Raw genomic sequence first — 288,358 nt, 5'->3', positions numbered from 1 at the left:
AAAGAAAAAATGTGTGCGAATGTCTTTAAAAAATAATTAAGAAGAAAATTCAATAAATTGGTTCTACGTATTATTCTACGTAATTTAATTTAATTTATTATTATAAATTTTTAAAGGAAAGATGAAATATATTGAAGAGCGAAACTAACGTATTATGAGTGTAATTAACATGAATTGCAATATACATATCTTTAAAAATTCATGTTTTTTAAATTTTAATATAAACGTATTATCTCATAAATTGATATTGTTTTATAACATGATGTAAATATAAAACAATATTCCCAATTTAATTATTAAAATTATAATTAATATAATAATAATATTAAGATTCATATATATATATATATATTCAGCTTATAATATAATATAATTTATAATATAATTTATTATATTATATATAATGAATGATATATATTAAATTTTTCATGAGGGAATAGCATTATAACATCCTATTAATTTGTTGATTTTTTTGTTTTTATAATTTTATCTACTATTCTATTATATGATATGATTGATAAATAATTAATAAAGTATATTTTGAAAAATTATCAATACTTTATTGAAAAATCTTCCAGTTTTTCTTTAATTGTTTTCCATATTCGAAAAACTAATAAATAGTTATTGAAGAATTTTTTTATAAAAATATACGTGAGATGTGTTTAGAAAAAAAAAAGTAAAAAAATAAATACAATGACGTAAAAACTTTAAAAAAGTAAAAAGAAATTTTAACAAAGAAATTGTATATATATATTTTCCAATATTAAAATATTAGATATTTTATTATTAGTATTAAAAGTATTAAAAAATTATTTTATTTGTATTAGTTTATATAAAATTATATACGTCATTCTTTTCATTTGTTTGCTTCTCAAAAGGAAATTCACTTACTTATTATTTTTATCTATTGAGGGCTTTTCATATTTCAAAAACGTTATTATCTATTTTTATTTTACTTGAATACTTGTAAAATTATCTTCTCTCTTATCAAATATAAAATTACTCTATATAAATAATATGATATAATTGTTCATGAACTGGTAGATATTAATACTTGTGCAATAAGAAAAATATGATTGATTGTGAATAAATATAAAAATTTAAGTACAGATAACATTTGTTGTAATAATTTATATGTAATAATTATTAAAATTTTTCGATAAGTTATATATTATGCAATGGAGATATAGCATTCTGAATGAAATAGATATATATATATTATAAGTTTCTATAAATAAATAAATATATAAATATATCGTTTCGATAGAAATTATATTTAAAACATGACTTATATATACTTATTATGTATTATTATTATCTATATTTATATATTCAGAATGTATATATTCAAGTAATTTGTATGATAAATAATTATTAACATTTAAAATGATGATTATAAATTACTCTGATATTTGAACATTTTTTAATAATTTTGTATCTTTTAATAATTAAGTTGAATAACTGCATATTTATAAAAAATGTTTTTTTTAAATAAATATATATATTATTTAAGAGAATATAAAGTTTTTATCAGTTAACTAACGCGTGGTACCAAGATGAAAGATTACAACTACGCTATAAATAAATTATTTATTCTTTGATAATATAATTGAACAATAAATTTAATTATCTACTATATAAATACACAATTTTAAATAATGACATAAATTTATTATTACAAATTTACGATTGATTGAATAATAATAATTAAAACTTCTAATAAAATCTAATGTCCAATTTTATATACCAATTAGATATACAAAACACAAAGATGTTAGCAGCCTTTGATGTCAAATGTCTTTTTAAAAGAGCATTTGTATTTATGAGTGTCTACATTATTAAGTGTCGGTTTTAATTATTCCGCCGCCATATTCTCAAATTAACCCTTCTAAAACCACTGAGATCGCTAAGAAAAATAAAAATAAGCGTATTTTTTTTAAACATACATATGCTTTTATGTTTTCAAAATAAAAAGAATTTTTGCAAATTTTTCAATAACATTGATTTGGGAGCAATCTTTTAACATTTTTGAGATCATTTTGAAAAATGCAAAAAAATGTTTTTTTTCTTTTATATTGCGTTTAGTATAATGCTATCGTCATTATTTTCACATTCAATTTGATTTTCACTACATTTTTTGCCGTTTTTTTTACGCCATTTTGTTACAGTTTTAAATGAGGTGAATTAAGATTAAGATTAAAAATGTTTATTTCAATTGTTTGTAAGATATGTATCAATATCTTATAAATATGAATCAACAAGCTTTGATCTATATGTATAATATCTGTATAAGTCGAATGGCTCGAATATAATTATAAAATAAAATATTATTCTATTTGATTCTCTTATTTTTATTAAAAATTTATTATTAATATTTTATTTTATTAACTTATCTATCTTAAAAGTTATGCTATCCCATATAAATCCGAATTTTTGTACGATTTCGTCTTAATTTAAAAGAAATAGAAAATTCAGAAATGAATTTGTTAAAATTGTACAAAATTTTTTAAAGTTATTTTTCTCCTTTTTTATTTATAATTATTTCAAGGTTGATCGTTAAAAAGTATAAAAGGATATATGTCTACTTTTTCTTCTTACATCTAATTGTATTACGAAAATCATCTCATCGTAATTGTACTACAGAAATAATCTCATAACATTTTTTCCTCTGACTAATTTCTTCTTTTCCTAATAAAAATCGTAACCGTTTGAAAAGGGAAAAAATATAAAAATTAAATGATAACATTTAAAAATCAAAACTGCATTAAAATTATAAAAATAAAAATGAAATGAATTTTTATACTATAGCTTCATTGAAAATAATATTAACTAAGTTTGATCTAACAAATTCTATCTACACTATCTATCTTGTCCATTGAAACAAAGTTAAATTTAATACGATTTGATTAATTTAATTGATCGCTATTAATAATTCCTTCGTTTTTTTTTTTTTATTTATATTATCGTCAATTATTCACCAATGAAAGATTGTTTCTTTCGATAAATATCTTTCAGAAATTTCTTATCGAAGAGTTCGTATAAAAATTTGCTTCTTTATGATAAAACAATTAATTAATCGTAAAATTGTATTCACCCATTTCAGTTTCAAGTTTTAATTTAACGATATATTTATCCGCTTATTTTTATTAAATGGTTCTAACGAATTTCTGAAATCAATGTCACTTCATTTTCAACAATCGAAACTCTTGTGTTCAAGTCCTTTGAAAATTTGCAGATGAAAAAAATTACACATACATATATATATAAGATGCATTTAACCGACTAGATTCTGTAAAAGTGGATGACTCCTTTTATTTACAACTCCTCTGAAAGAGCTTTTTGCGAACATACTTGCGCGCATCCCTTAAGGCGCGTACCCTGCAAGAACTGGAAAGCTAAGAGTTCGTAATTCAATAACCGTGCTCTCCAACCCTCCTCCCTCCAGCTATGTTCCCCGATAGAGAAAGATAGAACGGGGAGAGTAGCGAAAGTGCAGCTCTCTCTCCATCTTTCTCTCAAGGGGAGAACAGCTCAAAATGTCTGCTACTTTGAGGACCACGACCGAGAAAACTATCCTTCTGTATACCTAAGAGAATATCGTGCACTCTGATAGCTAACCTATCTATAGAGAAGAGAAAATGGATCCAGAGATAATGGATTACTTTCTGTAAGAAAATATATCTAAGTACTTACTACTTTCTTTCTTTCTTTCTTGTCGTTTATCTTTTTTCCTTTTTTTTTAATAAATCCAGTAAACCAAATGTATCATATTAGGATTCTTTTGTGGGTTTCGTTAAAAATTGTTGAAAATCGAAAAGTCAAGGTTGAAAATTAATATATAATTTTGAAGGAATAGAATAAATTATTTCAATGATTTTGAGCGTAGATTACGTGTTCTTAAATAGATAAATCTTTTATCTTATTTTTGCATAATTTTTCACAATGGAATTGTATTTATTACATTTCTTTAATATTTTCATATCTCAAACCTTATTTGGATCGATCAAATTAATAATTTGTAAAGTTTCTCGGATATATTCTATATTTTTATATTAGGCATCTCATTACAAATTTAACGTAATAATTTTGTACAAATAATCTAGAGATATTAAATCTGGGGAATTTATATGCCAACTTTTAATCCTAAACGCAAAATTAAACTACAAACTAACTGATTCAATATTCTTCGAAATTCCAAATTCTAATAGGGTAAAAGTGGGGTAAAAAGTTACAAGTGGGGTCAAAAGTAACGTGTTAAATAATTCATCAAAGTGTCGTAAATTTTTAAGATCCGATAAAAAATTCTACTTAATAAACATATAAAGAAAAAAATCACTTGTATCCCATATATGTATTTCTTTCTTTCTAATTTTTATTCTTTCTAATAACAATCGTTTATTTGAGCGTTTTGTGATAGTGAAAATTTATGATCGAGATCGAACAGCTGATTAAAAATGATTATAATCATCAGTTAATATCGAGAGTAATTATAAGTAAACTATAAGGAATTTTCAATAAAAAATCATTGTCTTGTTTATTATTATCAAAATGTCTATTAAAAAATGTGTTTGCAATATTAATATTTACAGCAATGTTGCGTTTATATGGCTATCTAATGACAATTATTATTGAAGATAATTTACTTTACATAAATAAGTTAAAAGAAAATGAAAGCCAATTTTCAAAATAAAATATATAATCTCATTTATTATCATCATTTAAGGTTTTTATTTCGCAATGGTATCAATAATTATTGTAATAAAATACTTTAAGATATATTAGCTATTATTGGACAAATATATTATCTTGAAAAGATTAAGGCAGAAAATTATTTCAAAAAGTACATAAATCTATATATTAATTCTAGGATGTATTTATATTTTTTACAAAATAAAATTTTTTAAATTTTGAAAATAATATCGCATCGAACCTTAGATAATATAATATATACGAATTAGTTTATTCATTGTTTGCCAATAAAATGTAATCCGATATAATTTCGTCCAATAAATATTCAATACATTTTGCTTCAATGCAATGATGTTAAATTTGTTTGTTCGATCGACGACGATTTTATTGTCGCGATTTGACAACTTTACGCATTCCAATGATTGGTCGATATTTTTTTGTTAATAGATAAAAATTTCTGCAAGGAAAAAAATATTCATTGTTTGAAATTGCCTTCGATTAATCCATCTTTTTAGTACGATCTACGCATAACATTATTATTCTTCTAAAAATAATAAATTTTGTTCGTTCATCCGTCAAATGCATCAAACGTGAAAATCGTATTGCACGACACGAAAAAGGGGAGGAATACGCGAAGACAATTTTTATTTCGTCCCTCAGTTTTTCTTATTTCCTCTTACATTGGACGTCAATTTTCTCGTAAAACGCCCACTAGGTAGGCTTCGATCGGAAGTCGAATCGAAGTAAAAAGGTCGAATGAAAACTTAGCTAACTCAATATTGGGGCTCGGATTCACCTTTCTTTTTCCTCGACGTAATAGGATTTCTTGTGCGGTGATTCGAGAATTATTCTCTTACCACGGTGCTCTCTCCCCCCCCCTTCCCCCCCTTTTTTTTTATTATTATCATTATCATAGATATTATCTCTGTTTTTAAAATTGCTTCAATGAATTTTGGAAAAGGTTAATCTCGTGTAATATAACATTAAAAAAATTTAAAATTATGAAATTATTTAATTTTTGAATTTTTACTCTTTTTAAATTACTTACGTTTAATTACAAAAAAAAAATATGATCGCATAATTAGACTTTGCTCATAAATTTAATTATTTAAAAATCATGGAATTATGTGACAGTTTGATTATAAATTAAAATTGTATTAAAATTGTGAAGGAATTGTTTTATTATTGTTTTTTGCGCACCAAAAAAAAGAAAACTTCGAGTAAAACTTCATTAAAAACTTCATTAATTTATTACGTAACCAAAATTTCTTATTAAAACAAAAAAAATGACGACGGGAAGTTAAAATCAAATTTTTCTTTGAGTCAAAAAAATTCTTCTTGAATCGATTCTTCTAATTTAATTTTTATTTCACTGTTATTAATATATTTTCAAATTTTATTATTTGACAGATTGCTTTTAATTATTAAAAAAAAGGTGCAAGAAAGCATTTCGAGTTTGTTATTTCACAATTATTATTATATTTATTTTGTCATTATTCAAAATCATTATCTGAAAGATGGAACAAAAAAAAATAAAAGTAATACGATGTTTTTTAAATAAATAATAATTTTATATTAAAAAGATACGAAATTAATTTCTAATAGCCCTTCTAATAAAAACTCTGACTGTTGAAATTTCTGAAAAAGCAATAAGAATAAATCAAGAAAAGATTTTCTATATTGAAAGGATAATAATCCTAGGATTAATAAAATTCTGAAATTAATAAAGTGAGATCTGATAGAATTTAGAATTAAAGTTCAGTTTCAATTATTATTTTTCAACATAATTAAGAAAACAAAATTAATAATAAATTATATTATATTAATATTAATAAATATTGAATATTATTGTGCATAATGAATAATCATTACACCTCCTTCCAGTTTAGAAAGAAATTAAGATTATTCAATTTTTCAACATTACTTACACTGTTCCATTTCCCCTTCTATTTTTACACTATTTTTACACTATCGCATACAACAACTTCATTCTCATATGTAAACACTTCTATTAAAAAAATACTAAGATATCTAATCAACAAATTGATTATTCATTACTTGTAAATCAAACTTCCAGTTCACAATAAATTTCATTAGAAAGAAAAACAACAGAAACAAAAAGAAAATTTGCAGAGTAATCCTAATTTATTATTATTATTATTATATCCTATGTTTCCCCGATCGTTCATCGAGAAATAATTCGATTGAAATCGAACAATAATCCACGAGGAATCCATTATACTCGATTCCGAATCAACCAGCCGCGAATTCAAAACGGCATTGAAATTGCACGCAATCAACTTCCCTACTTACATTCCCGCGCGTTTTAGTTTGTTCCTCGTTAGGGGAAATTCTGGTGTGAGTGAGGATAGGGAAAGTGTGTGATATCCATCGCTAAACAGGGGCCGGAGAGATAAGAAAAAGATAGGGATATGGGGAGAGGGGGGTTTCCCTCTTACTTTTCCCCATCTTCTTACCCCTCGGCGTCGCGCAACGAGGAGGAGGAGGAGGAGGAGGAAGAACCTCCTCGGCAAGGCCGAGACGTTTCAGATCTATCTAGGGTGGAGAAAATTCAATTTAAAATGGCGGCTCAGATATAATGGCAGCCTCCGGTACAGCGCCACCCGCCGCCACCCCAACTCATCTCAACTTTGCCACCGCCGCCGTTCCCTACCCTATTTCTCTTTCATCCAACACCACCCTTGTGTCCTCCGCGTGTCGCCATCTTTCGAAATACAAAATGCCGTAGCTGGCGCGGGAGCTTTTAAAGAGAATTCCGTGGCGTGGAATATTATCGATAAAAAAGAGAAAAACAGAGAGAGAGAGAGAGAGATCTTTTTAATATTATTCGATAATAGATCTTTTCGTGCGAATTTTCACAATTCATTTTTCGTCCTTCGAATAGATGCGATAAATTTAATTTTGTAAGAGACGTTTTGTAAATACAACTGAATTTATAAGTAGATGAATAATTTGTAACGTGTTAACAATTATTTGTTTGTTAAAAAGAAGAGGGTACAGTTTTGTGGTTTTTTTGGAATATATAGGAATAAGAGATTTTTTTAAGCATTGAAAGATCGATGAACCGAGAGCAAATTATAATGATTTTTATTATAAAATTCTACTATCTAAACATTTAATTCTAATCTAAGATTAACTAGATTTTTTTAAATCAATTTAAAGATTTTTAAAGATTTTTTGCACAAATATATTGATATTTTTCCCTATATAAATGATCCTTTCAAGCCGTTTTTAAATAATGATGTGAAACAGAGGAAATTACAAAAAAAATTACAAAAAGGTTCAAATTTTTTAATATTCTACCGTAAAAAATTGATCTCCATGAAATTGTGTTGTGCGAAATTTTCTACCGAAAAAATAATTTGAAAAGCACATCTACTTAGATTGTGACTGATCCGATAAACAGATGATATCTTCTTCTCGAAACAAAGCAATTTTCAATTTGAAATTCATTTTTTTCAAAAATGAATAACATAGAAGATTATTGCATGTATCGTTTCAAACAATGCGTGTACACAATTAATTCGTTCCGTGTTATATGGAAATCGTGTTAACACGTTGAAGAAAATATTAAAGCCAATGATGGTGAGTCTCCGATATCACAGATGCCATATTTCTTTCACAATTATGAACGTGCAACAGCAATATCAGTTATACAATAACATCCATTCATAGTTGCATCGTAACAAATCGTCGAAATTTTCCAATAAATCACCACCGTGGTACACACGAATCTCGTTTCCTTAACGAAACGATTTCTCTTATTCAACGTTAATACCGCGAACGAGAATTTCTCGGCGGGTGAAAAACGGGTGACTCGATGGAAAAACCAAGAAATTAGTCGCAACGCGGGGGTTTTCGACGGTTTCAAAAGTTAATGACTTGAAAAAACGACATTGAAGAGCGGCGGATACTTGTGCCATTTGAGGGTTGGAAACGAACGCGTTCGAAAGTCTGGGCCGCATTGGTGAAGCCATTTCCTGGCCGGACACTTTGTGCATGGATTATAACCAACGAGTAAAAGCAAAGCAAACCGCGTTTTACTTGGCATCGCAGTTTAACAGGGTTAAGTCACCGCGGTTCCTGGGCTTTTAACTCGAACAACACCGTCCTGCATTATATATCAAAAGAGCGAAACGCACTGGCTGTTTTAATATGTACCGCTCAGGATTCGGGGTCCACCCGAGTGATTCTGCAGTTAGGTTGGATCCTAACTGTTGCCTTCGTTTCTTTAACGTTGCCAAAAACCGCCACCGCCACCTCGAATCTATCGCGTTTCTTTGCCTCGAAGAAAATTAACCGAATAATGCCGTCATTTTAGGCTTCGGATAGATAATTTAATGAAAATAGTAATTTTAATCGAGGTTATGCTGTTTGTTCGTTTGATGAAATAATTTGAAACAGTATTTGGAAGATTAGATTAAATATAGGGATAGATAGTGTGTTTCAATTGAATTTGAAGTAAAGTCTTTTCAATTTTGGAAAAATGACGATGCATTCGTTTATATGGGCCCATTTTTCCCCCCAAACTTTGCTTCGAAGAAAATTCTTCTTAACGATGTCGTCGTTTCGAATTTAATGAGAATAATAATTTTAAATAAAGGTATTCATTGTTTGATAAATTTCAATCGAGTTGTTTGTTTGTTTGGTGAAACAATTTTAAATAATGCGAATATTTGGAAGATTAAATTAAATATTTGATAGGTAATGTATTTCAATTGAATTTGAAGTAAAGTTTCAATTTTGGAAAAATAACAAATCAAAGAATTAATTGTTTGTGGATAATGTTTATTTTCTAAATTGAAAAATTTTTTAAACAATTTTATTATTGAATAAATTGTAGTAAACGCGTGATATTAGTAAGAAACAATAATAATTACGTAAACGTTTGTTGTTATTAAAAGAACTATTTTCAAGCAAGAAGAAGTAAAAAAAATAATTTATTTCTGTCTTTCTTTGTCTCAAGAGAAAAATTAATTGATAACCAATTTAACAAAAGTAATTGTTGAAAATTATAATATTTTACTATTTAAAATAATTAAAATCAATTTATCAATCGTAAAATTTAATGTTGACTAGAAAAATACCATTAGAATTCGTCATATAGCAACAGTTTTTTTTTTTTCTATTAATTTGCTTCGACTGTTTTGAAAAAAAAAAAAATAGAAAAATAAAAGCATTAGCATAATTTACATTTACTAAATAACATTAAACAACTCTTTTTTAAACTTCGTTATTTTTATAAACTAATGGATCTCATCCATGAATACTTGCATAGGCATATAGCAAGAATAAAAGTAAGAATAATTCTGAAATTATATTCTGTATTTCCTTCTGTATTATACAAACAGAAATAAAATTTTCAATAAAATGTTTTTTCTATTCATATGCTCGCCATTTTAGATAGACGAGAAAACACACGTCTCAATTTTGAATTTTGAAGCCAAGAAATGATACATCAATTTTTCTGATCTGAAGATAGAGGAACACAGAAATAATTAACTATAATCGTTCTTTGCTAAAGTGTTAAGATAATAAAAACAAATAACAATTCCTTCTTAATTAATAATAAAAATAGAAATTCTTTTTTCGAAGATATTAAAGAACAATGCTTATCATCGGTACGGATAATTTTGTATTCGCCACTTTTCTGTGAATATCAGAAAGTTTATTCGAAACGCCTCCATTTCCATTGATCGACTCTCCAACCCTCGAAAGACTCGAGGGTATCTTGGATCGACATTTGCGCGCGTAATTTCATTTTGTCACCCTACATGCGTCTTTTATTCAATTATTGCATGACTCATGGCCAAAAAGATAGGTATGGAATATATCTGTACACAAAGTTTTGGAGAAACAGCATGCAGAAGCTTGTTGGGAAAATAAGGAAAAATATATTCAACGAAATTTGTCGTACAAGTATAATTTCCATCCTTCCTAAGATAAGCTGTTTCGAAACAATTTTCGAAAGGAAATAAAAAATTCAAAGAAGTAGAAAAATTATTAGCCCATTCGTTTCCACGAGCGATTGATTGACAATAATTTTCTCTTATAATCTTTGTTCAATGTTCAAACAAAAGTGACCAATGACGATAGAATCGATGAAAACTATCCTTTTAATATTAAATTTCATCATTATTTAATTTATTATGAGAGAAAGCTGGATGTGTCAAATATATATTTCTCTCAACTAGAATAATAAATTCAATAATATTATTCTAATATAATATTCTATATGATTTTAAAATGTATTCTGAAATATTTATTTCTCCAGTTATACGTAATCTCATTTCTAAAAGAATATCCTATCAAAAATATCGGTGTTGAATGAGTGTTATTATCAACCTTCGAGGTTAATAACGGATTAGAAGAAGATAGAAACGAAACAAGTTCTCATGTCTGCTATTTCTTGGGTTAGAAAAAGTACGATACTCACCTGAATTCTAGCTTCGTTCAATTTGGTGGACCTTGCCAATTCCTCCCTGCAGTATATGTCTGGATAATGAGATTTTGCGAATGCCGATTCCAATTCTGCCAGCTGCTCCTGCGAAACAATTGGGAAGGCCGTAGTGAAGGCGATCTGAACTATCCGGCAGGAAATTTGGCCGCTATAGCGAAAGAACTCGTATCGAGGTAATCGAAAAAGTGTGCAACGAGTTTATCCGTAAATAATCCCTCTATCGAGAACCGTAACAATAATTGAACGTGGTTGGAAGAAAATATCGTATCATATTCTGAGAGCCAAGGTCTTTTTTTTTTCAAAAAATTTCTCCAAATCACAATCATTCGTATAAAATTATTATTATTGAGAGAAAGTAAAGACGGCTCGCTTCTAATATCGTAAGAATTTCTTTCTTCAGATCTATGGCGAACACGCTAACTCTAGATCACATTATTTAAATAGCTTTAGAAATTTATAGAAAAATTTCTATAAAATTCAACAATTCTTTGTTTAACAATTCGAAGTAGAAAATGTTAAAATAAATATAAAATATACGTGCACAAGTAAGTTGATTCGTATTCGTGGAATATCTTTGAAGGATCGATCAAAATAAGTATGAAATTTGTGTGTACGGAAATGTCGGTTTATTTTATTAAGTTTTTATGGATAAAAAGAGGCAGAGAATGCAACGAAGACAGAGCGATCTCTATTTCATCTCATCTCGCGAATTTCAATTGTCTCAATAACGAATATATTATATTCGTGTCGTTAAAGCAAAATTTTTGATTCAAATTTGTCATTTCGGGATGTTTTTGGATTTGATTGAATTCAAAAATCATTTTTCATGAAGATGAACAATTTTTGAAACGTCTCAAACTATTGGTATAAGCAGCAAAAAAAAAAAAAAAAATTCAAATTAATCTATAATCGAATTAGCAATGATTAAACTCGTAATGAAAAAATTCATATCAACTCGTGTTGATATTCATAAATATAAGAAACAAATAACGAATTAAGTCTAAAATGGAGTAATTTTAAAATTGGATAAAACGACTTGAACTTTTTTGAAAAATTAAAAATTAGTGATTAGTTAATACTAGATAAAAATAAATTTGTAATTTTTTAATTGAATCACGAAGGAAATAAAAGTGGATAAAGATCGAAGATTTTTACAACTTTTTCATCTGAATTTGTAATGAAAAAATTAAAAAAAAAAAACATTTTGTTATTATATATGTGTTGAAAATATCGATATCGATTAACGTTACTATGAGTAACGAATTTAAAACAATGCTTTATAATTTAACAAACTATTTTTGTATATCAACTTTTATGTTTATTCTCGCTTCTCAAGAATCAATTTTCTTTCCAAAAACATACCACAAATGTATTAACATCTTGTTTATTATAATAATGAATATGAAATATACACGTTAAATTATTTGCTGAATATTTAAATCTATTATCTCTTTCTTGTAATTCTAATTCTTCAGAATAATTCAGACTGTTTATGAGTATACGTCAAATTATTATCGCTATTATTATCTTTACAACTTGAAATAATCGTATTGGGTAAGTAGATTTTTGAAAAATCGATGGACAAAACAAAACAAACGCGAAAGTTGGTATAAAAATTAAAATTGTGTTGTAAAGTTTCAATTTTATCGAAAAATTGGAAAATTTTCGTAATTCAAAGATCGCAAAATTAAAAATTTTAAAACGTTTTCAAGAACAAACCTGTGTAAATGTGGTCCTGTGCCGTCGTCGAGCAGGTGTTGGACAACTGGCGGTGGTTGGCGTATGACCTATGTGAGGACTCGAAGCACAGGGGTCAGGTTTTAGTTTCTTAAACGCTCCTTCCGCGCCTGGAATTAAAAAGAAATCAGATGTCAATTAGTTTTTAATCTATTCTAAGCATCATAGATCTATACTTATAGAGGAAAGCAATTAAAATGGATTTTTCTTTATCTATATCTCTTCCTGGATATTATTTAAATGGATATTGTTAATGGAACAAATATTTCAGAATATTGGCAGGAAGTTATAATCATTATGATTCATTCTCTATTCACTATTAATGATTTTCATGTTTGCGATATTTGAAATTGTTCCATTGGCTTCTTTTCAATAAGTGATACGTTTGATTGGTTAATTGTAGATACGAAAATAAGTTTATAGAATCTTTTGATAGAATGTTTTTTTAGAGACGATAAGGACGATATATTTTTAAAATAATTCTCCATTCTTGAACTAAATTTTTATTCATCAAATGTAAAGTTAGCTGAAATTTGCAATATTTTTCATTGAACATTTTTAAATAGTCAATTTATTTTTTTAATTTCTAGGAAAGCAAAAACAATAAGAAAGTTGAAACAGAAAATTATATTTTCGACTTTTGTGGATGAAATAATTTTAAAAAATATTTACGTAATATTATATAAATCGTAAAATTTGAAATGCAAAAAACAAATATTTCTTCATAATTTTTTTTAATAAATAATGCAAACTGTAAATCGCATTAATTAACATTTTGATTTTTTTAATAAACGATTTAAATTAAATAAAAGGAATGAATAAATTTCCTAATAATTCACATTTAAAAAAAAGTAAATAATGAGAAATAATTTGAAAAATTCCAATTCGATTTGCAAATATTTATTGATAAAAAATCCAAGATATTATATTTGCAATAATATAGATAAATTTATTGAATTTCGAATTAAAACAATATAACAAACAAATAATAAATTTCTTAAAAATATTGTGGTTTTTTGTAATGACATAACGTTTTAACTATACATATAATTAAACTATAATGGATTAAACTATTACTCTTATATATTAATCAAAAAAATCGGATGTATCAGATTTTGACATTAAAAAACAATAATTCAAAAATTATTAAATTGTAATATATTTATTTAAGAGTATTAAGTTAAAATCGTTTCGTTTTGAAAAAACAAGAATTCAAAACATAACTAAATATAAAAATAGCAATGCATACGATTCCGTAAAAAGGAAAAACAAAAATTGAAATCTGGAAGACATTTAAGATAAGATTTGTGATTATTGAGATGTTTTCTCTTCAAAACAGGACAATTTCCATTTGTATCAAAAATATTTCTTTCAAAAATAAGTAGTTTAAGAGAGAATTGCATGGATCATTTATATATAACACATCTTGTATATCAATTTTTAAAATTTTATTTTTATACATTCTGCATTTATTTTGACTAAAGTAATATATAATATAATAATAATAATATAATAAATAATATAAATCAATAATTAATATATCATGTAATAATATGCTTTTCGAATTTCAAATAAAATACAATAAATTTCAAATTCACTAAAAATAAAGTATCTTTGGAATTTTTTCATCACCAATTGTTCACACTTGACGCAATTAAATTTATTATTATTATTAATTCAAAACATTTGTTAAATTCATCCAAACAATTGAAAAACAGTAAAACACTTTACACAAACAGCAAATATATACAATCAATCTCAAAAATATTTATATCCTATATTAAAAGGAAATTCATCTTATTGAAAAATTTTTATTGAAATTTTTTTATTGTATATATAAAATGAACGAATTATAAAATAAAATTTTTTATCGAACCTAGAAACCTTTCACTCCCTCTTCAATTTTGACATAGAAATATAATTTCATCCGAACGTTCTTCACAACAAATTGATTAAAAACTAAATACTTTAAATAATTTAAAATATCCATCATAAAGAATTGCATTACAAAGGAATATAAAAAAAAAAAAAAAAAAAAAATACTTAACTTTAACTTTGATAAAAAGAAATTGCTGCATTTATTCGTGCTCTGCTCGCAAAGTTTCGTTAAGAACAACTTTTTAAAAAGCTGAAACCAAACACCAAATTTTAATATCTGATCCATTAATACTCGTACGACTGACAGCAATACAATAGGATGTATTAAAGAGATCCAGATCCTCCGGTCGCCGTCGATTCATTGGAAATCGGAAGGAAAAACCGTGCGAATCGTAAGAAAGATCGGCCCATTCATCGGATCGTTTGTTACACTGTCGCTGTTATGGTATCCCGATACAGAAGTGCACGTTCGTCTTGGTTGTATCGGCTTTATGAACGAACATACGAACGTACGGTGGGTAACGGCGGCGAGCGAAGTCCCTCGCACTATGCTAACTTGGTTAGGGCGTTAATGACCTAATCATGTTACATGCTGATTCAATGTTCAAGGATGAATGCTGTCCACTTTACATACCTTGCCCCGTTACCCGGTGAACAGCGAAACTCGGTCAAGTTCATCGTGAAGACGGGGGCATCTTCCCCCGTTATTATGATCTTCTGATCTTTCTTAGTTAGCTAAACCGTTATAACGTTGACCCTCGTTTATTTTATATAGATCCCTTGTTAGAACGAGGGATCGAGGCGATTGAGGGTATAATTATCATAGAGGATGAAAATATCTGGGAAAGTATTTCTCAATATATAACGCCCTATATATGAATGGACAGTGGACAGGACACGAGACGTTAAGATTTTGAAATTGTTGATTAGATAATTATTTTTCTTTTATTCATGATGCACGTTTAGAAAGTGAAATTTATTCAAGCTTATTTTGTGATTTTTATATTATTAACGAAGCATTTGTTCATATTATGATATAATTAAAATTATTTAATATTGTAACGATTAAAACATTTTCTCATAGTTGTAATCGTTGTTGTTGATAGCTATTTTTTATTTTATTCGATGGTAATTTTGTGTTTCATTTAATATTTTTTAAATTACATATATAATAGTAGTTTTAATTATATTAATAAAGATTTGAAGTATTCGTATTTTCGATTATGAAAGAACTGAAGTGACTGAAATTCATAGATGTAGTGTTTATCATGATAATAATGGGCTCGTCATTGTATTCTACGGGTCCTGAAAATATTAATTTACACATGGCTTATTGCAAAATAAAATAAATTGTTTAATTGCAATTTTGTTGAATTGATTATATTTATGTTTTTACTTCAATAAAATCCTATTATATGTATAATGATTTAACATTGTTATTTTATAACTTGTTTCCCTTAAAAATAACATTGTCATATTAATATAAAATTTATTATAATACGATTTTGTCTTTTTTTTTTTTTGAAAAAATCAAAAGTTTTTCATATAAGATCTATAATATTTATGTCTATGCAACATACAAAATTCTTCAAATCTTTAATTTTTTTATTTATTTATTACTTTGATCTTTTTTATACTAAAAAATAAAATAAAGATCTTATATTTCTACTTTCTTCTATACGACACAGTATATTTTATAATAAATTTAAAACAATATAAAAAGAATTTTTTCCTTTCAAAAATTATTTAGTGTAAGGAAATATATTATAGTTTCTTTTTCTTGACATTAAAGATCATAGAGAAGATCAATTTTAATTTTTTAAATGGAATTACGTAATTCTATTAAAAAAAAAAATAATCCTAAGCAATCTTATTAATTTAAGAGATATTACAATTTAAAATTGATAAAACTTATCATGTGAAGGAAAAACAAAATAATACACTACTGCTTATCTTTATAATGTAACGAATATTCATTTTTAAGGGGATAAAAATTTACGTTAAAATTGAATTTTATTTTTTCCTCAATATATTCTCAATTTTTCTAAATGAAATAATGATCTTTAATGAGATTGTTATCTGGCTTGGAATGTGCTACGTTCGAAATAATTAAGGACGAATTTAACAAGATGAACGAGCTAATAAATGACACGGTCTATAGGATTACTAATAATGCAGATCTCTCTATAGCCTTCACAGCTGTTTCCTTTGCCATCTGCTCTCGAATTCCAGTTAATATGAAAAGCTATTTCTCTGCTTCCAACTCTATCTACCGATTTTTCCTCTAATTACGAGTTTGTCTGTTAAACTATTCCACCAGTACTTGTGATAGAAACGTTATAATACCATTTCTATATTATATCTAAGAATTTCTTGTCTCTAATATTAGCTAATTGAAATGAAAATATTATTAAGTGTGCAAATAAGTTCTTCCTCCTTTTCTTCCCCCCCCCCCCCCAAATTCAAGATTTTATTACATAAATCAAGGTACAAGATTAGGTCTCAAAGTATTCACCTTCATTCTCTATAACCTTTTCCCTTCCCTGGATTGGTAAATTATAAATTGCATCCCTGAAGAGTGATGCTTGCTTGCTGATTAATAATATATAATGATGTATATATTTTTATACAATACAAACTTTATAAATTATTTATATTTATAAATATTTACATTAATATTTGACTGTTTTTCTCAGTAATTTTTACAATGTAACAATGTCCAAATGTGCCTTGAAGTTATAATGTTATTTAAGAACATATTTTATTAAAATGATATTAAATTTTCTTTCAATTAGTGTTTTAATATGAATGTTGTTTATCACACTTGTAAAATCGAGTAAAAATTTTTGTTAAATAAGTGAATTTATTTATCATTTAATTATATTTAATTAAATAATTTAATTAATTAGATGTAATTATATCCATATCACAGAGACAACGAATATTCCGTTAAAGAAAATTTATTAAATTTATCAAACAAAAATGGAAGATGCTACGCTATTTTCATGTCAAAAAACCACTTAACATTTTTTTTTTATACGAATGTATAAAAATCGCTTTTATTATTAACTCTTCGCCATATAATCGATAAACTCCATTTTTCATTTTCCTCGATTTTTTAAACATTTGCCTTAAACCACAATTACAATTCAATTGCAGAGTAAATTAGAAACTGTAATAAATATCTCAGAATTTTTTCCAATATTTTTATAAAAATATTCAAAACGATGAAGATCATCAAAAAAATATACATTCCTTAATTGAATTAGAAGAATTAAATCATAATTATTATATCCCCATTTTCGTTCATGCGGTTCAAAATTCATTTTCGATGAATTGTTCATCGAATTCACGTTGCTTCTTTGCTGCTGTTTCAAAGCAACTTTATTACCATCATCGTCCGCAATAAGAAATACGTAAACTAAACATTTTTTGAGATAAGAAAATAAACTTTATCAACCGCACGGTGAAATCCAAGAAGTAGTGATTCTCGAATAATTTCCTTCGAAAGTATGGTAACATTTTAAAAATCTTCTTTTTTTTTTTTAAAAACAGGGATGGAGGCCGTAGCAGAGAAATTTCGCGTATTAAAAAGGGGCTAGGGAATCGCGTGGAAGACCATCGCTTGAGTACTTTTAATGCCGTGGAGAACACGGAAGGTTAACGACATTAATTTTTCCCTCCTCGTTTCTCTCTCTCTCTCTCTCTCTCCCCCTTCTCTCATCATATCTTTCTTCTTTTCCCTACCCTCTCCACTCGTCCACGTTGCAGAGTTTTCCATTTGCATTAGAATACTATGGCGGTTTCATCTCGTTTCTGAAAAAGTCTGACCTTGAAGGGGGAAACAAAACGCGGGACGTTCCGCGGGTTAAATTGGACCCATCGCGTGAAATTCATTACCGAATAATAAGATTCTGCAGAAATATAATAAAATTTCACCTGTTGAACTTCGTATTTTCTTTTTCTTTTCTTTTTTTTTCTTCTTCTTCTTCCTCTTCCTCTTCTTCTTCTTCTTCTTCTTCTCTTTCGATGTTACTTCTGGCTAGGAGGAGGAGGGGGAGGGAGGAGAAAATCTTGGATTTTATCTCGAATGGATTAATGAAAAAAATTTTGAAAGTTTCGAAAGCTTGTTTTACGAATTTAACAACAAAAAGCACCGAAACCGTTTTAACTTTTAACGAGAGATTAATTGGATTAAAAATTCATTCGAGGCGAATTTGACATTTAGCAATATTAATGAGTTCAATCTTTTTTTTTTTTTTTTTGGAACGAGTGACATTGAAAAATTTGATTTTGATCGAAGTGATGCATTATGCAAATGGATTATTTTTGTATTATATAAGATGTTCATACGAAGATTAATTTAGTATTAGATAGATAAATTTATTAAGTGTTTCGATCATATGTAGATTATATATTTGTTTTAGAATTTTTTAATTTCTTTTCTATCAAAATTTTCTTCAATGATATCAATGATATTAATAAATCGTGATATTGCTGATATTATAACTTGAAAAATTTATTATTTTTTTATTTATTTATTATATTTATATCTTATATCTTCTGTTTCAAATGTTTGTTTCGATTTGTACGTTGCAGTTTGCACGTTCCTTGTTAATGAAATAGCTGTGAAAAATTGAATTAATAAAACTAAAATTAATCTTTATTATTTTTTTCAATTTTATATGATACGTTTTATATTCAAAATTATTTATTTTAGAATTAATTATTGTAAACTACGTATTATTTGTATAATATTATTATTGATAAAATACTAATAATCTTTCGATCAGATATGTTATTATTTTTATGATAACATTTCCTTTCTAAATGCCTTCCACAAAAGCCAAATCTTATTCTTAAACAACAAAGATTTAAGAGCACCATTTTTATGAAATTATATTGTCTTTTTATCTATAAGTAAATTTTAAATAAAAAGAAAAAGAATAATTTGTGAATTCCTTTTTTTTTTTTTTTTTTTGTAAAATTATATTTCGTACAAAATAAAGAAGGATAGAAAAATTATGAAGTTATAGAATATTTTTATAAACTATAATATAATTTCATGCATGTCGTTGAACCAGTGTTTTGCTGTTAAACGAAAGACAAAATATGTCAATCAACTAATCTGGACAACGATGGATCTCCGTGTTAACATTTAACCACGACATCTTATATTTTAAAAACTATTACTACTATTTTCCACAGAATTTCTGTCGGTACCGTTGCTTTGAAAACCGAAAACTTTTCAAACTTTGTTAACAGAAACTAACAGCTGGGCCATGTTCCGGCACTAGGTACAAGTCACTGTCAATTTATAGGAAGAAGGATAAAAGATATAGCGCGCTTTCGCTTCAATGACAGGAGCAACGATTCGAAGGAACCCCCCATTAACACGCCCTTGGTGTTAAGCTCTCTTAAATCCTACAAGCACATAATAAAATAGCCTATAGAACAGGTACCACCATATGGTCTAGCCCTTCACCCCATTGTCAACACCGTGATCGTATTGTCGACGTACACGTGTACTCGAGGCTCAACAACCGGAAAATTCATCTATATCGAGATGACACGTTGCCCATTTCCGCCTCGAGACTTTAACAGTCCAGATTTTGCCTTCTTGTTCTTAATTGATATTAACTTGTCGCGAATAATATTAATGTGATTATTACTTGTAGCTTTTTGTTTTTGAAAACTTGATGATGAAGCTTGACTCGATAAGTTCGATCAATTAAATGATACAATTGAAAAAAATTTCGAATTTGTTTTTTATCCAATCGCAACGTCGACTTTATTTGATTGCGTTTCTATTTATTATCATGTAAAATGATGTGTTTATTTTCAAAGATGTATGAAATAAATTTTAAAAAGCCTTCTGAAATGAAAATTCACATTTTTTTTTTTAAATTAATCCATGTTAAGCAACGATATTTTTGTCCATCGAAAGACAAGATTAAAATTATTACAATTAAATGATTATTTTTAATCCACTTTTATTAATAATTCCTTCGTTTATTCTTCCTGATTACAATTGTGTATTTTTTTGTACTAGTTAAAGATCGTTTTCTTCCTTTAACGCAATCGTTTTAAAGTTTTTATAGTTTATATTGAATTTTGAAGGAAAAATAATACAGAAAAACAGAATAATTTGGCGTTGAAATAGTTAATTACAATATATATTGCAATATATTGTACAATATACGATATAATATAATGCATTTAGCTAGCTTCAGGCAAATTAGGGTGGAACAAATCTTAACTATTCAATGGTATGTTTAATCGTTTAGTTTTGAATCATTTTGATATGGGATAATCTAATGGAACTTTATAACTTTGATTATTTCTCTGTGTAGTTGCTCGATTGTAATTTAATCTATCCCCTTTGTATCGATATGTAAAATTTTCGACATCATTAATAATTTCAAAAAATTTTCTGGTAATATTATTGAGTTGGCCAATTAATATTTATTGTTCCTATTTATGTTAACATTTTACTTACAAGGAATTCTTCATATTTTGAAACGCATATGCAAACTTTAAATTTACATTTGAATGCATTTTACAAAAAAAAAAAAAAAAAAAGTAATGTCAAGATTTGTGAAGTTTATTATTTATTATTAAGAAAATTTTAAAGAAAATGACTTTGTGATTTTATTTTGAGAGTATTAATCCTTTGAACTGAATGGTTTTTTTTCGAAATATATTTGTTTTTGAAATTAATATCAAGATAAGAGAAATAAATTCCACTATGTGAAGATCCAAATATTAGAATTTCGATATATAAATTTTTATAAAAAAAACTTTTCTATAAAAATTCTGAATTCCTGAAATTTTCGACAAGTGCGAAATTTAAAAAAAAAAAAGATTTATCGTTATTTATCAATAATTTTTATAAATATCTTTATAATAATTTTATAATAATCTTTATAAACATATTTATATATATATATACATATTTTTGAAATATTAAATATTTTTAGTTTTTTATGCCCAAATAGTTACAAAAGTAACAATATAATATTTATAACAAAAAATATAAAAAATGCTTATTATTATAAGTTTGAGACTATCTTGATTTTTATCATTGTTATTTACTGCGATAAATGTTTAGCAAAGTTTTTTAGCAAACGTTTATATTTATTCAATATCTTTGTATTTTCGATGCAATATACGGAATTAAAAAAATGAAAAGAGAAAATTTTGTTTTTTTTATATACTAATATGTTACTGCTTTCAGATGCATTATAACCGAGAAAAAAAATGATAAAGAATCATAAAATCTGATTCTTATGAAATCATTAATTTCTAAATCAAGATTTTGTTCGATACATGTACAATTAGTTGCAAAAATCTTCGCATATTATTAGATTAGTTTTTATTGCGTTAGATTAAGTTTATTGTAGAGAACAATAAGATTATGGTTATGTGATCTTTTTTATCAAAATCTAAAATTTTGAGAAGTTAAAACTAATTAAAAGTTCAAAGTTTTCAAAATTTTCTAATGTTTTGAACATTATTGAATTGTAACTAGGGATATATTTTACAACAGAGTGATCGAAAATCTCTCCTTCTTTCCCGCATCATTATAAAATTGAACATTTGAAAAAAATGGAAAAGACAATTTAAGCGTTGATTCTTTCGAGATGATATTCCACTAAAAAAAAAAGTTGCTCCATGCAATATAATCCATTATAATCTACACAATTATAAAAGTTTTATTCGAATAGTAATTTTCTGCAATTTTGATGATACAACTTAATTAAGCATACATAAAGATTTTTGTGACTGACTGTATATATCGAGTTCACATGGAAAACGTGGTTAAATATAATATCGAGTTTCTTTTTTCGTTATTAAATAAATCAGATGAATAATATACATTTATTTGTCAGACAACAAATAATTATGGTGAAACGAATGAAAATACTTTCTTCGGGATATCATCTACGAGCAATGCTTATTTTTCTCATACAGTTGCTTTCGATTAATCAGTTAAATATTTTTCGTGTACAGTTGTTCGATTAGATATGATAAAACATTCCTTTTCAATTGTTGAACGTGTTTTTTTATTATACAACTTAATAAAATATTTCGAATCTTTATCGATATCTTATCATTTGGCGTTTCATAAAGTTTTAGAAGCTTAACATTATTCAGCAATTTTCATCAACTATCGAAACCCATTAATCGTATATATATATATATAGCAATTAATAAAAGTAATTTTATATGAATAATTATACAAATATCATAGCAATATCTCTTTGTCATTAATGGATGTTTTCCTTTTTTAATTTATTTTAAGTCACGTTACATCACAATCTAAACTAAATAGATGATTTAATCCTTTTTATTTATCTGTACTTACTTGACTTGTCACAAAAAAAATATCTTGGATATATCTCTAAAGCATTGAAATACGTTGCGATACGCGGCAGTGATGGGTTTAAGTTAATGATTTGCGAAATTGAAATATTGTTCTAACATTAACAATGTTAGATATTTCAAAGATATTTCGAAGATGATAGATGTGGCAGATGTGGCACTTTTGATTATTGAATTTCAATTTGGAATTATTTCAAATAACACAAAATAAAGGATGCAAGTAAAACTCTCTATACACACACTCTGATATATCGACTCAAGGGATGGATTTAAGCCAATACGATGTTAAATATCTTGTATACTTTCCAATATTCCAATATCGTGTGAACTGTTGACTCGAACCCATCACTTAGATCAATATCTTCATTGCAGCGTGTTTCAACATCTACAAACCTCTTCGAAAACATGTCAAATAACGTAAAATGATGCAAACTTGTTGGATTTAACTCGATATTAAATATCGCAATATGATACTTCCAGCGTTGAACTATTGACTCGAACCCGTCACTTAACTCAATACCATTGGAACGTGTTTCAGCATCTATAGATTCGATTGATAGCAAATAACGCGAGACGAGCAGGCCGTGTATCTAAAAGCCGCTATACACATCTCGAGACACGTTATGATGCATCGATCGAATGGGCAATGGGTCTGAGCCAATAGTTCACACGATGCTAGAACACTATATCACTATATCACCAGCGTTGGCTGAGCTATTGACATTTCAACATCCGCTAACATAAAATGATACGAGCCGTTGAAACACGTCATGGTTTTAATATCACTTTCGATAGTGAGTGAACCATTGACTCAAACCCATCGCTCAAATTGGTATCTCAATTAGTAACGTATTTAAGATTGTGTCGAATAACATAATAAAATACGATACGAATCGTATACTAAACATGTAATGCACACTCGATTCGAGGGATGGGTTTGAGTCAATATAGTTCACAAACAAGCCTCGTTGAGCTATTGAGTCAACAATTGCAATTTCAGTATACGCAGACCGATCGATAATCGATAAATATAACGAAATATATCGTGAGATATACTCACCAACGGTGGAAGTAGCCCCGACACTGCTCCTTCCTGGCGTGGCGGCTGGTGTCGGCGGGCTAGCCTCGAGGCCTTGGTGCACCCCGTAAAGACTGAAATCTTGCTCGTTCGAACTCGTGCTGCTGCACTTTCTCTTCTCTTGGTTCAAGTGGAAAGTGTCGTTCTCGACGAGGCCGACACCGAGCAAGCCGAGATTCGGCCTTAACTCGTCCATCAGTTTGTTCTGGCCGCAGTTGGCGGCAGCCGCCGCGGAAAAGTTCAACTGCCTGCTGAAAATCGCCGGGAATATGTTGAACTGCTGATGATCGAGGCTGAGGGCGGTCGTCGGCAACGATGAACCGCCGCCACCGCCGCCGCCGACGGAGGTGCCCCCGACGGAACCGACGCCGCCTGCACCGGGACCCCCGGTACCTCCAGACAGGTCGTTAGCCAGGGTGATGCCGGGTTGACCTTGTTGAGGTCTCTCGAACCGGATGATCCTCGCGTTCTTTCACCACCTACCAGGACATGGTGTTCCTCTGAAGAGGAGGAACCGATCTTTTGATTTGTCCTTTCTGATTTCTCGAAACGATCCTCAAGTTTCGATCCTTTCCAATTTGTCCTGTGATCGATGGAAATTTTTCTCAGATCTCCATCAGAATTTTTCTGATTTCTTTTTAATGAGGGGAGTGTTTTCGAAATTTCGAAAAGTGTTTTTCTAAATCTTGTAGAGTAATATAGCGGGATGAAAGAGTCTTTTTCCTTATTTCGATTTTTGTGAAAAATAGTTTCTGGAACGATTATTACAGCGTTTAACTGTGTCGAGAATACGTTGATATTTCCTGGCGACTTCGACGAACGATTTTACGTTTGCTCGAAAGCAAAGGAGCGATTCTCTGCTACTTTACAATTATTAATATGCTTCCATCTTGAATACCATTCCTTCGTAGATATAAAATGTAACTTTGAATTTTACGAACAGTTATCATTACTTGTTTACACACGTGTTCAGAAATGTTCACTTCTTTAACACAATTATCGACGACACTTAATTTCGATTAACCTTGCTGCTTTCTTTCTTTCTTTCTTTCTCTCTCGTTTTCTTTCTTCCCTCTCGATTATCGAAGTTATCCCTCCTTCAATTATCAACAATTATCTCGTTCACAGCCTCTTCTCATCCCCGAACAAGTCGCAAAAATAATCGTAATCCTTGATTATCTTGGAAAATCGTCCAAAAAATGCACTCCGATACAAATTGTCACTCCTTCCAACTCCTTCCTTCCTTCCTTCCTTCCTTCCTTCCTTCCAAACTCTTACTACTCTTGCTACTTGCGACAAATCGACGAGATCACTGTCCTCTTTTTCCGCTTGGTAACATTTCGCAGAGATGTCGCGACAGAGCCCTCGCGATTCTTTTCGATCCCCAGAAATTCGATCGAAATTTTTGCCCGACAGATGCGTTTCTCACGTTTTTAACCAAAAATATTCGTGGAATCCGGAACAACGACGCGGGAACAACGAAAGAGAGAGGGAGAGAGAGAGGGAGAGAGAGAGACAGAGAGAGAGAGAGAAGAAAACCTCCTCGAGCAGAAGGAAGAAGAAAACGCACGTGGTTTGTCGTAGAGCAGGAAGAGGGAATAATAACGGGGAAGCGCGTTGGTCTGGTTAATCGCGAGCGGACGTTACCTCGCTACCGTGGCCCCGATTCGAAATTCAAATCTTATTATCCCGTCGATGCAATTAGGCGCGGGTTAGAAGTGGAAGAGGGCGGGTGAAGGGGGTAGGGTGGGAGGGGGGAGGGGGGCGGGAGGGAAGGAAGGGAGCAGGAGCAAGAGGAGGAGTGTGGCGAGTGGGGCGAGTACGTACGTAGTAAGTGCGGAGACACGTCCTTGAAAATTCGAAATATCGAAATAATTGGCGAGAAATGGCGCGTGCGGGAAGCCCGATCGAGAAGAGCCGCGCGCGGGGGAAGAAAGATTGGCGGGTTGGCCGATAGGAGGACGATAACGCGGAGACGGAGGAGGAAGAAGAAGAAGAAGAAGAAGAAGAAGAAGAAGAAGAAGAAGAAGACAAAGGGCGTAGATAGAAGACGAGGTGGAAGCGACGAGGTCCAGGATGACTCCGCGCGCCCTTCCTTCGGTTGGCAACCGGTCCGGTCCTTGCCACGTAACGCGTTACGTGGAGGAAAAAGCCGAAACGATGGTAGAGAGTCGGCCGTGTTATATAGAGAGGGGCGACCGCTCGCCGTGAGTTCTTGTGGGATTCTGTCCACGAAATGCAGTTATCCCGGTGACTCCGCGGGGGGAAACGCGGAGAACGTTTAGAAGGGGGGTTGCCGGTGGTAGGGGGTTGTTGCCTGTAACCAGCGCCCCCTTCCCGCCCCGCTCGGGCGGCCGGCAGCACGAGGTCCCCCCCCTCGCCTCGTCCTATTGGACGCCGGAACGGATGCGTTGCCCGGGGCGACCGCCAATCCCCTGCCACCTCCGCCTACCCCCACCCATCGGCCCAGCATGGCGGACCCGCCAATAAAAATTCCTGCAGGAAAATAGCCTGCCAGCGATTTTCTTTTCCACCGAACCATCCACCTTTTCCGACCACTCGCACAAACCTCCCCCTCCCCCTTACCCCCGATATGCTCGTCGCCGACCGGGCCCCACCTCCTCGGCCAAGCGTCATCCTTGCTCTCTCTCTCTCCGTCTCGTATGCGCTCGTCTTCTTTTCCTTCTTTCTTTTCCTTCTTCTTCGCTCCTTTCCTTCTTATCATCCCCGCGGCAGATAGCTTTTTTAATCCTTCCCCGTTTTCGGTATTTGATTGTAACGTACACCACCCATACCTGACCTAACCTGCTGTGTATGTACGTACGTATGTATGGATGTGTATGTGCGCCGGTCGAGAAACTGTTCGTTTCACGGCCGCGCGCGTCGTTTGCCTACGAGTTGCTCTCGCAACCGCGAGCTTGTAATAGAACACGGTCTTTTTTTCTAGAGAATTTCTACCCGTTCTTTGTGAAAAAGCTCGTCACAAGCTTTTCTTTCGATGATTTGTAATTCGTTTCTCTCCATATGTTGGAATCTATGCGTCGTCCACGAATCTTCTTCGCGCTCTTATTCTTTGGAATAAGTTTTTCATTCTTTGCTTCTCCGTTAACTCGTTCCATTCGAGTTTAATATCGTGTTTCGGATTAAATATCGAATCAGTTGGTGGTGGTTGTGTTTCGGATTCTTTTTTTGGAAATTTATTGTTATACCAATCTTTCTTTTGTAATTTAATGTAACAACAAGTAGATCAAGTTCATGTAAGAGTATTTTCCACTCGTTTTACAGTAAGATTTGTTAAAATTTGTGGTAAGAAATGGTTATGAGTTTTAACTCAACGTGTATCGAAGGAAAAGCAAATCCTTTTTGTTAAAGGTATTCTACAGTTGAGTTTTTAATCATCGTGTTATACATTTTGTTCCGTCATAATTTTAATAAATTAAGGAAAAAGAAAGAATAAATGATCAAAAAGGAACACTTACGTTTTTTAACAGTAAGTTCTTAACTATCGACGAGATGCAAATGGATATATAATCTAATAATTAATTATCATATCACGGAAGTTTCATATTCTAATCGCTTATTACCTTTATAATTATAATTGTACTTATATCTATTACTGTATAATATACAAACTTATAAGCTTATTAAGATAACGATTAAGTTTTAACGATTGATTGAACAATTTTTAGAACAATGGTTCTTTCAAAATAGAATATAGAGAAAATTTATCTTCGTGAGTCAAGAATGTTCGCCAACTTCTTGCGAGAAATTGTGTGAAATTTCTCGAAATTGACAAAAATGATCGCGAGAAGAGGAGGGATAAGACGAATGACCTAAATACGAGCAACACAGCGTAACGAACTGATTCTTGGTATTGCGACGAAAACGATGACCAAGTTTTTTCCTCAACTTGGAGAAACTTTGAAGACGCTGAAGCTCTTGAAACTTTGCGTTTCTCCTTTATGGCGGCCCTTCCTCTCCGGTTGTGCATGCCTGTTCGAGCCCACCCTCGGGCAACGAAACCCTGTCGCCTCGTTTTCGAAGGCGAACGAGGGTCGAACGAGGAGGGCGTCAAGTAGACGAATCGAAGGGAGTCCCTCTGTGCGGATTCCTCCATGGAAGGAATCCATGGACGACCCCGGACACATCTAAGAACGTGGATCGTTTGATGATCAGGCACGACGAGAATGATGGCGTTTTCGAATTGGAAAATAGATCGATCGAATTTATTTTTACTTTTTTAATTAAGAAGATCAACAAGATTTTCAACCACGAGTTTTGCATGGAAATTATCTTAGAATATTTGTAAATTAATAAATTGAGAAAAGAGAGAATTTTCTTCTCTCCCTTGTGGAAACTTTTATTCTTTTCCTAATTTAAAAATATTAATTAATTAATAAGGAAACGAGGTAATATTATGTAAGGGAATTTTAGAAATAGCAATAATGTTTTTCTTAAATAAATTATTTTACGCTTCAAAAGAAATAACAATTTTATTGTAAATAAAATTGATCGTCAATTTCTGTGTGTGTTTTTTTAAAGTACGGAACAGCCAAATTGCACAAATTTTTTTTAATTGTATGAAGGAACGTAACACTGATATGGAACTATAACGCTAATTGTATCTATCTGTACAAATGTATCTTATAATCCAATATCAATTTTGAATTAAATTTTATTTCCATTGTTCACATCGTTATGAGAAGAGATAATGTACAATTCAGATAATGGAATGTCTGGTTAGTAGAATTGTTCGAATATTAGAATAGTTGAATAATAATCTATTGTACCCTTTATTGTTTAAGCAATTAAAAATATATTTGTGTATTTCTACTTTCTTTATTATTTTACTGGTACTGTATTATTAGATGGGATAAATATGAATATAAAAAAATTGTCGATATTTTAAGCCGTTGTAATTTCGTTGAAAAAAAAAAAAAAGAAAAAGATCGTCACAATAATCAGATTGAATTCGTTTGAAAACGTGAAACTTCCATTTTCAATAGCTTTGAATTGAATTATTTTACTATTTTAACACTTGAAATGTATTTTAATTAGTTAAAGTAATTTTCGATGAAATTCGAAGATTAGAAATAGAGCAACGTTTATTTGGGAGGATATGAGAAATTTGGCAAAAAAAAACCTTTTTTTTTTTTTTTTCAAATTTTGAAATGATGGCAATTAATAATATAAACACGAATAAACGCATTCATATTATGAACCCAGACGATCTGTTTTTAATCAACACATTGTATACAATAATTTCATTATTCACGTATGTTGCACGTTTCAATTTTTTAATAAAAACATTTCGAAATTTATATATATATATATATAAATTGAATATAAAAAAATCAAATTTACTTTTGATTTATTTTAGATGAATCTGAGAATACAAATAAGCCTACAAAGAAATGGATTCTTTTGTGATTGTAATTGATCTGTGTTAATTGATATTTAAGAGTTTCTCGTTAAAATTTGGAAACGCAACACATGTATGTAAATTAAAATTATAATCTCATACAATGAGTTAATCAAAAACAGATTGTATAGAATACAATTTATTCATAGAAGCGTTCATTCGTATTTATGCAAGCTTGATTATTATATAAGTATTGTAATAGATAAATTCTTAAATTTTATATAAATATATATATAAAGTTATTTTTTATGATTCAAGATCAAAAATCAATTTAATATAATTTCAACTATCTGTTATATAAACATAGATCTTTACACAATAAAAATCTTTCAATTGTTGTTCAATTTACACAATCATAATTATTATATGTAACTAATTTAATTGTTACGATTATTATTCAATGTATTTAAAAAAAATTTTTTAAAATCGTAGTATCTAGATTAATTTGTGAAATTTCAATTATTTTTTGAAAACAATTAAATTAAAAAATCAAGAATATATCAGTTAAAACTAAGCGCAAGATATTCAATTCATATTAATTCCAAGGTTATTTAAAGGTGAAATGAAAAAAATTCGTATATATTATTTACAAGACACAACAAACTTTGCATTCTTATTTTTATCTATTGTATCTGTTTATCTTCACAATAGATGCTCGAAAAATAATTATTACTTCGTTTCAATGTATTGTTATCAATGAATAATAAGATATTCTAATTTGTTGGAAGCCTTGTTCAATTTTACGTATTTTAAAATATGTATATCTTGAAAATACAAACGACTAGTTGATTACGTACAAAAATAAATCGAAAAGAAATAATAACATTTTTTTCGTTTAAAGAATCTTCTTTTTCTTTGAAATATTTGAATCAAATTTGAAAAATTTCCAAATGCAAGTGAAATAAGGCTAATTTTTTGTTTATATATATATATATATATACGAATGAATTATTGAGAAAAGGTCAATTCTATGTGTGAAAATAAGTAGAAAATAAAATAGAATAAATTTCTTTTCGTTTAAAAATTAAATGAAATTGGATATAAGCGATAAAATTTTATTCCTAATTTTTTTTTTTTTTTTTTTTTGCTTATAATATATAATTCAATAATTCATTTGCATCTAATTTCACTTGTATTTGAAAAATATTCAAACTTAATTTATTTGAAGACGAGACTTTAAATGGAAAAAATATTGTTACTTTTTTTTCGATTATTATTTATTTTTATTTATCATTGCTACAGCATATCGCTTTGAACCTTATTACATCTTCAGAGACATCCTATATAATAACATATACCTATAGTGTGGAATTTAAAGTATCGTTATAAATAAAAATTACGACGTTAATCTTTTCGTTTATTTTTTTATATTTTAATACGTTCGTACGTTAGAAACAATTAGAAACTCCATTATCCAAATATTCTATTAACCGAATATTCCGTTATACGAATTATGAACTATCTTTCGGATAAAAATAAGGACAAAGGAGGAAGCTTTCACTTCACGAAATTGAAAAAAATCAATAGAAGAATTTCTGAGGGAAAAAATCTATCGCGATAGAATGTATGGAGAATATGACGCACACTGGCTACTTCAAAAAGCTGTAACGAGAAGGATATTGTTAACAATATTTTAAATTCTTTAAATACCGGAACAGTAAAGAGATATGGAATTGAAAATGTATCTTCTCGCTTTGAAACAATTTGAAACAATTTGGAAAAAAGGACTTCGATAGTTGGAATGCAATTCTATTCAATTTTATACATTACTTAAAATTACTTAAATAACTAAAAAATCGTAATTGTGTAGCAAACAAACGTTTATTATTATTTTTCTCAAAATATAGAATAATTTATCTAAAAAAAAGTTTCAAAGAACTTGCTTTGTCCGCTTGTTGTAAATTTAAATAATAAAAATTCTGAATGTATAAAATTTTAATGAATATTTTTTTTTTTTTACTGTACGTATAATACTTTATTGGAGGATGGTATCGATTTTAAAGGCTGAAAGAAAAAGTTGCTATACGAAAATATTGATTGAAACTTATTTATTAAGTTATAAGCAATTTAAGTTCACGTTAGATGAAACGAGACAGAAATAGAGCTCTGAGAGCTCTGTCTTCGTCACACTGTCAAGTTTTACAAATAATGTTTATATGTCAATTTTTTTAATTCTTATTTTCATTACATTGTTTTATTGATATTTTGAAATGAATTAATTCAAAACTTTGTTCACAATAGATATAAATATGTAAGTTAAGAAATTTGTGAAGTTTTTTCATTATTTCAAATTTAACCTGTCGAAAGAAACATCGTAATTAAAATTAAATTGAAAAATATATACATATATTAATAAAATTTATGAAATCAGTAAAAATAATAATTTTTAAACGATTGTTAATAAATTGGTAATGAAATTCTGATTTTAATAGAACTACATCTTCTGTTGTTAAAAAAATTATGAATGATAGAGAGAAATTTTACTTATTTCTTTTCCTTTTTCAACCAACATTTAAGCTCTTCGTTACCTATATTCACATATCTATACATTCAAATTACAATATCCCCGTTAAGTTTATACAGTCGATTTTTTTTAATAAGAATAACTTAATTTTAACAATTTCCTTGCTTTACTTTTGTATCGACGTATAATTAAAAAATTATACAGAACGATCCATCATCTTGCGAATTGTGTTTAACGACCCGCCAACAACATCCAATCCAAAATTAAAAAGTATCACAAGATTTTCTATTTTATTATTATTTCTATAAATTCACACAGAAAAATCTTGTCACCTTTATACACGAATAATATATAATTTTAAACTTTTCAACATACATTACTAAGGATTTTAATTTTAATTTTATATATTAATTTTATATGCAAAATCTCGTTCTTTAAAAATCGGTCGAGCAGAGGAGATAGATGGCCCTCGAAACGAATCGCTTCCTCCCGGCCATGAGAAATACGAACGAACAATTATCAATCGAATGAAAACCTCCTGATGGGGGCAGATTTCTCGGCCCCGAATTGGCCGACTTTTCCCCATTGTCGGGCTGAAATTGCAGCCTTGGAGAACGGGCGGCACGCGCTATATGGGCGTTCTGTTTTCAAAATTCAAAGAGATGAAATTGCCGGCCTTCAACCCGTGACATATACCTTGGTCTTTTGTCACGACGCTTGGCAAAACGCGCCAAGCGTTTATTGACGTCCCGCATTTCAGACGCGCGTGTGGGCGAGCCTTCCTGAAAATTTTCATCATCGGAATTGTAGGCGGTAAAACAAAGCGGGGGGGGAAGAGGAGGAAGTTGCGGGTAAAATATTCAATATAACTATGTAACCGAATTACGTTACGTTGATGCGATACACGGTTCGTGTGCATAACAGCTCTATTAAATAGAGTGAAACGTTATTGCGCCATGAATGGGTGGATTTTTCTTTTTTCCTTTCTTTCTTTCGATATGAAGGAGAGCGCGATATTTCGCGGAGATCGATGGAGGACAGGATTGAGTAAGACTTGGAAGAATAAAATATTTATTATCGGGTGTGCAATTTTAAAAATTAGCATTTTTCAAGAATTATTGGAAAAATTGTTTGTTTTTCTTTTTAAATATCGGACAAAGAGATGAAAATTATGATTGTTCGGATTCTACGTTTTGAGAGAAACACTTGCTTGCTAAGTAAATTTAGGAATTTTACTTGCAATTATAATAGCAATGATATGTATTCGCAGGGAATAAATTAATTCCTTTTTTTAAACGAATCGGTATCGAATCCGATATTCTCGAGCAAAAGTTTCTTACTTTTCAAATTGTCCTTAAATAATGATTCCAATAGATATTTATCCATTTGTTATTGTTTCGATTTTATGATAAAATTTGTCTATATATTTAAACAGAATTGCAATTAAATCGCAATTCTATACTTGTTATACAATCAAAAAAAAAAAATAAAATAAAATAAAAGATGTATATAAATTTGGATGGCGCATAAGTAAGCGGTTTGAATAGCATTTTTAACATTGAACTCCACGTGGATTTCTATGTAACGTCAAACCGCTGTTTGTGCATAGTCGCCGTTTCACCGATTTAATTTACAAGGGGTAGACCGCTTAGATTAGATCGGATCTTACGGATTGGAAAGCCGACTTCACGGTCTACGTGTACCATATGCAGCTTGTACTTCATCAAGGGTGGCCAACTACCCTATTTCATCGATAAGATGCGAAAGCGAAGATTAAATCCGATTATCTTTTCGTGATACTTCTCTCTCCGAGTAAAATTATCGTTCTCTCGTGAAAGATATCGCGGTACGAATTACGAAATACGCGGTGTCCAATAACATTTACTTGAAAGGAGAGAAAAAAAAATCGATACCCATTGTAAACGAATCTTTGTTACATTTGATTTACATGTAATTTTTTTTATCAATTACTATCGTAAATAATGGGTGCAATAAACGATAATCACGATAATATAATGAAAAATGTTCTTATAATATTACGTATACATTCAGGATTGTTGTCTTCAAATCAGGTCAAAAATATACAATTTTTATCCATAATTCCATAATTGAACACTGTGATCTGTAAATATATATATATATAAATAATATATAATAATAACGATATACCCGTAAATAATTTGATTAGAAATATTGTCAATAGTGTTATCTAAATTTATGAAATTTGCTGGTTGATTTTGTTAAAGGTCAATTGTAAATCTTAAATAAAAATAATAATAATAATTTCATAATTGGAATTCTTGAAAAAAATCAAGTTTGAAGACTCATTGTGCTTGCTTTGCATGTATTGTTACACACAATTTGGCTAGTTACTTTAATAATTTATTAGTGAATAAAAAAAATAAAAATAAAAAACTACTCGAGCCATTAACTTAAGTATTAATTTTCAAATAATTTGAGCAATTGTTTAATTCAATTTAAAAAACATTTCTTTACGAATGATTTATTATTACGATTGATTAGAAAATTAATTTCGTAATTTTCTCCGATTCATTTTTGTTTTAAAAATAGAAAAATAAAATTGGGAATATTCTCTCGATGTTAAAATATCTCGTCAATAAATCGTTGATAAAAATCGTACCTTGCTTCGAACGATGATTATTTTTTGTCCATATGGAGGAACCACCCACTCATTTGCCCATATGATGCGTATCTACCTACCTATCGTAAATACACCCATTTTAAAAAGTTCACGTGGCTTGTTGTCGCATCAGAAATGTGCGGATGTTCGTTGCATTCGACTCGCCCGATTTTTAAAAATTAATAATTCCTATCCTTGTCGTCAAATTTATTTACACGTTCTATCTATTTTCACAAATTATTGTATAACACATTAAATCTTAATTGATACAAAAATATTAGACACGCATCGTTAATTTTCTACAAAGCTCATTAAATAAATAAACACAGAATAAATTTGAAGTTAGTTAAAAATAATTGAAAACAGTTGAAAAAAAATACCCTTCACATTTCGTGAAAAAAAATAATATTTTATCTCCAATGTAATCATTTTTCGATTTTTCAATCACGAATGTTAAATTTTTTACCGAAAAAAAATTCGTGGAGAAATTTTTTTTCGCGATAATCAACAATCGTTCCTAAAAAATTTTACAACACGATCGTAACTGACTCTCCCTTATTTTTCAATGGCAAATCATGATCTCGATGCGAGAAATGTTTCGCGTTAAAAAATTCGCCGATATTCATTCGAAGAGAAGCGTAATAATCGAGAAGAAATTCTATACTATTGGTGACAGGGCATCAGGTTTGTTCGCGGCTAGTGTGACAGATTTCGACCACGCCCTGTCGATATGCTGGTGTGCACCCCCTTTTCAGAATGCCCCTGCACCCTCGATCGGTGCATCGAAAATTCACTGGCTTTGATCTACGCGCGCACTACATACCTCTTCTGGGATCGTACGTGTCGTCTCCGTTTAGATGAATGTCTGTCAAAGACGTTCAAACGCGAACTTTCGCTTTCCGTTTCGTTTGATTTGCATTTGAAGTGGCCCAGAAGTAGTGGAAACATCTCTAAATATATATATTTGTTGATTCGGGGTCATCTTCTTCAGAGATATAGACGGAAATTAATAAAGGAAAAAAAAAAAAAAAAATATTGATGCATTTATAAAATTTAATTACTTTATTTTTTCCTATTCTTTTTTTTTCCTTTTCGTAAATCTAAAAAATCTAAACAAAACGATCGTATTATCATGATCGTATTATGATTTATTATTATGGTGTGAATGAAACAACGAATTGAATAAAATATTTGGTAAGATATTTAATAGATAGAGACTGTATTATGTAAATTTTCAGGATAATTTCCCAACTAATTATCAATCAATTCGATCGTACGTATTCTTTTCTCACTTTGCGATATTAAATATTTTCAAAATATTCGAAAGATCAGCACTTTTATTATTATATTCCACGTACTGTACTTGTTCTTCTCGGCAACGATAAATAAAATCGATTCTTCCTAAACCTCTATAAAATTCGTGAAAACTTTCTAAATTTTAAAAGGAAATTCTCTAAAAGGAAAATGTAAAATTTCGACATATCCTTGAAAGATAAAAAAGAAACGCTAAACGCTTATTTTTATTAAGTGATAAACTAAGTGAATTTCTTATATGCAAATAAACAATCGATTCAACGATTTTCTATACCGAACTCAAGCGTTCTTTATTTATATGCAGATGAGTGATATAATTGAACCGAAAATTAAAACGATACTTTAAACGAACGCTTTTTCTTCTTTTTTCTTCTTCTTTTCTTTTCTTTTTCTTTTTTTTTTTTTCTTTTCAAAAGATGGGCGTGTTTTAGGTTCTATCCTCATAATTGGCCTATTCAAATTGTGAGCAATATTTTGACGCGGTTTTATCGGTGACACGTGCAGCGAACAAATTAGCAAGCACGTGCCGCTTAACTCTCTCTCTTTCTTCTCTCTCTCTCTCTCTCTCTCCCTCTTCTGACTTTTCGATAATAGACAGACTTTTGTTCAATTTAAACGTTCCCTTATGTGTTAAAATGCCACACTTACCATTGCCAAAGGTATAATCAGTATATTATTGAGATATTTTGGTTCCTTTTGGCCAACATAAAATATCGTCCAATCAAGAATATTGAGTGTAAAAAAAAAAAAAAAAAAAAAAAGAAAGGAACATAATAATTCTAAATTGTGCGTTAGATAGACTCGTATTGAATATTGTCAATTTCGTAAGAAATATTAGACAAGAGATTGATTGGTAGACAATTCAGTGATAATTTTTATTGTGTAAATAAATATTTAATTCTGATTTGAAATTGTGGCATATGAGATTGGTTTTATCCAATGTTATTTGAAAACATTACTATTAAAAAAGTGTAGTTAAAAAAGTTTCGGTTTTGAAAATGTTTTCGAAAATTTCCATTGTTATACAAATGTAGAAATAAATCTATTTCTTTTTTTGCATTTTTTTGGTTTACAAATTCTTTTTCGCTCAAAAATATCTATATCTAACATTATACTACAAATCTACAAATAATTATCTAATTATGATAATTCTAAATTGAGATACATTTATATATATATATATTGAATATTATAAAATTAATTGTAGCAAATATTATTGTTAAAAAGGGAGATAATCAAAATTAAGTGTAAAGTTTATTTAAAAAAGATAAATTTACTCATAGAAATGATGCTTTACGATTTGAAATAAAAACAACACAAATGAGAATTTTCTATATCGTTAAAGAATTTCTACTTGCATCTAATCGACCGGATAAAAGAAAAATTTTTCTAAATCGGCAAGATCCATCTGTATATTAAATCTATCGGTGATTTAAACATTCATATTCCTTACTGAAGTCGTTCTAAGCACAATCCAGACACACATCATAATACAAAGATTCGACAAGAGGGAAAAGCTCGATTAATCGAATAGAATTGGTTCCCTGATATTTGCGCGATTCGTTATCGGGGGAAACAAAGGTTGGACCTGGCGTGCGTCGAAGCAGAATCAACAAACAAGCGTCTTCTCCTCCTCTCCCCCACTTCACCGTTCTAAAGTCATTTCGCCGAAAAACACGACGAAGAAGCACGAAGAAATTCGATAAAAACGTAGAAGCGTATTTCGAAAAAGAGAGAGAGAGAGAGATCCTCGAAGAGAGACAAGAGGAAGAAGAATTTTCTTTCAAAAGGAAGAACGAGGAGGAGCAACTCTCGATTCGATCTCTCGATCCTCGAGGAACGGTTCCTTAGTCTTCTTACTCCTTCGACTCTCCTCCCCCATCATCATTCTCCTCCGCCTTCGATTCCCCCGCCCCTCCTCCTCCTCCTCCTCTTTTCTTTCCTTTTTTCCTCGCTCGCGTGTTTTGCCAAGAGCCCTCACGGGCGGAAGCGTCACGTACAGCTCTGAAACAAAAACGTAGCGACGTCAAATGCGATTACGAGAGCTGCGAGAGCGGCTCCAGAACGCGGATGCTGTGCCGTTGGAGGTTAGGCGCTCCAGAACGCGGGGGGAGGGAGGGGGGGAGGGGGAGGAGGGGGAGGAAGGGTGGAGTAGGGTGGAAAGGGTGGACCAGGAGAACCGAGGGACGCCGGAACGATACTGGAAAGAGAGGAGTTTCACTCAGGGCTGAATCTATATATATATATATATATTGGGTTGGAGGAGGAGGCACATAGAGAGAGAGAGAATTATTTCCTTAACTTTTTGCTTTTGGAAAATCGTTTCCAAATAGGTCGTTTCCAACCGCCATTGCATTTTTGGGATACACGATTTTGGTTGGGACAGGTTGGTGGCGGGTTAAATTCGAGGAGGGAGGAAATATGATGGCGAATAAATGGGGAAGATAGGAGATGGGATAAGTGTTTCAAGTGTTGAGGATATTAAATATATATATAGGGATACAAAGTATTTAGAGTTTTTTTGATTAAATGTAATGGCAAAGCTTGAAATTAGATGATAGAATTTGAATTATTTTCCCGATTGTTATAGATGTGAAGAATAAAAATATCAATTAGTAATGATTGCAATTTCAAGTTGAAGTTTTGTTGTGCTGCGATCAGATATTTCGAGATTATCCTCGTGAAATTGTAGCGTTCTTATCTTTCTTTGCATTATGAAGGAAAATTTTTCTTTCTAGGATCTAATGCCTTGATACTCGCAATAAGAGTTTATAAAGTATTCGAATCGAAGAGATCGAGATCAATAATGAGGGAGCGGTTCCTCTTTTGAAAAGAACAGTAAAAGGAATTTGAAAAAAAAAAAAAAAAATACATTGCTTAATGTTTTACAAGGTTGATAAGATAAACGATAAGATTAATTAAGTTGAAACTCGTATATTTACGAAACATTTCAACCATTTCTGATATCATTTTCTGGAATTATGATTAGATCCACGGTAGATATACTGCCTTGCAAATTTGCCCCAATATTTGAAACTGTTTAATACAATTTTAAACTATTACTTTCCACATTGAATCGATAAAAGTTAGGCCATTATTGAATAACGCACAAAACACCTAATTACTTATTATTCTCATACAACAGCGATCCGATAATAAATTTTTTCTTTTCAATTGTGCAATTTTTACTTATACGTTTAAAATGAAGAGAAGGGAACGATTTAACTTCGCCGTTGATCGCATTCGTTACGATTTTACAATGAAACGCAATATTAATCAATTTTTCCATATAAATCAATTTATAAGGAAAGGGAGAGAATCCCAATTATTCGTACACGTACTTATAATTGTGAAATGTGAATGTTTATGCAAATATGAAATTTTTATGAATATAAATAGGGAAATGATTAACTTAAATATTAATTATGATTTCACAAATTCATAAAATTATTCAAAAAAAAAATAAATAAATGATTAAATGTAGCACATTCAATTGGGTGAATACAACTTGAATATTACTTCAAATCAATAACTTAAAATTCACCATAACGTATAAAACTTTCGAAAGAAATTGCGTTAAAGAAAAATAACAATTTTCCATCGATGTAAAAAATTATAAAAAATAAACGAAACAGTTAATTAAATCATCCAATTCTTGCTTTTCGATAGACAAGATGTGTAATCAAATTCGTTGAATCACGCTTATTTCAAAATGATATTCATCATAGCGTTCAAATATATATTTGAAATATATATTATATTACTATATTTTCTTATATTTACTTATAAAATTTCAGGAAGATTTATACTTTTCATTAATATCCATCTTACCTTTAATTTCTCAAAAACGCATAATAATATTTCCCGAAGGTTCATTAAAACCTCTTTGCAAAATAAACCAGCCATAATATCATCAGTTATCGATTAGATCACAAATTGCTCTCTTTTATGGTCACACGATTCACAAAAAAAAAAAAAAAGAAAAAAAAAATCTCGAATATTTTTTAAATAGAAAATAGGTATTCCTACAGACAGAGCATTCCTGCCTGCTTCTCTTCAAATATCAATCTATTGAATACATTCCATACACATGTACTTTTAAATTTTTATACGAGCATATAATCATGCATATAGTCCACAATCTTGCTTACCTACTTAATTTTGTCCACGCGTGATTAAAACCCGCGTTTAAATTCTCTTCTCGCGCGAAAAACGCACGATACATCGGATTGTGGAAACAGAGTTTTGCCCGCTTTCCATCGAGTCGTCGTGTGGATGGAGAGCGGCCGATATGCCGAAGAATCTGTGTAGCAGGGTTGGGGGGGGGGAGGGGGGGAGGATAGATGGGCCAGGGTTCCGAAACTACGGCATCCAGGTCTGGATTTGGTGGAGGGGTGAGGGCTCGATAGGGAAGGTGGACGCTTATCAGGGGTGGAGAATTGTCGTGGAGGCGGGGGTGGTTGAGTTGACTCTGCGAGGGCTTGGAGCAATGGCTCGGCCCGAATGTGTGCCTCCGCGTGTCTGTGCCTTGGCTGCCTGCGTGAGTATTACGTGCGTGCGTGCGTGCGTGAGCGAAAAATCGATTGGTTCGTTCGAAGCGGCGAGCCGTGGACAGCTATGATTCCCTAGGCTTGTAAATGGAATAGTCGTCGTAGAGACGAGACGAACATTCGAACCGATTTTCCGTGTTATTTGGTCGGAGAAATGTAATGGAAATATATTTGTACGGGGAAAAAGTTGAAAAAACACCAAACTGAGTTTCGTTGTTCTTTTTTTTTTTTTTTTCTCTACGAATTTTACTCCAATTTCGAATATTCGAAAGGAAAGTTTATCGATGTTGCTTATCGATGTTATCTTCTTATGTTAGTTCGTCAATCTATTCGTCCCGGAGGATGAGAAATAAATATACGGGGTGTCTCGCTTGATTTTGACGATATTATTATTATTATTATTATTATAATTCATAGGGGAAAATGTTTTTCATAGGGATAAAAGTTGTGACGCTTGTGAAGAAAATATTATTCATGTTAAATTCTTTCGCGATTTAATTTTTTTTTTTTTTTTTTTTGGATGGAATCACGATGCAGCTCGACATTTTTCGTAGGAAAAAGTATTGATATACGTTGCTTAAAATTAATTCAATTTAACGGTATATTTCAATTTGAATTTTGTGAAATTTATTGCACGAAGGATAAGGAAAGTATGAGCAGAACGAATGTCACTTTTATCCATTCCTTTCGTACGATAAATTTTTACAAAATTCAAGTTAAAATATATAAATATCGTTAATTCACACGTAAACTAATTAGATTTATATAAATTGATACTTTTTTTATGATGATTATTGAATTCCATCGATTAATGTATTACGAAAAAATATATAATTCCATTTAAAAAAAATAAAATTGATTTTCATACGACCTTTACGTATCCACTCATGGAAAAACTAATAATAATCGAAATAGATATTCTTTTCTTAATAATAATAGTAAGAAAATCAAGATGCCAAATCGAATAAGAGAAGAATTTATCTTTAATTTTATAGATTTAACAAAGGGAAAAAAAAATTGTTATAAAAATTATTTTTCAAATGAAAGCAAAAGTTTTAAAGTTTTAACTTTTTCTTTAATACATTTTTGAATGTTTTAATTTTTATTTTTATTACATCATCGATTTACATTATATTATAAGTTTAGTGATATTTCAAAATGAAAGTGTTAAAATTAATTATGATAATTAGTGTAAATAAACAAATTTAAGAATTCTTGTGAAATAATTATATTCAAATTCAATCTAAATTTTTTTATTTAAAATTATTATTTTTATTTAATAAAAAATCCTATAAGAATTAAATTACTGTGAATTTATAAACAAAAATTTATTAAATTAATAATGAAAGTAATAATTTTTCAATGATTTTCAGCGTCTTAAAAAATTGTTCATTCATATTCAGATTTTAACCGCTTGAAAAAGGCAACTTTTGTTCGCTATTAAAAGTCATGAATATCAAAAAAAAAAAAAAAAATTTCATTTCATCCTTGCGTAAATAAGAATAAAAAAAAATTTTATAAGAGTACAAGAATATTTTTTGCGGAATTTTAATGAAAGCGTTTATCAATATGAGAAGAAAAATTTATTGTTTGTGTTCAATGGATATAAATATTAAAAGAATTAAATGATTGTCACTTTTTTTACCAGTTTAATTTATATGAATTAAGAATGTTTAAATTAATACAACAAATGATTAAGACGAATAATCATCTATAACACGTAATATTTTTCACATCGTCCACAAATAATAAATAATAAAAAAGAAAAAAGTGCGTATTTATAATATAACAACATAATATTTGATTGTAAGAAACGAACAAGACTTAATATATTATCCCTTATTTTAATTTCGCAAAAACTCGTTACTTTACTTTGCCCAAAGAAAGCAAAGAATAGAAAATTATTTATGATTATTAAAATATTAAAATTTTATCAATAATAATCGCTATAATTTTTGCAATATAAAATTAATTAAAAAAGGATGTTTGCAATTTCTTCTGGAACGAGTATATAAATCTGGTATCGGAAAATCTGGGTATTAAAAATTCGATGGACGCGAAAGCGAGTTATTTTTAAGACACCCGTTAGAATTAATGTTTCAACGTTGGCGACGGGGTGATGGTCGCCAAGCCTCCATTAAAAAGTTGTTAAACGCAGCCTGACGGCGCCCCGCGGCAAATTGGAACCCCATCATAAGTCTTCCTTGTATATAATATACATGGCTGTTAGAGCAAGCCATCTACAAGATAGCGATATCAAAGTAATTAAGTATTCGATGAAGATATTTTGATCGAAACTTATGGATGAAACTGATATCAATCAACGGTTGCTTGTGTATACGAGCATATAAAACAGTTTGATTTTTAGCGTGATATTTAAAATGGCAATTAGGTTTTGATAAAGGTATTTAATTTGTAATCGATAAAATTATTTGTGATAAATAAATAAATATTGTTTGTTAAAATATATTTCTAATAGATAGGTATATTTTTGATATCAATATATATGTGTATATACATATTACATTGATATAATAATTATGAAATATGAGATCCTATGCAATTTTTAAACAATAATTATTGTACATCAAATTATTGTATACTTGGGAGAAATAGAATTATTGTTTTATAAAAACTGTGAATTGATAAAATCCAACAAACAACAAGCAAGAGATAAAGAAAGCATGAACAAAAGCATATTGCTTTGCACTTTTTTTTTTTCCTAAAATTTTACAAATTTTACAAATTCGAGTTAAAATATATCTTTTAAAACAATAATTTTTTATTAAAAATGACTTAGTAATAGTTTTTAGAGAATAATAATCTCTAAAATGAGATTAATTCATTAAAAAATATTATGATTCTATTTAAAAAAACATATTTGATCTTCGTATGTTCTCTAAACGTTATTATATTTCATTATATTCCTCTTTAAATTTTTATATGAAATATTTTTTCATAAGACAAATAATTTAAAAATTATTTTAATTAGTCTTGTTACGAAATTCACCCTACGTTTGAGTGATTCAATTATAAATTTATAATCAACCACAAAATTCTTCATACATCTTCGAATTCGACTAATTGATTCTGTTTTATATTGTAAATATATATAGAAAATAATGAATCATGTACAAAATGATACGAAAGAAATGATAAGAGTTGAGCTCAAAAATCAAAGAGATTTTTCGTCGAAAAACCAGTTTCAAATTTTCTTATAAGATAGTGTACAAAGACTTTTATGATTAACAATTATACCTCTTAAATTTTATCCCGTAAAATCTTCCCGTGAAACTTCATTTGTTTTATTACCAAACTTGTAATTATACTTACGTAAAGTTAGGTTAGGTTACGTCTTAGGTCACGAAAACTTTTGTGACTGACCGTACCTCTTAAATTTAACCTTGTAAAATTTACTTGTGAAACTTCATTTGTTTTATTATGCCAAAACTTATTATTATATAGGTTAGGTTAGGTTAGGCACAATTAATTTAATTTGCGATTTGGAAAATTTCATAATATTAATTCAACGGAATAAAATAAGTAGAAAATCCTTTCCTTTCTCTCTCTCTCTCTCTTTTTTTTAACAGTTTAAAGTTTAAGGGACACGATAAATTTGTTTGACATTTTCCTTCCATATCTCTCGGCCTTCCCTACGACTACTTTTTTGAGAAAAAGCTCTCGAACAAATTCAACGTTTTCTACGTAACGCTGACTAGAAACTCTTGGCCGAAGCAACGAGAGGTTGAAAATAAGAGAAAAGCGCGCCGTAAAAAGCATCGGAGTGGTAGGGGTTCCAGAGAGAGGATGGTTTAAAAGTACGTGGAATGGAAAAGGTGTGTAAAGGACGTACACGAGTACTGCTGTAAAATATGAAGCTACGTAGATAAGAGCGTATCGAAATCGGTTTGTTGCTTTAACGAAAGAAGAAAAAATGGAAGAGATCGATCGATTGTCTCCTATTATACAAATTTCGAATACTAACGAAAGGATACACTTAACATTAATCGGAGATTATTGATGGAACATAAGATTATATTGGTTTAGAGATATGGCGTCGTAAAAGAAGAAAAATTCTGTAATTGTAGAGATATATGTAATATTCGATATTTTCAATACGAAATTTTAAAAAAAGAAAAAGGATGTTTCTTAATTTCGCGTTGATATTTTTTATTTTTTATTTAGAAGTTTGTTGTTTATACTTTTTTTAACATGTTTATATTTTTAATGTTATTAAATAATCTGTCTGTTTCGAAAAAGTTGTTTTATAAAATTTGAAAACTTCTGCTGCTTTGAAAATATTTCATAATTTCACGTTTCTAATTTATATCTAAAATGATATATTTTACAAGAGAAAATATTCATGCTCTTAAATCTCACTTTTCAGAATTATGTTCAATATATTCATATTCTAAGTACTGGCAATATTTTTGACGAATGATAAATTATACTTTGACATTTTATCTTTTTTAATAGACTTATTCTATTATTGTGTATTATCTATTTTAAAGTGAATTTTAAAATTCGATTTTCCTACAAATTGAAATGACGTCGATAATTTCAAATCAATGTGGATAAATCTATGTGGATATTATTTACTTTTATAAACCGTATAAGTTGCAAAAGATATTTATTGAAGTTTATAGTTTTCTGAAACGTTTAATACATTTTAAAATATCGCGTTAAATTTCGAATTATTTATAATTTGTCTCAATATCTTATCTATGAAAGTAAAATATTATAATATCCAAACTGTTATTTTAATGATTTTTTTAAAAAATAGAAGAATATATTTTTCAAGATTTCAAGATTTTTTTCAAATAGATTTTTATCTTCAAGATATTATAATTAAAATTATAATTCAATAATTTGAGAGTTATTATTATTTGAATTTAAATTTTATAAAATTTGACACATCATTTGATATTTCGCATTAATAGTGTTCACAATTCAAAAATTTCAAGTTTGCTATTTTTATCATTTTTAAAATCAAAAACCACAATAATTAAGTAATAATTATATATAATAATTAATAAGACCGTATTTAATATTTTTAAAAATTTTTAATTTTCTTTCTTATAAATTTTATATTTTTTAAAATTATATTACTATTAATATTAAGCAAGATATTTTAAAAACAAAGAGAGCATAAACAAAAAAAATATTGATTTTGCATCCTGTTCTTTCATAAATTTTACAATAATAAAATTTTAAAACAATATTAAATAATTAAATTTTATAAAAAGTAAATAAGCAAAGTTAAAATATTTCTTTAAAATTTAAATGATTTTTTTTAAAGATTTTGAATAAGTGACTTTATGTTATACACACTTTTATACAACATAAAAAAACTAATGTAATTATATTAAAAAAAGAAAAAACAAACTCCATCAATTCATGCATTTAAAAAGATATAATTGTAGAATAAGTTAGAATAAAATAAAATCAATCTCTGAATATATATCTTCTATGGTTCGAGATTTAAATTCGTTGATATTAGAACAAAGTAAAGTAAAGAAAAAAGTAAATCTCTTTACAGAAAAAATAAAGATTTCTGTGTGATATTTCATTGCAGTGTAACGAAAATGAAGAGAGACAAGAATTCGAAAATATGTCGTATATGGATGGAGTTGAATTACATCAAATGAAATACAAAACATGAACTAGGGAATCAATGATTTATTCAAAATGAAAAATTGAATAAATTGTATAATATAACATGAATCTCGGGATCAAGATTTAATTATAATTGTCATTATTACTTTAACTATCAATTAGAATAATTACAATCGAGCACTGAATCTGTGATAAAATAATGTTTATTTTCCTACAGTAAAAACAATTCAAGTTTTTTTTTATATTAAATAAATGTGTATGTTGAGATGAGGCTTTTTTAATATCTAAGAAATTAGGAGCGAATGATATCGTTATGATAAATGTTAAATAATGATATTTGCATAAAATTAATAACTTTAATATTTCTGATTTACAGAAATTTGCAGAAGAATAAAAATAATAAAATCAATTTTCAAAAGTTTTTCAGCGAGTATTCAATCATAAATTGAAATCACAATTAAAGTATGATGAAAATTTTAAAGGAAATCATTTAATTTATTCATTTCAATTTTATAATTTTCAAATTTGTAATTTTATGCTTATAAATATTCCAAGAATATGAAAATATGACATGAAATTTTAGATTCAATATTACTAATTTGAAGTACTAATTTGAAGATAAAGATAATTTGAAATATTTCCAAGAATATTACTCAGATCAATAAACGACGAGAAGATATCGAATAATTTACAAAATAATTAGCTATATTTAATTTTTAAAAGACACTTGATTGATTATTGTTGCAACGAAGAGTGAATTTTATAGAGATATTAAGACTGGAAATCAATATTTGTTTAATGTTACAACTCCTATATATTGCGTTTTTATATTTGACGAAGTTACAAGAGATTTAATAAGAAGGAATAATTTTAACAATCATTTTTTTTTCTATTTTGTAAAATACACTTTGAAATAATCCGAATTACCTTCACCTCGACGTGAATCCTTATTTTTTCAATCAAACCAAACTTCCAAATACTTTGCTCTTTTTAATTTCCCAACTTTTGCATAACAATGCTTTTCCTCCAAACAAAATGCTATTCAACAAACACGCTGCGTTCCCTCTAAAGCAAGAAAAATTTCAAATTTTTTTAGGATCACAAAACTTTTCAACAAATACAATTACTGCAATTATCTTTTTCTTCCCTCCCTATTTTTCCATCCTTTACGATCCTCCTCGTAACGAAAACGAATTTTTCAATACACGTGGGTCGAACGAACCTTTGCCTCTCGAACGAAACTTTGCCAAACCGCAAGAAGATTAACACGCTTTAACCCCACAGTTACTTATCCCCCGACTAGGTGATTATAAACGTCGTCCGTGTTAACTTTGCCGGAGATTGGTGGTTATCCTTCGAAAGATTATTTTGAGACCCGGCGGTTTTCGCCGTGTGCGACGAGAGGTCGCCGTTTAAGGGGGAGGGATGGGAAAAAAAAAAAAAAAAAAAAACGGGAGGAGCCGCGACAAGTCGAGAAACCGCGATGCGGCATTACCAATTCTTTTCGCCTGGCACGCATCCCTCCTTTCACGCACGCACGTACGCCAGGTGGATGGGGGTCAGCTTTCAGGATAACGCGGTTAAGAAAATATTTTCTAAATAATTTTGCACTTAGCTCGATGCAAGACCTCGAAGAAGTGAGTCGGGGCGAAAAAGGGGAAAAAGGGAAAAAAGATCGGAGGGTGAACGTTTATGGAATACTTTGCGATACCCGTCTCCATCCACCTCTTACGTGCATTTACGAAATGAGAGTGTAAACGTGCCACGTGGAAACAAATAGCGTTCTTGCGTTTGAAATTCATGTTTCGATTTATTACGAAATGGACAATGGATTTCGGCAAATTGTTAAAAAATAAGTGGTCGAATTTAATATAACTGTTGAACGTTGTTCGTTATGTTTAAAGCTGGATGGATGGAGAATTGAATATTAATTATTATTATAGAAGGAAATAATAATATCGGAAATGTATACAAAAGTCATTGCTTATGTTCTTTATTCCGTAATTTTTTTTTCTTTTTTGGAAACGAAAAAATTATTTCTTATATCACGATATAATTAATATAAAAATAATGATGATATTATTACGATATAATGTAATAGGTAAAGAATTTTTATGAAAAAGGATTCTTTATTTTTTAATTTTGTAACATTTAACATATGAAATAAAAAAGATCTGATGTAATATACGTGTATGTATTAGAGGTAGGTAAAACTTTTTAAAAAGTTTCGACGTTTCTATAAACTTTCCTGTTAAATTGTGATACTTAATTTAATATAAGCAATTTATAAAAATGACGAATTTATTTTTACTTAAATATAATAATGAGAATTACGTTTAAACTTTCTAAAGATTTCTTTTAATTAACATGATTTCGCCATCAAGTTAATTTAGTTATAAATCAATCCATAAATTTATTTGAAAAATAAAAGATAAATATTTAATTTTTTATAAGATAGAAAAATTGAGATATTAATTATTGATTAATTACGAATCCAAATCTTGAGTTTAAAGAATTTCAATAATCAAAATTTGATATATATATTTTAATTCGTGATTTTAATCATTAATCATGTGTTAAGATTTGGGAATAATAATTAATCGTAAAAAATTACAAATACATATTCAAGCCAATAAACGTCAAATTCAATAATAATGTAAGAGAAAATTTTTAAAAAATAATTCTAATTTATAGAGTCATTCATAAAGCGTGTATGTAAAACTAAAAATATAAAAAAATAATAAAACTTCATGATATTAAATTTTTGAAGATTCGATAATTCATTAAATTTGATTTTCAATTACTGAATGATGAGTATATAAATGAAGAATATAATAATCATAATCACTTGTATCAATCAAATTATATGTTACTCGAAAGAATATTTAAAATTTTTCCACGTGAAATAATAATTTCGTTTCTATTGTTAAAAACTGATAATCTTAAAAAAGGCTTATTCAAAGATTTATGTTACGTTAGAGTTAAAACGTATCGTTGAAATTTTAATGATACGTTCATTTTATGTTGATTAATTTTTATAAATAATACAATCGATATTGCCTCGTAATATAATTAGATAATAATCATTGGAAAAAATTAAATTGTTAAATCGGATAACGATTTCTCAAAAGCAAACAGATTTTATAAATTCTGCATGTGAGATAACATAAAATAATTAATTACATGATTCATTTCGTTAATAAATATATACATATATATATATGTATCTTTCTCTTTAACAGTTTATACTGTTCTTGAATGATTTTCAGCATAATGTTATTACAAAATTGTAAAATCTACATCAATGTGCACGCTTTTATCGAATTAAGTACATTCAGAGGGGATTGATTTTGAATGAAACAATGCACTTTATTTCATCTTTTATCGCGACATGTCCGCATTTATAGCATCTACTCCTATAAAATTTACTATTACAATAGAAATGCGATCTATATTTATTCGTTCGAGAAATTTATCGACGAATATTTGGATCAAATTATTACGATTATTTCATTATATTCGTTCGATTTATTTGATAAGTATAAGGATAGAAACAAGAACAGGTAATAAGTGATTTTCATAAAGAGGATATAAACGATACACTGTGTTTAGCTATTGATTATATAATACATTATATTCCATATTTATTTAAACAATGGATTGTTTGATATTGAAATAATGAAATATATTATACAAAATATCAATAACAATCAAAATAAATCAAATATAGAATATAATATATCCATGATAAAAATTATGATTACGTGAAAAGAAATAATTTCAAAAAATATCGATTTTATTAATTTATATGCGTTTATTTTTGAGATGATATTAATAAACTTTTCCTAATTACTTTCTTATAAATATATACAGATAATGTGTAAATAAAGTATGGTAATTGATGAAAATAATTTTTAATTAATCTGATCTACCTTAACCACGACTATAAGATTTCTTCGATTTCGAATTTTAATTAATGAATTCGTTTCTACTTTGCAAAGCAGTTTTAATAATAATTTCGACAATAGTTCTCGATATAATTTCGATATAATTTTTAAATTATCGTATTTCAAAGGTATTAAATTTAAATTTCTTTTTCCCTCCATTCTCTCTTAAGGATACTGTTATACTAAAACTTTTTCCTAATTGATTCACACGAGATATTGTTAAGTTGATATTCGACTCATATTCAAAAATTTGTATCAACAAAGTTCAATCCAATTCAAAATTACTTTCATCATATCCACTTCTTTTTCTGAAAATTTTCAAAAGGACAATTTCTTTAAATTATTACATTCCATCGGAAATAGATTCATAGAACTTTACCTCTTCCGTTCCTCTTTCTCCATTCATTTTTCATTTCAATTTCTCTTCTTCTTTTTTTAATTTCCACCGATTCGCCAAAACCGACGCTATTGCAAAAGAAGAGAGTAGGAGAGGAAAAAGAGACCGAATGGAAAAAGGAAGAGGGAGACAAAGAGAGAAAAGTAAGCTGTTCAACCGTGTATTTTCGATAATTATTCGACAGTCGATTTGCGTGCGGATGCAGCGCAGGGTGATACGCGGAATGGAGGGTGGTCGGTGAGGCTGGTGTGTGGAGGGAGGGGAGGAGGATTTCGAGAGTCGCGTTCAACCATCCGGAAGCTATGAATATATTATTTGACGGGCAGTTTCGGTAGTCTCCGATCGGATGGAGCATCGATCATGGCTGGCGCATCCCTTTGGGCCATTTTCATGCGTCAGAATGCGACACACCTCAATCGAGCGGCTGGCCCGAAATGGGGAAAAAAAAAAAGAAAAAAAAAAAGGAAGGAGAAAAAAGAGAGGGGGAGAGAGAGAGAGAGAAGAGAAAAAGTGGCTTTAACCGGCGAAATACTTGTATGAAAAGCGCGTGACCTGATTTCTGGCAGCCGGAAAAAAAAAAAAAAAAAAAAAAACACCGCGGAGTCCGCAGGATTTGCTTGTTACCGGTCGAGCAAAGTTTGAACGCGTGGGTCAACAGGTAGGGCCAATGCACCAGCCAAGCTTTTGCGACCGGGTAAACAATTTCGTCAAAATGAAATTCTATCATTGGAGGATTACTTAAAAGGGAATTGGCCATTTTCGAGTGTTCTGGAATTATTATATCGTTGTTGTTTTTCTTTTTCTTTTTTTTCTTTTTTTTTTACCCAAGCGGATAAATTAATTCAATTATATAGGATAAACTCGTAATTCGTAATAAATTTACGTGTGAAATTTCACGAATGATCTTATTATATAAATATTTTGTAGTGTTGTAGTTGCAGTTTGTAAAATTTCATTGAAATTTTAAAAACAAAATTGTAATGTAATGTTGCGCGGAAAGGATTGAATTAATAAACTCTAATGATTTTGTATTGTTTTTAATCGTTCTTTTTTTTTTTTTTTTTCTTTTTAAGACAGATTGATAGGTAAGGTTAAAAGTGTATAAGGATGTTAGGTAAATTTGATATGTATAATAAATCCAAAAAAAAAAATTATTTTTCTTTATTATGAAAGAAAGAACAATGAAAAATAATATAATTGGAAAAAAATATTTGTCTAGGAGAAGTGTTGGTAAAAGGTATATATATTCATTCATTGTAAGTTGATAAAAGATAGAAATTATTTATATTATGACTATTACTTTCACTTTTATATATTTTACGACAATTATTAACTTATCAGGATAATGTAATTGTTTCTCGTATTTTCATTTTGCAATTTTTTGCTTTCTCGAATTAATTTATTTCCATAAAATTGTCCATAAACTTTTTTTATGACGTTTAGATTGGATTAATTAATTAATTAATTATTTTATAATTTTCTTATTTCCTAAGTAATTCTATTGCATTCTGTTACAATTGCAAATCTATCATTGTTGGAATTTTTAAAATTTTTGAAATTTTCAAATCAATTTTCTAAAATTAAAAATTCAAAAATATTATAATATGTGAATGTATATTTTCGAATTCACATTTTGATATAAAATTCACAATTTATATTGAAAAATGCAAATCTATATCATACATATAAAATTGTGGATATTTTTCTTTATTTATTATTTATACAAAATCATCGCAACCAATATGTAACTTATAATTTATAATATTGATTCTACTAAATAAAATCTATTTTGAATAAAAATGTATCGAATAAAAATTTGATATTTTCAAAAATATGTAAATCAATGTAGCGTGTGTTTTATCTATCTGCTTATATGTTCTATAAATTCTGAAACATTACTTAAAATTTAATATTTTTAATGAAAGTATAATCGATATGAATAACTATTGCTTCGAATATCTCTTACATCTCTTTATAAGTTTCCTTTTTAATTACTTTAAAACTTAGACAATATTGAAATTGTATGAAAACAATTACTAAAAACAAAAAAATGTAGCATTCATTTAAAAAAATGAGATGTACCTTAAAATTTTCGTCACTTTTAAAAAAAATTAAGTAATTTGTATATTGGTATCCTCCTGATACTATATAATTCTCTAAAAAAAGTTTTTCGATCTTTAAAAATAATATTCAAGATGATCAAAGATTATTGATAGATATTAATTAACATCTTGTGTAGATATTAATTAACTAAATTATAATAAGTGAATTGAAAATTAATATGAATAATTAGAATTTTGAAACATTATTTGTTAACTAAACATTGTTTTTATTAATTAAATTATTTTTATATGACAAGAAAATTTTAATTTCATCTACAAATGTCGGTGCATATCCATTTTTAGAACAGATTCGCGTTTCAAAACTTATTACACATACAATTATGAAAAACAAAAATATTATTATTTATTAAAATCACGGATAACAAATAGTTTAAATTACAATACAGGTAAATTTAAATAAAGCGTTAATGCGTAACAAAAGGTGGATGGAAAAAATGGAAATTCACTGAAAGTTGAAGAACAACTTGGTATTTACGTAGTCAATGAGGTAGATACCTTCTGAACGACTTTTTAAATCTTTAATTAACTTCGTCCTCTGACATTTAATTAAGCTTTAAATGGTATTACGTTCAAACTAGCAAGCACGTTCCAAGCGGCTTTCAAATCATCCGCGGAAGTAATCTGAAAAGTTATGGAGAAACATGGAAACTTAATCCTTAAGTTCGTGTCAAATGTTTTTCTGTGTGCAAATGAAAAATCTTAAAAAGTAACCTAACCTTAAAAATATTACATCGAACAAATTTAAAACTTTCTTTGCGTTTTGTTTTTGAAATGAATAAACTTAAGCTTCATTGAATAATTAATTTAATTTAACGTATCGAATGAAATATTATTTTATATAAACATTTGGATGTGAAATAATTATGATAGGTTGATTGATTTAAAATTTTTTTCTTTGTTAATTATTTTTTAACATAACCTGTAAATGTTATAAGAAAACTCGAAAATTTTTATTTTGTGTATTGTTATTATGTATTTTTACGTCTTGTTTTTGAAATGAATAAACTTAAGCTTTGTTAAGTAATTAATTCAGTTTAATCTCATGTTAAACAGAATATCACGTTAAAGGATATATATAAATATTTAGATGTATTGGTGTACTTTCATTTGATTACTTTAAGATTCTTTTTCTTTGATAATTATTTTTAAACATAATTAAAAACGTAATTTATATCAGTTATGTTTTTTTTTTTTATTTTTTATCTTCAATATCTTCATTTTCTTCTTCAGATTTCTTTCTTTGTAGATTATTCTTAAATATAATTACATAATTCCAATTATGTTTTATATTTCCTTGTTCCATTGCTATCTTATTATTTTATTTTTGTTTTATTAGTAAACTATTATATTTATTTAATTTAGGGATTGAAAAGTATCAATATAACAGATAAAAATTATTTATTTTGTATATGTTACGTATTTATTGGTAATACAATTATTAAGTCCAATTATAATATTTATTACAGAGGAAAGTATATTATTTTAAAATAACATAAAAATAATTATACAGGATGATAAAATAAGATTTTAATAATGACAAATATAATCAAAAATAAATTAACGATAGCAAAATTTATTGGAAAATTATTAGTCACGATACTAATGTATGCTGATATAGATTCAATGCTTGTTTATTAAACAAGTATTTTCAGTATTTGTATAATATTTCCATACAAATTCCATCTCATTGACATTTGAATAATGACATATTTGTTCATTGACATTTACATCATATTTTATATGAAAATATTGATTACCAATTTTTTAATTGCATTTATTAAAATTATATTCTTCTTATTGAAAAAAATTAATCGTCAAAAATTTTTTGATTAAAAATATTACCAATAGTTATTTTTTCATCGAAATTTAATTACATAATTTTCTTTGATACACATGAATGCCTATCATGTTAATTAAATATCATTATCGATTAAATCATGTTGGTGTTAGATCTGAGATTATATTCAAATATCAATTTCGTGTCCAAGAGAATTTTAATAGTAAATCATTGATTGATGATCAAATATTTATTTTAGTCGTTTATTATGATATTACATATATATCTATAGGATAAATAAAAAATTTAATTGTTTATCATAATCAAATCTCATTCATTAAACTATAATATTGAATATTTAAAAAATTTTTGTTATTAGAAAAAATTATTGAAGAATATATAACTAATTTTTAACAATAAAATAAAAAAGATCAAATAAGAAAGATCAATCTATGTTTTTTCTATTCTATTACTCAGATATTTGAAAGTTTTTTAAAAATTTAAAATATTTATTATATTTATCATTTTGCTATAAAGAAAATTTATATTTTATTTTTCGTTAACAAAATCCACGTTTGCTTACATAAAATTTAATGAAGATGATATCGAAATTATTGTAAATTATCGAAATAAAAAATTGATTTATTTAAATTTCTCTTTTTACCTCTCTTTTTGTAGAATTGGAAAAATAAAAATAAAAATAATAAAATGAAAATTCCATGGAAATTTAAAAGCTTCACAAAATTAACAACAATACAAATTTAATTATTTGAATTAATTAAGAAACAAATCTTATCGAATAAAAAGTTTTCAATCAGAAAGAGCCAAATTTGTGAATATAAAATAACTAGATATTACATAATTTTAAAATATGAATATTTATTACAAACATAGAAATGAATTGCAAAAAAATAAATTAATATTTTATATTCTAAGATATATAGAACATTGTTAGATAATTTAAATACATACATACATTATTTATTCTATATTCGAATAATGGATCATTTTGATAACTGAATAATCATTTAGAATTAAATTAGATAAGATTAAGTTTGGTTAAGATAGATTAGGTTTTTAAATTAAATACTTATTTAAATTATTGCAAAATATAATCTAATTTTGAATGAGAATTTTAACATCGATAGTTCCATTGAAATTAACATTAATCAAAATTTGATATATATATTTTACAGTGTTAATAATATCCACAATTAAAATATTTAATTTATTGTTGTTAATTAACTTCTTGATTTGTATCTTACGTTTATATTTGCCAATTTTTAATGTTTCATTTTTTTATATTAAAATTTTTCAATGATAAATTTCCCTCTTTTAATGCACATAATTTTTTTAAAAGTATCAAAAAATTTTATACACTTCTTTATATGTGAGAAGAACATTCGAATTCGATTTTAAAGAATAGTTTATTACAATATACAATTTACTTTTTCATTCAACAAAACAATTCAACGAAACATTATTCAAATTACAATCAATCGTTAAACTTTAAATTGGCGTGCAACAAATATTATTTAACACTGCATTTAGTCACTTAATTCTGAATCATTTTACACACTTATCAGATCGCACAATCATGTAACAATAATCGTGTAACAACCTAATATAATTGGAATAATATTTCAATATTGAGATCATTCTGCATATATAAATAATATTGAGCAACGTTTGAATATTTACTGTCATTCAATTTTTTTTTTTTTTTTTTTTCAAAATCATCCTACGATCGAACTTTTAACCAATAATGGATATAAATGCAAGCTGTTTTGCAGATCGAAGGAACACGTTTCTGTCGTACGAAACGCATTCCCTAGGCGGTACAGTTCATCCAGATATCACGATAGGAGGTCCCGCTCGTTGTAATCGGGTAGAAAACTCAATCGCGATCTGACTTTCGCATCAGTAGTTCCACTCATTGTTATTGATTCGATTTTGAATAGGTGGTTACGGATAAAGAGAAAAGATTTGATTTTTCGGTGCACCGCGGGCAAACAACAATCCTGTGAGACAGATTACCCATTTCAAAAAAAAATTCCTTTTCGATAGAGATATTCGTAATTCGTTCGAAATTCTTCTATTTTCTTTTTTTTTTTTTTTTTTAATAATTATATCGTATGCAAGGTGTTTCAACTTAGAAACATTTAATTTTTAGGAATTATTTAAATTTAACTTGGATTATCTTGATCCATATGTATATATCTGGAAACTAAACTTTATCGAAATAAATGTTTTGATATCCTTGGTGCGGCATCAAAAATCAAAGAGTGTCCTCGATGGCGGATATTGATTTTTGATAAATACAAAAAAAAAAAAGTTTAAAATTGCAAAAAATGCAACGAAATGTAAAATGGTTTTGCACGTTGATGATGATACATGTACACATGAAGGAAAAAATTATGTGGAAAATTTGTTTTCATCTTTCTTGAAAAAGATCATAACGCAACCGTATGAATCAATCGCCATAGAATAAGAAATCTTTATGATGCATACGTTCAGATCAGTGCCATTGAACGTTAAACAAAAATTGTTTAGAAAGATACTATTTGAAGTTGATCTTGTCATTGTACCAAGATCATAAAGTTTTTTAATTTATTGCGATTAATTTACTTTTTTTTTTTAATAGGAATTTTCATGATTAATTTAGATTCCCGAGAAGAAACAAACACTTTTTATTGTTATCGATTTTTCCAACTTGATCTTCTGGTTTTAAGATATTTGATTTGAGAATTTATGGTTATTTTCTTCGATTATTTTGAATGTCATTATATGTATATGAATTAATGATAAATCAATAATTAAAATTATATTATAAAATTGACCAAAAAGTATTTATTATCTTTTAACATAGTCTTCTAGCATTTATCAGAAATTAAGTATTATATATAACATAATAAATGTCTAAAATTAAATTTCTTCTGTGTATACAAGTCACGTAAACTATCGATAGATTAAGTACTTAACATCAATAAATTCAATAAATATAGTAACAAATTAAATTTTAACATTAAGCATTATATATAAAATATACTATGTAATTTCTTGTAAACTGACAAATACTATTATCAAATTTCTTTTTGTTTTTTGGTACAAATAGTATAAGCAGAATAGTTATAGACAAACGAATAAAGTTAATTATTTTAAGAAATTTTTAAAACAATTTACTATAACAAACTTGTGAATAGATTTTTTAAATTAAGACAAATCAAATAAATGAGAATTTAGAGCAACTTTTGTATTAAAGTATTAAATAGCATAAAGATCTCAAATAAATGACAATAAATTTAATTTTTTTCTTTTAGCAATTACACATAAATTCTATACAATCACAATGTCAAATTTTAGTTTTCTTAAGTTTTTTTCTTCTTTTTAAATTTGTACTAGACAAATGATTGAAATTTCATTATTTATTAATAATATTAATAAATTCCAAGTATTTCTCGTATTATTATTTATTCGTCATTTTACTTGTTTGCCATTACATCACAATCAAATATAACATTCAAATTTCCATTAATATCTGAAATTACGATTAATGCACAATAAGTTATATTTTTTAGTTCCTTCAAATTAGATGAATTTCATTGAAATACAAAAACATCCCATTGTGTCAAAAAAAAATATAAAGGATACCAACTATCATTGTGATCTTCATTTTCTTCAAATCTTAATTATCGTCAAAAATTTCATCATTATGATCTTGCCTCACATTCTCATGTTGTATCTCATATTTGTATTTTAATAGCGAATAATTAATTAATAAACAAAATAAGCATCGGTGAGAAAAGGGCACCACAAAATTTTTTACAATAACATTTTATCTTACAGTTACGTTTTATATTGAATTCCTTACACCAGCAACAATGTTATCGAATTAAGAGTATATTGTCATTCAAAAAAAATTCAAAGTAATTGTTTTATCTGAAGAAATATCTTTGACGATAATCAAAATAATCTTATTCGTCCGAAAACTGTCCAACTTCTCTTCGAAATATTTCTTTCTCAGATTTCATAAATTTCCCAGGCTCTTTGTGCTAGGGCCTCTTAATGCTCTACTCTTGACTCTGAATCAAAATTCGAACGCGTGAGAGGTCGCCAGATTCGAACCGTTCTAAATATGAAACTGTATGAAATCTTTGAAATCCAACAGAAAGATAGATATAAAGCATCTGTCTGCTGCAAATTAATCGAAAGACTCTTCGCGTGATCCTGCTTTTCTAGGGCACGTGCTCATAAGTATCGGTATTTCGGGGAACGTTAATACCTCACTATCCAGACGGATAGAGAGAGAACAGAGCGAAACATCCACTCCTGTACATTGTTTGCGGCTTGGAATCAATAAAAGCATAGCTTTAGGCGACGGTGGTCACCATGGCAACCAGAGACCCATCCGTGTACCTTGTTTCTCTCCCTTTCTCTCTCCCTCGTGTTCTCTCTTCGTTCCTCACCTCTCTCTCTCTCCTCACTCTTTCTCTCCGTCACATATACACGTGCACGCACCTTCTCCTCCTCGTTCTTCTCCACAATTCCTCTCTCTTTCTCTCTAGTTCTCTCTTTTCGCTTCTCCTCGAACATGTACACGTACCGCACTATTCTCCTTCATTCTCTTTTCCCGATTCACGAACATATCCACTTCCCTTTCTACTTTCCTTCCTACTTTCAAAACTCGGTCCTCTCTATTTCATCCCCTTTCCCCCGTTTCTCTTCTTTTTCTTTCTTGTTTTCTTTTTCGAGTTTAATCCTTGCACACGTAACGTCCAATCCTCTGTTTTCTTCGCTGTCTCCATTTTCGCGTACTTTTTCCACTCTGTATCTTCCCCCCTCTCCGGTTTTTCATTTTCCTTTGCTCATCCAACCTTCAATCATTTTTTTTTTTTTTCCCCCTTTTTTTTTCTCCTTTCTACTCTCCTTTGAACACACCGTTATGCCATATTTTTTTTTTTTTTTTTGCTTTCTCGTTCTTATTCCTCCATATATTCCAACGATTCTATATTTCCATTCGTTAAGTCCAGTTTTCGTATCTGATCACCTTTTCTTCCCCAAGATCACTTCATTTTCCACGCGCACATCATATTATTCCGTATTATTTTCTAATTGCTACATGTTATTAATTATTATACAGTTATTATATAATTATTAGGGAATATTTTCTTTTTTTTTTTTATATATATATTTTCTATGTCTTTATTCATTTTCTAACATCTCTTTTCAAGTTATCTAGGGAAATTGTTTTCACTTCTTCTTATGCGGCCTCTATTGTGTTTTTAAAACTTAAACGAATTCATATTTTTCAAAATAATCGAAATAATCATACATATTTATCATTTTATCGTTTACACAATGTTACATATACATATTTTGAGAAATGAAAAAGTTTTTCTTCGATATTATTTTTAAGATATGGAAATGAATAATAATTCAAAAGAAGAATCTTGGGAAAAGGATGATTAGGAAAGTGGAAAAAAATAAAAAATTTTATTTCTATTCATAATCATTATAACTTCTTTGAAAATGTGTGAAAATATATAATAATTGTAAGTATAAATTATCACACACAATTTTATATCTTAACCATCAGAATACATCTGTTTTATCTAATAATGTTTTTTTTTTTTATTTTATTATTCAATATATGTAACAAATGAATACGATATTACAAAATGATTTAATTGTTTGTCTTACTTTTGATCTTGTCTTATCTTTAAAAAAAATGCAACCACAAAAAATTTATATAAATCAATATATTATTTAGAAAAGATAATACAAATTTTTTTTTCTGTCACTTTTCACGTTGTGTTTATCATTTTCAAGAAAAATACTTTTTTAAGATATACATTTGTACATTCTCTTATCTCTAAAAAGAACGATAAAACTTTCTTTCTAGTTGTCTAAACTATTATAACTTGTTTTTATTTCTTTTACTTGTTATTTTCTCTTTATCTTTAGAATTATCTCATTGTTATTTACTATTCAATAGTTATTTTTTTAATTTTCGAACAATTGATTTATATTTATTTTAATAAATAATCGTATCGCTGTATATATTTTACAAAAAAATTTTCTTTATCAAAATGTATATTATTGTGAATGTTATATAAATGCTATATGATTGTTAATTCTTTCGTTGTTAAGAGAATAAGATATTTCGACTTTATGATGTCATAGATATTGCGAACGAGATATCTCGCCATCATGACGCCATCTATACGATGCTACGATGGACGAGATATCTCGTGAATTTTTCATTAGTATACGAAATATTTCATCAGAAAGTTTGAAATAAAGAATTGATTTATGAAACATTTCGCTATCTATGAAAGAAGATTCAGGATCGTGCATAAAAGATACACTATTTGTAAATTAATTTTGTTTTTACGTAAAATATATAAAACGCTTACAAATATGATGTAAATGAAACATCTTTCTTTCTTTTTAAATGAAATATAATAGAATTCAATAGAAAAAAAAATCTCATTTGACATAGCAATATATGATTTAGAAAAATAATCGAGAATAGAAAAAAAATAAGATATTTCCATTTTTAAAAAAAATTTTTAAAAATAATTACTTGGCGAAAATATAATATATTTATTATTTAGTATTCTTTTACTGAAAATTTCTTATAAACGAATAATATATATACATATATGATTATAATATAATGATAAAAATTAGATATGTATTATATATATCGCATATAATTGCAAAAATAAAGAATATTGATAAAGGAAATGTAATAATACTAAAACTTGAAGTGAAAAATAAATTTAAGAAAAATAATAAAACGACTGACAATCAAACGTCTAAAGATAATTGATTAGATCAAATTTAAAACTAGAAAGCCCCAAACAGGATAATTTAGATTTTTCGCAAATGAATATTTTTTTAAAAAATTTTTTTATGTTATTTAAACATGGCTCAAATTGTTTTAATATTGAGAGGCTAATAAAATTGTTCAAATTGATCTTTGTGCAGCTTTAAACGTTTTTTGTATCGAACTTTTTGAACCTTAGCGATCCTCTTTATACGCAAATTTCTTGAATTTAAACTCTTAAGGGTTAAAATTGATTTCGTTTAACTCGATACTTGAATTTAAGTTTTTAAAGAGTTACAAAAAAAAAAAAAAAAAAAAAAAAAAAGGTTTGAAGAATAATAACGTTTCACAAATATACAGTTTCATTACGAAACACTCCATCGTTATAATTTGCACGCGCAAATTAATGACAGCAAAATTTCACAATTATCTAGAAGGATACAAAAAATTAAATTATTTAATGAATAAAACTTTATTAATAAATATTATTCGTGAAAATAATTATCGTAATTATTTCATTACCGCGATATTACATATTGCAGAATGTCTTTTTAAAATGGTAAAAGAATTTTACCATTTAAATTTAAATTCTCAAAGCTCTTGATTTTGCATGTCTCTCGAAATGGTCGAACCGATTTCTTTTGTTTTACACGCACACACGCAATGTCATTTGCAACAAATGCTTTTAACGAAGTTATTTTGCTTGTTACAATTATTATACGTGATATCATTTCATTTCGAAGGAACGAAATACATACACGGCAGATTGTCAATTCATATAATTTTTATTCGAGTTAATTAGTTAATTACGATACAAGCATGAAAATGTATAGGGTGTTTCGTTTAAATGGGTACGGTCGAACATTTTACAAAAGTTTAAAATTATCAAAGAAATGTTTTAGCAAGAATTATTTGTAGAACGAATAGTATAGAGGAGATTTCAAGATCAATTACATTTTTTTTTAAAAAATCGAATCTTATACCCAATTTTGAATGTATAAAGTTGGTCTATCTAAAATTCTATCTAAAAATTCGTTTATGAAAATATTAATCTATTTATTATGGAGATATTTTTTTTTTTTATTGCAATTTAAGAATTCAAAGATTGAGAGATGATAATTGCTTATAATTGATTCCGAAAGGATATATAAAAACAATACTTAGACGTTTTTTTTCATTATATCATTTTTTCATTATTGCAGAAAATAATGCAAAACAAAAGATTAAAAGTTTCAATTTTTTCATTTATTTATTTATGTTATTATCTATTTACCAAAGATTCTTTCCTCTTGTAGCCAAATATTATATCTAATATTAATCTAATTATAGAAATAAATGCTTGCATTTGTTTATTGTTTAGAAAAGTATCTTTATTAAATATGATAATATAAAAAAATAAGTAAAAAGACCAAAAATTTCTTGGTTTATATTTTCATTAATTTATTTAAAATGGAGCAGAAGAGATAATCTTTGAAGAATTTTTTTTCTTAATTTATCGATTGTCTATCTATCTACTCTCTTTTTTACAAAATTTTTATTATTGAACTAATAATTATATATTGTTATTTTTAAATAATAAAAACGATAATTTTTTTTAATTTTCTAACTCTGAATATATATTAAATTAAATACAAAATACAATAAATTTATCTTATTATTTTCTACTTCTATGTATAATAAATAAATGAAATAAAATTTTTTAATAATTATTGCATTTTTTTCAACTCGATATAGAAAAATTTAAATATTTTTTTGAATAAAAATGAATAGTTTGACGATGAAATATCAACATTTTTGTTATTGGAAATTTAATGGAATCATCAGTAAAAAAAAAAAAAAAAAAACGAATAAGGAAAGCCTATATTCATTTTCAGCCAATTTTTTATCTTGATGGATTTCGGCGTATCTGACAATTTTAGGAAAAAATGAACTATCATAGAAAACCAGAATATAATGTAATTTATATAGCAAAGTGCGTCTAACTCAATGTAAAAAGTGCTGGATTATTTAAAAATATTTGTCCAAATTAAAATTTCATTTTTTACATTAATTTATTTTTAAAATATCAGTTTAAATTAAATTAAATCCTAACTTTTGAAAATGAAACAATAAAAGAAGATAAAAATTTCTTTTTTTTTTTTTTTTCGATAAAAAAATAATGCTCAATAAAATAATGCGTTCAAATAGTATATTCATAAGTATTAAATTAATAGTAATTTAATAGAAAATTCAAATTAAGAATCTAAATTGCATTTATTTCGTAAAAAGTAAATCAGATGTAAAAAAAAAAAAAAATAATTTATTGCATTCATATTTCATTAAAGCATAAAATATATAATAAAAAAACATTTATATCTACGTATAATATAATCAAAATATAGTATAAGTAAATTTTTCAAAATTAAATATATAAAATTATTTTTGGAATATAAAATAAAATAAATTAATTTAATATATATTTTATTTATATAAGAATATGATACTTTTTCAAACTTTGTAAAAATTCACTTTCTAATTCAATTATTTCATTTTGAAATAAATTTTAACGTAAGATTTATATTTCAAGTTTATTCAATTCGTATGTCTAGTTAAAGTCAAAATGAAATATTTCAGTTTTACTTAATTCGTTTATCTAACAAAGTGAAGTTTTAGAAAAAAATATTTAAAACGTAATTTTAATAATTTCTGTCAAAAAAATATTACATTATTAATTTTTATATCAAATATCAATGCAAATAATTTTATATAATTTTTAAACTCTAATAATAATTAAACGTATTTACTTCATCTCTATAATATTAAATAATTTTATATATCTATTTTTTTGTTGTAAAAATAGTTTCTTAAAAAAATTTATAAGCATTCATATTATAAAGTATTATATAAAATATTCTATTAGGTTTTTGGAAATGAAATGATCGAATTTTTAATTTTGTAAGACTTTTGACATTTATAGCTTCATTGAAAATGATTATTTAACTTCATTTTTTATCTATCTTTATTAATATAAATTTTTTATATCAAAGACAAATTGTTTATTCGTTTAACGTGACTTTATAAAGATCCATTATTAAATATTTTTACTCAAATTTGATTGAATTGAAACATATGTTTTTTTTCTTTTTACAATAAAATAATGGTAATAAAATTATCCAAATTTTGTGCATATATTTATTTAACTTTAAACATGTAGTTAAGATGTAATAAATATTACTTATTATCGTATATTTAACCATTGAATCTTGAATAGTTTTATATATTTATAAAATCGGTCGTTTCATGTTATATAACAATCTAAATGATTTAATGATCCCTAAGGGATCAATTACTTGCATTTGAATTCGTCTTTCTTTGAATATACTTCAAGATATAAATTTATTCGTTGTAATTAATATTTTTTCGATTTTCAAAATATACAAATGAATCGATTTGTAGAATTCAAAAACAAAATATCCCGCTTTATGAACGAACAGTATAACGAGCAACTCTTCAAATACGCAAACTCCATGAAGAACGTCGATAAATGTCACGCGCGTTACAGAAGAGAAAATCCAGTTGAAAACATTATTGAAAAGATCGACCAAAAAAAATCGAACGGAAGTTCGACTTATATTTCAAGATCAATAATTCAACGGTCGATCGTTAAATCCAGGTAAATGATACAATTTATTAATTTTTTTATACGTATCAAATTCGCACAATTCAAGTTGACCAAAAAACATCGGCACCAATCTCGAATTAAGGTTAGGTTAGAATAACCTAATCTGGAACAAAATAGGTTCTAATTTCCTCGATTCGAGAGTATGTTTCGATATTTATGGATATTGAACTTTGAGAGATGGAGGGCGGGTCATTCGAAAGTTTATTCGCAAAATATTTGTTTATTTCTTTTCAAACAAATATAATATTAAATATATAAAAGAAGTTTAATAATTTAAAGAATAATGATAACTTTATTCTTCTAACGACTAAATTTTTAAAGAAAAATTTTTCATTTATAAATTTTTATTAGATTTTATTATACTAAAAATATTTTTGACAAATATTAATATAGAAGAAATGTCAAAACAATTACATATTACATATTATATTATTTTTCATATTTAAATTAATCTTTCATTCTTTATTTTTTTCGCTTTAATAACATAAACAATTCACATTCTTTAACTTATTGATTTTCATTTTTTTTCAATATGAAAAAAAGAATATTTAAATCTTGATAAACAAATGAAAAATATTTTATATAGTACATATATTGTTCTACAATGAATAAGTAAACAAGTTTTTTTTTTTTTATCTAAAAAAACTTGCTTTGACAGATACAAATTGCTTTTATATGATAACAAAGCCAAATTTAATGTTCCAGTCAAAATATATTTTTTATGAATATAAATAAAAGAAAATATATATAAATCATTTGGAAAATTATGAAAAAATATAATAATAAAAATATGTATTTTTATCGCAATAAATTATGATAAGAGACGGAAATAAGTTGAAAATGTAATTATTAATTCTTAATATCAAATATATTCAATATTTAAAAATATTTATCAATCCTGTCAATATAAATTGAATTTATTATTTTGCAAAGGTCATTTTAATTTTATTTCATTTCAATAAATCAATCATCAATATTTCATATCAGCAGGTACACCATATTAATTCTTGTTTGATTTATTTTTTTTTAAAAGCAAAAACTTAATTACATGAAATTGAATAATTTTATTTGTTATTAATCAAATATGGTTTCCCTTCAATTCATATATTTTTTTTTATTCTTTTTTAAAAAGATTCCAAAAGATTTATATTTATAAAATATTTAATTTCTGATTTATATTCAAACTATTCAAAAATCAAACCAATTATTAAAAATTTTTTAATAAGGTAATTTTAACACTAAATGTAGAATCAATAAATTAAGTATTATACGAATCAAATGAAATACAATGAAATTTGATTTCTGTATTACCCCTTCAAAAAACATATTGACAAATTTTTATCACAAAAACACAAATTTTTATATTACAATTATTAAATTATGTATATAATAACATAAATAACATTTTTAAATATCTTAATAACAAAAAAAAAATATTCTGATCATTTATATATCTCATTATCTATTTACAATATCTCAACGATGTTATTAAATTATCTATAACATATCGATAATCACAATTATCTCAAACGAATTTACGTCAGAGGGTCGCTCTCGTAAAAAATGTCACAAATTAATAAAAATCTTTATTGAACATTGAACCAATGACGATGAAAATTGATTTAACATTGTTTGTTTTTTTATTATATCATTAATGAATACAATAACATAATATTTGCTATATATATTTGCTATAGCATAGTATATACTCTCGCCTGAGATTTTTGATCCAAGCGATAGGAGAAAAAAATCTAGGTCCCCTGTAAGGCGACACAGGTACATATGGGCTCTTTCAGTGAATGGACCAAATGATATAAATTATTTATAGATTTCGACACCAAAGTGAGGAGGGGGAATCGAGGGTGTTCTGTTCCAACTGGGGTGTGTACCCCGGGGGGGGTCCACTTGCATCGAAAGCCCCTTGAGGCCCCCTCAACATATGCATTTTCACTCGGCCACCGTAAGCCTATATAAAATTGATTCCTAAGTACCCTGGATTCCTGTCAATCTCGCGTGTCTTTTAACACCTATCCTCATTTCTTCTTTACACAAATATTCACGAGTGTTCGCGATTTGAGTGTAAACATGACTAAAAATGACACTTTTGTTTGCCCCACTACCGCTATTACTATTCGAAAAAAATTATTTCAAAACTTATTATATTCGATAGATTTCATTAAGATATCAAAATATTTTATACTTATGGTAATTTTTTAAATTATTATATATTATGTATATAATAAGTTATATGTGTATATTCTTTTATATTAGATTGATCTTTATATTGATTTTTAAACTTAACTATAAATTTTGATAAAGAAATATTTAATTATCTTATTATTCGTCTTTACTTATTTATTTACTTTTTTAAATATATTTATTACAATTATTCAAAAAATATAGTTCAACATATAAGAAATACTTATAAAATATAAACACGTAACAATACGTATGTATAAACTATTAAAATAATAACTAAACTAAAATCTAAAATAATAGATCTATTATATAAAATATAAATACATTGTATAATATACAAGAAAAATATTTATAATTTTTATAAATGAAGTGTAAAATTATTTATTTATGTAATAAGTTTAATTATTTAATTATAATATTTAATAATCAAAGTAATATTATTGTGTCGTATTAACTTAAATTGATAGAAATAATTTATTTTCAAATGTGAATAGCAATAGTTGGGAAAAAAGTAAATTTAAAACAAAAATTATTATAATTAAGTTATAATTTATTTCTTGGAGACTAAATATGTGTATGTTTTTAAGAAAGAAGAGATATCACTTTACAGACTATCAGTATACACGTCTCATAGGCTTTTAAACGATTGCAAAGTTCTTGACGAGTGATGTGTAGCAAATTTGAAGACGGGCCCAGAGCATCGTGCACTGCACCCCCCGGGGTCCAATCTAAATCAATGGGCTTGTGGGTAATCGCATAATAATTACTAGGACCCCCTCTACCGTCCATCTGTCGCTAGCCAAGGGGTGTTCAACCCCTACAAGTGACAGTGGACAATGCTAGGGCAACGCTAGACGATCACCGTGTCTCAGCAGGTCCTATTGTTATTGAGCATTGTAAGGAATATCACAAAATGTCATCCAGTTTTTCGCATTTTTATATTTTTCGATTTATACATGTAATATTTAACCATACCAAGTGAAAATGATATTTTATTTTTGTTTTGAGTTTTTTTCTTTTTTTCGTTAGATTTTTTTTTGAATTAACGTATTTTTCGACTCTAATTTAATAAATTTCAAAAATATTTCAAAATTAATAGATATAATATAATATGTTATTCATTAATTATTAAACTGTTTCAGACAAATGATAATTACAATTATGATCGGTTTATGCATTGGATTTTCGACTAGTTTACGTGGACCACATCATCCGCGAAGCGCTGTTTCTCACCATCATTACGCCCCGCAGAAAGACGTGAAGATAACGCAAGATACAGAATTACTTCAGGATGCTACGTTAGTTAATATTTAAATTATTATTATTTCATCATTAAATATAATTTAAATAGATTTAAATTCGTTGAAAAGTTTGTTTCTAATGACTTTTTTTTTTTTTTTTTTTTAATTAATTGAATTCTATTCCTTAGTAACAATCGAAGAGAAGTAAATTTGAGAAAAAAAATTATTTTAATTAAATTATTTTTTAGAGATTAATTAAATGAGATATTTGAATTACGTTATACGTTTTTATTTTAAGTTATGCCAATTTAACGAATATTCTGTAATAAACAAAAAAATAATTTTAGTTTAATATTAAAAAATTGTAAATTTTAATATAATAATATAGAATTCTAAGAATAATATCCCAGATTATCACTTACATTTCATATGATTTTTTGATTTATAATATTAGTATTACATTTTTATTAAATATTAGTATTGAATACTCTTTTTGTTTAAGTTTTATATTCAATATTTGTATAATCAAGAACTTTCAAGTAACTCTTTTAGTAAATAGTAATAGTAAAAATAGTAAATATAAAGAAATGTAAAGAATAAAATAATAATATCTCATTCTGCATATATACATTCAATGACTAAAATAAAAGAATATGACAATATACTCATTGTTTTTTGATGACATTTAATTTAATATTCACACACTTTTTCTTATATTTATGAATATCAATGAATATTAAATAAAATAACAAAATGTTTAATTAGAAAATTTCATTTTTATATTAAAAAATACTTTTCCATTCAAAATTCTAAACAACATATTAAATTTTCGTTTTCTTAAGTAAAAAATTTGTTTCTCATGTACATATTATAATATTTAGTAAATTATTACATACTATAATATTTAATATTATTATTTTTTATTGTTATTTATATACATTTATTAGATAGATAAAAAAAAATTATAAATATAATATTTATTTTTTTTTTGTAATGATCTTTTGAATATTTACGAGCACATAATATAAAAATAATTTTTGGTAGATTTGTATTTATCATTAGTTTTTTATTTATTCCATTGTCATAGAATTCTTTATTTCTTTGGAATATCCATGTTTTCTCAATTTAATTTTCTTATATTAAATATCCTTCATGTTTTTCGAATTTAATTTCCTGCGTTGGATTTCTTTTTTAAAAAAAATTTTTACAAAAATTTGAATAAATTACTAACTTCCCATGTAAAAAGTCTTTATTGCAGATATTTTCATCTGGCTCTCTGGCACAAAATGTAATGCCTAAAGCTGTATCCTCGTTGAAACAACGATGAGAACCTTTTTTCTGTATGTTATTATTACTCTTATTTTTAAAAAATATCCAACAAATACCAAATGGACAAAATATTTTGTCCATACTAAAGTAAAATAATATGAAAAACATAAATTTCGATTTTAAAATTATATTCATTAGTAGAGTTATCTATATAAATGGATTGTTATAAATTGTGAATGTAAATGATAACCGAAGAAGACTTATTCCTTATAATTATAGCAATATTTATTCTTATCAATGGTAAGAAAAAAATGAGGTCAAATCAATGATAATGATTTATTATTAAATTAACAATATTTGAAATTTTGTCAAAATATTCATATTTTTCATAACTTTTTGGTTAACTTAATAATTATTGTCCAATGATAGTATTTCAGAAATTTTAGATAATCATATATTAATGTTCAAAAATAAATGTATATTATCATATACATTTGTCACTATGAATTGAGATACAATGTAAATTGTTATTATAAAATAATATTTATAATTCTATTATAAATATAACATACACTATGAAATCATTTATAGGAACAAATCTAAGAACAGTAAGTATTCAAAAAATGAGTATTCAAGTATTCAATAAATGGAAAAATATTAAGTATGAAATAATGAAAAAAATCGATAGCCAGAATATCAAAATTAATAAAAACAATTAGTAACAGTTGAATATATTGAAAAAAATGAAGTATATTTATTATTAATGATTATTAATGATTATTAATGATATTAAATACATTATTAGTAAAATATATTTTCTAATTTGACATTTTTGTATTTGATCACTAGAATCAATCTTGAAAAGATGTATCTATATTAACATTTTGCATAAATTACATTATAATGGCAATGTTTTGTAAATTAAGCAACAAAATGCATAAGATTATATAAGTATTTGTTTTTATTGTTTATTTCTATTAAAATATTGTTTCTTCAAACTTTACATCAATAAAAATACATCCTTGTTGCTTTAGTGAAGATACAGCTTAAGATATATATTTTATTACAAAATACATTTAATAAATTTCCAAATTCTTATTTTTTTAAGTTAAAGAAAATTTTTATATATGAAAATAAGTAAAAAATTTGATATTTTTTAAATTTGAAAAATTATTTAAAAAAAAAAATGATTTTAAAAATTGGATACGCATATAAATTACTAAAATACAATTTTTTGCTCATTATTATCTTATAATCAAATATCTAAAAAGACATCAAAAATTTATCAATTATGTGAAAATATGCATGAAATACATTGTACTTATCATAAATTATTTAGTTTCAGTATAATTTGCATTATTCATGTTTTTTATTCGATCTATAATGCTACAGAAATTCGAAATATAAAAACGAAATTCCAGCCATTTAAAAGAAGACATAGGATCAATGGCGGACCAATTGGACTTTTCGAATATGACTGAACAGGAGATTGAATTCCACTACTTTAAGTACGTTCATATTAATAAATTATAAATAATGCCTTTATTTTTCATTATATGTTATAAATTTTTTAAAAACAATATATCTCATAAGAAAATTTTTTGTGTTTTAAATATTGTTGAATAATAAGTTCGTTTTCGATTTTCGATTTATATATAAATCATTAAAAATTTTAATGATTTTTTATAAAGAAAAAATGATTACACATTATAAAAATTATTAATTGAATAAAGCAATGTTAATATAATTCCATGTATTATAAATTCAAATCAATTTCAATTGCTATATTAATCGTAGAGTTCATGATATCGACAATAATGCCAAATTGGACGGATTAGAAATTCTTTACGCAATTCAACATACATTTCACGAAAACAGACTTGCCAATGCTGAACGTGAAAATTCAAACGAAAACATGAAAACTGTGGATTACGAAGATGATTTGCCCTGGATCGTAGGTATGTAAATTAATTGTATATAACAAATTACATATAATTTTTTCAATAACCAATTAAAAAGCAAAAAAAAAAATTTTTTTTCATTCATTGTATATTTATATACAAAATTATTTTCAAATTAAAATAAAATTAAAATAATATATTTTAATTTTAATATTTAATATTGTCTATTTTAATATACATTTTTTTTATATTCCATATTTTTAAATAAGATATTCTTGACATTCTTTAAATTTATTAATATATAAATAAGTATTCACTATTATTTTTGAGAGCCTTAAATTATAAAAATAATTCAGATTCTTAAAATTGAAATCTATCTATTACACAATTCTATCTATTATAATATTAAATGTTTTTCTTTTTTATTATATATAAAAATTTTTTAATTGCATTTAAATTGCGATTAAAAATAAATCTATATTAAAACTTCTATGTAATAATTTTAAAGTAGCATAAAATATAATATATTGTAAATACATTTTTTTTTTAATTAGATATTTTCTATTTTGTATCTTTTAAAATTTTTTTTTAAATACGATAAAATAACTTGTATCTTTAGCAAATATACTTTAGATAATATATGATGATAAATAAAATATCAAAATAGTTATTAAATTAGTTATTAAACAATTTCAATTAAACATTTGTAATTAAATTAAAATCTATGTAGATATAAATACAATATAGAATAAAAAGTAATATTTTTTTCTGTTATGAAGAACTTGTGGATAGAGTACTCAGAGAAGACGACGTGGATCATGATGGATACGTTGGATATATTGAATATGTTCTTGGAAGACAAAGAGATCACATTGCTCAAGCAAAACGAAATAACAAATCGGACAAATAAAAATATATCTAATTCAAAAAATTCTTAATAAATAAAATGTATTTCAAAATATTGTATAACACATAAATTTATGTCTAAAATTTATGTAAAACAAATTTTTTTTTTAAATTCGACTTATAAGTGTCTTCTACTGAAATGTACAAAAACTATAAATTTTAATACAAGTAATTTTAATGTAATGCAACAAGTTATTTATTTTATTCTTTTTTTTTTTTTTATTTAAGAAGATATGAATTTATTATTTAAGTAATTGTTTATCTAAGTAACTCAGCTTTTTTTTGAAGATAATTTTATCTTTTAAATAAATTTTTAGAAATAATTAAATTCTAAATCAGATAAAATATTCCACAATAACCTATGTGATAAAAATAAATAAATATTATAATCTTGTATTTATATATAATATATTATATATTTTAAATTGGTGTAATTATTTATAAATTTAAAATCATTATTTATGATCTATTATTTTATTGTTAAAAACAAAAAACATTGTAAGTCAACTTTGTTCAAAATAACTCTTTTTTCAAAATGTCAAAAAAAATTGTTCCTTGAATATTTTATTCGTTTCTATATTCAAATAATTCAATCTATATCCAAAGTTTTATGAAAATTAATTTTTTTTTTGTACAATATTTTTAAATGATAATATTATTATAAAAGAAAGAATAATATAAATATTTTTTTATATTCATATATATTTTTATATATATATGTATTTTTATATTCATTCATATTCATATTTTTCATATTTTTTCATGTACTATACAATATTATATATATTGTATTATATATATTATATATATTACTCGTTTCTAAAATAGTAATCAATAAATCGCAATATAACTTTCTATTTTTACTAGTTATGTTTTACTAATATTTTATTTTATAAATAATTTATTCATATTAAATATTCATGTTATCCATATTAAAAACCCTTACAATTATAAAAATTATTATGATATAATTTTGTATAAATATCTATATAAAACAATCTTATACAAAACAATCCTATATAAAATAATATATTTTATGTTATATTGTTATTTTATATTATTTTTATATGTTTTATATTGTTATCAAATTATTTTATATATATATATATATATATATATATATATATATATATATATATATATATATATATATATTATTCTTTTTATAAAGTATTAAAATTAAGTTAATAATAATACTTTTAAGAACTTTGACTTTCAATATTTATTTTTTTATTAATTTTTGTACAAATTAAAATATACGGTTATTCCAATATACATAATGGATTGTCTGTTACTATGAGACATTTTTCCCAAAGATCTTTGACTATTTGTATCTATGAAATAAAAATAATTTAGAATATTAATTTATCATATAAAAAGAATATAATATATTATAACGTTGCTTTAAAATAATTATTATATTTCTGTATTTACCTTATTATCTTCACCATTAATTGGCAAGTCTTCTACGCGTATAAAATTAGGATATTGCAATATCATTTTTCGAATAGCAGGTATAAATTCTTCACTAACTTCTAAAAATTGTGATTCATACTCATGATATTCTTTAGAATTTTCACTTGAATAATATATTTTAAATGATTCATCTTCTTTAATTAATCTATAATAGAAATAATATTCATATCAAATATATAAATTTAGTTAAAATTATGGATTTAAATATAAATCTAAAAAAAAAATGTAAAAATAAAATATAAAATTATATGATTTTATAATTTTTTGCATATGATTTTTGAATATATATGGTTGTGAAAAAATTCATTTTATATAATGATAAATTCAAAATTCAAAATTATAAATATCATTAATTTGTATTGAATCATACCTTATACAATGAGATCTTGCTAACCGAAATCTAGTATCAGGTTCTATTTCTACTCTATTATTAACAATTCCATTTTCAATCATTTTTTCACCATCTTGAGTAACAGAACATTCCCGTTCGCTTTCAGAAAGAACAGGTGGTAAAAAATCATGAATGTGATTTTTTGCCATTAAATCTGCAGCTTCATCTATGTCAATATAATCTATTAATTTACTAAGTAAATGTTTTATTTTTTCCTTGAATTTATCTTTGGAATTATTTTGAATCTCAGAATGTACATATCCACAATATCTTAAATAATCAATAGGTAATCCTTTTCGAAATTCATAGTTTTCTTTTATAGCAGTTGTTAATGCATTTGGAAGTAACTTTTCCAAAAAATCACCCCAGCTATTTTTCTGATAAACACTTAGCGTAATATGAAGACTATGTGTATTATCAATAGTTTCACCTTGATGAATTGTTCCTCGTGGAAAATATAACAAATCTCCTTCGTTTACAATTGTATCTAGTATAGGTTCCCCAATCTCAAATTGTGAAAAATTTTCTGAAGAATACCTTGGCAAATATTCATTCTGATTTCGTGGTTTATACAATCTCCATCTTTTTTTACCTTCAATTTGTAATATAAAAGCTTCAATATCGTCATAATGTGGTGCAAAACCTTGACTATTAGGTGGTGTTAGATAAGAATTTGCACCAATAAAGCAACCAAAGAATTCTTGAAGTGTAGCTGAAAATAATAAATAAATTTTATTAATTTTAATAATAATGAATTATATAAAAAATATATTTAAAAATATAGCTAAAATCATTTTGATATTTTTATTTGAAAATATTTTTGTTTTATAATTATTTATTTCAGAGAAATAAATACCATTTAATGAATGTAATTTTGGTATGTACGTTTGTGGATTTAACATTCGAACAGAACAACCATTCATATAATAATCCCAAACAACAGTTGGAACTGCACGACCAACTGGATTATGAGTTTCCCTTATACCATTTTCATATGAAGTAATATCAATATTTTTTGTAAATAAAATATAGGACTCTCTTAATATTTTATCTAACATTGGAGTAGACATAAGTAATTTATAATACTTAGGAAAATTCCTTTTTATATGAACAGGTGTTTTCTCCCAATTCTTTCTAGAAGAAAATAACATATATTCCTTATTAACATATAGACTTACAGACATATATGAAAAATTTAATTATTTTGAACTCACTCAAAAAACTCCTCTATTTTCATAGGATATATTAACCATTCAAACATTGAACGACTTGTTTTTACAGGATTCTCATGATTTTCTTCAGCTGTTTCAGAATTAGAATAAGTAGTTTCTTGAATGGTCCTTTTTATTACTCTTGTTTTTTTAATTTGTTTTTGTTTAATTTGTTTCATTTTTGCAAGAGCTCTATTCATCATTAAAACAGAATTTTTTAATTTTTTCTTTGGTTCAACTTTCTTTGAACCAGAAATTAAGATTATATTCTTATTTTGTCTTTTATGTATTGGTTTTTTAATTAATTTATTTTTCTTAGAAATTATAGATGAATTAGTTTTTTTAGATATTAAATTCTTTTTTTTATTTATATTTGGAATTTTATTTATTGAAACTTTATTTGTTCCTTGAACATTTTTATGTATGGATATTTGTTTTGTCTTTTCTTGTATTTTAAATTTTGTATCACTGATTGAAACTACTTTTTTATCTTGAAGAGAACTATGTTTCCTTTTTAATTTTTTTGAATTCGATGATGATTCTGTATTTTTACGTTTCATAGCATACATTGCAAATGCTGATACTGGTTCATGATATTTAAGCATCTATAAAAATATAATAGTAAAAAAATACTTGCAAATAGTATATGAAATATTAATTAAATAATATTAAAAAACAAATTTTATAATTTAACAAATTTTGATATTAATTCATAAAAAATAATATTATATTACAAATATAATAAATATAATATCAAGTCATATAAATATAATAACTATGATATATACACAAATAAAAGATTTATAAATTATTTATAATTTATGAATCATAAATAAACAATATCACCGGCAAGTAATAATAGGTTATATTATAATGTTCTTATATATATTTATAATATATCATTTTTAAACATTACCGTGATATGTATATATCTATACAAATTTTATAATTTTGATCCAATTAAATTTAATTATTAATTAATACTATTATTCTCATAAAACTCTTAAATTCAATTTATCACTGTCACAACACGTGGTTATGATTACATGTCATACTGAAAGCAATAAACATTAATTTGAACATCAATTTTAAAATGATATTCAATTTATATAAGAATATAATAAATAAATTTTTTATACAAGAATATAATATAACTTATGAAAAATAAATTTGGAAATAATTTTATAATATATATAAATATCTAAATTTCATTATCATTTAATATTTTATCAACTATATATATGAATTTCTTATTCATAAATTAATCTTAATTCAATAAAATTTAATTTGTAATAATGTAATAATAATTTCATTCAATTCAACAATAAAATAATTTTTTGTATATTTATACTATATTATATTTTATAGACTGTATGAAATATAATGAATATAATGAATAATTTTCAATCTGTATTATATATATATGTATAAATATGTATAAATATAATAAATAAACATATATTTCATAAATATTTATTTTATATTTATTGCTATATTTTAGTACTTATATAAAGAAATAAAATATGTATATTATAATATGCAAATTGAAGAATGTAACTTGAATCATTTTGATTATACTTTTATATATATAATATATAATAAATCTAGTAAAAAATATTTAAGACGAAAATATATAATATTAAAAATAAAATAATTTAATATACTTATAAATTGCATAAAGAACATAAATTTCTTTCTTTAAAGTAGAAATTATATTTTTTATTCTACAAATCAATTCGAATTACAATTTTTTATAAACATAATAAATATTATAAATATCAAATAATGTCAAATATCAAAAAATTATTTGGAAGATATTTTAATTAATTTTAATTTTATTGCTAAGATTATAAAAATATATAAAAATATATTGATTTTTTTCATAAATAATGATTTTATCAAAATATGTTTCAGATTATATAAAATTTTTATTATTTTAACTTGATTATATAGTAAATTATTAGTTTTTCTATACTTTGTATTTTTTTTAAATCTCATGATGAATGAAAATTAAATTTTTATTCTTTTAACAATCAAACATTTGAAACATCAGTTTTAATAAAATTTGATTAAAAATTATTTAATAATTATACATAATTGTAAATTTTATAAATTATATTTTTCTATTCGAATTTATTTTGTTATTATTCGTTTATTTTTATGAAAAAAATTTCAAAAAAAAGAGATTTTAAATAATTATTTGAAACGAGATGATTTTGAAATTTAAAATTCATTGTGATTCCTTTGAAATGATTTAATTTTTATCTGAAACATTTTTCATTAAAATTATTATTTAAAGATTAATCGAAATTCTTAAGTTACGAAGTTCTCTATATAATTCATTCTAAATGTATATATTGCATTCAAAGTATTATATTATAATATATATTGTATATATTGTATTTAAAGTAATAAAATATTGATTTTTAAAAATATACTATTATAATAGATATAATAAAAATAGATATATTAAAAATTATTACAAGAAAAAATTTTATTATAAGAAAAACGGTATGCAAATATTAGAGTTGCATTTGTTTTTATATTCAAATTAAAAATGTAAAAAATCAATTTTTATCCATCAAAAAATATTGCTCATTTTTTTTTTAATAGATTTTCTGAATTTATTATTAATAGTAAATTTTAAAATTATTATAGCAATAAGTAATACATTAAGCAACATAATAATTTTCTAATACTTTCTATCTTTTATTTACATAATGATAAACAAATGCTCGATGTGAAATATCTACAAATCTTATTTTTCTTCATAATTAAATTTTTTTTTAATAAAAAGTCTTATGCTTTAATAATACAAGATTCACGTAGTATATTATTCCAAATATTACACGTTAATATTTTTTTCATTTTGCGATTTTTTGTTAATAGAAAATAGAATTAAGTGATTTATTTTATTTTTCCAAGTATTTCTATCAATTCGATTACCATTATATTAAGAAGAGAATTTTTAAATTATATGAGACAAATAATATAACATATATTAAAAATTGTTATGATTTGGAAGCAAATTCAAAAGAAAATTTATGATTTAATGGCAAAAAATAAAGAAGATTTATAAGAAACTAAATTTTAAAAAATATTAATATTTATATTGTATTTATGTTACTATTATCGTTACTATTATAGTCGTTCCGAAATAATTAAAATCTTTGCAATAATTATAAAATAATTATTACAAAGAAATACAAATGTTTTATTATTTGAAAATTTTTTTTTATCCAAATAATTGTTTTTCTGTTTTAATTTGAATATTGAAAATTCTACAAACAATAAGAAAATTAAATTTTTATTTTTAATATTTATCTATTATAGGAATTTTTATTTATATGAATATATATTAATATAGTTTACTCTTATACAATAAATATTATTAATAAATATTGTTTTCACTTATTATATATTTTTATAGATTCAACTATTAAATTTTATTCTTTATTTTTTCTCGTACGAATTTATTTTACATAATTAACATTTAAAATATATTAAAAATTTGTTATTTTTTTTTATCATCAACGTTTTATTATTAAATCGTTATTTTCTTATTAAAAAATACACGATAAATGTAAAATTGATTATTAATTAACTTCAAAAAATTAAGGATAGCTAGGAATTAAAAAAAAAAAATTAAACTTAATTTTCAAGATACATGTAGAACATTTTACAAGTTGAAACATTATATGTATTTAAATTTACAATTTTTTTATTAATTTTAGGATACTATATTATTCTTGTAATTGATATTATTTGCAGAAATAATGGATGTGTAGAGAGATTCTTTAATTTTCGAATACACATATAAAGAGAAACGTACCGTGATTGACTATTTCTTAAAAGTATTACAATATTAAAATTAGATATGGCATATCGCTGAAATTATACAAGAGCATCCTAACGCATGATGATTTGTTATTAATTTAACCATACTATTTTTTACTATTCTTACAACTATTCTTTAGTTGAAGAATTTCATTCTTTGATTTCTTTTACTTCTTTCTCTTGTACTTCTTTCTATTCATTACAAAACATATTTTTATTTTTTATTTTCGACAAATATTACTTTTGTCCATATTGTTCGTAATTAATGATTAATAATAAAAAGAAAAAAAGTAAAAGAAAAGTATAATTATTAATTTATATTAAATACATTGACTTATATGTATATTGAGACATACATGATTTTAGAATCATAGGCTTTTTGTCCTTATCTTAAATTGTCTATATACATTATAATAATATAAATATAAAATGATGAAATGAGGTAAAAGTGTAATTTTTATATAAATGAAGTATATATCTACAAGAAAAAAAAAAAGAAATTATACTTATAAGATATTGATTATTCGTATTGATCAATTTAATTTATCGAATGATGAAAAATTAAAATAAATCGATGCTGGAAACTAAATAATGCGTGTCACAAATGAAATTTAATCATCCATGACACGCAAAAACACTGAGGTTATTAATATTAAAAATTATTTGTTAAACATTTATAAATATATTCTATACTATATGTATGTCTTTATGCATTCACGTGTATATAGAGATAGATGTTGACATATTTCTAATCTTACGATTAATAAATAACATTTTTCCCGGCATTTTGATAAGACTTTTTTTAACAGATAAATTAAGTACATACTTTCACAAGTGTGCAACCGATGGTAAACTAGCAACACGCCTTTTAACAAATATCTATTCACCTAAATATAAGCGCTTTGTTTTCAGTCGCATTTCTTCGACATGTCTTTGCGATGAGCTTTCCCTTATTTCCCAAGCGCATTATCTTTAAGGTGACCATCCCCCATCGCAGAATACGATCCGTAACCTTTATCATAATTTTGATTTTTATATAAAGCGCATTTGTCCATTATTCTTCGTGATCTTTGCACACACACACACACACACATATATACATGTATCATCACGAAGATATTTATTTATCGCTGTTCCAAAAGCTTCAAATTCTGAGAATCATACTTTTATATAAATTTTCAAGGTATAATAATATGTGTAAAATAAATTTATTAATGAAGTTATTTATTATTATTATTATTATTATTACTATTATTATTATTATTATTATTATTACTATTATTATTATTGTTGTTATTGTTATTGTTATTATTATTATTATTAGGAATGAAATAAATTCATTTAATTATATCAGATGTAAAATGACAGAAAAGAAAAAGATGAGAAAGTTAAAGCGCAAAAGAATTAATTTCAAATTGCATTTATTATGTAATGTTAGAATCCATGTCATAATACAGCTATTTCATATTATACGTATCTGAACCCTCTACAATTCTATGATTTTTCATGCATTTTTCATGCGACTCGTGTCTGACAAATTATCTTAATTATCTAATTAAGAATATTCTTAAAATTGTCTAGCGTGTTTAAAGATGAAGGATGATATATATATATATAAAATATTTGTAAACGTAAAATGCTTGCAAATGGAAATTGCAAATGCTTCCTCTTTGAATTTTTCGTTTTTAAAAATTATGCAATAGAAGAAATTTTCGAAATGACCTTGAATTTCGATTCTTTGAACTTTCTTATTTAAAAATATCTCCAAAAATTGTCTATATAGAGAACTCATTAATCACAATCGTGAAATTTATTAATATATTATTTCATATATTTACGACTCGTTTTGAAATTCTTCAACAAGATCATTTCTAAATGTCTTCGTTTATTAAATTTACATATATATTCCCGCTCATAACTTTCGAGATCTAAAACTACAAAAAGAAGCATTCGAGTATGATTACACGAACATTTTAGCTTCACCGTTCTCAATTGTAATGTTTTTAAAATCTAATTCGATAGATCAATTCTTTTTTTTTTTAATTTAATTACGATTCTATTCTTAACTATAATATTACGACCCATTTATACGAAAAAAATTGTTCTATTTTTATATAATACGGATATAATATAATTGCGATATATATTTACAGAAATTTCAGAAATAAAAAAATTCTTTTTTAGATTATTCGCATGAATTTTAATATAGATTATAGAGGGTTAACGAGAGGCGTCATTGCATTATATAATAATATGCAACTCATACAACACGTCACATACATATTATATAAAAGTTTGAATACGTAATAGTTGTATTGTGCAAAATTTAAATTCTTTTTTTATTGTACGTGAAGGCTGGATGTCCAACTATGAAACTCAGAAAATGGTCACCTCGATTTTTAAGATTTTTCACTTTTTATATATTCGATATTAAACGTTTCTATCGCTTTCGCTCTAACTTTCACACTTTCACACACATACTGTTTTCTTTTTTTTTTTTTTTTTTATTATGATGTTCTCTTTTTTTCTCTCTCTTTTTCTCCCGCGCACTTTCATCCTCTTTAAAATTTTGAAAATCTTTACTCGCAATAAATTCAAACTTATTATTTGCCACGTCAAACACGCGCAAGTAAAGCGCCAGGCACTTGTAGATATTAAGGAAGATTTATACAACTTTTTTTTTTTTTTCTTTTTTTCCATCCGGTGGGATGTCAAATGTTTAATTGAACAAGGCAGTTTGTAGGACGGACGACATTTTTCTGATAATCTCACAATTATTTCGATTACATGTATCTTCTGTATTTTCTCTTTCAAATTATTTTCAACAAAATATATAAGCAAATGTTCAATAACTTGGTTATATATTTCACTTTTTGGCGATATAATTATTTACTTATTACCTCGCATGTGTGCATTAGAATAAAGAAACAATAAGAAAAATTTAATTATCTCATTCTAAAATCAATAAATTAATATATTTCGATAAATTAAAGAATATATAAAAAGTTATCTATTCTATAATTTGTGGAAATTTCTATCATTTAAGAAAATAAATAATTAACATATATGAACAAATAAATACACATAATATATATTTAAAATTGATATTGGAGCTAAGAAATTATTGCAATAAAAAAAATATAATACAATAATTTTTTAAAACAGCATTGACAATCATACAAACATTAATACCGAGACATATTTTTTGGATTTGTATTTTTCTTTTTTTTTTTTTCTTTTTTTTTTTTTTTTCGAAATCCAACAGGTACAGTAGCATTCGAATGTTTCTCTCACTTTTACATTCTTATATAAAAAACATTTGAAACTAAAATAATTCGCATGAGATATAATATAAAACTTTAAAGAAAATTTGTAAATTTTCAAAGTTCAATAGATTTATTTAAAAAATTTTCTAATCGTTCGAAAATAAATAAATTGATGCACGTCTTCGCTACAATTGGTATTTTGGCTACAAATAGAAAAAATTTGTCCAATTTAAACTTCGATACCAAGATTATTTATATCACTTATTTCTCCTATTTGCATTATTTGCTTATCAACAATACTTTTCGATAAAATCAGCTTCCAATATAACGCATTTCAATATAATTGTTTTTTTTTTTTTTTTTTGGCACTTTTTCGATTTATTCGCTTGTAATTTATTTCCTTTTTTTTCGCACAACTTTTACATCCGCGATATACTTGTCACATACATTGTTCCTCATGAAATCAGGTCTCCATAAAAAAAATTATGCATCAAACGTTCATAATATATCACTGGACTCGCACAAAAGTAAATGCAATTTTCGTTTTTCAATCGATCAATCATATGGATATACAATATCTGCCATATTGCTTATTATGTAATTGTAATAAACGAATATTTAATTAAAATTGAAAAAAAAACATTGTATATTTTTTTCACATTTATGTCAGTGTGCAAATGTTTGTTAATTGTCAATTATAATGTAACTAAATTTTATTGATTCTTTAAAAAAAAAAAAAAAAATTAAAACAAAAAAAAAAAAAATAAAAGTCTTCTCTTCAACTAATCTAAATTTATAGCAGAATATTTGTTCATTAAATGTATTCGCGTCTTGTGATTAAATAACTAAAAATAATTTTAATTACACAAAACATTTTATGTACTTTTATATAAAAATTGCTCTCATGATTAATCTCTTCTAAAGAAATTCACATCACTTTTGCATTGAATATAATTAATGATGGAAATAATAAATCTGAATGTGAAACATTGATCGCTAATGAAACTTCACAAAATTATCTGCAAAATATCGATTATCGATATTCCTGTTAACGGTAGAATGAAAGTCGTCCGAATGACTTCCTACAAACGGCGAACGTATTTGGTTGTAATTTACATTGAAATCACAAATTTGCATAAACCTTTCCTTATAATAATTAAGGTGCTCGAGCTCATTAGTAAAAAGGGGTTAAGAGAGCTCGTGCTCTAACATATACATAGCAACATAATAAAAGGTGCGCAAACATCCTCTGAGATCAGTGATGAAAAAGCGCGTGTAGACAAGAAATCAGAGCACGCTCGACAAGAAATTACACAAGTATAGCTTAGCCTATAAAGCGTTACTTTTACAGTCGGCTAATTATTATCATCATTAATGATCATCATTTTTACTCAAATATTCCCTTATTTCAATGCTTATTCGTTTGTATTCAATTCGGCGGTATTGGTAGGTACAACACATTCGCATTTCAAAACGGAATTAACTAGACAATCCTAAAAACTACGATACTATATCATGATGCTTGGATTAATAAAATTCATTGGGAACGCCATCACTGAATTCTTTTCAAGATTCTGACATTCTTAAAGCTGACAGTTTTTTCACATCTATACCCTTAAGCGCTTTTACATGTGTACGTTTTTTAGTGCTTAAGTGAAGTAAACTTATGCTACAGTAAATTCTTGACGCTTTTGCAGAGAAAGAAATTATTATCTCTTTCACACATTTGCGGAAAAGAAAAATAACGGCTAGTGGTTAAAACTTCGTAGGAAAAGCAAAAGAGAAGGAAAAAGTATTGTAAAAATATTATAGAAATTGTTTAAGTGCTATTACGAAACTATTGATTTTTTTCTTTTTTTTTTTTTTTGCATGTAAATATTGAGTGATGAACAAAAATATTAACACAAATAATCTTTTATTGTTGTTTATAACAATAAAATTATTTATAATTGTAAAAAAAAAATGGAGAAAAATTATATGATTATACTTATGAAATTCCAAATATATAATTTTCGAGATTATCATTTAAATATCAATGTTAAATAACTGTAAATTAACAGAAAATAATGAATTATATATAGAAAATTATTTTTGTTAAAATACAAGTGATAATTATAGAAAATTTATTTCCTATTTAAATTTCAAGATTTAAACTAACGGTTCTAAATAATTAGTAAAATCAAGAAAAAAGTAGGAAATAAATAAATAAGAAAAATAAATAAAGCTGAAAAAAGCACCAGAAACTTTATATTTGCATAAATAAAGAAAATCTTATTTATTTATTTAATTATACTAAGAATAATATAAACTAATAATCAAAAGTGTAATTAAATTATTAATATTAAAAATTAAATAGTGAATATTTTACGACAATATAAGTTATTCTTAAAAAAAAAAAATAAATAAATAAAAAAAACAGAGAAGGAAAGTCTGCAATATAGAAAACGTCGTAAGAAATTGTTAATATTATAAATAAGTAAGAAGAGTAGTTTATCAAATTTAAAAATTTTTAAAAATGTCGTAATTCAACAAAATTTATAAAGAATTGCATATGAATAAAACATATGAAGATCCTGAATATTTGTATAAACAACAAAAGTATTTAAAATGTTTTCCAATACAATTTTTAATAATATTAAGAACTTAATATTAAATTGGCTTTAAAAAATTATTAAATAATTGTTTAATAATTATTTAACACCCCGTTTAAACTATTTAATATTTTATTATTATAGAATAGAGAAAATAGAGATTTTCAAATCTCTTTAATTGATATACTAAAAATGTGATGTAATTATATTCTTTCCGATATTTTAAACTTACACAAAAATATGAGAAAATTAAATTTGAAAAAGAATTATTACTTTCAACATATATTATTAGTAACAATTCAAAGCATGTTGCTTATATTATTTGAACTGTATTTAATGTACAAATGATTTGAAAAAATAATAAAAAAAGTTTCATATAAAATGTTAAACAAAATAATTTAACAAATTACAATACAAAATTATAAGAATCATAATATTTTTTTTTTAATGTAAATAATTCCCGATATATAATATTCTATTATTTTTGTAATTGCATAATTATTTAACATATTCATGATTTATAATATACTTTATTGAAAGAAATATTTTTCGAAACTAGTATTAATGTAAATTTCATAACGAAATATTATCTGTACTAATATTTTGTTCATCATTAGTTATACTAGTTTCTACTTATCTAAAATTGTGTATTATATATTCACTTATTTGCATTTCCTGAAAGTTGACCAATATCCGTTTAACATCGTATTAATCTCATTAATACATTTTCTTTTTTATCATAAATCTAAATAAAACTTGTTGAAAATCATAATATTGCAATGTCAAGGTCTTTGGTGGCGCTTTGCGAGTCACTTACAAACACTAAAACAAAGAATCGCAATTTATCTACATAATTTTGTGCTGAGATAATATTACAGTGGAGTCGATAATGAATTAATACTGTAAAATGATTTAATAAACATTCAAAATTGTATTAATAATTCATAATTTATAGAAATCGATTTGCTTAATTTTTATTAAGTTTATCGATGAACGCCACTTAAAAACACTGACGATTATAACCTTTTGAGAATAATGGATATCTTTTTTAAAGATAATATAGCTTATTAATTAATTATGAAAATTGATCACTTGCAAATATAATTAATTACGATGTAACCCGTAAAGCTCTTCAAAATACAAGGATGTTTAACGTCATCTTATTCCTGGAATTGTTGCATAATTCATATGTATTCTTTGCACACGGCATTTGTTAACAAATGCAATACAGTTAATCTTCAAATATGCATATATATATATGTATACTAAGATATATATATATATGCAAATATATATATATATATATATATACACATACATAATATTTATAATATAGGTATACAAATATAAATTATTTGCCTTACATTAAAATGTCTGGGACTCGTGGTAGGAAGTAAATTCTTCTGCTTTGTGAATAGATCCGGTTATTTTTATTACGCACTAAATAATGTTTATTTCATAAACCCGTTTCTTTGAAGATTTTTTTTAAATTGCCACATGCTTTTTTTTAGGTACAAGTTTACGACGCGCTGCATAAATTCATGTATATTATCAAAACTGAACTCCAATCGGCATTTTTTTCTTTTCAGTGCAATTTTTTATACGAGATTTAAAAGATCATTAAACAATATATATATATATATATATAAACTAATATCTTAATTCATCTAATTAAAATAAAAATTACAAAAATCTTTGTAACCATTCCACCTATTGCCCATCGAGCATTATTTACTAAATGGGATAGTGATGTATAGATAAATTACTGAGGTATATTTACAAATGGAGGCTAGTTTTTGATCGGGCGCAGGAAAATATCAAATGCCATCACAAACTTTGAAAGAAAAATATCACTACATAACGAATTATTTATTTTAAGATATGAAATGTGAGTAATTGAATAATGAATGCTTTTCTTGAATTATATGATTTCATGACAATGCTTTAGTTTATTTTTTTAATATCTTTTCAATTTTGGTATTTACTTGCGCACCGATTATATATATTTACACTGCAATGTTTTGCAATTGTTATTGACTTAATTCTAATCGTCGACCTTATTACGATTAAAATGGATTTCGTAATTCATCATTATTTAAGCATTATTTTCGCATTCTATATTTTGGTACCTTCACACCCTTACGGACAATAAATTTTTGTTTATTTTTTTAATCATTAATCGGAAATTGCAATTTTTTTCAATTTGCATACCGATTTTATGCATTTGCTTATCTGCTGCCTTCAATTGTTTGAAATTGATTCATCTGCCTAACTTTTCTTGTAAATAGTATTCAAGAATTACACTCTTTTACTCAAACCATACATAACAAGTTACCTAATCTGTCAAAAGTCAGAAACTAGGTATTAAATGTTATAAGTGATAGCCTACATTATGGACTTAAATTTAATAACTAGAATAAATATTATTGATAGATTAAGGTCCTTTTCATACTTTCCAAGATAATATTAACATTGTATCACTTGTAAATCTAAAATTAGAATCATTAATGCACAAAGTTCTACAAATTTTAAATACCAACTTACACTATTATCCAAATTTTACTAATATTAATAGTTTTAAAACGATTTTTCTCTTATTTTGTTTAGAATCTTTATTAAAATATCAAACATTAGACTAAAATTTGTTTTTATTGTCTATTTATAAATTGTTTTTTTACATTAAATCAAATTTCATTTGAATATATTTATCAAGAATTTGAATTTCACAATCTTTTATTTTATTCAATCATTTAATGATATGATATTTAGTGATTATTAATACTGTCTTTATTTAATAAAATAAAATTATAATTTTAAAAGATTGCGTAATATTTAAATCTTATACGTAAAACAATGAAAATCAAAAATTTTTTTTTAGTGTATTAATGATTCTAACAATATATAATAAACAATTTATGGGGCACGGCATATTTATACACTTTATTATCCTATCTATTGCCTCTAGATTGTAGTTACTTGCAAGGCTCTTAATACAATTATTGTATCAATTAAGATTATTGTTCCATTTAAATAGATTCAATTTGTAGATGAATCATAAATGATGAATTTTTTTAAATAAAAACTTGAGGACCTTAAAATTTTCGTTTTACAACAAATAAAATAAATCTTATCCTAATAATTTCATATTATATTTCTGATTTATTTTGCATTAGTTGAATTATCCCTATTCTATTCTTATCTGAATTATTTTCTGCGTTGATGGGGCGTTAGTTATTAACCCGAATCTAATGCCATAAAGATTTCACTTAAAAGTACTTGTCTTGCCTGAAGAGATAATGTTGCGTATTTGAAACACCAGATAAAAGGTATTCATTTACCTTTGTCAAAATGTTATGTTAATGTATAGTTGATATGAATAAAGTACCACAGTTCAAGCTATCATAATTCTCATTCCACATGCAAAAAATAGTACAATTAAACCAAATAGAATAAAATATGTACTTCTGGATTTTCAATTTATAATATTAAATTAGATATATTATCTTGATTGACAATTCATTACTTGATGTGGCCAAATTTTTTAATGCTTATGATAAATATGATAGACATGAAAGATATGATATTTATAAAGAATCATAATGTCATAAGATAGAATCATTATAGAATCATAATTGCATAATAACAAATATGCTTAAGCATGAAGATAGGATATACATGCTAATATTTTATCCTCATATGACTTGGAAATCTAATTTTTTTTTATTTTTTTTTATTTTTTTTTTTATATAAAAAATGACTGATCAAATGATATAACTACATATAAACAACAAGATAACAGTCTTGCAAAGCGATTTATACAATCATGAATTTATGTTTTAATGTAATATTTTTGTATTCTACAAATGCTAGAGGAAATTTAACCTCTAAAAAAAAGAAATAAGCGTAATATCCACGGCAGCTGATTTCTTATATTATTTATTCGTGTGATCTTTATCATAAAACGACACACTGGTCAAGCTGCATCAATCTAAAACATGATTAACTAAAAGCACCTCTTTTAATACCTACTTACTAAAATGTTAGAAAATTTGCCTAAAACCTAATCGACAATATATTAAATAGAACATAAAAAAAAGAAAAAAACCAAGCTTAATAAAAAATTATTTGACATATTTTAGCTATATTTTCGACATATTTGATTATAAAAATAAGCAAAAAAAATTGACCACTCAAGAAGATTGTCTAATATTTAAATAGTCTAGAAATATCTTCGTATAAGATATGATGATTTTTATATCAATTGCATGTGTATAAGAAAAATTCAAAAGAAAATTATGCAAAGTACATAACCCGCTTTGTATTTGCATGAACTGTGATAGCTCTTGCCATTGCACCTGGTGTTCTGTCTTCACTGCAGCCAGATTGGTGAGATCCTTCTCCACTGCAAAAAAAAAATATATATATAGGAATATATTTAAAAAATAATAAATAGAAAAACCAGCACATAATAAATTAATATATAAAATATATATATCTATAAAACCATGTTCCTAAAATAAAAAACTTTATAAATATTTTATAAATAAATTTTATAAATATTTTATAGTAAACTAAAATAAATTACATAAATATAATTTATGAAATTCTTTACTTTTAAAATATAATATTTTAAGTTTTTTTTTTTTTTTTAAGAAAAAAATGTCCAAATTAATCTTAAATAAATATACTCAAAATTTATTAATAATCAAATTAAATATATATAATAATTTTATAATATACATGTATACATATAGTTTTTGAATAATATCTATTGTAATCTTAATCTTAATTTATGTAAAATTTATGTAAAATAAATATGTTCATTTCACAAATTTCACAAACAAAAATAAATATTTGAATAAACTTAATTTGCTTAAATTAATGGTACATATTAATTTATTTATTTTGTTTTTATTTACTGATATTTTATTTTTTTTAAATACTCTATTATTGAAATATTATATAAACTTAAAAAGAATATTATTTAATTAATAAAAATTTATTTTCATGAAACTTTATAAACAAAATGTTATATGTAAAAATACAACATATACATATACAATGTTATAATAATAAATGTAGATTCAAAACATAAAAATAAAAAAGAAGTTTATATAAAATATCAGAGATTATTACTTTAAATAATTTGTTTGAAACAAACTAAACAATTACTGCAATACAAAACATTATATCAAATATATAATGATATATAAATAAAAAATATAAATAAAAAAAGTTTTTACTGCTATACTTTTAAACAGAATATATTCAATATAAATAAAATTAAAATTTATAATCAGATTATGATTATGATTAAAAAACTAATCAAAAAATCATAATAGATTTAATTGAAATCACCAAAAAATGGCTATTTTAATTGTTAAACACGATTAATAATTAAGCCAATCATAATGGTTATTTGTTAAATGCTTAATATTGATTCTAGATTTATAAATATATACGTATTTTATTTTTGTATATAAATTATATCTTATAATAATTAATGGGATAATTTTTCAATAAGTTTTATGAATTTTCATATTCATTCATTATATATATATATATGATTATATAGCTTTTTCAATTATTTATTTTTCGTTTTTCATGTTTTAAATTCATCTTTCATGTATAATCAGAAATTTTTATATAATTAAAAAATGCAATAATATTTATAAATAAAAAATAAGATCAGTCTTCATAATAACAAAGCCATAAAATAAAAAAAAATATTTTCTAGTTTCTTATAAAAAATAATAATAAGCAAATTGATTAATTAATTTGAATTTAAATGTTAATATATATATATATATATATATATATATATATATATATATATATATATTCTTTGATGATATTTTTCTACAATAAAAAAATTGATTAATAAATAGCATCAATAAATATAAATATAAATATGTACGTTTTTTTTATATTTCTGAAAATATAACGAAAAATTAAAAAATATTGATCCTTTTTCATGCAATTATGAATTTAATTGAATAATGTATTAATTTATTATATTATTAAATTCAATTCATAAACTTAAAAAAAAAATTAGAATTTATATTATTTTTTTTTTAAATATTTTTAAATGGAAATTTATAAATTATTTTTTTTATTTTTTATCAAAAACAAATATAATTATATAAATTTTAATACTTTTCATGCTAAATTAATTAAAATGAATGATTTTTTATTTCAGAAAAAAACATTAAATTTTTTATCTCAGAATATTTAATTTATCTCAGAATTTTAATTTTCAAATTCTCCATTATATATATTAAATTTTCAAGATCGAAATGTTCATAAGATAAATGTTATCATTTTTTATTACTATTAATTATTATTTTATAATTAAAAAAAAATCATATGGAATTTTTACTTACCTATCATGCTCTTTTTCTACCAAATGATATCTGGCTCGGAATGCTACAAGATGAGCATAATATGCAGGTGCAGGTATACTAACAGATCTCGTACATCTGACATATGTGTGACATAATTGATAAGTTAGAGACTGTAATTCATCACTTTCAAAACGATTATCATCCCATAAAACATGATAATGTGATGGTCGTGACGTGCCCTGTAATAAAAGTAAATGTATTATTTATATTAATACATTTAATATATTTACATATAAATAAAACAAAGAGAATCATATGATTAAATTTTTTTACCTGGATACCTTGATGACTACATAAATAAAAATCAAATTCAGTTGGATGCGTTATACAAACATCAACTGTCGTACCCGCAGGTATATTTCCGCTTTTACCGCTTTGATCTCTTTTTTCTGAACAAAATAAGCGAGTGTGATGTCTTTTTTGGACGACAACGAATGTTATTCCAGGTCTATATTCAGCTTCAAGTTTAATACAAGCTTCACGAATGGCAGTTAGCTCGTGTTGCAGAACATGAAGAAATTGACCTTCTGAGACACCATCACGATAAAGAATTATCCTGAGCGGTTTATATCCTCCGGTGCTTTTGTAGAACATAAGAAGAAGTTCCCTTAAAAAAAATTAATATATAATTATTTTTATCTAAATACAATATCTATTTCATATTAAAGTTAATAAAATTTATATAAAATTTTTTATGTTTATGTATATGAAAAGGAATTTAGCTTTTTCTTTACAATTAAATTTATGTTATATATGTTGAATTGTAAAAGAGATATTCAATGCTCAAAATTAAAAAATTAAAAAAAATATTAATTGTTTAAAATAAAAAAAATTCATTAATAATGATTCTTCCTAACAAATTTTCATTTTTTTGCTTCTTACTTAATATAGATAAAAAGTATAAACTACATAAGTTTTACAATTTTCAGTATAGATCAAAATGATTCGGCATTTGAACCCCGCGTCGCTGCTCAAGCATCCAGTGACCGAGGGTTAATATAATATCTTTAATTATCTAAAAATTAAATATCTTATTTTATTATTATTTATTTATTAATTTATGTTTTATTACTTTATTTTAAAAAATTAAATTCTTGAAATTTTTGATGGTTTTTGTTTACTTATAAAAGTTTAATTTGTTCAAAATATTTATTAGCTATATAATATTTTTTTATTAACATATAAATTATTATTATATATATTTATATATATATTTCATGCAAAATTTTTAAGAATCATATATATTTTTAAACTAAATAAATTAATTTATTATTAAAATTATATATATTTATAGAACAAATTAAAATTTATAGAACAATTTACTTACCTCACCATTGAACTAAGTTCTTGAATAATTTCTTGTCTATGTTGTTGAACTCTAACAGTAGCTGCATATCGAGATGGATGTGCATCCATACTGGCAACTACTGCAGCTATGCTAGGTTTTTTATTATCTCCAGCAGGTGGATGAGTCACATCAGCTCCAAAAAATATAACAGGTTCATCAAATACTTTTGGTCTAATAGTGGGTACTAGAATACTATTAATACCACCTAATTTTACATTAATTTTTAAACATAAATTTGACAACGTTTGTGGTGATGTTTTATTAACATTTTTTGCTTGTACACATTGCGTTGCCATACCCAATAATGTATCTCCTACTCTTTTAACTTCAGCTGTAAGCAAAATAGAATATATAATATATGTAAAATAATATATTATCAATACTATATATATATAATCTTATATACGAATATTTCATTATATATAATATAGAATATGGAATAATAATTACATTGAATTCTATATAAACAAATTATATATAACAAAATATAATAAAATAAGTTATATATGAATATTTTTAGTAAAAAATATCTATTATGAAATTAATTTATCAAGAGTAATATGGAATTATATTTTATTATATTTTATATATTATACAAACAGCATTACATGAAAATTGTATTTTATTATATTATGTAAAATATAACATATATAATTACCATATACAGGCGTTTTTCCAGGTAATATAACACAAACAAGTTGTAATGATGAAAATGTTGCTTTTAAATATCTAAACATGGGCTCTACTTGATCTGGCCCAGTAGCATATTTACAAAAACATGGTTGCCCAATAATTGGCATCCCAGCATCATTGCTTATTCTTTGTAATTGTGCTATAAAATTACGTATTGCGTCATCTCGTACAGTTCTTTGTGGAGCAAAACAGGCAATTGCCCAAACTCTAATTTCCACACCCGTGAAAAATTGCTTTCCACGCATATCCCAAACACCACCATTAGGTATAGCTTGTTGTTTCGTCTTTTGCACAAAAAAAAAAAAAAAAAGAAAGAAAAGAAAAAAAAGATATATATCGTTGAATATCATGATATACACTTTAAATCATAATAAATAAATAAAAAAGATGCACCAGAGTTTCTATACAATCCATGCAATCATTACTTTTCTATTTTTATTTCTTTTTAATTCAAAAAGTTACATAAATATTATTTATAAAAATAATATAAATAAAAGTACATAAAAAAACTAGGATCATAAATCAAAATAAATAAGAATCTATTTTATTTCATTACTGCATGGAACGAAACTGAGCATCAAATAATAACTAAGATATTGGACTGTAAATGTAATGCAAATTATATTAAATAAAAGAAAATTTCTTTTTAAAGAATAATATTTGAAATAATATTGATTTTGTTGTTTATAAAAATAATTTGTTTTCATTACAATAACAGTCCACATCAAAATCAACCAGGTCTAAAACTCATGCATTCATTTGGCACAATTTCATTTTATTAAATTTTAAATATATTTTAATAATAGAAAAAGTTAAATTTACTATTTTATTACTACTTTTGAAAAAAATTTCATTCCATCATGTAAAATCATATTTATTAAGATTCTTATTTTAATAAAAAAAGTTTGTAAAAATAATAGAAAGAAATTTAGTTAAAATTTTCATTATAGATTACATGATGATTGCAAGAATTTTATTTTTATATTTTCAAGTACATAAGCAGATAATTAATAAATTTCTCAAAAAAATAAGGACTTCTGCAAATGTGTGATTTGTCTAGACCTGACTGATTAAGTTGGAAGTTTCTCACCTGTCCACTGAGGGAACTTACGCGCCCTCCGTACTGTAGTTTGGGTGGAGGTAGAACACGACCTCTAACTTCCATCATATTGTTTGATATTGTCAAACCAAATTCTTGAACATATGAATCATTATTAAAATCAGCTCTTCTAACTAAATTATTTATTTCTCTTTCGCGATCTGGAGCAGAACGAGCTGTAGCTTTTATCATAGTAGAAGTCTGCATATCAGTCAATTTTTTGATACAACGTTGCCCAGCAACAATATTGCAGACCTAATAACATATATATATAAAAATATGTTAAAAATTATATATATATAGTAATATATATATGTATATTATATTTTATATTTTATATTATATAATATTATATAATTATATAATTGTAAAGTAATATCCAAAAAAATTTCTAATATATACAAAATATTAATATATTGATAGACTTTGAAAAATCGAATTTAGAAAGTAAAACAAACAAAAAGTTGATATACAGAAATATCAGTTGAAGTTAATTTATTATGTTATAAACAATTAAAATTTACGTTAAATGAAGCGAAACGAAGATAAAATAAAAAAAAAAGAATAACTTAAATTGATTTTAACTTAATAAATACCATTTCATATATAAATTTTTGAATTTGTTCAATCTCTAGAATAATCCAAAGATGTTCCATATATATTTATTCTATGTATAAGAGTATATAGAATAATTGAACAAAATAAAAAAATAAATTTAAATATAAATAAAAATTATAATTATAATATTAATTATAAATTATGTTTAATAATTTCTGAATAAAATAAAATAAAACAAATGTTGCAAAAATATCAATTGAAGTTTATTTATTAAATCATAAACAATTTAATTTTGCATTAAATAGAATAGAATGTAATGAAGATAGAATTAGTTTAATTTTAAAAAGCAAAATTATATTATTTATAACTTAGAAAATAAACTTCAGTAGATATTTTTTTATGTTAATATTCATATTTATTTCAATTTTTAAAATCATTTTTAAAATCATCTAAATTTTCTATTTATTTTATTTTTTCATTCTTAATTTTATAGTTATAATTAATTAAACTAATTAATTAAATTTAATTAATTCATTTGTAATAACAACAATCAAGCATAACTTATTTTCAAACATCAGATAATAAAACAATATAATAAATTTAATTCTTAGAAGATCATAAAAATTATATGCTAAAAATAATATTATATAATTTATATTATTAAGATTCACTACAACTTCCCAAGAATTAAATACACAATTATTAACTATTATAATTATTAATTACATTTGATTATAATTTAAATTAATTATGTTCACATATTATATTTACAAATAATTCATGTACTTAAGAATGTCATTTAAGAATAGAAACACATATTAAGAAAATTATTAATAAATCTTGACATATCAATAAGTATATATTAAGAAATTTAAAAAAAAATTTTTTTGAAAGAAACGTGAATCTATTTAATTATTTTTGATAGATCTAATATAATGATAAAAATAGATACATTAAAATCTCATCTATAAATAAGATCATATAGCATTGTGTAATGATAAATAAGAACGTAATATTTCTCTTTACAATTTTGAAAAATTTCAAAGCAATATGTTAAAAATAGATTAACATTATTTATCTTATAAAAAGAATGAAAGATTAGTACATTTTTTTTATTATTTTTGCTTAAAAAATTTATATTATATTATAATAATTTAAAAATATTCAATGAAAACAAACATTACAAATGTTTTAAAATTACTAATTGAATTTAGAAAATTACTAAAAACAAACCTCAAGTGGCAAATATGTATGTTTATGTTCCTGTCCAACTTGAAGACATGGAAGATATGGATGACGTAACTTCATTTTATACTTATCTAAGAAATATTTTGCAACTGTACATTCAACTGTTTGTCCATTTTCTAATTGTAATGGGAATCTAAAATTTTCACAAATATTATAAATATATACATTATACATATATTACAATTACTTTTAAGTATACTTACGATTGCATTTGAGCAGGTTTACGTGTAACATTACACACTCTGTATTTTCGTCTCATTGTTCCACAATGTGTGATTTCAATTTTAAGTCCTTTAATTTCTTTGGTAAATTTAACCCGTTGAGAATCTGTTAAAGGTCTTTTTTGGTCTCCTATATCTCGAATGTCTAATACTTCACACATAAATTCTATGACAGGTTGTGCTTTATAAAATGCAGTTGCAGATACTATAACATAATTAAATATACATGAAAATTATTTTTATATTATATTGTATTTTAATTAGATTATATTTTAATATATCTTATATATTTACCATCAATATTTAACATCATTTTCCATTGAGATGGCCTAACTGATTGATGAAAACCAAACCAAACTTCTCTTCCACCACCTAATGGATGATAATATCCATCTGGTGTGCTAAAGAATGATCTACCTACTGGAGTATATGTCATAGATGGTAAATGCCTCATTACAACATCTAAAGCAAGTATAGCATCATATGGAATTTGTCTTGTTCGTCCTTCTAAAGCTTCTTCTAATGCAAATAGTGAAACTTGAGCCAACCACTTTATCACAACTCTGAAAACTCTATCTTTACCCTCACCAGGCAGTGTTACCTAAAAAATTAATATTAAAAAATAAATCTTAAAAGAAAAAAATACATATCTTACTTTTTATTATACTTACTTCTAATTCTATTTTATCAGTACCAATAGGCAAGGGGTCCCTTGTATATAAATTATTTCTTCCATCAAATACAGGCTTAAGAGTTCCAAATATTTTGGTATATGCATGAACCATTGTTTCTATTATTTCTCTATTAACTTTACGAGGACATTTATCAGGTTGAATATTAATATCATAATGGTGCACATAACCACGTGGCATTGTTATTTGGAAGTGATTAGCTCTTAAGACAATTGGCCTGCCTTCACGTCCTATATTTGGTCTCCGAGGACATGAAAACACTGTAAATATATATTTAATATCCTTTTTTTTTTGTTTCAAAATTAACTTATGTCATTATTAAGATTAATTTATTTTCTTAACTTTATCCTCTATTTACTATATACTATTACTATAAATAATTATAATTATTGTAGTTAACTATAAAATATTTAAATATAATAATATTTAAAAAAGTCATATTTCTTATTATTTTAAAATAAGATAAAAAATATGATAAATTTTTTAAAACTAAAATAATAATACATCAATTTAGATTAATTTTGTAACATAACTTTTAGAAAAAAATTATATGTATATCTTGTATATTTTTATTTCAGTTATATTTTAGTCAGTATTTTTAGTTAATTCTTGATGCACAATCTGGATTTATTTTGATCCATATTTTCAAAAAATTAATTAAAGATAATACATGTTAATAATTATTAATATTAGAATCAACAAAGCAATTTGAATACCTAAAAAAAAAAATTGTCAGCTCAATTTTGTATTTCTTTTATTTAAAAAAATTTGTATTTATTCATTGTATATATTAAAACAAATTTAATTTTTTTTATCTATATATACAAAAAAATTTATTGATTACTTTAGTTACTATTCAAAATTAAGAAACTAATTAGTAATAATATATTACAGGGGCAAAAAGTATATTAGAAAAATATATTTTGACTGTTTTTAGCTTTAATGCTCATATTACTCAAAGATAATTGAAAATTATCCAAACATACATACATATATATATATATAATTATCCAAATCATAATAAATATATTGAATTACATGATAAATTGATAATAAAATAAATATACTTAATTTTTTTTTTTATATATCAAAGTAACAATAAAAAATAAAAACAATTTTACATCACCATTATATATTTTATTTAAATTTAGTACTAAAAGATAGTTTGGTTAAAATTATTATTTTTTAATACAGTATATAAAATATTGAAGAATTTCCTTAATATTTCTATTCTTTATCTGAATTTTTATATTAAACTATTTTATTAATAATTATTTTTTTATAAAAATATATATATCACATAAATAATTTTAAATAAATTATAATTAATAATATTCCATTATATTTAAATAGAATTTTATTTGATGATTCTCATGTGTTTTGATTAAAAATAATTTATCATATAACATATCAACTTTTTACATCTGATTACTATTTTAAATAAATAAAGAATATGATGTATATAATTCTATTAAATAATAATTATGATAAAATTTTAATAAAAAGAAATTCAAATTCCAACAAAATTAAATTTCATATTCTATTTAAATAAATTTTGCATGCAAAATTTATTTAGTTTATAAATTTATATAGTTTATATCATAATAATAATAATTTTATTATTATATTATAAGAAATATTGATTTTTAATGATATAAAATTATAAATAAATAAAAATGTGACAATAATGTTTTTTATTTTTTTAATTTTTTTATTTTTATAATTCACAAATATAACAGAATATAAACATTCAAAAATATAACAGAACATAGGTTTTATATATTATTGATTAATTAAAAAAATAAAATTATTATATATTGTTAATAATTATATATTATAAATGAGTTTAAAATAAATATTTTTTGTATCATACTTTTGATATCCATTTTAATATACTGATTAAAATCAACGTTTTTTTCTGTTGTTAAAGATAAAATAATTTTTAAAATCTTACTTGGCAGTTCAGGAGGTTGAGGAGGAGTGTGTGTTTGTTGTGTGGAAACAAGCCCTAAAGAACTAGAAGCTACAACACTGCTTCCAGTTGCTCCAGCTGCTCCAACAGAAGAACTTGTTGTGGGTCCAGGTGGGGGAGCTGAAATAAAATTATATATTTAATTAAATATTAATATATTAAATATTTAATTTAATAATTTATGATTATAAATACTATATATATTTATATTAAGAACATTTGGAAATATAATAAAATGAAATGAATTGATATATTAAAAAATATATTATATATTTTTAATATATTTTTAAAATGAAATATTAAAAAATATTACAAAATTATAAAATTTTTTTTTATAAGTATCTTATAAAAAAATATAAATCTGAAATTATTGTCGAGAAGAGTATTATCTGCTATAATTTTTTAACTTTATAGAATAAAAAAAATTCAATATTTCAAATAAATTTTATTACATTTATTACATTCTATAATTCCATGAAGGAAATGAATTTATTGGTTAATAGTTAAAGAGTTTTTAGTTTTTTTACTTTTTATATGGAATATTTTACGCAGGATGTATTTAATAACTAAGATGAACTCTATCTAAACTGCAAATAAAAAAAAACAAAAAAATTTCATTCTGTTTAATATACTTCATTACTCTTAAATTATATTACTATATAATTTTTTTTTACAGATACAGCAATGTAAATGCAAATTATTTCTTTTTTTTTTTTTCATAAATTTATTTTTTGCATCATTTTATATATAAAATGATATATAGAAAAATCATTGAAAATTCATTTCAATTTCAAAAATATTTTTCAAGATAAAAATTAATTTTAAGTATCTCTTTAACAAATGTATAACAAACAAATGCATAAATGCTTCATGACATTTCAAATATTTTCATAAATTTTTGACACTGTTTATTACATCAGATATTCAGCATTTTTAAACAATTATCTATATATATATAATTTTCTTTTATGTTGTCTAATGAAATAAATTATAAATACGCTTTATTCTTTAAAAATCTTTTACATAATCTATCTTCATTGATATTTTAGTTATCACATTTACTTAATTAAACTTTTTTAAAAAAATTTAAAAGAAATAAAATATATTTTTTAAGAAAAATGAAATTAAATAAATAAATATTCATTGTAAAATATGTAATTTTTAAATGAAAGTATAAATTAAACAATATAATGAAAAGTAACAAAAAATATATGAAAGAAATATTGTAATTATACATTTTATTTATGCATTTTTTATAAATATTTATATATATTATATATATATTATATATATTATTATAATAAAATATTTTTAAAAAATGCAAATGCATATTGCAACTGTATCAATACATGTATAGAAAAAAAATATATTCATATGATAGAATATAATAACAATGGATAATTTTCCTGTATCATTTTTTTCTATTTTACTTGGAATAAAATTATAATTTTTCTCAATTATTAAATATTTCTCAATTATTAAATATCTCATATACATATAAACAATATAAACTATTTTTTTTAAATTGTATATAAATAGCTTATTTCTTTTTTTCTAAATTAAATAAGATAAATAATTAATCAGTTTAAATGCAATTAATTTTGAAGAATTTTTAGCTTTTTTTTAATTTTGCTTTTTTTAAATAGAATAAAATATTTTATCAATATTTTATTATTAACTAATTCATTATTGTTATATTAATATTATTTAATTAAAATATTTTTTTTTTATATAATAAATTTATAGAGATGATTTCTCTTTAAAATAATTTAAATTATTAAAAAATTAATAAATTCTGAATTAAAAATAATTTTAATACATGTTCAAAATTATATTATAAAAATCTATTAAAATCTATTATTTTCAAAACTTATTAATAAAAAATAATATTTTAATTTATAGATTTAATTGAAGAATATAAGTGAAGATTTTTAAATATATCAATACAAATATTTATAATTTTGAGTTTTTATAAAATAATTTTTAATTTAGGACAAAAAAAATATTCATTCAAAAATTATTTATTATTTTGTAATTTTTTAATATCAATATAATATTTAAATTTATATAATATTATATAATATTTAATATTTAAAACTTAATATTGTTTCATTAATAATATTGTTTCATATTTTTTTATTATAACATAGCATTAAATAATTCATACTCAGTAAATTAAAAATATAATATCAATTAAAAAAAAATATAATAAAAATTACAAATAAATATATAGGAATTATTTATAAAAATCTTATATAAATTAGTAAAATTCAAAAATATTAATAACATAGTAAGAACAAAAAGTTAGTTATATTATTATAAAAATATTGAAAATCTTAATTTTTAATTTAATTTATTCTAATATAATAATAAAATAATATATTAAAAATATTATAAGTAATAAAAATACATTAGTAATAGATTTATATACATATGTGCTCATACATTATCCGTGCATTGACGGATCAGAGTGACGACACATTGTGCCTGTTGAACGAGGTTCACTCGAGGTCATATTTTAAATTTTCCTCGATTTCTTAAACTTCAACTTATTGCTATGAAAGAATTGTATTAGCACATGCATAAATCCAAAGGATTCTGATTACTTCAAAATAATCAAATGAAAACAAAGGATCAGATTTAGTCAAGCATTGAAATTCTGTTCTTGCTTCGAGATACATAAAAGCCTATTTTGAAATATTTTAAAATGTTATAAAAAAAAAATAATCGCAGCAAGATACTCACGCTGCCCTACAGGATACATTTTTGCAGCTGACGGTGAAAAAGACCAGATAACCACTAATAAATAAGTAAAAAATTTAACACAAAACCCACTGACCACACAACACACTTCTCCACAATACACACTGCGAACGAGACTGCCTCCTGCAATGGCTGCCACCAACTTGATTTCGATTGATCTTATCTTGACCAATCAGAGTATAAATAATAAAACGATAATTAATAATTCTTAGCATTATCATTATTTTCTAAATTATTTTAATTTTCAATTTTTGAATAATAATATTAGTAAGTATTATATAAACAATGTACGATAAATTTATAAAACATCAATAATATAATACATGTTAGTAACATTTTCAATATTAAATTACAATATTTCAAAATTATTAAAAAATTAAATTTCAAATATAATATAGTAGTTTAAAAAATTCTTTTATATTTTATTTTATTTTAACATATTGTATTTTTATAATAATTTTATAGTTTAATAATAAATTTTTGGTTATATTGGTTACACTGCATCAAACTATATCCCCTAGATTGCTACTGTTGGTGATATGCACTGCATGCGATTGCGTGCTCGATTTCCGAAATGTCGATCCCTTTCAATGGAACTCGTACACGTTCAAAAGGAATAATAAGTGCAATAGCAAAGCATTTGAGAACTTTATCTTTAAAACCAGTTAAATCAATTGATATAAAATTCGATCCCTTTCATGATAAAGCCTTGGAAGCAAGGTTAGTACAAAATTTTGTTTACTATATTTATATATATTTTATTAAAAATTAATCATAGTATATATTTTTTATTTTGATTTTATATTAAAAAAAATAATACATTATAATTTTTTGTATATAAAAATTAACATATATAAATATATCAATTTAATATATTTTAAATTATTTTCATAGTATAAAACGAAATATTTGCGTTATTTTTTTATCTTTTCTTTAAAATGTTTCATTTTGAAAATATTATAATAGTTTTTTTTATAATTACAAATATTATTTCAATAAGTAACGATTACTTTACGTTTATTGTAAAAAGTTGGTTAGTTTAATGACGTCAATATTGTACGCATGTGCAATGTGAAATTTCTAGTAACTAGCAGACGACATCAGTATTTTTAGAAAATTTCAATAATTAATATTATTATAATGAAAGTTATAATATGAAAATTAACTTTGAATATTTATATTGAAAATTGGTATAAACGTGAAATGTAATTTCTTATTTTTTATACAATTCAAAAAGGATATAATTGAGTTTTAAATGCGATTATACAAGGTATTATATAGGATTATAGTGTATATTATAAAATTATTAAAAATAACGATAAAATTTATTTGATTTGTTATAATAATATTATTATAGTTATATCATATTGAATTATAATATATTGAATTAAAAGATTTTTTTTAATTTTTTTAACAGAGTGATATCTAAATATTTACACTTTATATTTATATAAAAAGTATAAATTTTTATTTGTATAATTATATATATATAATTTTAATATTTATCTAAAATATTTTTATTTTACATAAAAAATTTCTTTTTCTATAATTCTTTTATATAGTTACAGTTTGACAATTCATTATTTTAATTCATTTGAAATTTGAATAAGTAATGTTAAATAATTATTGACATGATGATTTTAATTAATACAATTTTAAATTTAATCGTGAATTTAAAATTTCTAATATTTATAATTACATAAAATATGTATAAATATTTCTATTATTTTGCTTGTATTTCATTAATTTTTTTATTAATTATTTCTAAATATTGATTGATACTAATTTTATTATAAAATGCGTTTTTAAATTGAATTAATATTATGAATACAAAATACTAATATAAATTATTTATATTTTGTAATTTTTTTCTAAATCTATTCTAATTAATAATCTAGTCTTATAAAGTGAACCTAAATTTCATTAATAAATATTATTTATTTTTATTTGAAATAAATATATAGTTTAAAAAAAATTTAGATCAATATATTTATTTGAAACAAATATAAATATCTATTTTATTTTAAAAAATCAAACTTTTTATTATTTACAAATCAAATTTACAATACAATTGCTTAAAATATAAATTGCTTAAAAAAAATTTGAAAAATATGAAAAAATTCATTGTCAACTTCAACTTTATAAGTTTAATTGAAATATTTTACTAAAATATTTAATTGATTGAATATTTTTGAATTGAATTGTATTCTAAAATTTTAATATTTACTAGAAATTAGATAAAAAAAATACACAAATTTTTGTTTAATTGATATTTATTTAAAATTCTTTTTTTTTTCTTATTTAAATTTTTTTTGTGTATATATTTAAATATTTTGGATTCTTAAACTATTGATATAATACTTTTTTTATTAATTTTTTAATTATAAATATATATTAATACATAATAAATAATTTTCTTAATACTTTAATCACTTTAAAATTATTATATTTTTTTATTGAAAAAATTCTTAATTGAAGAACTTACCACTACATTGTCCACATCCATATGCTTTACCAAGCATAGAAACAGCTGTAGTTATACGAAGACTACTTAAGTCTGGCATTTGAAGTGGAAGTTGCTGCTTTAATTGTGCCATTTTTTCTGAAAATAGAATAAAAAATAAAAAATAATGCAAAAATTTTCAATATTACTATATATATAATAAATATATAAAATAATATATAATATTATTATATATATATTATATATAATATATAATAATATATAAAATAAATTAAATACTTTTTCATTATGAAATATATTATCTTAATAATAATTTTTCCTTTTATTTACTTTTTATTATAAATAAAGAGTTGAATTTAAAAAATAATGATTTAATATTATACATTATAATAAACATTTCTATATGTATTATATTTACAGAGATTTTCTGTTTCACATTACAACTCCAAAGATTATTGCAACAAATCCACGTTGTATTGTAAAACCATGCATTGTCTCTGATTTATCTGAACCCATAATTACGTTTAATTTGTGTGAGTATTACAACACTTTTTTACTTAAAAATACTTAATTAATGATTTGTATCATTTTTATGTCTAATATAAAGATTTGAAATAAAAAAATTTATAATCAGAACTTAATTATATTTTCATAATATTTTAAAAATAAATAATAGTATAAAGTAAATACAATAACTAAAATTACAATTAAATTTTAAAAGATCTTTTTAGAAACAAATTTGATATTTTTATATCTTTTAGTATCTGGTGATAAAATAGTATGCAAATGTGCAAACTTGACATCTTTAAATCTTTTGGAACTTTACAACAAACACATCACACCTTTGTCTCCATGTGAATCTGAAGATTAAGATTCAAAAAAAGTGATTCTTTTTTTAATAATATAATTTTGATTATTCAATTATTTTTCTTCTTCCTAATCAAGTTTTAAAAAACATTGAATTTTTGCAGCATAAGAAATAATTTATTTTTAAAATGGCAAGTCATACTTCAAATAATAAAAATTATAATATGAAATTGATTGATACACTTTATAATCAAGTTCCAGCTTTTACTGATGTATTTGATGAAGAAACATGGTATATTTTCGTTGCCTGCTTTGTAGCAGGAACATTTTTAGTTGCATTTATTCTTTCAAGATTTATTACATTGAAACCTGTAGAATAAATGTATCATGTTGTTTACAAAAAAAATGTAATTCATATTCATATAGAAAAAATATTAATTTACATTTAGTTATATATATTATATATATTAAAATTTGTTAAGATTATATTGTAATAATTATAATTTTTCTGTATATTTTCTATAAATTGTAAATATAAAGATCTATAGAATTTTTCTTGTAACTAAAAAAAATTATAACAAAATATATTGTAATTAATTAATATCTTATATAAAATATTATGTAATTTGAATATATTTTCAATTATTTGAAATATTCATTTAATAATTATATATATTGTTTTTATCATAATTCATTAATTTTATGTGTTTTGAACGTACGCTTTGAAATTAACTTATATTGCGAAGTTTATAATTATATTTTCATAATTTTAGTAAACATTAAACAATATTTTTAATGTAATAAAGATTGTTTAATATTTAATAATAAAAAATTAATGAAATACGAATATAATGTCTAACCCTCCTGCTTTTGATATATATATTGAAATACAGTATATAAGAATATATCTACATATATTTCATATTATTAAGTCTATCATAAGATATATTTAGCAATAAAATTATGAGACATCTATAATTTTAAGCAATAATTTTATATAATTATCAAAATATAATTTTTCAATAAATATATATACATAATTTACTTGTATTTTTAATAATTCACAATTATTTTGTGAAAATATTATTTAGAATTAAAAATTATATAAAAAAAAAAATATTGTGATAAAACATAATAATAAAATATAAAAATATAAAATAGAATATTTTTTGTAAAATAAATGAAAGATCATAGAAATCATAATTTTCATACTTTGATCACATATATATATATATATTTATTTATTTTAAAAAATTATTAAATATGTACTTACATTATCATATTGAAACATCAAATATACCTGTATAATTATTATTTTTTTAAATCATTAAATTAATATTGAAAACTCTCAAATCATATAAAAATATTTTATATTTTACGTTTTTAAAAATTTAATCAAGTTTCTGTTACTGTTTTACTATAAAAATTTTTATTTTTTTCTTTATTTTATTCTTTTCATAATAATTATTTGTATAAATATAAATTTATATTTGCATTTATTTAAATATTTTTTTTAGCAATTTGTTATTTTTACATTTTCCTTTATTTTTATAACAATTTCTATTTATTATTAATTAAAAAAAAATTTGTCTACAAGATATTGCATAAATATATATTTATAATTAAAATTTAACAATTTTTTATACATATGAAATATACATTATATATAGAATAATTACGATTTTTTAATGTCAATGATTAATAAAATTAATAAACAATTTATTATAATTAAATATGTTGTATATAAAAAGTGTTTATTTATTATTAAATATAATTTTATATAATTATAAATAAATAATAATATTATGAATGAAAAATAAAAAAAAATTTTATTGAAGTACAATTTGCTTGTATTTTTTATGTATTATAATTCTATCGTAATATAATGTACGTATGTAAAAATTTTATATAAATACAAAAAAGGAAAAACAAGTTATTATGATTAATGAAATGATGTTTCATACAATTCTTCTTTTTTTTATAAGATAAAAAAAATCTTTAAAGATAGAAGTTTACATTGTATTTAAGCAAAGATAATAGAAAGAAATTCTAGCAATCTAATATTACATATTTATTTTCTATTTTAAAATCTGTCACATTAAAAATAATTAGATATTAATGAATTGATAAATATTAATAAATTAAACTTATTTAAGCTTATTTAATTTTTTCTAAATTTATATTCTTTATATATATATATATGTGTGTATATGCGTCTATTCTCTCTCTCTCTCTCTCTCTCTCTCTCTCTCTCTCTCTCTCTCTCTCTCTCCCTCCCTCCCTCCCTCTCTCTCTCTCCCTCTCTTTCTCTCTCTACATCCTATACATACCTGTGTGCAACTATAATAAAAAAAAATTAATATAAATTATAAATTACTTCATAAATTATAATATATATCGATATTATATTTATTATTATTATTTTATATAATCAATAGATAAATTGAATAATTTAAAAAAATTTAATAATTTTAATTATACTTAATTATGAAATTATATAAATACAATTTATAATATTAATGTATAAATATTAGTATCTCTATTTAGATTTTAATAAAAATTTAATAATAAAATTAATGACATTTATAATTTCAATTCACAATTATTTAAAAATGTTTTTATAATATATATTTATGTATATATTATCAATTTTTTTATATAACAGCGTAAATTGAAAATGCTATAATTTAAATTTAAATTAAAATTAAATATAAATATGTTGTGATGCATACGCATACAATTTATTTCTTACCTCTTTATTCTTCTTCTCATTCTTCTTCATATAGAACATATAATCTATCTTTTGTATAGACTTATGCTATATAATTCCTATATTCTTTAATTTTTCTATTTTTAACGATTTATTATTATTATTTTTCTTATAGCTTAATTATTTTTAAATAAATTAAACTACTATAATACTGATTAAATTGCTGATATGAAATATAAATACAATTAAATATATATAGTACAATTTAAAAACTCACCTATTTTATAGAAGTAGTATTCGATTTATAATATGTAAAATAGTCAAGCACTCTTGATATTCACATAAACATTGTCCTTTTTTATTTTTCTTATTAACTTCACGTGGTGCTGTTTATGTATTAACTATGTAATAGTTATTTTATATATAGCACTGTAAAAAGATACATCTTCCGTGATGAAATATATAACAATAATTTATTACACATAATAATAATTAATTACCTATATAAAAATATACATATCACATAAAATTTATTTTTCATGTTGTTTAACAAATACGTATTTTCAGAATAATGAAAGTATTATATGTATTCAAAAGTTGTAAGAAAATTATATTGTATTTGATTTATATTCACAATAGATATCAATAACAATGAATTATATTAATTTAAAATACATAAATTCTTTAAATAGTCATTAATGTTTACGTATATATAGCTAAAATATAAAACAAATCATCAAATTTGATTAAACATATTAACAATAGCGATGTTATTAACTTTTATTCTTATTGATTAAAAATTTTATAAGTTTATGAAATTTTTTTTAAATTCTGCGCATATTAATTTACCAAAAATTAAAAATTTAGAAAGGGTAATAGATTTATGTTAAATCGCAAATACATTATAAAAATAAAAATATTTCTTTTATCTATACAATAATTCATTATTTATTTCTCAGAATATACGTATATTTTATATAAAAAATTTATAAATTTTGTATTAATAAAAAATAAAAAAAAAATTATTTCATAAAAATATTTCCATACGTGCATCAGTTCAAAACTTTAATTAGTACTATTTTTTTATTCTTGTTTAATGTATGATAAAAAAAATATTGTTTTTTTTTTAATATTTTTTTGTAATTAATTGAAGCAATTTGGTTTTTTCATGAGATAAATTCACAAATTTTTTTAAATTTACTTGAAAATAAGAATTATTTTACTTTCACATATGTTTACATATACATACAATTTAGGATCATATATATATACAAATATCGATACAATTATGTAGTGTATTTTATTTTCATTGCTAGCGACAAATAAAAAAATTAAATCGTCGAACCAATTGTACAAAACGTTATAAGAAAGAATTAATAAACATAAATTTTGTACAAATAAAATTTCCTTGAAAGATTTTTTAAATATTAAATATAATATAATTTATTAAATATAATATGATCTATTTATTTATTTTTATTATTTTCTAACCTTAACTGTTTATTTTTCTTAATTTCCAGTATATGCGCAAAATATTTGATGTGATTTTGTTGTGTGATATGTTTCCTTTAAGAACAATAGTTTATACGAACATTTTCACGAACGAAACTACAATCACGAAAACAAACAGAATAATAAGATATTATAATCTGAAGCGCGAAATGTTTTAATGATTCTTTACTGCCAAACTCTTAAAGACTTTACAGAATGGCCACTGCTGCTTTCACTCGCGACGCGATCCTACCAAACACGATTTCAGTAGAAGCGGGACGAAGCCGCCAAAAACGATCACCAAGTGTCAAGGTTGCCATTGTACACGAACATGCCGAATATACCAATTGTGTGAGTATGTTAAATGCACTCGCATACACTCTACACTCTCCTTATCTCTCTTATGCTAGTAGATTCACAAAACAATAATATTTTATCGCGATACTTGCACTTATTTTGTAATGACACTAATATCGATATACTCTAACTTTTGTTGTAAATAATTGTAATGCACTTTTATATTTTATGCTTCATAAACGCAATATGTTTTTTCATAAGTTTACCGGGTAAGTTTTAGCGACATTCACCAAAACAGTAATCAACATCCGCGAGAAAGACCCCACTACTTGTTCGATTCACCAGTTATTGCGAATGCTCATGTGGTCAGGATTGTAACAAGTAAATAAAATGAGGTATCATTGTCTCATAAATTTGTTTACAAACAATGATGCATATATGACGGCATTCAAATTTATTTATTTGTTATATATAGTTAAACTATACATAATATATCTATACTAATAATATATATAATATGAATTCAGTATTGAAGCTTTTTTATTTTTATTTTATTTTATCATATAAATATTTTTTAACTAATAATTAATTATTCTTAAACAATATATAATTTTTTATATCTATAATGAAAAAAATTATAATTTTTGTACAATCGAAATATTTAAAAAATTATAATTGAAATGTTTAATTTAATTATAATATCATTAAAATATATTTTTATGTAATATTATTTTATTACAGAATTGCATTAAGATTGATATAATTTAATTTATTGCAATTTTTGTGTAACTAAAAATATTTATAATTTATCATTTGTCAAATAACTATTATTTATAAATAAAATATATATTTTACATCCAAAATGTATAATTTCTTATTTTGAGCCGATCCTGGATGATGTCATAATCGACAGACCAATGAGAAACTCTGTAAATTAACCACACAAATGTCTGATAACATGGATTATATATATTGTGCCAATTTTTATGATATAAAAAATAAACTTGTTAATATAAAATATTAATATAATTATATTATATATTTGAAGGTCTGAATAAGAAATACTAAATTCATATAAAAATCATTTTTCTGTACAAATTACAAAATTTTGTGTAGACATGATACTAGTAACTATGTTCAATTTTCTATATCGATTATCGATGTCAGCCAATAACATGTTTATGCGTCGTAAATAGTATATCTCTATTGGTTAATTATATTCCCGCGATTAAATATTGCAAAAAATAAAAATTATATGTGAATATATAAATTTAAAAAAAATTTATTTCTTTTATTTATGTATTTGTTTATTGTTAAATATAATTACATGCTATTTAAAAATATTTAACTGAGAAATATATTAAATATATAATGTATAGAATAATAATATATAGAAATATATTAAATATATAATAATACATGATATATATACTTATTACAGATTTAAAATATAATTTTTAAAAATTTGATAAAATAATAATTATAAACTAAAATTTTAGATTTGTATAATATATATTATAAATATATTTATAATATATATATATTTATAAATATATTATGTAGATATTATATTGAATAGATCAATATTATAAATATTAGTATATATTCATTATTAATAATATTATATATAATATATATATTATAAAATAAATATAGCTAATATATTATAAATAGCTAAATATATTATAAAATAAAAAACTCATTAATTTTAAGATAATTTTTTTTATTTTACTTATTTATTAACATCATTATTATACAAATTTTATTGAACTTAGTACTTAAAAATTTTTATATATTTAATATTTACAATTACAAGGATATATATGAAAATGTTATTATATTATAACAAAATACATTATTCTTTTAAGAATTATTTATTACACATAAACGATTATAATGTGATACATATTGTATATCTTCTAAATGAAAATATAAGTGAAAATCAGACTTGTTAAGTTCTGTTTTTAATCTAAATCTAATCCTTCATCATCATCACCTTTCTTATCAGGACTAGATGTTGGTGGAGCTTGTTTAGTATTTTTGTCCTCCTGTCCTTGCTGTGTTTGCTCTTGGCCACTTTTAGCTTCTGACTCGAGGGCAGTGACGAATTCTTCAATGTTTCCACTGGCTGCAGCATTGACAGCATCTGGACCCAAGCCAAATTGACGGATGACAGGTCCCGCCTGGCCTGACTGCAAAGCAGACCAGAACATTGATAGCGCCTGGGAGAACTGGGGAGACACTAGCGTGGTACACAGGTGATCCCCTGGTGGTAAGTGCGGGCTCATTGCACGCTCCAAGTTTTCCGTTGCAGAAATCGCCGCAGGGATGGCATTGGTCAGCTCAGTTGCTACTCCCCTCTGCCGGACAATAAGCTGTGCTGTAGGTGGCCGAAAACAACAAATAATCCCAGAGAAACTTCCCCAACTGCTCAGTAGGGCGAGAGTCTCCGACAGCCAGGAAAAGTTCATGTGGAAAAGAATATTAAATAACGAAAGAACCATGCCTCTGTCTCTTGACTTTATATAAGTAGTATTAGTTTTGTCACTTTATATAGCGTTTCAGTAACTGCTGATACCATTGATTCTATGAAATGATAAAAATTTATATGTTACACAGCTAAAATTCATAATACTTAATAAATATTATTGCTTATTTACTGATTTATTTTATTTTTTGATTTTGTTATAACATTAAAATATAAAGGAAATTATAGCATATAAACAATAAAATAAAAACGAAAATATATAAAAGCTGTGTAAACAATTATTCTATTATGTATTATTTAATGAATAAATTTGATAAATTTTTTATTTGAATTAATAGAATTCAAATTATATTAGTTTTAGTAAAAAACTAGTAAAGACAAATGTAACATCTATATAAATTATACATTAAGTAGTATATTTAAGTTTTATAAATAATATTAATATCAATCAACTAATTAAAATAAATTGGAAATTTTAATTATATTATAATTAAAAATAAAAAATGTATTATTATTAAAGAAATAAAATATTTTATAAATTAAAGAAAAAAAATTATAATGTTTATAATTATATGACATATATGTTAATTTTTGCAACTAAAAAAGAAAAACTACAGTTATTTGTATAAATATATAAAATAAATTATATAAAATTTTTGTTACTACCTGGCCTTCAAATTTATTAATTCATATTATTACAAAATTTATATCAAATCAATTTTGTCATATAAAAAATAACATATAACAGAGTAGTCTTTGAAGAGCTGTTTAGGAAGATAATTTTAAATTATTAAACAATGAAATATCATTTCAAGCACGTTATCAAGAATACCATTTTGTTCCTGATAATGATAACAGCTGTAAAAAAAGATATAATTATAAAAAGACATAGATAACATGTTATAGTAAATATTGTTTAATCATTGTTATTGTTGAATAAAATATAATTATATAGTATTAAAAAATATAATTAAATAATATAAAATATATAATTATATTTCGTAAATTACGTGATATGAAGTTTAGTATGCACGCGCATGCTTACATGGTGGCGCCTAATCTCTATATATGTGTATAAATTAAAACATTTTTATTAATACATAAATAAATAGATTATAATGATAAAATTTTTATATCACATATGAAGAAATCATAAATTTTTTATCAAAAAAAAAAAATATATATCTTATATGAATCAAATTCATTATAATAATATAAACAATAAAATGAATATATATATTTTATATATTATATCTTTTATATATCACCTACACTGATATGATAAAATATTAAGAAAAAATTAATGTATACACATAATATATATCATTGTATTATATAAAATAAATATTATAATATATATACTATTAAAATATATATTAAAACAATGAAAATTTGAATTGTTACTAAATTATTATTTAAATATGTTTCTTTTAATGAAAATGAAACATAAATAAATATCATTTCATTTAATAAATATTTATTTAAATTTTATTATATGATTATATTTATGTTATCCTTTTTATTATTTTACTATTTTATATGTTTTTTATATATATCTCTTTATGTTATTTCATTAATTAAATATAATAATATTATTGTAATTTTTTGTTAATATATTTTTATTTATATATTGCATTAATATACAAATTTTTAAATTATTTCAATATATTCAAAAAATGTACAAATAATAGAAAATATAATAAAAAAAATAAAAATTTATATAGACAAAATAGATAAAAATAGAATATATTTAAAATAGAATATATTTAAATTATATATTTAAATATTTAAATTAAATATTGTTAACAATTTTCACATAATTTTTATATATTGTAAAAATTTATTGAATTTTTATTATTTAGAAAACTATTATTTATTAAAGAATATAATAAAAAATGGAGAATTTTTATTATAAAATATATTTTAAAAAAATTAAAAATTTAAATTAAAAAATTTTCAAAATTATTTAATTTATTTAAGAGGCATGATTGATTTTGATATTAAGTTAAGATCATATATTGCAGTAAACTTAATTGTTTAAGTGAGAATCTTTTTTTTTTGTAACAGATTTCTCTAATAAAAAATACTTTTTTTATTTTACTTTTTGTTTTTCAAATCGATTTTTCGATTTGATTGTTTTTTAACTGTTTTTCGAAATATTTAATTTGAGAATTAATTCTTACATGATGAGCTGAAGAATTAAAATTTGTTACATTGTTGAATTTCAGTAAATTATATTACAGAAGTTTTCTATTACATATTCTCATAATAAATTCATGATCTATGAAAAAATTTTTAAATTTTAATTATCATTAGTCAGAGGATTCTTCCTTAAAACTAATAAAACAATCAATATCATAATACTTAATGATTGATGGAAATACTACGATACTAATTAACAAGATATGTCGTCATATCAGTGAAATAATATTAATGTAACAATAAAACAATGAATAATGTATACAAATAATAATATGTAATTAATATGTAATTGGAAAGAAAAAAAATCTTAAAAAAATCATTTATATATTTTGAAAATAAAAAGTTAAATCGAAAAATCGATATATAAGAAAAAATATTTGTTTTCTTATCCAAGAAACGAAATTCGTTACAAAAAGTAGGATTTTATTTAAAAAAAAAACTAAATTTAACAATAGATATATGATTTCAATTCAATATCAAGAAAATGTCAATTAAACTTTTTTGAATTCTAGTTTTGTTTAAACAAAACTTTTTTTGGTATAGCTTAGTTTCAGAGATATTTTATTAAGTTAAAAATTTCATTACACATTAAGTTAAAATGAAATCTATATAATATTAATATTTTATATTTTAAAGAAGTATTAAATAACAATAAAATTGTCTTTTTTCAAAATAAAGTATTAGAAACTACTTAAATATTTAAGATAATATAATATAATAAAAAGTTTAAATATGTAATCTTATAAATATGTAATCAAAAATAGGTGTTATATATATCTACAAAACTATTATGTACATAAAATAAATTCTTTAAAAAAATATATATTACTTTTATTCTATTGTATTTTTTATTTTAATAAATTAATAAGAAGGATAATATCGATAGAATAATATTAAAGCTATATCTAAATGTTAAATATTTACATTAATATTTCAAATACAGTTTTATAATAATAATGTTTTTGAGAAGCTGCAAATTTAAAGAAAATAATAATTAAATAAATTTATGAAAAAAAGATATTACCTGAACAACAGATTCTGTTCCTGTAGTTGTTGGAATTTCTGATAAAAAGTTTTGTAAATCACTGAGTTGAATTTTATTATTTGTATTTGTTGTTGATCCAGATGTTGATGTATCTGATGTTCGTGATGATTTATTATCACCTAAATAAAAAATGTATGTAAATCATTGTAAATTATTTACATAATAAATGCTTACCATTAGTTTTAGGAGAATCATTAGCAGATGCTGATGAAGATACCATTTGTGTAGTAGGTCTTGAAGTATTTGTAGTAACTCGAGTTGATGCTGTTGTTGTAGAAGCTCTAGTACTTTGCACACCTTGAGGTCTATTCATTGTACCCAATAAACTACCTAAACCAATTTGACCTACACCCCCAAATAATTGCATTAATTGTTGCTGTGACATATTATTCAATAAATTTTGAAGATCCCCTTCAGGATTTGTACTGCCACTTCTTTGAGATCCAGGAGTTGGTGGATTATTTAGAACTTCATTAATTTTTCTACAATATTCTTCATCTTTATCTGTTTTAAGATCCTGTATAATTAAATATTAATTATGAAAATGTTTTATTGAAGTTTGTAAAATTAATATATTTCATGCATAAAATGCTTATATATTATTATATATATTTTTATAAATTATAAATTATATAATTATATAATTATATAAATATATTATATAAATTATATTTATACAATATATTTTTGCAATTAACCTATTTTTGTTACAATATTTTTTTATAAGTAATATTTATCATCAAAATGTTTTCTAGCATATCATGATATTTATTAACAAATATAACTTTAATTTTATTATATATGTACAATATAAATTTTTAAAGTATTTTAGTTATATTTAATACAAACATTAAAAAATATATAATTATTATCTTTGAAATGATGATATATTAATAATTACGAAATATTGTGATTATTAAACTTTTTAATTTTAAATAATTATTAATTTATAACAAAATATATAATTTTATTAATGAAAAAATAAATTTAATGAATTATCAAGATAATAAAAAAATACTATATTTTATTTTGAATTGTAATTAAAAAATTTTAATTAAAAAATAATTTATTAACACTAAATAAGATTATAATTTTCTTATTGTTTTTTATTTTAAAAATAATCTTTTTATATATTTAAATTGTTAGAAGTTTTTTTTTAATTCTTTTATTATAATAATGTGTATATATATATATATATAAAAATTTATAATAATATAAATTATATGAAATGTAAATAAAATATAAATAAAAATGTAAAATATAATTTTAATAATATTATTATTAAGAATTATTTTTTACCTGGAGCCAAACAAAAAATTTTTTGTTAGATGACTTGAACCGTAAAAGATATACTCTTCCAGTTTTACACTGAGGAACATGTTTAAATTCACAATCATCAGGAAAAATAATTAAATCCTATAAAAAATATATATATAGAAAAAAACAATTTGTAATGTATATGCATATGTATAAATATTATAAATAATACAATTTTTTATCATTTTTAAATTGTAATAAATTTTAAAGATAATAATATTTTTTACATCTTCAACATATCCTGATACACGATCTTTCCAACAAAAATGCATTAATGAATCGTCAGATTGATAAACGTAAAGTTGGCCTTTTCGAATATCTGGATAAACCATCTTTCCTTTCATAGTCATTTTTCCTGCTTTAAATTCAACTAAATTTTTAGGAGTACTGCGTGAAGCATTATTTCCAAAAAGTGCTCCTCCTGACATACTTGGTCTTTTAAAAAATTTTTTGCCTTTTTTGTTTTGATAAATATATTAAAACTCTACACGCGGTTAATTTACGTTATACGGCGCGCTGATGACACTGCACTTTAAAATGGCGTATTAAAAGATTTCCAATCTTATATAAAATTCTTGAATATATGCGCCACGTAGTAGCAAAATCGAGTATTAGTTTATGTACGTCATGATTTTATCGATAGAGTACATAACCTAATAAACAGTCATAGATTATTTATATTATAGACAAGTTATCAAATGAGGTACAGAATGGATCTGATAATGTCGCTTGTTTCTAATTTTGATTATTTTAAATATTGTTTTCAAAATTATTGATATCTATAATATATCATATAATATATAAAATTGCAATTCTATTGCAATGGCAAATAGAATTAATATTCAATATTAATTGCAGACTTAATATCAATAAAATATTCAATAAGATATTCAATATTCAATGGAATTTTTGCTTTCATGTTCTGAAATATTGAAAAGTTATGTGAAAAATATTTGATATTCTTTATAATTTAGAGTGGAAGAGATTAAATTATATTTAATTCAATTATAAAAGTTAATAAAATTGTTTAATGTTTATAATATTCTTTTTTCAATAAAATATTAATTTATTTTACATCTATTTTTTTGATTAAATACATATAAATAACAAAAATATTTTTCGATGTATTGAACATAATAATTATATTTTATGTATAAAATTACATGTTAGTTTATTGCACTTTATATTAAAACAATATTAATATAATATACTAAACTATATAATAGAATATTAAATAATCTAACTTTTATGAAATAAGAATTATATTGTTATGAATTACATTACATTAGTTTCTAAGAGAAATTTTATTTGATTTGAAATCAGAATTTAAATTTTTAATTTATATTTTGATTCTGTAAAATGTAATAATTAAAAAAAGAATATATATTTAATAATAAGTATTATAATAAATTATAATTTTTATTAAATTATTAATAAAACAAATTATAATTTTGATTGTTTTGAACAATGCGAACAGATCTTCAACGTCATAAAATATTTTTGAAAAAATTATGAATGAATGAGTAAACTAGATTAAAATTTTTTAAAATTATATATTTTTTTTCAATTATATTATGCAATTTGGATGTAATTTTTAGTTGTAATTTATATTGTTAGATAAATATTGTTTAATATGTAATAATAATATAAAATATAAGTTTGTTTTCTCAAAAATACAATAAAAATACAACAATAAGAAGATTAATTGGAATTTTATAACAAATAACATATAAGAACAAAAATTTTTATTTTTTATTATTAATGAATTAGAATATCTGCTTTGTTCTATATTGCATTTTCTTGCTGATTTTTTATCATTTGATTTGGAATTATTTCAAAATTCCATTGACTTCTTTTAATATCTTTTTCAAAAAATTCAATCAGCATCTGTTAAAAAAAATTAATGGTAATTTTAAATTTTAATTTATATTAGTAATATATATTTTACATAATAATTAAAATAATTTATCTATAAAATTTAATCTTATTCATTATCTTCACATATTTCTTTTTTTGAATTTAAATTTGTTATATATTTTATAACATTTTATATATATATTATACATATATATATAAAAATTGTTTCATTTATTTTACAAAAAAAAAGAATTTTTTAATGAAATACAAGTTTTGATTAACATTTTATCTTGTTTAATAGAATATATATATTTTAAATATTATAAAGCCTGAAAAAATTTTTTAATACTATTGCTTACTTGAAAATTAATAAGATTATTATCACAGTCAGTAGTATCAATATTATTCTGATTGATGCCATATTTTTCTATTTTAACATAGATTCTAAATGGTAGTTTTCTTAAACATTCTAACTTCATAATATGCATTTTGTTACAAAAATAATTTGCGAAGTGACCACATATTTTGAATATTATTTTACAATCAATACATTTGAATGGTCCAGTATTGCTGGTAGTTGCAACTCCAAATGTAGAAGTCATATTAATCTATAACAGAACAATACAATCACATAATCAAACAAATTAAATTTAAAATGTAATTAACGAAAGTTACATATTAAAAATTAATTGGGATTTTGCTCATTTTTCTCATTTTGCTCATTTTTCTCTATTAATTTCTTTGTTTTGCACTTGAAAAAATTTTTAAATTTTGTTATTAAAAAAATAATAAAAGCTTTTAAAAATAAAAATAAAAATAAATTATTTTATAAAAATAAATCTCATATTTTATATTAAGAAAAATATTATTATTAATTAAATTTTAATGTTTTAATATTAATATTTTAAAAAACATTTTTAAAATAAAAAATAAAAAATATTTTGAAATATGGAAAATAATTATATAAAATATATAATTATATATATATAATTTTATACAATTATATAAATATTATACAATTATATCATTAATAAAATTTCTAATAATTTTAAAAATAGTCTGCAATTTTTAAAAGATATCTCTATAAAATCTTTGCTTATATCTATGAATAATAGAAAAATACATTTATTACAATTTTTTAATTTTGAATCTTCATTCGAATTTTTGTGAACTAATTGATGGATGATAAAATCACCTTTTAAAGATGTTAATTTAAAGAATTAATAATAATAAATAAGATTAAATATTTATTAATATAAGAAAAAGAAACTAATATTCAGATAAAAAAATAATTACCTTATTATGGTGAGAAACAGATTTTTCATATTTAATCAAATAATTTTTAGTTCGAAAAGAGATAGCGTAACTTTCACATCTAAATAGTTTCTTGAAGTAACGAATGTTGATAATACAATTGTAACTGACTAGGTTTGCCAAACATCTTATTACAAATTCCGCAAAATTTCTTCCATTTCTTCCATCTTCAGTTATACTGTAATTATATTCAGTAGATTCAGTTTTTTCATATTTTTTTCAAATTATATAAATTACATAAGATATCAAAGATATCAAAAAAACTATGAATTAGAATGTCTTTGTGCAATTAATTGTAGTAAATTTGTAGCAATATTTTAAAATTACATAAAATTTTAAATTTTAATATACTTTTTCTACTAGTTTGTATCAAAATATTTTTCATATTTACATTAGAAATATATAATAAAATAAAAGAAATAATATAGTTATAATAATTAGAGACAATTAATTCTAAAATTGAAAAATAAATTATTCAATTTTTTATTAAAAAATTATAGTATTATTAATTAATTCGGATTCATTTTAAAAGATAAAATCATTATTTTTATTTCATATTTTCATATTGTTTCATATTTTCTTGCGAAAATACTTTTATACCAAAAAAAAAAAAAAAATAGAAAATATGAAAATGATTTTCTCTTTTCGAAAATTTCACAAAATAAAACGTTTCTATAATGTTTTTGAAGATAATTTTTTTGAAAATTAAATCTTCCTTTATAATAAAAAATTGCTGTAGTTGATTTTTTATCATCACTTCATTGCACTTGAAGAATGAGTTATTATCATTAAAATAATTTTGGCAATAAGTGCAATTATATAATTGAATTATGTAATTTTTTAAGTAATTTTTAAAGTATATATATATTGAATCCTTATTTTATTTAAAATTTTAAAAAAAGGTAATTTTTCAATTAAATAAGACAAAAATTAAGAATAAAGTGATTGCATTTTCGACTTTATTTTTTAATTATTTTTTAATTGATAATTATAATACAAATATAAATTATACAATATATTTATAAATTATAAAATATAATACAAATTAAAATAAAAAATCAATATATGTATAATAATTTTAATATATTTTTCTCAAGTTTAAAAAATATTTTAACAATAAAAAAATTTGGATCAAATATGATTCAAGAAAAGCAAAATTAAATTTCTTATTGTTTTCTTTTATTTTTTGTTTGTAATGATTAAAATCAATTAATATTTTATTTATTGAAATGAAAAGTAAAAAATTATAAAATTCCAATTCTTTATTATTAAAAAAATCATATTTTCAAAAAAAATTATATCTTAAGTGACAAAAAAAAAAATTTTTTAAATTATTAATAAAATCAATAAAATAGATATCCATTTTTTTCTTTTCTATAATAATGATATTATATTTATATTAATAATACATTTATAATAATCTGCCTAATTTTTTTGAATTTTTTATTAAAATATAAAAGAGATATAAAAGAAATATAAGAAAATATAAAAGAATTGCAATATGAATATTAAAAATGAATATTTATATTAATAATGAATATTTTTTTTTAAATTATAATTGATAATTTGGATTAAAATTGAATATTTTTACTTAATTTTAGACGTATTTAATTTATTCTTTAGTTTATATGTTTATAAAATATTATTGATGATCTTTATTATATAATCTATATACAAAGCAGAATAACTTAATTGCTATAGGATTAATTTTTGAATAATTTATTTTAGACGATTTATTAAATAAAATCCTAAATTCACTTGATATAATTAGATGCAAGTCCAATTGATAATTGCAAGAACGTTGTTTGTGATTTGATAGTTGGATTTCATATGTAATAAACAAATAATTTGAAACTTATCATGAGAAACTTAATCATAAGAATTTATAATATCTTATTTAAAAGAAAAATTCTTTTTTTTGTTTTTTTTTCATTAAAAGAGCATAATAGACAAAAATGATAATATTTCTTTACCTTTTTCTTTACCATACATATTGTTTTTATTGCTTTCCAAATCTTCGTCGAGCATTTTGATTCTTCTTGCTTTTTTTTGCATATCGCTATCCAAACCGCTGTCCGAATTAAATGGCGTGGTAAATCTGTGCGAGGAATGTGTTAAAATATCCTCCTGCTTTTTCCATGCAATTGTATAATTAACCGGTCTATGTTTCGAATCGTAATGCGCCATGTCAATGTCTGATGGTGCTTCTTTACATATTTTCCAATTCGAGTACATGGATAAACCATGTTGCTGTGTGACGTACATTGGCTGCGGTTTGTTCAGAGTGCAATAGAACACTCTGGTCGAGCATTTCAGGCCAAAATATGTATAAGCATGTCTGTTGAGGTAAAGCTGTCTATAAGATTTTTTCGATCGTGGAGTTTCCGGACTTATAAGCGGAAGCATGTTTCCCGTAGGAGTGATTTCGTGATATTTCTTGGTCGTGAACGTGCCCGGTTTTAACGATAACGAAATGTGCCTCAAGAATTTGTTTGGCTTGATTTTTTCTTTAGAGGATACATCGCTGTTTTCTATCAGTTTCGTTTCAGATTTTTCTGTTTTGGTTAAATTTACAGAAGTTGTACTTAGTATACTCGGAGTTGATATATTTGGTATGATAGGACTCAATATTTTCGTCACATTTGGCAAAGATATGAAGGAACTCGAAGTGGAAACTAGTGGTTTATATACCATCGTGCCACCTGAATGGAGATCTGATCTGATCACTACCGAAGAAGTCTCGGAAGTAATGCATTTGTTACTCACGATCTCTTCATTTTTTCGAGAATTTATTGATTGTGATTCGAATGTTATCGTCTTACTTTCACCAGTATTGTTCAATATTCTGTTTTCTCCGCCGAACATTTGCAATGAATTTATCCGTGGACATTTGCCCAGCTCTTCGAGAGATTGTAATGCAGTCTGTACGAATTCTAATCTGTGCTTTTTCATAGGCGATATATACGTGTCAATTAATCTCGTATTGCCTAAAAGAGAATCACAAGAGGGGAAAGACATTAAATTGCTGTAATAATCGGAAGACTTTGAATTTAAATTGGATTCTCTTTTCTCGATTTCCAATTGATATTTTCTTCGAGAACTACCATTCCAATAATATCTACGATGAATATTGAGAATATTGGTGTTCGAATGCGGTACAAAATAATAATTTCCATTTTTAGTTTTACTTTTTCGACACGAATTTTGATTTTTCAATAAAAGATTTTTGATTATAGAACCACGTTTTGATTTGTGAAGACAAACTTTGCATTGTTGAACGAAGCTCTCGCTATAACATCCTTTCCTCAAAAATTCTTTTGCAAAAGAAAGATTCAACGGTTGATCGATGAATTGCTTCGTTTCCACGAGACTTTGTTGTCTTTGGATCAATTTGTATAATCGTGGATCCATTGTATCGATCAATACATGATTATTCGTGATAATCTTATCGATGTGCTCTTCTACTTGGTACTCCAGATTTGGTTTTGGCACAACAATAACTGTCATCGAGGAAGAACTATTTGTAGAAGTGAAGGAGAGGAAAGATTTTTCAATCTTATTATTGGCGCATTGTAATACTGTGTGAAATTTTGGCTTGTAAATTTTTCCAGTTTTAATAGTTCTTAAGTTTGTCATTGTAGAAGATAAAGGGGATGGTGGTGTGCTGGTACCATTACTCCTATCGGACAAATTTACGTCTGAATCCTCCGATATCTATAAAAATGATGGAATATGCAAAAAATTCTATCAACAAATATCTTTTAAAAAATACAAATTTTAGTAATATGAAATATAAATTAATATTGTATATTTATATTTATTGTAATGTACTGTACAAGTATATAATATTGTATATTTGAAAAGACAATAGATTGAATAATATTTTTTAAATACATCAAATTTCATTTTGTTTAAATATCAAAGATTTATTTATTCTATATAATTTATTTTCTTTTCTATTCATCTCTCATTTAAAAATTATTTATATATAAGAGAGATATTATTATTGAAATCATAAAAAGCCAATTAATCGAAACTCACGTACCTTGGCATCACCACTCTCCATTTTGAGGACATGAGTGCGAGATCTGCAATGCTTGTAGAAATTTGACTTAGTCTTGAACGCGAATTCGCAAGGCACACAAAGATACGGTCTCTCATTTGTATGAGCTCTGATGTGTTTTTGTAGAACACTTGATTTTGCATACGATAGTCTGCAATAAGGGCATACATAATCGTTTTTTCTCGATACAATTGATTCTCCTTCCGTTGATTCCAGGGAGATCTCGATTGAGTCTTTCGACGATTCTCTGGAGTCCTTTTTTGAATCCTTTCTTTTAGTTGGCTCTGAAAAACTGTTGTTGACTACAATATTCTTCTTCGGTTCTATTGTTGTAACTTCGGTTGTTGCGATTTTTTTGAATTTTTTATGCAGATAATTTTCACCATCGTTATTGTTGTTGTTATTTTTATTATTATTGTTGTTATTATTATTATTTGTCAACTGTGAATCTGTCATCGCTACAATGTAAATTTCTGAAAATAATTAACGATGCAAAAATTAACGATTGAAAAATTGATTTAAAATTAAATTAAAACTATTACAAGAAACGAATGAAATCCTTGATTTTTCTTTAAATATTTTGGATGTTCCGTTCTGTTAAAATTTTTAAAGATAAAAAAAAAATAAAGAAAATGATAGAAAAATATTAAATTTCATTAAAGAAATAAAAATGACAATAAATTTTCTGAAGTGAAACCACAATGTAATAGAAACAGAATAATCTCATTCTATTCTATTTCTTTTATTTTCTTTAATGCAATTTTAAATTGCTTATAACTTAATAAATAAGATTCTAACTAATATTTTTATATATAAATTTTTGTGTTTATTAGATTAGAATTAGTTTATTAGGTTCTAGAATCAATTTAAAATGTCTCACGAATATATTACTTCAATATGAATATGTATGCGAAAGAACAGAAAATTTATGGAAATAATAAAAGAAATATATTATAGAAAGAAAAATTTTAATTCATGTATGCATTTTTAATAAATAAATATGATAAATATTGATATGTATTGAATTTTAACTCGAACATCATTTATTTTCAATTCAATATCTTCAGAATGAAAACTATTGAGTGAAATAGAAAGAATAGTTTATTAACTGATTTCTTGATCTACACAATTATTCGTTTAATTTAAATTGATGTAAAATTTAAATTGATTTAAAATGTTCGATATAATTTTAATGAAAAAATTTTTATAAAAAGTAAAAAAAAAATATAAATGTTATCTTTTTTTTTATGTTTATACTATGCATTTTATATAATAATTATTATCTTTATTGCATTATATATATTAAAATTTCAATATAAAAATCTAAAATATATATATTATATTAGTTTAACAATTTTTTATTACGAGATAAATGTTTTTAAATATTTTGTCTTTTAGTTAAAATATATTATTAATTAATATTAATACTTTGTCTATATAAAGCTGTTTCTAATACAAAATTAGTTTATTTATAATTCGATAGCTAAATTTCATTCAATCTTTTTGTATAACATTGTCATTTTTACGATATTTAAAATGAATTCTTTAAAACTATCTAATATTTAAGTAAATATCCTATATATATACATATATACTATTTTCTTACCTCTTTTCGTGTTATACAATCATGAGCATGACACTGTCAGATTTATTATAGAAACATGTCATAGAGCACAATAATAATTTCCTTGAAAAAATTGAAAAGAGAATCTCTTCGATTCTTCATTTGTTTGTTTCTCTGGGGCGTTTAGCCGAAGTCACTTCTTTATTTTAAGCTGTACATTTGCTTTGTTGTCTACATCTTTTGCTCTATTCTTTTTCTTTTTTGCAGAAGTAATAAAAAAAGACTTACACGCTTCATCTTTTTCTCTCTGGTATGTGGTAAGACACAGAGTCACAACTTCTCTTTTATCTACTTATTAACACGTCAATCTGTTTGCTATGCAAATCCTAAGCAACCGGTGCTGACGTAGATAACACTAACGCAAATAAGTTTGACGATATCTTTCACTAAAACATTTAACGGCAAGTAGTTAGTCATTGCCTGTATAACGCATAAAAAATATAATTGACTATGTATAATGGTAAGTCATAAAAATTCCACACGGATTCTCTTTTAGTTTCCCACTCTTTATTCGGCAACACTGATACCGAAACCACTATACAATTCTTCTCAATATCAATGCTATTATAACAGATATTAATGTTATTGTATATTATGATTAATATAATAATGATTGCAATCATTAATATAACTAACACATTAAATATTAAACTTGCTTCATTGTTAAACTCACTACAAACACATGAATTCTTACAGTTTACACAGTTCTATAATTTTTGCTTGACGTCATTGGCGTCTAATCATGATTTCATGTATTCATCATTTTGCGTAGTGTTCTCGAACATATTTCGTGCTTTTCTTTAATGATAGATCTTTTTTATATTTTTTGCATTTTTCGTACGGTTTCTTACGATACGATTTCAATTGTTTTGTTTCAAACAAGTTGCTATCATAATATTTTCTTTTTTTTTGTAAACTTGTTTTTTATAAACTTTTTGCAATTGAACTTTACAGAAATCGATTTTTTCACTTTGATTAATCTTCACTTTGCACACTAAAAAATAATGACGTTTCGAGCAGACTGCTACAATACAATATACTTTTATAATCATTCATTTTTATTTTATTCATACAAGAAATTGATTTGATTCACTATAAAGAATCTCAAAACGCATATATCAAGCTTTTGATTTGTGTCACTCACATTGATTCAATCATTATTACTCATCATTTTTTCTGCATAATTCTTGCTTGACAATACTGTGCGAATTTTTTACATTTCTGTTTAATTATTATTTACTATCTATTAATAATACTATCACCACAATCTTTTTCCAAAAAAAAGTAATTATCTAATATGATTTCGTTTTCAAATAGATGCACATTTTCCTATCGGATTTTCAACAAATGATCACAATAGTAAAAACGATAACCGGCAACTCAATGTTCCAGGATTGTTCATTGATATATAAGTGGAACAATACACATGTTATATCTGACAGCATTGTTATTGTTGCGTAACTGATGTCCGTTAAGTCCGTTAAGTTTCTGACAGTTGAGATGAAAAACAGTGGCGTGAGAGAGAATTAATAGGAATCGTTAGTGAACCAGTAAGCGATTATTTTTGACGAAAGAACAGTGAGCGTGCGAGCAATGCGCCGTCTGGTGTAGATGACGACAATCTATTATTTTTCGAGAAGCATAAAGCAATTTCATATATCGAACGCGTACTATCGAGTCGCTGAAAGAATAGACTCCAAGCTCGACCATTACTGAAGAAGATCTTAGTGGGACGAGAGAAGAAGAATTTCACAGTTAAACAAGTGTATTTACAGTATATATATTCGTTTTTTCAAACTTCTCTCAAATTAGTATTTATGTATATACTCAAATTAGTGTATACATACTGTACATTACTCTTTAGTTAATGACAAATTAAAAATATCATTATTGTTAAATTTTTAAATTTAAAAAATTTCTAATATAATGTTTAAATATATATATATATAATATACTGTAAATAAACTCTTGTTAAATAATTAATAATAAGTAATAATTTCGGTTAATATATATTTTTTTATTTGTTGGTTAATTAATATTTTTTTAAATATTTTCTTTAAAAAATTTATTTTAAAAATTTGTAAATGTGTGTAAGTTTGAAAAATTAGATTGTGTTATTTATGCTATTAAATAATTTTCAATAATGATATTTATGTGAATAGTTCATATTTTTATTTTTATTAATCACATAAATGTTTTTATAATTTGTAATGAAATAACAATTATAAAAATAAATCTGCATTTCAATTGAAGAATTTAAAATAAATGAGGAACAAATCTATTTATAACAATTTTAGAATAAAAAAAATATAACAACTTTAAAAAACTGTTTATATATATTTATATATATAATAATTAATAATTGATGTAAATAGTAATTAGTAATCTTTAAATTGATAAGTTTTATTCTAATTTAAATTCTTAGCAGATTTTTCAAATTTGGAACTGTTTTCGATTTGTAATTATAAAAAAATTAATTATAATTAATTATAAAAAAATTTTAATCAATAATATATATTAAAACATATATAATTTATTAATTTATTGTTATTTCATTAATCAAATATATCGTTTTCTGTAAAAAAGGGACAAATCTGAGTTTACATTTTTATTGCACAAAATATGATTTGCATTTTTAATGTATAAAAAAGTTAATATATAATCAATTGTTCGTTTTTTATATATAATTTTATATTATGCTTTAGTAATAATTCAAAAACTGTCAAAAATAGATCTTTTCTTTTTGAGCAGAGATTCAACTACATAAAAAATTTAGAAGAAAAAATTATATGATAATCAATTTATGATCGTAATAGTACAGTCATCAATTAATTTATTTTGTACACGATACGAAGTTTCCAATATATTGTACATGATAATGTCATATGAGTATGATTTTTGGATTAGAAAGTATATCGTATTGTATATTCTCCTGTGATCTATATCACGAAACATCTCCACACAATCTGGCATGTTGTCTTTATCCAGGGGTAACAACCCTTACTGTCTATGAAGCATGCGCTTTACCACTCAGTTCCCTTGGGATACCTTCGGTGAGCGTAGATTCCTGATAAGTTACCGCCTATTCCTTTTCTTCCCTCAAAGACATCCTCAAGAGAATTCATTTCATCTTCTTGAAACACAGATTATATGAATGTGCAAATCTTTGATTATTTTAAAACAATTATTCAAAAAAATCAATTGACAATAATAAAGAAACAAAAAAATAGTAACTACGATACAAAAAAGAGAATAATATAAAAGAGAATAATACATTAATTTTAATTGTATTTATCCATTGTTAGTATTTGGAGCTGAATTTTAATGGAATGATATAAATACATATGTATCAAATAAATATTTATAGTTAGATAATCATTTATAGTTAGGTATTTTTTCAATTAGATATTAGTTAAGTATTAATAACTGAAATGTTTATAAAGTAATTTTTCATTTCAATTTAAAATATTGATTGATTCAAATGTTCTTTTGTTATAAGATTTTAAAAAATTTTAAAAAATGATTTCTTATTGAAAAATGCGATGAATAAATAAATAAAAAAGTTATTTAATAATATTTTATATCTATATGTTCAAAATATTATTCAAAGTAAATCTATTATATATATATATATATATATAAATTATTGAATATAATATTATCTTAATCTTAATATCTTTATCTTAAAATTTTTTATATTCAATATGTTACATATTGAATAATTATTTTAAAAATATTTTAAAAAATATTAGATAATTATTATTAATATATAAATGTATTTTTTTTATTTAAATTTTCTTTTATTTGTTGTACTTAATTATTAGAAGAATTGAAAAAAGAAATATTTATAAAACATTTTTGACTATAATTTTATCATTGTTTCTATAAAAAATATTAATATTTTTAAAAATCAATTAATAATGTAATATGGTTTTATAATCCAAAAAAAAATTTAATAATAAAAAATAAAAAAAATTATATATCATAATGTAATTTATTAACTTATTTTAATTTTTTAAATTATTAATATTTTATTAATATTTATTAACAATGAAAAAATTGAATGTTTAAGTCACAATGTTTAACGATAGGGAATAAACAAAAAGTCTAATAATATGAATCGAAATCTAATGAATAAAATATTTAATAATAATAAATATAAAATAATATAAAAGAAAAATTATTAATGTATTTTTTACATAAATTTTTACAAAAATATTTTATTTGAAATCTTATTAAAATAACAAAGAATAGTTTGTCAATATTTATATATTATATTATTATATATTTATAATTCTCTTCATATCCAGTTCCAGTTAATAATCAAAAATAAAAAATAGACTATATATTTATATATATATATTATTATACATACTTTTGTACATACCATTTCAATTGACTAAATAATTTATTTTTGCAAAATTCATTTAATTTGATTATGCAACGTGAGTCAAGAGTTATTTAGAAAGAACCTCCGTCAAGCTTGTTATCCTGTGAAATAGGCGCGCAATTCTGCATCACTTTACTCATTGAGAATATTCCACCTCCACAGAAGATCCCATGGGATTCAAAAGGATTATTGTTATTAGTATAGCACTTCGAATCTTCTTCTGACCGCCTGATACGATAGTTCCCAATTTTCAGGTAAATCGGTAGTTTTTCTAATAAATTATCTGACTAGTATCTAATAAATCTGGAAATTCTTAACCTAAATATAAATATTTTCTAAATAACGTGGATACCTGAGTAAATTCTATAAGATGCGAATTCTTTAAAAAAGAATGGAATTGATTAGAAATCTTTTAATATTCAGAAATAATTCAAAATAAAAGACAAATGAAAGAAATTCATTGATTTCTAATTTTGGCTTTTTTCTGCTTCTTTATTAAATTATCCTTCTTGTCTTTCAGTAATTATGTTGATTTGTTATGTCAAAAGCGTTTTCATCAATCTCGGTATATCTTGTTATAAACAGGAGGACATGAGCAAGTGGAATATCTGAAATCTATCGGTATAGTCATATTCCATTTGTTCTGTATCGATAAAATAGAAAACTATAAAATCGACACAATTTATAAATGTCAAATATAGAAATAGATCAATCATATATTTTCATCTAAATTTTTGAAATTTAATGTTCTATTACCATTTTCATGTCATTTGCATTGTTACTAACAAAATATAGAATTGGCGGGATTTTGAATGTTTATTTCCATGGAAATTAATAAATATTATAGTATAAAATAAACGATTAAATAAACATATTTTAAAAAAATAAAATAATCAATTGTTTAAAATTATCTATTTAATGGGATAGCAAAAAAAGAAATCTATATTAGTGAAATTTCTTGAATTTTTTAATAATAATTATTGTAATTAATAATTAATAATAATTAATAATATTTAATTAATTAGTAATTAATAATAATTATTCGAAATAAAAAAGTCCTCACCAATTTTGATAATTTTTGAATATGCTGCAGAAATCAACATTTTAAACAATTCTTTTCCTTATATATTACCATCGTTTAGCCTCAGTTTTCGAGATATTTGCAAAAAAAAGAAATTGCTATTATTATAGAATTTCTATTATACATATATAAATAAGTCTAATTTTCCTTTTCCTCGATGTATTTTTTTTCATTATTTGTAACCATTATAATCTGTTAATACTATTTTTATATAAGATCTTTGGATTTTTTCTAATGTTGTTTAGCACATCGTTCATTTTTACACGTATGATCAGATTTTTGTATATCACATTATATTCAATAGAATTATATTCAATCATTTTTGTAAATATTTATTGAAAAAGATAGTAGCATATTAAAAAAATCATTGCGAATATTATTATTTAAAAAACTATCAAAAAGAATTTTAATAGTATTTTATTCAACAATCAGTATTTTTTGTATTTGTCATCACCATAATTTCGTTTTCTCAATAAGACTTGATAATCAATTCTTAATTATTCAATAATGATTGTTTACACACAAATATATATTTCATTTGATTCTTATTAATATTTTAATAATTATTTCTTCATAACCGATATTCATGAATAGAAGACGTTCAAATCGGTATAGCAGTCAAATTTGTTTTTCGAAAGTCCATAAACTGATTGATTTATATACTCTTATATGTAGTCTGTGATATGGATTATAAAGTATACGAATAGACTGCACATGACATCTGATGGGACTTTGTGTTAAATGTTCTAAAATATCGATCAAGTGTTTTTTGTCGCCCTCTACAATTTATTATGGTCAAGAGAAGAATTAATTCATTAGAGATGATAAAAGCATCTGTTGTCGATTTACATTGAATAATGGGATAGATCTATCTTATACTTCGTTTGTGGTATATATAAAAAAAATAAAAATAATATAAGAAAATCAATTAAACAATAATATTCGTGAGTGATTGGTATAAAAACATAATTCATTGCTATAAGAAAGTTATTGAATGATTAGTTATAAAATAGTTATAATTTATTAAAAATTAGATATAAGTTAACAATGCGTAATATAGAAATAAAAGCAAAAATTGATAACCCAGAACTTAAAATATCTCGAATTGTGCAATTAACTAAAGACAATGGTATCATCATGAAACAACACGATATTTTTTTCAAAGTAGCAGAAGGAAGATTAAAATTACGAAAATTTGAAGTAAGAAATATTTTTGATTCTATAAACAATTGTTAAAAATATTTTCCTAAAAATATTCTTTAGCTTAGCTTTATATATTATTATAAAATTTATTGAGATAAAATAATGTTATTTTCAAATAAAAATGTTAATTATATAAAAATTTATTTAATAATAAAGAAATTAATAAAGAAATATGCAATATATAGTTTCAATTTCTATATCTATGTATTTCTTTTCCTTTTTTTATGACATCCATAACCAATTAGATATCATTATTAAAAAGAAATGTCATCATTATTAAAAAGAAAAATAATAAAATTAAAATTAGAATAGAATATAAGATAAGATTAGATAAGATAGATAAGATTATTTAAAAATAGCATCTTTAATAAAAATTTTATTATAATAAAATATAGAAAAATAATCATTAGAAATAATTATTAATAATTTTCAATAACCGCAATGAGAGAAATATTTGTTTTACATATAGGATGGCTCAGGAGAATTAATTTATTATAAAAGATCTAATGTATTTGGTCCAAAACTTTGTGATTATGAAAAAGTAGCCTTGGATGAAAATGCTTGTAGTGGTATTGCAAATATCTTAATTGAATCAAATGGTTCTATAGGGATTGTAAAAAAAACTAGAAAGCTATACATGATTGATCAAACTCGTGTACATATTGATGATGTTGAAGGTTTAGGAAATTTTTTGGAATTAGAGGTTTGTAGTATCATAAATTATAATATATTAATAAATAAAAAATAATATGTTAGTATTATTATTTTAGGTAATTTTAAATGATGATCAAGACATAGAAAGTGGTGAGAAGATTGCTCAGGATTTAATGTCTAAGTTAGACATAAAAAGCGAAGATTTGATAGCAAATGCTTATATAGATTTACTTAGCAAATCTATTGAATAGCTATATTCAATAAAAATATATGTTTTGTGTATTTCTAAAATTATTTTTTACATTTTATAAAATTGTTAAATAAACGAAAATTCTTAAATAAAGTTTTTTTTTCTTTATACAAAATAATATATATATATATAAATTATAATCAGCAATAAATAATAATATTATTTTGATATTATATTTAATCAAATATATTGATAAAAATAGTAATTTCATTAAAAAGAATATTATTATGTTCAAAAAATTTGTAAACAATTAATCATAAAGAATCTCAAAAATAATTTTTAAAATTATCATTAAATTTAATATTAATAAAATAAAAGTTATTAGATGATTTTAAATAAAGCAGTCAATTTTGTATCATAAGAAAAAGACATATTAAAAAGAAAAGGCAAAAATAAACTGGCAATGGTATATTACGCTATCATAACCGGGATACGTTATAACGATAAGACTACTCTTCCTTCCTTTTTGATGATTACATTCGCTCGTCTCATTTCTTGTATATGAAAATTCTATATTAAAAAAATAATATTAAAAATAACTGTGACAAAAAAAATAATATTTTTAAGAATAAATTATGAAAATCTTTACAAAAATTAATAAAATTAATAGTTTTTTAATATTTATGATATTTATAACAAATATTTAAATCAAAAAATATAAAAATTATATAAAATATAAAATTTTTATAAATATTTAAATAACAGAAAAAATACAAAAAATTTTTAAAATTAAGATTTTACATATGTATTATTTGTATATATGTATATGTATATATATGCATATATATATATATGTATTATGATATAAATATAATATCCAATGCTTAATCTATCATTTGATTATCGTAATATTTTGTTACTTTATACAATTGCAATTTCATACATATAATGAAAATTTAAAATTTTTTTAAAAACAAAAAACAATTTATTATGAATTGAGAATTTTGGAGAGTTACACTCTTGATCATGATTGAAGCATATTATTTTATTTTAAATGAAATTGATCACGAAAATCGAATTAAATGAGTAATTTATTTCATTAATAGAATATTCAAGATTAGTTTTTGGATTATCATTCTGTTATGTATATACTTATGTTATTTCATTTTTTTTTAGATTTTTATTAAATTTTTATTAAACTTTTATTAAACTGTCTAATTAAACTTTTCTCTCTATGATTAATCAATAAGATTAAAAGTAAATCGTAAAATCTAGAAATAAAAAGGATGCAATAGTGAAAAATTGTTATTTGCGAAATAGATATTTTTCTTGAAATTATAATTGAAAAATATACAATATATGAATATAATGTATCTTATCTTAATAGAAAACAAATAGTCAAAACTATCATCTTCATAAATGTTCATGATTATGTTCAATCTATAAAATTGCTATCAGAAGATATTGTATCAAATTATCTCCATAAAAAAAATATTTTATTACAGTTGAAGAAGGATCGAGATACTTAATAGTATTGGCTACAAACAAAAATGAGGAGAAGTAAAGGAAAACGAATACAAGTGTGTTGCACATGTGTGCAACTATACCAACTGTTTGTAAAAGAGTATTGTGATATGAATTATATGGAAAATATCTTTTAATTGTAAAATATATATTTAATTGCATAATATCATGAATAAACTTATTTTGTTATAAAATTATTAAGATAATTGATATTATATATTTATATTATTATGAATTTTGTTATATAATACCAAATAGATTTTATTTTTTATATTTCTATTATTTTTTTTTCCATATTATAACTATATATAAGTTAATATAAAAACTTAATATTTTCAGAACGAAAACTATACATATGAGTTGCATTAAATATGTTACACTAGCCATTAAGTTTATATATAATAATTTATTGTATTGTACTATGATTATGAGATTATTTCTTTATTGAATTTTTACTTAAACAATATAATTATATAAATAAATAATATAAATAAAATATTATATAAATAAAATTATAAAAATTTATGTTTAATATCAAAGATTGAATTTGAAGATTGATTTTTTTATCAAAAGATTGAAGAATAAAATAATAACTCATAATAATTAAAGTAGAAATTATATGATCGATCGATTTTGAAATTTTAATATTTTAAATATTTTTAAATAATTTCTAATATATTTAAAAAAAATGTATCCATTTAAAATATGATATCCATTTATTTATCTTATATATTTTTTATTTTATTTTCTTTTTTTTTCACTTTATTTTGAATATATTATATATATAAAGAATTTATAATTTATAATTTATATATATATATATATAAAGAATTTATTTTAATAAATACTAATAGTAACACTTTTTAAATAATTTAAAAAAAAATCTTTGAATCTTTCACAAAAAATTCCTCAAATCCATTAAAAATTTAACATTTCTCTGAATAGCAATCCTTAAAATTACCAATATAATAAAATATGATGATACTGTTTCGTTCAATCTCTTTCCATTCTATCTTTCGTTCAAATTTTCTTAATATATTAATTCAATAAATTAATAAAGATAAATGAAACGACAGCTTCTTTCATTAAAATTGCAAGCGGTTAATCTTCTATAAAAATTTTCCTTCTGGTCGCCCTCGCCCACATGTTCCTCCGCTCAGATTTAAGAACTTCGCTTTGTCCCTCGGCTGCGTCAGCACCCTCGTCACGAACTGACAGGAAGGGACCTTATTCTTCATACGGCACTGGTCGCTGTCGGAGGTTCTCCTTAACTGAGAAACACGCGAGAGAGACGCGTCACAAGAGGCGTCCACACGACGGTTGCCTCTCTCTTCCATACATTTTTCATCTAGTGATCGGCACAGTGTATCGCGGAAATCGAATGTGTCTTGGATCATCGGTTTTCGATCGATCTATTTGTTTCGTTCGATCATAATTGTGGATCCAGCCGTCTATCTGCTCATGGCACGAGACACATTCTCGAGGGAGGCACATCGAGTTAGGTAAGAAGTTTCTCGCTGTTCGTTCCTATTATTCTCGTTTCTCATACTCGATGTCGTTGCGTTTTCAAACACACTTGTAGTTTGTTTGTGCTTGTTTTCAAGCTCAATTACATGTGAAACAATGCTTCTCTTTTGTTTTTTTATTGACAAGAAGCAAGGATGCGATGGAAGGTTGATTGATATGAGTAGAAGTTTATGTATAGTGAGTATGTATATATATATATGTGTGTGAATGTGTGTGTGTGTGCATGAGTGTGTTTAGTTTTGATTAGATTTTTGGAGTTTTTGAAGATTTTGTTCATTGACAGAAAAATTTTAAATGGATTTTGATTTGAAAATTTGATATTTGGAATAAAAAATATCGAATTAAGTGAGTATATGAATTATTATAATTGAGTGTTATTTTAAAAGTAATAATTATTGTTAAATTAATTATATAAGTTAGTTTAATTGCATTTAAGTTTGTATTTAAGTTTTAAAATTTTGAATTTTAATTTTATGCTTGTTCTATAAGAGAATTTAGCTTCTTATTTTGAAGTAAGAATTGAACAGTGTTAATAATTTTTTTATGAAATAAAATACAATATTAATGTAAGATTATATATTATTTTATATTATATATAATATATAATATAATATAATTAACATATTATATAGATAAGATATATCATAAAAATAATAAATATAATATGTATCAAGTTAATATATATATTATTTTGAGTATAAGAGACAATTATATTATAAGATATGTATTTATTATATATAAATATGTATTTTTTAATTTTTAATTAAAAAAATTAATTATGCCACCAAAATTACTCAATTTTGAAATAAAATATTTTTTAACTATGAAACATCTAATTACGAAAATGTACATTACAAATTTTTCGCATTTTTTTGTTTCAAATGAACGACTAGCAATTTATCAGACGTTCCAGATCTACGCAAGCATTAGTTTGGTCACTGAACTATATGCGCGATAAACATTTATAAAACCGGATTTCATTTATAGCGATTCTTATAGGCAAATATTAAATAATTAAAATATAGAAATAAATAATTAAAATACTAAAAAATATAATAATAGTTAATAAAATTCTATAATAACTGTTTTATTTATAATTCGAAACGTTTTGATTACACGATTTTTGATGAATTATTTATTATTTTTAATCTCTTAATTTGAGAGAATGACATTCAGAATTTATTAAAATTTCATTAATTTATATTGAAATTGATCGAAATTAAAAATAACGAAATTTAAGAGAATTCTAGTTTTTATTGACTATTTTATGTTATAGAATAGAAAGAGTGAAAAGCAATATTATATCGCAGTATCAATATAATCATGGTGATTCATCGTATCGTGAAAAAAATAATAAACGATAGATACTTAAATGATTTATATAATATAATATAATATAATAAAAGTGCATTGTAAAATTCTTGGTGTTTAAAGAAATTTTTCTTGTGAAATATTTTTTAAATTTAAAGAAAATTTCGAAACTTTTAATATTTATATTTAGAGTTTTATCTATTTGAATTATTTTTGTAAACTAAATGATTCATCGAATTTCCAAGAAAATATTAAATTAATAAAAAATTATATATATTTTCCAATTATAATGAATTCAAATTAAAAATATTTATTATTTGTATAAAATATATATTTATTAATCAATTTGATATATAAAATTTTACATATTAGATTTTATTAAAATTTTCATTAAGAAATTTGAAAATCCTTTATTTTTTTTATAGAATCTTAAAATCTTAATTTTTTATTTATAAAAAATTTTTTTTTAAATTTCAGATTAAATCGGGTTTAAAAATTTAACTAAACTGAAGAAGAGGGAAGAAAATGTCTCGAATATTAGTTCAAGCAATTTTGGCAATATTGTTATTTGCAATAACAATTGTATTAAGTAAGTATTATTTATTAATATATTTTAATAAAAACGTGTTAATTAATCAATAATATGTCACAGTTATTGATAATTTCTTTTAGTATTTGTTTTTATCTAGAATTATATAATTTGTAAAATTTTATTACTTATATAAATAAGATTACTAATGATAATTAATTTAAAATAGATTGGAATAAAAATTTTTATATAAATTTATTATCATCTTTACGAATTAACAGATTTTTTAAATAAAATTTAATTAAAAAAATAAAAATATATTTTTTTAATATATTTCGAATATTTAAAATAATATCTAATTTTTATTGAATGAAAGAAAAAATATTTTGTTGAAATGAAATACATATGCTTTCCATTCATTGGTCTTAAGATGTAGTTTTATCCATTACGATTAGATAGGGATTCGACCCGTCGACCCTTTTCTTTTGAATTTCTCAAGTTTATTTTAGTTTCTAAAATCTAAGCATTTTAAAAATTTAAAACAAAAAGATTAAAAGACGTTTTGCATTATCATTAGTTCATTAAAAATTATCTTGTAAAGTTTTCTATATTTTGCATTCTATTCTATAATTTGCATGTTATATATATATTCTTTTCAGTTTGATTCTTGAAATATAAATATTATTCATTATTCATTATATACACATTTAAAAAATACAAAAATATCTATATTAGTTATATTATAATTTTTCAATAATTTATTTTATATAAAAAAAGAAAAATACTGAATAAAATATTTTTATTTCCATAAAATTTTATTTATTATAGAGTAAGATTTTCTTTTCAGATTGTAATATTTCAATTTTTTAAATTTAAAAATTTCTGAAACGAAATAAAAAATAAGAAATATTGAATATTATAAATTGAAAAATAAATGATAAGATATTTATTATAATGAAATACTTTTCTAAAAATAAAATTTTGTACTGTTATCTCAATCAAATTAATAATTTGAACTCGATAATAATAATAAAAATTTTATAAATCTTATTAAATGTAAGAGTTTTTATTCATTTTTAACGATGATTTCCACAAAAGATACATCATAAACATCCGGTTGTCCCTTGCGATAGCCCCAACCGTTATATATTATAGTAAAAACTATTTGATAACTGCACAATTCCGGCTTCGTTTAAAATTTCTTTCGAAAAATTACTAATCATCGATTTATTCTATCAAACATTAAAATGTGTTTAATTTAATAAATGTGTAATATCATTTATTCGTTTGATTTGAAATAATTTTTTAAAATAATAACATAAAAAAAATTAAAAACTAATATATGATTTTTAATTATTCAATTTATTTTGAATAAATTTCTTATCCATGTTGATTTTCGAAAAAAGAAAAAATTGTAAATATATTCAAAAAAAAGATAATATTAGGTATTCTTCATATTTTTAGAATTCTTGTTATATCTGTTATTTCTTTCACGTAAGATAGCTTGAAATTTTCAATACAAATTAATTAATACATTCAAATTTCTATGAAAGATAAAACATGCATATTCATTTTCAATTTCTCTAACTAAATTATTTTTCTTTTTAGATACAGCTGATCCGCAATATTCCAGGGAAAGACCTGTACATAGAGGTAAGTTAATTTTTTTCAATTATTTTTAAAAATTTTTAATAATTAATATTAATTTTATTTATATGAAATTGTAAAATATCTTCTGATGTTAAATCTTCTCTTTAAATTTGTGAAATTTTCGAAATTCAAAATATTTTCCTTTTCTAATAAATTAAATATCTATTTCGTAGAAAATTATTAACAAATTTGAATTCTGAAATTTTTCAAAATTGGATTTATAATTAATTAATAATAACAATAATTATTTTATTTTGTTTGTACAGAAAATTAAATTTTTTATATATATTTTTCTTTATAATAATTTAAATATTTAAACTGTGTTAATTTAAATAAGTATAAATATAATATATTAATAAATAATTTAAATAAGTATGAATATAATATACACAACTTTTTAAAATATTATTAACATTACAAATAAATTATAACTTTCAAAATTATATGAATAAAGTTTAAAAAAAATTCAAAAATATAATAATTATAAAATATTTAATTAAACATACTTTAAATCTATTTAAGAATTTCCTACATATTTGCACAGTTAATTTATATTATTATATAAATAAATATTGATATTTAATAAATCTACTTTTAGTATTTAATTATTATTAAATTAGTATTTAATTATTATATTATATTTAATTATAATTTAGTATTTAATTATTACAATTTTTCTTTTTTATATATTTTTCTATTTTATATTTATAATAAATTATTTTAATTAATTTAAAATTTTCATCTATATTTTTGAAATTATTTCAAATTCATTTATATAATTTTAATAATCATATCTACTTATAGTAAAAATATATTAAAAAATATAATACAAAAACATGTTATAATTATATTTTCAAAAATATTTTTTTCTGGAAAAAGTTTAAATAGTTTTGTCATACTCATTGTATATTATTATAATAAATTGATAAAATTATTTTAATAAAAATAAATTTAAAATCTAAAGACAAATTCAATTAAGTAAATAAAAGTGATTTCATATAGCCGTAAAATTATTTATTTGGATAAATTATTCTTTATTCGGATTTAGAGGATTTCGAGTTACAAAAATAACAAAAAAAAAATTTCAAGATTTAAGAATTTGATATGTTTTGTGTTTCAAGATTTCAATTTCCCATTCCTACAATAAATTATAATTGCCTGATTACAAATTTAAACAACGTAATTTAATACTAATCAGAAAATATCCAGGATATTTAAACTTTATCATAAAAGGAAATATTAAACATATTAAAACTATATTTATTTTATATAATATATTACTTATGTAACATTAAATTAAAATAAATTTTAACTTTTTGCATAAAGATATACAAATTGTTTCTAAAATTCAGCAAGAATCAATTGATGATTGCTTACATGATTTTAACCAATTTTTTTCTTTGCAAAAATTTTTGTTTTCGCTTTATTAGATTATTAACAAAAAACATTACTCAATAAAGCGCATAATTGATCAATATTTTTCATTAAAAATTTGTTAATAAAATGAAAAATTTTTACGAAAACAAAAATTTACAAAAAAAAATGTAGCTTGAAATTATTTCAGTAATAATCAGTTAAGCCTTGCTGATTGAACTTTTTCATCAGTATAATACAAAATATAAATATATTCGTGTGACATTAATTTTAGAGACCAAAACAAAAATCATAAAAATATATACAAAAATGTTAGTTAATTTCAGAAAGATCAAGATTCAGAGCCATTAAAAAAAATTCTCATTTCAAAAATTTAAAAAAATCTCATTTCAAATATTTAAAAAAATCTCATTTCAAAAATTTTCAAAAAATTATTTATTGTCACTTATAATTTAATTTATTTATTAAGTTATAAAAAATAAAATTTACATTAAATGAAACGAGACAATATATAACAATAATGTGATGGAAACAGAGTGTTCTTTTTCTGTTTTATTTTTTTTTAAATTTTAATTGCTTATAATTTAATAAAGAAATATTTTTATATATCAACTTTTGTGTTTATTTTGACTTTTGAAAATCACAAATAAACATTTTATTGCTTATTATTTACTATTAACAATAACAATTACAATGAGCAATCAGAGATAAAAATGAAGGTGTTATAGGATCAATCCAGAGAGGAGATATATCAGAGATGATCGAAGAGCGCCATTATTGGCCAAAGCTGAGCATTCCCAGCCCAAGAGGTAGCTCATTCTTGTTGGTTTCACAGTCGATTAAAACCAGCATGATAATGTTGCTCATTTAAAACTTATTCTTGTTTTTTACAGGATAAAATAAGATCTATAATTAAACTAGTATAAATGTACAATTAATATATCAATTGTATCTGTTTAATAATTTCGGCACGTCATACATGATTTATCTAACATAGATTGCTTTGTGTAATTCAAAGATATAGTATGTTTTCTCTTTTTCTCTGTCTCTTTAAGTAAAATAGTTTCTTTTTTCAAAATAAAAGCTCTGTAAGAGTAATATTATGTTTCTTTCTTTATATCTTCTTAATCTGATTGATGAGGTGATACTACTGGATATTCTGGATATTATATTTTCGATCACTAATTCTTGGTTTCTGGGGATTTTATTGACCTAATATATTGTAACAAATTGGCAATTAATTTATAATTGGCAGTTAGCCATGTAATGATACCATTTAAAATAATGAAAATGACTAACTTGATTTATTTTTCGTGAATATATTTTTATTTTTTTTTCTTCTAATTTTATTCCATTGTCTAGGTCCAGCACGAAAGAGGCATCCTTGCGAGCAGAGTTCGTGTTATCCCTCAACAGGAAATCTATTAATCGGTCGAAAAGATCGATTAAGTGCGTCTTCTACTTGTGGTCTTAAGGGGCCAGAAAGATACTGTATCGTTTCGCATTTAAAGGATCGAAAGAAGTGTTTCTTCTGTGATGCATCGATGCCAAAGCAGCAACACAATATTGAAAATATTGTTACTGAGTTAGTAAAAATTGAACATATTTAATCTTTTATATTTTAAAAAAATGAAAAAAAAAATTTCCATGTAATTTCTATTCATATTTTCAGTTTTTTTTTTTTTTTTTAGATAAATTTAATTCAATAACTTCATAAAAGTGTTTAAAATTTATGGAGTTTATCCATTTTCATTATATTTAAATCAAAAGTTTTCATTGTCATCAAATTAAAATAATAATACAGCAATGAAATAAACATCAAATTATGTTCAAAGTAAAAATAATTAATTATACGGGTTGAGTTATATAATATAATCATTTGAAATAACTCATAAATTATTTATTATATAGAAAAATTTTTTATACAAAAATTATAAATGATAACAAAAAATTTAATTTTCTATTATTAATTTTTTTATAAGTAGAAATATAGAACATATGAAGATTAGTTTTATTTTTTAGTGAAATTATATATTTTTTAGTACATTAATTATAAATATAAATTATTATTTTCTGTAAAAAACTATTTATTGTAAAAAATTATTAGTTTAGAAGATATTTTAATTTAAATTTTGTAAAATGCAAAACAAGAAAAATACAAAAGAGTTTTGTATGCTCTTTGTCTTTCATACAGATAATAAGGATTTATATTATTTAATAAGGATAATAAAGATAATAGTCTACATCTATATCAGTATATTAAAAAATATATAATTTTATTAAAAAAATAAAATAGATCTTCAAGTGTTCTCTTTGTGTCTATTTTCAAAAAAATTATTTTTTTTTTTGTATTTTTTTATTTCTAAATTTTATTTCTTTTTATAGCATGCAATTTTTATATAAAAGAAACAAAATAGAATTAATTTCAATGATCTTAATATATAATTAGTAATATATAATTAAAGTTTCATTCTTTATTCTGAACAATTTTTTCTCATATAATATAATAGGTAGATTCTTTTAGTTTTTTTTAAAATATTTGCAAAAATGTATCAATTATTATGTATATTTAATGCTAATTTTTTAAGATTTTCTCTTAAATTAAGGATAATGTTTACAATATTTATTTATTATGAAAATACATATATTATATATATGCATAAGCGAGAAAAGATCAAAGTCACTTTTGAATAAATTAAAATAGAATTTAGATCTAGGCTAGATTTTTTATAATGTTGGATGCTCCTAACTTTTTTTTGCATATAGGAAAAAGTTTATCTATATCATTACTTTATAAAATATATTTTCATATAACAAATAATTTAAATAATGAATTGTTTCAAATGATCAAATTACGAGACTCATTCTATATACTCTAAATTACGATTATTATAATTCTTCTTAATTTGCTTTTAATTTAATCCAATAGTTGGTCCAAAAATTGGTGGCAAGCGGAAAATGGGGTAGAAAACGTTACGATACGCTTCGATCTCGAAGCTGAATTTCATTTCACTCACATTATCATCCGCTTCAAGACATTTAGACCTGCGTCAATGTTAATTGAGAGATCGTACGACTTTGGTAAAACATGGCAAGTATATCGATATTTCGCGCATAATTGTGAACAGTATTTTCCACATGCTTCTACGGGACCACCTCAAAAACTGACAGATGTTATCTGCGAATCGAGATATTCCGGTGTGGCGCCATCTACAGGGGGCGATGTTATCTTCAGGTATGTAAATAATGATAAAGAATGAATACACAACGATGCATTTCATGATTCAGATTTTTATGATGTTTTATCGATACTCAGTGTATTTTACAGTGATAAATTTGTTAATACTAGCAATGGTAGTGATTTTTTATGAAACAATAAATAATTGTAATATGCTTTTTGGATTCTGATTATTAATATATTTTAATTTATTGTAATTATTTTTTACTATCTAATTTATTGTATTGATATTTTTTTAAAAATTGTTGCAAAATTTATTCTATTGATGATGATTAATTTCGAAAAACTTCGATAATCGATACAAAATTTGATTTTATTTTCATTCAATTATTATTTATAATATTAAAAAATTTTCACCACATATTATATATTACATATATAAATGACATATACAAATAACTAATATATTGAATATTTTTCAAATGTTATTAATAAAATTGTCTTTACTGTCATTGTCATTGATTATCGAATAATTTAAAGAATGTCTTATAAAATTATGACGTGAGGATTTTTATTTTTATTCTGATATAAAAAAGAATAGACAAATATCAGGCTTTCATGCAATAAATTTTTAAAATTCAAATTAAAGTTTTTTAGATTTTTGACATAAAGTATTTTTTAACTGAAAATAACAAATTGCATTATCTTACAATTCTAACAAATCTTACAATTTTATTTAAAAAAACTTTTGTAATTTTCATATGATCTATATATATTTATCTATAAAAATTAATTATACCAAATTATATTATGTTTGAAATTATTGAATTTTTTTTCAAAATTTAAAAAAATTTTTTTAATCATATTTTTTTTATATAAAATAATATGCGAATAATTTGCATTTATAAATTTTAATTAGATATCTCTATTATATTACTATTATAAAAAGAAATGATAAAACTTTCTTAATTATTTATTATATAAAATCTAATAGAATTAATTATATTCGTTCATTTTCAGAGTCTTGCCTCAAAACTTAGAGATAGACAATCCCTATTCGAAGGAAGTACAAAATCTCTTAAAAATCACCAATCTCCGCATAAATATGACCAGATTACACACATTAGGAGATGATCTTCTCGATAATCGCGCAGAAATTCGAGAAAAATACTATTATGCAATTCAAAACATGGTGATCCGTGGATCCTGTTCCTGCTACGGCCATGCGTCCAGATGTCTTCCACTTCCTGGAGTTGCTAACGAAGAAAACATGGTGCATGGCAGATGCGAGTGCACTCATAATACCACGGGATTAAATTGTGAAAAATGTCAAGATTTCTACAACGATCTTCCGTGGAAACCTGCAGTTGGAAAACAGACGAACGCTTGTAGGCCTTGCAATTGTAATAACCATACGAATTCCTGTCATTTCGACGAAACTGTCTACGAAAGATCTGGAAGAGTTTCTGGTGGTGTTTGTGACGATTGTCAACACAATACCAGAGGACAAAATTGCGAACTGTGCAAACCATTTTATTATCACGATGTCACGAAGGATATATCTCATTCTGAGGCATGTCTACGTAAGTTGTTCGTCTTATTATAATCAAAAAATTTCGATAGATTTTATTTTATTTTCAATTTATATTTGAAAATATGAAAGATTAGGATTAAATAAATTTATTAATAAATATTTTTTATCAAATATTTTTAATATATAATTTTTTAACTTTTTTATCTTATAAGAAATTTATTTCTTAGCAAATTTATTTCTCCTATGATAAAATAAAATATATTTTTTAATTTCTTTGTTTAAGGAATTAATAAACGAAGCATAATTTGCTAGATGTTTTTCTATAATTATAAGAAGGCTAATTTATTATGGCACGGGACATAATAGTAACTTTTCCTTTTTTACTTAGTTATAAAATTTATTTATTATAATATTAAATTATTTTATAAACAAAATTGTGCAAAAGAATTTATTAATACAATCAACACATCAATAATCAATACAATAATTATTAACTTGAATTTATGATATTTATTAATAATATAATATTATTATATATATAAATTTATTTATGTAAAATTATCTATTTTATCAGAAAGATTATTTGTCCTATTTAATATAATTACGGAATGAATACCTGTTAAATAAATCGTTTATATAAAATTAATATAACAAAACTTATGCTTTATAATTTCAATTTTTCATTTAAATGATGTTGATATTTTCTTTCAGAAGTTAAGTCAAAGAAAAAATGTTTTAATTGTTTGTATTTTTTTTTTCAATATATATTTCAAAATATTAAATTTATTTATTATTTTTCTACAGCTTGTGATTGTGATCTTGGTGGTTCTTTGGACGATGGTATATGCGATTCGAGAACTGATATTCTCAGTGGGGATGAATCTGGGCGTTGCCATTGTAAAGCAAACGTGGAAGGTCGTCGTTGTAATCATTGTAAATATGGTTATTGGAACTTTGATCCTGAAAATCCTGAGGGATGTCAAGGTATCAATTTATAAACATTTTGATTCGAATTTTCTTTTTAACTTATTCAATGCGGTATCAAAAATTGAGAATTTCTGATGATAGGTATTGATTTTTGATAAATATAAAAATAATTATAAAAATGGTAAAAAATACAATGAAATCTAAATTAATTGTATATATTACTGACAACTGAATATATAGACAAAAAGAAAATTAGAAAACTTTTTTGGTATTTTTTAAAAAATTTCATGATACGATATATGCGTCAAACACCATAGAAATTTCTATGATGCATACATTTATGTCATCCACATTGAATGTATTAAATTTTATATAAAAGTTATTTTAAAAAATATCATCGTTTTTATATTATTTTATCAAATTTATCTTAGATCAGTATAATTAAATTTTATAGTATATATTTTAAAAAGTATAATAAATTGAATTATATTTCTATTTTGCAATATATCATTTTAAATATACTTTTAAATGTTGCATCAATAAATAAAAAGGAAGAAAATAATTCATTTTAATATATAGTGAAATATGATTTTTAAAAATGAAGTATAATTGGCACTATTGATATCAATAATATTAATATATTATTGATAAATATTAATAATAATAATGCTATCGATAATTCGATATATCAAATAATATATAATTATTCACACATATAAAAAAAAAAATATATAAGAGATATCACTAGACATGAATAGAAATGAGAGAAGTAAACTATAATATACTTTTTCTAAAATTACAATATAATTTTTCAATAAATCCTATTTAGCTTTATTACAATTTATTTGTAAAAAAAAAATCATCAAATGTATTTGATATTATCAATATATCAATAATATATTGATAACATATCAATAACATATTGATTAATCAATATTTACAATTCTAAAACGAAGTGGATAATATTTTCTAAAAGTAAAAATTATTTTTATAAATTAAATAATTTCTTTCTTTTGATGTGTATAAAAAAAATTATTTCAAATACAGAAATGCAGAAATATTTTTTTTTGCAACATTTTTATTTTAATTTTAAAAGAAAAATTGATGATGACATTATATTGTTCTATATTAGGACTTTTTTTTTTACACTTTGATAAAAAAGGAAAAGCAAAAATTAATTATTGTTTTTCTAGCATGTACCTGTAATACTCTGGGTACTATCGATAATCGTGGATGTAATATGGTCACTGGCGAATGTACTTGCAAACGTTTCGTCACTGCTCGTGATTGTAACCAATGTCTCCCAGAATTTTGGGGTCTCTCGGAAGATCCGGATGGTTGTAAGCCTTGTGATTGCGATCCCGGTGGTTCCTACGAGAATTCTTGCGATGTGATCACTGGTCAGTGTCGTTGCAGACCTCACGTTAGCGGCAGAACTTGTAATCAACCCGAACAAAGTTACTATACTGGATCGTTGGATTTTTTGATTTACGAGGGTGAATTATCGAGAGCTACTGATGTAATTGTTATTTTTTTTTTGTTTTTTTTGTTATGAAAATAAATAAAGTGAAAAATTGTCAAAACATAATATAATTTTCTTTTTAAAATATAAATAATAATTTTTACAAAATTATTTTAAAAAATTAAATATTAAAAATTTTTTAAGATTAATTAAAATATATTTTCTAAAATATTAAAGAATATTATTATTATTTTTATTTTTATGATAATATTATTATTTTTTTTTTACTTTTTATCATCGAATAAATAGATAATTCATTTATTATCTTTATAGAATTGTCAAGTAGTGATCAGAGAACCTTATCGCGATGGAAGGAACAGTACTTGGACTGGTACTGGATTTATGAAGGCACTTGAAGGTTCAATTTTAAATTTCACGATTGATGATATTCGAAAAAGTTTATGGTACGATATTATCGTACGATACGAACCAATTCAAGTAGGATCCTGGGAAAATGTTCAAATAATCATTGAAAGAGATGGTCCAGTGGATCCTAATGGTCCTTGTGCTGAATGGAGACCGGAGTTTGACCAATTATATGCGCAACTTCCTTTAAGATCGAGAAGTGTTGTCGTACAACCATCCATTTGCTTGGAAGCAGGAAAACGATACAATATTTTGTTGCAATTTCGTAAATTCAACAATCATATCGATACACCTTCTGCTTCCATCTTGGTTGACTCTGTGAGTACATAACATTTGAAATGAAATGAATTTCAAGTGTTTGGTTTTTAATTTATAATTTGATTTATTTTTTATTTATTGAATATTATTTAATCAATAAAACTAATTTTTTAATGATATAAGTAGAAATTTGATTGATTTCGAATTTATTCAGATTGTTCTGAGGCCGAGAATAGATGCTATTCCTTTCTTTAAAACTTCTGGAATTGGCGAACTTCGTCGACAAGAATACGAAAGATATCATTGTAGTGAATTCTTTAATGACATTAATACAGAATGGGATAATATTCCGGAAATTTGTAGACAATATCAAAATAGTATTGGTTATTATGCTTACGATGGTGCACATTGTAAGTAGAAAATTTTCAATTTCATCAATATGTTACATTATTTATAATTTATCAATTCCTTTTTTAACCATCAATTTCTCAATTTTTTTTCATAAATAGCTAATATCAAAAATTTAAAAATTTTAATATCACTAAGATATTACAGATAAGAATTTAAAATATAGTTGGGTTTAAAAAATTTACGTGCAAAAAATTAATTCCTCATATTTGTTAAAGTTATTGATTTCTGAGAAAGATTTGTAACAATTTTTATTTAAACTAAATTAAATTAAAATTGATATGGTAATACATTATTGCTCTTTATACGATATATATAATAACATCTAAAAATTTTTGCTTTAAACAGTTGTAACTTTTTTTATTCAAAAAAATAAATATATGATTTGTATATTTTATTTGAAATATCCACAAAAGAGAATGTAACAAACATATCAATTTAAAAATAATATAAAAATTTTAATATAAAAATCCCTATATAAATATTAAAATTTAATACTAAATTTAATATTAAAATGTTCTTAAATTTAATAAAATGTAGGATAAATTTATGAGAGATAAATATTGTGGATGAAATGAATCACAGATATTTGTGTGTAACTTTTAAAATAACTATTTTATTACAATTATTAATTCTTTTAATTCTATATATTGTACTCATAAAAATTCATTTAATCAAATCGCATTTACCTAATATATTTAATATTATAACATAAATATTTAATATTAATATTTATCCTTTCAATTTCAATCATTTTTAAGATAAACTAGACATATATTTTATTCATATTTTTCTGCATAACATATTAATTTAAAACATTTTTACACTTTAATTCTAGACATTAATTCTAGATATGTTTAGATCTTAGAAAAATAAATAATATATATTTTTTTTGAAATTTTATTCGAAGCTTAAATTTAATAAAAACCTTATATTAATATTGAATCATTTATCATTATCTTCATATTCCAGCTTGTGAATGTAATCCAACTGGATCCCACAGTTTGCTTTGTGGGAGTTACGGAGGTATTTGTCCGTGTAAACCAAACGTCGTTGGTAGGCGCTGTGATCGTTGCGCGCCTGGAACTTATGGTTTTGGTCCAGAGGGTTGTATACCTTGTGACTGCGATGGTGTAGGAGCGCTGGACAATTTCTGCGATGTTGAAACAGGACGATGCAAATGTCGACCGAATACTTATGGAAGAACATGCGGTCAATGTGAACCTGGCTTTTGGAATTTCCCTCATTGTCAACGATGTGAGTGCAATGGTCATGCTGAAAGTTGTGATTCCAAGACTGGTGCGTGTATCAATTGCCGAGATTATACTACTGGGCACAATTGTGATCGATGCATTGAGACATATTATGGCGATCCTAGGATCGGTGTGGACATTCCATGTAGAGCGTGCCCTTGTCCAGGTATGAAAAAAAAAAAAATAATAATAATAGCAAAATACATAATAATAAAATAATAACACTTTTTTTTTTAATTATTCATTATTCATATAGAATCATGGTAATATATTGTATGCGAATCTGATTTTATAATTTTCAATAGATATTTTTTATAGATTTTATTCGCTGAATATAAATCTATAAATTGTTTTAATGTTAATTATCTTAGAAAAAAGATTCCGATTTATATGTTGTACAAATCAATATTTTGAAAAACTTTTTTATATTTATAACCTTAGTTATAATCGAAATATTTTCAAAAAATCCTTTAGGTTATGAATATATTTTCTGATTTAGGCGGTTTATTATTGATTTATTGCATTTTATGTAATTCATTGTGATATTAATTTACAATTATTTCTTGTTCCATTAAAAATAAAATTGTATCAATTTATCGTAATTATTATATACATTAAAAGTTACGTACATATAATTTCATTATCATTAAATTTTTTAGCTCATCTGTAATGATTTTAACATTTTATATATGTATTTATTTGTCAATAACAAATTCGTAGATTATTAACAATATATCATTTAGAAAAAATATTAAATATTCAAATACGAGGAATAATATATATTCAGTAAAAAACAGAATATAATTTATAATGTATATATCAATCATAAATCTAAAATTTAATAAAAATTTTTGATTTCAATATCTCAGAAAGTAAAATTGATGAACAATGATGAAGATGAAAATATATATCGAAAAATTATCTAAAAATCAGAATGATTATTGATAACAACGTATTTTAGAATCGATGAGATTGTTTGTTTTAAATAATTGTTAAAAGTAATGTATCTAAAAACAATTTGTTTTGGATTTACAATTAGTAATTCAGTGACAAATCATTTTCATAAAAATTAAATAGTTTATTTTATTTTTCTATAAATTTATTTAAAATTATAGGAACTATAGATTCTGGTCATTCTTATGCTGAAAGTTGCTCTTTGGATTCTGTGACTCATGATGTGATTTGCGAGTGTTTCGACGGATACACCGGTCCTCGTTGCGAAAGCTGTGCGGAAAATTACTTTGGTCATCCTGAGATTCCCGGTGGCAGCTGCGAGTCTTGTAATTGCAACAACAATACGGATCTTCGTTTAGCTGGAAATTGTGATCCTCATACTGGACGTTGCTTGCAATGTTTGTATAATACCGATGGATCAAACTGTCAGATATGCAAACCGGGATTTTACGGAAATGCTCTTGAACAAGATTGTCAGGATTGCCAGTGTGATGTTTTGGGTACAGACAGAAATGCTGGACCTTGTGATCATCGAACAGGACAATGTCCTTGTTTACCTCATGTGATCGGTTTATTATGCGATTCTTGTGAAGAAAATCATTGGAGAATTGCTAGTGGACAAGGTTGTGATCCTTGCGAGTGCGATGCTGTTGGAAGTGTCTCTGATAGGTTTGTATATTGCATATTTTTAATTTAATAAATATTACTTAAGGAGATAAATAAATTTTGTGGTAATAATAATTAATAATATTTGAAAGAAATAAAAAATAACAAAAATATACATAAATTAAATTCTTAATTATTATATTTGATATCATGTGGCTTTAAAAGTGAACATAATAAATATAAACATGATATATAAATAAAATTAAAAGAAATGAAAAAAGAATCAAAAATGTTAATTTAAAAAAATTATTTATTTAAATTTAAATTATTTATTTTTATCTTAATAGTTGCAATCCATACGATGGTACTTGCGAGTGCAGACCAGGTTTCGGAGGAAGACGCTGTAACGAGTGTCAAACAAATTTCTGGGGCAATCCAAATGTCGAATGTTATCCGTGCGATTGTGATTTAACCGGCTCTGCCAGCCAGCAGTGCGACAGAGAAACTGGAACGTGTATTTGTCACAAAGGAATAGGTGGAGAAAAATGTGACCAATGCGATCGTGGCTATTACGGATATGCACCTCAATGCAATCCTTGCGGCGAGTGTTTTGACAATTGGGATTTAACATTAACCAGTCTGAGAAATAAGACAAACCTCGTAATTGAAGAGGCATCGAAGATACAAAAGATTGGAACGACTGGTGTCTATAGTCAAGAATTCGACGATATGATCGAATCTTTGGATCAAGTGCAAGCATTGATCAGTAATGCTTCCATTAGAAGCCAAGATTTAGATGAATTGAATGATTTGGCTATAGAATTGAATAACAATGTGTCTATGTCGACTAAGAAATTAGAAGAAGTGAACAATCTTTTAGAGAATGTTAGCCAAAGAGTGAATCTGGGGGATGCTGCTCTTAAGAATATGAAGAACAGAACAAACAGTTTGCATCAAGCTGCTGCAGATCTCAAGGAAAACGCGACGAGATTGCAAGAAGAAAACGTGCAAGGTGCTCTTAATGTTACACAACAAATGGCAGAACAATCTAGGCAAGCGGAAAAAATGGCAAATGATACTAGTAATGTTCTGACCGATGCGGAAAGATTCGTTAAACATACCGAAAGTTTATTAGCTAAGAATCGAGGTTTCGTGGAAGAGGCGCAAGAAAAAAATCAAGAATCGTTAAATAAAATAAACGAAAAATTGAAAATATTCAATAATATTATGCCTAAATTAAATTTAGAAATGTGCGGGGATAATGTGACCGATTGCAGCAGTGTGTGTGGTGGCGCTGGCTGTGGTTTTTGTGGCGGTTTATCCTGCGATGTGGGTGCCATGACAAAAGCCACTCAAGCTTTGGATGTAGCTAAAAAACAAGCTGCTAAAATCAAAAGTCATAAAGATGAGGCTGAACAATTGCTTCGCAATGTAAGTTTTTTTATACAATTTTATTCGATTTGGTTAAAAAACTAAAATTATTAAACTTATTATTATATTATAAATTTTTTATTTCACCATATATTTCTATTTTTAAAAAAATTGTATTTATTAATTTACTTATCTTAAAACAATGATTTATTATTCTTGATTTTAAATTAGAGAAATTTTAAAAGAACATAAAATATGTTTTAATAAACAATAAAGCGAAGAAAAATAAAACAAAATAAAATAAAATAATCTTTTGTAATTTGAAATTCTTGTAATAGTTTTCTTAATAAAAAAATATGTGTATCATAATTGCAACTGTAGTATTCAAGATCGAAATAACAATTATCTCTTTAATTTATCTCTTCAATTGCTTAAACATGTAAATAATTATTCTTGGATTAGCTATTAGATAATAATCTCAATCTAATTTTGTTATTTCACAATTATATAACAAAAGATTTTTTTGTTTTATTAAGTAATTTTTTGTGCAATGATTTATGCAATAATAATCCAAATTTTTATTATCTATTATTATTTAAGCTTAAATTTCATTAATCATCAAAATAATATTTAAAAAAATTTGTTCATTCAGATGAGTCAAGTGAAACGGGATGCAACGGCTGCCAGATCAAATGCTCAAGATGCCTTCAATTACGCTTTGAAAGCTCGCAATCTAACTGACAATGTAAGCAAAGATCTTTCCGATATAAATAAGCGAATTCGCAGTACTTTGGATGAAGATCAACCGACTCCTGCCATGGTCAGAGACTTAGCAAATGAAGTGTTAGCCAAGAACATTCAATTGAAACCCGATGAAATCAAAGAATTGGCCGATCGTATCAAGAGTATTGTCGGTTCCTTGACTGATTCTGACAAAATCCTCGCGGATACCAAGGACGATCTTTATCTGGCCGAACAATTGAAAAACCGAGCAACTAAAATGAAAGAGGACGCAATCGAGAAGCAAGTATTGGCTAATGTAGTGGTAGTTTTGTTGAACGACGCTAAGAAAGCTCAGACCCGTGCTCAGGAAGCGATCGATCAAGCTGACCGTGATATTAGTAGATCTGAAAAAGACTTGGAAGAGATAGCAGAGGTGACTAGAGGTGCTCAGATGCAGGCAAACAGCACCACTCAGACTGTTGACTCTTTGGACGCCCGATTGAAACAATTGCAAACTCAATCGGTAAGGAACGATTTCGTTTTGAATCAAGAAATTAGCGTTGAAGCTCGTAAAATTGCCGAGGAAGCGCAGAATGTTGATATCAAGACGAAGGAGCTAGCCATGGAATATAAAAATGCGGATGAATTGTTGGATTCGAGAATGAATAAGAGCAATGGAAATATATTGAGGGCGAAAAAGCTTCTTCAGAAGGCCTCAGAGCTAACTGCTGATACCTCGACGAAATCTAAGGATTTGGACGGTATGGAAAGTGTATATAGAGATAATGAGAGGATGTTGTCTGACTTGATGGATCAAGTTGACTCGTTAACTGGGGAAATGGAAAAACATTTGGCGGAAATCGAGCAGAAGGCGCAACGTTACAAACAGTGCACTTCTTGAGCGGATGCAATCAATAGCTGGTTGATGTATATGTCTTTGTGACTAATTTGGATTTTCAAAAATGAATGCTTGTCGATGTTGTTTTGTGTTTTGATGCTAGATCGAGCGAATTTAAATTTCGTGTTGTAGATACATTTTTTCTTGTAGATTATTTTTCTTTTTCTTATTGAGTTTAAAATTTTACTAATAATAATTTTACATAAAAAATGTTTGATCGCTATAAATTTTATGTAAAAATTTTTTTTGAAAAGAAAAGATCCAATTGCAGAAATTTAGAAAGAGTATTTTATTAAGGAACTTTAATTGTAATAATTTTTAATTATAAATATTTTTTTAAATCTTATTATCTATTATAAAAGATAAATATACAATGATAAATATTGCCATTTTTGAATGAATGAATATAAAAGAAATTAAAAAATAGAGTAATGAATAATTTTTAAGTTATGAGAATTAAATCGATTTATCATATTTTTTAAAAATGATTAAAAAATATATAATAAGAAAATAAAAATAAGAAAAAAAAAAAGAACTTTTCCAGTGCCATAATTATAAATGAAGAGGCCATTTATATGTTTATATATTTCACGTTCATATATATATTTATACGTAATTTTTTAAAAATCTCATGGAAAATAGAAATTAAATTACAGAATAAATATTTTAAATCTTGGAATTAATCATGAGAAATACTAGAAATAAAATTTGTATTTTTATGTTAAATTTTTTATTATGGACCAAATATTTTAAAATGAATAATGTACAAAATTAGTAGATTATAATATAAAATTAATGAAAAAAATAATTTTCGCGTTGAAAATATTCTTCACGAGAAAAAATTTTACGAAGAGTATCATTGATCTGATAAATCAGAAATTCATTTAGAATGTATTGACAAGGGCATGAATATTTTTTATAATTAAAAAAAAAAACTCTAATGAAAATATGCCAAATGTTATTTTATATTTCTAAATAGAATATTTTCATATTAGTTGAAAAGATTAACATTATAAATTATTTTACGATTTGAAATCAAGATTATATGTAGATTAAATATAATTATATATAGATTAAATAATCAATCAATAATCATTATAAATTTATATTTATAAATTGTTTAATTAATAAATAATTTTATAAGGCATAGAGAATTTATATCCTTGACAATATATTTTAATTATATAATTTAATTACGAGGAATATTGCGCAAATTAACTGTTATTGAAGAAAAATGACTGATAGTTTTTATACAGAATTAAGGTATTAGTGTATCGACTTAATTCACAATATATAAAAAAAATTTAATTATTCAACATTTAATATAAAATTTGTACTTACATATTATACACGTTGCATTTGAATTTTAAACAAAACACGGTGCAATAGATAGATAGAATTTTTATCAGTAATTTGTAAATATATTACTATATGTCTTCACTAAATTGTATTTTTCCATTTGAAATAAATTGGTAATAAATAAAATTATAATAAAATAATATTTGATTTAAAATACATGGAAAAAGCAGGAAAAATATTATTAAATATTAGATATATTTAATATAATATTCGAATTTCATATATTTTTAATATTTTAATTGTGTATTGAGTATAATAATACAATTAAACTATATTGATTATGAATAAATTTGGATATAAATTGATTAATTTCTAAAAATTATATCTTTATAATTATTCGGATTATTGGGATACAATGTTTGTAACGATTTTATCTTTCTTTATGAGCAACTTAAGATAACTTTAATGAATAATACTAGATCTGAACAATTTTTTTCTCGCCTTTATTTCATTATTAGTATGACAATATATTAGTATAACGATTTCTTCACTTTCAATCATTCCATATCCTCCCACTATATTTTGTTTTGATTGAGAATATACATATATAATAATATAAATCCTAATCTCCCCTCCTTTTTTTCTTTTATGTTCCAAGAAGTGTAGGAGGAAATCCAGAAGTGGAGAGAGAAGTAATAATTCGCAAGTTGTCTAGTTCTAAATTATAGAATATTAATTATATAGAATATATTTATAAAATATTTTTGATTTTAAAGTCCAAAATATAAATAAAAAGTATAAGCAAGTTTGCATTAGATAAAAAGAGAACGACAAAGCTATTTCATTTCGTTTTTATACTTGACCTAATATAATTGTACTTCAAGATAAACAATTTCATCCATTTCACGATTTCTTCTCCAATGTTGTCCACCATTCCATTTGTCTGGTGTAATCGCGAATATAAAATACGTAAGTACTTACTTCCCTCGCTCTTCTATATTTGTTTGTTAACAATTGTTAACAATCGAAATTGTTAAATTTTAAATTCATTAAAATTACATTATATGTTTATATTATGTTGTTACTAAAACGAGAGAAGAAAAGTTGCATTTTTTCTAAAAATAATATAATATGTAATTTATTCAGCAAATTTTATTATAAATTTCCAAATTTTTTATGAATACATATTATAATGAGTTTTAATATTTGTACGTATGTAAATTTTTTTATTAAATTTTAACTTTAAATATGTAAAAGTTTCCTTAAAATTACTTTTTCTATGTGAATAATTTTTGAGCAAGTAAATAAATTTTAAAATTAACTTATGCGTTATAATTGCAAAGCAATTAAACGCGTTTATAAATCAAATTATATGATTGAGATATAAATGTTTTGAAAAACGATTACATTTAATTGGTAATGTTATTGGTGATTTGTTACTGGTAATTTGAGTAATTTTTAAATAAACATTCATTCGTGTTCGTTGAACATATCTCAATATGACTTGTTACCTCTAATAAATTTTCATGATAAGAATGTTTAATAAATCCATGATATGTTACTAATGATAGAATATAATCTTATCAAATAATTGACAAAATATTAGATTAAAATCTATATATTAAATTTCTTCCTCAAGCATTTTATTTTTTGAAATGATGATAATACCATTTATTTTATCCTTTTTATTTAGATTATGCATTAAGATTAAAATCTCCAGAATATTTTTGATCTTATTAAAATGATACATATTGATTACTTATACTATTTAAAAAAAGGCATGGTGTAATGTAATTAGGCTATTTATTTTTGTATTCAATTTTTATTTAAAATTTTAAATAAATTTTTGTGATTATACAGATAAAATATTTATATAAAATGTGTATAAAAAGTTATAATAATATTTAAAATATAAGAGTGTTTTTATTCTACATTTTTATAAAGTAAGATATATTTTAAAATTTTTATAAAGATTTTTACAAACAATTTTCTTCATTTTTATGATTAAACATAATAGTGAATAAATAGAAATAAAGATAAAAATATATATTATAATCTTAAATAAATATCTTAAAATATTATATAAATCTTATTGTTTAATGTTATATCTAAATTAATGAAATTAAAAAAAATAAATTAATGTTATATCTAAACTATGTTTTACAATCACTATGCAATCATGAAGTGACTCATTTATGTTTAAATTTAAAATCTATAGAAAGATAAAATTAGCTTTCTTGAATTTACTTTATTTCAAAAATATCGATTCCATATGACTTTTTGTCATCAATATAGGAAAAATCATGGCATTTTTTCGTCGTGTTGTATTCAATATTTGTAAATTTTTATAATATGCTTCAATGAATATGCTTCATTATATTTGTAACTATCAAGAAAAAGTTTAGAATATATATTGATACATGAAAATATGTTGCTATTAATGTAGTATATTTCATCGAGTAATTCCAAATAGGTATTGCATGATTTTTTTTTTTATCTCCACATAATACATTAAACATATATTAGCTTCAGCAAATAATTTTAAACAATTTTAAATTTAAAATTTTAATTTTAAATTTTAACTTTTGTTAACATTTCCTCTTCAATATTTAAATTTTTAATTTTATTTATATTATTTGTTATGCATTAAAATTTTCATCAAATTTAAATTAATTTGAATATGTTTCAATAATTCAATTGCAAAACATATTTTATTTTCATTATTTATTAATTTATTAATTTAATATTTATTAATAAGTATATCTTCAGAAACAAAATAAAAAGCAATATCCAATATTTCTAAATATTCTAATTCCAATATTCCTAAAGTCTTTTATACACATTTATATGTATAAAATATAATATAAAATATGTTATATATATTATATATATATTATATAATATATAATATATAATTTATTATATATAATATATATATAATATAATATATAATAAATAAAATAAAATAATATGTATATATATATGGTATATATACATATTACCATTTGTTTTATTATATCTAGAATAATATTCCAAATTTTAAATATTATTTTAATATAATCTATTTTAATTATCATTAAATTCTGAAAATTTAAACTTCTTTGCTTTTTCTTTATAACTTTTTTCCCATTTAAATAATTATGAATACTAAATTTCTTAGCGATATTTTTTAGTTTCTTGTTTTGTTTCTTTATAAAGATTATAACTTGTTGTAATGTTAAAGGAAAATATCGCAATTGCTTCATTAATTGTTTAATATTACTTTTTTTTGTATTATCATTTATATTATATAACTTTGTAATAAATTCTATTGCTTCTTTTTTATCAAACATGTCTAACTTTAATGCATATATATTTTTTGGCCATTTTGTATTACGGAAAATAATTAAAATACGCAATTCATTATAGTTAAGGAATAGAGAAGGTAAAAAATTTTCTATGTCATAATCAAATTCGTATTCACTTTTGTATTTTTCAGCCAATTTGCGGGAAGAACTCATAGGAGGGACTTCATAGGTTTCAGCATTTATCCATATCACTTTATCATCATATTCTTTACTATACTCTTCGATATTTTTTCCAATTAACTCATTTTTATCTATTCCTTCAAGATCATTGACGCAACTAACATTTTGTTCCATTTCGTTTTCATTTTCATCTTTTAATTTCATTTTATCTAAATTGAACAATTGGTCGATTTTTTCAGTGAACGTAAATATTAGATTTTTTAATTGAAGGAAAACAGGAATTTTGGTTTTTCTTTCTTCGAAAAGTTTCTTCCCTTCTTCGCAGGAAAGAAATCTATCTTTTTCCGGATCCATCATCCAATTCAATATTTTTATAAAGAATCTATTGTATACATTTTCCGTTTCGCTAATATTAAATTTCTTACCGATTTCCTTCTGAATAATGTTACCTAATTCTTCTTGATTAGGCTGATCAACAGCAAATACTAGATGATTTAGAAAATCTTCTATTTGATCAATTTCACAATTAATATTCCTTTCCTCCATTTTGGTCTTTAATAAAGAGGCTACATTACTTTTAAACATATAGCGTGCGGGTTTCTTTTCGATATCCAAAAAATCCATATCCAAAATATTATCTTCATCTTCTTTCTTCTCAATTTCAATTTTTGCATTTTTCAAATTTTCAAAATCCCAATTAATATTAGTATAAATGATAATATCTTTTATCGTGCTATTCTTAAAGAATTTCTCGTTTTTTAATTTCTGATAAGAAAGGAAATACTTAATTAAACTGTAATCGCCTTTTGTTGATAATAATTCATGTTCTGTTATTTTAATAAATTGTTCTTTCAATTTGTGCTTAACTTGTAATAGACGATAAGTGTTTTTGTTATTTTCAGGATATTCGAATACCAAATCATCAAATGCATTAGCTTCTGCTATTTCTGTACCTAAACGAAATGAATAACATGGACTACGATATAAGAATACCATTAAGATTTTTGCTTGATAGATGTGACCATGTATTGCGTTAATTTGTTTCTTTCGTTCATTTTGTTTTTTCGTTTTTTGATTATCCTCTTGTTCAGAATTTTTAATTTTATTTATTTGAAATTGACCCGAATGTTGTAAAGCGTGAACTCTATTTTTATATTTATTATAGTCAGGTATATTTTTTACTGGATTTAATATAACTTTTTTACGTAACATTTTTGCGATACTTATCTAAAAACAAACAAAGTAATTATTAGAATATATTTTGTATTATTTTTATAATTATCAGCAAGTTAATTCAAATTTTTTATCAAATTTTTCACAATTATTCAAATTATTGTTTTTTGTTTTTAAATGAATCGTTATATGAATCTCATCTCAATAGGAAGGGAAAAAAATTCAAGAGATTATTTTCGAGTGAAATAATATAATAAAATAATATATTCGTATATTTTTGAAGTATTAATCTTAAATTCCAAAATGTATTAGCATACAAAATATGTTATAATTGATATATCAATTATATTGATATACAAAAATTAATATTAATTGAAATTTATTAAGTTTATTAAGTTATAAATAGTAAGATTTTTAAAAACGATAAGTTAAACGAAATAAAATGAAAATAGAGTAAGAAGAGGTTTGGTTTAGTTCAAATTCATTTCAATTTCAAGCTTAAAATTCTTGGAAATTTTGATAAATTTTACAAGATTTGAAAATTTTGAGATTTTCAATAGCACAATATAATCAGAATATAGAAATATATTGAACATAGAAAAGAATAGCAAAATAAATAAGAAAGTTCGGAGCTATAAAAAAAAAACAGATCAAGAATAAAATCTGATTTTGTTAATTATCGATCTATTTTTTTATTACTTCTGCATATGAATCTTTTTCTCTTTTACTTTTTACTGTTTTCTATACTTGGTTCTATTATATACAAGAAACGTATATAAAAATTATATAAAAATTCTTAAATCTCTCAAATCCATCAAATTTTATAAGATCAAAATTCTTAAGAAAGAGAGATAGAATTGAAAATGAATGAATTAACCTTGTTATAAATGCTATAAATTAACCTTGAAAATTTCGAAACATTTCAAAATTAAGAATATTTATTATTAATAAAACGCGAATTTAAATTGTTTATAATTTAAAGAATAAGTTTGAATTTTTTTCTTTATTTTGATCTGTAAAATCGATCTTCCAAAAGAATACCAATCCAATATACTTATACTCTTTACTTTAGTCGAAAAAGAGAAATTACTGAAACAAATAAAAATAAATTTTTCTATACTTTTACTTACTTTTATATTTTTTTTTTCACTCTAAACACTTTATTCATTTAAATTATATATATATCTTTGACATTAAGACAAATAATATTGCAAATATAATTAATATTGCAAATATAATTATTAAATTATTGAAGTGATCTATCTATTTCAGCAAATCTATCTAGTAAGATATCTAATATCTATATTTGTTATCAATTGATAACAAAATGACTGCCAGTAACGTGAAGACATTGTATGAATATAATATGTTCCATTGTGTGAGATCAATGGCTGTATTTTATTCATTCTCTTTTGACTGATGGGAGCAGAATTATTAAATAAAATTTTAAATCTATAATATATCTATAATAATTTTTAAAATCTGATGTTAAACTCTGATTTGATAATATCAAAAAAGAAAAAATGGTGCGTATGTTAAAATACTTCTTCATGCAACACTAAATGTTATAATTTTGTCTTTTTTTTGTAACATTGTATAGTACCAAATTCAATATCAATAATTTAGCAATGATTAAAATCGTGAATTCACTATTGTATGAAAACATATTTTATATATTTTATATATTTTACATAATTAATAATGTAACAATCGCATATTATGTTTCTTTCCCTAAGTTAATTTTTCCTTTCTTTACTCTTAAGTTAGAAAATCTAGAGTCTTATATCTAACAATCTAGGGATTCCGTAATTTCCCTATTCTGCTATTCTATGATGCTACAGGCAATTATATTTTCGTATTTGATAATCAATATTGTCAAAAATTGTAGAATCTATTAGTCAACGTAAACATAATTGACGATGAGCGCGGTATCTTTTCTATCACTAAAAATTATTCAATTTCTTTGACAAATTTCCACAGAAGAAAAATACATATCTCTACTGTCATTGATACATTAAACAAAATTACGTCATAATGCGATGCTTCACTTTAGCGAAAATTTAGTCACTTCTGCTTAATGTAAATAGCAATGGCAATAGAGATGATATGACATCATGTATTCTTCTGTTCAAAAGTTACTGCAGAGGAATCGAACAATTTTTAATAATATCTCATTCATCAGACAACTGTGGCTAGGTGGAATTTCTTATTTTTGAGGATATAATAATTTATATAGTAAAAATATATAATAAATATAATCGATATATAATATGTAATAAATATGATTATTTATATAATTAATTGAAAAATGGCGGTCATATACATATACAAAAATGTATATGTACAATAATAGAATTTAATAATATCAATAGTATTAAAAATTTTTTATTCTTAAAATCTAACTTGAAAATTAAATGTAATTGTTATAAATAAAAAAAAATCAAAATACTTCTTACAATATAATCAGAATCAGTAAGAAAGGAGGTAATTGGCAAATTTTATACATATGTGAACATTGCAATTCATTTGATATTACTTGGAAAAATATTAAAATATATGTAATAATAACATATCAAATATTTTAATATTTTATAATATCATTATATTATAAATATTATATAGATATAAGATATGTATATAAAATACGTATATACAAAAATTATGTATAATTAAGATACAAAAGTTTTTTTTTAAATAAAATAAAGAAATATTTATAGAATTTAAAATTCATTTTAAAAAAATATCCTTAGCATTAAGGATAACACGAAATCAATAAATATAATAGTAAAATATAATATGCATTGATATTAATAAAGGAAAATATCTGTTTCTATTAGGAAAAATTTTATATTAAAAATATTAAAACTTTTAAATACATTCTCAATATATGTTCACGATCATTATTTTCAATAACATTAAATAATGTATTTCGTTGATTATTACAGGTATATTTGTCAATTTCAAATTTACCGAATAATTTTAAAAATTATTTAAAATTTTTTGAGAGAGTTTCAAATATTTTCTATTTTGTGCTCTAATGGTAAATCAGATTCTAGCTTATCTACGAAAGATATTTCTCGTCAATTTTTCGAGTACGTGAGTATAAAGTATATCCTCCAAAAATATTCATATGTAAGGAAAAATATGTAGTTAAATTAAGAAAAATTCATGAAATACTCTTCAACGAAATTTCTAACTTGTTCATTATTCATAATGCAAATAAATTAAAGATATATATTTCTAAAAACAATCGTGAATTTTTTTTTATTTCGCATATCGATATTGTTAATTTTATGACTCAATGCAGATGAGTAACTTCAAGATACAACATATGCTTTCTTTTTTTTTGGTTAACAAAAAATTAATAAAAAACATAAGATTATGCATTAAAAAATCGTTTGATAAGTCAAATTCATGATAATAATATAAGATATTTAATATTTACAAAAAAAAAAACAATATTGATAATATTGAATCAATGAAAAAAGCTTATATATACATATTACTATAACACTTATTTTTAGAATTATAAACAATTCAAACTTATATTAGAAAAAGAAGATGGCAAGAGAATAAAAATATTCATTGTCAACTAGGTATAGCAGCACTATATTGTAATATGTCTTGCATAGATATTAACTTTTTAATGAAAAAATGACATATATGTATATATATATTTTATGAGACATTTTCTTTTCTTTAGGGAAATTTTAATAGGGAAATTTTTTTTAGTAATCTTCGTTCTATTTTCGCAAAAACAATTTATTAGTGCAACTTGTGTCTATTTATTTGAAATAAACTATATCGATATAGTTTATAATTGAAAGAAATATAATAATTTAATTAATCTTAAATTTTTTAAAACTTCAACTAAATAATAAATTAATGAAATAATTTTGGATTTTATTAAATAAATAGATTTAACTTAAAACGAATTTTATAATTAAGTTTCTTTAAAGCACTATTCAGCATTAAGATTATTCCTTATTCAATATTTTAATAAGGATTAAATATTTTTAAATAATTGTCAAATACTATTTAATCCAATTAAATCAAATTATTTTTTAATAATTAATAATAAATTAATTATTAATATAGTTAATAATTAATGATAATTAAGAAAAATATATTATAAAACTATAAATTATATTATAAAATTGAATCCTTTTATGCATCATTATAAGTAACTATTATGCGCTCAATGTTATACAATAATAAAAATAGAATAAATTTGATTGTTATTTGTTGTATGTAAAAATAAATATTTTATATTTATAATTATAAAACTTAATTAATACAATTTGTCTACAGATAATTATAGATAATTTATATATTTTTCGACAGTTAATTAGTATTCTATCTTCAAAATTCTTGGTTTTTGTTTCAAGTGCTCTCAATATAACTCATATTTACCGCTCAAAATTTTTATAATATAATACGTCACATTCACGCTACGGGGAGCCACAATGATACATAGTGACATAACATAACACTATGTATTCATGCAAGTTGAATGGGAATGAAATAGTAATTGGTAAATGTGTATTTTGGGCGTTGACCGCTAGTTAATTACAGTATATCATACAATTTCTTTTCTAATTTTAATTTTAATGCAAAGTTTTTTTTAATTTTAATATAAAATTTAATCGTTTTATTTGTTGTGAAATGTTATAAAAACATAATTGGTTTTTGTGTATTATAGAACATGTGGATCTGGATTTTATTAATGTTTGCTTGCGGAAACGCAGAGTTTTGGAATGGACTGGATAATAATCAAACTGGATTTGGCTTAAGAAATTCTAGAAATCCAAATGACAATATTATAATAAAAGAAGCGTAAGTTTTATAGATAATAATAATTAAATAATAAAGTATTAATATATTTATAATTTATAATTTATATTTATAATTTATATGTTATATTTATATATAATATATTTATAATTTATATGTTGATTTGTTAATGAATTTATCAAAAAATCAATTTCATTATTTTTAATCATTTTAAAACCAATTATTTATTTATTTATATTAAGTAGGAATATAATACAATTAATTAATTGTTTTTCGAGATATTAATTAATGTTTTATATCTTTTGCTGGATTTGATTAAAAAATATTTTTTAATTGTCAGATTTTATTGATTAAAATAAAATAAAATAAAATAAATTATATAAAGTTAGCATTTTTTATATATTTTGTGTTATTGCAACTTATTAAGTTAAGATTGGTATTTTTAGATTCTAATCATAAAATAATATAAAATGATATTAAATAATATAAAAAAAAATTAAATATTATCCTATAACAATTTAAGTAATATTTAAATAAAGATATTTCAAATTAAAAATATAAATATAAATTCAAAAGTATTTTCGAATAATTTTTACAGTACCTACTTTGTGGTTGCATCTCGAATGGTTAGGCCAGGACAGATTTACCGATTAGATGTAAATGTTTTATATAGTGTATTACCAATGATGGTACGTGCATCCATTCAAAGGAATGGAGTAGAAATAGCTGCAAATTTTCAAGAAGTAAAAGAAGGCATTCCAGAAACATTAATGATGAGATTACCACCTACATCTGTCAATGGAGAATATAAATTAAGAGTGGAAGGAACATATAATAGTTTAACTGGTGGTCAAGCGTTTTTAAATGAGACCAAACTTATATTTTCTCAACGATCAATGACAATTTTTATTCAGTTGGACAAACCAGTATATATGCAAAAAGAAACTGTGAGATTTAGAACTATACCAATAGATACTGAACTCAAAGCATTCAATAATCCTACAGATATATATATGTTAGATCCATATAGAAGAGTAATGAGACGATGGTTAAGTAGACAAAGTAATTTAGGAACAGTATCCTTATCATATCAACTTTCTGATCAGCCAGTTTTTGGAGAATGGATTATACAAGTAATAGCACAAAATCAAATAGAAGAGAAAACTTTCCTAGTTGAAGAATATTATCAAACACGTTTTGAAGTTAATGTTACAATGCCAGCATTTTTTTTTGATAATGATCAATATGTACATGGCATAGTTCAAGCAAATTATACTAGTGGTGCACCAGTAAGAGGAAATTTAACTTTAAAAGCACGTGTCAGATCATTAGATAGAGCATATACAGAATCTACTTCTGAACCTGTAGAAAGATATTTTTATTTTGATGAATATTATCCTGCATGGTTGAAAGTATCAAATTATTTAGAAAATAAGATTCCTGTATTAAGATTTTTTAATGGAACTTATCATTTTCGATATCCAATGTCAGAATTATTAAATTATGTTCCAACTGCAAATGGAGTAGAAATTACTGTAACTGCAACAGTTGGCGAAAGATTCTTAGATGAAATAATCTCAGGTTACTCTATGGCTCGAATTTTTAATTCCACTACAAAGATACGATTTTTAGGTGGATCACCGCAAGTTTTCAAACCAACAATGCCATTTACTTTAAATTTAGTAGCGTCATTCCACGATGATTCGGCATTGAGACCAACACAATTAAAAGGAGCTGTAATGGAAATTCGGGCAGATATCGAAATGAGAGCAGGCGGCCACAGAACGCTAGAAACTCAATATTTAAAACATTTGCAGGATAATGAAGGCATTTGGTCTACAAGAATTGATTTAAGAAAACAACTTGGACTTGATCATAATGTAGATCAAGCACAACAAATACTCAATGATATCTCTTCTATGAAAGTTTTTGCTTATCTAACTGATGGAGAAGGATTTAGAACGCAAACTGAATTATTGTTATTGGCACATGAATCACCAAATCAACAACATATAAAAATTTCAACATCAACAGAGAAACCTAAAGTTGGGGAATATATTATATTTCATGTTCAAACAAATTTTTATATTGATACTTTTAATTATCTCATTATGGCAAAAGGAATTATACTTTTAACGGGACAAAATATTATGGAAAACAATATAAAAACATTTGCTGTTCCTCTAAGTGCAGAAATGGCACCTGTTGCAACAGCAGTTGTATATCATATTGGGCAATATGGTAATGTAGTAGCTGACTCTTTAACTTTTTCTGTAAATGGTATTTCACGCAATAACTTTACCGTATTTATTAATAATAAAAAAGCTAGAACAGGCGAAAATGTTGAAATAGCTATTTATGGAGAACCAGGAGCATATGTCGGTCTTTCAGGTATAGATAGATCATTTTTTACCATGCAAGCTGGAAATGAATTAACATATGCTAATGTTATATCAAAAATGGCACATTTTGATGAAGATACAAATGGAACTCATTCCCATACTTGGATATATCACGAAGGTGATCCAGATGAAATTGTTTACTTTCCATCATCAACTTTTGGTATAGATGCCAATAGAACATTTGAATATGTAGGATTAATAGTTTTCACAGATGCTTTCATTTATCGAAGACCTGATAACTGTAATGTAACTCAAGGATATGGAGAATGTCTCTCTGGAAGATGTTATATATTAGATAAAAAATGTGATGGAGTATATGATTGCGATGATGGTACTGATGAAGCAGCTTGCGAATTTAAAAATGCGACCGATATTGCATTATTTAGAAAATGGCGATTTAACAGATTAAAAAGACAATATGAAAATGTTTGGTTATGGAAGGATATTAATATAGGACCTCATGGTAGACATATCTTCAATATAGATGTGCCAAGAAGACCAGTCCATTGGATGGTTATGGCGTTTAGTATGTCTCCAAGTATGGGTTTTGGTATGTTACCAAAAGCCATTGGATATATGGGAGTCTTACCATTTTACATTAATGTTGAAATGCCTACTCATAGTAAACAAGGGGAACAAATTGGTATCCGTGTTTCTGTTTTCAATTACTTATGTCATAATATAGAAGCTGTAGTAGTTCTAGCTGATTCCAAAGACTATAAATTCGTTCACGTTGAAGATAATGGTATTGTACAATCATATAAACCACGTACATCTTTTGGTGAACATCAATTCTTTATTTGGATTCCTGCTCAGGATGCTGCCATTGTTTATTTACCTATTGTACCAACAAGACTTGGAGATATCAAAGTACATATCTATGCTACTACTGTAATTGGAAGAGATTCAGTTACGCGTAATTTGCACGTAGAAGCTGATGGTCTTCCTCAATATAGACATCAGTCTATTTTACTTGATCTTAGTAATCGCGCCTATGTATTTCAATATATGCATGTCAACATTACAGAAACACCTATTATACCATATGACGAAAATCGTTACTATGTATTTGGATCAAATAAGGCAGTGATAAGTTTAGTTGGAGATGTCGTTGGTCCGATTTTCCCGACTATGCCTGTTAATGCTACAAGTCTCATGAATCTTCCTATGGATTCTGCAGAACAAAATATGTTTAGTTTTGCCGCTAATTTGTACACAACTTTATATATGCGTTTAGTTAATCAACGTAATAGAACGCAAGAGAAAGAAAGTTTTTATTATATGAATATTGGCTATCAAAGACAACTTTCTTTTATGAATCCTGATGGATCTTTTAGCTTATTTCGTAGTGATTGGAATCAATCTTCACCAAGTGTTTGGTTAACAGCATATTGTGCTCGTGTTTTACAAGAAGCACGCTTTTATGAATGGGAGAATTATCTTTATATTGATCCCGAAGTAATAGCTCAAGCAGTGTCTTGGTTATTGAAATATCAAACACCTGAAGGATCATTCTATGAAGTTACGTGGTTACCCGATCGTAAAATGAACAGCTCTCTAAATTATGATTATGATATAATAACTCATAGGAATATCAGCCTTACAGCTCATGTTCTAATCACATTACAAAGTGTGAAGGATTTACCTGAAGGACTGGGAACACAAGTTGCTGTAAGTGCTGTAGGTGCAGTGAAATGGTTAGAAAGAAATTTAAAATTATTGGAGGAACGTGGAAAACCTTACGAAATAGCGATAGTATCATATGCTTTATTATTGGCAAAAGCTTCTACTGCAGGACAAGCATTTAATATATTAGCTAGACATGCTCGTAGAGAAGGAGGATTAACATATTGGGGCAGAGAACAAGTGCCTCTTCCACCTTATAAGTTAGAAAATCAAAAACCATTTCTTCTACCACGTTTACCATATATGTATGATTCAGAAAACATCGAAACCACTGCCTATGCTCTTCTGGTGCATGTTGCTCGACAAGAAATAATGATAGAGCCTATAGTAAAATGGTTGAATGCTCAAAGACTGACAGATGGTGGTTGGGCTTCTACGCAAGATACCGCGTGGGCGATGAAAGCATTAATGGATTATACAGTCAGATCAAGAATTCGAGATGTTAGTTCATTAACTGTTACTGTCGAAGCTACAGCTCTTCCAGGACAGACTAAGACATTGTTTGTCAATGATAATAATCTTGCAAGGCTTCAAACTATTGAAGTAAGTTCATATTTAAAAATTAAATATATTTTTTTATTTAATATTAAATTCTATTATTGTAGATACCAGAAGCTTGGGGAACAGTAAGAGTACAAGCAAAAGGTGCTGGATATGCAATTCTGCAAATGTCTGTTCAGTATAATGTAGATATTGCGAAATTCCAAACACAACCACCTATAAGATCTTTTGATCTAATGACCAGAGCAAATTTCCATGGCAGAAATCAATCTCATATTTCATATCTCAGTTGTCAAAAGTACTTCAATTTCAAATACTGTAATGCAAATGCAAACTTATTTTATTAATTTTTGCAAAAAATGTTTTTAGATGGATAAATACAAATGAATCTTCGCGTTCTGGTATGGCAGTCTTGGATGTAACTATTCCAACAGGATATATAATTCAACAACAAACTTTGGATACATATATCAGATCAAAACAAGTGAGAAATCTTCAAAGAGCACGATTCCAGGAAAAGAAAGTTCTCTTTTATTTCGATTATTTGGATCAAGAAGAAACGTGCGTGAATTTTACTATAGAAAGATGGTTTCCAGTTGCAAATATGTCACGATATCTTCCTATCAGAGTTTATGATTATTATGCTCCAGGTATAATTAGATAGAAAAATATAATTTAATAAACAGAATAATTAACAGAATATAATTAATGAATATTTTATATTAAATATAATAATTTTTTAAAATTATTATTCGTTATATTTTTTTTTTTCAGAACGTTTTAATGAAACTATATTTGATGCTCTGCCTACTTATACACTAAATATTTGCGAAGTTTGTGGAAGTTCTCAATGTCCTTACTGCCCGATTTATAATACTGCAACGATGTTAGCTACAACATCAGGTTTTCTATATATTGTTTCTCTTTTAGTTGTTGTAATGAGATATTTTCGCACACAAGAATTTAGTATAAGTTAATTTTGATATTTAACAGGTGATAATTTGATAAAAGAGTGAATAACTTCACGTTTATATTTTATTAAACATTGCCATGTTTTTTTCGACTTTTATTTTATAATGTCTTTAATACTAGAACTACTAATTTATAACATATATTATATCTAAATATACTATACATAGTATAGTATAGTATAGTATAATTAAAATTAAAATTGAATTATAAAAATAATTAGATATATATAACTACAATTTTGCCTGAATAAAAATCAATATTAATCTTTTTACATATATTATTTTTATTAATTGTAAAAATAATTAATTTGACTGATTTGATAGTTCTAGTATTAAATTTGTTAATTAACTATTTTGGTGCAAAACTGAAGCAATATATAAAAAAGATAAGTACACGCGAATAAAAGTAATTGATGTAGTTTCAATTAATTTTATTTGTACTTATTTTTTATTTATCATATTAACATTTTATCAGATCATTTGTGAAAAAAACCGTCCATGTGTGATTTGTTAACGTATATTGGAAATTTTATATTTAACAAACGTAAAAAAAAATGAAGAAAAAAACATATTTTTATACATTTTATAATATTGCAATAATTTAGATTTTATGTAATTTAAAACGCATATCACGTGTTTTTATTCATATCATTAATCAATGAATATGAATGTATGTAAATATTTTTAAGTATTATTCTATATATAGTTTTTAAAAGATTCAAAACTGTAGTTAAAGCAATGTGTTCTAAGAGGCAAAGAATTATTAAGTACAAATGAAACATAGTAGAGACCGAGTTTTTTCAAGTAAGGCACATTAATAAAATATTTTTATATTTTGTAACATTAATTTTTAACATAAATTTAAATTTAAATTGATATTAAAAATAATGATTTTCTTTTATTTTAATAAATTTTAGAATTTCAAATTTTTTTCATAATCATCAATTTTCGATGATTTTGTTTGAATCTCTTTCTGTTTTTAGTTTTATTTAAAAAATTTTCAATTTTTTTGTTCCATTTATAAAGTTGTGTGCCTGTATTAAGTTATTTCTAGAGAAGTCATATAAGTATTATTGTTCTATAAGAAAGCTTTATTTAAATTAGGCATTTGCAACTTGAAAAATTTAAAATAGTGTAAAATTTTCGTAAATAGTGCCTTCATAATATCTTTGAACACTATTATTTTATATTTGAAATGATAGATTAGAAAAAATCAGATTTAAAGAAATTAGATTACAAAATTAATGTCATATAATAATATGAGCATATACTTTTTCAAGTAAAAAAAAAAATGTATTTTGCTTGTATAAAAAAAATTTATATTCTTATGTATAGTTATTTGTCTGTTCGAACGTCAAAGATTTATTTTTACAAATGTAGTACATTTATAGTAAAATGATACATTAAAGTACATAAGGTTTTCAAAAAAGAATGTTATATGACTAATACTTTAAAGATATGCGATATAATTATGTATATAATTAATTCATATAAATATATAATAGTAATCTAATACAGTAAAATCTTCATATCCGCAAAGGATTCATAAACCTTCTGCGGATACCGAAATTCGTGAGTAATATATGTGTATATATATATATATATATATATATATATATATATATATGTACACATATATATGCTATGCATGTTACTTATTATTTTTATTTATTATAAAGTTATAAATATTTATATGATATTATAAGTTTTAGTTATTTTAATTATTAGCTTTAGTTATAATTGGTGTTGGATTACGTGGATATATTATAAATTAGATATTTGAATGCAAATTTTTAGGATCTTAATTGCGGATACGAAAGTTTTACTGTCATATTCGACTTTTTTTTTTTATGAAAATAAAATAACTGTCTCGTTATGAAAAAAAAAATATATATATATTATTAAACAATTAAATGATTAAAATTTTGTTACAAATTTTCAAAAAGTATTGTAGTATATGTGACGTTAATAACATCATAACAAAAATCTGTTTTATAATGAAATAATGACATTTATATATAAAACAGTAATATGTTATTAATTTATCAATATCGATTTTATTTTATTATTTAAATCTTGATATCGTTTAAGTATAATATATTTACATTATACAATCATAATATACATTAAGTTATTTAAAAATTAAATTTTTATAGAATCGATTGCTCGTTTACACTATCCGTCCATAGATGTATTTAAAACATTAAAAAAAGGTAACATTTAATGTGTATTCAAAAAATTTTTATGTTTTATAACTTTTGTACAAATAAATACTAAAAAATTACTTTATATTTGAATTTTTTTATTGATTAAATTTTACTTCTTAAAATGAAAATCTTAGTTAAAATTGAAATTAAATTTTAATGTGAAATCATAAATGAAATAGAGATAGAATAATGAGAGAAAATATTTTATAATCTTATATTACTAATATTTTATAATTTAAAATCTTTTATTTTTAATTTGCTAAAAAAAAAAAAAAATATTAAAATAAAAAACAAAATATTTTAGTAAAAATAAAAAGTTCATTTTAGAATGATAATTATATTTGTATTATAAAATAAAAAATCTATTATAAATTTAATAAAAATCTATATAAATTTTCTTGAAATATTATAGTAAATAATAAAATTATAAAATATATGTATATATGTATATGATATATAAATATTAAAATATATGTATAAACTATTGTTTTAAAATAATAAAAGATTTTTTTTTGCATTTTTAATTTAACATAAATTAAAACTTTTATTTTACTAATACTATTTTCAATTGATTATTATTGGTTTTTTTAACTTGCAATTATTTATAATTATATATTTTTATATAAAAATATAACATTTAAAATATTTTAATATAGCTATATTTTTTATGCTAATAAATTATAGAATTAATAAATTAAATATTGAAAATTATAAATTTTAAATATTTCATATTTTATTTTATTTTTAATATTTGTTGTGCAATTCATATTCATATTTTTTGTTTGGAGTTTACAGAAAACTATTTGTGTTATTATCAATATTGATGCGTGTGACTTTTCCCACCGAGGTACGTTTACTGGATAGCGTCATTACAGGTTAATTCTATTATTATATAGCAACCGTGTTCGATTTCACATATAATTTAAAGTTGCATGTAAAATATACACATTTTATTTGCGAGTGTGATAATTTATGCATTTTATTCGTTTATTCGTTTGTTATTATTATGGAAGTGAAGCTGTGTTATTGTTTCAGTGTGTTAAGTTCATTTTTGATTCGGATAACATGTAAGTCTTTTTAAATATAACATACAACAAGCATAGTCATTACAAATATTTTGATATTCATGCAAAGTAATCTTTATTTATTATTTATCTTTATCTATTTAGATTAGGTTAGATTTTTCAATTCGTTTTTTATTCCTGTTTCAATTTTAATTTTATATTTTTAATACTTTAATATCTCATATTTCTTAAATGTTTACATTTTCACGAATGGAAATAATACATAGAAAAATTTAGTTATATGAGATCATGACATTGCAATGTAAAATAAATTTCAATTATTTTAAATATTTAATCCAATATTTAAAAGTGTCTTATTCAAAAAAACTGCAAAATGAAAAACGAATTTTAAATTAATATAAAAATATGAGAAAAAGGAATAGCAATACGTTAAAAATCGATGTTCAATAAATTGAAACATGATCATATCATATTTTAACTTTATTAATAATATATTTATAAGCTATATATTAATTAGCTGTTTTCCAAAGTAATATTTTAACAGTAATACGGTACGATCGTAACCATATAGTTTTTTTGATATCTTGAAATACATCAAATTGATTACTTTTTTTTACCTTTTATCTTTTTCGTTTCGGATTAGCGAGTAAGATTTGAGAAAAATCTCTGGAATTTAAAGCATCATGCAATCATTGATTGCATTTTGTTCCAAATCCATTAGTTTGCGACGATGATGTCTTAAATATTGAAAATTTTGTTTTTTATCTCTATTAGAATCAGAAGGTTAATCAAAAATAGATTATAAAAGGATATAGACGATAATTTTAATCGTATTAAATTTTTTAAATTAAGCATAAAATGTTACAACAATTATTTTAGTGAATTTAATAAATATTATTAATATAATATTTGTATAAATGATACAATATTTAGTGAAGTAAATTAAATAAAATAAATATTGTCAATGTTTCATGTAAATGTCATTATTATTATTCGCGTTTCCATAATTAAAAATTTGTTTTAAAGAGATATTTTATACAGATTTATATTATATTTATTTAATTTATTTGTAAATAAATTTTTATATTTAATTTTCTTATTATCGTTTTCATATAATGTATATTTAAGTCGTGTGTTCCTTTTGTTTTTTAGTTTTAATTAAACAATAATAGAATTAAATAATTCAAACAGTTGAATTATTTAATAAATTAATATTTTCAAAGTTTTTGTTCTGCTTTTTTTAAATTTTAAAGTAAATTTTGTAAATCAAATATATTTAATATAAATTTACAATACAATTTATGATTAAATTTTATGCACACTTATTTTCTTATGTTCTTTTTAGGTAATCATACGCATTTTCTATGTATTAATCTATAGAAAAATTATTAATACTTTTTAAAAATATAATATTATATATTAATATATATTTCTTTATAATATATAATATAATATTTCTTTATAACTTTTTGTGAAACATTTGTCTGAAACATTTTTTCAATTTTTATCATTTGTATGTATTTTTCTAAATGAATGTTTTCAATTTAATTGGACATATTGGTATTTATAAAAATAAAATTGATATATATATGATATATGATAAATATGATATATATATATTGATATAATATGACATATAAAATATAAAATATGTAAGATATATATAAAATATACATATATATTTTATATATATGTTATATATATGTTATATAACATCTGTCACAAACAATAAAGTAAAAAATATGTGTATGTAGAAATATAATATATATATATATATATATATATATATATATATATATATATATAGAAATATAATTTTTTGCTTTAATAAAATTATTTTGATTGAGTTTTTTCATTTTTTCATTATTTAAATGTTATTAATACACTTATTATTGATGTTTAATGATTGGTTTTTATCTCTTTACAAGAAATTTTAGAAGTAGCTTATATTTTTCTTATATTTAGTTATATTTGAATCATTTCAAATTATTTTTTACTAATAATAAGCTGTTTAATCTCTGTGTAATAATTTATTATTGTCAATTCTTTTTATTAATATTAGATAAATTTATGTATATACATGCAGTATAGATTTCTATAATAATTTTCTATTTTTTTTTTTTCAAAAATTATTTATGTCATTATTCTATTTCAATGTTATTATTCAATTCTATTAAAATTAAAACAATTTTTAAATGTTTTTTATGCAGAATTTTAATTTTTTTAGTAGAATTATAGAATTTTCAAATTAATTTTTAGGCATATATATATTTCAAAGTAATTATAAAATAATAATAATAATAATAAAAATGTTCTCTTTGGAGGACATCGTATTCGGTAACCAATTTGTTAAGAATTGTAGAAGAAATGTGGAATATAAGATCCAATTTCAGAGTTTGAAAAAGGTTAATAGTGCGTAGAAAACAGTTGAAGGATTCCATGTTGTTTCTGTTGATGAAAAAAAGTTAATCTAGAAACTAGAATTTACGGTTTCTATATATTCTTGTTTGCCGTAATTGAGATAGACGCGAGAGTATGGTCTTTAACAAATTGGATGATGATAAGTTAATTTATGAAACAATTTTATATAGAGATTTCTGGAAAAATAATAATAAATACAAATAAGATAGAATGTCAACATATTTCTTTTCTTGATAAGACAACAAATAATAATAATAAATAAATAAAATAAATTGAAGGAAATTAAATGTATAGATAGCGACATATAATATAACTAAATAATATGAGAAATAAAACGATATTTTCATGTATGGAATAATAGTATGGAAGATTTTTTCTAACAAAAGCAGAAACAATTGATATTTACATGTGATTTTATTATCAAAAGAGATACTAACTAAAAATATTTTTTTGTATTTTGGTATTTTTTTTGGGCATGAGGTTTAACATTAGAAATGTTTCTTAAGTTGTTGAGGCAATTTATCAGAATTTCGTCCTTGGATTTTAACGGGAATCCTTAGTCCATATTGTTACAGAAGGAAGAGTGTAGTTGAGTGATGGATGATGCTAAAGGATATATGCGGTTAGATGGATTGAAGGTCATTAGGTTTTATGGACTTCAACAAAAGGATGATCACTGTACGAAAAAAACTTCTCCATCGATTTAAGTCCATCTATTTTCGTGAACACGAGTTTTGCTCAATCGTACTAAAATTAAGCGAGTCTTGTAAATTTTTTCCTTGATCTATAATGATTTATAAGTTATTATATTAGATTTATAGAATCTAAATAGAATTATATAACTATTAAGAAAAATATACACGCAGAATTGAGTTTTGAATATACAATAATCAATATAAATACAAATATCGGAAATATAAAAAAGACTATTATTTTTTTAAAATAAAATGATGTCAAGTCTTGTTTACATTTTTACACTCCATTAAAAGTAATGAGAAATAGATTTATGAAAGAAATGGATTGATATAATCTTTCAATGAGTCGTGTCAGTTGTAAACAAACGCTTATGGGATATAAGTCAAATATAACATTTTCCATATGAAAATTTATAAATTGTCTATAATTGTCTATAATCACAGAAATGCCGTATTTTTATTTTTTCTATTATATATTGGAAAATTGAATTTGATCACCTGTGTAATCGCTTTGATAAATCATCAAATACGAGTGAAGTTTGAAAAAGAATTTTGAAAAGAAGAACGATATCTTAAGAGAATCTAAAAATGGAGAAAATTAGACGAAAATATAGACATAATGGCAGTTATTGTAATTGCCATAATATTATTTATGATATATTTAATATTAATGTATTTAAATATTAATTTATATTGTGAATATACATAATAAATATAACTTATAAATATAAAATTAAATGTAACAAAACTAATATAACATAGAGAACATAACAAGAAATACAGATATTGATAAATGAATTAAGAAAATAAGAAGCAAACTTACTTAAGCAAAGATACTGTAGAAGAAAGTATGAAAGATTTTATAAATTCGTCCCTGCTCATAGTTGACTATATTATGATCAGTCATTAGTTGGTCATGTGACTGTTGTATACTAACACATGAATGTTTTTGTTTATAAAATCTTGTTTATAGCTGATGACTCGACTTGATCAACAAATTTATAAATGTGTATAAATAATAAATACATACTTTGAAATATCTTTAATATTCTTTATTTTTTCGTAGTATATATTCGAAGTTTTCTTGAATTACGTGTAACAACGCAATACAGTGCCATATAACTTTGCCATATTCAATACGGGTGACGTGAACATACGCGTCACATGGATTTCTTATTCTATGGCGGTTCTTATATAATATATGTTTTTTTTAAATAAAATTAATATAATTTTTAAATCTTTGTATTAATTTTAGCGTTATAGTTTATCATTCACTCTCTATAACGTTACATGTATTAAATAAATAAAATATATAGATATATTTTAGCTATTTACTTATTTTAATATTTATATTAAAAAATAATCAACTAGTTCACACTATTACAAAGAGATACATGTAATAATAAAATCTCGCATATTATGATTGATTCATTAATTGATTAATATTTAATTAAATAAGAGTTATATTATGTTAAAAGTCTTCAAATCTAAGATAGTAGATAATCCTCTTTCGACAATATTATTTATTATTTTTCAATATTTTGATTTACATTATATATAAACATGCACAATGCAACGCTATATTTTATCAAATATTTTAATATGTATTCTATATTTATATTTCTATTTATATAAATATTTGTGGTATGTAACTATTATAGAATTACTGGTCACTTTCGAAGAATAAAATAGTTTGTAAAGATTGTTTAGACAAGAGAAAATAAGTAGAAGAAAGATAAAATATATAATATTAAACATTTCTAAAATCTATAGTATATATATATACACAGTAAATATGTATTTTATAACTGCAAAAAATTTGAAATCAAAACTTGTTCAATAGAGATATTGATTTTTACCTGTGATAATATAATTCAATTAGAATTTGAAATTTTTTACATTTTTTGCTTAAGAAAAATCTTTGTAAAAAGAATATTGATGCAACAATACTAGTACAATGCAAGTAAAATTTTTTATTTTTGATCTTTTCAGAAAAAAAACTTTTATGAACATATTTTTAAAATCTTTAATCCAATATAAGCAAGGATAAATATTTATAAAAAGATATGATTCTCGATGATAAAACTCATCGCACTGAATAACATTGATGATTTTATTTGATGGTCGTTTATTTCAAATTATTAACAAAAATACTTAAGGTTACATAAAATTAGATTAAGTCATTCTTTATCAAAAAGTATATAAATTTAATATCATGAAATCAGGAATTCAATAAATTTTTATTTAATATCAATCAATTTATGTTTATTATAATATTCTAAATTTAATTTCACCTCAAATCAAAATTAAACAAACTTATTTAATTGTTAGATTCCATGATTTACATTAAGTTTTTTTAATTTGGCCAGCCATCAATTGTTTATAACAATAAATTTAATTAAAATTAAGTTATATAGTAGAATTCTGTTTACAAATTTTAATTATACAAACAAATTTAGTATCTGATTCAATTTTTAATCGAGTTTCTATTGTTTTAGGATTTATTATCTATTGAAAATCATTTTATATATTATAATATATATATAAACGTCTTTATAATATACATTAAAAATATATATATGATTTGTATCATTGAATAATAACAAATAAAGAATTAATTTGTTAAGTACAAGTTATTTGTAACGTTTCTAAATTGTAATATTTAATGCAAAATTGGATAACAAAAGTGGATAACAAATCCTTGACAATTCTAGTTCTACTGTAATGTGAATCATATTTGCAATATATTTGTAATGAGTGATAAAATTAACTTTTGTTGTTTATCGATTCAATAAATTTTAATGAAAGAAAACTTTTATAAAAACCTATCGATAAAAAAAAATTAAAAAATTTAATCTTGATAGAATTTTCGCGGATATTTGATCTCAACAATTAGATCAGGTTACATTTGTCGCATATTCGGTTTCAGAATATTTTAAGAGATATCTTATTCAATGGTGAAAATAAATCTCTTGAAATTATATCGTAAATATAGATTTAACAGTTATAAATATTTACTGTATTTAAGAGTAAAGAGTAGAAGAGAAAAATTGGTTAAAGAGATAGACAGATTATTTAAAAATAAATCTCTTTTTTCTTACGATTTATATATAATTTATCTTTCAAAAACGACGTAGATTTTATATTGATTTGAAACAATACATGCTTTGCCAGTTATAAAGAAAAAAAAAATAATTTTATATAATTCAAATAATGTTTCAACATTTGTTTAAGTTACGAATTATGAATTTATACTTGTGAAATAGATATTAAAAAAAAGAAGGAAACATTATTACTCAATATATTCTATTTAAAATCGTATTTTATTATGTTACAGACTTATTGATCAATATATGTAATGTGTAAATATACATATTTTGGATCTTTAACTCTTTGTCTGAAAATTATAAAATTATTGAAGTCAAAATTATCGATATTAAAACAATCTATAATTCATCGTTTTAATAGATGTTAAATAAAAAATTCGTTAAAGATATATTTATAGGCAATTTTTGATTGATCAAACAATTTATTTTATTTATCTCAAATCATTTAAATAAAATAAATGATTAAAATTGAGCAATTTGATTTATAAATTAATAATATGAATAATTTAAAAGAAAAAGCTAGAAATTTTATCATTAATTTTCATTGAAAAAAAAAACATACAGATACATATAAATATATTATAATATTAATATATTTATAGAATACTTTTAGAAGATCAATTCTAATGTAAATGTATATCATTTATTTTGAAGATTTAAATGATCGAAGAAATCTGAAATAGTGTTCGTTATAGAATAGTTCGCTATCGTACATAGAATAAGGACAAAATCAAGATATGAATTCATCGTAAAGAAAAAGACATGTATTATTCATGAAGCTACAAAAGCTAACTGAATGAAATGCATTCGATGTGAACAAGCGTAAATAAACTTTTCTATAAAAAGATTGTAAGAAATTTTGAATTATCGCAAAGTAATAATGATTTTGCTGTGATTTTAGATATATTATTCTGTATTTATAGCATTATTGGTTTATTTTTAATTTTTAATTTATTTTATTTTTTTATTTTTAATACAAAATTAAAAACGATGAAATTAAGAATAAGAAGTTTCGTTTTCAATTAAACCAAGTTTAAAAATTTCTCAAATACAAATGAAATTAGTTAATTTCTTACAGCATACGAATGAACTATTGATAAAAATTTCTAAATATGAAAAAAAGCAAAAAATATACAATATATTTTTTTCGTTTAAAAATTAATTTTATAGAAAATTTAAATATTTATCGATTTTTTTTTTGATGATATATGCTTTTGACTTTTTCAGAAATAAGGATTATTTAAGAATCAAATTTTATTTTATTTTATCTTTTCATATAAAGTAATCAACTATTAATAATTCATTCGTATCCAATCAAAAATTAGTTAACTTCATTTATATTTGAAAAATTTTCAAATACAAAAATTTTCAAACTTGATTTATTCAAAAACGAAGCTTCCTATAAAAAAAAAATTTATTCTATACATTCGTTTTATTTTAAATCATAAAATCTTTCTGACTTCATTCACGAATTGATGATGAATCATTTTACATGTACATTCGTAGTCATGCGAGGCAAAGTATGCTGAGACAATATGCAATGGTTAATAATGGAGGAATTAGCAGTAATGAGGATCATGATGGCAGAAGAAATTGCACAAACTTGCTACAATAATGTAAGTGAAATTTATATCATTATAACATCGATAAATGTAATTATTAATTAAGAGTTATTTTATTTTTGCATCCTATGGATTCGAAAGATATCAGTTTCCTAATTTTTTTCTATTCTTCTCTTCGTCTCTTAATTGTAATTACACGGGCAAATACATATTTTCTAAAATAAATTATATAGTGAACAGATGAAAGAATATCTCCTAAGTAAAGTTTTTTCACTTATGCAAGATACATGCAAAGCACTTTTCTTCGACTATTAATTAATATTTTCTCATGATTCCAATGATGTTAAGTGCGATATTAATATGAATGAATCATAGAATGCTAAAAGGAGCCGGGTCAAGAAACATTAAGCTTGAGAAGAGGTTAAAAGACAAAATCGATAAAAATTTACATAATATTGTTCGGATTGTTAAACCATTAAAGGAAATATAATACAATTAATTATTTTCACAAATGAACTTTTTGAACCTTCATCATTTTTACATATTTATAATTTAGGAATCTTATACTGTAAATCCATTACATATAAATAAGAATTATTTGAATGAAATATTGAATATTGAAATTGATTGAAATTTATTTATATATTAGCTTTACAATTTTGATATTACAGAAAAGTTATATTTGAATTTAAATAATTTTATCATTTATGTTATCTTTTATAAATAACAAATTAGTGCGAAAGTTATGATTTTGTTAAATTTGTTTCTAAACTAAGATAAAAAAACAGTAAAAATTAAAAATAAAAGAACAAATTAATATTAAAATTTTAAATATTCTAAAATTTATATCGAAAGTGTTATTATTATTTTAAAATTTTTTAAATTATACATACTATACTATTATATTTACAATCAGTACTCTACAAGTGTATAATTCTGTAATTATTGGTCAATGATTTCTTTCGAGGTTATTGCACTCAGATTCCAATTGTTCTAAGAATAAACAGGCCAATTATATATTGCCCCATTACTTCTCTCTACATCGGTATTTATATATGTACGAAATTTACTCATATTTCGTTTCTTTTTTAATTTGTCTTTTTAATTTTCGTTATATTTCAATTAATAGAGAAACGGATGAATAATCTATCAAACGAATAATCTGATGCTTATAACGTTTGAATCATAATATTATCAATATTTATTTTTATTCATTTATGTAATTTTATTCCGTACTTTTTCCTTATTATTTTTCTTGTATAATGAATCTTCTCATATTTGCTTACATAATTATTAGTTGCATTTTGCACATACATTTTATTATTTATCGAAAAAATCAGACTTTATGTATATATAAAAATGTGTTAAAAAAAATTATTTATTTTTAATAATAAGAAAACATTTTAGATGAATACTATTTATTTAAATGTAAATCATTTTTTTTTTAATATCATGCTCAAAATCATTAATAGTATAAATGAAAAAATAGGGAAAAAAGGAAATATCAATACTTTCTTTTCTGTATATTTACACATTTGTAATTGCCAGTTAATTTGTTAATGAAATAATATTTACTTACCTCTAATAAATAGTTAGTACGATTGTAAATTACCAAAGATAAATAAGAAGGAAAAATAGTTTATTTTAATCAAGCTTGATTCGATATTTTTTTTTGTGCGTATAAAAAAATATGATTTAAAAATAATTTAACATTTTTGATAGAATATTTATTGAATTTTATCTTATTGTCAATTGTTGTCAATCATATTATAACTAAAAACAAAAGAAATTTTATATATTAATATAAAATTATTAAAATTATCATTCATAATCGAGATATTTTTTTTTTATATTATTATAATTATCATAAAATCATAATGCACATCAGAATAATAAATAAAAAACGAATGAATGCATGATAAAGAAATTTATTTCATCTGTTTGCTGTTATTATACGTATACAAAAATGAATATGTATATGGAAAAATAATTCTAATTTATCGTGAATTAATTATATTTTGATCGAAATTAATTTGTATGATTTAAAGAAACGTCTCGAATAAACGATTTATTTTTTAAAATAATTATTTTCAGATAATATGATTGTAATGTGAATTGATGTAGATTGATGATAATATATGTACTACTCTCTGAATATATTATAGATAATTTTTTCATTACATTATAAAAATTTTTCATTCGTATATTTCATAAAAATGAAGATTTGAATTTTTATTTTTTCCAACGTAATTTCATGATACTTGTTCCATACGTGTTATCTTTGCTTCTCGTCGAATTGTCACGTATATAACTAGTACAAGGTGCCAAGAAAATAGATGGTCTTTATAAAAGAAACTTTGATACGTATTCAACTGTGAATAAAAGAATGAGGAAGAATCAAAAAAAACATGAATCTAAAAATTATTTCTCTACGTAAAGATTTTTTTTATAAAATATTTAAAATTTAAAATCAAAAATTGATGTTGAAAATAATTCTGCAATAGATAAATGTCCTATATTGATATTTTAAAAACTCGTCGAACGCATTCAAAAATTTCTGTATTTTAAATTTTTTCACATTCAACAATAATTCGATTTTTATGCAATAATGTTATTGGAATATTTAAATTTGTTTACAAAACAATATACAATGCATAATTTATTAATAATGTCATATTTTCAATATTATTGTTATTATAAACTATGTTTTTAAAATGTTTCCATAAATAAAAATTCAAAGGATATCAATCAGGAGAATTTGCAGATCAGATAATCAATTGGTCTTCTTCCAATCGATTAAAATAATTCTGTGCAATTCAAAGAATCTATATTTTGACCATTTATTTCCTCGATACATTTATAAAAGATATTAATACATTCGTGGAATATTTTTAAAGAATCGATTCTAAAGATCAAAATAAATATAAAAAGATTGGTACAAAAATATCAATTAAGGTTTATTAAACTATGAATAATTGAAGTTTGTATTGGATGAAGAGAAACAGAGATAAAATGAGATTATTCTGTTTTTTTTTGCATCATTATTTCATTTCATCTAATACAAACTTAAAATTGTTATTTAATAAATAAGATTCAATCTATATTTTTGTATATCAATTTTTAAAATTTAAAATCAACTCTTTAAAGATTATTTCACGAATATATTTAATATCTTGTATATCTCATTGACAAATTATTTCTTATGTGAATTTTTAAAATGAATGCAGTAGAAATGCATTATTTGAAATGATTTGTTCGATAATTTTATCTGATATGTTCTATTGTTTACATAGATTTGTTATATTAATAAACTAAAAAGTTTTCATTGATTTTTTTAAAATGAAAATGATAAAAAATATTTTTTAAATGGACAATGATTGGAATGAATAAAAGTTTGAGAAATAAATGAAAATTTCAGTCTATTAAATTGATAATATGAATTATAACTAATCGTCTTCTTACATCTTATTTTGTATTTAAAAAATACTGAAGATGCAGATATTTCTTTGCATTTGGCATACAAATTGCAATGATTTTTCTGCGTAATTTATTATATATGACGTAATTTTAACTACACGTAACATAGGCATTTTGAAAACAATTTATAAAACAATTTAATGTAACTGATCTGTTAAATTTTTCTTTTCTGAAATATTTTTAGTGTAATTATTATTTTTATTCTATTGATTTCAACGTCGTTTTTGACAGAACATTCTTTATATCTAAATAGTCTCCAAAATATATAGTTATTGTTATATGTGTTAATACATGTATATGTATATATCTCTTGTCTATTCTTATAAGAATTCTCTAAGAATTGTAATTCCTGAAAAAATAGTTCGCATCTTTTTTTCCTTACAAATTTATCTATTAACTTCTTACAATGTTATCACTGGTCTGGTTTAACTCTTTCGGTGTTTGCATCTGAAAATATTTGGTTTTTAATCGTGAAAAGGATGCAAAATTTTTATTTTTCACTGACAAATATTTTACAAAAGTCAATATATGGCATATTATACAATTTCAAATAATTTTTTGTGTAAATTTATTGAGACAATTTTTTTGCACAAAATATGGTACATGACCGAAAGAGTTAAGTATAATATTTCACAAAATATATTTTATAGAACTATTTTGCATTGAATCACACGTTTTTGAATTAATATTTATACGAATAATTTTTCGTTTTTGAAATTATAATTCAAATCCGAAATCTAAAAATATTGACTTTTTTAATTTATGAAAAAAAATTTTATTATTTATTATATTAATTTATTATATTAGCAATATAAGCAATTTTATATATTGCATTTTGTGGAACAGATGTAAATAGATAAATAAAAATAATATAATATAGATCAAACATGATTTATATCTTGCAGACAAAATTTTTTCACTTTCATTGACAGAAATCTGATCACACGCTTCTGTCTAATGTAGCAATAGAAATCATATGATGTCGTATTTTTTTCCCGCAGAAATTCGACAAAATTTAATTGGAAATAAAATCGATATCTATAATTTGATTTTAATTTTTATTATCATTAAAAAAATATAATAAAAATAATAAAATAAAATAAGACTTTTGAATCATTAATTTCTCATTACACAAGTAAATTCAAAATTGTCTGATTCAATTTAGATTAATATTCGTGGTTAGATATTATTTTAATTTCTTATCTAATTCATTATTTTACATAAACCAGCTTAATAACATAGTTGTACCCATTTACGTTCACTATAATAAAATAAAAATTTTAGTTTGCGAATAGATCTATTTTGATATTATAGTTTCTAAATATTTAATTTTGTATGTAATGCAGGGAAGATTTATTTCTCTCTCTTTTTTTTTTTTTTTCATTAAAAATCTTATTTGTTATTAAAATCTACTACCATTTTTCTGTAGGAGATCTTATCGAGAGGTCTATATCACATCAGAATAAAAAAATTGTATAATCAAAATTATGAATTTGTTAAATCAATGATTAATTGCAACACGCAATTTACGATGAATAATGATTAATAAATAATTATGACATTATATTATTATATTAGATTGTAAAGTAATTTTTACATAAGTACATATATCAAAAAATATTATAACATTGTGTATTCGTGTATGTTCGTAACATATACGTGTACATTTGTCGTTTTGAAAAAATGTATAAAACTCATAAAAATTATTTGTTTTCCTTATATTTTGTTTATTAATTATTATTAATTATTATTAATTATTTCTTGAATTTATTATAAGAAAAATTCATTTTTCTAAATGAATTTTATTGACATTGTTAATTAACATTTAATTTTTGTTTCATTTCAAATTTCTATTTCAAAAATAATAAAGAAAGGAAAATGTTTCCTTTTCTAAAAAAATATATGGGAAGTGATGTGATTTATAATTATTTACTATTGAAGAAACGTTTTTAATTTTTATCTTAATTGCATTCACAAAAAATATAATTCTTTTTACAATTAATATATCGTTTTGTATTTCTTTATAATGATTAAAATTCGAGATGTTTTGTCCGGAAAAAAAATTTTTTTTTTCTTTCATCTGAATTTTTGTTTTGAACTTAACCCTAATTCATATTTCTCATCATAATATCTTTTTATCATAATTCATCATTTTTTTTGTACAATTTTAATTTAAAATATTATTGAAATTATTTTTAAATTATTACCCGAATATTTCAATCGTTTACTATAATAATTTATCAACCAATCATTGTTTTCTTTATCAAATTAAAATTACCTAAAAATAGTAAATTTAAAATTATCTTGGTTTCTTTGCTATTTTTGTAAAATCTTAATCATATCGTTTCATTTTATATTTATATAAACAATGCATATTTAATTTTAAAAATTTATTGAATGTATCATTCGTTAAAAAAAATAATAAATAAATAAACTGAATTTATTTGCATCAGAATAATAATAATCATAATATGTACAATATAATATTTTTTTGTTTAAATCAAAGGGTATTTTTGGCCACGAGCGAACATTAAAACTTGTTACAAAAGTGAAACCTTAAATTTGAAATCATTGTATTAAATACAATCAGTTTAATCAGTTTTATATTAAAAAAATAATGAGAATTTGAAAAACATGAAAAATATTTTTCTTTGACGATAAATATAATTGTTAACTATTTAAAATAGATTTTATTGAATTTTTTTTATATGGTTTTCTCAAATTTGCATGTCATACATATGTGATTCTTGTTATCAATGGTTATCTGCATCACACATGTATGTATAGAATTACCATATGCTATTTCCTTTATCATTAGGAAGGGATTCAATTCCCCTCTAATACAGAGAATATATGATGTTATATTATATAATGTTATAATATATGATATTATCTTCACTATTATTGTTAAATTAGGCAGAGACAACGTCACGTGACAATAAAATGCTTGGTTTTACAATACAAGCCTGATCATGTGACGTATTTCTGTAGTAATGGGGATAATGTGATGCCATGTATTCTTTCTATGTAAAAATTCTTATGTAAAACTGAGCCATGATAGAGGAGGTAGTGAATTGTCTCTGTCGACAACCTTACGTGGCTCAAAAAGCTACTGAATATGCTTATAAATGTGAGTTATCTTCCATTTATAACATGAAACATAATATATTTGATATTTTAGGAAATGTTTAATTTTATTTTTAAAAAGATATTATTTTTAAATGAATCCTCTAATGTATAAACAGAGTATACAGTAAATAATTTAATTTTACAATTCATTATAACAAATAAAGATATGAAAAAAAAGAAAATTTCATTCACCAGTGTGTGATTCTACATGATTATGTCATACAAGGGAGATATCATTAACGACATTATAGAAGATCACTCGTTTTTTGTTTATGTATGGCCGAAAGTATGTATAAAAATGCCCATTGTCTCGCATATCAAATCATTCATGACAAGAATGCCTGCTCTTGCGACATAAACTCAAAGACTGTTTCCCCCTTGAAAATTATAGCAATTATCCTCGTTCATCCAATAATAAAATCCATATTATAACTTTACATAATTCCTACACACAAGTAGCCTTGTATCCAAATACAGCGTCGGCCGTTTTGCTGCAACACGGTTGATCCAATTGATAAGAGCTGTCTTTTTTCTCTTCGGGCATGCATTTAGCGAATGTCTCCTGCCTTCCCTCCTCCTTCACGATTTTCTCAATATTGCTGCTGCTCAAACGCCGTTCCATCTGAACAGCCCTCACCGTTTCCTCGTCCTTCTCCAAAAAGTTACACATGCTGACGCGTCTTTCTCTCAGCAACGACTTGCCAAGGGAAAAATTAGGCCTGGCCAGAACGTCTGTCCTGTCGAAGTGATAAGCGCTACCTATGCGATCTCTCTGCAACGGCCTGGCCAACACGTCCATCCTGTCAAAATGGCAGATACTTCCCCCTCGATCTCTTTGAAGCGGTCTGGCAAGCACGTCCATCCTGTCGAATTGGCAGATGCTCATCCCACGATCCCGTTGCCACGATTTCGGCGAGCTATCGAGCTGACAGATACTCATCCCTCTGTCCCTGAACAAAGGTTTAGCCTCCGAGCCTCCTCTGTCCAAGCAGACGCTGGCCTTTCGCTCGCGTTGCAACAATTTCGTCGATTCACTGATCTGTTTAAAGTTTCTCTGCGTATCCGACTCGATGGAGGAATCCGGCACGGCATTGCCCTCGGAAAACATCAAGAATTGGAGGTCGAACGCGCTTTTCGTGCGTCGCGGTGTACCTTGACCACCTGGCAGCAAAGATGCACTGGAGCCAATGAACACGCTGTTCTGCCTCGGCCGCGTTTGACCCGGAGCATAGCTCAATTCGTGCCCCGTCGGGTAGTCGCTGCAGAGTATATTGCATTTCGAGAATGTGCGCCGATTGTTCTGCGAACAGAGAAAATTGGCGATCTATCAAATATCGATTTCAATTCTTGATTAAACGTTGCCATGTTTAGTTAGACTTAATTTTTTCTAGAACGAAGAGGATGATGCGAATAATGTGTGCCGCATTATATCCATTAGTTAGCGTTAGATTAGACGAAGTGCATGATACGATGCTTGGATTTGACAGAAGACTGCCTGGCCACGTGATGTAATTTAGCAGTAGCAATAGAGAGGTAATGTGAGGTCGTTTTGTGCGGAGGAATTTCGTCGAAAGGAAAATTAAGTCACGTTTAATATTAACAGGAGGAATAGAGCAGAATTTTGATAGTTCTATTTATTCGATTCGAGGGAAAGAATTTTAGAATGATCGATGTATTTTTGTACTTTTGTATTCGGTTATGTTATATAAAACCTAAGATGTGATTTTTCAAGTTAAAGAAAAATTGCGTTTTCCCCTTTCCTAGTTATTGATAATTAAAAATTGATGCTTGCTTTGAACGTGAGCTAACCTTTCTGCACGAACGAATATGGGGTAAAATAAGGAATATAACGATCCTCAAAGAAAAAGAAAAACGATCCAACGTAGCACAGTATAGTAGTTTCCTCGTACAACGTAAGAAAAAAATGACTGTAATTTGAAAATTTCTTTTTTCAAATCTATAAAACATCTTCGATTATTTAACTTGAATTATCGATTAAACAAAGATTCGGTTTATTCCAAAAAGAGAATTTAGGATACAATGATAACATTTAAATCAATTTAAAGTCTTTAAATCTTAATATTAAGATTAACACAAACAATATTTTTTAGAAATATATATATATATATATTATTTTAAAATTAGCAAGAATTTAAACCTATGTACTTTGAAAATGGTGATTTTTATCAATGATGATTAAATGAAAAATTATAAGAAATGCAAAATCTTGCTTTTTTAAAAAGATTTTTCATTTATTATTTGTGTCTGCTGATTGTAGAATTTTTCTTAAGGATTTGGATATGAATTAAAGATAAGAGTTTTTAGCATAGAATATAAAATACATAATTTTTATTTTTTAAAGAAATAATCTATTTAAATTATTTTAACATATTTTTTATGATGAATTATATAGATTTATATAACATGTAATATAACATTTTATAATAATTTTATACAATTTATTATAAATAAAAATGAATAAATTAAAAACATTGAGATCAAATTTAAAAATTGTTAATCAAAATTGATTAATCACATTTTTATTAATATATTATTACACATTGTTATTGATTATTAACTTACACTTATTTTGTTAGAAAACAAGTTTTCTTGTGTTGTTTTGTTATTTTAAAATTTATTATAATTCAAATATCTGTATAGTATTACAAATATCTGTCATTGAAGAGAATTCTCGATGAAAAGTGAAGAAAAATTGTTGACAAATCTTTGCTGAGATTTCATTTGAACTATTCAACTAAAAAGAGGATGAATGTACGTAATTCAGTTGATGCATATAGGAGTAATATATTATCCAAGCTTCGTAGAACACGAATAGAATGTATATAAACTAAAAATTTTCTTGGTTTTATTTGAATCAAGCCATTGGATAACATTTTAGTTTGATTAACAATAAATTAATTTCAAATTATATCAGACTGTAAAAATCATTTAATGATCATCATGTAATAATATATTAAAATTGCTTTGAAAATATTTTTGTACATGATGTTTTTAAATTGTTAATTTAACGATAAAGATTAAATTTTATCTTTGCTTAGAATGATATTAGAATGTAAAAAAATATAGATTATTATATTTTAAATTGTTTTCAAATCACATTATGTCTTGATAATATATTAACAATATTGGATTTCTTTTAAACAGAAAATTGGAAATAGTTACATACTAATTGAAATGCAATAATATTTAAAGATTTATATTAAATCAATCAATCTATTTAAAAATTTATTTCAACTATAATAAATACACTCATTAATTGAAGTAATAATTTTTTAAGATATATTAGAAACAATTATTTAAAATAATATTTTATTTAATTATAAAAAAAGGAATTATAATTGAAATAATATTATTTCAAATTAATCATATGTAACAAATAATATAAATATTTGTATTCTTTATTTTAAATATTATTATCTAAGTTTATTTAATATTTGATCATTAAATTATTTATTACATATATTATTTATTTATTATTATCATTATTAATTATTTATTAATTTATAAAATACTATTATTTATTTTTTATAAAGTTTACTATATAAAATAAAAAAATAAATATGAGAATTTTCTTGTTTTTCATACGTTAAATTTATAATTTAATTTACGATTAAAAAATTAAATTAATGTATAAAATATTTTTAAGAATTCGTTATTTAGAATAAAATAAAAAAAAGGAAGTTTATATATGATTCCTAATACTTCTTAATTTTCTCGATTCTTACTATTTAATTCTCTGTCAGAATAAAACCAATTAAAATGTTCCTTTGTTACAATAGCTACGATTTTAATGAAACGCATTGCAGAGATACCACACAAAGAATATAGAACTTTACCGATATTTCACATTTATCAAGCACATACATGGCAGATCCAACCTCTTTCGTGTACATAGGTAATATCGTTGTGTAAAATACTGCGTTTATCTCAAACCAAGCAAATCTTAAAAATCAAGATTTATTGAATATTCAAGATGTTCAATCATTCAAAAATTTCAAATAATCATCTAGCCCCATATTGAAAGATCATAAATCTTTATTGAATTTTTTTGAATTGATTGTCCATAAAAAGAGATATTTTTAGGAATTAAGAATGAAATTTTAAAAATAATTTCAAAAATGAAATTACTTTATGAATTTTTTATTAAATAATTTCCATAATAAATTAATACAATAAAATTTATTAATATAAATATATGCAAATCTTTTATTTAATATAACAAGATGTTGATATATTCGATCTTTGAAAACTCGATTTCTAGAAGTAAAAATAAGTATAAAAAATTGATATATAAAAAGATTTATTTATTAAGTTATAAGCAATTAAAGTTTGCGTTAAACGAAATCTCTCAATTCTATCAATCATTAATTACTTATATATTTCATAGATAAATCTCGATCAATATTTTTGTATATCAACTTTTATGTTTGTGTTTGGCTTTCTTCAAAGATATTCTACGAATATGAGCTTAACAAATATTTTGTTAACTCTCTTAAAAGTATAAGTATTTTGTAATTTGTTTTCTACGAATGTTCATGATATCGATGGACACAAAACGTACATTTGGGATTTGGAATAGTGTTGAATTCACTTGGAAGCCAGTATGCTCGTAAGTCGCAGCATGAATGGGTTGTTGAATCAATTTATTGATCGCTTTCATACAAGTTAGTTGTTGTATTGATATACTGAATTAGGGTTTGTAATTGGACGAACAATAACAAAATTAAGATTAAATAAACATAATCAATGAACAGACATAAAAGTATCGACAATTATCAGAAATTAGAAAGAATTATTAATTTTGGATTATTAATTATTATTAAGAATTACTGTTATATATTAAATAAGAATTTAATTGTAAATAATTATGATTCAATATAATGATTTAATCGAATGGAATTAGCACTTTGATGTTAAAAAACTATTTTCATTTTGGATTCTTATGAAAAGGATATATATATATATAGGAAGCTTCGTGTGCAAGTTACGTGGATGATACAGCAATTTCAATAAACAGATATCCTTTTATTTTGAAGAGAAGAACAAAAGAATGGTACGGATCTCAAGTACTTGCAATAAACCTTAGTAAGGCGGAAATAGTTTTTACGAGAAAGAGGATAAACTTATAAAGCTTTATAGCCTCTTGTGTTTCGCTTGCATTGGACCAGTGTTTTTCTCGAAAATAATAAACTTTTGAAAAAAAAAAGTGATAGAGCTTGTAATGAAGTTTTAATGCTTTTTGTAACGAATACGATAATGTATGTAAATTTTTTATATTCGCAATATTAACTATCGAATTTAAAATGAATTTAAAAAAATAATACAGTTCCTCAAATTTTCTGTGTCTAAAATCCTGAGATAAAACTATTTCTATAAAAATTCAATTTATATTACATATATTATAAATAAAAGTTAAAAATTTGTTTTATATATATATATATATATATATATATATATATATTTATAAACTTTTATTAACTTTTTATTTTATATTGTAAATAGTAGAAATTTTTGATTCAAATTATTAATAACCAGTATCAATGACGTATAGTATAAATCCTAGATAAAAATAGAATGAAACACTTTAATACAACAAAATTTTTATTAAAACGAATTATATTATAAATTCAAATAAAGATAATTATGATAAAATTAATTATTAATTATTATAATTATTAAGCATCAAGTATTAAATATTATTAATTATTAAGTATTAATTATGATAAAATTATGATAATAGAAATGTAATAGAAATAATATAACTGTTATGAGTTATGAATGATCGAAACGTGATAAATATATCCGACCAAAATAGAATTTTTCTCATCGATAACTGTTATGACCAATCGAAATAAATTTTTCTCATCGATAATTATTATATACTGAAATAAATTTATCTCATTGATAATGGTTATTGGCAGAGAAAAAAATATTCCATCGCTTATTTATGATTAAAAATATTTTCGAAAAAATAATTTTTATTCTACGATTTTTTTTCATTTTCGTTATAATATGGTCTTTAGATAAAATTAAATATATGATACCGTATAATTGCCAAAGATAGGAACAATCATCTTTTTATTTGACTATGAAAAAAATTTTCGATCAAACATAATCAAACAAAATAATTATTAAAAAAATATATATCTGTGTATATGATATGAAATAAATGAAAAAAATCTAATTAAAATATTTTATATTATAAAAAAGAAAATGGAAATTGGAAATATTATTTTTTAAAATAATAATAATAATATAATTGCTTTTATATATATTGACTATGTGATTTTGAAATTAATTAAATGTATACAATTAAAGTTTTAACAGTGCATAAGATATGGAAAAAAACTAATCCTTTCTTAACTTTCTATATTTTCTATATAGTTTATTCATTTATAATTTTTGCTATTACTATATCTAATAAAATTTAAATATTTGAAATAAAATGTTATTTATAAATTTTCCTCGAAGAATTCTAAATTCTTCCTTTTATTATAGAAACAAGAAATGTGCTCAAACGTTTTTAACGTGTTCAGTCTGTTTATTTTCTCGTCTATCATGTAAAATCCATCGACGAAGTACATTAGTCATGACTATTTTAAACAAAATCAAAATGGAGTTAAGTATATGCATCTCGTATGCAAAAATCAAAATTTACGTGTGTCATTAATATTATGTAGACTTTTTCGATATTTTATGAATTAAAATATTGGATTTAAATTAATTTACATTATAATTTGATTTTATCTCATGATGCCGTTTTTTTATTTATCCTAATCAATATTAATTCATGAAAAGATGAAATAAAATTGTCACCTTTTATCGACTTAGTATTGGCATCCAAATTCAATCATTAAAAATTCAGTTTATAATGTAAAAATATACCATTATATGCTACAATAATTTATATTCATCATTCGTTCGTATTTCATGGATAGGATATATCCCTTTAATAAGGTATAATGTAACTGTAATTTCAAAAAATTTATTAATTATGTTAATGGTACAATAAAACCAGAATATCCCCTCAGAATTAGAATATAAATTCAATCTAATCTAAATTTATTTTAAATTTCAACCTAAAAGTCAAATCGTTAAAATATATACATATATATATATGTAGAATTAAAAATATTTTTCCGTATATTTCTTCTCTGTTTCCATATAATTAAGACAACAATTATATGTGGAGAGAAAAATTGTTTCTAACAGTATATTTCAGAATTATTGAAATTAGTAAAGAGTTATTTTTTTTCTATGTAATTATCAAATTTTCATTTTTAATAAACGAAAATATATTTATAATAAATATAGTTTAAATAAAAATAATTGCTATCTCATAATTGTAACATGCACAGTAAAACCAAGAGATTGAAAGTATAAGTACATACATATTTATATATATTAAATGCATAAGTGATATTATTTTTTAAAATGATTTTATTTATAGGATAATCAAATACAAACAAAATAAAAGCGTGTCGTCTTGATGGACTTGACAATTTCATAATTTTAAGAGGTTACACGATGTAGCCAATTTCTATCAAAGAATCAAAGACGAGGCGCCAATGTTGCAATGGTGTATACTGGGGAAACACATTTCTCCTAAGAACAATACACTTTGTTTGACCTTTGGATCTTTTGAAATCGATTAAATGTTGTGTACATATCAACTTGATAAAATCCTAACACAATCAATCGTGACTACTTCGAAATTAGTGTTATCTTAAGATATTAAGTCATTTTAATTTTAATTTCATCATTTATTTTAAAAAATATAATTGGAATAAAAAGTGACTTTATTATAATATCTTTTCAATTCTAATCATGATAAAAAAAAGAAAAAATATTTTTTTAATTTTTAATATCTTTTAATTTTAATTCCATCATAATAATGATTATATAAAAAATAAAATGTCATGTTATTCAGAAATTTTAAGAATTCTCTTTAATAATTATTTCACATATAATTTATTCTCTACATACATACAAATTTTCATTGATAAATCAAAATTTTTGAATTGCATTATTATAAGACAATATATCGCACATATTTTTAGATTGTTCATTAATTAAATAAAATTTCGCAATTATATTAAACGTAACTTTAGAAAAAAGAAAGCTGTATATAAAGATATGATCGAGAACTCGATCATAAATCGATCAAACGCAAAAATACGAGAAAAGCCGAAGAAAGAAAATACGATTGTACGTATTTTATTGAATGTGTTTCATCGGTGTAAATCGTGGTATATGAGTTTCTAGGTTCCTAGAACCGCCAATTCCAGAAGCAACACACGACACACGACTCTTCTAGGGTTATATTAGAAAAGCCTGGTAGCTCGAAGCTGTGATTGGAGATTGCAGGAGTCACGAGAACTGACCTCCTATATAATTTCTCGGCTGGTTACCGATTGGTTGTCGTCTTTGGCGGTACGAGATACGAACGAGACGATTTCCGTTTCCTCTCTATCTCCGCATAGCACTCATTGCTCTCTTTTTATATCTATTGAGAGCAAAGAACAAAATAATATCCTGGAAACAGATGCTGGATCGTTTTGAAAATAAAATATAATTACATATATTTTTGAAATAAATTCTGTAATAAATACATTTGTTAGATTTTTATATATGTAATGTATATATATGTAATTTTTCTACTTATATATTTTAAAATGTTAATTTAACTTGCTTTTGATTCTGATGAAAAAAAAGAGTAAATCTATGAAATATTTAAAAATTTAAAATTAAGTAATAAGATTTATCATTTGAAATTTTATAAAAATGCTTTGTATGAAATATTGTAAAAATAAAAAAAATTGTATATTGTACAATTACATGTTCAATTTTCATAGATACAATTTTAATAACATTGTCTGATTGTTTATAAACATGCAGGTATATACTATATAATACATATACAATACAACTATAATACATAAATTATAAATAAATCTTTTAGGATAATCATTTTTTGAAGAAACATATAGGATGATTATCGTAATAATTTTAACATTATTTCAAATAACATTGTGAATTATACTGTAAGAATAATGTTTTAAATAAAAATTGTATAGCTTCGAAGGATAGGATATAATGTTTTAATTATTTCGTTATTATTTTTTATCAATATATAAAGATTATTTTTATTTTTAATAGAATTTTTAATATTTCTTATTGAATTTGAATAAAATATGAAATTATATAATTTCAGAAATGCAAATATAATTTCTCCATCAAAAATAAAATAATTTTTAGGAGGGATAAAAAATTTCCTTCATTGTTCATAATATTATTTTTTTTATCAATAATATATTTAATATCAATTAATTTGGATTATGAATCTAAATAGATAAATATCAATTTCTTAAATTGAAATTATTGATAAATAACTTCTAAATATATTTTTAATTTTTCTAAATCTATTTATTTTTCTAAAATTCATTATCAAACTATAGTTATTGTGTTATTGTTCAAATTTTTATTGTCGATATTAAATATGAAATAAGAATTTTAATTTATCTTAAGATAACTACATTATGAAATAAGAATACTATGAAACAAAAAAAATTGATGTAAGAATTTCAATTTGATTTTTTATTTTCTTTAATTATTTTTTTATGTTTTTTAACTCTTGTTTATATTTAACATTAATTATTATGATAAAATTTATTGTTTTTTCTTATAAAATTAAGAATTCCTACTTAATAATTTTCTTTAATCTATTTCAAATTTCTTTATTTATGATTATTTCTATTGTTTTTTGTTACAATGAAAATGAATCATAAAATATAATCATAAATTATTATATTTAATTTTAGAATAAAATTTTATCTAAAATTTTCGAAAAGAATTTTTTGTAAAAAATCGACAATGTGGTTTTGTGTTAAAAAGTAATTATGAGTTTTATATTTTATCATTGTAAATAATATATCGGATTTAATTAAAATTAGTATTTAACTTCGGTATGGAATATCCCCTGAGCGTACTCATGTGTCATAATAATTCATCATTGACGTGAGATAAAATATAGATAATATATAAAATATAATATAGAGTTATATATAAAATTTTATCAATATGTTTTTCATCAGTTTATATATTTATGAAACTACATATTTTATTTATTTTTATTTTTTATTTTGTTTATTTTTTGTGAAATAATGCGATTCCCATTTCATTTGTACACACTCTCTTACTTAAAGTTTTGAACAAAATTGTCTTTACGACATATCTTAAAAAATATTTTAATTAAAACATATTTTGTACAAGAGAATTTATATTTTGTGATAAAATATGATAAATTAAAGATTTTTCGATAAAAATAACTCAGTACTGTACAATAAAAATTATTCCATGTAAAAAATTGACATTCATACAATCTGTTCTCTATCAGCAAATCCTAATGAATATTTTTTTTTTATTTTTAAATATAAAAAATATAATAAACTCTTAATTATAAATGTCAAAATATGAGACATATTCCTCTAATTTAGAATCTTATATTTTTCTTATTTAAAAATCTACAAACTATTTTGCCGTTTTATATCAGTTTCTATTTTATTAACATATATAAATATTAATATCATATAAAAATAAAAGCTGAATTCGAATGGTTATGGAAGAATATTATTTATGTATTAGTACGTTTATAATATATTTATATAGTTTATTATCCTGTTTACATTATTTAATTTTGCCTTTTGGAATTTATCTTCAATTATAAAAATATAATTCATGCTTGGTCGCACAAAAGATTCTATATTCTTCTTTTATATGGTGCATTGAATTCAATGTATTCAACATTTACCATTGTCTAAAAGTTTGAGGTCGTTATTAGCTTAAACTCTGTTAAAAGTTCGTAATATTCAAAGTATAATTTTCTTTTCAACAATAAGTACTATCTGATGTTAAGCAGGATAAATGTCTCTTCGAATAACTTATATAAAAAAGTTTTGTTTTGTATGAAAATTGCATGAAAAAAGTCACAACTTAATATTTTCTTCACGACATATATATATAAAAGTCAATTTTATTTAATAAATAATCATCAATAATTTTTAATACGTTAAAATCAACTTCAATTGTATCGATTAATTCTTAAAAATAAATAAGAGAAGAATAATGACAGTGAGTTTATCGATATCTTTTTTAACTCTGAGCCGATATAACAATAATATTTATGCAACTGTTAAATTATAAGAAAAATGTCCTCTAATCAGACATAAATCTTCTTTAAAGAGATCTGGATACAGGATTATATTAAAAATAATATTAATGATCCTTTTCAATATTTTTGCATACAATCAATATTATTGAGTATTTATCAAAATGCTTGTCGATATTATTGATCGTGTGGGGGCATCTTTAGAAAAAAAGTGCAATGGAAATGCATTATCTGCAATACATATATAAGTACTTGTCTATGAAATATAGACAGTACGAGACACAAAAATTCCTTTACTGTAAAAACATCATCCATTATTTCATTCTTTATATTATTTAAATTTATTGCATGATCCGAAGGATGTTGAAGATTGTAAGAGAAAGTTAGTGCGACAAGAAACTTATTTAACTGATGATAGAATCGCACAGATTTTTTTTATAGATCGAAAATATTGTTATAAACATGTTAATTAAAAAAATATTATTAAAAACTGGTTTCTTTTCGAGAGATCGATAAAGATGGAAGGAAGGAAAAAAGAGGAAAAAGAATGAAGAAATCTTTTTATTCAAAATTAATTAGTTTTATTATATAAAAATAAATTATGATAAATGAATAATAATAAATTAATGATTAATTTCAAGCTAATCGATTTAAAGTTAATCATACAATTTCGTTCTAATTTCAAGGAATTAATAGGAACAAGTTATGAATGTTTACCTTGTTTCGCTCAATATGTTAACAAAATATAACTTGAAACATGCTATCATTCTTATTGAATAAGTTTCATATGTCTTCATATCATAAATTTCATTCACATATCTACCACTCGATCTCAAATACACAAAATAGTTTCGATATTGTATTTTTAAGATTTTAGAATGGAATTGAATTAAGGTAAATTTAAAATTTGGATTAGATTTGAGTTGTGATTTAATTCGAAATATATTATATTATATATCATTTCCTTTAATCTGAATCTTTGGCAATTAAATTTTGTTGAAATTCAGTTTAATTTGATTTCATTTGATCTTGGATTGAAACTTAAATTTATCGAATATTAAATGTAATTTAATGCGCAATTATTAGTTAATTTTTATTTAGAATAAGTTTACTTTATTCTTTGGATGCAAAGATTTCAAATCTACAAGTTTTCTCTGTCCATACAACAGATGACAATTAGACTCCAGGTGAGAGACAAAAGATGCCATGCAAAAGAGAAAATAGAATCAGAAATGTAAAATATTGATAGTAAGCGTTGATATAAATTGTCTAAATTATCTAAAGTAAAAGAAATTAATGTTGCAATTTCATTAAAAAAAAAAAAAAAACAGAAAAAAAAAACATTTTTAAGACTCACCAAAAATTTAGTTTATCTTATATTATTCTATTAATTATGAAATATAAAAAAAAAAAGCATGTCTATATTCACATTGATAAATATGCTAAGAATTATTTTATTTTTCTTAAAAAGAATGTATTCTACTATGATTTTCTTCTTAATCTTAAAAATAAAATATAATGTATTTTACCTGAAGTTGATTTTGCTCAATTGTGGTACAACTTGATCTATGTTGTTGTTGAAATTTCGGTTGATATGGCTCTAACATTCTGATTTTTCCCCATCGATTGAAGAATAATGCAATTGCCGCAGCCCAAAGGAGGAGAACCAAAATAACTATCAAAGCCTCTTCTGCTCTGACTATGACTGCACCTGGTCCCGGGATACCTGAAATAATATTATTTCTTGTTATTTTAAATTTATTATATAAGTTATAACAAATTCGTTAAATATTAACAATCTAGCATAATTAACATACATTAAAAGTATTTTGAAGTTTAATTATTTTGCATAATCTTTTTAATTCCCTCAATCAACACTCAAATGTTTCTTCTATGAAAATATGTAAATGTAATAATGTGCTAAATATTTTAAATTTGATTCTCATCTGAATATCATAAATTTACATCTGTTATTTATAAAATATTCATAGATCCTTGAACATCATTTGGATACCTTATAAAGAAGTTTCAGATACGTATACATAAAAATTTTAATTATTATAATTCACTTCAAGATTTTTAAATAAAATATAAATTAAAACTTTCAATTATTTTTTACATGATACATCGAAGGATAAATTTATTTTAAAGTCATTAAAATTATACATAAACAGTCTATATATGTACATTTTAAACATAACATTAAAAATAAAGAAGAAATTTAAATAGTCTCTTTCAGAGTCATTTTATGTATTCATAAGCTAATATTTGTTTTTTATCGATTTAAATTTGTATAAAAATATCCAAATATCACTTCCAAATTGATTTTAGTATAGTATTGATTTTTGTTCCAATATCTGTTTATTCTAAAGGATGTAACTGCAACCAAATATTCTAACAAACGAGAAATGTGGCATCAAAGGACTCGTACATTATGCACATACAATAAGAGCTACTTGTTCAATAGGATCTTCCTGAATCAATGAATACGATGCGCTCAGCCAATTTAAGCTACCTCATTGACGCGCTCCATTGTATACATAAACCTAATATTACATTATAGTAGATGTACAAAATGTTTCAAAGGAAGCAATATAAGCAAAAAAAAAAAAAAAAAATAATTTCAACAAGTGTTCAATTTTGATAATTCGAAAATTCTAATATTTCTGAAATTTTACAGGTTTGTAGTAAAAATTAAATAATTCTTTTAATCATAATTTAATATCTAGCATAAAAGATAGATAGAATTATATCTTTCTATATTAGACAAAATGAAATATAAGTAGATGAAATTTTTTTATCGTATTTGTGATATCTAATAGCAAATGAAAATTGCCTAATAAATTATAATAATATTTAAAATGCTAAAATTTGAATTTGATTAACTAATATAAATGTGAAAAATTATTTATAAATTATTATTTATTTAATTTTATAATAATATTGCAAATTAGTTATTAGATTATCTGAAATATCTTTTTTTTTTTCAATATTAAAAAACATTTCGAGTAAAATATGATTGATTTTGAAAATGTGCATATTTTAGTATTATTAATTTTTCTAGATGGAATCATATAATTTGTAATATATTAATCGATGCAATCTGTTATGTTCTGTTTCTACAAGAAAGTATGATAAAAATGATTAGATTAGAAGATATTTAATAATTTAAATTTTATAAAATTTATTATATTCAAGACAAAGAACAGGCAAAATGGGCAACATGGATTAATACTTTTTTTGTAGAAAATTTTGAGAGAATGTTAATCGATGAATGAAAAAATTAAAAAATATATGATTCTATTTAAAGAATTGAATTCATTTTATGTTTTTCATTTTTAAATTTTTTTACTTTATTTCATACACAGAAAAAATCTCATGTGAACAAGTTATTTTGTTCTCTTTATATACAATTTAAACCAAAAACAAAACAATATATTTTTTTTTCAAATTATGATGATATATTATATGATATATCATTTATTATATTCTATGTAATTTTTGCAAATTTGAAGAATGAAAAGAATTCATGAAGAAAATTTATTTAATTTTTTCAAATATTTTTTAAACTAAACTAAACAAAATTAAACAAAATAAAAATTCAAAACAGTATGTATGATTTGCATTTATAATTTTTAGTATTTCGTGACACGAAAGATCCCAGATTATGCCATTGCAAAATTAATAATGTCGATAGTTAGTTTTTATGCAAGAATTTGGTTAAAATTAAATTAAAAAAAAATTAAAAAATTTACAGCTATGGAACCAGAAACGAACCAGAATACAAACATTTTTAAGAAAAGTTTATAAAACTAATTTTCAAGAAAAGTTTACGTGTAAAAAGAAAAGTTTCAAATTTTACAGTGTTATATTTTTAAATACAAGAAATTTAATTTGAAATGCAGCATCAATGCTGGTTAAAAGTTTCTCAAACTTTATCTTAAAATGAATTCGGTCATGCTTTTTCAATAACCGAGAATCTGTAAAGTTAAATAGTTAAAGAAAAGTTGGGTGACGTTTCTATATTGATTGATTCTGAATTATGTTGTCGACAATTTATATTAAATATATATATATGATATTTATACAATTATTTTAATAATTAAAATATTCAGTTAATGCTTAATTAGAACAATTTTTGTTTTACAATGTTAATAAGATTTTCAAATTTTTATATTAATTATTTTTACTTGATACAACAATTAGAAAGTAGCACCTGCAATATTAATATTATAAGAGTATTAGTAGATGGAAGCTAATGGAAGATTTAGAATGCTTTTCGACAGATGTCGTAACAAGTGATATATTTCTTAAAGACTGTATAAGCAGTTATAAGTGTCTATAATCTCTCAATGTCATAGTACATATGCGTAATTACAAAGAAACTAATCTAATTGTCATATCCGGCAGTCAGACACGTTCAATGAGTGATAATTAGACTCTCTTTCAAGTCACAATAAGTCAGAGCACGATGTGTGAAATTTGCAAGCTATCTACTTGTCGTGTCCGACGGTCAGAGTACGACTTCTTCACAATAAAACTTTCTTTACTTCTTTAAGTGAAGCTTGTGCCCTCAGAAACCTTCAATTGGGAGGATCTCGAGTTCCTGTGATATCGCGACACCCTCAAGTTAGAGGAAAATTCCTCGAATTAGAATGATGTTAATTGTCAACCGTGAATATGTCATTCTTAGAATTAGTTCAGCCGAAGCATGGCAAAAATTCGACCAAACTTTAAAAAACGACAGTTCTCTCAGACATCATCCTTTATTCAGGCTTGAAAGAGAGTCTGCGAGCGATAATAACAGAAAGGGCTCTCCATATGAGGAATTTCCTCGAATGAGCTCATCACAAATCTTACGAGCAATAAGTGCAATACTCATACTGCGAATAAGTAGTAAAAAAAAAATGATAAATATAAAAAAAAATGTACAATTATTTTTTAATAATAATAATTATAAGTTCATTGCAAAACAAAAAATTTTATTGAGCAAAAAATATATAAAATTAATTAAATAATAAATAATATTTTTAAATAATTTGCAATACTTTAAAAAATTTCTTGATCAAATTTTAACAGATTAAATAAACGTTTTATTTTTTTTCTTATTTTTAGAAATCATAAAATGAAAAAATTTTTATTTTTATATTTCATTTTAATACATATATGTGTATATACATATATACAAATTAATGATAAATACATACATATGTATATATATATATATATTATTCTACTTCATTTACAAAAGAGAATCAAATTGTATGGTTCAGCTACTATGTGCTACTTGTTTAGTATGCAAATCAAGTTTTCGTTTTAAAGGAAGAAATCTAATGTAATAACAAGAAACGGTAAAGTCTTGTTCCTTTTGCTCATTAGCATACTGATTATAAAAGTGTTTAAAATAAAATAAATTTAAAAGAATCATAGAGTGTAATAGATATATGCAAAAGATTGAAATATGATAGAAGTATGAGATATCAAGATTTTACACATGGTATCGACATATATATTTGACAATCAATGTAAATTCAATTCTTTTTTCCCCAAGTTTTTATTATTTTTTATTTTTTGGTTATAAAGTGAAATAAATTCTCTCTATTTTAATAGGCAAATTTATTTTGAAATAATTTCTCAAATCATTCTCTATTTATCTATTATATCAACTGCATTTGATGTTTATATAATAATTAAATATTAATGTTTTTAATAAATGAATAAATAAAAATGATTATTTTAAATATTTAATTCTATTCAATTTATAATCAACTCACTCATATTTAATTTCCAATCCTCAATCAGATCATAAATTGTTAATTTCAAAATATTTATAATTATTCCTCTTAAGATTTTTTGCGCCTCAAATTGTCTATGAAAATAAGAATTGATAATACGTCCGTTTGATTAAAACGTGATGGATCGATAAAAAACTGGAAAAAATGGATCGTATAATGATGAAGTTTAAAGGTTCGATTGTTCCTTCAATCTTTTCGAATTCTTCGGTTTAAAATAGGGAGACGAATTGTGACTTTCAAATTACAGGCAACGAGGGTTGCCAGTCTTTTGTAAGATTTTTCAACTCACCATCCGGATAGGTCGAATTAGTTTCACCGGTGACGTCCAATTCGGATGGCATCGATCCAACGAGGATCATGTCGTCTGGAGCTTCCTCCAGCTCCAGTTCGATTTTTGTTACGTGCCCTAAACAAAGGAATAAACAAAATAATATATTATGATTGGAGATTTTAGAAAGAACACGTGATAAAAAGATTTATAAAGCAAAGTTTCTTTGTGTAATAAAAATCGATGACGATTATTTAGAAATATAATCTCTTCATCAATTGTCTTTGAAACATATTGTCAAGGCATGTTATTATTAGAATATATATATATATATACCACTGAATTTTAGTTTTTCAAATATTTATAAAAAATTGAATATTTTGATAAACTTATTGTTAGATTGATAATTAATTATTCTATTTTTTATAATAAATGTATTATTTGGATATTTGATACATGATTTCTTTCAAATGAGTTAGAGATTTAAGAATTAATATATGAATCATTGATATATCTTTGTTATTTTCAGTTCCAATCTATTCATCTCAGAGAATGAGAAATATAAATGAATTCCCAAACAATTTGTTGTTTTTTGATTTTTGACAATATATAAGTATATATGATTTAAAATGTTTATTTATAATCAAAATATTTGAACATTAATATTTTTTAATTATATTATTTTTTAAAAAATCTCTTTGAGATTTAGTGATTATATTTGTCATTTCTATTTGCTATTTATATAACATTAATTTAATTTCTGATCTCTGGCTTTAAAAAATTTAAATATTTTTGGTTTTAATTTTCATATCAAAGAAGAAGAACAAAAGAGTGATGAAAATGTTTTTTCCTAAACATTTATGATATTAAAAATAATAAGCGAGGTATACAAATAAAATATAATTCAAAGCACATATATTCAAAAATGTAAGAGATTTACTAGCAATAAAATAAAGTATAAAATTTTTTTAATTTAAAAAAATTTAAAAAAAAAAGGAATTTTATATATATTTGTAAGAGAGAAGAATATTATATTATATTTGTAACATATTTATTTTTCTCAATTATATAATTTTTATATAAATACATATTTTTTTACATTTCATATATTTTGTATATTTCATATGAATAATATAAATACAAACGTTCAAAATTTAGAGAATGATTATTAATTTAAGCTAAAATAAGACGAAAATCAAAAATAAAAAACTTTTGGTTCTATTTTTTAATCAAATTAAAAACACGACAATTAAAAATCAACGAATAACCACGAATACGAGCAAATCTTCTTAAAGGAACGAATATTTATTAATATTATTTTATACGAAATATAGAAAATTCGATTATGATTCGAAGATTTTTCTTGTGAAATTCATAAAGTCTTTCCAATTATTTAACCTAATTAAACCCAAATCAAATCGATTAAACAAAGAAACAAACTTTAACTTCAAATGGAGAACTTAATATAACGTTTAAATTAATTCAAAGTCTTCAATACATCATTAATACTTTGTTACAAGTAATTTAGTTTTTTTCAGAAATAAACATATCTATCATTTAATTTACTTTAAAACTTGAATAAACTCTATTAAAGTTAGAAAAAAATTTAAATCGTATATTTTGAATGTTTATAATTTCGAAAATAATTATTTTTAATCGATAAATAAAAACTCATAAAAAACGTGAAACTTTGTTTCGTACTTTGTCGCGTACATGGATCCCTCACTGACCAATTAAAAGCTTCAGACAAGTTACAGATAAAATTTTTTGAATAACATGTGCATTTCTAAGAAAACAATTAAATAATTTGCAAAATGCCATTTTTATAATATTTTTAGCACTATGAATATTTTATATCTCGATTAATCAAGATATTGGAATTAAACAAAGAATGACTTCAATGGTACGGTTTTTTTTTCTATTTTTTGAATGACTTTTGATGTCAAAATTTAGAGCTTCTTTTTATTTTTCTACATGAAAAGTTTTATTCATATTCATTTTTACAAGATTGCAAAAATAGCCTGTTATGGAGATATAAAATATAAATATAAAAATTTAACTTTATTGAATTTCATGCTTTTGAATAATAATGAACAAAAATAAATGTATATACGAAGTGATCTTTATAAATATTATTTTAATACTTCGTATTATTGATTGTACATAAGTCATAAAAAAGGGAAGAACGTAATATCGAAGGTTAGTTATTGTTTTGTGTGTTGTTGGATTTGAAAATCATTGTATTCTCCATTGTTTGAGCTGCCCTACATTTATACACAAAGAAAAGTTTGCTCGCGCTTATATTATAGCTATAAAGATTCGGCTATAAAAGAAAGCGAAAATGAAATTTTGTTATTTTTGATTATTGTTATATTTTGGCTTGTAGAATCATTTTTTAAATTTTTAGATACCTGCAATTATATAATAAAATAAATATTATAATAAATGTTTAATAATAATGTCTTTTTTTTATTAATATGTCTTTTTAAAATTTAATTGAAAACTTAAGGTTAATATTAAATAAAAATCTAAAGTAAAATGACATATTTTATTAAAATAAATATTGGTATCTCATTATAAGATGATTTATGAAGTAGGAGGTATAAGAAAAAATATGTAATTAATGTTATTTATAAGAATTTAAATTAATAAAGTGGATTAAAATAAAAAAATCATAACATAAAATTAAAAGCATTGATTTCTGCTAAATTAATCACACTTTACATTAAATCATCCTCTATATTAACTATAAGCTATTAATACACGTACCATTCTGATTAACATCCTGATGTTTGTCCAGTGAAAGTGTGACATGTTGTTTTTTAAATCGATTTCTCCCCTCCACACTGATAAGCAAAAAAATTCTACGCTCTTCTGAAACCATAAAAATAAAATACCTTTTAAAATATAAATTCTCTATCGAGACAAAAAAATGTAAAAAATTTTATAATAAATAAATATATATAATATATAATTATTTCAAAACAATATAATATAATTAGACATCATATTTAATAATTTGTTTATTTCTTTAACAATGTCTATATTACAAAAATTAAAATAAATAATGTTGTTTTTTTTCTTCAAATTATGAATTTTGATTGTATGAATAGTTTTTTTTATACATGTATACGTGTTCTTATTAATTAAAAGTTAGTAAAAAGTTTAAAGAAATTATATATTTCTTTTCATATTTCATATTCATATTTTTATATGATTGTTTTTAAAATAAATTTTGACGTTAATTTATTTTTTTAACAATGAAAATAAATCATATAAATGTATTGCTAATTTAATTATTTATTATGCTCAAAAATGATTATTTTTTGACAAAATTGAATTTTTAGAGAAATAATAAATCTTCTTGTAAAATTAAAAATATTGTTATCACTTTCTTTTAAAAATATTAATAGTTATAATGATTGTAATTAAATAAATCATTTTGAAATATCAATATATATTATCTATTTGGATGGAACGAAAAAAACAAAATTGTATTAAAATAAAAATTTTTTAACAATTAAAAAGGAATTTGCTTTTAATTTTCTATATTTAATGAACAGAAGATTATTTCATAAAATTATTGACGTGTTACAAGAATTTTGAAATTTAAACATATTTTTTTCACTTTTTAATTCTTATTTTTATTACATTAATTATAATTTCATTTTTCTTAATTTTATAAAATATTATAAATTTATTAATATTTTAGAATAAATATGTAAAATGATGTTTACATATAAACAAACAAATTAAGTACTTTTGCAAAATAATAATTTTGTCTAATAAATATTTTTCAAATTTTTTGATTTTCACATAATATAAACATTATTTGCTAATAAAAAGTACATTATAAAATTATAATAATAAATTATAATTTCTATGAATTATGGCAATTTCAAATGATTGTAACATTTTAAAAAATTTATTAATTCAGATTCTAAGAAATTTCAATTATTTGTTGGATGGCAATTTTGTGAGAAACTACGAGTAATAAAAAAAATTTTATTCGTATGTTTCGTTCTGCCTTGTTACCTATCAATGTAAACCCGTTGTTTCTTGTAATGTTTTCAAGTTTCTACGTTATATGCAAAGTATTTATATCTCTTTGGAAGTTGTATTAGCTTTACGAAAGTTTGATCATTTATTTCAGTATCATATGAATTTCAATGAGATTTTGTATCTGATATTTAAAATTTCTGTTCTTCCAACTACATGTATGTATGTATTCACAAATGTTTCCTAATAATACATAATTGTCGATGAGAATGCACATCAAAAACACAAATGTCCCCAAATAAATGTTCATAAATGTTTTTTAAAAATGTTAATCTTGATTTTATCCTCAATCTATTTTCAATTATCTTCAATCTAACTTTTGACTATGTGTCAAATTCATCTCTATCCTTTGGCGATATATCGATTTCGCAAATAGTTCCTTCATGAATTTTCAACCTCCTTGACCTTTTTGATTTTGCATGAGATTCATTAGCATTTCGTTCATTCTCAGAAGATTCCTAATTCCACATCCTATTCGTTTGCATTTAACTAACGCATTGAAAATAGTTTTTGAAATATACATTTTTCATTTTACATTCTTCCAAACTTGACATACTTATAGTATCTTCTTGTTTCAGAAAAGAATAATGAATTATTCCAGATCATCGTACAGCCACCATAACCTTTTTCGATCGTAATGATGATTTTATTAGCATCCAACCATTGTCCAGGTCATGTACGATCATCGTATGGTATTCATTTCTCATCACAGGTTATGATTTTATTCAAAAACAGTCTTCTATTGTTTCGAGTTTCATGTGATAAGCACACTTCCAAACGCTGCAACTTTTGTTCCTCTGGTAATTGGTGCGATATCCACTTTACCAATTCATTTTCACATTACACCCAAAATTGAAAATTGTCATTGAAGATACGTCTAATTCTGCGAACGTTTGTTTGTGAATTAGCTTCCATTTTGGCTTTCAATTTAATATGGCTACCTCATTTTCAAGATTCTCATTTCCAGAATTTTTGAAAATCTCTCATTAATAGAATCTTCTCTGAAAGCTGACACATATTACAGCAGCTGTGTACTGTGATCCTGTGCTTAAACTCAATACAAGAATAATATCCTAAATTCATTTGATAGAAATGTAGAGAACAAAATATGTTAAGCAAAATATAGGTTAAGCAGAGTTTATAGAGTTGCAGTTGATTGTCATTTATTCTAACATTGTGCAAATGTGATACAATCTAGTATCTAACAAACTAAAGTCAGCATTATATGTTGTTATGCAAGTAAAATTAATATCAGAAAAAAAAATTGTACAATATATTTACTTAATGTTATATATTTGCATATCAAAAATCTGCAATAGCTATTTATTTTAATAAGGGACGTAATTACCATTCTTCAGCTTCTAATATAAAATAGATAATATAAATAAGCGATTAATATAATTAGTAGAATTATATTTATTAGCACTTATTAATTAACACTTATTTAGTTTTTATTGCTTTATATATTAATATTTTTTTAGTATATTACATAAATTTTTAATATCACGATAATTATATCACGATTCTTAATGGATGTATAAAATGCTTCATCTAAACAAACGAGTTTTTCACGTTTTGAAAAATGCCCATAATTTGAATAGTGTCAATAAAGAAGAAATATTTTCTTCGATTGATTTTTCGCAAGAACTTTTTCGCCGAAAAAGAAATTGCTGCGTATAATTATTCGTCATTAACTTGCGAATTTTTAGGCACGTGAAATATGCAAAAAGCATGTGAAATTTACGCTCTTAAAAACATACGAATATATGCGTGTATAAAAATATTCAACATAAATGTATTGCATTTACAACGTTATCTGAACCGGTGTAATGATTATTTAATAATTTTATTTTAATTAATATTTATTTATAATGAATTCCCAATTGGCATTACAATATACAAAATTACAAATAATTTCTCCATATTTATGGAATTTAAATTGTTGCTCAGTCAAATGATAATGGCAAAAATGAACGTTCTGTATTACAAGATGTGATGCTATATTCATATTCGCATATCAATATTTTTGTGACACATAGCCACACTCTTCTTCAGTGTTGATATTTGTCGCAACTATCAGATACGTGAATGAATAAGTTCAGTTACAGTTCATGAATATATCTGTTAAGAATGAATCGACAATCTGTTAATCGTGGCTGTTTCATGCGTACTTTAACATGATATTTTTTTTTTCAGTCTAAAGAATAGCGCAGTCAATCCAAAGAAATTACATCACATCCTTGAAAGTTATTGAATCTTGGAATATATGCTTCTCTCTTCATAAAAATATTCAACTATCTATTTTCAAAATAAAATAATTAAGATATAGTAATTTCATTTTACAGGCTATTGTTACTTATGTGTAATTCTAATTAATAACAGTAATCATCATTGATTATATATACATAAACTATCGTATCTGTTCAAATTGTGATATTATTATCTTGTTATATTATTTTATTATATTATTAAAATATTATTACCTACTTAAACATAATATTTTATTCATACTTATCTATATAACCAAATATATGAAATATTTAACATACATACGAGCATATGCTCTACCGAAAATATGCAAAATACAAAATAATAATAGTATATCGAAATATATATTCGTATAAAATCCGCAATCTATTTATATATATATATACGCAAAAACTTTCATCGAAATCAAAATATTTGATTTAAGCCAATTTCCTTGACGATATTAGATCTTTACGATTCTATATGTTTGAAGAAAACAAAGGGAAAACATCATCTTGAACATTTCAGAATAATCTTTTATCGCTATAAATATTGTATTTCTTTGTTTCGTTAAGGGTTGGAACAACCCACTTAACCGTGAGAAAGGAAACGTCTAGTGAATCCCGAAGTCTCGTATTTCCAGGATGAAGGCTCGGTTCCCGCTAAAAGCTCGATAGACATTGGACAAGGAGGGAGAAATTTGTGTGAGAAAAGGACGAAGAGAAGATAATTACATCAAGGCATCGTCAGCTTCCTCTTATCCTCCCCACATCTCTCTCTATTCCCTTCGAATAAAAACGTCTTTTTGTAACGTGACATTTTTTTCCGTCTAAAGAACAGCGTAGTCAATTTAAAGAAATTACATCGCGTCCTTGAAAGTGTTTAAACGTGTTTGTATCGAAGAGCGAAGCGTTGTTTATTATACATATATATATTTTTTAATATCTTTTTACCAAGATATTCTTCCTCATATATACTTTTTATTAAATATATTGAATCGATGCGATTAAGTTATTTCTAGATTTTAGATTTAGACAAGTTTAGATAATAGTTTTCTTATTGGATAGAGTTTTCCCACTTACTTTAACTCCTGTACTGATTAGAAACGAGAAAATACTTACTTACATCGATACTCTACTCGATTAAGCGTTAAAGGAGGAGCCAGGCGAAAATCAATTCATTTATCAAAGTGTTATCATTGATTTTTCAAAAAAAGCAATTATCAAAATTGAATTTTTACTTTCTCTTCTTAACGAATTATTCAACTTTTCACTGTTTTTTAATTTCTTCTTCTCATTCAATTTCGTTTCCATAATTAACATTAAGTAGATATTTACGTTTCGATGTTTGTTATACAAATATAATATTTCAAACAAAATTTTTCTTTGTTAACGATTTCTTAACAAAACCCCCTGGCCAATTACAGAGCGCGTAGTCTAGTTGGCAATAAGTCCAAGCAACTTATGTCGAACAAGATATGTTGAATATTATATGTGATGAGAAGGAGCATATAGATAATGTACATAATAATTCGGTACATAATAGTTCGATATTCAATTAATAGTACGTTCGGATATTAAGGTGTTTAGATAATCAATGTTACAATAATAGAAGTTCTATCGTATATTGAAATTCAAAATAAGTAATTACTTCGAGCATTTTCTCTGATAAATAAGAAATAATTATCATAGAAAATAGCCACATTGAATTATTTTTTAATGATATATGTATTTTCTTAACTTTTGAAGTTTCACCAATTTCTAAACTTTCAATTGTCATTCTTTTTACTCATAAATCTTCCACAATCATTTAATTAATGTATAATTAGGTAGAAATAAGATGAATGCTCATTGTTTCATTCACCAATTACTGTACGACAAGTAAAGTACTGTACGACAATTTAAAAATTATTTCAATTAGAATATATATATATCTCATTGAAAAATTGTTGGTGACTTTGATATATATTTGTTTAAATCAAATATCATCATCAAATAATAATGTAAATAAGAAATTCAGAAACTTTTTGATCTTCGTGTATTACAATGTTCTAATGATATTTGTATAATATTATTTTCAATATAATATTATTTTAAGGAAATAATGTAAAATCAGTAAAATAAAGCGTATGTAAAATTCTGTGCGATTATAGAAATCTGGGTTATGGCAATTTTGTTTCTTATCCTTACAATAGATATATACGTGTCTGTAAATATTTTTCCAGCGAAGATCTTACCAGTATAAATTTCCATATGAATATTTTCTTATGTATTATGTTTACGTATTCAGCATCTGATATCACACTTACAAATATTATTAGGTCAATGTAAGAATGTAAAAAATTACAACTTCATAAACGCAGTGAAATTTTAACGAAATTATTTCGTTATTTCGAAGATAAACTATTTTTAAACATAAAATAGTGTTTTTAAAAAATGAATTTAAAATATAATTTTCATGGATGAATTGTAATATTTAAAAAATTGAAAATATATATAATGCAAATTTAATTAAATTTAAGAATTTAATATTCGTGAATAATAATGATATCATCATTAAAAATAATTAATAATAATTTAAACAAATAGTAAATTTTATTTTTTAAATTAAAAATTATGAAAAAAGTTAATTAAAATTGTCGCGATATTAGAATTATTTATCGACAAAATATAACGTAACTCATATGAAATTTTGATTTTGTATATTAAAAATTACAAATTTTATGTTGTATGAAATTATACGTATACATGTAAATGCAAAATGATCGATAAAAATAATTTTGAGATTTTATTTTTGATAATAAATTATAATATTGCGATAGAAATATGATAAATCAATTAAAAATAACATTATATCTAATATTATGTCTCAATAGGTATCTTAATATCAGTAATATCAGAAAAATTGTAATAAATCTAAAAATTCATGAAAGAATTTTTATTTATTAATTTCTTCAGGGACACGTATTGTATACGTTCAATTTTTTTTTAATCGAAATTATTGTAAATAAAAAAAAAGAAAGTAAAATTTGTTTTAAGAACTCTTTATCACAAAATCTTTCAATAATAAAAACTGATGATATTTTATTTTACTTGACAATTACTGCTTTGAAAGTATCGTAACGTTATTTTTGATGTTTTATAATGTTCCTCAAGAGGTTAAGTTACAAGCAATTTAAGTTTGCAGTCAGCAATTAGAACAGCCATAATGAAACGAAGCGGAAATCGCTTTGTCTTTGTTGCACTCCGTTTCGTTCTAAAAACTTAAATTGTTCATAACTTAATAAATAATCAATATTTTTATATACCAATTTGTTTTGATTTCTAAAATTGATTTTGTATATGCAAAATTAAGACTAAGTATTTCTTTAAAAGTATTTCTTTAAAATGTTTAAAAGTTTAATGTAAAAATAAATTTAAATAAAATAAATAATCATATAATTTTTTATATTACATGTTATATTAAATCTTTATAAATTTTCATTGAAAGCAAATTAACTATTCAATTTAATTTTTGCAATTAAATATACATAATATATGTATATACATTATATTAAAATTAAATCGATATTATTGTATCATATCATATTGTATTACAAAATATATATGAAAATATGTACAAGGAAAAGTTTAATATGTCAAATGTCATATACATATTAATAGTTTCCGTAAAATGTTTCATTTTACAACGTTTGATTTTATAACGCAATAAAGCTGGACTCTAAAAGTTGCTGACATGTTTAAATGAAATATCTTACTTGATGTGCCATACTTTTTTTTAGGAGTCATTAAAAAAAAGTAAAATATTTGATGAAATGCTTCTATTGTTTAATTAAAGAAATAACTAAAGAAAGATTATAAAGTTGAAAAAAATATCCTCTTTTAAAAAAGAAAACACAAAAGATATATTTTTTACATGATAAAATTTTAGAAACTATTACAAATATCAAATAAACTACTACAGAATAGTTTCATAATAATAGAATATAGAAGAAGCCTTTCAAACCTTTTAAAGTATAAAGAATTTTAAGGATGGATCTTCTGATAGAAATAATATTATTATTTTTTTTTTTTAAATAGGACGACATTATTTCTTGATTTTTAAATGATTATTAATATTAATTAAGTTTTTAATTATGTTTATGTACGATACGTATGCAAGAAAGACATTCACACATGAAGAAATATGCAATTACAAAAAATATACAAATATTTAGAATGTTAGATATTAACAATAAATATTAATAATAATGTAATTTGCAATTATAATTATAATTCGAATTACAAGTTATTATATTACAAATAGTTTTCTATATTTAATGAAATTGTTTGACAACATTTATCTATAAAAATTCATTCCATATAGAATATGCATATTTAAATTATAATATTCCTAATATTCTGGTATTTTGTATCATATATCATATATTATTATTATCAAAGTTACAATATTCATTGAAACTAACTAAATTAATTTAACAACATAAACATAGGAATTGAAACGAGATATACATAATAGGAGAATAACATATGCATTAATATATTGCATTATGCAATAATTATTCGTTAATAATATTATGCAAAATGAGCAAAATGATAAATGTATTTTTGGTGCATTCTTATCACAAAATAAATTTTAAATTGTAATTCGATTCCATTGTTTTATTTCCAATAAAAAGTATATTATTGCACGAATATAGAAATCTAATATAATCATGTTGAAACTTGAACAATATTTCAAAGATTTCTAAGATTTCGACACATTGCTCAACAACAATTGATACGTTCTTATTCTTCGGACTATAGACTAAACATATACATATATGGACTACAATGGACATCTAGATTAATGGATCTATTAATTACTGTTGACTTGTAAACATAGACAAACATCTAGATATGTCAAGTGAATAAGCAATTGTATTATATGTCTGAGACATTATTGAAACCGAGAATCAATGTATTAATTATTTTGCATATGATGTTTTCCAACCAAAATTAAATTCACATTTTAAAAATAACATATTACAAAATGATGTTCCATTGAAATTAATTACTTTAAATATTTATGAAATATTCTAAATAAAATTGATTACTTCCAGAATTATTAGAATTATAGAATTTTTTTTATATTTTAACTGATAAGATAAGACGTATCAATTTTTAAAAAATGTTAAAAAACTGTTAATTCGCAAATATTTTAATTTCAACGTTAAATAAAAATACATTTATCTATCAAAATAGTAATTCTATGAATTTTATGAAATGACCAATATCTATAATGTTTAGAATTAATAGTAATTTATTTAAATTACTTATTAAATTAATTAATTACTAAATTATTTAAATTGAAATTAATAGTAATTTATTTAAATTAATAGTGTTTATTGGAATTAATTTAAACAGCAGAAGTTTACAAATTTCAGCCTCTTTTAAAGCTTTTGTTCAAATCTGCTGCCTGTACTGAATATATATCTAATAAATATTTGTTAAAATCTACACAAGATTACAGAAAATAGTAACTTTTTTTTTTTAGTAATTACTTAAACTTTTATAAATATAAAACAAAATTAACGCTTACCACTTTTAATCATATTTTCAAAGCTTTTTTAAAATTGAAATTGTTATTAATTTCATATTGTTTAAATTAAAAAATATTTAAGCATAAGAATTAATTAATTGAAAAAATTGTAATCATTTATATGCATAAAAGTATAAATATATAAAAGTGACTTAATAAAAAATAATAATTATTTATTATAATTATTAAATATAAGTTATTAAGCATAAATATAAATACAAATTTATATTTTGATTTTCTGTTATGTATATTAAAAATAATTCACTTCCAATTTTACAATTTAATATGTCAATGTTAATAAATAATAATATATATAATTATCAAAATAATATATGTATAAATACAAATTGATTTTTAGTAGTAATAATATTAAGTTATCACAAATCACTGAATATTTACTGAAACAAATTAATCGTTTGTGAATTTCTTTATATTTTTTATTTTTACACAAATATATTTAAAAAAATAATAATTATTATTATTGCTTATTGATGTATGAACTGTTATCTTTCTATTTTCTTTCTGACTTCAACCTATTCGTCTCAGAAAATAAGAAAATAAACAAATTCGTAAATTTAATTTGTTTCTTAATTTTTGTCTGTAAATGTACATATATCATTATCTTTGTGAACATTTCTTATTCTTTTTTTCTAATTTTAAAAAAAATTATTCATAAACAAAAATGATTATACATAGTATAAAAAATATTAATAATTGATTACATTTGCTTGCTTTACTTTTTTTTTCATCTTTTTATATTTTCCAAAATATAAAAAATGTAATGTAATCGTTATAAAATATTTCTCTTTAAATGGCGTTAACGAAGCCAAAACACGTTAATTTTTAAAATGCTATTTTTGATTAATCATACACCAGATCTGAGAAACATGTAATATTTTGAATTTTTCAAATATGAAAATTGAACAATTGAATTTTATTAGCTACAGATTATCTTTTTCTAGATCTGTACGCGTTCCAAAATTTTCGTGGAGTATTAAAATGAATGAGATCGATGAACAAGAGCGAACTTACATGTGATTGCATGCATGTGAGATCATATCATGAAACGAGAGATCTCGCAAAACCTCTGCGACGCGAGTAGAAACATATGATAAAGGACGATCATCTACAAAAAAGAGGGTCTTCCCTCGTCATCTTGAAAAAAATTTGACCTTTTGAACATGAATATAAAGTAGATGGAATATTAAAATTAATACTAAGTTATGTTAAGTTAATATTAAAGTTTAATATAATTTTGATATAACGTTATTAACATTTAACGTTTAAGTGAATAATTTCTTTATTTTTGTTAATACTTGAATTTCTTCGTCAAAACTATATTTAATATATATACATAAGTCCTATGTTTAAAAATATAGAAAAATAACTCAACTGGAGATTTCTGATACAATTTCAAACTATTTTTTTTCTTTGAAAAAATTTTCGTTTCAGTTTTATTAAAAAAATATTAATAGAAAACATTAGTCATGTAGATTTGGGCGAAATATATTACAAAAATCATAATATTTCATAAAATTTATATAATAAAACAAAATTTATATGGTTATAATTTTCTTATTTGTAGGGAATATCGATAATTAGATAAATACGTTTCAAAATTATATAATTCCATATAAAAGAATAAAGTTGAAGTTCTTCAGTATTATTTAACCTACAAAAAAATTGTTTGTGTAACACGATGTTTCTTTTTGAACTAAACAACTTTAATTATCTTTAATCTCTTTTGTTAAACGAAACACCCTATCTATTTAATTTTTCGAGACTTTGTGTCATGAACAACGTACATTTCACAAATTATTGAATGCGAATCTTGAGAAAGAACTTGTTCGAGTTCACCGTTTTCGTGTGACTACCTCAGAATGGGGACTGTCATCTTGAAGATAGATTTATATTCTTGGCACATCCTTTCGTATATTTAAAATATTCAACAAGGAGCTTTTTATAAGAAAATTTTAATATAAATTGTATATAAAATACAGATCCAGATATTAACAATATAAAGCATTTTTTTCAAAAGATATTGTTACAATAATACATAACATATAATAATATCGTATAAAATAATATATTTTTTATTTGGCTAGATATTACTTGAAATAATCATTTAATTCATTTCGTATGATTTTTTTTCTAGGTTACGTCGTTTATTTATAAGATTTATTACATTTTATACATATATATCTTTCTCACGAATTATTTGAAGTAAGAATAATTTTGAGTAAATTGTTGCTTATTTTATTTAAAAATTTTCTCTAATAAGATTTTCTTAATAGAAAAATAAATAATTGATATTTTTTATATCAGAACAATTTATTTATGTAAATAAATTTTGAACGAGGAAGAAGATGAAGAATGATATACTCGTACAAAAAAAGTAGACCCATCTTTTTGTTTCCATTTTTATTTCATGTAAAAGTTAATAATTGCTAGCTCAATAAATAAATCATAATCGACATATACTAATTTGTATGTTTGTTTTGATTTATTTTAAATATAAAAAAAAAATATAAGAGAATTAAATTATAATATCAGATTTAAATCATTTCGTGCACTAATTTTTGAAAAAAAAAAAAACAGTGAAAAATAAATTACAGGATTTATACAAAAATTTCGGTTGAAACTCAGTTATTAAGTTATAAGCAATTTAAGTTTGCATTTAGATGAAGCAAGGCAGAAACAAAACGGAACGATGCAGCAATGTGATGAAATTATCTTATTCTGTCTCGTTTTATCCAACACAAATAACTTGTAAATAAATAAGTCTTAACTGTCATTTTATATATCCAATCATCTAAAGATGATTTTTCAAAAATGTATCAAAAAATATATATCAACATTCTATACACGAGTCTAATGGAAAATAAGCAATTCATATGATCAATTAGGTTCACATAATAGATTATTTCTATTGCTTATTTCCAAATTAAAATTTAGACAAATGAATTCAATAGTGCATAAATATTTTCGTTATTTGATTTTCGTCATTTGTCCGATTGAAAATAAATTGTATTGATCAATTATCTCGATCGGTATAAAGTCACATCTCAACTTAATATTTGCCATCTTGTGATTTGTGTGTCGACTTAATTTGAAAAGTCGAATGGTATGCCGATCGATTAATCGATTGATGTTGAAGCCATGTCGAAACTAGCAGTGGAGTATTTAACAACATAATCAGATTTTATTCACCGTTTCTGAATCCGCTTAATCCATTCTTGAGATTAAGTATTAATGTCTCTTTCGAGATCAAAGCTTTATATAATAAAGTTTCAATTTTCGTTTTTATTGTAGGTATTTGTCACCGAATTTTTTTTCGTTTCTGACATGACGTTAATAATTATCAAGAAAAAATACTTCCTCGTTAATTTTGATGCAAAAAAAGATACTATTGTTAGAATTTTTTTTATAAATATATGATAATACGTATTCGAAAGTCATCAAAATTGACAACCAAAGACCAAAATTCATTAAAATGGTGAAATGAAAAGGCCACAAATGTTGGCAAAGCCCCATAGGTTGAATTGTTCAGCAACAGCAATCAGAGCTAGCTGAGAAGTGCCAACGCCAATAAGGACGCGGCTTAATGCTCGTTTCTTACTCATATCGATACGCGGCATCAAAAATGCATGACGAAAAGAAAAAAAGAACGACGTGGAAAAGGAGCATTATATCAATCGATCAACCGACATTTATTCTCATTCGGATGACAAAATCCAAACAACGAAAACAATGTGAAAAAGCTCCTAACATTATTATATTACGTATTTCTTTTCATTCGATAGTAAACGTTTGTATAATTGTTGAATGAGATTTGCCATTACAATTGCAATAGTAGAGATTAAATTTCATCCAAAGACAAAAATTTAATGAATAGAGTTAATAATAAATAAAAAATACAAGTAAATGACCAAATATTATAATGAATACATTAAGAACGAAAGAGCATTCGTGTAAACGATTACAATGCATCCTGTTCATAAACTCGTTTCCAACAGAGGAGTTTCTTCATCACGAACGAGTATTCGTGGAAAATGAAACTAGAATGCTCATTAATCATTTCCATTTCGGTTCTGTTCAATTATACTCGTGACAACGATGTGTCTGAGGAAAAAATAATAATTTCATTATAATTTACGATTTAACGAAAGGGAAAACAAAAAAAAAACGATAAATGAAATCGTTGTGCTCTTGTTTCTTTTTACATTTCAGAGTCGAGCAAGCATTCATAGAATATTTGGACACATTCTTCTCCATCTGGCAATCGATGAATGGTAAAAGAATGCTCGTTTCACTCGAATTTTGCTGGGGTAGGGAAATAACGAGCAAACGTTTTCTTGATTTAACCATCATTTTTCGAATTGATAATAAAAATAAAAATAATATTCACGTGATTTCATATTTTCTTCGCGGAAAATTCTCGCATAATTAATGATATTAATATCATATCATGTTAAGTTTATATTTTATTTTAGAATCTTTTATCTACGTTAGAGGATAAATCCAGTAGACTGAAACATGCTGGTCAGGATTGCCCGCTCTATCATTAAAAATGGCTCGATTCCGGCGAATTTCCGCAGGATACGTGACGTTACATTATCCCCACTTCCATTAAATAGAGGCACATCACGTGATACGATGGTATCCTTGGATTTGGCGGAAACCTGATCATGTGATCTCTGTTTAATTTAGCAATAGGACTGGGTATATTCTGCTCCTGTGGAAATTCACTGTAAGAATCATATATTAATAGGAACTATTTTTAGTGATAGAGAGGATAATGTATGCTCAAATGTTGGTTAAAAGAGAGATTATTTAGTAAGTTATTTGTTAAGTTTCATTCTATTTCCATCATTTCATCTAACATAAACATAAATTGCTTACAATTTAATAAACAAATATTGAACTGAGATTTTTGTGTTTATTTTGATCTCTAGAATTAATCCTCCAAAAGTATTCCACAAAAATACTAGCACTCTGTATATGTGTATTTTCTTTTTATATCTAGTGTGATTATGAATTTTATTTAATAATAAGCAAATCCATTTATAAAAATTGAATCTAAATCATAAAGTGTACGAATTTTCATTCATATCACACCTTTCTTAATAAATTAATTTATTATAATTTTTTAAATGTTGTTGAATGATATTTCTGAGCATATTATTATAAACCTGATATTTTTCCAACAATAAATTTGATTTGCAACAAAATTGTATTATTTTATTTTTATATTGATATTAAAAAGGTAAATTTTAATACAGAAATTTCAATTGTAAATAGAAAATAATTTATTCAAATAAGATGTTGCTCTTAGAACTAAAATAAAACTGATTAAAGTGAAAAAAAAAATATTTTTAAGATTTGAAATGTAAAAAATCGCATGTTCTCATTATTGAATTCAATTTACTGAATCTTCATTCTCTGGAAGAATAAATTTAACCAGAAAAATGGTACAAGAGAACCAAAAAATTTGATATTTACTTAATCTTTGTATTAATTCAATTCTTCTCGAAAATCATAAAAGATTTTATGATTATTCTTAGATAAAAATTTTATTAACAATTTTTTTTCCTTATATTCAAAGATGAATTAAAAATTAAAATATAATAAGCAAAAATTTAGATTTGTCTAAACGTTAATTTGATTTAATTGTAAGATAAAAGTAATATTACAGTTATATATAATTCACATATAGACCATCACTTTAGAACCACATCATAACCACAAGATCGTGGTTGCTGATGAGCAAATGAATTAATATGGAAATGTGTAGTATCTATGATAGTATCCATACTAATCACTAAAATGATTGAAATTATCATTCAACAATCATCGTCAATTACATGGATGCTCTCACTCGTATTATTTTCTAATAATAATATTTATCTGAAACATTTTCTTAAACATTACTAATTAGAAAAAAAAATATCAAATAAAAGAAATCTTAAAATTCACTTAACAGATGTTATCAAAATAGTATCTATGAATTCTTTTGTTATAACAATTGAAGTAAACAAACCTGAAGTAAATTGGATTTATGATATTAATTATAAAAAAACTTGTAAATCTTTTATTAATATTTATGAGAAATATAACAAATTGAAATGGCATCATAATAAAATTAAAATATCTAAAAAATAAGTATTAATATTAAATATTAGAATTAAATAATAAGTATTATACATTGTGATATAATTGTATAAGCATGTTATTTCAATGCATTGAGAAAAGATTCTAGATTGTGTATGAGAAGAATTATTATTTTTTTATGGATTAACATTTAGTTTTTTTAATTTAATAATATTAGTTTTATATTGTGCGATTTTTAGGTAACGAATAAAATTGATTTAATAGAAATATAAATATTCGATTTTTTATAAATATAGCAAGAAATTTTAGTCACCTTAGAATAGAATAAAAACACGTACGTCATAATTCAAAGCTTTCAAGACATTTTAACAGAATGATCGTCCCATATAAAAGCACATAAAGGAACAATAAAATAACGTCCTTCGAAAGCTAGATCGATCCGTAATTGTGCCAATTCTAAATTGCATACTGTTTTGCAACTTTTTTCTTTTTTTTAAAAGTATTTTTTAATTTATATCACATTTAAATAAGCATATTTAAATTGTTATTACATTAGCACATTTATATCATTAAAAATTGTATAATTTTCTTTAATAAAAACTAGTTTTATAATAAAATTAAAAATATATAAATAAACAAGAAAAATTGTTTTTCTTCAAATATCGATTAGTAGATTTATGATATTTTTTTGATATTCATAGCTTTTAATTTCAGTGATATTTGACAAATTTATAGCTAGCTCTGATCTATAGATAAGTAATAAATATCATCAAATGTCGTAAAAATATAAGTTCTCTTATTAAAAATTTTACAATACACTTTATTTTATAACGTGTGATAAAACTATTGTGCTGTCATTTTATTATGTGAAATATTTATTATATTTCGATAAATAAAAAGAAAAATTTATGATGCTTTTCCTTGAAATAAATTTCTGTATTTAAGAGATACATTTTATTTTCAAAATTTATAACTCCACTTTTTGAAAAATATTAGTTTTTTTGTATATATTTCATTTCTTAAGAAAAAGAAGCCTCTGATTTTATCTATGTAAGATAAATTCTGTAATAACAATGAATGATGTACGTGTATATATATATGTATATATATATGAAAAAGTTTGAAAATTATTATATTATTCTTTATTTCTATCTATAGAAAGAATGCAACATTAATTTTAGATTATATATATAATTTTATTTCAAATTAATATTATTATGAAAATTATATATCATATAATGAAAATTAATTAAATACATATATTGAAATATGAAATATAATTTTATATTTAATCATATAATTATTATAAATAGTTATTATATATATTATATAATATATATCATAAACAATTTATAAAAAAATTTATAAACTTTAATTATTAAAATTTTAAATAGAAAAAAGATTAAGTATTATTTTGTTCGCGTTTTTTTTTTATAATGATTAACTCATCAGCATAATGTAATCTAATATAAAATAATTAATTAATTGTAATAAGTCTATTTCTAAAGGACTATTAATGAGTATGATACTTTTTTGTCATTTTGACACACATATGATCACATTTAGTAAATATTAACTTATTATCAATTAAATTTAAAATAATTTAAATAAAAGAAAAAAGAATGAAACAAAGAAAGAATGATAAGAGAAATTCACTATTATACATTTGCTTTCATGCAAATTTATATGTATATATGTCATAAAAATTTCTTTCTATTTTTTTTGTATAAAAGACTGTCATGTATATAAAAACGTCATGCATTCTCTTTGAAGAAAGTAATTGAAAGAAGAACTTTCAGATTTTTGCACACGTTTTATACTTTTTAGTATCAATATATATATATTATTGTATTCTGGAGCAAGAATATTATTAATAGATTGTTTAGTTAAATGCATATTTTTGTAAAAATAAAGTAATGGAATTTGCACAGTTGAAAAAAAAATATAAAATTATAAAATAACAAAATACTAAGAAACGAAATAAATACTATTTAAAAATACTATTTCATTTAATTATAATAAAATGCAGTGAGTTCAATAAATCTATCTTTTAAAACACAAATAATCTTTTTAAAATTGAATTTGATAATTTAAGTTGTTTTAAGAAGTTAACTTGAGATTAGCTTGAAAGTTACAAAATGTAAATCAACATTGTATAATGACATAAATCTACTATATATATATATATATTTCATTAAAGACACAGGGAAAAAAGAATGACATTTGCTATTTTTTTTTTTTTTTACATTGTAAGAAATTAATCTAACTTTTTAAAACAATTCAAGTTAAATCTACTAAATTCAATTTTAAAAAGATTATTTGTGTTTTAAAAGATGTACCAATAATTAAATTTTTCGAATTACTGTATAATGAAAAATAATATGAATTAATAATTATAAATTTTTATTTTTGATTCAACGAAAACAATTTAATTACAGATATTTCTATCTCTAATTCAAAACAAACAACTGCAGTGATTATTTTTCCTCTTTGTATTGTTATATAAAGATGATTCAACGATAGTTTCTATAAGTCTTTAGCTTTCAGCTGACAGTATTCTTCAATTCGAAATCTTTCATTCGTTGTATGATATATTGCTGCAAGTTTTTGTAATGTTGACACGAATTGCTTGGTCAAAATGTTTTCTGTTCAGAATTGCTTCAGGCAACAACATCCTGCCTGGCGTTTTAGAAAAGAGAAATACCGTTCTCCTCTTTTTACGGGTGCGAATCTTTCAACTGTACTTTAAAGCATGATGTATTTCAAAAAAAAACACACACACACAGTTTTTACTGTTCTGAATAATTATAATAACAGATTATATAATTTAATATTCATTAGATGAAAAATAAGATATGAAAAATAAATTTTTATTTATTTATAAAACAACCAAATGCGATAGTTATTTAATTATAATATTTTCATATATATTTATAATCTAGTTTTATAATTTAAATAATAAATATAAATCTCATCGATTTTAATGATTTCATATGTTATGAAGATTATCATACTGAATATTTTTTCTTCATACATATTATCATTGTTCAGTTTTAATTTTCAAAGTATTCATAAAAAACTTTTCTTGAACTTATGAATTTTAGCATAAACGATCATCTAATAATAATCATATTCTATATAACCTAGCTTAAATAATAAAGAAAAAAAATAATAAGTTTTAACTTAGATTAGATTAGATTAGATTAGCTTTTGTTTATAAGACCAGAAGGATGAAAAAATGAAGTGAAAAAGAAAGGATATGTTTATGATACAGATGATCTTAACAATAATTACATTATACATCTGTATAACTTAATGTAAATAATAAAGAAAAAAATTAATGCTTAGATTAAATTAGATTAATTTTCATTTATAAAACAAGTATAGGGGAAAGATAAGGTGAAAAAGAAGGAAGATAGAGGAAAGTGAAGTGAGATCAATAAATAAAGAAAAAACCTACAGGGGATAAAGGAAGCAAAAACGAAGAGTCAGTAGTATCAAAAGATCTGTGATGAGTTTATCGATAGAAAGGAAGTTTTAACTTAAAGAGGATAAGTTAAAGCTTATTATATATGAATACTAATATTATTTTTATATAGCTATCAATTTGCAGAGATTTAAGATATTTCTTCTTTCAAAATAAAAGTTAATGATTACTTATTTATTGATTGACAACGTATAACATAAATATTGATTTTATAAAAATTATGATTTTAGAAAATTGTAAATTCTTCTTTTATATTTTTTATTTTTAATTGAAGATGATGTTTAATAAATTCGAATGTATGAGAATCTTCTGTATATATATATAAATATATATACTTATATTTAAGACGTTATTTAAATGTTATTCCAGAAATTAGATATTATCTAAAAATGATGTAATTCAATTAAATCAATATTAAAGCAATATTTAATTGATTTGTTAATTGAAAATTTGAACAATAATATTTTTTTAAATATTTAAATAATTTTTAAAGAATGTTATTTAACATTAATGGCTTCTGAAACATATATTTTTAAAAGTATATACATATAATAGTTCTATCAAATAGCTGGAGATGCAGTGATCAGATCATCTAAGGATTAGGCCAATAAGTTTTTCTTGTTTTTTGTCTCCTTATATTTAATTCATACATGATGTGATGTCGAAGCTGGATTATTATCATATAATTATTTTTAAGATTATTTTAAAATTGGATTAAACTTTGAAGTTATAGCGATTTAAAGTTATTAATTTGAAGATAGTTTCTTATTTATCCTAATACGTCTTTCAGTTTTGAGATGTCATTTGAGATGAGAAGAGAAAAGGGTAATTTTTAATCATTTACTACTTTTCATCCTCATCATTGCAATATTTTTCTTACACTTCATCACCTGATCAATTTCAAACCAGACAAGTAACAGAGATGAAAAATTCTGGAAGAATATGCATATTTCCGAGAAAAAAATGTAGGTCACAAAGCGGATTCATTCTTAATTTCTGCACTGTCGTTGGCAATTGAAATATCGAGATATAACAATGCAATAACTCCAATGATATGATTTCCTTTATTTCATGAGAAACTCTTAATAACAATCTTTTTAATTCCCTTTTACACTTTTTATGCGAAAAGTCGAAACTTTGATTGTGAATTTTCGCAAGATTATGATGATTTATTTTTTGTGATTTTTAAAGTGAATAAAAATAATATTATTTTAAATAATCTGATATTGCATTAATAATTTTTAAAAAAAGATTACTGTTGATTGATAAATTGTCGTCCAATCGTTGAGTTTGAAAATCATTGTGCTCAAACGTTGTTTGAGTTTAAGTTTACTTATGAAAGAATATTTATTGGCAATTAGAGTTATTTTCATCAATTTTTAAAATGCAATTTCTTTATCTTTGATTTTCCTTTTTCTTTTTTTTTTTTGATCTGAAAAATGAAATATGTCTTAAATTTTCGAACACTCTATACGTAGAATATTAAAATTTATATTTATAAGATATTTTGGAAGATCGATTCTAGAAGATCAAAAGAAACACAAAAAATAATAAACAAAATTTTTTATTAAGGTCCTATTTATTATTTATTTTAAGTTATATCAGAATTGCAATTGAAGTTTATATCAGATGAAGGAAAATGGAAGTAGAGTGAGATGGAGATCATCATCATAAAGATATAGATCTATACATGTATATCTTGCACACAAATTCACTCTGTCTTCATCTTGTTGCATCTAATGCAAGCTTGAATTGCTTACAATTTAATATTTTTTTATATCAACTTTTGTGAATATTTCAGCCTAGAATTGATTCACGAATATATTATATATATAATAAAATATTAACAAAGTACTAAATATCAAATGTATAATAAACAAATAAAATGTGTAATGTATAAACATAAACATAATATAAATAAAAATCTATATAAATCTATGTTATTTACTTTAGAATTAAGTTCAATAATTTAAAGCAAAATTTATATAATTAATTAAACAATAAAGAAAGGATGTGAATAATTCAATAAAAATTAATTGATACAAAATTAATACAAACTTCTTCATCATATAAACTAGTAAAATAAACGAGTTTTTTCTATTCTTTTATGCTTTTAAATATTTTTTAACATACTATAGAAGAATATTAACAGAATGAAGGATATTGATTTACAAATATATAACTTTATTATATACTTTCAAATAGTTAAAAAAAGATGGCAATTAACACTTATATATATATACACAGAGAAATTTTGAAGGATTTAAAAAATTTTCAAAAAAATAATCAAAATTACTACAATATAAATTAGATTGTGAATTTTATTAATTAATATGTTTTGTAAATATATTATATTAATATATTTTATTGAATTTTATATTATTGCACTATTTTATTTCTAAAAATTTATTAAATATTAATAATAATTAATAGAAAAGAATTGCAATTTGCATATAATTGATCGAACAACATGTCTGTTTTATTTAAAAGTTTTCTTACAAAAGTTATTTGAAATAAAAAGATATATTATACAATATTAAGAATTGTTGAATACATAGAGATCAAAGTTAATTTTGTTTATGAAATAATATAATTTTTATTTTCCATTTGTTATTTTTTATAAAAAAAGTATTAAGTTATTTATGAAAAATTTGGTACTGATATATTAAATATTTATTATAAATAATTTTAATTCTATTAAACTTGCAAATATACGATTATTTAAATTACAATATATAATACTCTACATAGTTGACTGCTTTATGTTCTCCTTGTCTTCCATTCTTCGAACTTCAAGTTATAATCTTCTGAACTAATTATTTTTTAACATAAATAGGGAAAGGAGTTATGAAGAGGTATTAAATAAACAATTTATTCAAAAGAATAAAAATTTTTGTAATTATGACAACTATGTGTCAATTGAAAAATGATTTTGTTAAAAAATCATATTAAACATATTCTCATTTCCTTATAAATACTTCAATACTTTTTCTCTAAAAAATACAATCGTATCGATTATGCATTAAAAATGAATAAATTATATAATTCCATTGAAAAAATTAAAATTGATCATATGATTTTTATCATTTATAAAAAAAAACTCTTAATATTATGTCAAATTTCTATAAGAATTTTTTTTTTTTTTTTTGTAACAAGATATTTGTATATTTTAGAAAAAAAAGGACACACTGTATACACTTTTAAATATTTTTAAAAATTCTGATATCAAAAGTAAATGAAAATGAATGTTACATATTTGAGAATAATTTAATTGTTATTTTGAAAATATCGACGTATAATAAAATTGGATATTGCAAATTGCATACAATTTCATTTTCGATTGCATAACGTCAGGTTTTCTTGTCGTAATGTTGGATTTGCTGATGACACCAGATTCGTTTAACTGTACACAGTTAAATACTGTTCGTTGATTTAAAGTAATATCTATTTAGATTTATCTTTATTTATATTATTTTTATACTGTGTTTGCTAACATATTGCAAACAGAATATTTTATCTTCTTAAAAATATACAAGCTAAATCGTGTAAAATTTCGAATAACTTTTCACTTCGAATTGTTTATATTTATAGAAAAGAATATTTTATACATTTAAAAAAAATTGCATTGCATGTGGAGATATATGAATTTGGCACTGACAACTCAAAATGTAAATTTTTTATGTAAAATTTTAGAATTTTTAAAAAATTTTTATAATATACATTTTTGAAAATACAGATTTTACTAATTATTATATATAATTATTAATTAATTGTGATTTTTGATAAATTTATATAAAAATAGAAACATAATGTACATTTGAAATAAGTTGTGCTAAAATGCAAAGCGATATATACATTTACTTGTAAAAAATTGAAATAAAATATAAACCATTTTTATTTTAATTGAATCATATATATCTTTTACATTAATCGATACAAGTAATTATTCATTAAAAAAAAAATTATATTATATTATTTATAGCAAAAAATTATTAATTTAGAAAATATTTTAACTTGAATTTTTTATAAATTATATGAAAAACAAGGAATTTATGAAATCGAACTCTTGTTTTTATGACTTTTCACTGTAATTATTTAAAATAATAATAACAATAACTTTGAACATAATTTTTTTATTTATTAATTGTAAAAAAATGTTTAAAATATGACGAATTATCAAATTAAAAAATTTTGTTGTTTTTTTATAAAAGAAGAGAAAAAGGAAAAAAATTAAATTAAAATATTTTATAAGATGAATGATTTTAGAAAGCGAAAAATTCATCTTCGATATATTTTTAACTTTAGAGATGATCGTCCAATTTTAGCAAGAATTATATATATAATAATAAGAAGAGTCTCAGAAAAAAAAGAATTGAAAAAAAATATTTATAGTAAAATAAAAATCTTCATTTTCTTTTTTTTTTTTTAATATTTCATGAATTCATTATAATTAATATTTCAATATAATACATGTGTTCAGAAATATAGTTCTAATGAAATATTCAAAATAAGGAAAATAAGGAATACAAAGTATTTCAGTATTTCTCAAAAAAGAAAATTTTATTTTAACTAAACTAAAATCTCTTAAACTTAAATTTTTAAAGTTTCTTAAAATGCAAAACAAAAAATTGTGGCAAAACATTGGAGAAAACTTAAAAAAAAGAGAAACTTTCATCATAAATATTACTTTCCAATTTTATTATATAAAACATTTAATTTTAATTACTAAAAATATATATTTGATGATTTAAGCTTGAAATCAGTTCATTAAATAAAAGAGGATTATTTCAATGGGAATCAGCTTGATTTTATCCGCGTTAATTACGGAGATATCGATACTTTTAGCTATACAATTTGTAAATTGCGCAATAATTGTTTTTAACAATATTCAGTTTATTTTAATCGGCTTTGTGTTCATGCCATGGATTATGCAAATAATAAAATAATAAAATACATAATAGAATTTATGATGAAAAATGAAATATCAATACTGTTTGCATTATTATTATTATGTTTCTCTTGAAAATAGATAATGAATCTGACAAATTATTCAATGATGCCAATGATAAAAGAATTCGTTTTTGAGCCACATTAATACTTCGCCAACATTTAATTGTGATTCTATAAAATAAGAAACAGATAAAGAAAGATATTACCAATATGTGTGTATGTTTTCTCTGAAAATATTAGAGATATTAATATCTTTATTAAACAGTTATAAATACAATATCTAATCAATAGAAATAATCGATAGAAAAACTTAGAGGTTGAGTTTAAGGATGAAAGAGATGTCACTTCAAAAATAAATTATTTCTCAATTAATTTTAAAATTTAGAATAATTAAATTTATGTTGACACTTATTTGTTAAGTTACAAGCAATTTAAATTTACGTTAAATGAAGCAAAATGGCGGTGTGATATTTATTCTATCTCTTTTCCAAATATGTTGTTATTCATCAAATAATAATTTCATTCAATTCATCAATATCAAATTTCATAATTCAGTATTTATTACAAATTTAATGGAGGGTATTTTTATCATCGATGGACAAAATATCAGTTTCTGTAATAGAAAAATTCTTCCTATTTCAAAATCCTACTCAAATTAAAACTTTTATTTTTATCAAGAATTTCTTTTTACCTCTTTCATATATAAAAACTTATAATGCGAAAACTTTTCTTTTCGCACTTTTTTTCAATCCATGTTATAAACAAAAATATATGAGTTGAAAAGTTTCCATAGCTATGTCAAATCTTCTGCTTCTTTCGGAACGCACTATATAATTTATTACACAATTAAATTACGTTATCTAAGATAACACAAATTATATTAATAACGATAATCTTTCATCTTATATTCACAATATAATGACGAATCAGCGTATGATAGCAATGTCGCCATCTATAACATTCTGTCGAATCGTATAGATACCTCTTGCTTGTAAATCCTGAGTTGACCTTACTGGTACACGATTCTATCATGGATGTTGCCCGCCAAATTAATATTGGGCAACTGGTTGTAAATGAAGAGGAAGTAAATGATGGGCAGTGGTTGAACATGTGCCTTTCATCCTGAACAATAGACCAAACGCGCCGCTGGTCTGGGCTGTTGACATTTTAATGCTTGTTCTAATTAGGTCAGTTACGAGGAATATAATTATCAAAAATGTGATCAAACTTTGTTATCAAAACTTTGTTATTAAAAAATGCACGTGTATAAATAAATTAATGTATTTACTTCTTAACCAAAAAATTAGAACCAATCACAATTTTCACATTTCCTGTTTTCTAATTATAATTTTTATATATGAGAATTATAATGTGAAGATCTATAAATAAAAGTTCGTGGAAAAATTACACGAGCCACTAATTAATAAAATTCATTGCATATTTCAACGTGTAGAATCGAATTCGTTGTTGTTTAAACTATTTTAATATTTTCTTTCGAGAGATTGCATAGCAATTCATGATTTTTTCATTTTCACGAGAAATAAAATATGATGAAAAGAAATTTGATTTTGATTCTCAAGATATCATGATTCTTGCACGAATCATTTTTTATTTTAGGTTTTCATTGAGAATTTAATTTTTAGTGAAAACATTTTGATCAAATGCTATAAATTTATTAGAAGAAATTCATTAAAAATTACAATATACTAATAAAATTAATATAAAAATAACGAATACATTTCGTATAATTAGAATTGTTCTAATGCTCTTGGTGCAGGAGAATTAATTCTACCATGATATGTTGAGCAAACAGTTAAACATGAATACGATTCTCTCGTAATTTAGGCATGTATTTGACGTTGATTACGTTTCAATATGATTAAGATATAGAACAAAACTTGTGCAAAATTGATCTTATTAAAATTTTAGGAATTTTTATAATAAAATTCAAATTCAAAAATTTCTAGAAACATAGTTTTATTAATATTTCATGGTCATTGATTTTATAATTGCAAAAAGATAAATATAATAAATATAAATTGTAGATAAATTAGCAATACGTATAATTTTATAGAGCATAATGGATGAATAATTAAGAATAATCTAATCTTTTAATTTGTTTTCGACAAGTAATTTTAGATGAAGAAATTTGAATTAGATTTGAAATCGATTAATCGAAAAATTAAATTCGTAGGAATTGCATTTTAATTTCACATATTCATTTCGAAATATGATAAAAATATAACGATTTAAAAAAAAAAAAAAAACAAAAAAAAAACTATTTGTTTTCAAAAATTCAAAATAGTCTTACAATTTTTCATTCCACCCAAAAATATCAAACGTTTAAGGCAGGATTCGTCATTTGCAATGCTATAGATGTGTCTAACTAATCCCAAGACGATACATCTTTATTTTTCATCCCACGGACAGCTTTTCAACCTTCTTCTTAGTTACTCCCTTGGTTCCACAACATGGTTATAATCAGCGGCTAGGAATAGGAGCAGGTATCCAGTTTATGTATATTTCTCTACCGTGGAATTCGGGACGTGACAATTCAGTATCTTATTCGGTAGAATAATTTCTCGGCAATGTGGTAAACCGGCGGTGACGTTAATTTCACCAGTGCTTGTATTTCATGGTATAAAAATTGTCTGTCAAATTAATTTTAGATTATTTTCATTAAAGAAGAATCTTTCTTTAATGAAATTCAAAAGAATTTTTTTACTTTTAATAATTCTTGATGAATTCTACAAAATTATATATATATATATGTATATGTATACAAAAATAAACTTATTTTTTTCTTTTCTTTCCTTTTTTTAAAATTTTTATTTAAAAAAAGAATTTTATATGGAATTATAAATATTTGAAAAACTAATGATATATTTTCAAAATAATAATTTAATATTAGTTGTACTATAATATATTAGTTAGATAATAATTTAATTTTTTTTTTCAGTAATAAGAATTATAATTTACAATTTTCATTTTGATTTATTTTTTGCATATCATCAACCAATCGCATGATTTTGGGGGATACTCGATGTGAAATTTATTATTTTCTTTAAATTCTATTTATTATATTTTGCAACTTATTATTGTATTTTACATAAAATAACTTTATTAGGCATTAATATTAATCTAATTTTAATTGATGTTTATAATTAATTTTTATGACAGTCACTTATTAAAAGCTTATTGTATTTGAAAAATATAATAATTATCATGTGTCTTTGATAGGAAAATTAAAATCAAAATATCTGAAACAATGCCAAAATCCTCACGTGAGAGGTGATTGGATCTATTATGAACTAAGTGATTGTTGATTTTTTAAAATTACTTTCGAGCCAAACTCTTTGAAATATATGTTTAAAGAAGAAAAATAATTTTCACGACCACTGTTCTACGATGTAAAAACTAATGAAACTAATTCTTTACAAAATATTAGATTTATAACACCATATCTTGGAATATTGAGAAGGAAAGATATGATAATTTTTATTGTTATAGAAGATGAACTTTTTTATTACTGGGAATGTACGAATTCTGGTATTCAAAAATAGCCACTTTTTCTCCATATACACGTTATAAACTTGCCAACAAGATTCACCAGATGTTCTCTTCTCGAAACATTCGGGTCACGAAGCGATTATTTTTCAAATCATAGTGCTCGTTGCCTTTCGTATGTTAATAGTGGTTTCCAAAAAGTACACGCTCTTTAAAACAAGATAACTTTTTTAAAATTGATAATGATTTGAGTTTTTATTTTAAGGAAGGATTAGTTTATTACACGAAAAAGTATGCGTGAAAAAGATTTTAAAAAAGATTTTACTATTGGAAGAATTGAAATTAAAAGAAAATAGTGAAGGTCGTATCATCTTTTACCTTTTGTTTCTTATCAATTTTTTATGATTTAAAATAAATATACATTTCATGAAATTGTAAAAATGATTCGATATTCATTATTAATTTGAACAACGATTCACAATAATCACGTATTTTTTCATCTATCTTTCATATCTATTTTATATCTATTTCATTTATATCTTCTGATTCGTCAAATTGACTGTAATTCAATCGAATGTACATTTCAATGAATTGTGATGAATTAATGAATAATGCGTAATGAATCACTGATTTCTGTATGTATTGAAAATTTGCAAAAAGATTTACAATTTATATACATATATAAATATTGTATCTGAGAAATTATATATATAAATTGTATCATATTAATATGAAAAATTTTTTTAACTCTATATAATAAATAGAATCAGAAATGAAATCAATTAAAAAAAGAAAATATATTAAATAATAACGACTTGGCAATAAATTTGGATTGTATTTCAATTTTATAAATACATTTTTTCAATTGAATCTTATCTTTTTTTTTTTTTCTCTCTTTTTATCAATAAATATGATATAAATTTTCCAGAGATAATCGAATTTTCGGCTCGGATATATTTGTTATTTTATTTCAAATAAAATATATCACATCGAATTTATTCGATACATATACATTCGTATATATAAAATAAGAGTATTTTAATTAGGTCTGCGTAGTAAAAAAGTACTCTAACTCTTTCATTTTATTGGAAAATGTAGGATACTGTTTAGAACAGCGTGATATCATTGTATCAATCAGTGATGTCATGATGCTGTGGCGCTATGATGAAAGAAAAGAAGGACAGAGAAACTAGAAGGAAGGACAAGAGAAAACAAAGTACGTCACCTGAATCTAATCTTGTTGAACTGATTCCTTCTTAACGCATAAGAATGCGAATGTTTCATGGAATATGTAGAATCTTAGAAGAACTAATAAAAGATATATATGAGATGATCCATAATTCATGATAAAAATTGAGTCAAATTGAGATTCTATAGCTCAAAATAAGACGAAAATCAAGAAAAAAAAAATTCGTTTTTCAAATTTTTAAAAGTTTTTCAATTAGTAATTCTAGTATATGAATAAATTGTTGATAGAAAATTTTAAATGTGGAAATAAGCAAAGGAAAAAAAATTTTTCATTTGAAAATCAATTTTCAAGAAAATCAAAATTTAAAAATTCATTCAATTTTGATTTTTTAAATACAAGGATTTAAACGATAAAATTTTATTCTATGTTTCGTTGTTACAATCAAGAATTTCATTTATATTTGAAAAATTTATTTGAAAACGAAGCTTCACACGAAGTTTTCATTTCATTTCAGCAAAGAAGATATACAGTTAAAAAAAATAGTTTCATTTTTTTCAAAAGTTTAGTAAACTTTTACTTATATAATTTAACTTATATGTAAACAAAATAAAATAAATTAATAAATTAATTAAACTTAATTCGAAACACTATGCACGACAAAATATTTTATAATTGCAACAATGATTTAGCCTGTAATTTCTATCACTTTTAATTATCGCTAACTACCTACTCAAAATCAAAAACTTTCAAAATAACGTGATGCAAGCATAATTTAAGATTCGTAAGATTCGTTTCGAGATAATTATCAGTGCAAGATCAACTCAAATTGATTTATTTATTTGCTTTATGTAAACGAGATATCCTCACTTGTTTCCCTTTTAAAATATTAACAACTCTATTCCGATGTTCGAACTATTCCGGATTTACTCTAGAATATTCCAGCACGAAATGTATTATTCACGTAGGTGAATAGAACATTCACACGACAGAAAATTCATTACACAGGGTCTCCCATAATGACAGAATTGTACAGAGAAATGATTCAATGTGAAAAAAATAAATCGAAAATATAGAATAAAGTTTTTTTTTTTCATTCGATAGTTCCTCTTCGAGTGAAACCAATTTTTTAAAAAAAAACACAATTAAAACTGTATTCCAATATTTATTTGTCGAGTTTGTACATGTAAAGGTGCGGATTCATATCTTGTGCATTTATTGTGAATTGGGTGTCACTAGACGCTGTTCGATTCTGTTTCGTCTGTTTCACTCTTTGAAACCACCGTGACTCAGGACAGTAGAACAAAGGCATAAGTTTATTTTTATTTTCTTTATTGTATATACTTTTTCTTGCTTTTGGTCAAATCATTTCATCTTATTCCCTAATACTTTTAATATTTAATTTTTTAATCAAATATTATATAATTTTTACATTACATTATATTATTATGTAATATTATATCTTTTGTTTCAATATTTTTTAATTAGACATAAATGAATTATCGATAGATCATATATCTATGTACAGAAATAAACACAAGCATTTGATTTATTTTTTCATGTAGAATCATTTCTTATATTTCATTGTATTCATCAGTTACAGAATACTATATGTATGTAAAATATATATAATGAATATTTGATTGATATATACATATATATTTTTAAATGTGTTATTTTCGAGAAAAATGCAGGAATAATGAAAAACATTCTGTATATATCTATAATCAAGTATTTTATAATGAAAATAATATATATATATATATATATATTATAATAATAATGTGATAATGAAAACGTATATACATTATTAAAATCATATCATTTAAAAATGGAGAATAAATGAAAATGAAGAAATTAGTGGATCAGAAAGAAGAATAGAAGAGAGAAAGCTATTATTATATATTGCGTAGAACAATACAATGGAATAATTTCGATAATGTAATAATGAAAGGTTATCGTGCATACAAATTTTGCATAAGCTAAAAACATGTAAATACTTTATTCAGAGCAATGAATTCAAAGGATTTGAAAGAGATTTCAATGATTTAATACACAACAAGAAATAATTCTACAAATATTTAAAATTCATGCGATTTTTCAGTTTAAATATTTGTACAAAACAAGTTTTTTGGATAATTATAGAAGGGATAGCTTTGATTATCTTAATTTTGATATTTGTATTCATATTATCAAGAACATCATCCTGAATAATTTTGATTCTGAATATGAGATATTTGCACAAAAAGATTCTATGCATACTGGAATTGCATGGAATTTTATCTAATTTCATATACATTCATGAAAGTATTCATTGTTTCTATAAATATCATAACAATATCCAAAATGTATAAAAAAGTGAATTAAAGAATTACTTCCTCATAAATTTTGAACTTGAAATATCTCAACATCAATATATATTAATTATATGCTATATAATAATAATAATATCAAATAATTATATATTAAATATTCTATGGATTAAAATGCAAAAGTAAAAAATATAATTCTTCTTCACAAATCTTTAAATAAATTACAATAATCAAAATTACAATGATAGATACTAAATATGATGCTGATATCATTATAATTTTAGTTGTTATGAATCCGGTTGAGCTATTTTATATTTTTATTTTCGCATTCCACTTGAAGGAATCTGAAGGATTAACGTTACAGGAAACGAATCTTACTCTATTTCCGTCTTCGTTTTCCGCTTCACTTAATGCAAATTTCAGTTGCGTACAGTTTAATAAGTAAGCTGTTTTTCTATAGCGATTTTTGTGTTTCTTTTAATTTCGACTCTCCAAAAACGTTCCACAAATATATTAACATTTTGTTAGATATATATATTTCAATTTATTCGAATTCTGGAATCAATAATTAATATATATAAATTCAAAACACGATTATATCTTAAATTCGATGATTTGTATTTTTATTCAGAATAATAAACATAATTAATATGCAATAATTTATATATAATATATAATAACAATTAATTAACTCTATTGTCATATGCAACATATATATGTGTGATGCACTAGTTGTTTTTTGTACCTCAGATTTTACGTACAGAAGTCGAACTACAAAATATTTCAAGAAATATGAACGATAAATAATTGATGAAAAAATATTTCAAATAAACATTGTATAAAGATTAATAATTAGTATTAATAATTTTTCTATATATGGACGCATAGAAGTTCATATGAAATACAATTTTAATTTTTTAAATGGAATTATGCGAATAACTTTTATTGTTATTTCCTACAAAAAAATACCAAAATTTATGTCGAAAATTTTTTAATTTATTGTGTATTGACTTGTACAATAAAAATCAGGTAATTTCACTTAAAAACTTAAAATTGATTTTTATATGATCTTTATGTTAATCTAAAAAAATTAAATTAATATTGTATAATATTAACATTATCTCTTCATCCAAAAATATTGTCTAAAATATTTTTGAACTTGATATTGAATATTTTTGAAATTTTCCATTAAAAATTTATTATATATAAATAATATAATAACGCTAAAATTTATCTTAAATATTAATAATAAAAAATTTTAATTCGTCAAATTAAAATATGTTAGAATATATAATACATAATACAATAAACAATATTACATCTACTTACACATCTATTGTAATTTATCTTGAAAGAGAAATCAAAAAATAAAAGAAGAATGTGCAATTTATATATTGACTGATTGAAAAACATATTTCTCAAAAAATAAATGTGTCATGTATGTTTATGAGCAGCATAGCGTGATATCTTCCCTCTACACCTGTTCAGTATCACAGATCGTGCCAATATATAATGCAACCAATAATTGTCTTCGAACTCAAAGTTATTATCTTTGACTTCAGTGCAAAAATTATTTCTCAAATTATTTCATTTCAAAATATTATACTGTACTCAATGTATGATTTATTAAATTCTTTATGCATACAGAACAATTTTATTAACAGGCAATGTCTGTAATCATTCAATTGTTTTCGAAGTAATGTAATAATATTTTACCACCCAACGATCTAAACGTATCATTCTTTCATTATTCTTTCATTCCTCTTCGTTTGATTCACAAAGCACACTGTTCTTTGAAATTATGTTGAAAAGAGCGAAAAATCGATATTATTCGGTTTAGTGAGACCATGTTTTCTCGATAATAGCAGAAATCAAATTTTTGATTTCAAAGTTTTACAAATTGGTATCATGATTCGAATCTTCTTTGCAATATAGATCGAAAAGAATATTATAGAATATTATATGTTGTTGTAAAAATTCAAATAGAAAATGTTAGATTATATTAGATATCACGTTAAAAATAATCCGAATCCTCCTTAATTGAATTTTCTATTATTCAAAACTTTATTATCCGATTTACATTTGGCAAATAATTATAATTAAATATACTAACATGATTTATGTGTCATACAATATATTGTAAAAATCAGTTAGAATTTAATCTAGAATTGTGACGTAATATTATAACGTCAATAAAAATAAAATATATCTTTAATTAAATTAAACTGAAACTATTATAGAATAATTTCAATGTAATAAAACATCTTTGATCATTATTGAAATAAGTGACATCTTTGGATGGAGCAGATTGATTTATCGATCTCAATTCTTTTTTATTATTCATCGAGAAATGTAATAAAAATTATCTTAATCAAATATTACTTATTTATTACTTTAATATTTGATTAATCGTTTGAGATAATTTTTATTACATTTCTCGATAAAAAAAATTATAATAAATGTATATATAATCTGCTGCGATAATCATTGACTATATTCATGGGTAGTATGCTACTTCTTCTATCGTTAAACGTAATTTATCCAACAAGTTTCTGCAGGAGGAGAACGTGTGAGATCACATTATCCTCACTGCTATTGCTAGATTAGACAGAGGTTACGTGACCAAGCTTCCTCCAAACCCAAACATCGCATCGTGTCATATGTACAGTAGAATTTCCATTATCCAAGATAATAGGGAGATATTGTTCAGATAAAAGATTTTTTGGATAATAGAACGCTGATTTTTCATAAATAAATTGTGCAATTAAATTTTGAGGCAAATAATAGAGTTATTTATTACAAAATTATGGTGTAAAAAAGTTAGTTTTTATTGTTAAAACTATAGGAATAATATATATATTTTAAATTGCATAAAATTTTAAATATAATATACATATGGATAAATTATTTGTATAAGTAATTTTCAGTTTTATTTTCCCGTGATTAATACCAATAATTATAAATTTCCAATGTTATAAATATAATCGAACTCTGTGAAACAATTTCATCTTATAAAAAATTATAATTTGATTTCAATTAAATGCTTCAATTTCGTAATATTTGAATTTATGGAATAAATAATTTTCTAATTTCAAATATCAGATAAGATAATAAATAAAAGTATTGGATAATCAACCAAATAAAATTTGATTTGTGTTTTGACTAAATCTTTGTGATTTTTGATTTATATTCCTTCTTTCTATATTCAAATATTGGACATAGTAAGTAATTTTTAAAACTGTATTTCACCACGAAAATAAATTATGATATTTTTGTTGTGATATCTATCACCCGAGAATTATTTTATATTTTATTTTTGCATTCCGTCGAGCTGAATGAAATTTAGGAAAAATAGAGCAACTCTATAATTCCGTCTCAAACTTTAATTCTTTATAACTTAATAAATAACCCTTCATCGACATTTTTGTATAAATTATACGAAAATATTAATAACATTTTATGTAAATATATATTTAGTTTAACTTACTTTTACCCTGGAATTAATGCAAAACACTGTATCTCAAACATATTTTTATATAATACGGTATATTCAATATATAACTCTTTTGTTACATGTATGCATATTCAATTTTCTTTAGAATGAATGCATAATATTTTTTTTATTTTCACTGAACTGGCACTGATCGATAACATTTTGTTTTTGATTACTTTAAAATTTTCTTCTCGATTAATAAAAATTATAATAAAAAAATTATACATACTTATCATAAAGTGATAGCAGATTTCGAGCTTGGAACAACAACATTTTCTTTAAACGCCAGTGGCAAAGATTAATTCCATTAAATTGAAATATATTCTGTAATGCAATGAACAACATATCTAATCATCCACTGCGATTTATCGTACATAAAACTTAAAAAGGAAGTCAAAAAAAATAAAAGAAGAACGTGCGATTTATATATCGACTGACGTGAAAAACATATTTCTCAAACGTGTGTATGCTCATAAGTATAGCGTGATATTTTCCCTCTGCACCTGTTCAATACCATAGATCGCGCCAATGTATAATGCACCCAATAATTATTATCCTCGACTCAGATATTGTCTTTGATTTCAGTGCAAAAATTATTTCCCAGATTATTTCACTTCAAAGTATTATTATACATGTGTATTCAATGTATGATTTATTAAATTCTTTGTGCATACAGAACAATTGTATTAACGTCTGCAATTATTCAATTGTTTTCGAAGTAATGTAACAGCATTCTAGCAACCCAACGATCTATCATTCTATTTTATTCTTTCATTCCTCTTCGTTTGATTCGCAAAGCACACACTGCCTTTTGAAATTATGTTGGGAAAAGCGACACCAGATAAAGTTATCGATATTATTCGGTTCAGCGTGGCCATATGTTTCTGTTGGCCATGTCCTCTCAATAGTAGCAGAAATCAAATTTTTGGTTTCAAAGTTTTACAAATCAGTAGCGTGATTAGCGCGTGCATGATGCTTCTACCTTTGTTCTATTCAATTTATTTGCACAACGACGATGTCATACATATCTCTAAATGCATCTGTATATCAATAGGTGTCACTCAACTTATTGTCCAAACTCTTATATGCTTCATCAAACACAATTCGTTACAAGTAAGTCTGTTATTCAGCTTTTTTCAGATATTTAGCATTATTTTTAATTGTTATTGTTAATTGTTATTACCAACGTTATGTATCTTTAATGTTGGTAGTACTGATGTTAGTATTTAATATTAATGTACATATGATGAACGAAAAAAGATTGAATATGTTTGGTAAAATAACATTTTGTAGAATTGTGTTTCTATATAAAATCATCATATTAGTCATAAAATTCTTATAAGTTATTTACAATTATAAATAATATTTTATATTAATATATTATAATTATTATATTACCAAATATTATAACATTTATAAATAAGTTGTTCTTTATTTGTATTTTCGAAAAAAATTCGAGAAGAATCGAAAGACACATCGAATGTCAAGTTCATAAAAATTAAAAAAAAAAAATTAATCTACAGATTGTATTTGCAAATAAATATCTATCTCATTTGTTATACTTTAACCACTGATTATTGCAGCGTGTTGTTGGAGAAATGATGAAATGTGTCAAAGAAGCGCAACAAAACGAAATGGAGATCTTCTCAAAATACATCGAAAAGTGCAAGATATTCTATGGAAGTTCCATAATATTTTCATATTTGACTTCGACCGCTTTCATGCTGGGACCTATAATACTGCCGATTTCTTTTCCATTTGATGCAGAGTATCCTTTCCGCGTTAACCATTCGTTGGCAATTATCATTGTATATATACATCAGTCTTTAGTTGGCTATCAATGCTCTGCAAACGTATGCGCAAGCGTATTCGGAGCACTTTTACTTTGGTTTACGGTCGCAAGATTCGAATGTTTGATCGTGGAATTCCAGAAATGTACAGATATTGATATGGTGATTACTTGTGTTAAGAAACAAGTACAATTAAGGAGGTAAGCATAACATAATAGAATGTATAAAATTAATTTGAATATTTTCTTATCTTTTAATGAAATAGTAATGATCAATTTTTTATTTTTAATGAAATTGTAAGTATATAGAATCATATATGGGACAATTTTTTTTTTTTTTGATAAACAAAGAATGACAGAACTTTTGAAATATGTTTTAAAGAAAAAAAAAATATCTTTCGTTATTTTTAATAATTGTTTCTTCTAAATATTCGCAAAAATATATTTAATTCTAACTTCAAAATACTATTTATTATACTGACTTTATTAACAATATCAAAAAAAGTCATTGAGATCGAATTTTATAAATAATAATAATAATGAATATTTATTCAAATTTTCTGTATCTTCAATAAGAAAAATTATTCCCATGTATTAATTTTTATTTTAATTAGAATTCTAAAATTATGTGAAATTCTTCTGTAAGATAGTGTTTAAATACTTTCGTAAGTCGCACTACATGTTCATGTTCTAATTTCCATCTTATTCTTCATTCTAGATATGCGAAAGAAGTGATCAAATGTTTTCGTTATATAGTACTTTATAACATAACAATAACAACATTTGCTTTGATTATTTCCTGCATTATTTTACTTATGGTAAGTAAGAAACTTGCAATAGTTTGTATATTATAAAAATTAAAGATACGAATTAATAAACAGAATGTACCACTAATTGTGAAAATGCAATTCATAATCATATGTGTCACTATAATGACGGAGATTTATATATACGCATGGCCAGCTGACTATGTGAAGAATATGGTAAATTATTGTTATACTTTATTTATTATTTATACATAATTTATGAGTTTTTTTCGTAAATGCAATTTACAATTTCACAGAGTATAAACATATCGAGAAGCGTGTATGAGTTATCATGGTATGAACAGACGTTAGAAATGCGAAAGTATTTGCTTAACGTATTGATATATCAAAAACCAATAACCTTTTCCATCAGCTGTATAGTACCAGAACTTACTTTGCGTTATTATTGTTCAGTAAGGCAAACAATTTTTCAAATGTTCTTTGCGATATAAATTTAAAATGGAATATTATATGTTACTCTAAAAACTATCGAACATCGGAAAATGTTAGGTTATGTTAAGCTATATCTAGCAAGTCCTACGATTAACCTATCAATACAAACTCGAAATATATTACCAAATCAATTCGTTATAATATCGATCGTTTCGTTCAAGAATTGTTCCATATTCGTTATAAATAAATATTAATAATAAGTGATATTTTTGTGAAATATCGATCAATTTATCATAATTTAATATAACTTATATGTAATAATATGTATTTGATATATTTTTATGCCTTAATTCATAAGAAAGCAGCTTTTTAATTAGCTTATCCATTATATGTATTAGTTGCTTGTTTTGAATTATTGATAGATCTTAAGATTTGCTTTGAAACAAAATCTAATATTTTCTGATATTTAAGCTTTTAGAGTAACGTATACGAATAACGAATTTATTAAATTTCAGTATCTCTCCAATGCATTCTCCATCTTTACTACATTACGTATTTTATTAGAAGATTCAACATAAATATTAGATTAATTATAATGAATAAAATCCGTAATTATATATGTATGGTTCTTATTGTATTAATAAATGAAAAAAAATTCTTGTTAAGAATATTAAGAATATATTTATCTAAATTGTAATTATATATAACAATATAAATGAATTCATATAATATTTATTTACTAAAAATACTACAGTAAAACTTCTACAGTAAAATTATCAGATAAAACGGATAAAACTTTTCAGATAAAAGAGTTTTCGGACGATAGAATACAGATTTTTTTTAATGAATTATTTTAAGAAAAATTACAATAAAAAATACAACAAAATTGAAGTGATGGTGTAAAAAATGATTTTTATTATAGAAATTAAAAATCTCATGTTTTTTAGTTATAATTACTAGTTATTAAATTATATAAATTTTAAATATATAAATAAATTTGTAACTTATAATATTAATTTCATCCTTTTATTTTTTTTAATAATAATAATGTGAATTTCAATGTTATATAGGTAATATTATATAGGTGATAACTTTAATGATATAGTTTTATTTTTCAAGAAATTATTTATAATTTAATTTCAATTTTACCTTATTGAATCTATAGAAATTTTCAATTTCATTTTCTAATCATATATTAGATATCAATAAGGCAATAAATAAAGGCATTGCGCAGCCAACCATAAAATCTGATTTGTTGCACACATCGATTTAATCTTCGTTTGACTTATATTTTCTATAGCAAATATTAAACATAGTAATTTTAAAAATATAAAAATAAAACCTTAAAAATATATTTATATTATTATATAATTTTTATATTTTGAATAGTTTTGAAAAATATTAGAATAATTATATATTTTACTATTGTAAAGAAAAAGAATAATAAATTATAATATTTACAGGATACACGTAAATCTCACAAACTATAAAAAAAATTATGTTAATAATAATGTCACTTTTACTTATCTGATATGTTGTTCTGACATAGTTGTATTGATTTGTTAACATATTTTCTACTTTAAAACTGGTAAAACTTAATCATTCATTATTTGAATTCAAATTAGCCGAATTATAAATTATCTTTGTTCAATAAAAAATTATTATTTTCTAATAACGAGAAATTGTTTCTAATCTTTTTATTAAGCATAATATTAAGCATGTATTAATGATAGCAAGAAAAATGATTATATTAAATTGATAATCTTAAAGATTATTAGAAAAGAAAATTTCTTTTAAAGACATTTTTTTTCTTTTTATAATGTAAAACTTTATCTGTTCAATTTCAAATCCAAATTTCAATAATTAGATATTAAAATTATCAATTATCTAAAAAGTGGACGTAATTATTTGTAAATAAAATGAAAAATTAAAAAAAATAAATAGTTAACGTATAATATATATATATATATTTTAAATACATTATTTTTTTTATACATTTGAAGCATTTTATGTAAATATAATTTCATGCCTATTATTTATAATAATCACTCATTGATTATTTAATCTTTTCAAAATAAAAGAATGATTTCCTAATTGAGCTTTTAGAAAGAGATTCAGAAAGTAGGTATAAAGTGTCAATGAGCCTGCTTTATCCATAGATCTCTTCTATTGTCAGCAACACGAAGTAAGAACAGAACAGAATCGATATTATGAGCTTTTGTAAGCGAAAAGTAGCGTGTAAAAGCTTACAAAAATCAAACGATCTTTCAATCAAAGAATGTTACACTTACAATTAACTCATATTACCTGTAATTATTTTATGTGTTATTTTATGTGTTACGTAATTTTTTTATTATTAAAATCTTATTTTCTTTTCTAGAATTTTATTTTTATTGTTCAATAAATAAATATTGTTATATACGTAATATTTTATATTTTTTTTATATTAATGAAATACGAATGGAAATTTGCACAAAATCGTGCTATATCATAATATTAATATTTATTTCCACAATTAAATGAAAAAAAAAAATCGTTAGCTATTTAATTATCATACTTAAATATTTATCATCAAAGATTAGAAAAGATGTACTAAAGATGTGTATAAAATATATTCGTGGAAGATTTTTGAATTGTTTCATCAATTCTAAAGACTAATTGTAAAAATTGATATATTGGTCGAAATTTATTTATTAAGTTATAAAGAAGTGAAATTTGTATTAAATGAAATGGGATATAAGAAATAAAGTGAAATCGCCCTGTCTGTTCTTTTCTCATCTAATGCAAACTTAAATTATTCATAATTTAATAAATAAGACTGTATCATTTTTTATATTTGTTTTAACTTTTAGAATTGACATTCCAAAAGTATTTCACGAATATATTAACATTTTATATATAAATTATTAAATTATTTTCTTATGAATTATTCTATTTTCGAATTTATCCTATTTTTTAATTATTGTGTATAATGAATTATTTTGTAAGAAGAATTAAAAAATAAAAATTAAAAGAAAAAGATGAATTAAATGAATCTGGAAATAATAATAACGATAAAAATGATTTTTTCAGTATTTGTTGCGAACAATTTAATGTGTTTCATGAAAATGCAAATTGAAGTGTGATTGGACATGCATACAAAGATCACATTGACTAGAAATTGGAAACGCTTAATAGTTTCTAATATTATTATTCATCTTAGATGAGTATTTTTTACCTTTTTTAAAAAATTAGGTTTCCATTGCAAAATTTTGTATCACATACTCGAAAAAATGATAAAATATTTATTCCTGTTTACATATTTATATATTTTTCTCAATTTTGATCGCGCATGTGATATAGAAGTTGGAAAACATTTCAGATCAAACATTTTTTAAAAAGGATCCACAGTTTTTGAAAAGATAAATTTTAAAAACTGCAATTTTTTAATTTTGAAAAATTGTTTGATATTTTTACAATAATAATTCTTCAATTGTTCTTTTCAAATGAGTTTATAAACTTATGAAAAATATAATATAAATAGTAATTAATATATATAACATTTAAATATATTTAAATAATGATCAAATTTGAAAAAACATCTAAAATCCATCAATTCTTGCTGACATTTTAATCATAACACGTGATAAAACAGATGTTCAATGATGGCTGTCGCTTTATTATAATTCTGACACGCAGAAATATAATTTATATTTCGAATAATATTATTCAAGATGAAAAACATGGCAAGTAAGAAACTAAAATAAAAATTTTACTTCGATAATTATTATTCGAATAAAAATTTATTTTCAGTTAACATCCAATTTTATTTTTACATCCAAATTTGTTATATTTATATTTATATTTTAAAATTATATTTCAAAAAACTAATTCGTAACAAACAATTGTGAAATTTTATTTCCATACGAAATTCGTTAGAAACATTTTTTGAAATCAAAAGAAGGTAATAAAAGTCAACTTCTCTAGATACTCAGAAAGACGTGAGATACTTTTTTATTATATTACGTACACCTTCAAAGAAGAAAAGTCGAATTGCCGAGAAAACAAACCGAACTATTGTATGTGAAAAAACTTCCGCACGGTGAAGAAAACTTTTTTAAGGAGAATTCTAAGAAGTTTTTCGATGATTGAGAGATTAGAGAATATGTGGAATTGCAAAGTTTAGGGAAAAAAAAGAAGAAATGAGAAAAATGAAAAGATAAAACTAATTATGAAAATGGAATAAGAAAGAGAGAAGCAATGAAGAAATATACAAGGTGAGTAATATTTAGATATTAAATAATTTGCATTGTTAAAATTGTATTTTTACAAATATCGAATCTATCATTTTTATATTTGAAATTCGATTGATGATTACTTTCAAAATTTTATAAAAATTTTTTATTTAATATTATTAAAATTTTAACATGCAAAATAAAAAATATAATTTTGAATTCTCTAAAAACGAATTGTTTGTTCAGACTCTATCCCTATATACGTGTTTTTTCTATTAGAATGTGCATTTGTATTTGCCTGATAAAAAAAAAAAAAGAATTCAAATATCGGTTTATTTTCATCTTTACGAAGAGATTATCTTTTTAATAGCGAACTATTCATTCAGATGTACAATCTATTTTAAATTGTAATTATTTCTGTAATGGATAGATTGCTTCTCTTGTTCCCATAGTTTCATTCTACATCAAATTATATCATCTAAATTTTCGAAATATCAGACGCAAATATTATAAAAAGACGATTCTAATTATATTGAGATCTCCATTAGTCGTTTCAGTATCATTCAGAATCTTAATTATCCAGCTTCTTCTGTTTGTACTAATGAATACATTTGAGAATAAAACGAAAATTGTTATCAGGAGTTATTTCATTATAAGAGACTGCGTTGAGAATGACTATTCGATAGTAATTCTCACAATGCAATATCAACTAACAAAAATAAGTAATCTAATCTAATCTGACGATAATAATTTTCAAAAATATTTATTCTCAAATGCATTCGCATCTTTATATCAATTTTCCATTTTTCTTTCCAACTTTTATTTTTATAATTAATTTTTTGCATTAGATTTCTCTTCGTCACTTTTTGAAATTGATAGTTGTTGGATAATCGTTTAGCTGATACGTATTAAGTTAATTATATTTTGTTTTAAAAAAATGAATTGTAAGGAAAAACAAGTTGCATAAAACTTTAAATAAGATCTCGATTTATCTTGGGGCTATTTGTTCTCTCTTTAAACCGATTAATATTTTAATAAAAAAAAAATTTTATGTTTATATACCTTTTTATCATCAAGGAACATAGTAGAATATCAAAAATGTAACGACAATAATAAAATAAAAAGTATCAAAACATAGCCACTTATTTTCTTGATATCATGTTACTTTTTTTTTAAAAAAATTATATATCAAGAAAGTTTAAATTAACTTACGACAGGATTCATTATAATTCATAATTTTGAATATGTAATTACTTGCTTGCTATTCGAGTCTGTTCGGTAAACTAACCTAAAACAACCATACTAACTCTTATAATTAGTTATTGTTACGACAGGAAATTAGCCTTTGAAACGGCTAAAATGCCTCAAATTTCGATATAAACTCCAAACTGGATTATAATATTATTCATAATTTGTAAAATACAAATTAATACTTTCTGATGAATTTTAGTAAATTATTAGATGGATTTAAACATTTCGATGACTTTTTATTATTTATAAATAGTATTTCTCTTGTCTGAATTCTATTTGTTTTTTTTTTTATAAATTTTAAAAATAACAATTTTAATTGTTGAATGATTTGTATGCAAAGTTTTGCATTTTTGGAAACGTTTGTAAATTGTATACGACGCTATGTTGAATTTTTACTTTTAGAAATCCTTTTAGAAATCAAAAGCATCAGCAAATTCAAATTATTTTTCGATTAAAATTTTCCAGTAATATTTTTTTCTTTTTATTGAAAATAATTAATTGCATCGATTAAAAAATATATTTTCTTTACTTTCATTTAAAAAAAAAATCAAATGATCTCTTTTTTTGTATCTCTTTTGATACAAATTAATTGTAAGTTTTATTTAAATATATATTAAGTTATAGACTTTATACCTTATACTTGTGCTAATTCAGTATCATTGTTAATTGCATTTTAAATTTTATTACTTATAAGCAAAGCAATTTTAATTAATTATATTACTAGAAATTTTATAAATTATTGTAGAATATTTTTATTATTAATTGAAATTTATATATCTATTATAAATTTTAAACAAGAATGCAAATTAGAAATAAATAATTAAATTTACTCGAATTTCTTTGTATTCATATTAGCCTATTTTTAATTACAATCCATTTAAAAATTATTTTAAATAAATAAAACAATTCGACAATATAAAGAAATTCAAAATGAACTTTCATGTTCATTTATTTTCATGTTAATTATATTATATTGAATTCTTTTGAAGAAAAATTTGATCTATTTTTAAATAAGAATATTTAAATTCTAGTAATATATAAAAAAATTTTATTCATTCTTAATTTTTTCTTTATATTTTTTACTTATATCTTTTATTCAAATGATAAAATTTAATTATAATATCAATTACAATATTTTTAACACATTATGTTTCTTCATATATCACAGTAAACGAAAAATGACCGAAAAGAATTTTGTTTTATTTTTAATTTTATTTTTAATTCTATTTTCAAATTTAATCTATTCTATTTTTTTCTTATTTTTTTACAAAAAATCATTCTATATCCGTTTGTATTGCATATATTATTATTATCCACCACATACAAATCACATATAATACGTACTAGCTTTTACCTCTTGAATATGCAAAACGTGATTCTAAACTTTAGCAATCTATTTTGCAACCACTAGCTATACGTATGGAATTAAAACAATCGGTTAAATATCAAACCGAGCTTCATTTAAGTTTTTGTATATCGTAAGAGAGAATTGTAAAATATGGAAAAAAAAATTTAATAAAGACAGTTTCAAGTTATAAATATTCATAAAAGAAAAAAATAAATTATCGTATGTATATATCCTATAGAATTTAAAATAATAATTTTGTACGATATATTTTCTACATAGTCGTATATATATTGAAATACTTTAGCTTCATGAAAATCTATCTATTTATATTATATAATAATTTCATTACTATAATATTTATTACTATACTTATATTATATAATAATTTTTTTTAATTTAAACTATATTTATTTTATTATATTATAATTTTATTTATTGTAATATTTATTGTACATTTTATTTGTACGTAATGTAATTATATATGTATAATATGTACATACATAAGTCTCTAACATTAATAACGAGATAAATTTCATCAGAATACATCAACGTTTAATGAAGTTTCGATTATCGATCGAAGTCTCTTCGAGGAACAAGATCAATTTCTCGCATAAAGGTTGAAGTCATGTTCGATCACGTAGAATCAGATTGAATCACGTCATGTAAACAATAGAACGTGGTATTTATTATTTTAGAACAGCAGATGGTTCATCGATTGGAATTCGATGCCATTTTGTAGACGAACGCCGATAAAAGCAATTTTACAACGAAGGAATGAATGAAAGAAAGTCTAAATTATCACAAGCTTTCACAAGGATAATAACAAAAATAAGTCAATTATAATATTCTTTTCATGTTTGAATTTTTAATAATTTATTATTTAAGGAAGTGTAAATTTATAAATCTAAATATTAATTTTGTTTGATTTAATAAAAAGAAAAGAACTTATAATGTTTCAAAAATTATTCATATCTTTTTTTAAATTACCTTTTAAAACCATTATTTATTCATAAAAAAGATATGTCTTTTAAACATTTGAAGTTGATGTAAAATCGGGAAATATACATATTAATAAGTATTTTTTATAGTACAAATCTATCTATTTTCTTATGATTTGTTGTACATTCTATAAATATTCTATAAATGTTTAAAATTTTTGTTAAAATTCACATCTAGTTTTTATTTAATGTGTTATACATATATCAAGAAATTATTCAAAATGATAATTATCTTGACAATATATTTCAATAATATTAAAATTTGTGAAATGATATTTATTTTATAATATATTTATTAAATTAAAAAAAATTATTTTTTTATATTAGAAAGATTTTTATTCATGAAATCAAACTTACCAAATTTATCTATCCGGAACGAATGAAAAGGAATTTTCGTGACCGTTTTAACTTCATCATGAGAGAAAGCTCTTTAGTTTTATCCATTCGGTTATAACAGCATTTCTAATCTTTTGCTAAAACTCTGAGAAATTTTTTCTTAAGAAATTTAAGATATAATTTTTATTTTGCAAACTTTTGTTAACAATTAATCTAAATTATTTTTACTAACGATGAAATTAATAATATTTTTACATATTTTTTTCAAAAATTTCATTTTTTTTTGTTCCTTTTTTGAAAATTATTTTAGTTGAAAAAAATTTTTTAAAAACTATTGATGATGTATTTTTTTTTTGGTTTCAATTTTATGTTAAAATTACTTGTGAAATATTATTCTTCTATTACTTGTGAAATAGTATTGAATAAAAAACAAAACAGAGAAAAATATATATATCAGAGTTGAATACATTTTAATATATTTTACTAATATATTTATGAATATTTATGTTAATTATATTATTTTTATATTTTTTGTATATGTTTTATTTCTAACTTCATTTTAAAAAATATCACTAATTTTATCTAACATTAATTAAACTTTATAATTCTTAAGTTTATTAGTTTAAATAAACACGAAATATAAATTAAATTATGATCTATACTATACACTACTAAAAGTTTATAATTAGAATTGCAATTACAGAATATATATCTTGTTTAGAAGTCGTTTCTAAATTAAACCATTATTAAATAAGTGGTTGTTTTTATTTTGTAATTATTTTTTGCAGGAAATATTCTGCATTAGCATAATTCAAATATTTATTTTTGTGTATCTTTGACCTGTTATTACTGAAATGGAGAAGTAATTATTTTCCGTCTCAGTTATAGTAATATATAAAACAGTGGTTTTCAATGTTTTCAATATCACATTTAAACATTTTTGAAAAAAAAATTTTAAAATACAAAATTAATAATAGATTTTAATATGCTGCTTTCATAATTTCGAAAAATACAAGTAACAAGTTTGTGAAACAAAAATGTTCTAAAGAATATATCAAAACTAGTGTTTACCCGATAATATTGTGAAAATTTTATCAAGAAATGGTCTTGAAAATTTTATCAAAATTATATCATACGTGCACATATAAAAAATTATTTAATATTTTTAATATTTATGAATAATATTGTAATAATAACTTCACAAATAAAGATAAATATCTATTTTATATTTAAAATAACATAGGAAAGTTATATTAAGTAAATTACTTTGGATTATTAAACACTAATTTTCTTACTTTCTTAATTTCTTTTACGTTTTTTGTTATAATTTAATTAAATTTTAATTATATCAGTTTTAATTTAATGAAAATTTCTTTTACTTTGTTAAAAATTATAAATGTTCAAACATTATTCAATGTTGTTTGCATGCAAAATATTATAAAGAATAAAGTTTAATTAAATTGAAATAATTGTCGAATATTGTAAATCCAATAAGCTAAACTTGACAAGTAACAAGTAACAAGTTCAACAAGTAACAATTTAATTACCAATTATCTCATTTGAAATGCATACAAAAAACTAAAAACTTAAATTATCTATAATTTCATTACATGCCTCTGTGCAACTAGTAATTTATGTCATAATATATATGCAGTAATATTTCTTAAAATATATAACTTTTGATACTATGAATTAAAAATATTTGAATTTTATTCGTCCAATAAAATATATTAAAGCATAAAAAAGAGTTTATAATTTTTATATTTCAAGAACAATTTAAAATCTTTAAAAGTATGTTAATATTATAAATATTTTTTGCTTTTCAAAAAAATTTTCAAATAAATTCAAAAAAAAACTGATATATATGTTAACATTTTAAATAAAATTCATTCTAATAATTAAATTTTCCTTCTAAAAATGGTATGCAATAATAATCTAATTAAATTAAACTTAATCTAACCTGCTAATACTTTAACTAACAAAATTTAATTAATTTTAAAGTAGTTAATCGAAAAAAATTGAGAAACACTGCTACAGATAGAATTTGGCAATGATGAAGTCCAACTTTCTTCCAAATTTACGATTCTAGTTTAGCATCCATCCTGGAGAACTTAAAAACTAATTTTTGAATAACTGTGCTAAAAGTTTAGAGTTTATGACACATTGATAGATTATATAATAAAAAAACGAAAGTTAAAACTTCTTATACATTATTTTTTATAAATATGATATAAATACTTTCTGTATTTACAAAAAATTCTTTTTTGCTATTCGTAATTTCTAATTATAAATTAAAGTTGCCTTTTATAGATATTTAATCTAAGTTTGATCAATTTTGTTAAAATAATACAAATTATTTAAAAATTATTATTTATGATTTTAAAAATATTTTATTTTTTCATTTTATTTTTTCTAATTTATTATTTTCGTTGTATTTATTAATTTATATCAATTTATTTTTTTTTAAAATATTAAAAAAATATTTCATTAAATTTAATTATTTAAATATTATTATATTAAAAGTAATTATTGAAATCATAAATAGCGAAAAAGAATTTTTTTATTTTTTATTCCATTTTAAAAAATAATAAATTACGTGAAAAAAATAAACTATTTATATTAGGATATAAAAAATTCAAATGAAAACATATTGAAAAAAAGATATAATATTACTGGCAAAATTTCCAGTTATATCTACAAATATTGATAAATCAATGACCTCCACAGAAGATAGGCGAATCAAGAATAATCGATGTCCCTTCATATATAACCCTGTTGTCGATTCAAGTGATATAAATGAACCATTCAAGTATAAGGGGCAGAATATCATTTACTTCCTTCTTAAAATGATATTACTTACTCTTAATAATAGATAAGAATATATGAATATATTTTATATTTCTTTCAATAAGAATAATTTCTATCAGAATAAAAATTATAAACTTAACAAAATTATTATGTGCATTTTTAAAAACTTCCATGTTTTTTTATATCTAAAGTATACTCTCTTAAAAAAGTGAACATTTATATAATGAATTATATATATTATGATCATAATATTTTTCTATATAAATTAAAAAGAATATATAACGATTAATTTTTTTAAATATTATTTTTTTCTAATTTATAATAAATTATAATAAATAATAATAATATCATAAAATATATATTAAAGCTAAGTAATAATATAGTTTAAGTAAAATAAAATAATTTTTATTAAACTTTTAAATACAATGTCAAATATTTGTACAACACAATAGCTTCTATTGTGTACAATATACTATTAATCTAATTTTTTTAACTTCGTTATTAATTTCATATTACTATAATAATTATCACATCCTCTTAAATTATATTCCTAAAGCTTTTGTGAAACGTGATCCTGCATTTTATATTCCGTAGTTATTTGATTGCCAAAGTTAAAATGTTTCTTCGTTTCCGTGCCAAATTTTTTACTTGTCGTAAAAATCAAAATATGATTCAGTTCCAGCATGCAGAGGCTAATGCAGATGCTATGGAATTTTAATAAATGATATATTTCTTTATGAGTGTTATTGATATCTAGAGATTTATTCATTTTATTTAATTGTTTCTTTTTGAGATATTCATGTGGATAATATTTAATCAACTAATTTATTAAATTGAATAAGTTTATTTTTGTTATAATAATATATATTATTATTTTATTATTAAATCTTTTTTAAATCTATTAAAAAATTCATTTAACTTCGTTATTAAAATTTTGCAAAATTTTTTGTTTTATTATTAAGAAATTATATTTTTTAAAATACTCTTAATTCTTGAAAAGTTATTTTAAAAATTAAAAAAAGAAAATTGAAAATTAAATGGAACATTTAAATATAAAATATTCTAATAGTTAAATATTATAAAATTAATCTAATCTAATGTGTAATAATAAAAATAATAAGCAACAAAATAAATTTTTCTAGATATTAAACAACGGAATATATATTTAAGTGTTCAGTGTTTGAAGATTCAGCAAAAGATCATAAATAAGTATGTGATTACAACAATATCAAAAATTCATTAAGTTTGATAGCAAGTTTTAAAAATTTATTTAAGATACTTTTTATATTATTATTATAAAATTTGAGATATGAAGATAAAAGATTCTATTACTATTATATTACACATTATATTATTATACTATATTATATTATTTTTTATTACCATGTTCCAAAAATCTAATCAATTAATAATAGAATATTAATATAATTAGAATACTAATATTTTTAAGATCTTGTGAATGAGTTCAAGAAAATTAAAACTACAAAAATAGCATTACTATGATGGATTTTAAAAGATAGGTAAGATGACAAAGAATAAGAAAAAGATCTTTGACACTGTTTAACATGAATAGTGATAATTATTTATGTATAATTCAATATTAATTTTATATTTCCCTCGAAACCATTCAATTTAGGTCTAAAATTTTTTATTAAAGTCGTTACTTATAAAATAATCGAACGATGATGAACACAGTAGAATCTTTATTATTATACTTCCATAGAACTAAAATAGAGAGACAAGACTGTTCAGATAAGGGAATTTTCAGCAACACAAACTTTTCTTATAAAAATTATTCTACATTTTAAGAAAAATTACAAAATTACAACGAAATTATAATGAAATTAATATAGTAATATAAAAAATAACTCTTATTATAAAATTAGAAATTCTATAATTTTTTTATTGCAAGATTACATAAATTTAATATAATATATAAAGAATATGCACTTTGTAAATAATTTTTTATCATATATTTTTTAATGATTATGAATTTGCTATAATATTATAGCATATATCTATTTTTTTCTTAAAATAGAAAATTGAAAATAAAAGACTAATTATAAATTTAACATGAAATCAATATTTAAGTCACTTATAAATCAATTAAATGCAATTCCAAGTACTCAATTTTATATTTAGAATTTGAATAAGTTTGATTCTTTTTATAATTTTATTGTCAAGAATGCAATTGATAAATTAATTGAATTATTTAAATAAATAATTTCGAAAAACAAAATTGATTAATTCTATTAGAGAATTCAATATTTACAACTATATCATCAAATCTTGCAATAATTTTATTTTATAGAAAACAATGTGAATATTTAATAGGAAGCAATATCACAGAAGGAAATTGATAGTTAAACTTTCAATATTATTTCCGTTTTTTAAATATATCTCCATAATAAAGTAAAATACAAAATAAAGTAAAATATTAAATTATAAAATATTCAAGTTTTAATGCTTTGTTTATAAAAAATATTTTCAATTGAAATTGTAGTCTGAAAATAGTAAAAATTTAAAAGTTAATTTTATTCAAAGAGATCGAAAAATAAATTGCTCTACATATAATTCATTGTGCTCTATGTACATAATAATTTTCATTAAAGTCAGATTTAATAAATATTTACAAAAAATACCACTTTTTAATCTCAATAATTTTTTAAGATCATTGAATAATATTATAAAGGTTTTTAGTGTCAATTTATTTTTATTTATTAATGTAATCTAATATAAACCATGAAATTAAATAAATTAATAATTTTTATTTGACATCAGTTTATATTAAATTTAATTTCAAATGAAAATCAAATAAAAATTCTAACTATTAACCAATTTAATAGTTTGCATTAGGTTTGGATTGCCATCAATTATTTATAGTAATAAAATTGATTAAAATTAATCTGATTTCAAATTTAATCTTAACTATTTCGAAAATATTTGTTAATGAAATAAATTTTTTAATGAACAACAATCTAGCCAAGTAAAATTTTCATAATACTACTCAGAATGCTAACTTCGACATTGTTTTATATTAAAATATTAATCAAGATCATAATACTTTTTTAAATAATTAAAGATTTTTCAAAATACATAATTTTCTTTATAAAATAATATATAAATATTTTTGCAATTGACTATATAGTTCAAAAATAAAAAATGCTCAATAATGAAAGGAAATGGCCAGGATGTTCTGGCTGTTTTTAAATGTCGAGAACGTGTTCTGGCAATATGCGTGTATGCTCGTGGCAATATGCTTCTTTAATAGTCACGACGCGATATGAAACATAAAACTATCTCTCGCGTACGATTCCTTCCAAAAGATGTCCTTCAGTAAAAAGTAGAAGCTTCATTACTCGAAATGACTCGAAAGGAATGAAACAGATTTGAAACACAGATGATTTTTTTTTTTTTTTGGATGAATTATTTGAGAAAAATAATATTTGTAACAAAATTGAAAAATGGTGTAAAAAATGATTTTTATCATGAAAATTAGAGATTTTATGAAGGATTGAATATGAGACAAAATGGAAATGAGATATTAAAGTTTTGATTTGTATAAAGTATTGATAGTTTTGATATGAAATATTATGATGACTCTAAAACATTCTCTATAGCAATATTTGTTTCAATTATAGTAAAAAATTTTTATACGTGCTTATAAAAATAAATTTACTTTTATTTTATAATTTTTAAAGAAATAAAAAAGGTAACGTATATTATTAATCATTTTTTAAAATATTAATGAATTTTAATATATTAATTGGAATCGTATTCATAATTATGCTCTTATAATAAAAGAAATAGCAAATAGCAAATTAATAAAAATGTGAAATACTTGACTAATAATTTATAAAATTAATAAAAACTAATCTAAATATAATTTAATTTTAACCTCTCTTGTAAATTTTAAGCTAATTGTTTAGTTTACTGATTTTTCCCAATATCAATTCATATTGATATTGTAAAAATCATGTAAAATTGTAAAAATTAAATTAAATAAAAGAATATTTTTAATATATAAATAACAATTTTGTTATAAATTAAATGTTAATGTATTATTCATTCGAAATTTTTCTCTATTAGATTAAGAAAATATTTATTATTAAATTTAAACTTGAAATTAATAATAAGAATTATTTATTTTAATTTTAATTTTTAAAATCATAAAATAAAATAATTACATTTATGAATAAAAAAAAAATATAGATAATTAATATCAATAATGTGAAATATTTATTGAAAGAGAAAAAGGAATTATCGCAATTATTGATAAAATAAAATCAAAAAGAGAAAGCTGTTACAATTCTTCTTCCAAGCGGAAGACCATTAAAGTAATTCACATTTGTTTTGCTAAACGAAAAAGAACATCTCAAGAGAGAAGTATTGAAAGTAGATGCTGAACAGACTAAAATATCTTCTATAATTAAATCTCTTAAATCGTGAATACAACCTGGCATGGTTGGAAGGATATAATTGGCCACATCAATCTTTTTAATTGTATAAAAAAGAATTATCTTATTTTTTTTCAGGTATGAAAGATTTGATCTACTTTTTCTTATATTTTATATACTTATAATAGAACATATTTTAAATAAAATGAGTTATTTAAATTATATTTTTTAACATATTATATAAATTATATTGCATATATTTAAATTATATTCACAGTTTGAAAATACTAGATTAAATGTTTAACTTAAAAGAATTTAAAAAACTTTAAATGAAAAAATTTTATTTTATATATTTTTTTCCTTTTTTTTTTTATGTAAGAATAATTCTTTTTTTTTTATTATTACTATTATTATCATTAAGACATCTTATATTAGATTATATTAAATATATTAGATATATTTTGACTGATCATCTCAGAGTGATGCACATCCAGATACATGTATAAAAATATAATATAAAAAACAACAATATAACAAAAATAACTCTTATTTAAATTTAATCAATAGGTATAATTTATAATTTCATGATTTGATTAGAAATTTTTAATGCTTTTGGATATGATTAAAGATAATATTTATAGCATTTGTTTAATAATGTATAATGAATATTTTCTTTAAAATAATTTTTATTGAAAAAGATTAAAAATTTTAACATTTCTCTTTCCTTCTGAAAAAAGTGGAAATTCCTAATAAGTATTATTTTCTAAAAGATTTATATTTATTACTTATTATCAAATTTTAATGTATTTTATAATATAGTTTATAATATATTTTCATTTAAAATATATAAATTATTCTCTAATGAGTAGAAAACGAAAAATACTTATTTAAAAAAAAAAAATATTATTTTTATTAATTTATCATGTTATTTTATTATTTATATTTATTAAAATATTATAACGATTAAACAAACAAGAAATATGTTTAGAAATATATTCAAAGTTCTATCTCAAATATTAATTTACAGGAACTTTTACATATCACACGATATCTGGAAGTTTAAAGACAAATTTCTTTCAATAGTAGAAAATAATCATAAATAATCATAAATAATTTTAACTTTTTCCAATTTCATAGTAATTTAATATGCTGTGAATTATAAAAATAAATGCTTTGAATAATCCACAAAATCTAATACACTCAGATGAACGGCAATATGTACATAGATTTTCTCGACTTCTCCTATGTTGATATGCAAATATTCCGCTCAGCCCTCTTATATAAAGAGTTAGTGCTATCGAAGAACTTCAGAATTGAATATCACATGCACAACTATATCACGAAATTGTTCGTAGTTATCGAACTTTAATGAAAAGAACAGAAATTTTATATTGTGAAGAATCACAATTTAAATACTTATTAAACATTGAATAATAATATGACAGTACGATAATAACATTTCTTCATATTTTTCGAGACATTCATAATGTTTTCAGATTTAAATTAAATATTTTCTAGATTCTGTAATTAATATAGAATTCTAAGGAGAACATATGATTTCAATCCAATTCAAATATAATATATATTATTATTATTGCTCGCGAGATTTATAAACAATTTATTCAGAAAAATTCCTCATATAGAAACTTTTCACTTTTTCTTATCACTTATCGCAGATTTCTGTTAAGCCTAAACAAACGATAATGTTATCTGTCATTTTCGAAAGTTTAGTCGACAGTTATAATTATATATTTTTGACATACTTCAGACTTTTGACTCAACGGCAACCAACCAACTCATTTCAATTCAAAATTTCCTCTAATTTGGGGATGTCGCGAATCAGACACTAATCGCGATATTATTAGTTATTATCGTGTCCCACCGGGGTAATCCTTCTAATTGAACTAGAAAGGGATTTTCTGAAGACACGTTCTCGCATTAATACAATCCATTCATGAAGAAAAATACGTCAATAGATGTACAAGCGCCAACTTCTTCATACGCATATACATGTTAATCGAAAGATTCGACACTTAACAATCCACTACAATACTAGTATTGCAGTTGCGAAGAATAATTATATATTTGATTGATTGTAGAAAATAAAAGAAACAAAAAAGCGGATATACAAAAATGTTGGTTGATTTATTAACAGTTTAAGTTTGCGTTAAATGAAGCGAAGCAGAGATAAAGTGAGACGATGAAGTGTGACGGAGATAGAACTGTTTCACTATATCTATGTCTTGCTTTATCTGTAATGTAATTGAAGTAATTTGTGATTGTATATATTTAATAAAATAAATCTCTATTAATATTTTTATATATTAGAACTTTTGCGTTTGTCTTGGCTTCTTTGAAAATTATTTTTCAAAGTTTCAAAATATATTAACATACCTTATATACGATAAGATTTTGATTAATCGAACGTTCGATTATTCGAATAATGTTGGCGACAGAATTTATAGAAAATTTATTTGATAGCTGAAACATATCGAAAAGATATTATAAATTCAAGAAAAAAATAAATAAAATATGAACATGTGACGTAATAAATTATTAATTTTTGTATAAAACACATTCACTCAATTTCAATCTCTCGATTTTCAAAAATTCAATTATTCGATTACTAATTAGTTTCGATTCTATCTACGTTTAATCTTGCATTAAATATTTGTACAATTCTATATCATGTTTTCTTTACATTCACCTAAAAAAAATTATTCATAAATCAAATCAGAAATTCACAGAAATCATTCAATTTCAAAATTTAAAATATTTCATATACACATTCAATATTCAAAGCAATTGATTTTAACAAGACGCATATATATTTTGCAATTATAGTATTGTTAAAATTTAACTGGATCGAAGAACTTTATATCATATTTATGAATTTCTGGTAATAATAATTTGCAGATTATAATTGATCTCATCTAAGTAATTATGTCTATGCATAAATCAATATTAATTAACATTAATCAATATCTATTGTTGTCCATATGTATGTTCATTTTCTATGAGAGATAATATTCTGAAGATAAGATCAAAATATGTCAATTGCTGGTAAGCAAGATGATTATGAAAACCTTACAATTATAGAAATATTTTTCAAGTTTCAAGATGATTATAAATTCTAAATTATAAGTTTAAGTTTCTCCATATATATATAGTAAAATTAATACAAAATTTTGTTCTTGAATTGAAACTTTTAACTAAAAGTTTAATTATTTTAATTTTATCTCATAACTTTTTATCTTATTGGTTTAAAGATCTGGCGCAGACGAATAATTTACGGTAATTCTCTACCGCGATTTGAGTGTCAAAATTTACTGCATTTATGTATATTGCGAACCAGAGTGCTTCAATATTAACGGGACGCCGTATATATTAAAGTGGAACGAAACAAAACGGGACAAAATTCTTTTTTATGTTATTCATAAATTCTAATCGCGAGCAAAAGTTATCTTTTGTAATAATACTTAAATCGAATTTGATCAATAAAATTTTTAAGCCACTTCAAAATCATTTTAAGATTATTATTTCATTAATTTTATATATCTTTTTTCAATAATTTTTATCTTTGGTAAAAATAATTTTGGATTAAGGATAAAAATATTATTCTTAATATTAAAAAGGACACTGTGTATTATATCTTGTATATTTATATCACAGCATTTTATATCTCAAAAATGATAATATTTTTAATGAATTTTATGTTACATTTCATTTTCTTGGGGAAAAAATAGAAGCAGAAACTCATCAATCTATTATAATAAGATTGTCTCTTTGAAAGAAAGATTATGAAGAAAAAAGTTTATTTACTAATTATTTATTGAAGTACTTAAGTATGTATATTATATACAAGTACTTACAGCTCATCGAAAACGTGTTATGCTTTTTCATCAAAAACCTAAGATTAAAATTGCGATTCACTATACATATTTTCTTTTCTTCTTTATATCATCTTTTTATGGAATATGAAGTACGAAAGCAAACGCATTACACGACAAGATCATGTTATAAGCTTTTCTTGAGAATATATGAAAAGCACAGTTAATATTACATGTCGTAAAACTTTAATATAAAACGTTTTAAAAAAGAATTTTTATTCAAATATTATTCATTTTTTGTCAAGCAAAATATTTAATTTTTTGAAAAAAAGTAAATATTAATTCAAGTAAATATTAATTAGTTTGAGAGTTAGAGGATAAGAGCCATCATAATAAAAAAAAATTAATACCATCTTTCGACGAAAAAAATTATTTTTATTTTAATACTATTTATTAATGTTATGCTTATATTATTTGTTATTTAATTATTTCACTATGTATTTATATCATTATCAACTTGTTATATTAATCGCTATCAAAATCAATGTATACAATTTCATACAATACCAACATTTTGACACGGATGGTATCAAATGCAGTATATACACACTTTGTTCCTCTATATCTTCATTATTTTCTTTACAGATCTTTACAGATCCACAAAACCAATCAGTTAATTGGAAGAATTCCAATTTTCTAAAGATCGTCTTTTATTGCGTATAAAAATGGGTATCTGCTAAATCGAATAAAGTATCTCGATTAAATGCAATAAGTTTCTCTTAAGATCTCCATCCTAAATATTTTTCTTCCAGAAGAACTCTGCCAATCATTAGTAATCATATTCAGGACTATAGTGAAGATTTCGTTTAGAAATGTACAAAAATCTTAGAATGAATTTTTTATTTAATTATTAATATTTTTACGGATATTAATATTTATAATAAAATCAAAAGAAATTTAACTCGGTTGTTTTTTGTTTTTTATGAATCTTTATGTTTCCATGAAATATTATTAATATTAACATATATATTGATATATATTTGTATGCAAAGTTATATGAAATATTCCATTTATATCATCCTGGTGAAACTTAATTGAAAACATATTATATTACTCAAAATTAAACAATTATTTTTTTAATAATTAATATATGCATTATGATAAACAAATACAAACAATAAGCACGAACAAAACAATGTGGATTACAAAATTAAAAATTATTAATATTTAATATTCAAATTATATTAATAAAAAAATTGAGATCGAAAAATTTTAATATTAAAAGATTAAAAAAAAAAAAGATTTGATTGTAAAAATTAGAGACATTCATAATTTTTAACATTTTCTGTATTTTTAAAATTTAAAGACTAAAAATTTAATTTAATAGCAAATTTTAATAATTACACTATTAAATTATTTAATAGTTAAAATCATGCAAAAATAAAGGATATGAAAACACATTAAAGAACATCACTTTCACTGATGTATTAAATAAAATATATGTATAATTAATAATCTATAAATAAATGTTACATTTATTGTTTTTCAAAAAGAAAAAATATAATTGTTCCAAACATATGTAAATTTATTATTTTACACAATCATATGAATATATTTAAAAATGATATTTTTAAATATGTCCACTTTGTTATATCAACCTTGATTGAAATAAAACTTCAAAATAACGATAACCCAAACGATATTAATAGTATTACCCTTCTCGATCGATTAAAACTAAATTTTTATAACGAATATTTCGATTAACTGGTTGCACGCGATGCACATACATGTACGTAACTCTAGGAACCACTGATCGAGAAAGCCATTATTGATAATGAAACGAGAGAAAATGGTAAGGGAATAATGAAGGGTTACAACGTGCTTGATAATGTTCATATTTAACAATGCTTATAAAGTAGATATACTATATCCTCTAAAAAGTTATCCCTGAATTTACAATACAATATAAAATTTATCAAAAATTATTATAACTTCAATTCAAAATTAAATTCATTGTTATTTTGTTATTTGTTAATTATTTATTTAATTATTTTCTATTTTATTTAATTAAAATTATTTTAATTTTCGAAATGCAATATATGTTATAGATACAAAATATACATATATATGAGAATATTGAGATGTGAATATTAGATAGATATCCTCTACATTCCTCTCTAAAAGTGTTATCCATGGAAAAAAAGTTTGGCAAATACAATATGAAATTGATTAAAAATATTATAATTTTTGAAATGTAAAATTATAATGTATTATAGATACAAAATAAAATACGAAATACCTCTAATATCCGAAGATTAAAAATTGTCTATTAAGACTTTATTATTATATCATATTAAAATTAATTTAAATTGTTACTGAAGATGAGAATAATGCCGATATAATTTAGATTCACATTTTGAAGCACATTGTGGCATAGAAAAAGTATTAAAATGGTTTGAAAAAGGAAAATTGTAAAATATAATCAATGTTTAATATATTAAAAATTTATATGATTTAGTAGAAAGATGAAGAATAACATCTATTGAAAAAAAAGAATATTCTATTCGTATATTACTTTTTGCAATTGTTATTTCATATCAATCTTTTTAAAATATAGCATAACAATCATGAGAGAAGAAGAGTATTCTACTATATGAAAATTCTTTTAACGGTTATGTTTTCCTTTATTATTAAACACTAAAAACTCCATCATGGAATATATGGGGATAATAAGAAGATATGAATTTTAAATAAATATACTGTCCTTTAAAAATGTCTAACAAAAAATATTTTACAAAATTTTAGAAAATTAACAAACATAACACGAAATTTATTAAAAAATATTGAAATAATTTTTGAAATGTAAAATTCATTTCTATTTATAAATATATGGGAATGTAAATTGACATGATATGATAAGTACAAAAAAAAAATAATTTAAATTTTTATATATTACAAAGGAAATGAAAAATAAATGGTAGTTGGAAAAAAATATTTGTGATGAAATAAATATTATTTAAAATTATTGCTATTTAATATTTTATAACTATTTCTATGTATAACTGTTTTTCTATATATTGATTTGCGTGAAGTTATTATGTGTTCAACTAAGATTTTCATTATTTTCTTCAAAATAATATAATATAATATAACATAAATCTAATAGAAATTACGTTTTACTCGAGGAATTCTAATATTTTTGGAAAAGAATGTACATAGTACATTGTACTCATATATGCTGTATTCATACTATAAAAAAATTAGATTCATTCATCAAACAAATATCTGATGAATTATAAAATTATTATATTATTATAATTATATTATGAATATACATTTATACAAAAAATTTGAATATACAAAATTTATAAAATGGATATGATATGCAAAAAACAAAAAGTTTTCAAACTATAATACTTGTTATTTAAATAAATGAATCTCTTTAATTAATTTTCATGTTTCTAATTGTATTAATAAAAAAATATAAAATTAAATTTAAATTTAATTTTGCAAAAAAAGATAAAGCATTTGATGTTATATAGACTTTTACAATTTCTTAATTCTTTTTATAGTTTATTTTTGGTTTTTTTAAATTATTTTTAATATACAAAGTGTTAAAGATTAAAATAAACAAATAAACAAAAATTGATATAAAAATATGTATAAAACCGGATCTATTAAATTATAAGCAATTAAAATTTGCGTTAGATGAAGTGAAATGGATGAATGACAGAAATAGAATCGTCTCACTCTATCTTCACTTGATGCAAAATTAAATTATGTATAACTTAATAACTTAACCTTAATACCAACTTTTACGTTTATGCTTGTTTTTAGCTTCCTTTTAATCGATTTTTCAAAAATGGAGGAATATAATAATACCTTATATGATTTTTTGATACAAAAATGTCAAAAACATGCAAACATTTGCTATTATCAAGAAAAGAAAAAAAGAAAAGATAATTCATCATTTGTAATTCAAAAATTAATTTTAGAGAAATTATATTTTGCATATTATTAAATCTGGTAAATTTTTTTCATAAAATTATTGTAAAATTTTAATTTTTTTTATTTCACTTTTAATATATACATACATTTATTTTTCATCTTATGAAATACTTTTTAATTTTTTTGATTGCCTCATATCTCATTATATATTCAGCAATTAAAAATAGGAATAAAAACTTTTATAATTTCAGATTGAATTCATGGAATCCATATATGGCAATTGAAAAATAAAACTGTGAAAATCATATTTCAAAAAGTGTGACACAACGAGTAATTTATTTGAATGAAAGCAGAATTTATAGAACAAAATTGAATTTGCATTCGATATATTTTATACAAATTTATCGTGTTTCGAAAGTATGAAAAAAAAAATGATATTAATATTCGTCTAATATTTGCCCAGAATCACGTCAACTAGAACAAAATTTGACGAAAAATTTTTTAGTCGGATGAATCAAAATTTAATTTATCGGATATGGATAGTATTCACTTCGTTATCACGTCGCTTCAACAAATACAAGATTTTACTCTAGTATTTCATAATAGATGTGTTACGATCAATGCTAGATAAAATAATATTTAAAATATGAAAAATTGGAATATTTTCAAAAAAATTTTTCTAAAATGTATTAATTAATTTGAAATAATTATTTAATTTCGCATTAATCGAAACACTATTCAAAATATTCATTTCATGTTGTATATAAAAATTTTAATTATTTTATATTAATATTATTTATTTATTTAATATATGTAAATGAATTATGTATTTCAATTATGTATTTTTCATTGGCCTTAATGAAAAAATTGTTGAGTTAAGATCAGTTATAAAGTGGTAAAACTATTTTGCTAATTTTTTTGTTTGAAATATATACATTGTAAAGATAAATAGCCAAAATAAATGAATAAATATTAATAGATATTAAATAAAGATTATAAATTATTTATATTCATATATTCACTTCATGAATATATTTGTTTTAATTGAAACTAATATTTATTTTTTCTGTACATTTCTTTTTTTTAATAGTAATCTTTATCTAAAGTGATTCTCTATTGTAAGTTGAAAAATATGAAATAGCTAAACATGAAAATGATTAGTTGTAAAAAAAAATTAGAACACTATTGGAAAAACTATTGGAAAAATTTTTATAGATAAAAAAAAATATGATTTATTTTTTAATTAATTCATTAAAAAAATTGAAAAGAAAATTTTTTGTACACTATCTAAGATTCACACTAATACATTAAAAAATACATTAGTTATTGAGTCATCTACTCTAATAAAATCTATTTTAATATTCTAGTGTTTTAATAACGTTAACTCTAGTTAAATAAGCTTCAAATTCTAAACTTTAAATCCTCCTCCAAGTCACAGTTGAATATAAATGTTAGATCTCTTTGAATTGAACTTTGAATCCTTAAGACTTTAAAACTTGAAAACTCAAACAGTCTAAATTGCAAGTGTACAATATATATATATACACTTTCACTAATAACATCCTATATATAGAAAACATTTTTTTTCATTATTCACAAAAGTTCAATTTATGTTTAAAAAATAAATTATTTTTAGTTAAAATTATACTACACTATTGTTATTACTATACTATTATTATTATTGTTGTTATACATATTTAAGTATAATGGATATGCACAATTGTAATCAAATTGTTTAATCAACATCTTTTATTTTATCAGAAATTTATTCTATGCAATGAATATACATATATAAACTATATATTATAACTGCACTTTTGTGTCTATCATGTACGTTTTGGCCAGGTATTGAATATTGATTTAGAATACCGAAGAGAATCCATTGTTTAAAGGTATTGAAAATTCAAACAATAAAACAGAAATACATATTTCAGAGGAAACGAAACATTCGAATTTTTTATTTCATCCTGAGCAATGTTATGGAAGTGATATTCTTATTTTTCAAAATATTATACAATTTCCTGTAATAGGAACAAAGAGAATATTAGAAAGAAGAAAAATGGAAACATAAATAAAAAAATATATAATATATAAAATAATGTAATTTAATCACGAGTTTATGGTTTTTATTTTTATTTAACAAGCAAGCAATTAAATTTGAATATGTTATTGTGTTAAATTAAATTAGAAAAGATAACGTAAATAAGTCAGAAATTTGCATAAAAATCTATTAATTTTTTAAAAAATGATTAATAAATATAAAAATAAAATTCAAAAAGTACACACGATTTTTCTTTTTTCTTTTTTTCTATTATTATCTAAATATTTTTATCTAATTAATAAAAAATTCTTTTCAATCAATGAATCATTAACTTATAGATATAAAGTTCTAACTTCTAAAAAAATAATTTTTTAAAAAATTCAATAATAGATAAAAGAAGTTATTAATATTAGTATAATATTACACATATTAGAAGAAGAAGAACATCACTCTGAAATTATGAAGGAAAAAAATATTGCAACAAAATTTTTTATTTATATGTCTTTTTTTAAATGATTGGTGAAATAATTTTCAACATAATGAAAAATAAATCGAAGTACAATTAGAGAAATTGACAAAACAAAGTAAATAACTTTTTGGAAAAAAAAAAGTTTTTAATTTTTCATCCTAACAAAGGCCAATATTTTACTTTTTAAAATATGTTTATTTGAAGTCAATTATTCATTCATAAAAATTATTTCACAAACTTTATATTTATATTTTCATATAAACCTTCTAATGATTCGTTTCTATCAACGTTGTTCAATATCAATACTGATTCCTTAAATTTTACGAGTTCTATCGATTATATCTCGACGTTTGCCAACTTTACACAATATCCACAAATTTTGAAAGCATGTTGGAATTTATCGTAGCGTAATGTAAATATAAAACGAAACTATAAAACGAAATATAATTCGATTCCTAATTTTAAGAGACATAAATACGATCTATTAAATGATATTCACGTAACTAAATGCTTGAAAATTTGTTTAATCTGTATAACATTGTATAATAAAAACAAAAAATAGGTATACATTTAAAAAAATCAGATTTAAAAATTTGCAAATTAAATTTTAGAATTATTTATAATGATTTTACGGCTTATATCAAATACCATATTTTAAAACCTTAAAAAATTTTTAAATAATAATAAACAATGCAATAGTGATAATAATTGTATTCGAAACATTAAAGAATATGGAAGTTCTGAGGATTAATTTCATCAAATTTTTTGAAAAAAAATTATTTAACTTAATATTTTAAGTATATAAACTTTCATTCAATTGATTATTTTAAATATTAATTTTTTTTATTATCATTTATTATTATTAGAAAAATAAAAAAAAAATAAAACTTGTCTTTTTCATTTTTTAATTAATAAACCAGCTTTTATGAAAAATATTTTTTTATCCACTCTAGAATATGCAAATGTGACTATATACTCACAATTGTTTAACGAATAGAATTTCATCAGAATAATATTTGAATGTTTTATTGAACATATAAATCGACGAAAATATTTATTTCAATAATCGAAATACATTTTTTTTTTTCTATTTTAATACATTCAATGTAGACGTTGTAAATATATGTGTCATAAGGATTTCTTATTTTATGGCATACAGTTATGTTATGAATTTTTTTTAAGAAATATGAAAAATGAAAAAAATGTTTTCCATATATTTCACACTCAATTCAAGTGTTTTCATCAGTATGCGTAGCCATTTTCTTGCATTTTTCACAGAGAAAAATACGAAAACAAAAATTGAAGTATCTTCATAAATTTGGAAATAAATTTAATTTAAATTAAATAACTATTTGAAAATATTATTTTGTTTAATGTTTAAATTAAAGAACAACTCTATTCTATTTATTTTATTTATATATCTCATTTATCTTATTTATTTATTTATTGAATATCATTATTTATTTTTTGAATATCAAATATCAGAAACAGTTTTACAATTGTATTTATATTTATCAATAATTAATATATCAATAATCGGATATTCTGGGATACAAGATATGATTCAATATAATTTAGTTAGTGCACTTGCTTCGACATATTGGATTTGTTGTTATTATTTACGTTCGCTCTATTATATATATTTTTTTAATATATTTCTTTTATTGCGAAAAAAATAAACTCAAATTTTCGAAAAACTGTGTTTTCATCATTAGCAGATTAAAAATGAAATATCTTCAAAGTGCATATCTCGTAAGAAGAAAAATCTATAATGACAATTTTATAAAGGAAAGATAATATGATGTAGTTGATAGAAATATTAAAAAAAAATTATTATTTTCTTTAATTGTATAGGGTAAATAATTTTTTATCCTTTTATCTTTCAAAACCTAATCTAATATACAATTTTTATGATTTAGATTTAACATACCAGAATACATAAAAAACTATTCCATTCTCAAACAAAATTTCATTCTTTTATCGAATCTATCTAATATTTTTATCGCAGTCATTTTTCACGTAAACAGATAAATTTCGAAAAAAAATATAAACTATGATTATCTTCTTATTATTATTAAAAAAAATTTGTTTTATATTTTCTATTAAAAAAATATGATTTATATATGTAAATATATAAAATTTGCATTAATTTTGAGAATATTAAAAATCATAGGTTGTTTTATGGTTTTATAGTTTTGTCGCAGAATGTATTCGTATCGAAAAAATTCGAATATTTTTTATTCCAGCAATTCATGTCAAAACAGGATTCTCGTATATAAGTATAACAAAACTCTTAAGTGGAATATCTTCGAAGATTACGATCTTTGAGAGCACTGCGAATATAAAATTCACACCACCTAGGGAAATAGGAATTTTTCCAAGAACAAGGAGATATAAAACCTTTCTTCGCACACCGTTCATTCGCTTAATGCGGTTTCACATCGTTCAACTATGTCACAGAAATCCCAATTGTTGATACGAGATACGAAGCTAAACTATTTTAACAAAAAAATGTTTTCAAACCAAAATTGTACAAATACATGGATATACGTGTTTTTCTTTTGTATTTTCGAAATAGAGTTGTCAATTACCGATATTTTATCGATATCTTTTTGACAGTTTTCGATATATCGATAATATTATTAAGATATCATTAATAGATATAGATGAATGGAATTTTTCTTTTTTGAAAATTATTATTAACGCGATGTAAAAATGTTATAATTTTGTAATAAAAATAAATAGAATTTATTGAAAAATTATATTTTAGTATATTTAAGCTATTCGTGTTGATATCTTAATATTTTAATTTACAATATTTTAAGTTTGAAAACTCAATGAAATATTGTTAATTTGTAAATAATCGTCAATTTTTAACAACAACTTTATATAGAAAAAAGTAAGAATTCTAATAACTATTATCAATATCTTAATAATATTGAATTATCGATAATATATTGATATTATCAACATTTATCGATAACGATATTGATAATCATAATTTTATTTGAAAAGAAATTTAGAATTTATTATAAAATTTATTACAAATGTAATACAAAGGAGGATAAATTTAATTTTTTAAACTTCAAAATATTAATTCTCAAATGATATTTCGTGGATTTTTCTCGTATAAGTAGTGTGGTACAGGTTAGAATGACCCGAATTTTTTTTTTCTTTTTTTTTTTTCATAACGGAGTGTAAATAAAAACTCATAATATTTTTTTACGAAAGAATGATAAGTAGCTTTAATTTAATGTACTTAAATAAAGTCACAGAGAAGAGAAATAGAACATTCTTGCATGGAAAATATGAAAAGTATGCAGAAAATATTTATAACAACGATCTGATCCGCATCACATCAATTAAAAATTAACTATTAATTAATAAATAAATTATCAATAGATGATAAAACGTAAATTTTATAAAATATCATTGTTGTTAATAAATAATTTTAAGATATTGAAAGATTTTAGCATCCTAATAATTTTAAAATATTGAAATAGTTTTATTGAAATGTAATAATTAGATTGCAAATATTTATGTAAATTGAAGTTTTTATAAACTAGAGAAATAAAATTTAAATAGAAATCTATTTTATTTTTTAAATATTATTATTATATTAAATAATTTGTGTATTTTTATATGTTATGCATATTTTGCTATTTTTGTATATTTAATTTTTCCATAATTGTATAAAAATCGATAGTCTTAAAATAATAATATTTTAAAACAATAAAAAATAATATTTTAAAATAATAACATTTTAAGACTTAGGAAAATATTGAAACATTATTATATAGAAATTTTTATAAAATCAAAAAATTTCGATTTTAATGAAAATTTGCATGTAAAATATAATAGCTTACACAAAAATAATATTTTCCTTGATGAAAAATTTCTTTGAAAAAAATGAAATTAATTCTAAAATTTCATCTTTTTGTATTCTGTATTTTACAACAACGAAGTGATATAAAAATAATATAAGAATACTAAATTTTAAAATTTTCTAGTTCAAAATTTTTATTTATTTTTTTATAATCATAAAATTACGTCAATCTTCAAATATATGTATAATAATTTTAAATATTTCTAATTTTATATTAATATTTATAATGTTATTTATTCAATTTCATTAATATTTTCATTTTTTTTATAACTATAAAAATGAAAAGTATAATATAAAATATTAAAAATTAAAATTTAGATGTGCAAACTTTTTCATGACAAAATTTAAATAAAAATTTTATTAATTTAATATGATGTATTTTATCAATGCATAATAAATATAGATCTACCGATAAATAATACAGACAGATATATATAAGTAATATTGATATATGAATGTATTTCGCATTTTAAGTTATTAAGGTAAAACTTGCTTTTTCAAAGGCTTCCTCGTTCGTATAATCGTCAGTCAAGAATCACAATAGAAATTATACCATTCCATACAAAATAAAATAAGAGAACAAAATAATACAATAAAATAAAAAAAAATAAAATATGAAATATAGAATATTGAAAATTCAATATTTTTTTAACTTTTCGAATCTCCAAATTTTTTATTATTTTTATAATTCGAAAATTCGAGTAAAGAATAATTCCTATTTCTATTTATATATAAAATATTAGGTATAACATAACATAAGAATGAATAAATAATTTATTTATATTTAAATCTTTGATTCATTTTATCATGATTTATTATGATTTCACTAATTATTTACAAACCAAAAAGAAAAATGATCATTGTTATTACTAATTAACTAAGAAAAAAAGCAAAAAGAATTACAGAAATCAAAACTTGTTAAGATTTTACTCTTTAATAATTTTTAAAAAAGAATTTCGAATTTTAAAATCTCAGAAAATTTCGGATACAAATTTCGCGAATTTAAAAATCAGAATTCGTTTCTAATTTTTTATATTGACAAAATAAATTTTATTATAAGTTTAATTAATTTTTTCTTTCGTTAGATCATTCTTATTTTTTTTTTTTTTAATAATATCTTTGGATTAAAATAAATACTTTCTAAAATAATTATTCAGTAATTAACGAATATAATAAAATAACTTTATAATATAATATAAAATTTTAAATTTAACACTATTGAGCATTAAAATATTAAAAACGCTCGAATATTCTCATTTTACCGGTAACTTTTTTCAAATCACACGATTCATAAAATAAAAAATACGAAGTCTAAAATAAATATCAAAGATCTACGTTATCGCAATAATAGATTCAAATAAAACGGTCAAAAAAATTTGAAAATTTTTCATTTCTTACTTTGGCTTGAATCCGCCTGTTGTTTGATATCACAGCTTCTTTCTTCTTTCCAATTAAACGAATATCACTTGATGTCATTAAACGTAACACGGAAAAACTCGAACTTGAAAAATGTGAAACGAAAAACAGAGAACAAGAAGAACCGAAACCGCGGAAGTTCTCCACGTGACTGAGAAACTAGAGATACTCGTCGAGGAGCAAGCTAAACAGAACGCCAACCAATGCGCAAGTCCTTCTAACTTCTCCTTTTCTCTCTATTCGCGAGACAAATACCTATATTCACTACGTGAAACTTGGCAAAACTTTCTTTATCCTTTCTTCGATCCTTTAATTCGTTTCAAATACTCGGTTAAAGAAAACAGATGAGGATAAATGCTTTCACGATTTTTTTACCCCCGATGTTCATTTATTCTTTGCATAATTACTAGATAATAATTAATAAGTAATATTTGTTATATAATATTCTTTATTTGATCAAGTATAAATTAAGAAATTGATTTTTTTTATCATTCATTGGAGCATCAATAGAGAAATGTAAATACGCTATTGATTTTGTGTTTTGTAAAAAATAGCAGAAATTGTAGAAAATTAGAAATCAAATTTTCTTTTGTTATATTTTACTAAGATTTATATAGGAGAATATTATTCTTTGATGGTCTGTATTAATCTCTCGAACGAATCTATTTCATTGTTATTGAATCAGTTGATCCATTGATATTTTCTCAATCATTGAGGAAATTTATCTCTACGAATATTTGCATTCCTAAATTTCTGTTTAACATCTTTCTAACATATCTTTCTCAATTATTTAAGTGTTTGCACCAGTTTCGAATTAACGAATTTATCATTGATGATTAATAGTGGTGAGTTTAGTATGTTTTCAATCTTCGAATATCCCTTTCATTCATCATCTAATCTAATCTAACCTAATCTAAACTTGAAGTTTCTGCTTTCCATGGATTATTACATTATTTCCCTTTTCTATTCAGAATGCATTCAGAATGCAAAAATATTTCATTACAAAATCTATTTCGTTATACAAAATAAAATGAAGTCTAATTTAAAAATAATTATTTCAAATAATATCGATTATTAATTGTATATTTCAAATGAATAAATAAATAAATAAATAATAATATAAAAAAATAATAAAAATAAATAATATATGTTTCACTTGATATTATATTCTTTAATCGAATATAAATTATATATAATATAATATAAAACATAATATAATAATAATACAGTTAATGAAAATAAATTCAAAATTTGTATATATTAATTGTAATAAAGTTGTGAATTTTTTTTATTATAAAAATCTCAAATGAATTTAACTTATATTTATGATTTTCTTTAATAAAAATTAAGATTATTATTTTTGTTTTAAACTTCTTAAAATTTCAACTTCTTTTTAAGTATAATTTTAGTTATAAATTCAATATATAATTTAATAATTAATTTAATAATTTAATAATTAACATGATCATTATTATTAATTCTATTTTCTGAATGATCGTATAATCCACAACAAAGAGAAAATTTTCAAATAATTAATATAACCATTGAACATTAATTTCATTATTATCCAACATAGTATAAATTATTATAACATTAAAGATAATTACAGATAAATTTATAAATTAGATTCAATGAATTAGAATTTATTTCTATATTAATATATTATTTACTCGTTGTTAGTTATATTTTTGTTAATTTTATTTTTTATTTATTTTTTTTTTATTGAAATTATTTATATTCGCATTAAATTCTTTTTTAATTATGTTTCTATTTTAGAATTAAAGTTTTTGTACATTATATATATTATTGCATTATATTTTTATATACATATAATATTTTAATAAAAAATTTACTGATATATATATATATAAAATTTTATCTTTACGTTTTTCTTTGATTCTAATGCATATAATATTTATATATCTATAATTAAATATTGGTTCATTAATGAATATTAAATATTTAACAACTATACACGAAAGTATATAATCTATATTTGAAATTTATCTGCGAATTATTATTGATACATCGTGTATGAAATTTAATATTTAATATAGTATTTAGTTTTCTTTTATATCTTTTCGCAAATCTGATCAAATATTAAATTTCGAATTATTTGCGGAATCAAAAATTTTTTTTATTCAATTTTTCTCAATTTTGAAATATGAAGATTTTTTAAAAATTAATCTATCTTATATAGTCTGATAAAATTTGTATAATTATTTTACTTATGAAATTCTATTATCAATTTTTTATAAAAATAATAACAATCAAAATATGTCGCCTCTCTCCTTAATTTCATAATAAGAAAATTTTTTATTTTTCATTTTTATTGAAATAAAGTTTACTTCAATATGTTTACTTCAATGTCTTATTCACCATCATTTGAAATATTCATAATATATTATCCATTTTTCTCCCTTTAAATCGCTCAAAAAGAACATGCCATAAAAAATATAGGCCAAATCCTGTATCGGAATTTTTATGTATTACTATAGGGAATATGTAATTTTTTTCACTCAATGATTCTATCTAGAGCTTTTATCTTTTCAAGCTTTTACAGTTGTGAAGATAGAAAGCAGTCTTTTATGTCCGATAACTGGTATTTCTTCTATGTGAAGTTTCATTTTCTTTTCATGTTTCATTACGTTCTTTTTGTCACTTGTCCCCAGGCTGGATTAGGACTGTTAGGAAAGAGAAATTCAGACCAATAAAGAGGCGAAATTAGACTCAAAGTTATTTTCAAGGCTGAAAAATATAGATTTTCGAAATAGATGAATAAAAATAAACATATTTTCGAATGATACAACTTTTTACAAATAAAATGAAAATATTATTTTGAAATGAATTATATTATATTGAAATATGTATAAGAATATAATAAACAATTTTTAATTTTAAAATTATTATAATAGAGTAAATTATTAATTATTAAATAAACATATTGTTATTAAAAATTTATTTTCAATAACTAAGGAATGAATAAAAAATAAAACATGTGTAAACAGAATAAAATTTTCATATTTTTAAATGAAAAATGAAAAAATTTATTGTGTTTTAATTAAAAAAAAATAAATATTATTATTTACATCAAATTCGAATAAAATTCATGTAAATAATAAATAACACTTATTCATGATTTATTTAATTTCATTAAATAATATCTTCAAACAATATTTGCCTATAAAAATATTTTAATTTTAATTCGTATTTCAAATTTTCCTATCACTTTTCAATATAATAGTTTCATTAAATAATTAATTATTTAATACAATTTATAATAATTTATTGTTTAGGATTGATAAACATATAATTATTATTGAATATGATAATTATTATTGAATACGATAAGTGGTAAAGTGAAATTAAAACCTCAAAATATGAAAAAAATAAAAAGATGAGTTACATATAAGTAAAGAAAAATAAAATCATTTATTTAAAATATAAAATTTTTTAATTGAAAGCTAATTTGAATTTAATATATGTTGATGTTTTCAACATCCAATCAGATTGGATGCAAATATTAAGATACAAAACTTCATATTAAGCCTAATACGAATGATGTATTATTGCAATTGCGATTCTGCAATTTAATTATTTCTATGATATAATGTATATGATTATGCGATTTTATTGTGAAAATTAAAATATTGAATTTTATTGAATTATGCATATAATTTTTACGAATAATTTTCAACAATTGAAATCATCATTTTTAGATTCTATATACCAGAATTTAAAGAAAAACTTTTAAAATAATCTAAAATGTATTTAAAAATAAAATTTAATCTCATATTTTTTACATATACATATTTAAATCAATCAAGAATTACATATCATAAAAAAATTATGAATTGTAGCATAAATCAGAAATTATAATAAATAAGATAGTAATTTTTAAATTAGTCAATTCAGCTCCAAAGATATTATATTATTAAACACAATAAAAAAATAAAATAGTAATCATACATCCATACCTTGTAATTATTTCAAGACTTAATATATATATTTTTTTATGTCTAATAAATAACTATATTGTGAATTAGCCTGCAAACCTAGTAATTTCTTATGTCGGTACAGTAGATTTTTCTTGCATCTTAACCATAGAATTAAAACAACATTGAGTGACTTCATATTTTCACGTGTTAACTTGAAATCCTAAAACATAACCTACGAAATATTTAATAAATATTTCTTAAATATATTTTTGTTTATTCTATTTGTTTATTATATTTTTATTATTTATTTTGTTTTAATTATTAAAATGAAATTCAAATAAAATTATTAAGATTAAATTAAGATTAAATGTGCTATTATAACCTATAAATATCGTATGTAACTTAGTTTCTATGAAAAATGTCAACTCCGTGTAAAGATATTATTGAAGATATAGAAGATTTAATATCATCACAAGATATTACACCTAAAGAACGCTATAGTTCAAGAAAAAGTATTACTGTTCGTTCTAAGCGAAAACAAGTAATTGAAGAATTACCACAACCTCCAATTCTCAATAGTATTATACCAGGAACACAAACAATTTATGTGAAAACTTGGGGATGTACTCATAATAATTCTGATAGTGAATATATGGCAGGTCAACTTGCTGCCTATGGTTATAAATTAACAGAAAATAAATATAAAGCAGATTTATGGCTTTTAAACTCTTGTACAGTAAAGAGTCCAGCAGAGGATCATTTTAGAAATGAAATCGAAGCTGGAAAAAAAATAGGAAAACATGTTGTAGTTGCTGGGTATGAAAACTTTTTTGTATCTTAAAATTATAATTTTCTTTCATCATTTTATAAAAATTTTAGATTTAAATAGAAAAGTATAAATCATATATAATATATGATAATATAATATAACAGATTTAATATTATTTAATTTTTTACAATTCAGAATATTTGTTATCATTATAATTTTTAATTCATGAACTAAAAAAAGTTTTAACTATCATTATAACAATATTATAATAATAGAAAAAAAATAAAATAATATAATATAAAATTACGATTTTCAATATCATTTTCTGAAAAAATTAAAATTTACATATAAAGATTCTAAATTCTTTATATATAATTTAAATAATAATTTAATACTTTTTTTTTTCCTATATTTTGTTCATTTTATTCTTTAATTTCAAATCTATCAAATTTTATGTCAATTGCTCTTCAATGCCATTTAAAATTATAAATTCTCTTTAATGATAAAATAATAAAAACTAAAATAAAATGATAGATATTACTAATATATACTACAATAAACTATGAAGTTATTAAAAGTTATAAAAAGAAATATTTAATTAATTAATAAAGAATTTTTATTTTAATTATGAAATAATGATTAAATATTTCATTAATATTTGCATAAAAATATTAATGAAAAACGAAAATTTAAAATTAGAAAGAAGAAGAAGAAGAAGAAGAAATCTAAAAATTATTTAAAAATAATTGTATTGAAATTATTTAATTTAAAATTATATTATTAAGAAATAAAATTAAATTTTTTTTTTTATTTATTTACAATATTTTTTTTCTTAATCATTTTTTCATAAACAAAAAATTAAAAATCTAATTTATAAAATCAAAAAAACAAGTAAAAATAATTATTTTCAGATGTGTACCACAAGGCGCTCCAAAATCATCTTTTCTACAAGGATTAAGTATGATTGGCGTGCAACAAATCGATCGTGTGGTTGAAGTAGTTGAAGAAACTCTAAAAGGAAATACTGTACGATTTCTGCAACAAAAAAAAGAAGCTGGTAAAAAAATCGGCGGTGCTTCTTTAAGTTTACCCAAGGTTCGAAGGAATCCATTAATCGAGATCATAGCTATAAACACAGGCTGTTTGAATCAATGTACTTATTGCAAGACAAAACATGCAAGAGGTGAATTGGGAAGTTATCCTCCCGAGGAAATTGTTGATCGTGCAAAACAGGCGTTCGAGGAAGGCGTTTGCGAATTATGGTTAACATCTGAGGATACGGGAACTTATGGCAGAGATATAGGTTCCAGTTTACCTGAATTATTATGGAAACTCATCGAAGTGATACCTAATGGTTGTAGAATGCGCATTGGAATGACTAATCCACCATACATTCTGGAGCATCTGGAGGAAATGAGCAAAATTTTAAGGCACCCGAAAGTTTACAGCTTCCTTCATGTTCCAGTTCAATCTGGAAGCGATCAGGTATTAGCTGATATGAAACGAGAGTACACTTGTGCCGATTTCGAACGAGTTGTCAATTTTCTGCGAGAACGTGTTCCTGGATTAACTATAGCAACAGATATAATTTGTGGTTTCCCAACTGAAACAGAGAAAGATTTTGAAGAAACGATGAAACTTTGCGAAAAATATAAGTTTCCTAGTTTGTTCATTAATCAATTTTTTCCTAGACCGGGTACACCGGCTGCTCGAATGCCAAAAGTACCAACACAAGATGTGAAGAAAAGAACGAAAAGATTGTCAGAATTTTTTCAATCTTATTCTCCATATGATAATAGAATAAAACTCGTTCAAGATGTACTAGTTACTGAAATATCCCATGATAAAGAACATTATGTTGGGCACAATAAATTTTATGAACAGGTTTTAATACCGTTAAAAGAAGAATATTTAGGAAAGATGATTAGAGTGAAGATAGTAGAAACGACAAAATATTCTATGAAGGGAGAACCAATAACAGAAGGTACATCTCCAGCGTTAAAACCATTCTTACCAAAGGGAACTATATCTGGGATACCAATGGAAATGAAACCATCAAAATATAGGATAGCAGCAATTCTAGCAATTTTTCTTGCTATCATTTTTAGATTATTATGGAAATTTTTAATGATTTAAAATATAATTTGTTAATATTGTAAATAAATATATACAAAGATTTTGTATTCAAACCAAAGCATTCTAAATTATTCTAATTATTTAACATCTAAAATTTAATTATTAACATTCTAATTATTTAAAATTTTAGAATATAAGTATAATGACATAATAATTTATAAGAAGTGAAATTTCAAAACTAATACTTATATTTTAATTGATTTTACAAATGATTATGCTAAAGTTATTAACACTTATATAGTTTCTAGCATTGTTTAATTAGAATATTAGAAAAAAATAATTAAACAATAGTTCTTATTTTAAAAAAAAGAATATTATTTATTTTGTAAAAAATGATTTAAAAATAATTTATTTTATCCTTACATAAAATTACTTATTTTATATTTTTAAATTACAATATCTGAAAAAAATATTCACATTTTATGATAAATTTGTTTATATATATATATATATACATATGTATAAATATGTAACATTGCGTTTAACATATTTATTGAAATTATTGCAAGTTTTAGTGCAGATATAATAATTTCATTGTTTGCGAATAGTTTGCAAATAGTTTATGCACAGTTTGCGAACAATTCTAATTAGTGAACGCAGCATTAGATGAAGTGAAATTGAGATAAAGTGAAACAACTCTATCTCTCACTTTATCTCATTTCTATTTCAAAAATTAAATTTTTTTATAACTCTTATGACTAATAGGTAAATTATAAAATTAAAATTTTTGTACCAATTTTTTTAATTGTTTTAATTTTTAAAGTCGATATTCCAAAAAAATAAAAAAAATATATTAACACTCTATATATCTTGCAATATCAAATACAGATTAACATCATGTAAAATGAAATTTGATAAATATCTATCATGTTATAGTTTTTGTCAATTGTTTTCTTATAATATAATATAGCTCAAATTTCTTTCTTTATATTCTTAAGAAATGTTTTCAAATTAAAAATTCTTCTTAAATCTAGAACTTCATTTTGCAAAGGATATATTGGAAAGGAAAAAGAGAAATTTAAAATTTTGATATTTGAAATTATGCTTAAAATAAAATGTTTAAAAACCAGAAAAGATAAAGACATTAATAAATAAGTAATTAACTATATTTCAATTGACAAAATGATACAGGAACCTGCCCTGAATGGGCTTACAAAATTTTATCAAGACAACCCGAGTATGCTAATAATCTTCTAATCAAACAATACCGAATATAATTTAACTTATTCAACATATTCAGAACTATAATAGTACAAAAAAAGAAAAAAATATTGAGCATTCTCGAATTAACTTATTCTCAAGAAACAATAATTATAGGAAAAAAAAAAAAATGCGTAAATTACTTGCTAAGACAATATATTCGCTAAGGAAACATAAACCTCTTAACTTATTGCATTAACAATGCTCTTTTATTTGGTACCGTCCCTCTAGACGCTAAGGTTTTATTTTTCGTTAAAAATACTTTACTTTAAAAGTAGTAGCTTATTCTTATTAAAAATAAGTAGCTTATTCTAAAACGAGTGTAGTTATTGTCAAAGTATTTCCTGAGTATTGAAATTCACAGATGAGAAACTGTGTAATTCGCCAGAAACAATAAAAGAGATATTTGTAAAAAGTAAAAAAAATTGAATTTTGCAATAATCACATCATATTTCTTTTGCATAAAATATTTTACTTATTTATATTTTAAACTGTTACTTATACAGTTATACAATAGATATGACAAAAAATAATGTATTAAAACAAACTTTTTTGTTTTGTTTTATTAAAATCAATTTTTTGAATTTTTTTCTATCAAATATTCTTATTATTGATTATTTATTTTGTTATATATAAATTTGTATTATTTTCAAAGTTTAAAAATTTTTATAATAAATGTGTATAATATAAAAATTTATTTATTTCGTTATACTATTATTTTTAGATTTTAAAAAAAATACCAAAAAAATCTCTTTTATTTTTCATGTTACGATATAACGAAAAATTATAATATTATGTTGGCACTTTATATATTTTGGATCTTGGTAACGTTTATACATTTAATGGAACGGACCTAAAGATACACCCGTTTATAAAAAAATATTTTATACATTCCTTTTGCAAATATCTATAATAACATAAATTGATAAATAAGAGAGCAAATGTTTAACTTTTTGAAGGATAATTAATTTACTTTCTTGACACATTCGTTTATAAAAATCACTTAGATTAATTTAATTCATTTTTCCGATATTTTTTACAATTTTGAATTTCGATTACTTTAAAAAATATATTTTTATTTCATTAAATTTTCTTTGCACATTTTTATTTCATTCAACGCGAAACTTTGCATTTTTATTCGCATCAATCCTCCAAAAAGTAATATTTATAGTATTAAATTAAGATTAGCAATTGAACAATTTAATTATCATTTTATTGATGATTAAATTCATATCATAACAATCATCATTGTTAATACAAATATAAGAAGTAAGTTAATATGAAACGAATATCGTAAAATCTATCTAAGCAACTTCAATATAAGGCACATTATTTTTTTTTTCTTCTTCTTATATTAACGATAAAACATGATTAAATCATTAATCGCTAATCTTAATTCAATTATACATCTCGGACACATATTTGCACAGTATTGAAGGCCACCATTTTACATACAGATTACTTTTGAGCTACTGAGATCCTGCCGAGAGTATACAACTTCAATTTCAGGTATGTTACAAATTTTAAATAGTTCTCTGGTATACATAAAAAAATAATGCTGCAGCCTCGTTCGAAAAAATTTTGGCATCCTTCTAGCTTGATCTTAAAACGCACTGAACTCTTATTTCGTATTATCATATCGTTCAATTGTTATATTTTTACCGTTTTCGAGGCGACAGTACACAAAATACTATATAATTAATTGTAAAAATCGAATTTTCATCAGTTGACCTACAAATATTTATGAACAATATATACAATATGTACATAAAATGCATTCGATTTTTTTTTTTGATTAAGTCTTTGAGCGTGTGTATTATTATTGATCATTAGAGTAAAAACATTACATACACTGGAATGATATTGTCCCATATCACAGAAATGTGTTCGTTGTGCCCATGTTCTTTTCTAATGATGTTTCATTTTAATTAACTCTGGACAAAGGAAATTATGGATAGGTTTAACAAAAAATTATTCATGCAAAATTGTATTAAACAATTGAAGAAATAATTTATTATTTCTTTTATACTAAATGATAAATAATTTAGAAATGATTAAAAAAAAAAATACTTATGCCGTGAATTATTAGAAAAATATCTAAAATATAATGAACTCTTTTACTGAATAATTTTCTAATTTACTTTTTATATATACATAACAAAGGCAAAGTAAACAATTTTAATCTTTTTCATTATAAATCAATCTATTCGGTTGCCTTAATTTATTCTTTAATTTTTATATTCTTTTTTTTTTTTTTTTGACTGTGAGCTTATTTTAATATTCTATATAAAATATAAAATTAATCATTATTGTAATTAAAATATAAAGATATTAAAAGATAAATATATATTTACATATATGAGCTATTATAAACTATACACCATAAAATTAAAAATTTTTTACAAAAATTTAAAGTTTTGAGAAATTGTTTAAATGCTATTCTATAAAAAAATGTTTTAAATTAATTCAATATGTTCAAAAGGAATCTCATCACAAATTTATATGAAGTTACATATAAATAAAAATACTTCATTAAGTAATTATAAGAAAAATAAAAAATTCAGCATATATTAAACAAAGCTATTATCAAATCTGCTTTATTTAATAGAATGTGAATATTTGATTTCTTATATTTTTTAAATAAAGTATTTGATTCCTTGAATATGTTGTATTAATTTCTTCTATAAAATAATAATTGTTTTGCTAAAAGAATAAAATAGAAAAATGAAAATAAATACAAATATAAATTTTTGAAGATATCATATAATTCTAAATTTAAAATGCTTAAATACCTAACAAAAATATAAAATTATAAAATCTTTTTTAAAGTATGACAATATTGATGAATTTAAAATACTTATTTATTTTGAAAAATATAAAAATAATATAAACTTTATT

General features: G+C 23.1%; 14 protein-coding genes and 6 long non-coding RNA genes across 31 annotated transcripts in view; 11 read left to right on the top strand and 9 right to left on the bottom strand.

The window, feature by feature from the left end:
- LOC100867696 (homeobox protein unc-42) overlaps positions 1 to 24,444 on the bottom strand; it is a 37,495-nt gene extending 13,051 nt beyond the window's left edge. For both annotated transcript variants that reach the window (XR_015293416.1, XM_012488549.3), the window contains exons 1-3: positions 24,231 to 24,444; positions 12,890 to 13,017; positions 11,147 to 11,254 (exon numbers count right to left, since the gene is read on the bottom strand). Coding sequence is in view for 1 of the 2 variants with exons in the window: in XM_012488549.3 (XP_012344003.1) it covers positions 11,147 to 11,254; positions 12,890 to 13,017; positions 24,231 to 24,444 (450 nt within the window). In the remaining variant the exon portion in view is untranslated. The remainder of the gene's footprint in view (positions 1 to 11,146; positions 11,255 to 12,889; positions 13,018 to 24,230) is intronic.
- Positions 24,445 to 34,046: 9,602 nt separating this feature from the next.
- Positions 34,047 to 35,133, bottom strand: LOC147658644 (uncharacterized). The gene is made up of 2 exons (XR_015293552.1): positions 34,776 to 35,133; positions 34,047 to 34,256 (listed from the first exon to the last, which is right to left on the bottom strand). It is a non-coding gene; the product is annotated as an uncharacterized LOC147658644 (long non-coding RNA).
- A 17,871-nt stretch (positions 35,134 to 53,004) lies between these two features.
- Positions 53,005 to 53,746, top strand: LOC147658643 (uncharacterized). Its single transcript, XR_015293415.1, has 2 exons — positions 53,005 to 53,209; positions 53,301 to 53,746. It is a non-coding gene; the product is annotated as an uncharacterized LOC147658643 (long non-coding RNA).
- An 11,088-nt stretch (positions 53,747 to 64,834) lies between these two features.
- Positions 64,835 to 72,691, top strand: LOC100867815 (multiple coagulation factor deficiency protein 2 homolog). The gene is made up of 5 exons (XM_003695070.4): positions 64,835 to 64,983; positions 68,334 to 68,489; positions 71,123 to 71,209; positions 71,499 to 71,659; positions 72,382 to 72,691. Exons 1-5 carry the CDS (start codon positions 64,838 to 64,840, stop codon positions 72,510 to 72,512), a joined length of 681 nt encoding a protein of 226 aa, XP_003695118.3. The 5' UTR covers positions 64,835 to 64,837; the 3' UTR covers positions 72,513 to 72,691.
- Positions 72,692 to 73,712: 1,021 nt separating this feature from the next.
- Positions 73,713 to 76,684, bottom strand: NO66 (Bifunctional lysine-specific demethylase and histidyl-hydroxylase NO66). The gene is made up of 6 exons (XM_012488466.3): positions 76,503 to 76,684; positions 75,590 to 76,191; positions 75,232 to 75,509; positions 74,355 to 75,087; positions 73,943 to 74,129; positions 73,713 to 73,842 (listed from the first exon to the last, which is right to left on the bottom strand). The coding sequence occupies exons 2-6, from the start codon at positions 76,189 to 76,191 to the stop codon at positions 73,771 to 73,773; spliced, it is 1,872 nt and encodes a 623-aa protein (XP_012343920.1). The 5' UTR covers positions 76,503 to 76,684; the 3' UTR covers positions 73,713 to 73,770.
- An 11,735-nt stretch (positions 76,685 to 88,419) lies between these two features.
- Positions 88,420 to 110,374, bottom strand: AGO1 (protein argonaute-1). Of its 4 annotated transcripts, XM_086912540.1 has the most exons (15): positions 109,751 to 110,374; positions 108,760 to 108,975; positions 108,537 to 108,688; positions 104,764 to 104,880; positions 99,498 to 99,635; positions 97,523 to 97,803; positions 97,146 to 97,452; positions 96,834 to 97,056; positions 96,616 to 96,763; positions 94,816 to 95,079; positions 93,691 to 94,009; positions 93,012 to 93,363; positions 91,958 to 92,291; positions 91,664 to 91,863; positions 88,420 to 89,682 (listed from the first exon to the last, which is right to left on the bottom strand). In XM_086912540.1, exons 4-15 carry the CDS (start codon positions 104,873 to 104,875, stop codon positions 89,574 to 89,576), a joined length of 2,787 nt encoding a protein of 928 aa, XP_086768666.1. In that variant the 5' UTR covers positions 104,876 to 104,880; positions 108,537 to 108,688; positions 108,760 to 108,975; positions 109,751 to 110,374; the 3' UTR covers positions 88,420 to 89,573. The 4 variants fall into 4 exon arrangements, with proteins under 4 accessions (XP_086768666.1, XP_003695068.1, XP_086768673.1 ...); XM_003695020.4 differs by lacking the exon at positions 108,760 to 108,975 and having other exon boundaries at positions 109,751 to 110,363; XM_086912547.1 differs by lacking the exons at positions 108,537 to 108,688; positions 108,760 to 108,975; positions 109,751 to 110,374 and adding an exon at positions 108,302 to 108,396.
- On the top strand, positions 102,789 to 106,396 carry mRpL53 (mitochondrial ribosomal protein L53). Its single transcript, XM_003695023.4, has 4 exons — positions 102,789 to 102,998; positions 105,163 to 105,275; positions 105,504 to 105,625; positions 105,714 to 106,396. Exons 1-3 carry the CDS (start codon positions 102,853 to 102,855, stop codon positions 105,611 to 105,613), a joined length of 369 nt encoding a protein of 122 aa, XP_003695071.1. The 5' UTR covers positions 102,789 to 102,852; the 3' UTR covers positions 105,614 to 105,625; positions 105,714 to 106,396.
- Positions 105,738 to 106,396, top strand: LOC147658642 (uncharacterized). The gene has a single exon (XM_086912571.1). It carries the CDS (start codon positions 105,738 to 105,740, stop codon positions 105,927 to 105,929), a length of 192 nt encoding a protein of 63 aa, XP_086768697.1. The 3' UTR covers positions 105,930 to 106,396.
- A 1,531-nt stretch (positions 110,375 to 111,905) lies between the features above and the next one.
- Positions 111,906 to 117,674, bottom strand: Rpn13 (regulatory particle non-ATPase 13). Of its 2 annotated transcripts, none has more exons than XM_086912559.1 (5): positions 117,327 to 117,674; positions 117,082 to 117,198; positions 115,957 to 116,299; positions 115,762 to 115,901; positions 111,906 to 112,239 (listed from the first exon to the last, which is right to left on the bottom strand). In XM_086912559.1, exons 1-5 carry the CDS (start codon positions 117,525 to 117,527, stop codon positions 112,012 to 112,014), a joined length of 1,029 nt encoding a protein of 342 aa, XP_086768685.1. In that variant the 5' UTR covers positions 117,528 to 117,674; the 3' UTR covers positions 111,906 to 112,011. The 2 variants fall into 2 exon arrangements, with proteins under 2 accessions (XP_086768685.1, XP_003695069.4); XM_003695021.4 differs by having other exon boundaries at positions 111,906 to 112,407; positions 117,327 to 117,657.
- A 1,118-nt stretch (positions 117,675 to 118,792) lies between these two features.
- Positions 118,793 to 127,339, bottom strand: LOC105735893 (uncharacterized). Its single transcript, XM_031917405.2, is given in 9 exon segments — positions 118,793 to 118,986; positions 119,316 to 119,564; positions 120,253 to 120,363; positions 120,365 to 120,424; positions 120,427 to 120,448; positions 121,946 to 121,965; positions 122,245 to 123,984; positions 124,316 to 124,806; positions 125,940 to 127,339. Coding segments are annotated over 8 exon segments (2,778 nt in total). The 5' UTR covers positions 124,790 to 124,806; positions 125,940 to 127,339; the 3' UTR covers positions 118,793 to 118,884.
- A 1,217-nt stretch (positions 127,340 to 128,556) lies between these two features.
- Positions 128,557 to 132,055, bottom strand: LOC147658641 (uncharacterized). The gene is made up of 4 exons (XR_015293399.1): positions 131,411 to 132,055; positions 130,700 to 130,962; positions 130,345 to 130,618; positions 128,557 to 129,090 (listed from the first exon to the last, which is right to left on the bottom strand). It is a non-coding gene; the product is annotated as an uncharacterized LOC147658641 (long non-coding RNA).
- Positions 130,483 to 135,272, top strand: LOC147658640 (uncharacterized). Its single transcript, XR_015293400.1, has 2 exons — positions 130,483 to 130,601; positions 134,981 to 135,272. It is a non-coding gene; the product is annotated as an uncharacterized LOC147658640 (long non-coding RNA).
- Positions 132,050 to 133,628, top strand: LOC100871422 (uncharacterized). The gene is made up of 3 exons (XM_003695024.4): positions 132,050 to 132,628; positions 133,101 to 133,334; positions 133,402 to 133,628. The coding sequence occupies exons 1-3, from the start codon at positions 132,476 to 132,478 to the stop codon at positions 133,534 to 133,536; spliced, it is 522 nt and encodes a 173-aa protein (XP_003695072.1). The 5' UTR covers positions 132,050 to 132,475; the 3' UTR covers positions 133,537 to 133,628.
- A 918-nt stretch (positions 135,273 to 136,190) lies between the features above and the next one.
- Positions 136,191 to 156,889, top strand: LanB1 (laminin subunit beta-1). 2 transcript variants are annotated; one of them, XM_012488464.3, is made up of 15 exons: positions 136,191 to 136,501; positions 138,315 to 138,426; positions 139,975 to 140,019; positions 142,119 to 142,199; positions 142,753 to 142,975; positions 144,320 to 144,625; positions 145,589 to 146,151; positions 146,907 to 147,086; positions 148,223 to 148,548; positions 148,825 to 149,235; positions 149,390 to 149,585; positions 150,556 to 151,002; positions 151,952 to 152,459; positions 152,744 to 153,827; positions 154,420 to 156,889. In XM_012488464.3, exons 2-15 carry the CDS (start codon positions 138,363 to 138,365, stop codon positions 155,389 to 155,391), a joined length of 5,406 nt encoding a protein of 1,801 aa, XP_012343918.2. In that variant the 5' UTR covers positions 136,191 to 136,501; positions 138,315 to 138,362; the 3' UTR covers positions 155,392 to 156,889. The 2 variants fall into 2 exon arrangements, with proteins under 2 accessions (XP_012343918.2, XP_086769008.1); XM_086912882.1 differs by lacking the exon at positions 142,119 to 142,199.
- Positions 142,325 to 144,617, bottom strand: LOC147658639 (uncharacterized). The gene is made up of 3 exons (XR_015293504.1): positions 144,408 to 144,617; positions 142,690 to 142,921; positions 142,325 to 142,602 (listed from the first exon to the last, which is right to left on the bottom strand). It is a non-coding gene; the product is annotated as an uncharacterized LOC147658639 (long non-coding RNA).
- An 8,941-nt stretch (positions 156,890 to 165,830) lies between the features above and the next one.
- Mcr (macroglobulin complement-related) lies at positions 165,831 to 173,970 on the top strand. 3 transcript variants are annotated; one of them, XM_086913107.1, is made up of 6 exons: positions 165,831 to 165,861; positions 166,030 to 166,163; positions 166,720 to 170,752; positions 170,815 to 171,008; positions 171,080 to 171,360; positions 171,485 to 173,970. In XM_086913107.1, the coding sequence occupies exons 2-6, from the start codon at positions 166,033 to 166,035 to the stop codon at positions 171,685 to 171,687; spliced, it is 4,842 nt and encodes a 1,613-aa protein (XP_086769233.1). In that variant the 5' UTR covers positions 165,831 to 165,861; positions 166,030 to 166,032; the 3' UTR covers positions 171,688 to 173,970. The 3 variants fall into 3 exon arrangements, with proteins under 3 accessions (XP_086769233.1, XP_086769238.1, XP_012343949.2); XM_086913112.1 differs by having other exon boundaries at positions 165,858 to 165,901; XM_012488495.3 differs by lacking the exon at positions 165,831 to 165,861 and having other exon boundaries at positions 165,915 to 166,163.
- A 666-nt stretch (positions 173,971 to 174,636) lies between these two features.
- LOC147658638 (uncharacterized) lies at positions 174,637 to 234,264 on the top strand. Its single transcript, XR_015293501.1, has 3 exons — positions 174,637 to 174,955; positions 182,643 to 182,752; positions 233,968 to 234,264. It is a non-coding gene; the product is annotated as an uncharacterized LOC147658638 (long non-coding RNA).
- Positions 189,344 to 277,570, bottom strand: LOC100867936 (uncharacterized). Of its 2 annotated transcripts, none has more exons than XM_031917401.2 (5): positions 277,400 to 277,570; positions 209,325 to 209,429; positions 206,577 to 206,693; positions 202,022 to 202,218; positions 189,344 to 190,604 (listed from the first exon to the last, which is right to left on the bottom strand). In XM_031917401.2, the coding sequence occupies exons 3-5, from the start codon at positions 206,644 to 206,646 to the stop codon at positions 189,750 to 189,752; spliced, it is 1,122 nt and encodes a 373-aa protein (XP_031773261.2). In that variant the 5' UTR covers positions 206,647 to 206,693; positions 209,325 to 209,429; positions 277,400 to 277,570; the 3' UTR covers positions 189,344 to 189,749. The 2 variants fall into 2 exon arrangements, with proteins under 2 accessions (XP_031773261.2, XP_086768971.1); XM_086912845.1 differs by lacking the exon at positions 277,400 to 277,570 and adding an exon at positions 243,717 to 243,958.
- Positions 244,219 to 247,145, top strand: LOC105735911 (uncharacterized). Of its 3 annotated transcripts, none has more exons than XM_012488547.3 (6): positions 244,219 to 244,600; positions 245,071 to 245,477; positions 245,995 to 246,094; positions 246,158 to 246,259; positions 246,340 to 246,495; positions 246,991 to 247,145. In XM_012488547.3, exons 1-6 carry the CDS (start codon positions 244,307 to 244,309, stop codon positions 247,051 to 247,053), a joined length of 1,122 nt encoding a protein of 373 aa, XP_012344001.2. In that variant the 5' UTR covers positions 244,219 to 244,306; the 3' UTR covers positions 247,054 to 247,145. The 3 variants fall into 3 exon arrangements, with proteins under 3 accessions (XP_012344001.2, XP_031773258.2, XP_086768992.1); XM_031917398.2 differs by having other exon boundaries at positions 246,140 to 246,259; XM_086912866.1 differs by lacking the exon at positions 246,991 to 247,145 and having other exon boundaries at positions 246,340 to 246,984.
- Positions 277,571 to 281,528: 3,958 nt separating the features above from the next.
- On the top strand, positions 281,529 to 284,313 carry LOC100871776 (threonylcarbamoyladenosine tRNA methylthiotransferase). Its single transcript, XM_003695026.4, has 2 exons — positions 281,529 to 282,171; positions 283,036 to 284,313. Exons 1-2 carry the CDS (start codon positions 281,774 to 281,776, stop codon positions 284,258 to 284,260), a joined length of 1,623 nt encoding a protein of 540 aa, XP_003695074.2. The 5' UTR covers positions 281,529 to 281,773; the 3' UTR covers positions 284,261 to 284,313.
- The last annotated feature ends 4,045 nt before the right edge of the window (positions 284,314 to 288,358 follow it).

This window comes from Apis florea, unplaced genomic scaffold (genome assembly GCF_048593485.1).
Source record: "Apis florea isolate Af1SG1 unplaced genomic scaffold, ASM4859348v1 contig_1794_pilon, whole genome shotgun sequence".
Classification (NCBI taxonomy): domain Eukaryota; kingdom Metazoa; phylum Arthropoda; class Insecta; order Hymenoptera; family Apidae; genus Apis; species Apis florea.
The sequence above is the reverse complement of the archived record's forward strand: the minus strand, read 5'-3'. Positions and strand labels throughout refer to the sequence as shown.

Coding starts and splice junctions, on each gene's coding strand:
- Mcr (XM_086913107.1), top strand. CDS start 166,033: ATGTGGATCTGGATTTTATTAATGTTTGCTTGCGGAAACGCAGAGTTT. Junction 166,164..166,719: donor AATATTATAATAAAAGAAGC/GTAAGTTTTATA, acceptor TAATTTTTACAG/TACCTACTTTGTGGTTGCAT. Junction 171,361..171,484: donor TTATGATTATTATGCTCCAG/GTATAATTAGAT, acceptor TTTTTTTTTCAG/AACGTTTTAATGAAACTATA.
- LOC100871776 (XM_003695026.4), top strand. CDS start 281,774: ATGTCAACTCCGTGTAAAGATATTATTGAAGATATAGAAGATTTAATA. Junction 282,172..283,035: donor AAACATGTTGTAGTTGCTGG/GTATGAAAACTT, acceptor AATTATTTTCAG/ATGTGTACCACAAGGCGCTC.
- LanB1 (XM_012488464.3), top strand. CDS start 138,363: ATGTCTCGAATATTAGTTCAAGCAATTTTGGCAATATTGTTATTTGCA. Junction 142,976..144,319: donor ATTGAAAATATTGTTACTGA/GTTAGTAAAAAT, acceptor TTAATCCAATAG/TTGGTCCAAAAATTGGTGGC. Junction 153,828..154,419: donor CTGAACAATTGCTTCGCAAT/GTAAGTTTTTTT, acceptor TTGTTCATTCAG/ATGAGTCAAGTGAAACGGGA.
- LOC105735911 (XM_031917398.2), top strand. CDS start 244,307: ATGTTGGGAAAAGCGACACCAGATAAAGTTATCGATATTATTCGGTTC. Junction 244,601..245,070: donor TCAAACACAATTCGTTACAA/GTAAGTCTGTTA, acceptor TGATTATTGCAG/CGTGTTGTTGGAGAAATGAT. Junction 246,260..246,339: donor CTGACTATGTGAAGAATATG/GTAAATTATTGT, acceptor ACAATTTCACAG/AGTATAAACATATCGAGAAG.
- Rpn13 (XM_003695021.4), bottom strand. CDS start 117,527: ATGTCAGGAGGAGCACTTTTTGGAAATAATGCTTCACGCAGTACTCCT. Junction 117,199..117,326: donor TATCAGGATATGTTGAAGAT/GTAAAAAATATT, acceptor TATTTTTTATAG/GATTTAATTATTTTTCCTGA. Junction 115,902..115,956: donor TGATTCTCCTAAAACTAATG/GTAAGCATTTAT, acceptor TTTTTTATTTAG/GTGATAATAAATCATCACGA.
- LOC100871422 (XM_003695024.4), top strand. CDS start 132,476: ATGCGTAATATAGAAATAAAAGCAAAAATTGATAACCCAGAACTTAAA. Junction 132,629..133,100: donor TAAAATTACGAAAATTTGAA/GTAAGAAATATT, acceptor TTTTACATATAG/GATGGCTCAGGAGAATTAAT. Junction 133,335..133,401: donor GAAATTTTTTGGAATTAGAG/GTTTGTAGTATC, acceptor TTATTATTTTAG/GTAATTTTAAATGATGATCA.
- LOC147658642 (XM_086912571.1), top strand. CDS start 105,738: ATGGCAAGTCATACTTCAAATAATAAAAATTATAATATGAAATTGATT.
- mRpL53 (XM_003695023.4), top strand. CDS start 102,853: ATGTCGATCCCTTTCAATGGAACTCGTACACGTTCAAAAGGAATAATA. Junction 102,999..105,162: donor GATAAAGCCTTGGAAGCAAG/GTTAGTACAAAA, acceptor TTATATTTACAG/AGATTTTCTGTTTCACATTA. Junction 105,276..105,503: donor CATAATTACGTTTAATTTGT/GTGAGTATTACA, acceptor TATATCTTTTAG/TATCTGGTGATAAAATAGTA.
- NO66 (XM_012488466.3), bottom strand. CDS start 76,191: ATGCTTAAATATCATGAACCAGTATCAGCATTTGCAATGTATGCTATG. Junction 75,088..75,231: donor AAAATTACATTCATTAAATG/GTATTTATTTCT, acceptor TATTATTTTCAG/CTACACTTCAAGAATTCTTT. Junction 74,130..74,354: donor GCAAGATCTCATTGTATAAG/GTATGATTCAAT, acceptor TTTCTATTATAG/ATTAATTAAAGAAGATGAAT.
- AGO1 (XM_086912540.1), bottom strand. CDS start 104,875: ATGGCACAATTAAAGCAGCAACTTCCACTTCAAATGCCAGACTTAAGT. Junction 97,804..99,497: donor TCAACCTCCTGAACTGCCAA/GTAAGATTTTAA, acceptor ATATATTTACAG/TGTTTTCATGTCCTCGGAGA. Junction 91,864..91,957: donor GTAGTCATCAAGGTATCCAG/GTAAAAAAATTT, acceptor CTTTTATTACAG/GGCACGTCACGACCATCACA.
- LOC100867815 (XM_003695070.4), top strand. CDS start 64,838: ATGAAGAACGTCGATAAATGTCACGCGCGTTACAGAAGAGAAAATCCA. Junction 68,490..71,122: donor GAATTACTTCAGGATGCTAC/GTTAGTTAATAT, acceptor ACGAAATTCCAG/CCATTTAAAAGAAGACATAG. Junction 71,210..71,498: donor ATTGAATTCCACTACTTTAA/GTACGTTCATAT, acceptor TATTAATCGTAG/AGTTCATGATATCGACAATA.
- LOC100867936 (XM_086912845.1), bottom strand. Junction 202,219..206,576: donor TAATTCGACCTATCCGGATG/GTGAGTTGAAAA, acceptor ATATTATTTCAG/GTATCCCGGGACCAGGTGCA. Junction 190,605..202,021: donor TTGAGCAAAATCAACTTCAG/GTAAAATACATT, acceptor CTCTGTTCGCAG/AACAATCGGCGCACATTCTC.